The following is a 267,264-nucleotide window of genomic DNA, read 5'->3' on the forward strand; positions in this document are numbered from 1 at the left end:
ATAAACACCACACTAACACATTACCTGCTTTTAAGAGTGAGTTTGAATCCAAGACAAGTTAATGTGTAAAAATGTTCCCTTATGTGTGTGACGAGGGCTGAGGCTTGGCTGTGGGGCAACTCCAAATCCTGCCAAGTGTTTTATTTTGATAGATAAACAAAGATGTGACATTAACATCTTAAACATTTATCCCCTTGTGCCCAGGTCCGTGAGAGGTGGCATTAAGTGTGATTAATTATGCATGTGAAGTAAGTTAAGTGGAGAAGTGCAGTTGGCAGGTGAAGTCAACTGATAGCAGGCTCGTGCTGCATGCTGTCACATATTTAAGCAAATCTCAACTGAATTTGTGAGTACGATATGTGCTCACTGTCCCTTATGCTGGAGCATGCTGATGTACATTTGACTATATAGAGCTGCTGTGCTGCATTACACTGGGAACGTTTCTAATTTAGAGGAATAAGGTCTGTCTTAATACCGTAGTCACGTGCATATATGTACATATACAGTATCTCACATAAGTGAGTACACCCCTCCCATTTTTGCAAATATTTCATTATATCTTTTCATGGGACAACACTATAGAAATGGCACTTTGATATAACTTAAAGCAGTCAGTGTACAGCTTGTATAGTAGTATAGATTTACCTTCCTCTGAAAATGACTCAAAACACAGCCATCAACATCTAAACAGCTGGCAACATAAGTGAGTACACCCCACAGTGAACATGTCCAAATTGTGCCTAAAGTGTCAATATTTTGTGTGCCAACCATTATTATCTAGCACTGCCTTAACCCTTTTGGGCATGGAATTCACCAGAGCTCACAGGTTGCTTCAGGAATCCTCTCCCACTCCTCCATGATGACATCATGGAGCAGATGGATGTGAAGACACCTTGCGCTCCTCCACCTTCAGCTTGAGGATGGCCCACAGGTGCACAGGTGAGCTTAGGGCTGGATACATACTTGGCAGTCCATCACCTTCACCTTCAGCTTCGTCAGCAAGGCAGTTGTCATCTACTATGTGTGTTTTGGGTCATTATCATGTTGGAAAACTGCACTGCGGCTCAGTTTCTGAAGGGGGGCGATCATGCTCTGCTTGGAATTCATGTTTCCCTAAATGAACCAAGCTCCCCAGATCCGGCAGCACTCATGCAGCCCCAAACCATGATGCTGCCACCACTATACTTGACTGTAGGCAAGGGACAGTTGTCTTGGTGCTCTTCACCAAGGTGCCACACATGCTGAGGAAGGTAAATCTAAGCTGTACACTGACTACTTTAAGTTATATCAAAGTGTCATTTCTATAGTGTTGTCCCATGAAAAGATATAATGAAATATTTGCAAAAATGGGAGGGGTGTACTCACTTATGTGAGATACTGGAGGTATCAGTTGCTGGTGGCAGTAGCTCAGTCCGTAGGGACTTGTGTTGGGAACTGTCACCATCCCATCCGGACCAAATATGGAGCATGGACTGGTAGCTTGAGGGGTGCCAGTTCGCCTCCTGGGCACTCCTGAGGTGCCCTTGAGCAAGACACTGAATCCCCAACTGCTTGAGGCGCCTGTCCATGGGCAGCCCGCTCGGTTTGACATCTCTACCCTTAATACATGTATAGAAAAAATTGAATTTCACCTCAGGAATTTATAAAGTATATTTTCTTCTTTTTCTTCTGCTCTTTCCTCCTTACCATTCTTGCAATGCAGCGATAAAGCACTGGCACAAATACACTGTGAGCAATGGGTGACAAAATGCAAACCAAAATTCAGCCAAATCACATCTGTAAATTTAAAAGTTTGTCTTTTCAGTAAGACATCTCAACGTTTCCCTTCAGTTAAAAGTTGAATTTTTAACTTTATCAACATGTTTGTCTCACATTCATCTTCTCTATAGTGACAACATATTCATGATCTATATTTTCCCTTTGATTGCCAATTGATGGTCACTTATTTTAATGTAGTTTGATGTCAATGTAATTTGGAATAAAGGATTGTGAAAGGCTTGACAGACTTCCAAATAATTGAGGGCTTGGCATTGGGTTCTTTTGTCTTATAAGAATTATTATATTTTTAATTTCTGAGATGTACATTGAGCAGTGAGCTGCCGTTTCATCACAGTTCCTTCAGTTTGACTTTGGTTTTCTTTTCTTTTCCCCGACTTTTATATTTTATTTTGCTTCCAAGAACTCATTTTTCACATCTCCGAAATCCCAAATTTCCACTAGCCCCGTGTCCCTTCTTCCTACAATGTAAGATTTAGAAGTCTTTGCAGACATTTCAGTTTTTGAGGACCACTGGCTCCAGCGCTCACAGTCAGAAGAAAATGTCTTCAAGACTGGCATTTTCTTCCTTAAATCCCATGACATTTTTTCCAGTCCCTGAATGAGAGAATGAGCGCTTCTCAGAGAGGGGCCAACCAAATAAACCCCTCTTTGGGCCTGGAGCCACTAATCTGTAATTTAATTTCAGGCGGGTGTCTGGGCCATGAGGACACACAGCAAGGTCAAGGGCTACTGTACAGAGAGATCTGCGCATTTGGACTCAGCCTGGGGTTTGATCAACAGTCTCATCCAGCTTAGGAAGAGGACACAGTATGTGCGCGTGCTCCTGTGCATGTGTGTGCCGGTGAGGTATTTCTGCACTACTTACACAAGTCAGACTTGATGCAAGGTAGCCGTTTCGCGTATGACAGCAACAAACAATCACGGGGAAAATCCATTATTCAAAACAAGTAAAATGTTTGGGATGACTGAGCATCTGCAAACAGAGAGGGATTAGCCCTAAAATAGGACTGCGTCTAGCGGGGAACAATTCAACATGTCAGTGTTGATCTGCATGTAAATGAAATATTTGTATTACTTTGACCATAATTCATGTTTTACTCATTATGTAAAAGAGTCTAGTCGGCAGATAAATCAACTAATGGAAAAGTGGAAGGATGAATTTGAGCAGCATGGCTAATCCTGTGGGTGAAGAAATGTCTGTAATAAACTCGACCTTGTTCTGCCTGAACGAGCACAAAGTGGCCCCGGAAATGGGACCAATAATTACCAATGGCCAGGCAGTTTCACCATGTCTCTTTAATGTAAATAGGCACTGGGTTATCTGACACAAATGGCTTTGGCATTCATACATGGACATATGGCACAGGGACTTACTCAAGTACCTAAAAAAATGCAATAAAACAACTGGTACAGCCCCGAGTCTGGAGGAGATAAAACATTGCACCCCAGCAGGAGAAAGTAGCTGAGATAGTGTGTGTTCATTAAAAACAATTTCTTACATATAAGGCTGTCAGGTCAGTGAGAAAATCAGGGTGTATCCCATGCACCATTTGCAGTTTGTTGGAGCTTAGCTGGCATTCAATTTCAATTCCCTCAAGTTACTGAATATAGGAGAGCGGCACACACTGACAGGTACAAGTTACTCCAGCGACAGACGCTAATTAGCAAGTGCAGGAGTAATGGGAGAGCCAAGCTCTCTCTCTGGCAGAGAGACAGTGATGGCAACTGAGGCAGGGTCATCTCTTTAAGTGTCTCACTTCCTATTAGACAGGAGATCTCTGGCACATGCCCCATCACAACCCATACAGAGTGATGTCAGCGACAGAGAAAGGATCCTGTCACATCCTGTAGTTTTCAAACAGAGCTTCTCTTTTGCATACTGCACGGAACCACCGGCTCAACTGCGTTCACTCACCGCCGCCGCCCTCCACTGACAGAAAAAGGGAGGTGAGGGCAATAGAAAATAATGGCACATGATGTGTTTGTGTTTTGATGGAAACTCGAGGGAAAGTCTTAGAAAGAAGATGATGGACTCATCTTCTGCTCAGTGAGGCTTTGACATTCTGTAGGGGACGCTGGAAATAGTCTCCAAGTTGATGGATAGGTGGAGTGGGATTACCCGCCAGACTCATCTCCTACCCGCCGTCTGGCCCCGACTCCTGGAAAAAGACACAAAAACACAATGCGTATAATGTCAGGCTGTTCACCGTGGGAGAGGTTATTACGCTTTGAAAAATAATGTAACACTGCAGGCTGGTCACAGTAACCAACAGCTAACCCAATAACTAAAGCAAGCAAAGGCACTCCCACTGGTAGCATCTGCTCTGACAGGCAGATTACTAATAATTCCCCACCATTATTTTTATAAGTTATAGTGAAAAAAAGGAAGAAAACAACAGACAAAGTGAATTTGGCGTTATTAAATAAACAGTCACACCAAGAGGAAGCTGCGTTTCCAAGGATGCTGCAACCTTCAAGTCTGTCTCCATCTTCACATCCTCCTCTCTGTATCACAAGTGTCTCTGTGAACTTCTAATGCTTCTCCTCACTCGTAGCCCCAGCGGACCACCCCACCGCTGGCACAGCGAAAGAAATTGTTCTCCCTGCATCATTAAACAGTTTGAATTAACTTGGGTGGAATTTAATTATGTCACACATGAAGCCCTCCTACTTGAAGCTTTTAAAAGCAATATAGTTGGCTATATGCTTGGAGGTTTGGCTTTTAGATACATTATTCAAGTCAGTCAGCTATATCTGCACACAACTGGACTTCTAAATGAAGACAGTGGACCTGCTCAACAGGGCAGATCTCTTCATTTGTGTTTCCTGGTCAGATATACAACATAAATACCCAGAGAGGAGCTAATAATCTGTGCAGTGGAGATTCTGCTCATGCTGTGTGTCCCATTTAGACTTCAGCAGTACTCCTGAGTCTACGTTTGATTTAGAAAAACTGTAAACCTGAACATCTCTGACTTATCACATGTATCCTCGTGTTTGAAGCACTCACTGTGTCTATCCTAATATTTCAACACAGGAAATAAAGAAAAGAAAAGTTCTGTTCGTGAGCTTCTCCTACCTCCTAATTGACACTCATTATCATGCCTTTATTACATTTTACACATGACAGGCTGGTGTGATGTGGATAAATCCTAAATGAAACCCTAAGGGCATTGCTAACAGCTTCAAAATGTCAAAGCCAAAACTGAAACAGTAATAAAGTCTGTCATTCTAAATGATAGGAGTCTTTGCAAATTGCGAAGCTCGCAGAAGAATATCTGTTTCGCAGAGCAGCGCTGCATCTGAGAGTGCAGCCTGGCTTCCATTTGCTCCCTGTCAGAGGGTAATCCGACTTGCCAACTTATCCATCACCCAAATGAACACAACACAATTTTTCACACGTGCATTTTTCTCATCAGATTCAAATACCCCAACATGCCTCCAGAGAGATCTAAGGATGTGCGTTTCAAAGAGGAGTCATGCTAGCAGTTGAGTCTGGAGGTCAGAGGTGAAATGAAAGACCTTTACTGAGACACTGGATGGACATCTGTAGCGCAGTGATTTAGAAACTTAAAAAACAACAGGAACAACCACCCTGAAACGACTTCTTTTTTTTTTCGGGGATTGTTAACAGAGGCAATCAAAAAGTAAACTCCAGCTTAAGTGTTTAACGAACAGCTTCTCTCTGTCTGAGAATCCAAAGCAGCCGCGGCAGGGCAGAACCACTCCTGCACTCCACCAACACCTGAGACACAAGCTGATGGACAGATTCATTTACAGCAGGTACACGAGATTGCACACTAATTTACTCGGCCTATAGGAGATTGTTCACGTGAAAGATACAGCGGGCACAGTGGATTCAATCTAATGAACCGCTGTAGATCCACACTGTGCCCATTTCTTTCCTCATTTACATTGAAATGTAAGTGCCATATTTCATTCTCCCTGTCTGTAACACCATCCTCCCCTCTGTCTTTTTATATTCATATACTTGTGGAACATCACACCTAAAAACAGAGCTTTTTGAAACAGACAGAAACAACAACAATCAGAGTAACTATCAAAGACAAACAGCAGGCGTGGGACTGTGAAAGTAAATGTTTGGGACTAACCTTGGAGAAGAATTCAGGATAATGAGGAAGCAGCTAAACCTTGGTGATACTTAAAGATCATTACCAGATGATCAAACACACCATGACAATTTCTCTGTGCAAGGATGGATAATTATACCACTCATAGAGGGGTACAAAGATCTGCTTTTATGGATGCATTTACATTTCAACAAATGCCTTACACGCTTCAATATACAGTCGAGCGCTGAAATGGAAATACGATCCCGTGGGAACTGCACAACACAAATAGTGGGGTGTGGGATATATCTAAATAGCAGTTAGTATCTTCGGTGTGTGAAGAGATATAAGAGTCTATTATTATTAGGCTTAACCATGCATCAAAGAACATACTCTTCACGTATTCTGTGTGGTGTAGGCCCTCCAAATATGCCATCCAATAAAGGTAAGCACTGCATTGTCTCTCCCTTCCTCCGGCCCCCTCTTTTTCAAACAAGCTGTGAAGTCAGTGATGTTAGAAATTTGACATTAGAAAGTCTGACATTAGGCCATCTGATTTGTAAAATGTTGCTGATGACATACAGTATCACAGAAAAATATCTGAAGGCTTTTAATAATGCTTATTTTCAGTTTATGTCTTCTGAAGATGGGTTATTAAAGCAAGAGTTTGACATTTTGGGAAATATTCTTTCTTGCCAAGACTTAGATGTGAAGATACATTTTGAGGGTATCAATCTTCTCATCTATCTCTCATCAAGGAAACGTATGAATGTTTTCATCCAAACCGTACTCTTTTAAATATTAGCTTTAACATTTCTTTAGACTGATACATTTCATTAGGGTTACATGTGTCTCATTTTCCCTGCAGGATCTGGCAGACAGTTACTTAAAGCCACAGCTGGTGACTTCTTTCAAAAAATCTTTTTGTCATATTTGCGGAAACTGTCACTACATCCACACAGTAGTACATGAGACAGTTAACCTCCTCCTACTGCTTCTAATGGCATTTGCTAGAGTCTATAACCAATCAGAGCCGAGGATTCTCTAAAGCAGCGTTCAGTCACCTCAGTTGCTGCTTGTAAACTGCTGTCAAACTGTCAAACTAGGCAGTGCTAAACAAATATGAATCAAGATTGTGTTACTGCTAGGGCCGCCCCCTTACAGTTGACCAAACGTTAGTTGACCAGAAAGGTAATTAGTCAGCAAAATTACATTGGTTACTTAGTCACCCAAAAAATATAGAAATAAATAAATAAACAAACGTGAATCTCTATGATAAGCTGCGCCTAAAAAATCTAAAAAATCATAAATCAAAACCTATAAGACTGGACCATGTGGCAATTTAATTTGAAAGGACAGACACAGGAAGTGGCCACGCTCAGCAGTCAGACAGGAGTCACGTTACAAACCAATCACAGCCGACAGATATCTTTCCCTTCTTCTGCAAATATTCAGTCTGTTACAAACACAGAAATGTTAATCATTTTAGTGCAGGGCTACCCAGAGCTTTACATCTGTCTAACGGACGATAGGCCTTCACACTTATAAACAGCGCCTGAAAGAAGATCAGCTCGGTATTCAGGATTTCAGGTAAATTCGATGCTTGTTAAGGTTGCTTAATAACCTCAAATGCAAGCTGCTGCCGCGCTCTTGAAAGATGGCACAAAAAGGCACAAGAGTAGCACCAAGAGTCTGACCTTGGGTTTTCCAGGCGGTTAAACACAGCCCCTAATTTACAGGGCTGGTACATGCGGTTATTACACAGGCTAGTTAATAACATGTCGGGCAGGAAATCCAAAGTGTGGGATCATTTTGAGAAAGTGAAGGACGAACCCAAGGTGATATGTAAACTCGTCTTCATTGGTCGACTCCAAACATGACGTATCATCTGAAACATGTAAGTAGCTACATGCCCATTAGCCACTTAGCACAATCATTACTGCTTTGCTGACAGTGCAATTAACGTGTGACGCGCACTTGTAAATAAAATATTGGCCTATATTAATGAAAGTTCATTAGTACGGTTTTGTTTTTCTCCAATGTAGCACATGTTAACAATGTTACTGATACTATTCTTTCTGAGACCTTGAACTCAAACCATTGTGTTGCCCTGCCCAAAATATATCATGTAATAATTAAAATAATATCGTAAACATGCCGGCGACTAGTCCACTAATGGCCCTAAATGTCGACTATTGGTCTACTAGTAAAATTCTTAGTCGGGGCAGCCCCAGTTACTGCATTACCTATTTCTTGCCTTAGTTGTTTTCAGAAACATATTGTAGTGAACTGTTTAGCTGTAAAATAAAATAGCTTGCACCAGCTGGTGGGCGGTGCTCTGTTACAGCTTGACTGTTTTCAAAATGGCAGCCGGGTCACAGACTCTCATTTTACAGCTAAACAATAAACTAAAATTTGTTTCTGAAAACAACTGAGGCAAGAAATAGGCAATGCCATGACAGAATCTTGATTCACATTTAATCAGCGCTACTGAGTTTGACATCTTGAACGCAATTCATGAGCCCTTACTGACATGATTGAGAGCTGCATTTGAGACTCCTTGTGCCATTAGAGGCATCAGGAGGAGGAACATGGTGTTTTTCACAGGTAATCTGTCTAATGTACTACTGTCAGGATATAGTGACAGTTTCAGCAAATATAACAAAAAGTTATTTTTATATAAGTTTTTAACAGAAAACGGTGTTGCAGAAACGTGTAGAAACCTCTGCAGGAGTAGTCCCTTTATGGGACTAGAAAAAAAAGGTGCAATCGTCTGCCTCAGTGATAATTCACATAGGTCACAGCGTGTGATAATAATCACTATAATGATGCTGCAATGCAGCAGCTCTCGCTACAGGCCCCTCCACTTTGTCCCAATAACAATAAGCCAGAGTGAGGTGTCTGACAGGTCATTCTGTTACCACTCCACTATTATTCCAAAACAGCAGCATACATCACACTCTAAAAATCTCACACCTTTATCAACTCTGTCTCAATGGTCGAGGAACCCCACCCTCGACCTCTCTCCAGAAGCAGCCTGCAGCCCCCCCGGTGTTAATTATAAGACTTTTTCCCCCGGAGCCTGGGCGGAACGTGAAAGTGCATTAATCTTGATTCTCCACTTCAGTCTAAAGGATCATTTGAAGAGACTCCTGTGGTAAGCCCCAAAGGCGAGGTGACTCAGTACCAGGAGAAAGGTAGAAGGAGTAAGAAACAAAGGAGTCACAGTTTATTCTGCGCTCATGCTGGGATGCCGTCTACCTCAAGAGACAAGTCAATCATTTACTCTAAACCACTTATATTCTGAGTATGTTAATCTGGATGGATACTAAGAGTCACACAGGGTGACATCACGCCAAGCGACCATCTTCTACCTGTGCTGTTCCCTGATGCAGCACCCTATAAGCTGAACTGAGCAGAGTTGCAATGGCTGAAGGACTGCGAAATGTCGATGAGTTCACATTCAGTCCCATTTCATTGCAAAATTTATCCTATTATAGGTATGCATATAAGTCGATGCTGCGCTTGTTACTTACTGTTTCATGATGTGAAAAAATTGTGTGGTACCCATTTTATAGCAATAAAGCCATTGCTGCCTGATGCACAATTACTGATACCCTACTGCGTCTGTACACCTTGTTGTTGCCAATGTCACAGACGGTAAAATGGAGAGATGGAGATGACACAATCAGGTAATTGCTTGAACCCCCCCCCAGAAAACAACTCGCATACAGCAACAGAAAAAAGCCATAAGTGATAAACATTGGTCTGAATACACAGGTCATTTGAAATCGTGTCCAAGCAGAGCTAATGAGAGTGAAATGATAATTTCTAACTGACTGACAGTTTGAATATTCACTAATGCACCACTAATTAGCTGCATGAGACACAATAAAACAATCGCTTCTGACGCTTTAGTTGAAAGAAAACTCTTTCGACAACATTCTCAAGTCGGTGTCATCGAGTGCATTTCAACAGCATCATTTCTGTGCGCTTGATTTTGAATGACTTGCTCTGCATGTTTGATCATGGTCCTCCTTATCTCATTAGTTAATCTGCTTCTCCAGTGATAAAAAAAAGACACTGAAGCACTTAGTTGGCATGCAGAGACGTGCACGTCTAAGCTCCCACTATTAGAACAACTTCTCCTTCAGTTTCACGACAATGTGTGCACACTTCAGAAAGTTACGCCTAAAAGTCATTTTGCCGTTCAATAAGCTACATGTTTACCATCTTCCAATCACAGCAGGGGGTGGGGGGGTGGGGGGGCGGGGCTGTTCAGTATTTAGGTTTGTGCCATCTGTAAACTCTCTTGAGCTGAACAGATTCTCTTTGATAGCTATCCTTTGTAAACAATAGGCTGGGATCCATTTGAAAATGCTACTTGTGACAAGACTAATTCAGGTTTTAAATCTATATGTGGCTGCCGAAAATGGAACATTTTAGAGAAAGCCTCAGATATCACCAAAACAGCAGGGGCTCTCAAATTTGACAACTGTTCAGAAAGAGTGTTTTGGTAGGCCGGGAAATTGACAGTGATCGGCCTGGGTGAGGGATGTTAAGTGACGCTAATATGTTTTGACAAGGGCCATGGCCTGGTGACCACACACAAAGCAAACCATGTCATCACCATGGAGCACTCAATTGCCCACGACAACATTGCAAAGCATACATCGGCTGCATTGACTCTGCTACAGGGTCCCAAGTGTGGCTGGGTGTGCCTGCCTCCTCATGTATGTGACACTGAATGGAATCACAGATTAGCATAGAAACTACAGAACCAGTGCAGCATTTTCTTTTTATATATTAGTTATCAATGTTTAATCTGATGTCCATACTTTGGTGCATAGAGTCTTATAAATAGCCTCAGAGAACAGACGTTTGTACGTGCAGATATTGTCTTTTTTCATTATTAGGATAATGACTCTCATTAAAGTAGAGGCAGTGCATTATTTTGCTTGTTACAGCCTTTTTCATGAAGCTCTTTTTATCAACTATACATTGAAGGTACATCTCAGCATCAGTGTCCCAGTTGTCTGTCTCCATGCATGCACCATTTGTGTGTGTTTTTCAACATCACCACACTGCTGATCTTGTATATGGTCTCTCATCTGCATTATGAGTAATCTATGGTAGTTAATTGAGCCCAGAGGCAGTTGGTTTCAATGAAGGCTCCTGTGCTTTTCTGGCAAAAACAGGAGAAAAAGAGCTCTCTGGAGAAGGCAGCTCTCTGTCGAGAGGCAAACAGAGCAGAACTCCTGCCGTGTTCATTAGCTGTCATTGATCAGCGATTCAGTTGCTGTGCAACTCTTACCACAGCTCACATATTACCAGTTTCATGTCCTAAGAATTAATATAAAGGTAAGAAAGTGGAGCCAGCACAGCGTTTTCCTCGTTATATTTTATTTTTCAGTGCACTTTTTTGATGTGAATGGATGTTTGCCAAGGTTCTCAACAGTATGCAGAGACTGCTACGCAGCACACTTGTCCATTCCACAGTTTTCTGATATCAATATGAGCTACTATATTCGGTTATTGGCTTCCCTCAGAGGCTATAATCGCTGCAGCCTATTCCATCACAGGAGATGTACTGTAGAATGAGGCTGCGAGGTATAAAAATGCTGATAAATGGCTGAGACAAAAGCATAAATAATGCAGAGATCAGAGATACTGGAATGGTGAGTCAAACTCCACTTCAAGACACCTCCCTGGAGAGTGTCCAACGTAAGTGTCCTGTCTGACATCATCAGTGTCTGCAGGGCCTCACCTGCCACATACAGCAGGGAGGAATTGAAGGAGCCCCCCTGTCTCTCCGAGTCCTTCACTTTTCTTGCCACCAACAAAAAATCAGATCATCAGAAATCTCACATCCCATCTTGCATCTGGCTGCAGCAGGCTTTTAAACTACATTTAGACAAGTTTTCTCCTTTCAGATTTCACTCCATTTTACCCCTTTTATCTCGTTCCCATCCTTTAAGAAAGTGCTCCCTATATGCAGCCTGTACTTATAAAACCATGACAGAGTAAACCCGGAGCTATTACTGCAAAAACGACTCTAACAACTAGATATATTCTTCAGAGTTTAAGTGAATATATAGGGGCGAATTAAATCAATATTTCACAACTCCACTGAAGGAACTGGGAAAGGGCTATTATGTAGCACTAATTGCACCTATAGGGCCTATCTTTAAAAAATGGAATCTCTCTCATTGGAATTCATCGAAAGTCGTCAGGTAGATGACCGGGATCGTCCGCGCTGCTCCTCATTTCACTCCTTTTTTTTTTTTATTCCCTTCATGTCTGCCTTTGAATATTTATTCTCCTCTCATTTGCAGCCATCTCTGTCTAGGCCAAGGTTCTGCGCAACTCCATTCCTTCTTGGCCCTTTTACCGTTAAAAGAACAAAAAAGACTTTTTAAAAAAAATTCTCACAGATAATGAACAAAGGTCTCGCAGTCCGATGCAGAATTTCACCTGGAAAGTTGTAAGGTTCCTCTAGACCATGATTCTTCATAGATATTACTCAGATGAGTCGGCTGTGTGATGTGACACATTAACACCAGTGCCCCAAGAACAATAACACTGATATTCAGCATTTTTTTCAAGTGCTGCTGGAACCAGCATTATTCACACACTGTGGTTATGCAACTGTCAGTGAGTGTCCTTCCACTGGCAAATGCAAAGAGGGAATTTCAAACTAAAACCATAACTTTGGGAAATAACCAGCTGACTCACTGAGTCTTCTGAAGCATCACATTAGCTTTGGCTGGAGTATATACTATGGAGAACAAGGACTGTGGATTTTGACCCACATTTATGGCCGTGGTTTTACTCGCTGAACACAGCTTCTTCTACTAACGTCCAAGTTTCCAGAGCCACAAAGTTGCCATAATGATCAGTATGTAGTATTTATGCTTCTGTAGCACACAGCAAGTCTGAGCCACTAACAACGGCAACAATCTACAAAATATTGAGTGTGCTGCAGATAGCTATTTACTGTTATCTGCGCTGGGCTGCCAGTAATGAAACAATAAAACTTTGAGTGGATGAACATAAGTCACGAATGAACACATGTATCGATAAGGCAAAGGTTTATGAAAACAAAGTGCCGCCTCACTCTAAAACGACTTAATTAAATGCAGGGCCTCGCTTTATTAAATAAGATATGCTGCACTCTGCATAAATGCATTAATCGATAGCAAAACTGCCACACAAATATTAGAATAATTGATCCAGGATGATTCAGCAGCAGAGAGGTCGAGGGGCTTGCAGGATATTACCTAGCAATAACAGTCTCGGTGAAGGTCAGTGGATACTACTGTAATGACAAATGTCCTCTCTTTGACTCCTACTGGCCAGACTTTATTTTGGCTAGTTACAGGAAATTACTTTCTGCACCTTCCATCATCTTCTACTCACTCTGCATGCTGCGGCTTTATGGCAATGACCAGTCAGGGTATAATGAAAACAGGCTGCGACTGTCCAACCTTGTAATAAAAAGTATTCACACAATTGACACCAAACCGCCGGTTATTAAAGTAAGAGTAAGAGGCACGGTGAAGAACAGATACAGTGTAGGTCCGTACTGTATGCTAATGTGAGATAGCAGTGAAGTGACTGTGACTCATACACAGCGGTGCGACTGAGCAGTATCATCCAGTTTAATTTTCTCGACCTCCTCCGCAATAGATGTATGCCCATACTGTATGCACACATGCACAGACAGGGACACCAAAAATACACTGTGTATTATATCTGCACTGCCTCTCAGATGCTGTTAAATGTAAGCATGCGAGGACTTCCAGTGCAGGTATCCCTCATTAGCAGAACACATTTCAAAGTGTCCTAAACAGCAGGAAATATTCAACAACTAACAGCTAAATTCATCTTAATATCTGACAAAATACAGAGCAGCTACACCATCCTGTTTTCACTCCAGCACTACAGTGAAAAAAAAAAAACTTCAATATCTGTCAAATCAAAATTGATGGAGTGCCCCGAAAATGTCTCTAAAAATATCTGCGTTCAACATCAAAACATCTTTGTGTCAACAAAAGGGAAAAATATTTTCTCCTCAGACAAAAAAAGCTTTGAACACAAAAATATCCTCTGCCCTCGTAACTCCTGTCCTTTGTTGGTAACAGCACTGATTTCCCAAAATAGCTCAGAGGTTTTGGGTTTTCCTGGCCTATAGAGCTCCATGTGCTGGGTCCAGGGAGGGATATAGTGTCTGACACTGGCTGGCCATGGTTGAGTGAACATGGGGCCAGTGGGAGTGTCCCGTTCCTCTCCCCGAGGGCCACGGGGTCCAACACTGCCAGCACCCTGGTTCCCGTCACTATCAGAAATGCCTGCCTGCCTACAGCTGTATTACTGCTGCTGCTGCTGCTGCTCTCGGTCCAGGTCAGCCTGCTAGTCGAGCGGAGTCATTAAAAAATAGGGAATACAGGTATACAGTCAACCTTCAGTCTGACAATATAAGTGGGGAAAAATACACCATCATTCTTGCTCTGGAAAAAAATAGCTTGCTACCCAACATTCAAACATGGTCAGGAGAAAGCTGTTTTCATAACTGGTGACTGGAGATGTACAAACAAAAAATGATGCCCAACACCAGACAATGATACTCAAATAGCACAACATCACCTGAGACTTCTACACAGATAGATAGATAAATATAAATTAAGTCCAGGTATTAAGTATAAATATCTGGTCTCCAATGAACATCTGCATGTCTTTAGCTCTGGGAAAATGGGGCTGAATAGCAGCTAGCAGAGAGAGGGCTGACCAGTCTACACTGGCCAGGGGCCACTCATGGGCTGAGTCAATCCACACTGCAGCAAAATGGTCCACCTCCATCTTTTTATGTGCCCAGCAGGAGGTAACACACACGCAGAGAGGGAGATGCAGTGATATCAAGGAGAAAGCATGGATCCCTGGTCGAGTACTCCAGAGATGCCATCTGCGGTGTATATTCTCTCATGATTCCATGTAACGTGGCGGTACCGATGAGGTTCCTCTCAGTCTGGTCACACCGTTTCCTAGATTACATAACAGTCCCCCACATGTCCTACAGGGAGAATCCAGTTACTAATCTGTTTGTCTGCGTTCCCAGTTATCAACACTCTTCCCTCTGTCAGGTTGTTCGTCTGGGTTGTCTACTAATCCAGAACAGACCACAGTTCAGATCAAACGGGCCAGTTGCAGCACCAGGACACAAAATATATCCAAGTTAAAGCGCCCTCCTGTCTCCCTCTTTCATATGAAATGTCCGATAAATACAAACATGCTAAAAAAGGAAATAAAAAAGGAAATCTATCCATGTCAATAAGCAATACCAACGCTACATCTGAGATTAGTTTGTTCAACCTCCTTTCTTCTGCTATGTGAGAAGTAGAACTGTCTGTGGTACTGAATGTCTGCTCACAGTATATACCAGGTACATACTGAGAGTATGCTTTGCCTTATTACTACATGGCTACGACTGGGCAATATATGGATACTATGTCAATATTATAATATGAGACTAAATGTCTTAGATTTTTGAGTATCGTAATATCATAAGTGTTACCTATTCCTGGTTTTAAAGGCTGCATTACAGTAAAGAGATGTCATTTTCTGAACTTAGTAGACTGTCCTATCTATTCTATTTGCCTTTACCCACTTAGTCATTATCCACACTACTAATGAATATTTATCAAACATCTCATTGTGTAAATATTTTGTGAAAGTTCAATTGTTAACCTTATAATATCATATTAATATTGACGTCGAGGAAGTATGTGGTTAAGCAAAATATGCGTTGTGTTCCTACTATAGGGGTCATTTCTATACTTTGCTATATTTCTCTATATTGCTCATATTTTAGTCTGATGCAGAGTCACTCAACCAACAATACTGAGCCGATAAATGTATTAAGATTAATGACCAAGGGCGAATCCAGGAGGTGGAGGTTATGTGTGTAACACATCACATTATCTTACATGATTTCCAGTTATTGGTTCTTTGGTGTATTTTTAAAATGTTAAAAATGAATTATTGAATCATCTTATTGATGAATATTTTATGAGTAATAGTTGGTTACGCGTTGGTTGTCAATTGCTATTTGATATCAGTAAAAAAAAACAAAAATGTACGTTGTGGTATGAGTGATAACACTCATCATAGAGGCTAATGTGCACAGATATAAATACAGGTGTGCCTTGAGATTTGGCCTGCCCTTTGGTGAGCACTGGGCACAAAAAGTTTGAAAACTACTGCATTTAAAACTGCAAAATTGTAGGTACTCTTGTCAATAAGAAAGTAAATCTATCCCTGGGATCAATATTGATCAATATTTTAGCATGACAGTGTCAGTTCAACCAATGCAAACAGGAAAAAAGGAAAAAGTTACAACTGCATCTTTTTCTCCTTCAACACTGGCTTTCTGTGAAGGGGTTTTTGCTTACAAATACATGTCATGTATTTAGTAATGTAAGATTGGCCAAACACCCACAAAATAGTAGTGACCCGTTGCTTAACTGTAGCAAAAGGATACTATTAAACTAATTATGCAAGTCTCTTATTGTAAGTTTACTTAAGCTTAGTTTTCTGCTAAGTTGGCAGATTGAAAACTTCATGAGGATGACAGTGAATATGCAGAAAGACACGACTCGCGCCTTAAATGTTTACCATTAATCAGACTCTCACACTGGCTTCGAGCACACCAGGAAATTTATGTTTGCATGCCTGATAAAATGAAATAGATTTGTCACATCAGCCAGTGACCCTGTGATTCCCGAAATCAAAATGTCAAGACTTCTCATATTCGCAACTGTCTGCTGAATTAATGCAGCCTAGCCTCATTACAGCAGCACTTACCCATAACCTACAGAGAGGCACTGTGTCATCCAGAGCATTACTGCTGAGAACACCAGGCAATTGTGATAAGGAGGAGAAAAAAAGTGTAAAAACTGAGTGACACATAAAGACACAGTTGTGCTTAAAAGACACATAGATATACATATTGAAATCATGCTCACCTTTATTTTCCTGGCCTTAGCTTTCCAGTAGCGTCATGGCTGAAAAAAAAAAAGAGAACAAACAAGACGTGAGCTCAAAATATTGCATCATTTATACATCTGTGAGCAAAACAACTACTGTAAAGTGGTCGTGTCAGCATCGTCGTAACTTTGTCTATTGTCTTGTGGACCAGAGCATCATTACAGGCTCGCTAGTTGTTATTGTGTCCCCTCCTCCTTCAGCACCCCTCCTCCTCCTCTACTCCATCTCTGTGCACCAACCTTGCCATGGCTAACAGGAAGCAGAGGGCACAGCGCTTTATTTAATTAGTCACAGCAGCTGAGTGCTCATGTGGAACCAAACAGGGGAGGCAGATTGGGGTAGTGAGATGGATAGGCACTCTCCCACCGGGCCTTGGCTGTGCTGTCAGAGGAGCGTAGATTACATGACAGAAGGGGGAAAGGGGGGGTTGGGGGGGTTGTAGATGGCGTCTGTACAGGGGGATTCATCCCAGGAAAAGGAATGCCTTCACTCCTGAAGTATCCCTGTCCTCTCACAGAAGCATTCTTTACACTGTTAGTATAGTCTTATATGCAAAGCAGCCAGCAGTGGAATGACTGGCCTGCTGTTGTGATGTACAGCACTGAGTGGTTTGACTGCTTTTATTAACTGAGACAACACTCATTATTCCAAATGATTTAGGAGCTGCTATTTTTCCTCTATCTCTTCTGACAATGATCGGGTGGCCTTTTCCTCATGGACCAGCAGATAACCTCTGAGAGGTTGCAAATGTAGCTCGGTGTGCAGCACATCCTTGATGAGTTCCTTCCCCAACTTAAGGCAATGAAAAAGAAAGAATAAAGTTTCTCAGCAGCTGGCCTTTCAGAATCTTTCCCTTTCTCGTGATGCCGGTAATGTATAGAAATAAGAGAAAAAAAGCAACCACAGGAAATTATTTTTTGTACATAATTAGAGAATTCAATGTTATATGAGACCTACATGTATGTATATGATTAACGTGAGAGGAGGTATATGATTCCCATTATTATCCAACCAGTGTTACTTAGCCTTCAGCACCATAACAGCATTTCTCAGGGTTCACCCTTAGAGAACACACAGTAGTAAACACGTAGCTTACTGTACAGTGCTGAACCAGCAAGGAACACGAGTGCAGTGCTTGAGCAATGTGTGCGCAACTACTAGGCAACAGTGTGCTGGGAGCTCCTTTAATTAGCGCTCTTGAAGTTATCCAGTGACCCACATCTAATAATGAAGGCAACATGAATGTTCTATTTACATATCTTTAGTCAGTAATGTGTGACCCCTGGGAGAGCCCAGTGGCTGAGTGTGTGCAGTGAAAAGAGAGGGCATGTCACACCGAGCTGCCTGGGGGCTGCTTTCCAAGGCCGTCTCAATTCAAACTATAGTAATGTAGAGTGGTTTGTCAGTGACCTGCAGGTCTGTCAAACTGGGTTATGTTATAAGAATACAGTATGCAATGTTTTAATAAGCCTTGGTCAGGTAGGGCCTTGTGTCCAAGAATTTTTTTTTTCAGTGCACCATTATAACTCTACCATCTGCGACTTATATTTTGTGGGCTAAGTTGGGCTTTAAATTTATAATATCAATAAGAAAACCAAACTAACTAAAAGGTGCCCTGTGGAGTTTCTTGCAAACACACAAAAATTTACATTAAGCATATCTCAACAAAACACATGGTGTGTGTCCTACAGGTCCAGCAAACATGTTAAGATGTTAAGTGCATTTTCTTCCACAACTGCAAAGCCGAATTTAAAAAAAAAAAAATCTTAAATATTAAAATGTTTACACCCAGTGTCTGAAATATCTTTTTTCACTCACCAGCCAAGAGGACTGGTAGATGAAAAAATCCACTGGCCAAGCATATTTTTTTTACCGCACAAAATAATAAATCGCCGTTTTGTGTCATATTTGTTTCAGTACATTTCATTGAGATAATGAAATTGAATCAGAATTATTATTAGAAAAAAATCAGCAGCACAGCCTAAGTAATATAATAAGTTCCCTTTGGTTAACAGTGATACAGTGTATATACAGTACAGGCCAAAAGTTTGGACACACCTTCTCATTCAACGCGTTTTCTTTATTTTCATGACTATTTACATTGTAGATTCTCACTGAATGAACACATGTGGAGTTATGTACTTACCAAAAAAAGGTGAAATAACTGAAAACATGTTTTATATTCTGGTTTCTTCAAAATAGCCACCCTTTGCTCTGATTACTGCTTTGCACACTCTTGGCATTCTCTCCATGAGCTTCAAGAGGTAGTCACCTGAAATGGTTTTCCAACAGTCTTGAAGGAGTTCCCAGAGGTGTTTAGCACTTGTTGGCCCCTTTGCCTTCACTCTGCGGTCCAGCTCACCCCAAACCATCTTGATTGGGTTCAGGTCCGGTGACTCTGGAGGCCAGGTCGTCTGCCGCAGCACTCCATCACTCTCCTTCTTGGTCAAATAGCCCTTACACAGCCTGGAGGTGTGTTTGGGGTCATTGTCCTGTTGAAAAATAAATGATCGTCCAACTAAACGCAAACCGGATGGGATGGCATGTCACTGCAGGATGCTGTGGTAGCCATGCTGGTTCAGTGTGCCTTCAGTTTTGAATAAATCCCCAACAGTGTCACCAGCAAAACACCCCCACACCATCACACCTCCTCCTCCATGCTTCACAGTGGGAACCAGGCATGTGGAATCCATCCGTTCACCTTTTCTGAGTCTCACAAAGACACGGCGGTTGGAACCAAAGATCTCAAATTTGGACTCATCAGACCAAAGCACAGATTTCCACTGGTCTAATGTCCATTCCTTGTGTTTCTTGGCCCAAACAAATCTCTTCTGCTTGTTGCCTCTCCTTAGCCGTGGTTTCCTAGCAGCTATTTGACCATGAAGGCCTGATTGGCGCAGTCTCCTCTTAACAGTTGTTCTAGAGATGGGTCTGCTGCTAGAACTCTGTGTGGCATTCATCTGGTCTCTGATCTGAGCTGCTGTTAACTTGCGATTTCTGAGGCTGGTGACTTGGATGAACTTATCCTCAGAAGCAGAGGTGACTCTTGGTCTTCCTTTCCTGGGTCGGTCCTCATGTGTGCCAGTTTCGTTGTAGCGCTTGATGGTTTTTGCGACTCCACTTGGGGACACATTTAAAGTTTTTGCAATTTTCCGGACTGACTGACCTTCATTTCTTAAAGTAATGATGGCCACTCGTTTTTCTTTCTAGTTAGCTGATTGGTTCTTGCCATAATATGAATTTTAACAGTTGTCCAATAGGGCTGTCAGCTGTGTATTAACCTGACTTCTGCACAACACAACTGATGGTCCCAACCCCATTGATAAAGCAAGAAATTCCACTAATTAACCCTGATAAGGCACACCTGTGAAGTGGAAACCATTTCAGGTGACTACCTCTTGAAGCTCATTGAGAGAATGCCAAGAGTGTGCAAAGCAGTAATCAGAGCAAAGGGTGGCTATTTTGAAGAAACTAAAATATAAAACATGTTTTCAGTTATTTCACCTTTTTTTGTTAAGTACATAACTCCACATGTGTTCATTCATAGTTTTGATGCCTTCAGTGAGAATCTACAATGTAAATAGTCATGAAAATAAAGAAAACGCATTGAATGAGAAGGTGTGTCCAAACTTTTGGCCTGTACTGTATGTCTAGGGCTTTTATTATGAAAGGTAAGAAGAGAGTGAGCGAAGCTGTGATGAGCTGCTGTTCACAATGTGGGAGGCAATACAAGTTTGCCATCTCAGTTCAGACTTCTGAGCCTCTGTGCTGTATTACCGTCATAAGTATGGGCGCAGCTCATAAGCTACTCATAACAGTTGGCTAAACATTAGCATCATGATTGCTAGCTGCAGCTAGCAGCAAGGCATAGCTTAGCGGATCAGCTAAACTTCTGTACTGTAAACAGTGCCGCAAAACTGGTGGCACTGTGACACTGTTTAGATGTGTGTAAAAACACATCTGTAGTGTCTGTGTGTTATGTGTGTCAAACTTGGACATTGACAGGAGATGAGCAGTGGAGTAGCACACTTGTAAATCACACCAAAATGCAGGAGAGACTTGCATCATAATCAATTGAAAGACTTTTTTGGTACAAACGTTTACCTGGCAGTGCGAGGGATGGTCTCTGAGACTTACTTGCCAACAGAAAATCTTGGAGCTTGGCAGATATTAATTTCGGACCAAGTTTATACATCCATGTTTGCTTTCTGGCATCCTTCTTTACTATGTTTGACCAACTATCAAACTGAAATTCAATTCAATTCAATTCGATTCAATTTGATAGAACGAATCGTGAAGGAAATTCTTGTGCCAGAGACTGTTCAAATTTCAGTAACACTTACGTACAGTAACTACAATTTAACGTTCACAACCAGTAACAACCAGTGGGTTCCTCAGGTCAGGGTCACTCACTGGGCCCAGTTTTAGAAACAACAGAGGGTCAACTATCCGGCAAAATATACAAATATAAAAGATAAGAAGTGTTTTAAAAGAGCAATTGACTGCAGAGCTGCCTGCAAATGAATAAAACAGAACCGCTTGTAAAAACACAACTCCAATAGCTCTGCGAGTGTTCAAAAACTCAAACATGCCTTTGAAGTCAATCAATCAGGATTAGGAAACAATCAAATTTTGTAAAAACAAATGTATTACATTAATTTCTTTAGTTGTTATTGACTGTATACCAATCGCTACAATTAAAGTTTTATGGTTAAATAGACATGTAAAAACAATGTCCTAACTATGCTCAAATTAACTGTGTATAATGATAAGACTCCCTGAGGCAATGAAATATATGCTAATCCAAGGAACATAGAGCCATACTCTGTGCTGAATTATACACTTAATATATAAACTTAATCAGTTCACTCAAAATGCTACACTTTGAGTCCCATGAGAGACAAAGGTGAATATTATGTTCCTCACGCATTAAGGTGTATTTTCATTGCTATGTGAATAACTCAACAGAAAGGACAGAGGGGGGATATAATAAGCACAGAGGTGACTTTGACTCTGGTACAGCTGTCCTTGTTTCTGTCTGTCTGCTCAAGAGTCACCTTTGCACAGTCTTAGCTAGCTAGGTTCTTAAAATCATTTAGGGTGAGGGCTACTGGGCTTGAAGCTTTAATATGATTTTAGCAACTGTCATCCATCTTTCAGTGATGGCCTTGGCATGAAGGAACCAGAATATGGTGAAGGGTGGAGCTTCCTTGTGCTCTCAAGCTTTATAAAGTCTGATATTCCCCAAACTTCCACCTTCACAGGACCTTGCCTCAGTTAAGAAGGGTTAATAAAACCATTTTTCGCATGGAGCTTCTTTTTCAGAGGGCGTGTCAAATTGTTCTTTCCGACAATTCTTTGTCTATGAAAGAACTGGGTCACTGACTAACACTCTCTTCCAGGGCCTTGTTGCTAAGGCCTGACTCCTTGGAGTCCAGGATTTAGGGAGACAGGGGCTAGTGCACACAAACTAAAGCCAGCTTCTGACAGGAGGAGCTTCACTTGCGTGACTGCAGCCCCCTCTAAACAGCACATCATGCTCAGATTACTGAACACATTGCAGGGAGGATGTGGGGAGGTGAGGGATGAAGCCAGCAAGTACTGTACACACTGCGCATCTCTGCATGTGGATGTAGATTAGTGTATAACAGTGCTTCTTTCTGTGTGTGGTTTGTGTGTCCCGCTGCAAGTGTGTGCATGTGTGGAGCTGTGTGTGAAGGGGTTGCTCTTGGCTTCGGCGCCTGCAAATAAACCCAGAATTTGAGCTCCACTGTTTGTTAAACATTATTTGCTGCGGCTGTAAAGGCAACAAAGGGATCCTACCCCACTGCAAATGAACGAGCCCAGGTCCCTAGTTATCACTGGTTATTGTTAAAATCAGGCTGGCTTTGAAAGGGAAGGCACGCTCTCCTTTGGACAGCTCATTAAGATAACACACAAACGTGGCTCCCCATCATCCTGGGTTTATTAAAGTGGGGCTCATTTCAGCTCCTTTGTCTCATGCAGGAACCTCTGGCTTTGTCAGCGCAATTGGAGCCAGATGGCAAAACAAAGCTTCCTGTCTGGAGTGCTTACAGAGTGATCTCAGAAGGCAGAGCCATTAGCTTGACTTCACCAGCTCACCGCCCACAACGTCCACCTGGATCATCCAGGTGCATAGACGATGACAAGAGGCAGCGAGGGTGAGGGTGTCTGCAAGTTGCTGTCTTGTCACTGGAGTACAGGCATACTACAGTCTCCCAGCTCAATTCTCCTTTGCCCTGCCCCTTTCGCTAAAGCTGAACTATTAAGTCTCACTAGTTGTGGGATGGCTGACCCCGCTCCTGGCTGCACAGATCTCTCTGAAACATTCATGAGAGAGGCATTAGAGAGTGAAAGTCATTGTCCCCCTTCACTCAGAGACTCTCCTTCACCTCTCAGCTTATTAAAATCACATGGTATTAACTTTGCCGTTCACAGAAAGGCTAAATAATTCAATCAGACTAAAGAAGGAGTCAAATGAATAACTCTAATGACATTAACGCTTGAGGGAGAACTGCTCAGGACTGTGAGGGGTAGTCACTGAGGCTGGGCAGGCAGAAGAAGCTTGCTCTGCTTGCTAATGGCACAATTAATTCTGGACTCATAAGGTCATAGTAAGCAAAATATCACATCACTCTCATCTCAGAAAAAGAAGCACACATTGAAGTACTTTGTCCTGGTTCACTTGCATTATAAAGGGCTGGAAATGAATGCCAAGCAAAACCTGAACCTTCCCTCTAATGTGAAATAGGAATCTCCTGAAATAGGTAAACTACATTAAATAGATTTAAAAGGAATATATTGACATTTTGGAAAATATGCTTATTTGCTTTCTTGCCAAAAGTTAGATGAGAAAATTGATACCATGCTCATGTCTGTATGGTAAATATAAAGCATATATCTAATATAATTTAATTAGCAACTGGTTAGCACAGCTTAGTACAATGTCTGGAGACAGGGGGTAACAGTTATGGCTGATTCATGCTTGGGTGTGCGACACTTTTGAAGAGTGTTGCTAGACAGAAATTACGTATTTTCAACAGCAACAAACTGTCGCACCGCACTTTTCTTTCATGTCATGTGCCTAGAGAATTTTGTTATGTCACGGATGTCACATTTTGTCAAGCAATGTGATTAGTAGTGTTACTGTCCTCACCATGAAGAAAGTAGTTTTAAATCAACGCTGACTCTGACCTGAATTTAGCGTCACAGAAGCAGCCATGTGTCAGTAGCAGCTCCTGCAGAGCTAAGAGGACAGTGACTGGCCCATTATACATCTATGAACCAGCCAAACTGCCTTCACCAGGCCGACTGATGGCAGACATTTACTGAACCAAAATATTTTTCATGTCAGCGGCAGCACTGATTTTATTTACCCGTCCACTGTAACGAGTGAGGGGACTCTGCTGCTTGAAAACAGACACTGGGAGCTGATCAATCAATAAATATATGGTAAATAAATTAAATATACAGCAGGATACTTGTGTGATTTTAAACAGCAGCCTGTCTGTGCAGATAAGCTTCACTAAATGCAAAAGAAATAGACCTGGCCTGTAAAAAAATACAACGCATCTCTGAACTATTTCTTGGCCATCCTCTCAACTCCTTTGAGTCTTGTCATTGCCATGAGGTTGCTTGGCAACCAACAGTAACTCCGGTTTGTGTTTAATGTTAATTAGAAAATGTTAAGATGCTAACACGCTAAACTAAGTTGGTTAACTCACTAAACATGAGCATGTCAACATTGTTATTGAGTGCATGTCAGTGTTTGCATTTAGCCAAGACAAACTAAGACCTTTTGAAACATTCTACCAGCTAAATATGATAATATTAGCGTTGTTATTGTGAGTGTGTCAGCGTGCTGACATTAACATTTAGCTCGAAGCAACACTCTACCTTGATACAGCCTCACGCAGCCAGTGGTGTGGCTGTCGGCTCATAGTCTTGTTCATACAGTTGTGAAATGTGAAATGCATCAAGGGAAGAAATATCTTTATTGCCTTTGTTTAGTGATTTAGACGAGTTAGACATAAAAGGACGGTGCCTTGCCAAACTCTGTGTAGTCATTAAGTGGTGCATGAACCATCACAGGTGATGTCTGTCAATTCTGCTGAATGATTCATCAGAAAATTTCAAAGCAACTCATCCAAGTGACAATAATATGCAGAACACATTTCGGCCAGGACTCAAAATCAATTCAGCTTGGTAAACAGGATCATCTGAGTGCAGGACACGGCAGCACTATTGTTGGCATTTTGTGAAACTTGGAACTTGTGGAACCTGTGGAACTTGTTACCATTAAATTTATAGACAAGATAGATTTCACTGTTATAGCTGTAGTTTGGGGGAATGTATAATGTAAAACAGCTTGTTGGCATCACTAAATTAGCGCGCTCATCTCCCTCTGTCTGCCTCAAACACTTACACACACACACACACACACATCCATGGTGGAAGAGTTATGCCGCTGGGTTGCTGTGTTGAATGGATTCGGTGCCTGGAGCCGGTCTCATTTCTCACGTGCACTCATGCTTCATCAGCGTTCACTCACACTTCAGTAAACAAACTTAACATTCAGTTACCTGTACTGTTGGGTCCCTACCATCCTGCCACCTGGACTTCATTCTGAAGCAGACATGCCAAATTGTGGGTGAATTTTGTGGTGTTTAATATTTTTGTAACTTTAATGCTTTGCGCAGTACATGTAAAGACATAACCTACATTATGTGTAAGAAAAAATATATACAAATTTAAATCACCATGCAGAATTAATTGCCCTGTTTACAGGCTCAGTCTGGTCTGCCTGCCCACTTGATCCCCCCTTCGGGGGATAAAATGCACTGTTGCCTGTTCCTGACAGTGTTTACAGCCTTGCATGATTACACTGCTTGCAGTGCTGAATGCAAAAGATTAAACACATCCAAATATTTCAATATCGGTTTTATCCGAAGTGGATTTTCAACTGTTTTTTGACCAACATTTGCCACAATCGCCTGCCACAGCAGTGCTAGCTACAACATACTGCAGGCCCCTGATGCATGCAGAGGCTGAGGCTTGACCAGGTGTGGATTGGCTGACCTGTCTTTGACTCCTCTTCTTCCAGTTCCTTGGCCTCTTCAGCTGTGGGGAGACAGAGGAGCCATTATCAGTGGGAGCCACGGTACAAAGGCAGGCACGCAATGCAGTCACTTCATCCCAAGCCTATGGTGAGCTGATTCTTCACAGCTCAAAAGGACAAGCTGTGGTGCGAGAGCTATATGATGAGGAAGCTCCACACAGTGGTACCCCTGCCACATCATGCACACACACGCACATACACACACACACACACACACACACACACACACACACACAGACCCATACCCACCCCCTTAACCTCCTATCCAGCCCTTTCGCAAAGACAGTAATCACATTAGGCTTTAGCTGCTGGCTCTCTGAAAACCCACTGTCAACAGAGTTAGGGAGGCAAACAAGTGATGGCTGTCACACTTGCATACACACGTGACTTGCATGTGCATGTGCGTACACACATATGGGCTAAAAATAGGCCTGAGACACAGTGTCCAAGGGACTGATATTAATTCTATGACACATTTTTCACAGCAATTGAGCTTGAAATCCACTGTTTAGTGCCTGATACATGAGATTAAACTGCTAATTGTACAAAATTAAATGTCAAGACAACACAGCGCATTTGTTTATATTCCTATATGTCTGCCTGATTTTCTCTGACTTCGACAGCACACTATAATCCTTCAAACAGCATATATAGGCATCAGTCTACTCACACCACATTCTTCAGTTTCTCTTCCTTTATGTTATGTAGTATTTTGCAATCAGATTACCTATTACTGTAGTATTCATAGTACATATCCCGTATTATTATGAGACATAGTTTAGTCAGTTCAAGGTATGACTTTGGTCATGGAACTTAACATTTTCTTCCACTTTTCTCTGGAGAAAAGATGGTCTTTTGTTGGGAACCTTGAACTGTATGTCTAGAATGCCATTTTAATGTGACCTGTTAAAAATCTGTACATTTTCAGAGTGAAATCCACAAAAGCACCTTGAAAAAAGCATGAAACCACATATCTTCACAACTGTGGTGTAACATTCACATAGCTGTGTGAGCCTGTTTACCCTCACTGCTTCATTCAACACCTCCAAATCGACCAACAGCCCCACCACTGTGGCGGCAGGGGAAATACCTTGGGGGACAGGGCTTTGATAGGAGAGTGAGGCTCATTTAAAGGCACCTTAAAGCCAGGGTGAAGAAGAGGGCATCCACAGGGCAGGGAGTGAGAACTGTTTCCCTTGTACATTGAGAGCGCTACAATTTTATGCCCCTATTGGCTGCATCCCAAATGTGTGGGGGTAAGAGGAAGGGTGGTTATGGCTTAAGCACAAAAGCTGGACAAACCACATAAAAGACGAGAGAGTCAGGAGAAAGAAAGCGACTCAGTGAAGCCAGAAGGCTGTTACTGTTCCTCATCATCCTCCCTTCTGCCTCTATGTTTCCCCTACGCAGAAGTGGTGCAGCACTGCTGCTGAATCTCTTCAAACACTGCCGTGACATCATGAGTGTTTCAAATTTAAGCAAAAGCAAATGGCCTCTTAGTAAACCTATAGTACTATAAATACACTGATTAGTGGGCCTAATTAATTCTTCTTGCACCCTAGAAACAGCAGAGCCTTCTTCTTTTTAAAACCTTTATGCATACGAAACACGAGGCTTAATGACAGCAGTGTTTGTGCTGCGTAGGTTTTAATTCATTTTCTCTCCCTTTGAATAGCAACTCTTGATGACAAAAATGAAGCAATTTTGCTTATTTAAAAAAGAAAACACGAGGAACAGTTTTAATTTGCCAATATTTTGATTCGTTCCCACCCAGCAAAATGTTGTTGAAAAGATGTTGCTCAGACATCTTTGCAGATGTCTGAGCAACATTGAGATTTGGTTGAAAAGTTCAAGGTGAAACGACGTCTTTTTCAAGTCCTTGAAAAAAGCGATTTACCGATATTGATGTGATTTATTTTGTATATTGTCACACTCTCCTCAAGACTCTCTTTCTGATAGGTCCTTCTTCCTTTTTTGGGTTCCTTTGCAGTGTGGGCAGTTGTTGACAAGGCTGGAATAGAAACTTTCTCTGCAGGATTCTTCATCACTGCATCAAGCTTTCACTGTTCACATTTGTAGAACAGAAAGCAGGAAGGCCCTTTCTATGACAGACATGTAAGCTATCCAATCATTGTATTCTGAATGATTGGAATGATTGGAAGGGCTTAATACAGCCCTGCGACAGCCACAGACATCGTTTTTATTTCCAGAGCATTTCATTTATTGATTGCTATTAGGACGTAAAAAGAACTTCAACCATAGATGCATCATAATAACTACATACATAACCCAAGATGGCGCCTATCCATTCCATCCCACTCAGACTTTACGTTGGGATGACGTCAACGATTTTTAAATCATTTTCTTGGCTTGAAGATAGTTTTATAAATATAAAACCTCCATGGTTAAAAAAAAATCATGATTGAAAGAGTCATAGCTGACCTTGTTTGCAGTTCGAGGTGTACTCTCAACAGTTTTACAGACATTTCTTTTCCAATGGTGGTCTACCGGGAAAATGCTTTTTAGGCCATAGGAGATTTTTTTTTGCTGCAATACTGCGAGTGGCCACTGGGAAAAAATTGGAAGCAAGGCTGAGCTGCTTTCCAAGGGGCCTGATTTCAACAAATATAATAAAAAATGCTTGTAAATAAGTCGCCCACCCTCTGAGGCCATGATAGGTTGACCAGATTTAGCCCCAAAAACAATGCCCACGGATGTTTAGGGCTCTGTAGCATGGACTTGGCGTGAAGAAAATCTATATGTCTGTTATTTCATGTGAGTAATATGCACATAAGCCCTGGGAAACATGTGCACCACTGTGGTCAAAACCTCGAGGGACACCCTGCTTCCCTCATGACTTTCATTCGTCACACAGGGGAGATCTGTCCCTTGTCACCTACACATGATATCCAAGCGTGAGTCTGATTAAATCACACGCTTATCTAAATGTAAAATATGCTTTGGAGAAATGGAACAGCGGCCGCGGATAGGTCACTGAAAGCATGTATTAGATACATAGTCATTATGTAAGGGAGGACAGAAGAGAGGGATGAAAGAAAAAACTGAGAGAACAGACCCATGCTGGTGCTGAGATATAACACTGCCCCTGGAACTGAGCTTCCACAAGCTGCTCTGCTCTGTTACGATACACATTCGGGTGCTCCACATACATTATGACAGGTAAGAAAAATGACTTACTCACTTCTCCACTTTAACTGACCCTTCCACCTTTGCTACACAGACACGGTGAAGTGAGAGTCAACTTCAATCTGGCCATACCTGGGAACGCCATTAAAAGATAAGACAACCACAATTAGGTTGCACTTCTCTGCTTCCTGCCTCCCCACAGCTCTGGACATGTGCATGGCAATCCTATTTAAAGCCCCTCCACACATCTGTATTCATATAGTATCATTCTATCGTGAGTATAAGAGTCAGCATGATATGTGAATAAGTCAGCGTTCCCACTCCTCGGCTTTGTGCTCGGAAAACACCAAAGACTGCAGAAGCGTGGCTAGCAGGACAGAATAAGACTTTCAATAAGGCGGACAGAGGATGACCACATAATCAATCCTGCCTTCGGTGTTAGGACTGCAGGCAGGAAATGCAGCTCCGATTCCACTCCGCTGAAGAAAAGGGCCCCACCACCCTAGGAGCCTTTTTGCCCGTGGGAGGAACTGCATTATATTCCTCTCTTTCCATTTCATTTGATTTCATATGTTCCATGGAGCTATTTACTCTTTCCTCTGAGTCTGTGTCACTTCCATATTTATTTTTAAACCTCTGGGCCCTGGTGCAGACACTGGCTGACCTTTATTTAAATGTCTCCTCCACTCTGAGCGGATCTCATTACAGCAGAGCTGGTGGCTCTGCACTATCTATCTCATTTCAAAACTTTTTCTCTTTGCACTTGCGGCGATCCTCAGCCATTCCGCAACGCTAATTACTGGACCCGAGTAATGATGTTCCTCTTTGCCGAAGATATGTGTCCCACCATCCGAGATCCTGCCTATACGCATTAAGCAGAACTCCCCCTGGATTCTCAAAGTTCCTTGAGCAGTTAACATCTCATCGCTGCCTTTCTGCTCTATCTCCCTCCCGCTCTCGTTGTGCCTCCCACATGATCTAGGCAACATGTCGCAATTATGCATATCATCTACTGGCCCACTATGTGAAGAGTTTAAGGAGTCATTCTGCATTTAAATGAAGGCCCTCATAAGGGCTGAAAGGGCCTGAGAGCATGATAGGTTAGCATCCATTATTCAGTAAGCCCTTGAACTGTGTACGCAGCAGGCCAACACAGTCCAAGTGAAAAACAGGAAATCATTTCATGACTTTATTTTTTGTGCATATAGCTCCAAAGTTGCTCTGAGATTCACATTTCAAATTGCCCCTAATACAGGCAAGTCAGCCCAAAAAGCTTTTATCTAACCTTGAGGACTAAACATGGATTTTCAAGAGAGTCATCACCAATGAATTATACTCCTAGTAAGAATATACACTGGTACTGAATGTGCAGAGCCACATCTCCAACCCCCCCCCCCCCCCCCCCCCCCCTCTACCTTCTCTCCTGGCCTCCTCGCAGCTCTCCTTGATCTTCCTGCGGCAGACAGCAGCCAGGGCAATGAGCAGCACCAGCAGACACACGGCCAGGCCAACAGTTACCCACAGAGCCACCGGGGGGAACGCGATGTTCTGACCTGAAGCAAAGGGCAGAGGGAGGAGGGAGGGACAGGGGGGGAGAGCCTCATTATTCACTCTTGCAGAGCTAAAATAAGAGCACAACTGTCACGGCTGTATCCATCACCATTATTTCACCATTTGACAATTTTTGCTGTTAGAGTCCGTTATCATAAAAATCCTAAATTATCCGGACTGCAGAACATGAAGCGCAACACGATGACACTGATGATGATCATTGCCATCATTATCTCCATTATCGTCGTCAAGCTCGTCATATCATCTCCGCATAAGGTTTGACTTTGAGGGAGAGCGGGGCTGTCAGAGAAAACCGAAATGAGTGTGAACCTTTGCTTAATGTGAATGGAGTAAGAGCTTCTTTACTAGTGTCCAATTAAGACACTTGAGTCACTCAATTGAGTCCAGATGGCAGATAGCTAAGCAGTCGCACAAGACTGTGTTGTCGTTTCACTCAAACAGCATTGGCACAGCATTAAGAGGATGTTGGCGCTAACTATCCCACCCCCTGCCTTCTGCTACACATTGCTCAGATGTCTCGAGTTCTGATGCGCTTGCTTTAATATTCTATAACTTCTCTAATGTCTACAATATCATTTTCAGTCTGAACGGGAATGAAATGCCAATATTCAGTGATTCATTTTGAATAGCAGCAAGGTAAGGTTTTTAACGAGTATAATGATAGCACATCTTTCCGACTGCACTACACTAAAATTACTTTGAAGACAATTAGACATCAAAATGAGTGACAGTATGTTGGCAAACTGCAAACTGATGATGAGGAATAAAAACTGGTCAGCAGGACAAAAAAAAAAGAAAAAAAAAAAGATATCAGAGACACAGCCAAATTTCCCTGGGGTATTCAAACTGAACAGAGGGAGAAGAAAAGAAAACAGCAGAGCCACTAAATAGCTGTGAGCCTGGCTGTAGCACAAACAGGCCTCCCTCAGAGAGAGTGCCCGCTCTGGGCAGATAATAATAATAATAATAATAATAATAATAATAAAAAAAAAAAAGACTGAAAAATGACTGGCATTGGAACGAGGAAATGATGAAGCATCTGTAAGGACTTGGCATCAGCTATGCAGACAGGCTATAATACAGCCCAGCCAAGATGGAGGGCAAATAGAGGCGTCCTTTTTTGGAGGTGATCAATTCTCAGATGGAAATCCAGTCCATCTGATACTGTGAAGCAAACGTACCTGATTGTCCTACAAAACAGAGTTAATGAAAGGCCACAGAGGGCCACTGAGGGGAGGAGGAGGAGGGACATGTACTCGTCAATGATAAAAAAGGGTCGTTTTAAAAAAGGCCAGTTCAGCCTTTGTTCTGCTGTTGTTTTTAGCCATGCTCAAGGTTTAGGATGAATCATAATAACTTTGGCGATCCCTTCACTATCCATCTGGTGTAGCATCATCACATCAAATGTTTTATTTGTCCAATACTTTGTATTATAATATCTGCAAAACTACAGTCATTCCCATTAGCCTTAATTGTGCATTGGTTTTGGTGCTAATTAGCAAATGTTAGCATGCTAAAACACTTAACTAAGTCGATTCACATAGATAATATCATGCTTAGCATCAGGACGTTAGCATTGCTGCTAACCATAGTGTGTATATAAAGATGGATGGCATGACAGCTCCCCAAAAGTGAAGCCAAAACATGTCGATCACCCCCTGGTGGCTGGCTGCAGTATGGGTCATAAACCCCACCCCTCCATGTAAGCACATGGGACATGGGCTAAAATAAAAAGTCAAAGTACATCAAATAAACACCCAAAGATGGTTGCTATCATTTTAGATGTCACGATGATGTGTGTTCAAGTGTTCATTTTTCTGGAAAGTTTGGTCATGACTAGTTATTTGATGTTATAAACATGGGGCTGATGTCATGATTGACAGCTGTGTGTGTCAATCAGTGTGCAATTGGTTGGACAGGAGAATGGGTGGGAACTTGATAGTGGGTAGATTGCTACTGCACAGAGCAAGGGTCGCGTTAACCGGATATTCTCGGTCATTGACCGTTTTTTTACAACAATGACTGGAAAATCTGAAGGCTGTCGGTCATTTTTACCAGTTGCAATTACCACCCCTGCCCACTTGGCGGCGGAGTGCACAGTACTGCAGAGAAAAAGTCATTCATCTGCTTCATGTAGCATTGTTGACATAACGCCCCGGACACACCGGACACGGAACCGAAGCACGGCACCCAGCAGCGGAGGCAGTTGTCAGTCAGCGCCCATGTTAACCTATCTGACTGTCCACACAGGCTGCTGAGCAGAGCGGAAGAGAAGAGACGAGAGAATCCGGCCAATTTTTTCCGCACTGAGGAACGTGAGGAGAAAATACCGTGTTTATAATTTAAAATAACACAACAGTGCATAACCGAACACATTTTTCAATACCATAATCACTTCATTACAATTTTAATTTTGTGTCACCGAGCCTACAGGCATAACTACATAACGCCCTTAACACACCGGACGCTTTAGTGACGTGTTCAGGGTGAAGCCTAATGGCACGGGTGTGTGGATGTCTGTTCATCTTTTCGTTCATGTCCTTATTAATGCACACTTTATAACTTGCTTGTTGGATTTATTAAAAATGAACGAACGAAAACTAAATGTCTTTGAAAATCTTTATTATCATTTAAAAACGAAAATTAAAATGACCGGTAAAAATAGATTATGACCGGATTTTTATGACCCTGTCGGCCAAAATGACCGGCGATGAAAAAGTCTAGCGCAACGTCTGGCACAGAGACACATTGTCCATCTTTATTTACAGTCATTGCTGCTAATGCAGTGATGCTAGCAAGGCTGTCGACTCTTATTCTTGTTATTGCTGCTCCTTGTTTTCCTTATCAAATTTTGAGGAGGGCAGCACAGTAGTACAATTGTTAGCACCCTGAACCCCAGGTGAGGGGTTTCGAACCCTGGGACGGGGAAACCCTTCTGTGCAGAGTTTGTGTATTCTCCCAGTGTCAGTGTGGATTTTCTCTGGGTACTCCAGCTTCCTCCCACAGTCCAAAGACATCCAGGTTAATTGGTGACTCTAAATTGCCCATAGGTGTGAATGTGAGCGTGAATGGTTGTCTGTCTCTTTGTGTCAGCACTGCGATAGTCTAGCAACCTGTCCAGAGTGTATCCCGCCTCTTGCCCAATGTCAGCTGGGATAGACTCCAGCACCCCGTGACCCCTAAAAGGATAAACAGTTACAGAAAATGAAAGAATGAAATTTTAAGGACACCACCATATATATCCTTAACCATATATATCTATTTCAAGAGAGTCTCTCAATACACAAGGCACTAAAAAGACTCTCTGCTACTGCACAGCAGAATAAACAACCAAATGTCACAGTGAAAGGATAAAATCTGGAAAGTCAATCTTGTCATTTTGATGAAGCTGCGTATGCCTCCCCAGGCTAGTCATGACTGATGATGCTGTGGCTCGCTGTCCACCGAGCCCTTCACTCCGTTATATTTAAAGAATGACCATGTGAGAGCCACTTTGTACCGACAGCGAAACCACCAAACATGTATGAAAGAGGAATAATCATACACAAGCTGCTCACGTCTTCTAAGTCCAAAAAGTAACAAATGTGTCTAGGTCTTTGTGACGAGTAAAAGAGATGCCGTGCTCTTTGTTTCCATTGTCTTTCTCATTCTCTTTTTATTCTCACACCATCCCACCGCACTCCCTCTCCCTCAAGGCAGACTGATAAAGACAAATGCCATAGTCGGCTATCATTGCTACGCCAGGGCCCAAAGGGCTGCAGGATCATATTTTTCTTTTTCTCTTGTTTGATGATGTGATTTTGTTTTCTTCAGAAATAGATTTGTCTCTAATGGCTCTGTTTACCTATCCCCTCTTTCCCCCTTTCCCTATTCCCTCTGTGCAAGGGTAAGGATGGAGTGCTTTGGGCCGCACTGTCACATTACCTAGAGTCTGCAGACTTCAGAGCCGCAAACTTCACTTCACACACTTGGGTGTTTTCTTGATACTAGGAATGTGTGGCACACATCAGAATACACATCAACAAAGTGGAAAGCGTGTCTATAACGAGCTGACATGATATGATAGAGAATGAAAGAAGACGTTCATGATAACCGATCTAAATGCCACACACTCACCAGGGTTCCTGTCTGTATTTACTTCCTGCCACTTTTGCTGATGTCAACACTCAATTCCAGTTGACGAGTAAACATGAAATGGATAGTCGCTGAAGTATGCACACTGTCAGTGTACATAAAATGACACTATGGGTTTAGTAGTCCTTTTTATTTTTGTTGTAGAATTCACTACTTGATGTATTGATAAAATTTTGCACATTTCAGCACATCCAAACCGTGTGCAGCAACTCTGAATTTAGATTTGATCAGATTCTATGTTTGATGTGTGTGTCAGTAAAACTGCACTTGATAACATGTGCCTGCACTGTTTGCAGCTGCATGTGAGTTTGCTGCCAATAATTTCCATGAATCATACCTTACTACCTTATTGTGACATCAACAATCCACAATGATTATTTTCAAATGTATATATACATCATTTTTGGTCCTATAAAATGTCAAAATAACATGTAATGCTCACATCTGTCTCATAGATTACTGATACGTCCAGTAGGTGGACACAATTACAGGAACACCTGCAGAATATTATGCAAATCCAATATAATAGCCCACTAAAATGTTCACATTTTGTGTCTGCGAGGCCTTGAGTCAACACTCTGGCAGTTTTAGAGGCTATAAAATGGTGCTGTTGTATTATGTTCTATTATAGTGTACATATAATGTGATGCGTTATTGTGTCCATCCCTTGGAGGCTGTTGTCACTGTGCACTATCAAACTTCTATAAAAAAAATGATACATAATGAAAATGTACAACTGGTAGCAGCGAATGCACCTTCAATAATGTCTGCAACATTTTTTACAGGTTATATCGACCACACCTGGAGCGCATCCTCTGCTGTTACTTCTTATAGGTGGTGCTTCACCGTAGGTGTTTTGTGTATCATAGGAGGCCACAGCAGACTGCTAAGGTAAAAATAGATATTTAATGGGGGCAGGCAAGAGTATGATAAAACACCACCTCCATATGGAGCCTCTAACACAGGGCACATCACCAGTGAGAAATGAGACTCCCTTAGTCTCTGGAAGACACTATAGGGGACTCGCAAGGGGCCAGCTTAGGTATTGTTTGGGCTTCAGTGAATGTGAGAGCCAAGATTTGCAGGCATTTTTACAAGCCTGAGTGTTTTCTCTCCAGCACCTTTGGTGGAATAAAGTGCTCCTAAGACTCCCTTGCCTGTCATCTTGGTTCTGCAACGTGAAGACAGTGGAGATCAAAGCTGCTTTCTCTCCAACTGTCAGCCCAGTTTTACCTGCCTAGAAGAAACCTAGCCTCTTAAGCTGTGACCAAAGGAGAATAATGTCCCTTGACAGAAGGATGGCTTCAGGCTAAAAAGAGCCTCAAGGCTCATTGTAGACAAGCTGGAGGGATGAGGAAGAGGAGAGGAAGAGTCAATTAGGTTTTTTTTCATTTTCAGGATGAACAACCTGACCTTATTCTGCCTAGTTGTAAAAAAAAAGGAAGAAGATAGAAGGGGGGACCTATAGAGGAGAGTGGTGATCAGAGAAGAGCAAGGTGGACTAGGGCTAGCCCAGGGGTTGAGCAGCAGCAGCAGGGCCCAGCCCTGCTGGAGGGCCTATACAGCCCTGGAGACTAGAGTGGCACAGCCAGGCCCAGGACTCGAAATAGGCTTATATATCTCTCTAACAATGAGACGCATGGCGGAGATAAAGACATTCATTCAGACAATACAGTAAGGCAGGGAAGAAACAGTAAAGTGAATGAGATATAAAACTCAGTGAGACAAAACAGGAGCTCACACTTAAATCACATTCACCCAACACAGGCGAGGTGATTGATGCATACTACCTCAGCGAGTGCAAGCAGGCTCACCGACATTGGTGATTTAAACTTCTTTATTCAGTTTCTGTGTAGCGCCGCCGATCTCACAGGAAAGAGATTGGCAGAAACAATAACAACGGTACTAATGGAAAGAAGATGGCCTCTGTGTCAGAGGACACGGATTAGCCAGAATGAAAAACATGAGCATGAATATTAGGATTACATTGAACGAATGACTTTGAATTTGTTTCAGCTTCAGTTTCAATTACCAGCCTTTATTATCAACCTCGAAGGTGTCCATCAAAACCTCTGAACCCTCCCTGTTCAGCCCCAGCATGAAAGCGTGTGACCACACAGACACACCAGCTGTTCTTGCAATATTTCTAGGGAACACCTCTCCTCTGTGGGGAGAGGACAGGAAGCTCACTTGCAGAGGGAAAACTTGGCAAACTGAGATGGATGGCGGCAGGTTTTTGTCCTGTCAGCATCTTTGCTCTGAGCCTTCTCTCCTCTTTTTGCATTTCAATAAATTGCTTTTCAGCGAGATGCTACCTCGCTGTCTTATTGGCATGCAGGGAAGCAATGCGCTCGTCTCTAGGACGACCTAGCGCCCATTTACTTACACAATTTGTCTGACATTATTGCCCTTCCCTTGACGCCATTGGGCTCGTGGCAAACATGAGTGTATGATGTGCAGACGTGCACATTAAAACAGAGTAATGGCTCTGCATTTATAGGAATAAAGTTTCTAACAGCCCTCTTTTTTTCTCAGCAGGAGAACTATAAAAGCCATCTGGTGGTGGTGGGGGAGGTGATGGAGGGTGAGCGAGAGAGTAAGGTGGATGAGTTAGTAACACAGTGAAGGTTGAAGGGATGGGGTAAGCAGGTGAGTGACCAAGTGACCTGAGAAGGTGGAAAAACAAGCAGGTGGATGAGTCTGTGAGTTTGCAAGCGAGCAGGCATTGAGCTGGTAACTGCGTGAATGCTGGACTGGGCTGGAATCACAATGAGGTTCTGTGGTATTAGTCCACTCTCAACTCATAAGCTGTCTCTCAGACATGTCAGGCTGTTACTGACCTTTCTTCAGTGGAAAGTTGCCTCACAGTCCAGAGCTACTCTGCCTATAGCGCAGCGCTATGGATTTACAATGATGAGTTGGTGTTGGTAAGTCCAAATTTAGTCTGATTGATCCACAGGTGAATGTTCCCTGCCACCCAACGGTCACACATTACTGAGAAAGGTTACAATGAGACACAGAGACAGACTGAGCTTGAGTCACAATTGGCAGGTCAATGCAGGATAGGGATTTGGATCATTGTGGTTTGTTCATTCAAACAAGACAACGGGGCTGCTGGATAATGAGTGACTTCTTGCCAATAAAAAAGTAAGTTACCAGTGAAATTCAGTGGCCTCTAGATGTCTGTGAAAGGCAGCTACATATCATGAACATCACAGACGTTAGATATTGAATAACACTAAAGGATTCCAAACCTTCCCTAAAGTTAGCTGTGACAAAAAATAATTAATTAAATTAAATTACCCACTGACAGCCAGAGAGTCAGATATCCTGGCTGGGCCTGAAAACATGGAAACATAATAGCTTGCTGCGAGCATGTCAGTATCAGCGCACCACTTGTTAATAAAAGAATGACAAAACTTGCAGTACAGAAACGATAAAGAAGTGTGAGGTATGTTTAAGGTAAAATGGCTTAGCTAATTGTTAAAATCCACTGTAACTGAGATAAAGTTGTAATATTAGTAATACTGCAGCAACTGTAGCAGAGCCATCGCCAATCTTATTGACCTTGTGCTTTTTAGCCTCAAGGAGATTCTCCAAATCTGTTATTTCTTCTTGCATATTAGTTTTGCTAATTTTTGCAATTTATAATATCAATACAATATATGTTATATAACATAGTTGGGTGAAAACAATGTGTTTTAATTCATGTTAATAAATCAGATTCCAGACCAACAAAGCATGACATGACAAATCACAATCATTTTTTAAGAATGCAAAACTGTTTAATAAATAAGTTTTTAAAATAACTTTATGACCTCAATTATCATACAGATAAGTTAGCATCAGAGCACTTGATACTTGAAACATTGAGCTGCAACCATATGGCTGCAACACATGGTAAGTGAGTTGAGCAAGCTGTAAGCTAGCTATTGCTGAATGCAAACATTTATAATCTGCTACGTGAACCAATCAGGACTGAGACTTCTTACTTATGTTCATCATAGACGGCAATAATAACCAGAAGTTAGGACGCAAAGCAGAAATGGGACAAATTAAAGAATTGGTTGACTGCATAAGGTCAGTAGAGGATGAGTATCTAATATAAAAAATATAGGTTTTGGGTGAAGTATTTTATTTTAGTTGGACTACTGGTGACTTTTAATAATACATGTGCATATTAAGCTACACTCTTTATTCATATTAGTAAATTGTGTGCATTTTTATACACATACATATTATTTAAAACACACTTGCATATACAGAGATACATGACTGGCATTAATAATTCATGTGATCGCCCCCCCCTACCCCCCAAAAAAAATGTCATAGTGCCATAAAAACAAATGAGCAAACCTGAATAATTGAAGTAATCTCTATAACTGTCAGGAGGCTTTTGTGTATTACTACAGTACACAACCAGACCAACGTATGACAGTCACTGATTGTCTGGGAGGGAAGGAGGCGAAGTTAAATCACAGGTATATTCAAAGGGATGATTTTAAATCTTACTCAGATATGCCAGGGGCAAGGTTAGAGTGAGTTTTCTCATCTTTACAGTTGAAGGTAATCCCATACCCAGTAGACTGGCTAATTAACTCAATATACAGCTAAGAGCCAACTGCATGGTTGTCGTGTTAGCGAGGCAGAGGCTACGTTATAGGCAGAGAGGTATGAGAATGCGTAATAGCTCTGTGCTGGAATATATAAACAATGGCCTGGGGTAGAGGTGGGCAGTATAACCAGCATAAACTTCACACAGGTGGAGATGTGTGTCCTGATGTGGATTTGGCTCAACCATTTGTTCTGGTACAGAATGGATTTTAAATGTCACGTCAAATTGCACCGCGAGCAGCAGCTTACTGCATGTTAACCAGTGAGCATACGCTTCCCTTTAACACTAAAACAAACGCACATTTGCATGCTAAGAAAAGGGCGGGTGAGGAAATGGAGTCAGACAGCTCAAAAGAGACAGGAGCAAATCATGAGGAAACATGTCAGCAAGTATGAGGAATCTTTGAGAATGTGCTCCCGCTCTGACACAAGTAGCGCTGGCACTGGTGTAAAAAAAGAGAAAGCAGAATGCATTGTTGCCAGAGTCCCTGTCCTAATGATGAGACAAGTCAGCAGTGGAAGGACATGGTGAAAACACAGAACCCATGGTACATAAAACAGACTTGCAAACATTTCACCCAAAACAAAATCCTCAACTAGTACTGTAGCTGTTGTGAGAACACACACACACACACACACACACACACACACACACACACACACACACACACACAGCTGTGCAGTGTGATAAGCTCTTAATTTCCACCAGGTATGAAGCTCTCCTCCACAGCCACTGTAAACTCTATTAATAGTTAACTGATTATAACTTTTACTTGAGGTAATAAATTGTCACTATACCAGAGTCCGTCCTGCATTTGAATCACATCCGATTCAAATTATGAGAAAAAATATATAAAACATCAATATTCAAAATATACTGTGATACAAAGTTCATGTGATACTGCCCAGCCCTGGTCTGGGAGAAGGATGAAAGTGGGCGACAATACTGTCTCACAACCGGTCTGCCCACCTCATCTAACACCGGCCAGGCTAGCACTCTCTCTCAACATCTCCCATGTCCCTCCCAGGCCCACTGGGGCCTCAATTAAAAACTCCTCTGATGTCTAGTAACTGACAGAGACTCCATCACTTCCACACATCCCTCTCCACTGAGAGTGGCATTAAGATGTTGGAGGCAGAGTGGACTATTGATTTTCTTCTTTTTTTTTTCTTTGGTTGCTCCATTTCTTCACTCGGCCATCTTCGCAATGCAGGCGGAAGTTGGATGCAATACTCAGTTTACAACATTGTGTTGTGTCTAAATTTTTAATTAGCTCTAAAGCAAGAGCTGCCTGTGAGATGCTAAGGATGTGTAGGAGAGAATCACTAGTGACAGCTATCGGTACCAAAGCAGACTATCTGGCTAGTTGATAATGCCAAGCAGAGGAGCTGAGAGCAGAGTGACAAAGACAAACAGCTATGAAAGGATTAAAGAGCTATTTAAAACAGAGCGTATGCATTGATCCTGCTACACAAACCCAAACGTAATTCTTCACCTGAGCTACATCTGGTTCCTCTTAAAGTGGTATTAATTATTTTTTCAGCGCCATGGGGCACTGCAATAAGCTGTAAACAAAACACTGACATTATCATCTAAACAAGCTGTTATGGCAAACATGTTAGCAAATGGTTACCTCCATACACCTCTAGCAGACAGAGAGTAATATAAGCACTCATTTGCAGTTGTGTTTCTGGCCAAATGGATGAATGTAAGTCCAAAATTCAATGTCTTTTTTGCTCTGTTTTGGTCTCCACCACCTCTTTGGAGCAATATCTTGCTCTTTAGCAGCATGCTTCACTGCTCACCAGCTACTAGGCTAACATTGCTACCCTGCCATCTGGTGCTAGACAAGTAGTGTACAATGATTCATCAGGGTGCTTTCACAAAAGAAGTTGCCTGCTGCTGGGAATCACATGGATGAGACTGGTGAGACTCAACCAAACAATGAAAGAGTGGGCCACAAAACCAAAACAATGAGCTGGTAGTCGCTAAAATGCTCTGTTGAGCTATGGTAACTGCATAGTGAGGTGATAATTCTCTGCTGGTTTATGACTATTAGGGATGCCAGTTTAGGTTAATATTTTTTCCATAGCCTAACCCTCACTAACAGGTTAAAGGGAGGGAAAAAAAAAAAAAAAAAAGGTGGGACAGCGTTGCTACAGAAATATGGTGGCCACCCTCTAACAGAGCTAACAGTAGTTAACAATGCTAAAGGGGCTTTGGGGATCAAAATTGAGGAGCTTACTCATCAGGGGGAGAATGGGTACAATGTTTCCACAACAACACTGTTGGGTCGGGACAGGGTTATTAGTAGTAATCGCCAAAGGGATTAGTGGTGTCGCTAGGTAACGTTAGCTCCCACCAGACCGAAGTGGTGCTCAGTACATTAAGTGAACAGTAGCAAAATTAACCTATAGACCACCATGCATAACTAGTCAAAGATGTTCTCGGCCATTAACTGTTGACATCCCAGCTACTGTGATCCTCATCCTGCTTTCTAATTTTATCAGTGCATATTCACATACTGCTAGTGGGAAATTACTTTAAGTGATAAAGTGCATAGATAAAAAGCATAAACAAGGCTCATTACACACAGAATACTTCACTGACACACAAAGACAAACAGTAAATAATATTCAGTCCCTATAATACTGGAAAGCCACATACATGCCACTACAAGCCTCTAACATAGTGGATGAGCCAAAACATTGTGCTCATTCCATTGAATCACTGCACCAAGAACAAACTGCAGCCTGAAACTCTCTGCAGACAGTCTGTGAAGTGCACACCTATTGCTGAAACAACTCCTGTGTTACATCAGTATAGTGCAAAGTGGGTGAGCAACATCGCCCAGGATATGAACTTTAACATGACACTTATTGAACCATCCATTCAAGTGTTCATTTAAGTTAGGAAAACACCCTGCAGTTGCACTAGCTTTTGTAATCGTCTTTCGTATTTGTTTTTTGTCTCTTTAGATTGCTGTGAATCTGTAATGGGGCAGCAAAACAGCATCAACACTAGGTCCTTGTTTCTAGAGTGCTTTAGTTATAAAATTGCCTTATCTGTAGCAAAACTTTTTACAGCCATTGGTGATTCTGTCTGATTTAAAATATCACTGTTTGTTTATGAGGAAACAAAGCCATTGTTCAAATCCACAGGAACAGTTGCTGCTTACATGATAACGTCTGAATACAAAATGACAGGATATAAGATTAACCCTATATCACAAGGCAATGCAACTTCTTACCAAAACATTAAAGAAATGCCTGGACCTCTTCAAAGAGCGCAAGTTCTTAGTATGCCTCTCCCTCTGCAGTATTACTAGGAGAATATATAATGACAGATTTTTTTAAAAGACATGTCTCTGTATGTCTTTGCCTAGGGCTCTCATTATAAAACAGCATTTCTCATTTTCCTCTGCTGCAGTCTTTGGTGGTTACTGGAGAGACAGATGAATATTCTCAAAGCACTCGAGCTAGGCCGAGCTCAGAGTTTGGAAGAGGTCAGCTCGCTCCTGTTAGCTGTTCATCTCTAGATCAAACCTCTTCACATAATTGCACTATAATTTGCTTAGTCTGAATGCAAATAAATACAAACACTGTTGAAACCACACAGCTGTTGCCTTCAGGGTGATCAGATGTCAGATTTAGCTATTCAGTAACACCCCTACACTTCTGCATTGAATCCACACCGTGAACGAGTATCCTACGCCATGGCCTGACATACACCTCCTCAAAAATATACACATTGCGGTGATGCAGACTTCCTGTTTATATATATAAGAAACTTGTGAAGACAATAAAGCCCCCACAAAATAGCATTTTAAGTCATATGTGCCATTTATCCTAGCTTCATATGAGTAAAGTCTGCTAGCCACTATAATTTATGCATTGGGAAATGTCATAGGCTTTTGCTAATGTTAGCATGTTATATATGTAGAGTAAATGTATCTAGAAAGAGACAACTGTTTTTTTCCGTGAACCTTTGTTTGTTACAATGCAGCCGAATTTTGTAACGTTACCCTTGTCAAATGTTACTGTTGTTCACGGCTTCATATGAGTAGAGGAAAACTCTGTTAGCTGCTAAGCTAATTCAAGGAATGTAAAATGTCATAGGGTTACGCTAATAACATTAGCATGCTGTGATTGTAGAGAAATGACAAACACAATTGTTTTGTCTGTGAACATTGGGAGTTAAAATGGAGTCACATTTTTTACTTGTTGAATATTGCTGCTATACAGCCATGGTTTATGTCCGTTTTAGTTGTGTTAGTTGAATAGATAACATTTTTCTGCACTTCACAGAAACTCAACACAGTGACATAGAAATCCCACCAACTGGTGTTTTGGAATTGCAGAGTGACACAGACACATCAATGCACGCGAATTTGTGTTTCCTGGGATAGCGAAGGCATGACCCATGCTGCTCTGCCTTGCTATGTCTCTGATTGGCTTACCCTGACCCCATACCCCAACCCCAACCAATCTCACACCTCTTACCTAAACCTAACCAAGTAACAAAGGCAACAGGTACTAGACAAGCAGAGGATGAGTAGGGCAGGTCATGCCTTTGCTATCCTGGGAAACGCGAATTCGCCCATCTTACAAATGTGAATAGTCACAACGGCATAGGCCACTTGTGCAGGCTACAGGGCAGGTTCTATGTAGAGCCCACACACAAGTATAAATCAGCTAACACTCTTGGTGCTAGCAGGGATACAGTGTTGTATTTGAAGACATTTCTCAGTTACCAGCAAGAGGCTTCAGACTATTTCTCTAGCATCACTTTTCTGCTCAAAGAAACAGTGTTGAATTTATTAAGAGCATTTTGAAGAAAGTGGTATGCATGTTGGTGGGAGTAAACATCTAAGAGAATGCCTAGCTTACAAAAAGCAAGATCCGAAACCACAAACATGGTTCACACCATACCACTGCAATGTATAATCCCTTTTATGATATTTCAACTTTCACAGTCTAATTAGTACCGTTATCACATATCTAGCTGGAAGGACTTACCATAGCTTTGTTTTACACTGTCACTGTTACATTACCCTATTGCTAGCTTAAATAAATGACTACAATCTAGAAGCTGGCACTGCAATCCATTGTGATATAAAATTATCAAAAAGAAACATTTCAAAGATCTTAGGCTTTTAAACCTAAAACATCTTTCCAATGTCCATTACGACCTCAGCTGGATCAATACATGTGGCTCCTCTTGGAAAATCCAGTCATTTATTGAGCTTAAATCATAGACCATTTTTTTCCCTCACTTTTGAATCAGTGTGTTTGGAGTTCTTGTGAAATATCTTATAACCCCAATTCACCACTCTTACTGGTAAGAGTATCATTATTTATTACAGAAATTACATTAAAATGTAACATTTATGGCACATTTACATTCTCCTTTTATTGCAGTCATTTTACAAAAGCAAAAAGCTACTTGGAGCGCTGCTTTGACAGTTCTTTTAGAAGAGTCCCTAACAATGCCTCTAAGCTGTTCCAAAATCACTGTCAAGTACAGCTTCTCATGGCTTATTGCTTAAATATACTTTGTCTCCTTCCAGCACTTTTAAAATATGATATCTTGGACAGACTGAAAAAATGACTCTGTAAATCTCTCTCTCAGTGGAATATAGCTAATCACAGTCCCACAACTTGTGTGTAGCTAAGTCATTTAGCCTGAGAAAATGCTCAGCCGCTGGCTGCAAAAGGAGTCAGGGACAATATGTTCATACCAATGTCCCACAAGGGTAGCACTTTCCACAAAACTAATACATTATGACTAAAACAAGGCTAGCTAATGCACAAATAAGGACATTTATTCTCTCATTCACCATAAGATATTTACACTGTGGGCTTAGAGCAATGTTAGCTGGTTGTGATAAAGTGTAAGGGAGAGAACAAACAAAAGATTAAACCTGACAGTGATCAACTTTTAAGCATCTTATGATAATCATTATGTCAACAAATAAATCATAAACGCTGCTAGCCTTGAATAAAATACAGACAAAAAAGGCATAAAGGAGAGGAAGAGAGAGAAAGAGGCAAAAAACAGTAAAACCAATGAGAAAATAAGATACATTTCTGTGTTTTTGAAAGTTTACATGGCAGAAAACAATTTGCAAGGCTGCAGGCTACTGTTTAGTTGTCCTTGAGTGAGGCATTAACCCCTAAATCTCTCCTGTGGTGCTGCTCAATGACTGGCAGAACAAGTTTGTTGGTTGTTCCCAGGTGTGAGAGTGCGATCCAGGCCACAGATATAAACAGCATGCATGCTAAGCAAGCATTTTCTGGGTAAATACAAACAAAACTGACTCTTTCACTTGGGTCATGACTTTGAGACAATTTTCCTCCTACAGCACAGTGGATGAGTGGGAGATCACACTCACAACTTCTCAAACAGGGCTGCGGTTTTAAAAAGGCCTCTATTGTTGGTGCAGGGTTTGATTACAGTATAATAACAGGTAAAAAACAGACTGTTATGATGAGCTTACTACTTTACTGGATATTCCCTATTTCACTGTCCAAACTACTTCAAATCACTGAGAAGCTATTATGCAAGTCACATTTACTATGTGTTGGCTAATGTGTCCAACAACCCAGCTTAATAGCACACATACTACAGAATAGGTGATCATTATTTCTACCAGCCATTATTTCCTGACACTGTGTATTGTTCATTTTTTAGTTACACAATAGACCTCTAAAGCCCCCGCTGAGCCGAAATGACAAGGAGACCTTGAAGCAACTGTAAAAAGGAGTTTGCCCTCTTTTCCTCCCTTTTTTTATCATATTTTGACACCATTATGATGCACATTCCTGCAGTCTTTGAAGCTGTCTGCCCCTTGCTTTAAAACGTTTGATAAATAACAAGAAAATACAGGGAGAAACATTATTTAAGACATTCTTGTAAATCAATGGCAGATTTACAATGTACAGGATTACAACTTGAATCCTATTTTACTCTGTAACCTTGACAGCTTCTTTTCCTGCTTTGGAGTACCGGCACTAATTCTTTTCGTGGTACACAATACAAAACAGGACACGCTTACTTTCATCTCTGGATGTAAGTCATCACTCTGCTGAAGCAGCACATATTTCAAAACTATAACCAGTTACATCATAGCGCCCACAATGTCATCACTTTTTGTCACGTGGCTTTACTGAGATACAGTGACATATTGAAGGACATCAGTCTGTGTGCCTAGTGTGTCACTTAACAGGTACACAACCTGCAACAACACATTCAATATGTGGGGTGCCAAAGGAGAAAGCCTCTATCATTAAAAAATTAGACCTTCTTTTTTAAAAGTAAATAGTGCAAAGATGTGTAATACACGTGTCTTATTTACTGAATTTGTGACATTTTGGGACATGGAAATTCTTTGCTTTTTTGTTGAGTTAGATGAGAGTATCGACAGCACTGATGATCTGTCTGATCAAACTAAAGCTGGTTAGCTGGCTGAGCCATTTAGCTTAGCTTAGCACAAAGACTAGAAACACAGGGAAACAGCTAGGCTGGCTCTGACAACATCTGCCTCACAGCACTTCTAAAGCTCACTGATTAGGACGTTATATTCTATGCTGGTAGGCCAATTTAGTTATTTAAAGTTATTAAAGTTACCTTTGGGCAAAGCTAGGCTAGCTGTTTCCCCCCGTGGGTAGTCTTTGTACTAAGCTAAGCTAACCACCTGCTGGGTCTCGCTCAATAATAATAATAAATACACAGACATGAGAGTATAATCTATCTTCTCATTTAATTTCCACCACACAGTGAATAAGCACATTTCCCAAAATATTCCTTTAAATCATATTTAATGTATCAGCAAGCCTGTTCAATTGGTCCAATTTCTACTCCCTTTCCACCCATCAGCCCTCAGCTTGGTTGAACTAAATTTCTTGGTTCCGCAACACAGCCATAGTACTCTGAGACACTCTGAGCAGTGTAACCCTGTTTGGATTGCTTAACCCCTCTAACAACCACATCAGGAAAACGACCCAACATTACAAATGGCATCACTCTTCATCTGGTAGAGTAAGTGGCTGAAAGCATCGAGACAGATACATTATAGATATGACAGAGTCTTGTGGTGTGGGTCACTGAGCTGTCTCTGCCGCTGACATAGAGTTGCACTTACTGCGGCAACACACACGAAGTGGGGCAAGTGATGAAATTAAACACAGTTGACAATATTAATAAGGTAAGAGGAGCGAGTTTGTTTCCTCGTGGACAGTTTGTCTGTAATGAGCTGCAAGTTGTCAGGCTCTGGGGAGACAGGCGTGGTTACAGAGTCCGAGCCAGCGGGAAGATATTAATGCAACCTGAAGGGGATGTGAGTCATCGCGAGCTGCTGTCCATTCAAACTGGTATCATAAGGAGCACGACCGCAGCATGGCTTAATCACGGTCATTACTGTGATATTTGACACTGGGGTTGAAATAAAGGGCTCTGTAATAGGTGTGCTTCTTATCACACAGTGAGTCAGTGGGTGCTTACGTATTTTCGAGTCAAGCTGTCAGTACAGGGGGAGATGAGCGACTCCAGCACTACGCCTGCTCGAAACTCCTCTCCTCTGGGACACAGCCACACTCAGTCCGTCCTTAACTTCCATTTCACACTTGGTAATCAATTACTGGTCTCTAGAGCTATCGAAGAAAAGAGCTACCTATCCTGAGAATAAGCTAAATCTCTCAACGCCTCCTAATTGAAAACACATTATATCGCTAGACAATGCTCTTTGTGTGTAGCCAGCCACTAATTTGGACTGTTTGCATGCACAGAACAAAGCAATTTACTGAGGTTGCAAACATCCTTTTGCAGGACAATAATTCATGGTGTTATCAGGTGCAGAGTTTAAACATCAAATAAACGGGCTGAATAACTAAATAAGCAAACTTTGAAGGTGTGCCCAGCCGTTTGTTGGTGGCTATTCTCCCAGTGACTCTGAAAAGCTGAAACTAATATGATTTCATATCGTGAAGCCAAGACTGATGCCAGACCTCCCGAAACCAATCCCTCTTACAGGATTTAGCGGGAGCTGTGTGAAATGTACACTGCAGGGCCCCACCGGTCCCAATGATAGTCCTTGCTGTGAGTCCAAATCAAAATGAACCCGATCAATAACAAAAGAGGGCTTTTGTGCGTTTACTGCCGTCATAAATACAGTGTCCTGAAAAGGAAAGTGAGGGAGGACAGAGAGAGACACATTTCTGGGGACGGACATAAAGATGTCAGGCTGCTGTTTGTGAGAGGGTGGCAGTGGGGAGGGTCAGGCTCCCATGACATGATGGTCTTGGCTAAGATGGAGCCTGTTTTTGATCACATGCATGTTAACATGCAGAAGACAAGAATACATTAAAGGTATATGCATGTGAAAAAACAACACTTGCTGCACTATTCGTAAACACACATACAGAGACTGCTGACCTTTTCTTACAGAGCAAATGCCAAACAAAAAGATTAAAATATCATCATGCAGGAAGAAATTCTGCATCACTATGACTTTTAATTGTGTCAAAGAAAAGCATTTTGACACCCAACCAGTGCAAAAAAAGCTTTGATGCTCAAAAGTCAAGATGGCAGGGAGGGAACTAGAATAAAGGGAAAATAAATCCCAGCACAAAAGAGAGAAGCTCATTTTATCTTTCTGATTGTGCCGTTCTAAAAGAGCATTGTACACCAGAAAGTGCCCACAACTGAATCCAGCCCAACAATCCCTCAGAGTCGCTAACAGTAAGACTGGGAGCATGACAAATAACATTGCCCGGGCCATAATACAGGGATAAAAATTTCCTATACTGAAGGCCCAGAAGAGAACGTTCAAACGTCTTAGAGCACTGACAGCGGCAAGTGGCCCGAGTTAATAATCCTGATAGGAATTAATGTGCTTACAATGGTGCCATTGCTGCCTACCTGAATTTATTTTAGATTGCCTACATTACTTCATCTGTCTATTCGGTTGTTTTCCCTGGCTGGGTTCCTGATAAGACAGAGCACGCATTCAGCAAGAGAAAGAGGGCCTGTTTGTGCACTGGACACTAATTAATACAGTGCTCCGTCGGGAAAGTTGCCTGCTTGCTGCTCTACTGACAACAGATTCATTTATACTGCTGTTTTCTGCTTCTCCGAAGGCTCTGTTAATTGCATTTAAATTAGACCTTGTTCAATAGAGAACAAGTACTAGCACAGTGGTTTGTTAAAGAAGCTGGAAGGAAAAACGTGATATCGGGCAACGTATTACCACAGAAGTTGATTGACAGAGCGTTTGATAGGAGGTCCAACCAGACAAAAGCACAAACATGCTTGTAAAATAGTTCATGAATAACTGCAATTACTGCAATTTCACCCAACAGTTGCTCTAATGAGGGAACCTTTGAACTAGTGGATCACTGCATCTTGCTGTTTGGCCCTTTGGCAATGCCAGCACAGCAATGCTTATACTCCAATTTGAAACACAACAGTGCTTTCAAACTGCCAAGCTATATATTTCAGATATTCTGAGGAAAAGAGAAATGTATATGACAATATTCAGAGAAAACACTCATTGTAGAACTTCTGAGAAATAAACAGATGAATTGGTACTTAATGGCAGGAGTAAGCATGCCAGGTAGACATTTAGACGGCAATGTGGTGTCTATATGAAGCTTTGAAGACATAACAGTAAAGAAAAAAGGGGTAATAAAGCAAGCTGAAGGAGAGGAAGAGAGAAAAAAACTGCTAAGTGTAATGAATAGCTGAACGCTCTCATGCAGACCACCTACCATTAGTACTAGTGTTTGATTCCATCTTCACAGCAAAGGTCAATGTTTATATAGCAATTAAAGATGTTTTTTAACCTTGATTTACCCAGTGAAGGTTGCTTTATAATGCACATGCTTCACAATAATGCAGTAACAAACAGTCTCCTTGGGGAAATGTGCCCCACAAAAACAGTTCTGTACCTGGAGTAGAATAAGTCACCTTAGAAAAGACTCTCTGGAGGAAAGTAGAAGGATCTGACAGGAAACTGAGGAAATGCTAGAAAGTGGTCTTGAAGAAATGGGGGGAAAAGAGTAATTCTCAGTAACCACATGAATTCCATAGGGCTGTAACGGTTCCTGTATTTATACTGAACCATCAGCTGCACAAAAGCCCCGTTTCCACCAAACACTTTCAGTATGGTACCTTTGGAACCAAAAGTAACCCTTCAGACATGGTACCTAGACTCTAGCGTTTCCACTGCAAACAGTACCCTTAAATGTGGGCGGGGTTGTTGACAATCGCTGCTCCGTCAAGCACTCACTGTATTTCCTCATTACCGGTGACACAAATGGAAGTCTGCACCTCGTTTATCGTCCACAGAACGAGGCTGCATGCCAACATTTTCAGAACAAACTAAAACAGGCTACAGTGAAAGTCTCTCTCCATGGGATATTTGAAAATAGCAGGTTTGTGCATGCAGTCCTTCAAAGGCAAGCTCAGGTGTTTAGTGTTGCCAGTGCCCACAGGAACGATGCTCCTTGAGGATTAGAATATATGCCGTCCTGGCCAAAACTAATATAAATAAAAACTCGAAAATCCACTCATTGCTAAGAGTGTATGTCATATAAAAACTAAAATAATGGTCAAAGTTGTCACAGTAAAATCTAAGGTGTGCTGATGGCTTCATGCTGTCATTTCATACATTGAGTAACATTACAAGCTAACTTTCCGTCTTAAAAGTCGTCGTTAGTCGGCCCAGTGAATTAAATTATTGTTTTTCTCCGACTACAGCTGCTGCAAGAGGCAGCAAAACATCCTTTCTTTTTATAGTTATAGTTTACTAAAAAAACTCTTCACGGTATGAACAGTGGTTATATAAGCCTCAAAACCAGCCACAACTCGGCCCTGAGCAGAGTGACTGTCCGCTATTGACCAATCAACGGAATGCAGTGTTAACAGCTCCACCCTTTAGTACCAGATCTGTGTGCTAGGTACCCCAACAGAGGGGTGACCAAAAATTGGGATGGTACCGAACGGTTCCATTGGTACCATTCACATCTTTTTACAGCGGAAACGGAAAAAAGTGTACCGAACTGTACCATACCAAACTGCTTGGTGGAAACGGGGCTAAAGAGTACACCAAGCATGTCCAAAGTCCAGCCCGGGGGCCAATAGAGGTCAGAGGCTTGTCTATCAAAATATAACCTACTGGTTAATCAAGCAAGATCATTTTGCATTTTTTTCTGTTCACCTCACAATGGCAGGACTATCATACAGTTTTTATACATACACCGAACTATGCAGGCAGAACTAGTGTGTTTTCATAAAGAGAAGATAAGTTAGCAAACAAATGAAGACAGACGCATATAAAGTCGACAGCAAGGTCCACCACCTTTTGGAGCAATGGAAAGTTATACACTTTTTCAATGGAAGATCAAACAGTTGTTTGTCTAATTTCATGTGATTTCTTTAATAAGCCTTATAATGCAAAATGCAGCTGAACCCCAGGTTTTTTCATAATACCTATTCTGGCCCCCATTTAAACAAGTTTGGATAACCCTGGAGTACACAGTATGCAGACTGATGCATGTAATGTTGAACTTAAGTTCACAAGCACCATTTTGCCCAGAAACGTATGTGGTATGCTGTTAGCAGCTCATGCTGAGGCACAACTAGAGGACTGGCATGTGTGTCAGACACACTATGGCGACCGTGAATGAAATGTCAAACCTGTAAGACCTGCCTGCGGCTTCCTGGGAAGCTACAACAGCAATAAAAAGAGAATTGTGTAAAAGACATGGGCGGTCTGTCAGCGTTACTCTACTGAAGTAGGGGACGTGAATGGATAGACATTGAACATGCTCACGCTCATTTGACAGCATCACCCAGATGTGTGGATCACCATGTTTGAGTGCTTTTCATGTTTAAATGTAGCCAAGATGGAACTAATTGAAACACTCCTCTAGGGCTGTACCAAACTCAGAATTATGCCAATCAGATCAGACTTGGATATCCAATATGAATATCTGACCATTCGTTCCCTTTTGTCTATATAGAGGTTGAGAGTTTGAACAGGGTTTATCGGGATATTCGGGGTGACAGTGACATTCACATAATACAGTAAACAAGCTAGTTAATTGTGCAACATTTTTTGCTGACACTAAAAGCCAGAGAGAGTATTTTATTAAGTTGCTGTGAGCTGTAAATTCACCACTTATAAGCAGAAGGCAGATTATAACGTTATCTGGAAGCCTGACTGGACAGCGCCTCACTTCCTCTGGGCAGCTGCCTCCTCCTCACTCAGACTCACCCTGGGTCTGATGTTTCGAATCATCGACTTTCAGGGGACAGCCCTACGTTCCCCCTAATGTACAAGTTTTATAATATTCTATGTATTTTGGTATTTTTAATTTCATGGCATAAGGGGTGCTTTTTCAGTTGTATAGCCTGTTGTGATATGTTCCTTTTGAAAAGTGTTTGCTCAGCAGTATTTCCCCTCACAGGCCTGGTGAACCGCCAGGCCAACAGGAACACCCCTAGGCCAGATTTTTTATTTCAAATGCCAAAACTAACACCAAATATTAATTTATTTGGAAATCAATGATTTATGTTTGTGGGGGCCTCTCTGCATCTCTGTTCTGAAATGTAATTTCCATGCACTATGCTTTGCTGTCTCAAAAGTCTAACATTTTGTCTTCAGGGCAACAAAATACAGAATAACTTACTATAAGGATTATAAACTAAAGGAAATTTGAAAGTGTGAGGAAACCAAGGGATGGAGGAAAACCCACACTAACATGGGGAAAGCAAGCCAACACCGCACAGACAGGACTGGGAAGGAAATCTGGGATCCTCTTTCTGTGAAGCAACAGTGCTAACCGCTGAGCCACTGCGTTGCCAAGTGAAAGCCAGAGAATGCCAGCTAGATAGTAAAATTCAGCAAAAAGCCTTCCACACCATGTGGGGTGATCTCCCTCCCCTTCAGTGAGTCCATCTCCTGCCTGTCAGGCCATAGTGCCACAACTCTGAGCTCAGCAAACGTTTTCGTCTCCATCTTGCTTTCTGTCATCCACTTCTCACCCCTCCTAACCCTGTCTCCCTAGCTCCCTCTCTCTATCTCCCTGCCTCATCTCTCTGTCTCCTTCCTTTCCCCACTCTATATATCTCCATCCCCACACTGTTCACTGTAAATGCTGTGCCAGCAGAGTGATGCCGGGGAAATGGCGCCATCCTCATTGAGAGAGCAAGCAGACGGAGTGGGGGTGGTGCTGGAGGGGGTGTTCAGTGACAGGCCCTGAAACCCAGCCATCAGACAACACACTGCAGCAATCACACAGCTCCAGTAGTTGAGATACACAGCTAAAGCTCCACATTCAGAAAAGGATCAGTAAAAGAATGATAGGATATACACTGTTGATCCCCCAAAACTCCCAAAACATTATTCTTTTTTCTTTTTGGAGGAGAACAAAGTGGTCAGAATAGGCTGGGTGATGAGACAATGCAAGCCATCGAGACAGGTGGAGGAGGAAGAAGAGAAGCAGGAGGGGGGTTGGTATACAAGCATGCTGGCAGGGCAAGCAGACAGGCCACGGTTCATTTGAGGACTGAAGCTGCTCCTTTCCATCATTCGACTGTTCATTAATACCAGCTGTTCCTATGGGCCTCCCCGCAACTAAGCCTTGCTGCACTCTGCAAAAATCTATCAATATCCCAGCAACACAAAAACACACTGCCTATTCCAGAGCCCGGCTTAAAGACTGACCAGCACTCCACAGGGCGTGTTTACAAAAATAACCACCTCTGAGATGCCTGATGCTAGTGTGCATGTGGAGTGTGCATATGTTATCGACGGTCTGGATGCTTCTGGTGAGATAGTTAAATTGGGGGTGACTATAAAATAGGTTAGAATAACGTGGATGACTTAACACAGCCTCTCAAAGAGCAGCTCATGCCAGCCCACATAGTGCTGTGCTCAGTGTGGGTAAAGGGTTCATTTTCTCAAAATTAACCTTGTCAAACTCCTGTTCTGCCTGGGGGAGATTTGTATTACTATTGCAATTTTTCAATCAGAGATTGGGGAGAGTGTGAAATTTTAACATGCTTGTTCACTCTCCCAACCCCCCACCTCCCTTTCTTTCTCACTCTCTCATTTCTTGCTGTATTTTTTTCATTCTCATAGGCCATTTAGAGTTTTAAGAAGATTTCACCCATTCTTATAATAGGATTCTCCACTTCCTAAGTATGCTGTGCTGTGTTTGTAAATGTATACAGTAAGCGTGTTCCCTATATCAACTCAAGCTCAGCACACTCCACACTCTGCTGCTCCAGTGGAAGAGTTCTGGCGGGTCAAAATTAATTACAGAAGCTGTTAAGCACACACCAGCTGTTGTAAACAAATGAAAATACATTTTCATTTCAAACAAGCCCCCTTGTATCACTGCACACAAAATACTGTAAATCTTCTGTGTGTTTACTAACAACTTGTGCCACTATCAAGCTGTGCTGATGCTCCTACACAGAGAAATTGCTCTTATTCATGTACACCCAACTGCTGAAAACCATGCTCGCCACTGTTGTAAGGGTTTTCCCCAGTTTATTTGTGGATTTGCTTCTTTGCCATCCCTCTTTCAATCTTTACTTCATCACACTTCAATAACTCCATTGCTTTTTGGCCGGACCTTTCTTTTTCAGTCCATTTTGCTCTTGGGCACTTTCTTTTACTGAATCTGTTCAGACGGATTCCTTTATTTTTTTAAGTTAGGGGAACAGCAGGACCATGACACTCTGATTAAAGGAAATGAAAATCAAAGCCTGTATCAACTGCTCTAATATTGAATTTGATCCTTCCAGTATTAGGGCTGCAACTAGCACTTACTTTCATTATCGACTGATCTGCTTCTTTTGTGACTGTCTATAAATTGCCAACATACAGTGAAAAATGTCCGTCACCATTCAAGGTGACATCTTCAAATGTCTAGTTTTTTCTGGCCAGCTGTTCAAAATTCAAAGATATTCAGTTGACCATTATGTATGACCAAAAAAAAAAAAAAGCGCACATACACATTTGCATCCACATGTTGCCCCTTTTTGCCAATCTGCATTAACAGTTAATCAGCTGTTCATTGGCTAATGTCCAATCTCTACACTAAGTCTGGGGCAAGTCTGTGAATCCATTTGGAAGTTACTGGGCTCTGAGTGGATGGTGGCCAAACAAAGGGCAGGACTGTGGCACCAAAGCCCCGGGTTCACATCCAGACTCCTGTCTGTGGTTAGATGTAGGCAACAAAAGTATTTTGGTTAAGGTGAGGGAAAGATTGGGATTTCTATTATTTATCAATAAAGAAAATGATACAAAATATTCTGTAGTCGATACGAGGGGACAGTGTATTGTAAGATTGCCAAATCTGGTGGTTAAAAAATAAAATATGTTGTCAGTGAACATTTTGCAGATATTTTTAGTATCAGTGTTTCTGTTATATGCCAGGAACATTAATTAGCAACATTTACTCATTATGTTAACAGAAAACGTAATTCACTCTCTTCAAACTTGCGGTTTCAACTGAGTTGTATATGAATGTAATTTATAGGAAACAGAGCTTAAATGTTCCACCTATATGCTGAAAAAAGACTTTATTTACTGTCATTTGACAAACTGAGTAATCAAATAATTATTGTAGCTCTGTCCAGAATCCATCTCCTTTGAATTTGGTATGTTCAATCAATGGCTATATAAAAAGATGGATGAAAAGCAGCTCCCTAAAAAGGGAAACCAAAACATCTTGTTCATTCCCTGATGGCCTGCTGCAGTGTAAGTCATAAGCCCCGCCCCATCCATGTTAGCAAATGGGACATGTGCCAAACTAAAAACTCACAAAGTACACATAGAATACATTTTTCCCAAACATGATTTCTGTCATTTTAGGTAGTTCTTATCACAATGATGTTTGTTCAAGTGTTCATTTTTCTGATTAGTTTGGTTTTAGTTTGTTATTTGGTGCTATAAAAGGGGTGTGTGACATCATGGTTGACAGCTGTGTGTGTCAAATGGTATGCTCGCAACCAATGGTACTGCTTGCGATTGGTTTCGGACAGGTGTATGGGTGGGAACTTGATACTGCAGCTCCACTTTCCAATTGCTACTGCACAGACTATGGTTCAAATTATGTCACCAGCGCAAGATGGCAGTGCCCGCATTGTGAATTTTTTGGCTTCATTTTTGGAAGGAAGGAAGTGGAGTTGCATTGTTCATCTTCATATACAGTCTATGAGTTGAATGAGTGCGTAGGTCCCAATTTTGTGCAAGTGTCCCCTATTCCAATGAGTGAATGAATGAAATTTATCAAAAATGTAGTAATAATAACATAATAACAAGTCTTAATTCAAATGCCACCAGCACAGAGCACACCCTCAGCTTGCAGACATTAACGTGACTTTATTCTTAATCTGGGTCACCATTAGCTTTCACAAATTGATTGCTTAATTTCTTGAGGCATTAAAGATCTCAACTTATCATCAATCCATGTTGCACTACGGTACTTTACAAATCTTTTTTCTAAGTGGAGCGTGCTCATCCACTAACTTTGGTAATTTCTCCATGACATTTTTCAAAGAAATGCATAATAATTTTCCATCCCTCTGGTGTGGCAGGACATTATCGACCTGCAGACAGAGGTCTGAGGGGGAGGAGAGGGGCTAATGAAGCTAACTGATTTCATCTTGTTCACCTTTTAGGTTTGAAAATGGGATCCTGAATGAATAGAGTAGAGGAAACCAAGAAACATTCTAACTCTAGACTTGGGCATTTCTTGTTAAAACAATGATATTATAATCACTCTGTTCCATTGCCTGTGAACACAGGACACTGTGTAGAAATGAATTAATATTCTGGTCACCAATAAGAAAGATATCCTTAATTTCATCTGTCATTAAATCTAGAGTTCTAGAGTTATTAATTTCCAAAACTTCACGTTAGAACAGGGTGGCTTTTACAACTAACTAAAGGCTTACAGTACGGAAGGTGAATCTGAAGCCATATCAGCTCAATGTCAGTACTCATAATATCTTTCTGCAGAACTTGAAATGCAGTTTTGCCATCATACTTGTAAACATCTGTTGTAATCTATATAATCTACAGTATATCCTTTGACAGCCAGCTCAGAATCATGAGGAATAGTAGTTTCCAGGTGTGCTCTTGACATTGCTAAAACATTTTCTGAAGAACATATTCTGATAATCTCATGACCCTTGTTGCTGAGGATCCCAATTCACTCCTGTCCTTTTGTTCTTTCTTGTCTGCAGTCCTATCAATTAAAACATTTATACACCTCCACTGATTTTCTGCGCAGTCTAGCATGGTAAACATCCTCTCCATTCCCTACTTTGAAATCACTGTAGTTTCCAAATGACTTTGTCTTTGTTTCAGTCTCCTTGTACCTCATCTCTTCAAACTTATCTCAGGTGAAAAAAACTGACATCAATGGTAATAAAACGATCATATCTATTTCAACCAAACCTGGAGAGAGGTCAAAGGGTAATAGCAGCCACAGACTATTTTACCACACTCTTACTTTACAGTCATATTTCATTCTCGCCATGTGTTTAATACCTTTCCACTCCCCCAGTGGTCCCTCTGACTGGTTATCTGTGCTGTTTTGAAAGAGGCCAACCAAACTGTTAGAAAGGCCACCCTCCCTCAGCCGTCCAGCAAGCCTGCCCTGCCAATCGGCCATCCTGTTTCCAGACAGCACAGTCATTTCCCAGCCCAGTGGAGCAGCACTCCCTGACCTCTGCCTCGACCTCCGCCTCAACAGCCCGAGCTCCAGCACCAGCTCCAGCCCAGAAAGCAGGCTCAGGCCACCTCTACTTATTTATGAGCCATTTCACACAGTGCTGCTCCCATTAGAGACCCAGCCTTGGCCCACCTTACATGGCACTCTCCTTGCACTTAACACATAGAGTACAGCAGCGGGGCCACAGGGACATGGGCGGTGGGTGGTGATGGTGGGCGGGTTGAGGAGACCATTAGACCTATCACATAGGTGGTGTCACACAACAGGCTCAAGATTACATCAAACAATCAGAGGAAGGCAAACATATCAATCTACTTTGTGGTTAGCGAACATTTCCTGCAGACAGTTGTGAGAAGACCAATCACTCCATCCAGCACAAACTCTTATTACCGTATTGCCTTTTGAAATATGTGATGAATAGCTATTTGATTATTCTTAGGGAAATGATCACCCACTGATGTAATCTAATGATGCACAAGAACTGATGGGTTATGCTTATTGAACCATAATTGGACATTTCATTATTTCTTATTCATTTCATCGGAGCTGAACTGTTACTCTTAGCAGGAAACAGAGAGGCTCGGAAAGACAAAGAAAAAAAAGCTGAGTCTCCACAGCATAAAATTTGACTGATGGATTGATTCACAAAAGCATACCAGACTTTAATAAGAAACTCTGCTTATGCATGACTGAAAACAAGATTAGTCTGAGCTGGTAACATTCAAACACCGCAGGAAGCAAGAGAATATTAGCTTGTTTGCTTTGCACCAGAATGGAGCTGACAACACTGACTGAAAGACAGAGAAGCTGTTTATGGAGAAAGAGAGATGAAGACCCACCTGTGATCGTGACAAAGGCGTAGCCCTCCTCGCCCAGTAGTGGGTTGATCAGTCCGCAGCTGTAGGTGCTATTGGGCTCCAGGACAACTGTCAGCACGCTGGTGATAGTGAACAGCCCTTCCTCGTTGGCCACCAATGAAGTGGTGATATTGTCCGTCAGGTTGCGACCGCCGCCATCCTGCCATATCACACCAGCTTCGGGATAACCGCCATAGGCCACACAAGTCAGGGCCACCTCATCACCTGGTCGTAGGTTGGATTCAGACTCCAACGTCACTACAGGCTTGGAGTAGGGGGCTGAAAAGGAAAGAGTACACATAAACAGAAGGAGTTAAGGGTTAAGGGGAGGTGAATTGGTATTGTGTGGGTAAGGGTGGGTGAGGATGGAGAGGGGATAAGGGCGCAGCAGACACATACTGAATTTAGGTAGATTCTCTGCAGTGAGAGTCACCCTGGGAACTGTTTGACATGATTCCCATTACATTCTTAATTATATTTAGGGAGCTTAGCATAACACAGTGCTTAAGATCCCACAGACACAGGCAGCATCTGTGGCACATCCTGATGCTGCATCCCTGCACTCTAACGCAGCTCTCTCTAGAGACCCAAAGCACTGAGCCACTCCCAGAATGGGAATGCAAGCCGGAGGCAGGGGTGGGCAGGGCAAGGAGAAAACTGGCAGGTTCAGAAATTTGGGACGACTCAGCCTATAGCATGGAAAAGAGCAGAGTGGGGTAGAGGTGAGGGGTGAATCGTCCGCTTTGGCTGAAATCACGCTTCTTCAATCCCTTGTGCTAAAACATGAGTATAGAGGTGGCGGAGAAATAGGCTGCTGTATTCCCAGAACCAATCATCGCACAGCAAACAATGGGGTGGAGCTGAGGGCGAGATGAAATAAGTTTGCCTGAGCTGCTTTTTGAAAAGTGGACTCTCAACACAAAGACAGATTTAGCGTGGTACACACTAACTTCCCCAGCTGTCCATTTGAGTGACAGGCAGATTTCCATCGAGGGCTCCTTTCATTTTCTTCCGGCGCGGCATGAAGGAAGTCGGCAATGTTAACTGTAAATGTTGGCTAAAAATAGAGCATCTATAAATCTAATGCATAAAATGGAACCAATTTGTCACTGTTGGAGACATTGTTTTCCCTTCTCCCCAGCCAGGAGAGAAAAAAATGTTATTCATTAACACCACCTAATGCACATCCATCCTTAGAGAATACAGGAACAATCTCACAACAGATATAGAAATGGGAGAAGGAAGGAAAGGCACACAGTATCATTATAAATAAATAAAAGGCTCTGAGCTGTGAAGGCGGGTGATGTAGTCACACAGCAGAGAAGATGTTGGTGATGGCTGATTGACCGTAACAACAGCTAATAATCAAAGTCAGCAGATATTGACCATGACAGACTGCAATCAGCGCTTATTGACCAAAAACACTGCTGAGCAGCCCTGAGGAAACTGTTTATCACCTGCTTACGCCTGGTGAGAGGAAATTATCATAAATCACCTTCTTCATAGGTAACTGTATAACACGTTTCATTGCATACTATTAGTAGCTGTGCATAAATAAGTGCTGAGGTCAAAACACTGTTGATATAATCATTACAAAGTGTAAAGTGAAGCTACGACACAAACATTAGCCAATGGAAAAGCACTTATTAATTATGTAGTGGTTGTATTGAACATTTTCATTAAAACAACATTTATTTTTTGGTTTGTTTAGTTCTTGGGACAATTATAATTATCTTGCACTTAAAGACAATAAATCTGTGTGTGTGTGCATGCATGTGTGTGTGTGAGTGTGTGTGTGTGTAAAGACAATAGGCTCCGAAGGAGTTTTGAAAACACTGATGATGATGACAGTCTGCCTTACAAAGGGGGGGTGTGGCGTTTTAAAAATAGGCAGGAGAAGTCCAACAAAAGATGCTATTAGGTTGCATCATGGGAAATGTAGGGCATTTTTCTGGCGTTACCCCTACCACAGACTAAACCTCAACATATCTGGATTTAAATGTTTATATGTCTCTGGTGAATACATCAACTTATGGAAGTGCTTAAGTAAATTGCTGAAGTACACCTTTGAAATAAAAGGGAATTAATCAAAAAATAATATACATTTAGAAGTGAGTCTCAAATTTGTGATGTCATCAAGTATAAAGTCTGGAGCTGCTCCATGTGAACCCTCAGAATGTTTGTTTTCTTTTTATCACCAAAGTTAGTTTTATTGTATTGCAGTGATCTCAGTTCTGAAACAGAAAATGTACTCATATCTTCAAAACATTCTCCTGGGTGCTCTCAATGTCATCTGACTTTACACCCTATGACATTGGAAATGTGAGTTTTAGCATTCTAGTTTTTGGATTTGGGAGAGTTGTTCATATTTACAAAATTTTTGTACTGTCTCAAAGCATTAAAATAACATGTATGAATTTGTAAAATGGGTGTGGTTCCCCTTTAACGTTGCCTGTTTTGTTTCATTTTTGTTTTTTAAAATGATTTATTAATTATTCAACATAATTTAAGTGAATACTAATTATAAATGTTAAGCAATATAACTGATGTAATGTACTTTACAAAAGGGTGTCTATATTCTCTGTGAATGTGTGTATCTCCTTTCTGCATGCCATTGGTCATAAGTGTCCATGTGTATGTTCATCTGTTTTTACACGTGTCATGGACATCACAGCTTGACTCACCGGCCACCTGCAGCAGCAGAGCAGCGCTGCCGTAGTCCTGCACCCTGACAAAGCAGGTATAGCTGCCTTCATCAGCCACCACGACCCTGCTCAGCAGGAGCGAAGCGTTGCCCAGGCCCAGCTGGGTAGGGAACAGACTGGTGCGGTTGGCGAAGCGCTCAGCCTGGTCCACCAGCTTGTCGCGTCCCTCCCCATACCCGTGCACACTGCGTTGGGTGTCGGTCAGCTGCCAGAAGACGCTCAGATCAGACAAGTTGAAGGGGCTGGCGTGGGTGAAGGAGCAGTTGAGTGTGGCATCCATGCCATGCAGCGCCACCACTGGCTGCTCTGGGACGTGCACTTCCATCACAGCTATAAGAGAGGAGGTGGGACATATTAGGGATGTCAATTCTAAAAAAAAAATCCCTGAATTGTATAAAACAATTGTTGTGTTTTTATCTTCCTAGAGAGCGGTGCATTTTGCTGTATGTTAGAAAATGTCAGGTAAGCTGTCGCAGAAATATATAAATACACTTCCAAAATCTTTCTTGCAATCATGTTGAATTTGCAGTCTTCACTGTGTCAATCTCACTACACCACCTAGGTAGTCTAAAATACGCAATAAACAGTATTAAGTACTATTTGGCCCGGGTCTAGTGTAAACATACAGTATTCACTGAATCACAGCATTAATTCAGGGTGCTGTGTTCAAATGTGACAGACTGACACCTACTCAAATTTGAATGTCTTTGAAAAAAAATCAATGCAGTATTTTGAAATATATGCTGTGACTGTTTCAGAAAACATCCACTTTGTTTGTGCAGCATGGTAGCACGGAGCGGGTGAGACGGGATGAAGGAGAGAAGGAAAGAAGAGGAGGGATCTGGAGGTAAGCATTAGGACTTTGTTTGTGTTCCTATAGGCTTTGCCTCCTGGCGATGGCTCAGTGCGCTGAAACTCAGCGATGGAAGCAACAACATCTGTATAGCTTTAGTTAAATCGTTAGTTAAATCTAAAAAAAAAAAAAATCTGTTGGGGGGGTATAACTGCAGCAAAACTCTTGAGTGTGTGCTTTTGTGGGAATGAAAAGTGACTCCGCTTCTCACCAAACACTTCTACTCAAAGGCAACTGATTTTTCCGTGTAACTGTGCATACACATATGTGTGTGCGCTTGTGTGTTGTTTGTCTAGACTAGGCCAAGAGCAAAGAGTACACTGTATAATCATTCTGGATTAGTAGCCATCTCAGGCAGTCCAGAGTACATCCATAGTATTCTCAAGAGTCAGCATTCTCCATTGATCCCTGTCTGCTCTTATACAACTCTGAGACACTCATCAGCATCACAAGGGAGAAAAAAAAAAGCCAGTCGGCCCCTGGTGCAATACACTCTTCTTTATGCTCAGCCTCTCTAATTGTTATAATCACAGCAGCATTTTAGCCTCCTCACCCCTTTTTGAGCTCTGTCTATCACACAGCCAACGTCAATGTTGAATCATTTTGCTATGAAGATTTGACTGCTGCGGAGGTGCAATAATTACTTCCCCTATTAACAAGAAACAAGTCTTTCATCTGAGAGGGTTCATATATGGATGGGTATTGCTAAGTCAAGGCAGACCTATTTTCAATCACATTCAGCCATTCCCAGATAGGTAGCCTCTCCACATCACACCCCAAACAACCTGCTCGTCTGCAGGAACAGTGCCACCTACTGCCTAACCTCACGAGTGCAGAGAAGTGGGACAGAAAAATGCACAGATTTCTCTCCAAATACCCCAGGCTCCTTCTAAACCTGTGTCAGGGCTTGAATTGCTCATGAAAAGCCTTACAGAGTGAGATTTTAAATCTAAATAATAATTATGATATGTAAAATGAAGGCCATGGACACTTTTTATGACACCTTTTTTTCCTTTTCAAATATTACATCAGGTAAAAAATGGAAACAGGAAACACAGCAGAAACTGGAGAACAAAACTGGCTTTTGCTATCATAGTCCGCCATACCTGTGTCCTGGGTATTTTGAATGAAAATGTTGCACCGCAATTTTGACCTGGAGCAAATCAATGCCTCCATACACCGATGAATTGCCAGTCACACAACAATTCTCTGACCCCCATGGTGACAACAGCAGAGGGTTTTTTCCTTTACTGTGATTACAAAGGCTCTTCTGGTGCTGTGGGGGTTTCCCATCGCCCGTATTGTGCCCACATTCACTCGGCAGGGCTACAGCACGGCAAACAATACAGAATTGTTATCAGGGCAAAGCATGGCAGGAGCAGGCGGTATTGTGCCGCCATCAATAGGGATAACCGAGCAAATTTCTGGAGTGTGTATTTATGCTGTCTTTGGAGGTGGCCCAACCTTTGCGGTAATGAATAGGTCGCTGGTATTTTTTGTAGGAGTGGAGGGTCAGTGACAGCCCTCTCCGAGACGTGCATGTTGAAGGAGGAGGAGAGAGAGCAATTAAATCACTCCCCGAGCAGCCTGGGATGACTCACACCACTGAGTTCATACAGGAAGGGGGAAGGGGAAGTGGGAAACGTAGAGAAAGAGAGGCCGGCATCGAGTTCATACTTAAAGATAATATCTGGAAACAAGCCAAGGAAGAGGCTGTGGTGGAGCCTCACACACTAATCCCTCAACGCGGACCAAAGCCATGTCAGCGAGGAGAGAGAGATAGAAAGTCCCCTTTCTTCCACATCTCTGCCTCCTCCTCTTTCACTCACTGCTTCTTTAACTGGTGACCTACCACTTGCTCCAAGGCCCTGGGAGGACGCAGCTCTACACAGGGACCTTGTGTAGAGACACAGACCCGCGCTTGGAAAGAGAATTCAAGGGGAGCGTTTTGCATTGCATCAAGGGGAGGGGATTGGACAGGAGAGGAGGGCAAGCTAGGCCGGCTGACGTCATGGAAAGCGCACATCTGATGTCCTATTCGTCAGAGGTGAAATACCACGAGCCAAAGTGAATCACTGCGCACTTGGCTGTTTTTGATCTGCTGCTGTTTACACCAAACAGCATGCTCTGTATGGCAGCTGACTGTTTGATCGTCTCTCCTGAGGTCTGCTCTCGACATGAAAAAACATGCATTCTCTAAAAAGACAAGTGTATGTAGCAGAGGTTAAAGATTACAACACAAGTGGTCTTTGGTGAAGGGGCCAGGCTGCACTTTGTAGCCAGGCCCACGGTGTCGTCTCAGGGGTAAGTGGGGATCTCGCCTCTCCCTTCTCCCTCTCGATAAAGAGATGCTCAGAAGCCATAGAGGGCAGGCTGGGAGACGTCAGGCTGTGGGGATTTACACACTGCACTTTGTGTTTATGGGCCTCAGCTCTGTTTGAGTGCCTGCGAGACAGAGACGGGCACTTTCACAGCCGACATGAAATAAACTCATTACAGCCTTCGCGAGCGCTGGCAACGGGCCCCGCTTAACAGCGAGGCACAGGGCTGGCTAGAAAAGGCTGCAAGTGATCTTCACACTGCTCTCCACTCTACTTTCAAGACGACCCACCACCTTGTCACTATCAACACCTCCTTCCATCATGCTTTCCTCAGGTGTGCGAGGCATGGTGCTGCTGGATTTGCCTCAACCATGATATTTGTATAGTGAACTGATGCTAGCTAGGCACATGAGGTGAGCATGGTGGCTGAGTGTGAGACAGCGTGGGATGCAAGCAGACAGCAAATAGGAGGATCATAGCTTTTATAAGGAGGATGCTTGCAGGGTGACGTGCAGGGCTGTTGGTAAATAAAATCCACTGATGTCTTGCATCATCCTGGCAGATACAGACAGGCGAGTCCACACCCAATTAAAAACACATTTTGTGCACAAAATCAGATGACTGGACTGAGACTTTCTGTATGCATGTCTTATATGTCTTGTTTTACATGTTTTGCTGTTTGTGAACCCCAGGAAGAGTGGCTGCTGCCTTAGATGCAGCTAATGGGGATCCAAATAAAGAATTAAGGCTATTAGCCTTCACTAGTTGATCTAGTTAAGTAGATAGGCATAAATGTGACTGATTTGATATGTACACCTTAGATAAAACTAATCACATCTGTGACCAGGGATGCACCGCTATGTCGACACATCAGTATCGGCTGATATTGGCCTTGTTGACTGCCACCGAACTATCGGCAAATAGGATGGCATTCACCGATGGCAGAGGCCAATGTTGTACCGTTGTGTAACATCCATTTTGTGCAGGCTAAAAGCAGGGCTCGAAACTAGGCATCCTGTTGTCCAGGGGACAACATGTGTTTGGGAAGGACAGAGATCTTCTGCGGGATGCAGTTGGGACAAAGCATACACCAACGAATTGCCAGTCACACAACAATTCTGTGTTAAAATAGGCTGGAGGAGAGCGAGCTAACGTTAGCTGTTAGCAGTCGGTGGCTAGAACTAACTGCTGACGGAGGTTGCATTGGGTTACATTATGATGTTCAAGTGTTCAAGGTCTATTCAGTGAAAATGAATATTGGGTGAAGGTAAATTATAACATCCTTGTGATGTGTTCAGATGTGATCTTGTAAAATGTGCTTTTTGGTAAACAAATTAAGTTGTCTAAAGGAGAAATGTGTATGTTTTCACAGCAATATAAAATGTGTATTAGAAAGGGAATTATGATTTATTACATATATTAAAAAGACCTCTGTAGCAGTTGCTTCTGAAATGTTTTTCATGTGGGAGGTTATATATCAAAGGTTGTTTCATAAATATATAATTGAATTTGTGCTCATTCAAAAATAGTGTAATGAAGGACTGAATGACTTTTAAACAGTTAAATACATGTTTTTAATAATAAGGAATTCTCTGTTTTCCTATCACAATAGTATGGTGGCTGAGAAGGATCAAAGCAAATGCAGAAGCCACAACACAAGTAGGCTACAAAAGTCACAACATGTACACAAGAATCACAATACAAATACAAACTCAACACAACAGAAGAGGGCGACACCGGAAGTGAGCAAGCGACAGATTGAACGCTTTAATGGGGTTTTGCAGGTGGTAGAAGTGTTTGCCTTTTTAAGTAAATGAAACATTGTTCGCTAGCTAACAATAATTGATATGTTCTTGTTACAAATAGACTGAGTTGTTCGTATTTATGTACTCTGTTTCCTACTGTCAGGCTGTCACAAAGCTTGCATTCCAGTAGCATCATGTAATGTAACATGAGCTAACGTTAGTCAGTCAGGTGGCCACCAGCAGCCATGGCTGGAGCCATGTCAATCTCATTTGAACAAATGATATCAAAAGCCATGGTGCACTGTAAAGTTAGCAATGTTAGCGTAAACCGAACAGCTATGTTCACTGCATGGAGTAAGGTAGGCTACATTTCAAAGAAGTCATAGACTCTTCAACAAGCACAGTTAAACTGTGACTGTTAACAGGCCCTTTTCATGTCAGACCTTTTACCGTATCATAGCAAGACAACTGTAATAATGCCATCATAATCATGGCTACGTGCCATTTATGTAAGATAATTAAAGGCCACTGGTATCTTGGCAAGGCTAACTGGGACACTGGGACATTAATGGAATGAGCTGTCTCTGTGAGTCTATGGGTGAACACACTCAGCATGTTTTATTTATAATAACTTTATCAAGATATCATGTGTTTTTAAATATTTTTTCACAAATATGAATTATTAATATTTTCACTCAATTAAAATGGCTTAAAAATCAGGTTGGGATGAAATGATGTTACATGTATTTTGCTATATTTTTACTTTCACTAAAAACATTTGTACATTTTTAAAGATGCCTGTCTTATTGTTCTTCTATTAGGGTTCCTGTCAGCTTTATACTGTATACTGCAAAAATCCAACTTAATGAGTTGATACCATGCATGTTGGCTAAGGAAAGTTTAAAAGATACAAAACAAAGATAAAAACAAATGCATAAAAAAATTGGCAAAAATCAACCAAATTTAATCTAGACGTATATCTGCCATAAAATGCAATACAGAAGCAAGCAGCTAAAACCTGAATTGACAGACCACAAAATAACTAATCTAAATAACTGTCAATGCAGCCCTAATACTCAATAGTGTAAATAAGACTTTCTAAACAGCAAGTGTTAGCTGGTAACTGGAAAGCTGTCCTCCTCTCACTTTCGTGCTGCCACTCATAAATATGCACTGCATACAGGCAAATGTATAGCACAGCAGAATGTGCAGAAAGGTATTTACTCATTGAATTTTTTTAACGTCTTATGCTGCAGCCCCAAAAGTGAATCCACAAATGGCTGACTTAGGCATGTGCGAGCACACACTGTTTCAGACAAAGACACACATGTACACAGAGCCAGGGATGGTATTCAAGAAGTGGTGCCAAATTATCACATATTTTCTTTCCCGTTTCCTACAGTGTAGCATAAATGCACTAACAATTCCAATGGGCACTGAGATTGACAACAATTTAAGTAAGAAAAAAAGTGTGATGAGCTAGGGGGCAACTATTGACTGAGATGAAAATTGTGCATTTAGCAGGGTTTTGGCAGTAATGTGACTGTTTGGAACATACTGAGGACACAAATGGACAGCAGAGAAGTGGATTATGCTGCAAGAGTTTTTTTTATGGTCATTTGTGGCTGTTTTTCTGCTGTGAAAACTGGTCACATTTGGAAACCATTAACCGACATGAAATCAAACTTTCTACGGCCACGTTTCCAGTCTGCAATACTGAAATTAAAACAATTCAATAGAGAGGACTTAAGAAAAAGTGTGTCTTCCTCACAAGATGAAATCATTCTTTTGATCATCCTTAATTTATATCCATAGACATGAGCCCGGCTAGAGCCACGACATGCTCCAGTGGTTGTGAGTTATACCAAACTGTTGATCATTGCAAAAATTCCATCAGCTTATCCCTTCTGGGGAAAAAAAATACTCAGCATTTCAAAAAACTAATCATGCTCACGCCAGAAATGATCAGTTCTGTATGAGTGCGAGTCGGATTTTTAAATGATGATTATTTCATTTCTGCTGTTGTTTATTGACTCAACAACTACAGAGGAATGGTTTTGCACAAAACCCTATTGTGTAGAAGCAGTAACAAGCGATAAGACATGTATCACCACGGATTATTAGTCTTCCACTGGGCCATTGGAAAAGGAAACAGGTGAAAGTGCAAGTATTAGTTAGCACTGGCTTTAATTAATAAGCAGCATCAGTAGCATCAATCAGTATCAATAAACTCCAAATATTACCCTGAAGCACACGCACACCCTCCCACACGCAATTTCATGCAGAAACAGACACCCACAGACCAGAGAACGCATTGATATTCCACACCTGTATGACTCCTGACAGCTCCACAGCAACACACTGTCTGAGGAATTGGACACGAGGTACTCTGACACTACAATGGAGACGCTGTTACAAAGCCGCTCTGGAGCAGAGAGGGTCCCCATCAGCATGACCAGCAACAGCCAAATACACAAATACACACATGTACACAGCGCTAGTACACAGGTGTCAGGGCCCGCCCGCGCACGCACGCGCGCACACGCACACACACACACACACACATTTTCAAGTTAGTAATTCCCGCAGCTATCTGCAAAGATTATTTTAACAATTCACTGACTTCACATGCAATTCATTTATTGATGTCCAGCCCACATACAAACACGCATTTTAATATGCAATCCAGCTCAATAAACAACACTTTACTCCAACTTGACTCAATCCAACACCAGCTACAATCACACAAAGACAAAGACCTCACAGCCTCCACTCAGAACAGGTAAAAATGGTTCAAGAGCAGAGCGCTTTGTTAAACACAATAAGTACACATGTTTAAAGGGTATCCCTAAAACCCTGCTGCAGCCTGTGACATGTGAGAAAGTATTAATATGATTTCACACATAAGGAAAATCTAGCACTAGCACTGGAGGGGGCAATATTGACACAGCAAAGTAAAGAGGTGCAATACTAACAGACTGCAATGACATTAGGGTTTAGTCTGGCAAAAACACAAGCAGAAGAAATATGCTTTTACAACACTGCCCCCCTCTGTTGAAGGCTGTAACTGCAACTCAACACATTTTCACTGTGGACATTTTGCACCACCTGAACATCAAAGGGTTTTGCTCAAAGGATCTGTGAGCCCTTTCATACCGATTATTCTTATGATATAACCAATCCCTGTAAAAAGTCTGAGGGGAAAGCTAGCTTTTGATTTCACTCTGTCAGGAGCAGATGTAGATGTCCATAATACTCCTATTCAGAAAAAAAAATAGCATCTGGAAAACATTAAGGGAGCGATGGGAGTGTGTGCATAGTAAGCATGATTTGGTTAGAAATTAGCAATCTGAAAAAGTAGACTGTGTCTCCAGCAGTGGTTTTTTAAATGGCCACTCAGTGAAAGAGGCACAATATGGATGAGATTAAGTGAGACTTCAAGCCTTCTGCGGTGTAAAGGGGTCACTTTCAACATTAAGCTCTGAACATAATCTCTTCCTTTCCCCATTTTTGCTCCAGGAACTCATCATGGAGTGTGAGTGCCCACACTCAGGGAGAGATACAGGTGATGGCAGATAGGGAAGACAAGGACTCTGACTTGCTTATTTCCAGCAATGTCATAAATCAAGATGGGACTCGCTATTGTGCTATTTTCTCTTTTTTTGCTCTGTTTCTTGCTCCCTATCTCTGCTCCCTCCGTCTTGCTTTCCTTCATAGATGTATGCCATCTCATATCCCGTCAATAACCTGTTAATGGGCTCTGGCAGTCAGATAATAGTGCCGGCTGAAGAACGGTGGGCAGATAAGGACAAGCTTCTGGCTTACGAGCCTGAGAGACAGAGAGCCTTTGATGAGCAGGAGGCTGGAGATGGATGAGGGAGGGGTCAGGCGGTGCACGAGGAAGTGTCGCAAGGTAGCAGGAGGGTCATGGGGTCAGATCTGACTTGAGTGCAGCCATTTTCTCATAATGGCAGGCAACGTACATTATAGCCTTCATTACGGAGGAGCTGGGAAGAGTTGATGAGAAAGACAAAGAGGATTTTTTTCCTGATCCCTCTGATGAGCCAGGTGTTTTCCATCTGCTCGCTTATGAAAGGATTTTTTTTTAGCTCTTTCACAGGTTCATATCCTTTGCTGAATCATGGTTTCATGCACCAAGGAGTGATGCGAGGTTAAGCAAGGGTCAGTTTGTCGCCAGCTGTGCGTTGTCTCCATGACAGAGCCCCTGTGGCTGACATCACCACCGTCACGTCACCAAGGCAACACCCTGGAGGCGGGTGTCTCCCTGTGTCAGCTGCTGCGTTGCTTTCTCAGCAAGTCAGTAGCTGTGATGCTTTCCAAGCACAGATCAGCATCCATTCAACCCATTCATCACAGCCCACTAGGCACACAACAGACCCACATATGGCTCCAGGCCCCTCTTCCCCTCCAGAACTGCCATCTCGGCATATTAACCGTATCAATTTTTTAACGATCCCACAAGGCAGCATTTTTAGGACTTGTTGAAATAATCATGAGGTGCTTGTTGGGTAATGCACTCTGTTTCAATGAACACACTGTGAGAAAAGAAGAGCTGGGAAACGGTGAGACGAAGGCAAGCCAACAGAGACTGGTCATTATGTATGCATTGCAGCGAAACCAATCTTTGTTGAGCCTGTCCTCGATTGTTTTTAAAAGGATACTTCACTGGACGCAATCAAATTAGCAAGAACATCACTGATATGGGGTAATAACCCTAAATTGAATTTCTGCACAGGCTAAAGTGTCCCCTCTCTGCAGAATCAATTGCTGTGAAGAGAAAAGGAGGACAGGAAGAGGGCATTCATAGTTAGCAGACCTTTAAAAAGTACACCAGAGATGCAGGCATGAGCGGGCTATTTTCACGCTCCGGAGCCCTGCCATAATGTGTGCCTACCGACTACTATGCTAGATGCAAATCTATCCAATTATGCTAATTAATTTGAATTACCTTACAGCTCCCATCACTGAGAGGGAAATCGGGTCAGCTTTCCATTTCTGCAATACAATTCTCTTTCATTGTTTGGGTGCTAAGTGCAGCACACAGCGAGCTCTGGCAGCCTAGTGGCTGTGCTAACTGAACAGAGAGTATGACAACAACAAGCAATTAGCTAGACAGCCTCCTGTTAGCTCTGCCACTGGCTGACACTCCCATGTGCTGTGCTGGAGTGAGCCAAGGATGTTACTGTACTCGGCTACTGTTGCAGCTCAGTCATTACTGTACATATACATTGACATGTCATGCATTTTGCTGACATTTATAACCACAATTGGTCGTAATGAGGGCGGTAAAAATAAACCTGAGCGACCGGTGGGGTCAAGGGTCAAAGCCAGACTGGGCTGGAGTAGCTGATTTTTCTTGCTCCTGCTTCCTCAATGGTGCATTTAAGCACAAAAACAACAATGCCTTACAGACAAGCGATTCACTGCTGCAGTGACACAACAGCTGTGCAGTGCTGTATGAGTAACGTCAGGGAGAGGTTTCACACAGAATGATCCATCATCTGACTACTGAGTCAGGATACAGCTGGGAGCTACAGAGACAATGTTACTGCGTTGGGATGACAGTGTTGTCATGTGCTGCTGTCCTAGTGTTTTTCTTCCACAAATACTGCTCTCACGATAGGAAGTGTGTTGGCAGAGACCACAAAGTGTAATCATGTCTACTGATATAGGCACTTGCAGGAGTTATCGAGCAACGACACGGCTGAATACAAGGAAGATTACAGCCAGTAATCCCAGCGAGGGACCTGGAGACCTAGGAGACCCTGAATCATATCGACACAGACACGCACACACACACACACAGCTAGTCACATAATTACACAAGTCTGTGGGCTTTCTGTTTGGGTGACCAACAGAAGCAAAACATGGCTGTTTATAAATCAAAGGCAACCAAAGTGACCTTTAATTAGTTACCCAGATAATTACTGTTGTCCCATACTAGTAAAAAATAGAAAGACTGTGCTTTCATTAGTCAGCCCACAATGTTATCAAGCACACACCACTGCACTCAATATATTAATCAATACAGAATAAAAAATTGCATCAGTTTGAATCTGTATTGCTCTGGAGTGCACCTGCATTTCTTTGAAGCTGTTGGCACAGTCAAACTTTCTAATATTACATAAGCTCTACAAAGCATGCAGTGTTTTTGTATCATCATACATCATTACATGTGCAGACTATAGAATCAAACTAGACTCCAACTAATTCACTTAGTGCTTCAGTTAGCAGAGAGAAACTGAATCATTGTGTGTGCTACAATAGCCCATTACCCGTGAGTTAAAGAGCTCCATCAGTGCCCGACACCTCCTCCTCCTCTTCCCTCCCGGTGAGAGGAGCGAGTTAGGCAGTGGATGCCACACAGCCAGTAATGAGCAGGCCGCAGGCCCATTTGTGCTGGGAGAGAATAGGTCCCTAATGAACCACTGAAGACACTTAGGTCCACTGAGTCAAGATTGAAATGTGCCACTGATGGCCGATAGGAGGTTGTGTCAACTCAACCAGAGAGCAGAAAAGGCGAAAAATAGCTCTTTTTAAATGATGGTGTTTTGGACGATAAAAGTTCTTTGTGAACTTTGTGGGTTTGCCAAAGTATGCTGAGTCCATTTCTGACATTCGAAGAAACCTTTCAGAGCTGGATTGCTCGTTCTTCTCCAGGCTATACATTAATATAAAGGAATATCATCCACTATTAATTTACATTATGTGTCAGCCACTCACCCACTGGGGAAAAGGGTGGTGTTACAATATATGCACTGTCGATCCCTCTTTTGACATGCCCAATTCTCTTCTTTTATTCACCGCGTCTTGAGACGTTATCGAGCCTACACAGGCTATTTGTCTCTTTTTTATGATGACACAAGTTTTTCTTCGAGCACCATTTCTACTGAAGAAAAACTTTTGAGTGTGTGAGTTATGAATCCTCAGTTGCAACATCAACCACCACCCTGCTTCCCAGTGTTATAAATATAAGAGGATGACTTGCACACCACACTCCCTGAGTCACAGCAGAAAAAAAATGCACTTCTAGCACTTTTCATGGAGGGCCTCACCCTAGCCCCAAGCTCTATTCCTCACCTGTCTGGAAAAGGTCAAAACTATTCTGTTTTACAAGCTGAATTATTTTTTAAAAAAATATATAAAAAACACACTACCATATCATAGAGCTGTAACCCTGTAAAAATTCAACTTAAAAATGAAAAATGTCTTTCTACTCCCTGAGGCAGGACGTCTGTATAAATAAGAATATGTTCTTGGTCAACTTGTCTGGGTGGATGAGAGTTTAAACGGGGAGGGTTTATAACTTTCAAACTATTGGCACATTATTTTTGGGAGTAGCCTCATTTGAACTGTTGTTTTGCCCACTGAAGCCTTTGAAGGGGAAAGACTAATAGGCCCTGCAGGGCGTATTGTTTAACAGGCAGTGGCATTTCCCACTGCGGTGACTCTAATCTAATGGCCAGGGCATGGACAAGGGCGACACCCACCCATAGCTTGGATGGCCAGCATTGCGGACAGCAGGAGGGACAGCATCGTCTTCCAGGGTGGATTTGAACCGCGGGTCAGTTTCTTCAGACACAGCGCTGCGGGGGAAAAAAACACAGACATCTGAGAAGGAGGCAGACTGTAGTAACACAGAACACGACAGGGCGGCAGAATGAAATGATGTGTGGACACGAAGGGTGATTAAGAAGTGACAGAAACAGAGAGGGGTGTCTTCTATGTGGGTGGAGTTTGAGACAATGATAAAGCCAACATTTTTCATGAAGTGCAGACTATTCGTAAGTCTGGAATTATTTTTCGTGACTCACAAACTCACAGAAATTATGTCTGAAGGTGATTACTTCAGTCTTTTCTCTGGCCTGCTCAGGGCTTGTCTCTTTTATAAAGAAAGGAGCTGTGATGACAAATGGGGACTTCCAAAGTTGACGGGAAGCAGCCCAGTCATTCTCTCTGCTTTCCGGAGGGAAAACACTACTTTAAGAGTGAGCAGAGACAGACAAAACTATCCCCTCCCCAACCACTACCACTCTACCAGGTATTAAATATTTAGGAGATATTATTCTTGCAGAGATTGGTAGAGGTCACTGTATGTGTCTGTATTTTTACTTGTAGTACTTTGTATTTTAGATCCAACTGGAGTTACTTCTTTTTTCATTGATATGAAGTCATTGTTTTACAGTCGCCAACAGCACAACAGTTAACCTAAAAAAGATAATTCACTGTACTGGATGAATGAATGCAAAACTTTTAAGTAGATTTTAAAGCTCCTCATGACCACATGAACAAATGAGTCTCACACTTCATGTTTCACTGAAGTGAATGAAACCAGAAGCTTTGTGGTTGTAAGACAGAAACAATCAGCAATCTAAATAAACACTGTTGAATACTTTAGGTAACACCTGATTTTAAAACAAAAGAGTTTACATTCTGTAGACTATGGCTATGTTTTCCACATATGTGTCTGCGCATAAATAATACTAAACTCGAGAGGCACACTGTGCATGGATGGATGAACAGCACAAAAATAAATAGAGGAAGTAAAAACCAGAGAAAGGAAGAGAGAAGGAGGGGGTTCTATTATAACACAGGCATACTCAGCATTTTAAATATTCAGAAAACAGGTTATTTCTCATTCTAACCCCACTAAAAATACATCTGGAAAGATTCTATGACCATTTAAGTCATTGGACATCTTCTCCAGATATCGTCACTGTGTTAGAATGTGCGAGACATATCCTTAAGCAAAAAGCATGCGAGCAACAATCCACCAACAGACATAAACCATTTGGTTTCCTGTCAATAACTGCTTTAGTGTGTCATCATGTCTTAGCACAAGAGCACATGGGTCTGCTTTCTTTCTGTTTCTTTATACTCATTTCCCTGTGGCAAGTAATCCATGTCCTCCTGTCTGCGACTTCTCTCAATTCCTCTGTAAATACCCGGGAGGCCTGAGAGTGTGAAAGCTAGATGAGGAATATTATGGTTGCTTTTTTTGAGTTTTCATCTTTTAAACTATCCTGATGGCAGAAAAATTGGACAATTCTGGTGCAGACTGCGTGTTGTTTTCAGACCATTCATTTCAGAGTCCAGCGTCCCTGGGTGAGATTGGGTGTTTATTAGAGGGGTGCTTTGCTCTCATTCACAGTGTCTTTTTTGATACAACCACTGGGAGTCACCAAATGTTAAATCCCATACATACAAATGGGAAAAATGAAGTAGAGCTAAACATACAGCATCTTTAGGCTGGTGTAGTGGTTGCTCAGTGTTACACACAGGAGTGACTTGTGAACCACATGTCAGCAAGACAAGAGCCAGGTATCTTTGATGGTGGGTCAATCAGGTAGCAAAATATCCATTAAATACAAAAATCCACTCCACTTTTTGTTCAAGAATTGTTTTAACAGTCATCCAGAGACTTCAGCAGTTCTATTTTGACCATGTCTACAGTAACATACTGAAATCCTGCCTTTGTGTGAAAATGTTTTCTGTCCAAACCAGTGCTTTTAAAACTTTTAAGACATTTCTACATTCTTAAAAAGTGCTACATCCACAGTGAAGCATTAATAACAGTATCTTATCTTCTCCCTCCCTCCCTTTTTTAGTTCAAGACACAGCACAATGGTGCATTACCTCCGCTATTGTCATAAGTATGGCTGAACGAGTTTTAGTTTGGCAGCACAACGTTCCATTTTCATCCCTATAATCTTTGTGATCGTACAATGCTGTCACTAAGGTGCTTTCAAATTAATTAGTTAATACATTCATAAATTATTTTTTATATATAATATTTGCAGACCACTTACCATAACTGCTATTATTGTTTAAGATTGTATTTCAGTCAAAAAATGACACCAGGGATTGTTTTGGCACACAGTTTCCAAGCGACTGAAAATTGTGTCCCCTTTTCAATTCATTCTGTCAAGAATCGATTTTTAATTGAATCAAATCAGACACCAAAGAATCAGAATCAAATTAAATCACAAGGTTCCCAAAGATTCCAACCTTGATGTGACTTAAACATATTTTTCTGCCTCTGCTGTTACGGGAACTGCCCATTGGTCCGACATCCCATTGTTCCAACCGTATTAAACCCATTGTTCCGAAGTCCATTCCGAAATCATCATAATGCCCTGTGGTTAATGTCTGGTTAGGTTTAGGCACAAAAACCACTTGGTTAGGGTCAGGAAAAGATCATGGTGTGGGTTAAAATGAAAAAGAAAGTGACAAACACATAAGCCGTGAGCCTGCTTCGCCTCAAGCCTTTCCCAGCTGACCCAGAGCTGGTCGCAGCGCACCATCAAGGCAGAAATACGCCCGCCGGGAGCCGTTCAGCACCGCGGACCGTCGGACTAATGGGATGTCGGACCAATGACATGGACCCGCTGTTACAACTGCATTTAAGACCAATAATAGTGTTAAATGTTGTTGTTTGACAACAGCAACAGAAAATATTAATACAAAAATACCAATATCACCTATTAAACATCTAGCAAAGAGATAGCTTACAGTTTTCCATATCCACACTATCATTATTTCATGTATCCACTATTAATATAGTGAAATGTTATGGTGAGTCACTAAATGTCTACACAAATCTACAATTAAAACTCCACTTTCAACTCCACCAATTAAGTTGTATTTTCAGCTCACTTTGTCTGTTGGTTTGTTTGTTTGTCAGCAGGCTTGCGGAAAAACTACTGACCCCATTTTCGTGAAGGGTGTAGCATGGGCCAAGGAAGCCAACCCATTAAATTCTTGAGTGGTATTGCATTTGGCCATGCCCAAATAGCCAATTAAAGAAATACAATGACTCCTGGTACAAGAAATCCTCTGGGGCAGCCCGCAAATGTAGGTGCTCAAACTTCACACAGAAATCAGTCAGTATGGAGCACTCATTTGACATGATTGTAATAGTTTTGGGAATATATCCAGACATATCTCGAGGTTGCGCTTACAGATTTGCATATCACAGAAGGACTATCAGCCTTGGTGGAAGTCTCCCTCTACCAAGTTCCCTTTTAGTTTTAATATGTTTTGGACATATAGAAATACAATTGTCTTGGAGAAGGAAGCTGACAGATCTGTTGTGATGTTTTGATACTACGAATGTATGTATCAGTATTGCCGTCAGCTGTAGCCCCACCTTACGCCAGACTGAAACGTTTTCCATGAGGCTCCATTTATGGTTTCAGCAGAGAGGATGTGGGCAGGAGTGCAGCTTCATCACTAAGTTTCCATAACAGCACACTCACCATTTGCTCTCTGGACTTTCAGAAGGCATTAGCCTGCCAGAGACCAGCTCAAAAGAGACACTTGTAACACTATCTCAAATTCCTAAGATATGTACCCTCAGAGGCAGAGAATATGGGTTATTCACTGCATTTGAAAATGGAGAAAAGACCAGACACATATCACAGCCATCCTCTCCAAAAGGGCAAGAGTTCTGTAAAAATATCTCTAAGTTCTCTAAAGGATAGCCTGAACTTTAATGTGCCAACACACCAAGCCACAGTCTGACTCTGTCTGTGCCGTCCAGACACCAGGAAGCCATCAAAGGGTTTTATATTGTATGACTCAAGTACTTCACCGACCCCATGCCAGCATGCAAATGCTTTTTTCCTCTTTTCATTTTATGATTTAACTTTAACAATTCAGTTCAATGTCAGAGATCTAAAACATGCTGACCACACTCGCGAGTCACTAAAGAATATAATGACACAATAAACTTCAACTGTAAAAGGTTGTATTTTAAAAACACTATTTTATCCATCACTATATTTCACCAATGTATCAAAACTATTGCTGGCTCTTTATTCACATTCCAATACTGCTCATGGAATTAACTAATAATGGTGCTCTCTGAATTGAAGACCATTAAAATGGAAAAGAAATGGTCACTGAAAGACTGCCTGACAGTCTGAATGTCTTGAATTTCCTTTAGTGATTGGTCGGCAGCTTTTGAGCCATAATCACCAGTGTATTTCATTTTGACACTGCGCTAAGGATTATTAAGCTTCCTACTGAGGTCAAAGGAAAGAGAAATGATTCCTGAAGTATCACAGAACATTAAGATTTAGTATTTCACCATGGTCACTGTACCATTGCGGTATTCTTTCGAGAAATCTGTGACAGTGGTTCTCTAACAGTTTGTCTTTTTCTTTTCTTGAGTCCACTCTTCTCCTGGATGACAAGGCCACTCTTAAACACTATTAATATAATGAATCTGACTGACCTTCTGGGCTCAAATGTCTCATTGGCATATGGCTGGCATCATTGCCAAGCTCCTCAAACCATTGGGAACCACTCAACCCTTGATGATAGGAACATTTCCAACCTGGACGCCACCGTACCCATCGAGGACCGCATCATGGGATGAGCCTTTCAGAATCCATATGGCAGCAGTGGTGTGAATTTAGCAAACCCTTTTAAGGGATGACTGGATTCACTTTGTGCAGGGAAATGTTCTCCATAGTAGTTGAGTTAATTAGTGCATTACATGGTCATATCATACATTAGCTCTTCAAACTGAAGAAAGAGGCGCTCCATAAACTTCAATAAAGCATTGTGGCTCAGATGTCGTATGGAAGTTTATTTGCCAACTTTCTTTGTAAGTACTGAAACTCGAATTTACCGTTCACACTAGGCCATGCATCAGTGTCATACAGCAGTCCAATAATAGGCAAGCAGATGCAGTACTAGACTGTATATTTTTATCTCACTGATAATTAGCAACTGAGGCAGTGAGAACTGTTATCTCGTCTTGAGAGACACAACAGTGAGAACTGTTGTGTCTCTCAAGACGAGATAAGTGAATAGGATCAGTGTGCAGTGTGACAGATATTCTAACACCCTACTTTTGTAAAGTCACAGGAGCCGGTTTAATATAACCTTTATCTTATGGCAGCTTGGCATAGTGTAATAATATGGAGCTGAAATAAAACTACAAACTGCCAAACTGTCACATCCATCCCTGGCAACAACAACAAAAAAAGACAGCAGAGCATGTTGCACCATGTCACATAACATCATTATCTCTCCATTTTATCACACATCATTTCCTACACAAGTCAGAGTATTAAAAACTACATCCTCCTACATTCCAAAGGAAGCTGTACCTGCCAGCAGCGCACAGCTGCACTATCATGTGACAACAACACCATGAGGCCAGGCAACATCCTCACTGCAGCCCAAAATACAGCATCTAGTGGTTCTGAATTTTTTCTGCAGGGAACAAGTCTGGGGGAATATAGGCATAGTTCAGTGTAGCAGGAATATGTGTTTTTTTCTTTCACTTTTCTATCCTGCTAATTTACTGACCCCTCAGATTTGTCTTGTTACTCCCTTATTGGGTCTTGAGCCTCAGGTTGGGAATCACTGTGACCTAACCTATCCTGATACAGTTCATTTCATCTGTAGAGAGAGCAAGAGAGAGGAAAAAGAATAAGAAAACATACATAGAGTATACATTAAAAGTCCAGTGTGTAGGATTTAGAGGAATATATTGGCATAAATGGAATATAATAAAATAAGTATTGTTTTTTACTGTATTTTCGCCAGAACATAGATGGTGTTGTCTTTTTTACAACACAACATAGGAAGCAGGTCCTTGTCTAAGATGACCATGTTGCACTGCCATGTTTCTACAGTAGCCCAGAATAGACAAACTGAACACTGGCTCTAGATAGGGTCATTCAAGTTTTCACTTCGGCCACTGTAGTTAGCAAGGGCAATGAAAAAAACCCCACTAATTTTTTAATGTGGAAACTGCTTTATTCAGTGTTTTACTGGTTAAATTACTGGTTCCATTTGTCTTGGTGAGGAAGAGACCTATATGGATAATTTGGCTCCCAGTAAAAAAAAAAACCTCAAGAACATCCTAACCTTAAGTTATCAGAGAAGAAAGGGTGAGCACAGATTAGCAGCTGCAAAGCTAGCAAGCTGTCTCTGGCATGCCAAAAAGTGTTGGAAAAACACTGTTTTTGTAAGGTGAAACTGATTTATTCAGTGTTTTTGCCAGTTTAAACCACCAGGTCCATTTGTTTTGGAGAGGAGGAAACCTGCGCAGATAATTCAGCTCCTGGGAAAAACCTTCTTAGCAATTAATTTGACCTTTTATTTCTTTTTTCGCCTCAGTCATTTACTGTAAATCTGTATCCTTTATCATATTTTGTATTATACTGCTCTGTAAAGCACTTTGAATTGTATATATATAAATACAGCTGCTTGCCTTCTGAACATCTGGATTTTAAATGATCAGAAATGAGGTACACAGATTAGCAGGTGCTAAGCTAGCAGGTGAACAGATTTTTTTTTAACACGAAACTGCTTTATTCAGTGTTTTTGCCATTTTAAATTACCTGGTTATTTTGTTTTGGAGACACTTCTGTGAATAATTTGGCTCCTGGTAAAAACCTCCTGAACAAAGAACACTGTAGAAATTCTAACCAGGAGAAGTTTTAGCTGATTGACATCTGTTAGCCTCGCTGCTAGGTGCCACAAAATCCTCCAAAACCTTACACACTGGACCTTTAAGTGATTTTTCTTTCTCAGGTAATTAGGGCTGCCACGATTAGTCGGCTAATCGATGACTAATCGACTATAAAAATAATCGGTGACTATTTTAGTAGTTGACTAATCGGTTTGAGTCATTTTTCATAAAAAAGTAATTTAAAAGTACCCCAAAATACTCTAACTGCAGCTTCTTACGTTCAGATATTGGCAGCTTTACACACTCTCCCGAGACAGTGAACTAAAACCTTTTGGCGTGAATATGAAACAAGACATTAGATGACGTAATTTTGGGGTTTGGGCGAGACAGGCCGACATTTTTCAACATTTTAACACATTTTTCGATGAAATAATTAGTCGACTAATCGAAGAAATAATCGACAGATTAGTCGACAATGAAAATAATCGTTAGTGGCAGCCCTACAGGTAATACAAGTCCATACATAGGACTACATTTGAGTGAGGATTTATTAACAAATTTTAGAAAATGGCAGACATATGACCAGTGCAAACCTGTGAATAAACTGCGTCACTTGCCAGTAAATGAAAACCCATAAGTGTTCCTTTAATGTCCCCATTTTGAGTCATGGAAGTTTGCACTGATGCAGTGTTGTCTTTTGGTCAAATGGGGGCGCAGTCCATTTCATTCATAGATGTCGCCCGCTCCATCTGTGTAACTGTACACTGTATAACTTAGCAGGCCTCTGTCTTGCTTTAAAACTACAAAAAATAGCAGACATGACATGGAGCCAGCGAATAATGCCAACTATGTGAACCACTTACCCTACCCTGAGTTCATGGGGTTCTCCTGATCCCCGCCAGCTGTTGCTCGTTAGAGAATAACCCGAGTTTACAGTTATCTTTTTCATTAGCTCACATTAAGATAACCCTTCTGTTAGCTCGAGCTCTGCTTTCAAACACAATTTCTCAGGGCTTACCATGTTAGGAGGGCGAAACTTTGAAAGCACCAACCATCCAGCGGCGGTGACTCTTTCCTGTGAGCAGCAGCACAGCCGATGTTATTTTCCAGAGTAGTTCATTCCCCTCTCAACAAAGCACTGCTGGAACTGCCGCCGAAGCGATAACAGTTTGTTTTGACGGTGGATAAAGCTGTAAGATGTGTTTTCAGGGTGTGTGGGTATGGTCCATTGATTTGGGACGGTTCTCTTCACAGAAACCACTCCTTGCTGCTTTGTCCAGCAGTGATGTCATACCGAGGGGAGAAGGGAGTCTTGAGAGTCCCGACCTTCAGGTTAACCATTTGTGAACACACCGGTGTCTTCCACATGTAATTTACACATACAGTGGAAGTCCTTTTGTCTTAGGACATCCGAAATGACTTTTTATCTTGATACCACATAAGCCGTCTTGATTTATCTTACGGTCCTTAAACGTCTCACTGCGGTTTATGCGGGTTATATGAAGCACAGATTTACCATTCAGACCATTATACCTAAACATATGCATTTATATAATACTATCTGCGTTGTTTAGCACATATCATCGATTTTTTCAATATGAGATGAAACATTACTCTTTTTAAAATTTGGCATCGGCCTTTTGACTGTAGGTAACACGTATCCTATAGTTTGAAAGCAGAGTTTTTAGTTTGTCTGACCGAATAAGAGAAATGCTGACCATTATTATAAAGCTACTGTCTGGAATCATGTTCGCCCAAGACATTACACAGCTCTGGAAAATCCTGACTATGCAGCAGGAAAATCAATTGGAAACCCGTGGTGTGTGCAGTAAAGGAAAAAGTAGATAACTTCATTTTAAAGAGAAAATAAGCATATATGCGCAGTGTCTGTAATGCTAGGCTCACAGGCTGGTGCGGTGATATACAGTTTTCTCTTTGTCTTGAGGTGTGAGTCGCACGCGAGAGAGATAGAGGAGATTTTAGGAATGCCCGTGGCTAAAAATACAGTGAAGGAGGCAGAGAAGTAAAAGCTCCCTTGTTTGGAAAGGGGAAGTGAACGTGACGCAGACCACGTGACTAAAACCAGGAAGTGATTCGAGTGTCAACAATAAAGGGTGAGTGTGCGATTCTTTTACAAATGGTACAGTTGTCGTGGCGATTCAGTTTGACATTTTTTGGGTTCACATACAGATTGTTCTGGACAAGACACACCACACGAGTGTCTCACATTTAATTTAGCGAATTGGCATGTCTTTTTCTAGCAAAGGCTAAGCAGCTAACCGGGGTTGTGCAGGATTGCTAACTGTCACTGTTCGTATCAAAACCCCCAAAATAAAAATATGAAGGTGAAATATAGAGGGTTTGTCCCGAGTCTCTCCTCTAAAAATGATAATTTCATTCGTCTCACGTTTATTTTATGTAGTAACGTTATTTGGTAATGTACAGAGATAGAAGTAACATTACTTTCCCCGACCTATTTTCAAATTAAAGCGTAGTGAAATTATAATATGATGTTTAAAGCTAGCGTTTAGAAACATCAGGATCACGCCAGTGACTATCAGTTCTGTAGTTGCTGCCCATGCCATCGTGTTAAGACTGTGTTCTGTTTGCTTAAAAGGTAGAGATGACTTCTTCAGACTGGCACCTGTCTCTAAAGCTGGTGGATCAGCCCAAATCCATCTTCCACTTCCCAGAAATGATGCCAGGAGATGTCCCACCTGGAGGATACAGAATCGCTACTTTAAAACAACTTGTTGCAGCACAGATCCCAGACTCCATCCCAGACCCTGAGCTAATAGGTTTGTTACAGCTGTATTGACATGATGAATTAGCTTTGAATGAAATGTGTGTTTGTGTGCAGCAGGAAGATTTCACTCCTCTGGTGTGCAATCTGTTTGGTTAATTATGCTGTCTGTGCATGTTATTTGTCTTTAAAATGTTCTGTATCCCCGCTCTGTATCAGAGCTGGTCCACTGTGGGCGGAAACTTAAGGATGACCTAACTCTGGATGCCTGTGGGATTCAACCTGGATCCACCATACACATCCTCAAAAAGACTTGGCCTGAACCAGAGAGCAGTTCAGGTTCGTCTGTTTGGCATTTAAGTATTGAAATTAATCGTGTTTAAGCTGTACTGTAAGTGAAAGTGAAAGTCTGAATCTGAATCTGAACATGTGCACGTTTTGTCCTATGTAGAGCCTGTGAACAGAGCAACTGCAGCCAGGGAGTTCAGGGTGTTTCATGCTGCTCTTCACTCTCTCAACTCTGCCTACAGAGACTCAGTGAGTAGAAGCCATACACACTGTGGCACACACAGCCCCATATGACAACCCTTTCCCTCCAATTCTCCAAAGAGTTTAAATTATGTTCCAATTTAATGTACTTAGTTTTAGAAAATTATTGTTGGAAAAAAATGGGCATAATGTGTATTATTAACAAATTAACTCATAAAACTAAATTCAAAATGCTTGTTTTTCCATCTACTGCTCATGCTATTTCTCTCTATACAATTTGGACAGTCTTTGATGCAAAATGTCAGGCTTCTGTTACCGCTAAAAGGCAAGGGGTTTAGGTCTTGTGTAAATTAATCATCCTCTGTTGAGAAACATTCAGATCTGACTGCAAAATATATATGGAGTACATCCTGACTGACCTGATGTGATGAGATTTCACTTCTTCTTTTCTCATGTATTTATATCTGTAGGAAAACTGGGACTGTTGCTTAATACAACATGTCCCATTTGCACTTAAATTAGAGAAGAGAGTACATGCCGTTGTAGTGGTCCTCCTCTCTTCAATCCAAACCTTGTTTGAGTTGTCTGACATTGGCAAGTTTGGTAGCTCACTCACACAAAAGAAAAAGTTAAAGGTTAAGTTTGGTATTTTTAAACTGGACCCTATTTTCCAATTTTTTGTATCTAAAGGACTTATGGTAATAACAACCTTTGGAAGTGGTCCAGTATTGAGTGAGAGGGCCTTAGCTGGCTGCAGTGAAACAGGCTCCCATGTGACCACTGGGGCATGTTTGCGTCAATGTATGCCCACTAAAAGTACTCAATTTCTGTCACTGATGGGCTCAGATTGTTATTCTGAGTGTCTGCTAACTTTGGGGAAGCATCCTTAAAGAGGTAGGCCATTTTTTCTAAGAGGAAGTTCCTCTTTGTTTCACCAGAAACAGCCCTAAAATCACCATTGCCAGTTCCACCAGACTCCATTTGAATAAACAGTAATTTTAGCTTGTATAGAGCCAGCTAATTTTCACATCAAACAGGGTGAAATAAGGGTTTATTTGAACCCAACCAGAGTTGGTGATTGTTGCAACGTTGGAAAGACAAACCAAGATGGTGTTTGTGACTTGTGTTTTGTTTCTTTTGACTTTGAATGTGTGTATTTTAAAATGATAAAATTACTGTTTATTTAAATGGAGTCTGGTGGGTTTGACAATAGCAATCTTGGGGCTGTTCCTCTTTAAACAAAAAGGATCATACTCTAACAAAAAGGTATATCTCTGAAGGGATCTTTTCCATAAGTCACCAGACACTTGAAATAATAATCTGAACATGTCAGTGACAAAAACAAGCACTTTTAGTGGACATTAACAGTACAAACATGCCCCATATGGTTACATTTCAGCCTGTTGCACTGCTGCTGGCTACAGCTCTCTCGCTCAATACTGGACCAATTTTAAAAAAAAAGTTTCTATTCATCATTTATACACAAAAACATGAGAAGATAAGGTCCAGGTTGAAAAATCCTGAACTCACTCTTTAATTAGGTTGTCCTTCACTGCGGAATGCAGGAATGCGTCGGGGTGTTTGTACTGTACTAATTTCTGACACACACATCCTTGACCTGGAAACTATTTGGCTTGTGTGATTGGATTTTTCTCCACAGTCACTTGGGTGCATTCACACCTGTGTTCACAGCTGTTTACCTCTGATTAGATCACCCTCGATGCATTTTACCGTACGTGTGAACAGGACCCTCGGCAGCTACGAACTGGTCAAAGATTGTCCTCAACAGGAACAGGTTTAGCTATTATGGGCTGGCAGCTTTCCATAGCATAAACCTGCCAGACAGTTTGAGAATTCCAGCATGTTGACTCGAGTGATAAAGAGAGAGTTCAGATAGGAATGGGTCTATTTTTCTGACATAAACTGGTATGAGCCACTCACTTGTATTTACACTGATCCATGGATATTTGCACAGATGTGGATGGAGATACTTGTCAGCAGAGGTGTCAACTCGAGTCACAAGAGTTGGACTCGAGTTAGAAAGTTGATGGCTTCAGACTAAAAAAGACTTGCAACTCAACTTGGGTTTTAACAGCACTGACTCATGACGTCACTTGGACTTGAGCCTTTTAACTTGAAAATACTTGACACATTTTTCCAAGTCCAAAGATTAAAATGCATGTCAAAGGTGGTAATGTTGTATATGACATCAGAGTACTCTATTACCAAGATGTACATTAAATTATACACAACAAAATAGGACCAAAGCATACCAGATTTATTCTGTTGTGGTCCTGGTTAACAGTGCTATATGCTATTAAAGACTGTTTTGTGATTAAGTTTAGACGCACTTGTTTCAACCAACTTTTTTTTAACAAATACGTGTAAATTTGAAAAAGAGTATTCATGATTTTTGTTGATTTAATATGATAATGATAATGATAATAATACTAACTTTATTTGTAGAGCACTTTTCAAGCTCAAAGCAAAAAGCGATTTCCAAGGTGAAGAAAATACAAGACAAAAGTGATACTGATAAAACATAAGCATATACATACGCCTACACCAACATATACACATATACAACACATATATTTGTAAGCATGCATACATAAACACTTGGCTGCAAATACATACACTCCCGTACACACATTAAGTCTGTCAACTGTCAGGAAAGGCCAATCCATAAAAGTAATTTTTCAGACGTAAACAGACTCAGCTGATCTAACCTGGACCTCTGGGACAGTTAGAAGACCCAGCCCAGCAGACCTGAAGAGCCTGTTTGGGTGATATGGTTTGAGAAGCTCAGTTGTATGCTCCGGTGCCAGATCACTGAGAGCCTTGTATTAATTTTATATACTTTATTAATCCCCCTGAGGGGAAATTCAATTTTTTCACTCTGTTGTCATTAACACACAGGTCTGAAAGACACACACATGCACAAACAGGACCTATACGTGCACAAAGTGGAGAGATGTCAGAGTGAGGGGGCTGCCCTTGGTCAGGCGCCCCGAGCGGTTGGGGGGTTCAGTGCCCTCGGCATGGAGTGTGGACTGGTGGCTGGAGAGGTGCAGTGCCCAGGAGGTGAACTGGCACCTCTCCAGCCACCAGTCCACGAACAGGCGACCCTCCGGTTCCCAACCCAAGTCTCTATGGACTGAGCTACTGCCGCCTGTGATTATAAGAGCTTTAACATGGATTCTAAAAGAGACTGGAAGCCAGTGCAGGGAAGCCAAAATACGTATGATGTGTGAAGATTGTTTTGTTTTGGTCAAAAGTCTAGCTGCAGAATTTTGAACGATTTGGAGCTGATGTACAGCTCGATTGCTCAGGCAGGTGAACAAGGCATTACAGTAATCAAGGCAGGGGGATATAAGAGCGTGTATGATTTTTCTCTGTGTTACTGAGGGACAGAAGTGACCCACATGTAGTGATATTCCTCAGCTGGTAAAAACAAGACTGGAACTACATTCTGTACATCATGACTCTGTTGTTAAAATGACATTACGCTTGGTGGAGAGCACATTATCACTTGTTTAGGACTCAAAGTTTACAACTCAGGACTTGATTGGAACTGCCTGTCTTGACATAACTCAGGACTTGAGTGCAAAGACGTGGGACTTGAGACTTTCAAAACAACTACTTGGTTCCACTTCTGCTTGTCAGCAACACATGGGGGCAGTTGAGAAACACAGCACTCAAACTATGTTTTAACCATCCTCAATGGACTACAGCTTATGTTCTGATCTGTCATGAAAGTATATTATTTGCTGAGTGATACAGAAATGATTCTGAAACAAACAGTAGAATCAAACATGGGTGTAGACCAGATTTATGATGTTGTGGATGGTTGAAAACGTTGAGTGAGGGCATGTATTTCCCTGTCCAGAGGGTCTGTAGATAATGGCTGTACTGTATATCAACTTAACCACCAGTGAGAAAGAGATCCCAACTCATCCCAGCTTAGGTCAAATCTGCACTGCACACTAATCATGTAGGGTCAGTAAGTATTGATTTCTGTCTTACTTGCTGTATTACTGTCTTTTCCCCCACACCTAGGTATATAAAATGCTAACAAATAAAGAGTCTCTGGATCAGATCATCGTGGCCACACCAGGGCTCAGGTCAGACCCAGTCGCCCTCGGTAAGACCTGCTGAGTTTTATTAACAATGTAATGTCATCTCATTGTACCTTGCAAATATGCAAATGGTAACATTTTCCCCAATGCCCTTCGCTCTGCTCAGGGGTGCTCCAAGACAAAGATCTCTTCGTGCAGTTCACAGACCCTAACATGCTGGATGTGTAAGCGCGGCTTTTTCTTTGTTACTGGCATTGATGTGACGCATAGTAAGTGAGCACAGCACAGACACACAAGTGGAAGGTAATTTAAATTCACATCTGTACTTTTCTGTCTGTTTCGCAGATTGATCAGTTCACACCCGGCCCTCGTCAACGCCATCATCCTGGTCCTGCACTCTGTGGCAGGCAGCATGCCCGCTCAGTCCAGTGCCAGCTCGTCTCGTAATGTCTCTGCCAGTTCTTACAGCGATATGCCAGGTGAGCAAGGACGATGACGTAGTAAAACCAGGCAGAATATATGGCACGCAAGAGAGGATCACAAATAGTGATGAAGGATTGCTGTTGACAAGCTCAAGATATTGAAACAGCTGATTTGGCGCAGACAGTAGTTTAATATTTTGATCAAATCCAAAAATAATTACTGGCAGTATCCACCAGTGTTGTCACTATAAATGTACAAATAATTATTTTTATCTGGCAGGGGGCTTTATGTTTGAAGGCATGTCTGACGATGAGGAAGATTTCCAGTCCGTGAGTCACTCTGCTTCATACTCAACATCAGATAACATGTCCAGGAAAGCCCATGATACATGGGGCTATTTCTGTGTGTGTAAATGTGTGTAACAGGGGAGCCCAGCAGGACCCTCAAACAGAGCAGGAGGCTCAGCAGGAATACGACCGGTGTCTCTGAGCCACAGTGGAGCGACAGGCCCTCGACCAATAACACAGAGCGAGCTGGCAACAGCCTTGGCCCTCGCCAGCACCCCTGACAGCAGTGCGGTCACTCCAACGACTTCAAGCACGGTAAGATGTATTTACATTTGGAAAAACATATTTAGACACATGTATATTGTTTTACTACTTAACTAGTGAACCTATGTAGAATTTACTTGAGATTAAAATATGACAAGATATTTGTGTATTGAAAACATGACCTGACAGAAAACCTGGCTACTGTCTTTGATATAGGCGGACCCCTCCAGTGGCGTAGCCCCGATGCCAGCAGGGACCCCAGTCAGTAACGATCTCTTCAGTCAGGCCCTACAGCAAGCTCTGCAAGCCTCTAACATGTCTGCTTTACAGGTGAGGCTGTAAATTCACAGATTAAATCCCTCATGTTAATCCAATGGAGAAAACATACCTTGAAATACTGAATATTTAAATAGTAATTGGCCTGTTTGTCCTTAGTGGTAGAAAAATCCACGAGTCAGAAGTGAAAATGATTGGCGCATTAGACTGTGGTCTGGACTTGGGTTGGTCTTTGGATAAAATCCTCATTCAGTGAATGTGTTTTTGTTTTGCTAGGGCCGCTGGCAGTCCCAGATGCAGCAGCTCAGGGACATGGGGATCCAGGATGAGGAGCTGATGCTGAGGGCGCTGCAGGCCACAGATGGTGACATCCAGGCTGCCCTGGAGCTCATATTTGCTGGAGGCCCAGGACTCTGAGTCAGTACCCCATGGAGGAAGGTGTTTATAGAGGACAGAGAGCAGGAAAAATCTTGACATCCTGCTGCCCAGACATGATATATTCTGGCTTTAGACATACACTATACAGATTTTTTACCCCATTTCAATACAGTATCACATCTGAGCTCCTCAAAGGTCATGACAGCATTTTCTTATTGATGTGAGTGGACTTGTAATAAATTTAAACATGCTTACCTCATCAACTCCTGAGCCGCACTTCCTGTTATTTGATAGGTGGGACTGACTGTAAATGCATTGGTCTAAATTTGCTATTGAACTGAAATGCTGATTTGCAATTATAAGGTCACCTTGTGGCTGCTCAGATTCCATTTCCCTTGTTTGGTTCTTGATGGTACAAACACACAGTGGGATCCAAATTCTGAGACCACACACAAAAATCTCTAATATTTTAATGTAAACCTAGAAATAAACAGAGAATTTGAGGTTTCAGAAACATTTAAAATCACCCAAGTTATGACATGTAAAATGGAAAAGAAATATTTTAAATCCCGCAACATTTGATTTGTTCAATTTAAAGCAAAACTGTGGGATTGACCGATTTAACTCCTTTGTATAAAATGTCAGATTTCCTTGAGATGTATCCCTTTCATTGAAGCATAGGTTCAGATCACACTGGATTTGATGTGATCTACTCATGTGAGGCTCGTTCAAGTCACTCAGCTTGCAGCCAGTGTTCACCTGTTATAAATATGGCTGTGCCTCTAATCTCCAGCAGCTCATTACTCACTGCAGCATTGTGCTAGTGAGAAACATGGCATCAGAACAAAGTGAAAGTGTCAGAAGTCAAATTGTTTTTTTATTCAAAGAGGAGCTTCCTCAGCGTCAGATCATGGCTAGACTAAAGGTCTGTATGAGGGGAGGGCAGTGCATGGAACTCAGACACTTTGCAAGAACTACTTGACTGCCTGTGACTCAGGAGGTAGAGTGGATCATCCACAATCCCCAAGACACTGAACCCCAACCTGCTCCTGATGGCTATGTCATCGGTTTTATGAGTGAATGTGAAGTGGCCACCATAGTATGAATGTGTGTGTGTGAATATGTGACTGTGGCATGTTGTGTTAGAGCACTTTGAGTGGTGAGAAGACTAGAAAGGTCCATTCCATTTCCATGAAGACCAAAGATGATCAAGGAGTCCTGACTGTCATGGAGTTTCCTCAACAGTAACCTGACCTCAAGCCCACCGAACATTTATGGAGGGCACTTGAAAACTGAGTAAGTCAAGAATTCAGTAATATAACGAGAAGCTCTCAAATTATGCTGGGTTAACATGGTTAACATACCAGCTCGAGTTCATACAGTCATTAAAGCAAAAAGGGGGACGTACCAAATACTATGGTGTTCTAAAATTCTTTTTTTTAAAGATTCAACTCTTCACGCAAATGTTAAGCTGATATTGTCATTTGTCATGAAAAACATAGTGTTACAGTTGAAACAAATGCTAATTAGAGAGTATCTTGGTTAGTGGTCTCAGATTTTGGACCCCACTGTGTGTTATCATGTAAGTATTTAGTGGCAGTATTAAAATGTGTGCTCTAAAAAACCATTCTGTATTTACTCACTCTATGTAATTCATGTATTTGTACACTAGATGGCAATGCAGTAGTTTGTTTCTATCCATATGGCTGATTATCATAAGTCACCCTTGCAGACACACTGTTGTTTATTTGCTCTTTCTTTCTTTCCTAAATTTCAAGTCACGCTCTTGAGCTGCCTTCTGCTGAACAGCCTTTGATAAACGCTTGTTTTATTTGTAGTTGTGGGCTTTCATTTCTCACAGAAGGCAATACGCTCAGACAGCCAGAAACATAAAACAGGAAAGTTGCACAGATAAGGTGATGGCTTTATTAACATCCACTGAGATGTTGCTGTGCTTGTCAGAGCATTGTTACCATTAGTTGGGCACCCCCCACCCTGCACCCCCAGCCTTATTACAGAAGGCTACATTTGCTTTGTGTGGTTGTCTCCCATCAGGGTATTTTAGGGGAGGACATATTGCATACCCCCCTCCGCTACCTACCGATCTCCATCTACAGTAATTGCCCTGCTTAGTTTTATTACTGCATCTGTTAATGTGACAGCTCAATCAGTGGATTGCCCTTTCATGAGCACAGCACCCAAACAGCGCTTTGTGTCCGTCTGTCCCCATTACTGTTTTATATGCATGCACACCTGCGGGCAATTTCCACCTCCAACTGCCTCCAAGGGTATTTTAAAAATAAAGCATTTCCACCATGCTGAAGGAAACAGTGTCATAGTTTCAACAAAACAATGGCGAATAAAACTGTCAGTGCCTTTCTAGGAAATTAAAAAGGAGACTGCTTGCCGAGATAAAATAGTGGAGTTTCAAACCAAGCAGGAGTGATGTAGAACAGTTTTGCATTGATTTCCATTTAGACTTGTTGTTTCTCTGTGAAGTCATATGTGTTGCAGCACACATACATCTTTGTTTACTGTGTCTGGTTACTGTATTTATGCATATGCTGCCATCACAAGCCTCCTTACTGCAGCTTTCAGGACATTTGAAACAATTTACTGTGAAATCATGTGAAGTTGTCATGGAGACTACCCGATGGTGTGCGAGATGCCATCACACATATGGTATAGAAAAGCTGTTATTGCACACCACCCTTTTGTTGTCAGCTGTGAGAGCAGTATTGACTACATGTGATCTCTTAGGGCCTTGATATTAAATCCTCTATATCCACTCTCATGTCAAAAGAGAACTGAAATTGCAATATATGAGCTGTAAGTGTTTGCACCTGCTGAGCCTTTCGAAACCTCTTCACCGATGTAAGACCTGGCTATTCAAGGAACTTTTTAAGAGCATATTTATTCCACTGGAATTACAGGGAATATAAATGATGTTGACATGGCAGCAAATATCCTTGGAAAATCCAACATTTGGGAGAGAGGTGAATCTCTTTTCATTCTTATAATGGGGGCTGTATTGCGTCTGCTGGTGGCACTTGCCATCACAAGTGAACCGCCAGCTTTGAAGATCTCACGGGGAGCAGAAATAATGAAAAACATGCTGTTTTTCTCTCTCTCCATCTATTCCCACCTACCACTTGATTTATTTTTTAGATCAATACAGCCCCTCTTCATTGGGCTTTGCCACTGTTATCACTGGGTGCCTTTGTCACACTTGAACCTCTGTCCAATGAGGTTTTGAATAGCTGCTGAAGTTTGCGAGACTTTCTCTGTGGGCTTTTTTCACTTTTAAATGTAATCACAATGATGCTGTGGTGGATTCATACCTGTGAAAAAAAACCTTGAGGGTAGGAACAGGAAATGGCTTAAACAACCGGAAAGATGCCCTTCTAATGAATCAAGCCTGAAGCTTTGAAGCTGGCGCGAGTCTCACAAATTACTCCCACAGTGACCTGGGATTCAGGTAATGAGCAAGGTTCTGCACCATGCCATCATAGGCAATATGTTAAGCCAATAGAAATCATCAATGCCAGACCTTCTGAAACGGTGTAAAAGCTCCTCTAATCAAGCCTTCACAGACTAGCAGCCAGCACTGTTCTCTCCAGATGAAATCCTCCAATGTGCCAGAGGAGGAGGAAAGGATAGAGTTGGTATAATGCCCTCCATCCGCTTTTGTCTTTCTGAAAGGAGGCAACTCATGTGTTATTAACATAAGGTCTGTTACCTGAGATTGCTTTCTGCCTGGCGTGACTGAGCGGAATATGAAATGAGCTTCTGATGGACACGAGGCCATTTTATCCCCTTGTGGGCCATTCATTGCTTTCAAGCCATGCTTTTATTCTTCCCCCTTCTTTTTTTCAGCACTCTTTTTGTCCACAAAAGCGTCTTTGATGCATTTCATCCCAGGTGCTTTAACCCTTGATGGAGCGTCTCTGGAGGAGAACAGAGCTGCAGCAGAGGGAGAGGCAAAGATCATGCGCAAACCACTGGGACAAACTTAAAATAGCCACTTCTCTCCTTGTTTAGTCTGAGGATGCTGATTTGACTGAGTGGGGTGAGGTGAGGGCAATCTACTGAATCTAAAATGATATTTTAAAGTGATTCGATGCATATTCACGTGTAGCCAGGGCTGCAATTGAACGGCTTGTCCTGATTTCTCTTTTCAATATATAATTTTGCAAGTTAATTTTCAAATTTACCAAAGGAAAGTAGCCAAAAAAAATGTGCAGTGATCTGCATTGTTTGACTCGCGATCATAGTCATGATAAGTGTTCACTACTGCACACAGACAAATGTAGCCACAAACAATTTCACTGTCAGAGCCACATTAAAGTGCTCACCGTGTGGCTCTCAGTTACTGTAGAAGCTAAACTTGAGGTGTGTGCAGATTCTGCCGACTATCAAACGACTCGAGAGGCTGTGAATGTTCGGTGCTTCCTTTCATTAACCCCCTGCCTGTGCTCTTCCTGAATGCTTGCCAGATGTTTTGTGGCCAAAATGTGCTGTGTGGAAACTACTTTTGCTGCCACAATGTAACAGTTCTAAAAAGGGATTTTAGGGTAAGGGATTAGGAATTGCACTGTTAAAATCGCCTGCAACTGAAGTGAATGCTGGACTCTGAGCAGTTTCATTTACATGTAGCAGTAACACCCCCAGAGGGAGTGATAGCTTGTAAGTATTGTGGGGATGTGTCTGGCTGAAAAACATCCACAATCACAGAGAAGAATGCAGTGAAAAAGTACAGCTCATGCATGAAGAGTGGATTTATACTGTATAAAATACTATAAAAGCACAAAACACAAGAAAATCATCTCAATCTTTTTTGTTGGCGTTGTAGCAAAGCTTCCATACGTGAATTTGCTGCTATTTATTTATGTCTATAGAGCTAAATAATGCAACACTAATCACAAGTGGCAGAGTTCAGCTGGTTCACTTCCAGTTCTTCACTTCAGATCTTCTTATCACTGCAAAGCAGATCATCTGAACATGTAAAACTGTAAAAATTTCTCCACAGACAAGCTTACATTTCAGCAAATATGGAGAATTAATTTTTCTGCAATAAGTTAATATCAAATTAGGTTTTAATTGGGTTTAAATTTAACTTTATAAAAGGGATTTTGCTTTTTTTTCTCTATAATTAGTATCTAGACACAGGGCTCTTCCACTATGCTTAGAAATAAGTGTGAAATTATTCTACACACCCATATAATGAAGCACTGGAAATCAGTGCTAAATTTCTGTCTCCTCTTGGCTGGCTGAAAAAATGTCCTCTAAATGTGTTTCTCGAGGCGGAGACTTTCTTCAAAAGCCAAGAATCATATATGATTTACACTTCGTTAAATTTACAATGCGGACAAAAATAGCCTGCATTCATAAAATTCTGCTATAAACTTCTTTATTGAGAAAAAGGCCAGGGGTGTGATTGCTGAGAGCAGGAAACCTAATTGCACAGTAGAAAATATGGAGTAGCAGGGCTGGGACTGATACACATCAAGCAAATGCTTCTGGGATGAACAACGGAGTGAAAAAACATATTACAGGGACTGTGCTACAAAGTGGATCAATAGAGGACAACAAGTGCTGGAGTACTGGCTTGATAATAGCTCTAGCTTTCTGTCCTTGACTCAAACAATGGTCGCTCTGCACTATTTGTCAAAGGGCTTCACCATGGTAACGGGTGATGGTGAAGACACAGGCAAGGGGCTTTTCCTTTGCTCAAAAATTAGGTTTGGTACAAGAAAAAGATCACTGAAACATTATATCACACATTAACTCATGAACCCAATTTTATTTATTTTGAACCTTGATGCCTCTATGTCCCCATACAATACATTCAGTATATACATTTGGCCATGAGGGACTGTACAGAGATATGTTATAGTAGTGCATACACACGTGGCACGAAAATGTACACAAAGGAAACTCATACATGCCACTTTACCACAGTAAAGTCACACACATGGGGGCAAGTCAATGGCTGATGGTTGCTCACACCAGTACACACACACACACACACACACACACACACACACACAAACACTGTTTCATGCATGCACAATTGTGCGTACACACACACACGCTTTAAGACACTTCTGAGGGAGGAGGAGGGGTCTTTCAGGTTCTCATAATAGAAATTAACAAATGTGAAGAGCGCATCTGCCGATTGCAGCAAATCCCTCCCCCTGTCTGAACACCCTCCCCTCTGTCTCCCCCTTTTCTCTATTTCCCTTTCTCCAAAGCTAAGGCCTCTCTCTAGGCAATGCGGCCATCATACGCAGGCTCTTTACTATCGAAGAGTAACACTCATCAGCAGCAATAACTAAATAAAGAGCCTCTACTGTCAACATTTCATCTCTTAGACAGGGAACATCCGGAACATAGAGGATACACAGCACATAAAGTTTATTTCATTTGCATTTCTTCTTAGAATATCTTCCCTCAAGGAAATACATAGGTCCATTTCGACAACATACTATTCCTTAATAAAGCTGCAGAGGTTGCCTTATCACATGAACAGACACCCTCATATGACATACTTATGTAACGACAGCAACATCTGTCTGCTCACTTACTGCACCAGTAAAATAAACGTCTGTATACATCCCACTTTCTGCAAACTATTCCTTTTAACGATCAATCAGGTCATTCTGCTGATGTTATCTCCTCCTGGTGGACATTTTGTACCATCACATTTGTCATAAACATTTGGTGGAGGCACATACTCCAATCATTTTCCCTTCAATGACTGCAGTTTAGAGTTGCATAGCACACAGCGGAGATATATAGTCAAAGCCAAATACATATTTGACTTTGTATATACAGTGGTCATGCTCGCTTAAGTCAGTTTTAATTCCTTGTGTCAGTCATTTTCAGCCTGGACCAAAGCCCCCCAAAATTTCCATTTTTACTGGGATTTGCTCATTAAACCACAGAATTTTGCAACTCATAAGACTAACAAAGGTTTCCTCTGAAGAGGCAGTTTGTTAGAAGTATTAGGCACTCTCATTAGTCTCAGCCTCTCCTTGCTGTAATTGGTCAGCAATATTACATGCTGTGGGCTGAGCTATTATTGGTTCTTTTACAATAAACTGCAGAGAGCAGGCCACAAGACAGACACGTCATTCCTATGAGTTGCTAAAATGAAAAGTGGTAATGAGAAAATACAAGAAGAAATCAAAATTAATGAGTCACGGGGCTGAATTCTAGTCTCTTGAGTTTAGGGGAGAAAAAATAAAAGTGCTGACAACCAACGAGGTTCAAGCAAGGGCTGTCACCAGTTTGTACCAGCAGGGTTAAGAAACACACTGGAACTCAAAAAGTCTGTGCACACATTCTCATTTGCATACATATACAGTACACATGAACGTGTTGGACACATGCATACTCACTCACATTCACACATGTATGCACTTCTGGTAGTAAAGGGTAGATGACAGAAAAGGTTTTAATGCAAAGAGGAAGCATGGCAGAATGAAGGTAGGTGTCTTTTCCAGTGCGAACAGGCCGCGTTGTGATTGGTCCATGGGGGGGAGAATATGCGATCGTCTCTTACGCGAGGCTTGACAATCTCGTTGGTCAGGAGACGCCGTGACTCGTGTCCCAGAGTCAGGCCACCGAGGCAAACGTGCATTAAGCAGAACTGGAAACAACAAAAAAACGCAAAGCACCACAGTAAAAGAGGCTGGAGTAGTCCCAAAAAACACGATCACATCAGCACAGAACAATGAGGGTGAGGGGGCCGCCGGGCCATCACAGAGGAGTAACACATCAGTAATAATTACCCCAGAATAAATTACAGTCACAGAACAATCGTTAAAAGCAGAACTGGAAATCAGCTGATCTAGCGGACTGATTTGACCCATGCATTATAAGGCATTAACCAAACATTTGTTACTGACATCACACAGTATCATATTAGTGACTATACATACAATTGCTGATCTGGAAAATCTGCTGTTTTCATAAAAAAAATCTTGGATTAACTGTATTCAAAAAATATGTTCCTAAAACCGATGATGCAATTTTAAGGGAATTGGGAATGTCGAAGGGAGAGCAGATCGATGTCTGCAATCCCATTGTACCTATTGATCTGCAGATGGGTGAATGAAATTGATTTTCTGAGGTAGACAATGCAGGCATATTTCATTCTCCCAATGCAAAGCCATTCTAAAGAGGGGTAGCAGGGCTAATTTGGTCCATTTGGACAGGCTCTGGTCTCCAGCCTCAGCCAATTGTACTGTGTCAGATGGCTTGACCCATCCATCATGATCTCCTGCCTGTCTCACCACTGTGGTACTTACACTGTCATTGGTGTGATACACCCACTCAGTGATGGATAGCAGACAGTATTCGCTATGACAAGATAGAGAGATCAGTCTGCACTGCTCACAGGCCTGTTATTTCCATGCAGCTGGGGACACACCATTCATACAAGGCCGGGTTATTCAATATCCTGACCACTGTATGGGGCCCACGTGGACAATATCCCTCAACATGCCTCATAAATGTCGCTTCCCTTACACGGCCTTTACAATCTTCAAGTCCCCTTACAAACAATTACAGCATCAACAGAGCCTAACCAAATGAGCACAGTCAAACAAACGTGCTCATACACAATGTGCATCCCGAGTAAAATGGTACATTTTATGAGAAAAAGTACAACCCAGTGACAAATGTTACAATGTTGTACCTTTCTTTTCTTTGTGTGTTAAGTGCTAAGGGAAGTCAGCTCAAGAATCAATGAAATGATGTTCATCAGATAGTCAGTCTGCGATGTAATGAAGTGGGTGTCTGTCATAAATAAAATAAAATACAATAACAAAAGCCTTCTGCAACATTGAGTCTGTATGTGTAGGAGAGTATGCAGTAGGCCTTCAAAACAGGTCTGGAATCCGTAGGCCAGTGAGGTGAGTCAGGATCAGCAGTTTTGTGTTCATTTTCCCATGAGCCTACTGGGCACTGTCCAGAGGGACAGGGCGCATGGAGCCACGGGGTGGCCCAGTGAGTACTGCAGGGGCCGACGCCTGCAGGCGACCCAGAGCACTATAGTGTCCTGATGGCTACAGGGTAGAGCAGAGACATGTGTTCGGCACCCTTGATGGGCAACTTGCGGCTGGAGTAGAAATGGATGATCTCAGGCACGCTGTCAAACGGGCAGCTGTTCTGGCCCAGGATGTACTTGTTCTCCTTCGTCCGTGACAGCTTCATGTGCATGAAGCCCTGGCTGCTCCTGGGGACAGAGGAAGACAAGAGAAGGACAGCATGTTAGTTATATAAAAAAAGACCAAGGGTCTGCATTATACATCAGATTTTCTGAAGTGACAATTTCATCCTCCACAGCATGAAAACATTTTTCCTGTTTAAAACAAGGTGGAACAAGACACACACACAGCTCTGGGCTAAATGCTAATGTCAGCATCATGGATATATTAGTTGGCTCCCACCAAAAAAGGGCCATATACTGTAGGTTGTGCAAACCGCTTATTACAACCCATAGTTACATTCATTTTAAGATGGGGCCCTCTCATGGTAGTAATTATTATGGGAGCAGAGGAGGAATTGAGTTGACACAGTATAGAAAGTGACAAAGCCTGAATTATGTTGCTGGAGGGGTGGTGGATGGGTCAAACAAGCACAGGACCTTCACTCAGGAGACTGGTGTTTATGCCCCAGCATCAGTGTTGACTTACATAGCACAGTAAACTAGTATGCGAAGCCTACTATGCTAGTGATAGGATGTCTTTCATGTGATGTTAGTAACAAAAGAACTTATTTAATGCCAAACCATGATGATTTTTCTTTACCTAACTACCCAGTTTTGTTGCCTAAACCTAAGCACAAAGTTTTATAGTGTACCTGCAATCATTAGAATGGTAATATATGTTGTTTGAAGGCAAAGGAAATGTACGTATTCTGCCATTTAGGTATGAGAGAGTACTGAATATATTAAAAGGGCTGGATATGGCACCACCATACAGCCTTGCTGCTAATGTGCACCAGTGGCCACTCACGGTACTGCAATGGAAAAACTCAAAAAGCATTTACTCATAAACCATTATAAAAAGGACTTCTGTGAAGCTTCTGGCAGAACGCCTTAAATTGCAAAGAAGATTAAGTATAACTGTTTTAGTAACTTTTAAAATATGGAGGTTTAACATTTGTATTTTGACAATGCAAATACTTTTGAAGGGTTTTCATAAACCTAAGTATTGGAAAAATTCAAATGATCATTTGACCTGATGGTGGCACTACAGCAAAAGTCAAGGGATCAGTGAAAGTGAAGTGAAAACTTTGACTTTGTTGGTGCAACATGACAGGTGAGAGGATCACAAAAGTCATTAGGACTAATCCCGTGGGAACCATGGATATCTGAACCAAATTTCACAGCAGTCCATCTAATGGTTGTTGAGATATTTCAGTCTAGACCAAAGTGGTGGACTAACCGACCGTCACTGATATGCCTGGAGCCATGTCGCTAGCAAGGCTAAAAACCAATTTAAAGAGAAAAGTATGTCAGAAGCCTGAATATATAGGGAACTCAACAGAACGCCCCTCCTTGACAGCTCCTTTCTCATTTACTCCCGCAGTAGTTGCTCCCTACAGTACGTGACAATGTTCTGAAAGCTGGATTACCTCTGATAACTTTGGAGCTGTCTGGGGAGGAGACTAAAAGGCAGGTTGCTTAAGGTGCTGGGTTTCACATGCAGAGCATAAGGATGAGGCTAACGAACCCCTAGGATGAGTCACTTAAGCTGCTACAATAAATGCACAGCAAATTAAAAGCCCCTTGTGTGTTTCTAGGGGCCTTCGATCGATACATTTTACAGCTTGCCAGTAATCTTCTGCTTTAAAATAGAGAACTACTTTTTTGGGAGTTAAGTGATGCAACAGTAAGCTTAAGCAAGGGACTGTTACAAAACTAACAGCTCCTATATCCTGCTGGAAATATACTATTTTAATCATTTTTCTTTACAATAATATATACGCATAATAGCTTTTTCAATCAGCAGCTAATGCTTCTTGCAAGTCATGATTGCTGTAGGCTCAAATACTTTGCACTCACTTGCTGCAAGTGGGCATTAAGTCCTGTCATTCCCTAATCTGAACTGTAACCCCCGCTGCTGACATGAAAAAAGGCAAGAAGGAGAATAATAACAGAAGTTTCCCATTGAACTGGAAAAAAGAGGAAAAAACTCCAAGGATTACCAATTCCCCCTAACCCCCGCTGTGACAGGCAGGCAAACACATCAGGTAAGCGTGAGAGCTGCCCACTCACCGACTCTCGGGGCCTGTTAGTGTTATCTGCACTGTGCATTCTGTTCGTGTCAAAGATGGTGTGGAACAGGACTCTCATGAGGACTGTGCACACACAGGATAAGTGTGTACAAGGTGTTAGGTAGAAGAGATATTATTTTTATCAACAAAAGCAGGATGTGGGATTATTATACTGATTCAATCTCTGTTTCAATAAGTTAGAATAAAAACAGGGTGGGCAAGTGTTGATGAGGTTTAAACCTCTATGACTTGCTATACTTCTCTTTTCCATGTACATTTTTTTTATGTTCCAGATTATTACATGGGTTTATGAATAGTCAGCCAGACAAACGAAGCAAAAAAAAGAAAAGAAAGACAGAATAAAAGCCATATTTTTGAGGTCATTAAATGTATTCTCACTGTAAATACACACCCATATTTGTGGATGTGCCCATTATCTGTGATTAACAGGAGAAAGAACTGGGCTTTAGGCACCTTAAACGTGAGGCGAGTCCATTCTTTACTTATCTGGTAATTGCATGTGTAAAGCCTGCGGATGTGTTCTCTCCCTGATGCGCAGAGAGAAAGCGGCACAGAGATAACACTGATGTGGAGAAAAAGCTAAGAATATACAGGGTTCAATACGAGGACATCCATAAAGAATAAGAATACATTAAAAACCAATAAAGGGTGATTCCTTCCTCAGAGGTTGTGCTTTAAGTCAAAAGATGAGCCCTATTCTTTTTTTTTTTGTATTGGTGTGATTATTATCGTTATAATAGAAAATCAGATGAAGCAATCTCAGATGCTTTGGAATCCCACGCACCGTACATGGCAGACGATGGAGAATGTTTCAAACGGAAACACTAACATAATTTTTTCTAGGCGAGCTGAGGCAGAAAGCTGCAGGCTCGCTGCGCTATAAAACTGAAGTAAACACAACTATCAGAGTTCTCCATTACCTCCGCTGCCTCTGGCCTCGAAATTTGAGTGTGTCATTAACAAGTTCATCATGATTTGAGGAGAGCAGGACAAATTTCCCCTCGCCACGGGTCTCTACAGTTCTACGATTCTGCAAGTGCCAGGAGAGCTCATTTTAAAAAAAAAACAAAAGAAAACTCTCCCTGCAAAGTGCATTTGATGAGTCTTCACGTGAAGCGCTGAGAAACAGGCGTTAGGTTACACAGAGCCACACTTAAAAAGCCAAACACATCAATAGCATCATTTTTAGATTCCCAACTGATTTTCCGGCTGTTGCTCAGGGCTGCTTATCACGTTACAGTCCTGCAGAGACAGAAACCAGGACAACGGAGCAATACGGCAGGGCTGTTGATAAAATGAATATGGGGCTATTTTTGAGAAGACAGGCCTTTTTGGTGTTATCATATCCCTGTGTGTTTGTGGGCTTCTATTGTCTAATCAGGATTAATCTCACTGGGGAGGTCTGCTGTCCTGTTTATTGAGGTTTATGACTTTGATTTGAACCCTGTTGTCTTCAGAGCAGGAACAGCCTGACAGCAATCACAGCTTATCTCCACTTCAACATATTAGATTGCTCCATGAATGATGCTCTCAGAGTTATGAATCCGTGGTACCAGAAACGGCAAAGTCATCCGCCAAAAGATAATGATCCTTGGCAGAAGCGATGACCTTTTTTAAGCATTACTGGGCATGAGATATCCCTTCACCCATTATTTCATAGAGCACAAATTGAATGAGTCTGCCTAGGATGAGTCCTACTGTTCTGTAATACACAACTGATGACAAAAAGATAAAGTTTAAGAAAGTAGTGCAAGTTTAAGAAACAAAATCTGCCCTCTATATCAAATCTGGTTGAGGGAACACAGAACACTGAAGAACTAGGCTCTGATTGGCTAAATCAACAGCATACAATCAAATTCAGTGTTACTTTTGTGTTCTAGACAGTCACTGATCTCGTCTGTGCCACATCAAGGAAATACGATCTTTTCTGTCTTAACTAAATCAAAAAGGCACCATAAAAGCATGATTTGTCTTTGGAAGAGGAGTTCAGTTGCAGATGCAAAGACCTTTTGGTTGTTTTTCAATTGGCTACTTAGTTCCCATGTCTGTGTTGTGCCATCAAACAGATTTTGTTGGATAGATTTTCTTCGTTCACTAACAATTCCTCTTCTGAGCCAGTGGAAACACGCTGTGCAGAGCTCTCTCACGAGGTGAGAAACTGGCTGACACTGTGCTCTGAGAGACCTGTGAAGGGTTTAATATGTTTCAAACACCTAAAAGGGTTTCTCTCCACAGAGAGGGAAGAAAGACAGAAAAGGAGGGGTGTAGCGGAGAGGGGCAGGTGAACAGAAAAAGGGGGTTAAGAGGGCAAAACAGACAGAAAACGCTTTCCGTCGGGCCAGAGGACTCTTGAGGCTGGAGGTCTCAGCGACGTCTGTCTTTATCAATAATGCAATACACATACGTGCCACCTCATGGCCTTATACATTTTTCAGCAGCCTCAGACATGGAGGATCCTCACCTCTGGTTTCCACTCATTTTCAGTGGCAGCAGGAGAGACAGGTTCGTGTGAGTAGGCTGAACTTGGGGTAACCTCTGCCTGCAGTGCGGTGGCACCTGTCATTCCTGTGCATCGCCCTGCTGACTGTTTTCTAAGCTTGATCTGATTGACGCCAAAGGCACACGATATTCTGACATTCTGTGACAGCCAGGAGCTGACTTACACAAATACACACATGGATGTCTACACACACAGAAGCACAATGCTTCAAGAAACATTTTCTATGTTAATAATTTTGCCAACTTTCTCCTTCTGCAGGTGCTTTCCCTGCCTGCTATTCAGCCAGCAGATGCACTGAATTGTGCACAGTTTGCTATGTTATTACCATATAAAACATCTTATCATTGCAGGACAAAGAAGAAAAAGAAACTTTTTTCTTTATGACACAGACCAAGAACAGACTGAGGTCCAATGTGACACTCAGCTCTGTGATTTACTTTGAATCTCTACTACAAGACTTGACCTGTCAGCAATTCTTGAGTGCAAGGCCCAGCGTCACTGTTAACAGTGATTAAATTATCTTGCTTCAGATTCGAGTGTAGGGCAAAGAGTGCTTCAAACTCACTAATTACGATCTCTGAAATCAGAAGGTTCACGGCCCAGGATTATATGATTCTTTCTCCATTTGGCCCCGGGCATGAAAGATCTGGACACCACTGCTTTAGTGGCTCCTTTCTCTACTACTTAAACTTCCTGCCCTCATTGATGCTAACCCAGTCTACTGCAAGGGTTGCACAAGGCATAAGCAAAGTCTGTGTCTGCTTAGAGTCACCAGGGCACTGCTGATCATTCTTCTCATTCTGACTGGGAGCCCCAAAAGCTTAAGTGTGTCCCAGAGGTCACCCACTTGACAAAGTGGGGAAGAGTAACTCTGCTAGTCCAGGCCAAACTATGCTCACAGAGATTAAACAACTTTGCTGCAACAACAGTATGATAATCTTATCAAAATAATTATCTTCTTCTGCAACCATTATGGGTGTCACCCAACCACCTGCTTGTGTCTTTATAAAACAGTGGCCTTTAGATCAAAGAACCAGACAAGCAGATGATCTGAATTGATGGACATGAAAAATATGATCAATAAAACAACAAGTAAAACTTCCTTCTACCTTACCAGCTGAGTAGCCCACTTGACACTTGACCAACTGACCCCTATCATCTGCTCTAATAGCACAGTTCACTACTGAGGGTCAGCAGGACAGCTGTGGGATGTGAATTAATGTACATGTGTGAGAGAGGGTTAACACGTTTTGTTCACCTCACACTAAATCAAACATAACTTTTATTTAAGACAAAATACTTCTCTCTTATTATTGCCTGGTTGTCTTTAATATGTGAAAAAAATATTCAGCCATGTAAGCTTTAGCAGTTTTCCAGTGCCTTCTGGTCTTTCCGCCCAAAAACTTTCATTTGATAAATCTAGCAATCAGCAATTTCAATTGGGGAGGTAAAGCCCCCAGCATTAAGTGATCCCCATCCCACCATCGTAGAGAAATGAGTGGATTAATTCTCTCTAGCTTTGAAAAAACATCATTATATGTTCATGCTCCAAAATTGAACAAGTGTGCATTAGAAGTGCATTCATCAGATTCAGATCCTGCATCATCACTCTGTATGTCAACAACATCCTCTAGCAAACATTTGTTGTTCTGTCTGCATTGACGGTCTGGGCTCAGTCCATTTAGGTCTTATAAGTCTGTTTTATAGTCATTATTTAACTCTGAATATTCTCTCTGGTGAATATGGGGCTATTCGTGTGTGTGTGTGTGTGTGTGTGTGTGTGTGTGTGTGTGTGTATGCTTCTGAACCATATATTCTGGTCTTCATTTGCACTTTACAGCTATTGATCACATATCCTCTGTTGGCCGTCCCGGAGGTCCCTTTTGGCCATAGCTTTTTTGAGCACTAAATAATGTATTCCCACTCAGTGCAATATTACATTTACATTCCTTTTATCTCCAAGGAAGATACATTTGGCCTGAAAATCTTTCCCAGCAACTTTAAATTTCAGGATATTAAAAGACAGTGTCTTGGGCTACTTTCAAAAACAGATTACAGTGTTTAGTATTTAGCCAGTCAAACAGGCATTAATCAGTCTTTGGTTTGAAGTCAGTCAGAATGTCAGTGTAAGAGGTCCGACACTCAGCACTTAGTAAGTTTCAATGAGTAATGCAAAAAAAGAAGCAACATAAACAAATAGTCAGTCAGTCACTGAGACATGAAGTTCAACAGAAAGTCAGCCACAGTAGCATGTAGAGAATTAGAGCAGTGGAAAGCATTATGTTTCCCTGCCAACACATATTAGCCTTCAGCACCATGAGCTCTGCTGTATTAACGGAGGCTAATCTACGTCTGTTAGAATATTATAGTTTCATCTCATCTGAAGGTCGTCCTGGAGCTGTGGAGATTTCTCTAAATGTCATCTGGATGAGCCTGCCTTGAAATATAAAATGGAATGTATATAAAGGAAATGTGAAAAGACCATTTGTCAGCACAGATACTAAGATTTTAAAGCTGATGGCTCAAGCAAATTTATCAACGATGACTCAAAGATGACTTTGGCAAGTTTTCAGAGGGCTACAAATTCCCGGTTATGACTCTGACACCTGGTACTTGCACCTGGCAGTGAAAAATCATTAAAGCAAACCCACCAAAGGCGCACGCTCCCGTCAAAAGAATAGGATGTGACTTCACTGCGGGCCTTCAAGCTAAAGTAACCTCTACCAAATGTCACACTAGACTAAACCAATCAGAGTGGCTCCTTTGAACCCTCTGCTGGATGCGGCAGGGATCAGGGGTCGCTGATGAAGGGCACCATTAACTGTGCTGTGGGCACATCAGCAAATCAAGAAGCCGACAGTGTCAGAGGGGTTACTGCGGGGAGGTGGAGGACAAGGGACGGCAGGATGTAGGTGGGAGATAGAGGTCTGAAAGGTGAAAATCATTACCATATTGAAAAGGTCGAGTCAGCAGACTATTGTGGCACAGGTATACAAGGACCTCTGTGTGCAAGGTTTTAGATTCGGCCACGATGTGTACTCCACCAGTAAGCATGTGTAGCTGCAACACTTCTTTGGCTCTCTGTGACTCTTCAGTGTGTGTGTGTATGTGTGTGTGTGTGTGTGTGTGTGTGTGTGTACACAGAGAGTGGGAATGGCTGTTGCAAATAATCCTTGACACTTGCTCTGTGCCCAAATCACAAAAAAATATACTCGGCTGACTTTCACAGACACTTGATTTTCTTAACTCTCTGACACTCCAGCAGACTAAATCGCATGGAGCATTTGCGATTACTTTTTCACCCAGCTGTCATATGCGCTTGTGTAACTGATAATCCTGTTTGTGTCTCCTTATTTAGGAAAAAGAGAGTGCCGTCCTTACTTGAGGGAGAGGGAGTAGTCGTTCTTGCTGGTCTCGCTGTTTCTCACCAGGTAGCTGGCCTCCTTACACAGCCTGAGCAGAGACTCTGCGTCTGTTCGGCTGATCGCTCCATGGTACCAGCTACAGTGAACAATAGGAAATAGGGATGAGGAAGAAAGGGAACAAAGGAGTGGTAAGAATGAGCAAAAAAACAGAACAAAGGAAATGAAAAAACAAGGGTCAGACGTGCTCATGAAGAGCCAAAGTGGTGCCTTCGAAATAAAATGCAGTCATAAAAAAGCATCCCCAAGACCCAACTCACAACTGGCTTTCCAGGGGCATGCTGGGGTCAATACGCTCCCCCAGAGAGGAGCTGCAGTGGTCCAGTGAAGTCATTTTGGTGTTGACCAGACAGCCACTGGAGTGTCGCTGCAGCGGGCGGGTTTTCCCCTCCTTGGTAGGCGACATTCGAGACTTCTCCACGCCATCAAACTGAACTGTAATAAAGAAAAATGCAACAGCTGAAACATTTTATTCTGGAAGAATACGCTGGGTATTTGAAAGCAGTGAGACCCTCATAATAATACAACATACTAGTCCTGTACATATACTTCAGTTAGACTTAAGGTCACTTGGAAAAGCTAGTGTGCTTCACAAGCAGTGGATGTTTAAAGAAAATTATGGCATAAACTGCTGCTCTAGTAAACTAGACCAAAGCAGTGAGGTGCATGTGGGAACATACACACACACACACACAGTGTCACTTTGTGTAACTCATTCAACTGAAGGACGTGTAAACACAGTCGAGGAGGCATAAATCAATCCTTCCACACTGTGTACACATCCCGGTGAGACAAAATACACACACATGCAAACTTCCTCCAAACCACTCAAACAACCACATGCATCTGTAAATACACCCACATATATATTACTGTATGTGTGAGAATGCACACTCTTTAACTACACACACATAAATGTGCACAGTCATGCAAACGAGCCCGTTTGGCAATGTCAGAGGAACAAATTCACACACAAGTCCTACACACAGGTACTGGAAGTTAAACATTAACCTGACTTTTCAAAACTCTCACGGTCAACTGTGGATACGATCGGCTGCTTTGGCAGCTGCACAGGGAAGTGTTTGATGACATGTGCGGGGGCTGGAGGTGACCTGTGCCCATGACATGATTGGTGGAGGTCACTGAGCCGTTTCACAGCCAGTCAGGACTTGAAAAAACATTTACCCTTATTTAAAGAAGCTAACATGAGGACAAAAGAGAAGCTAATGTCCACAAGGACAAATTAAAGTGAATTCTCACTTCTGTCAGAGGGTTATAAAGGGCAAAATAATGAAATATTGGATGGCTGAGACCATTTTCCCGCCATCGTCCATGGCTATAATTGATGTCACAGCACCCTTGGCTTTGGAAAGAGCCCACTGAGCCACTGACACGCTTCTCAAGCAATAACGGCAACAGCTACATGACAAGCTTTAGCTGGAGATTGTTGGCTGCTTAAAGGTTTAAGATCAACACACGGAGGCTGAGCTTTTGACGGAAGGAGTTAATGTAGCATGTTGACAGCCACTGCCTCTGTCTTTGCAGCTCTCGCTAACGGCGTCTAATGTTTAATTACCTGAGCTGTGCGTGGCAGGTAGTGTGCAGACAGACAGGCACTGTGATCTACACAACACGTCGTTTCAGATGGGTTTACATCTGTCTAGACTCTGTATTCCAGTCAGAGGATCCATTACACTTTACAGTTTGTGAGCTCGCCAAGTGTGTTCCTGCACCAGACTGAGCGGGAGGGCTGACAGTATCAATCTGTCAATTTAGGCTGCACGAGACAACACTATGTCAACAAACCAAGCTGAGCCTGTGGCCCCCATTAAGGCTGTATCAGGAAAACACAGGACCTTCTGTACAAACTGTGAATGTAAGAATACATATATTTTCTATAATCACTGACATATTATCTCCACTGCAAAAAAGTAACTGAGTAAAAAGTAACACCCACTGAAAAAGATTAATAGAATTGAATGTAAATAGAATCAAAATATGTTGTTTTGACTGGACCAATAAAACCACCAACTTTTACTGAGACTTTTTTGGCTTCTGACCCCTTACAAAAAAGTGTTGTTTAGCTGAGGGCTGTTGCCACATGTCCAAAAAATTCAAGTACTTTTACTTTTGATGCTTTAAGTCCATTTTGCTGATCCTACATTTACTAAAGCAAATCTGTGCTTCTTCCACCACTGCCAGTGATGGAACATGATCCAGCAGCATGTAGGGATGTTGAGACAGAGTCCTGCTGTTTCAGCTCCGACCACCAGGGGCTCCCCTTCATCTCCACTCAACTCCAGGTTAAACTTGCTGGCCTTGAGCTCACTGATGCATTTCCCTAAACATAAACTCATGGAAATGATTATTCCAAATGACTCCGCCTCCCCTTGTTATCTTGGCCTCTGCCCCTCTGTTCGTTATAGGGCTACGGCCGAGTCTTAAAATGACAGCCAAATTGTACTGTAGCATGACAGCTGGGTAAACTGTGGCTCTAACCTCAGACCCATGGAAGACTATGAGCCGTAGCTGCACTTCCTCAGGCTCTGATGCCTGGACGACAGGCAGTCAAATGATCCTCCCGTGTTGCATGTAAGTCCACATGGAAGACATCATTAGTTCTCTACTTTTTCATACAGTCCATTTGAACCACATGCCGACTGCTGGGAATACAGTGCGAGCACATTCAGTGTATGTGTAAGGGTGAGAAATAGTGTTTCCATGGAAACTGACCAAGGGGACAAGGGAGATGCATGTTTGCTCCGCTCATCCCTGTCAACGCTGACAGATCACAACATGAAGACGCGGCCAATTGCTCTCTCTCCCTCCTTCGCTTTCAATTTCTCTCTTCCTCTTTGCATATGTCTGACCCTTCCTCTTTTTCTCCCTCCTCACCTTTTCTTTTGATCTCTCCATGTCACGCACTCCAGTCCTGTCCCCCCATGTCTCCCTCTGTTTTTCCTCTGTGTTTTTGTTTATCAGGGACAGAAATAGATAGCAGGAAATGGACTGTGGAGGAATGCCTGCTCGTCTAATAGCAAAAGGAGAGACAGAGCAATAAGAGCTTTGATCTGTTATCTCTACTGTTTCTGATGGTCCTAATGCAGGACTATCAGTCGCTCATTATGTCTCATCCTGCAACAACATTGTGAAACTTTACCTATGTACATTAAGAGTCCATATACAAATTGGATAAAAAAAAGTACTTTGAAATAATGCTTTTTTGTAAGTCCACCAGTGATTTTAACTTACAAGGCTGGAAAAGGTATTTGCTGGTGTGGCATAAGGATGAATGTTGCTATCTCGGTTTTCCCACACAGTCCATCTCTCGGTGTATCTACAGCCCACTCAGCCATCCGCCTGACCTCAGCTCTTCACATTTTCTCCATTCGTGCAGTACCCCCACTAATTCCTCCTCTTCCCCAGATTCAACACAATCAGTGCTTCATTTGACCTTGATTAAACCCTTTCTCCCTCCACCTCCTAGAAAGGGTTGAGTGGCTATTCTTGGAGGAGCTCACCCCATCAACCTTCCCTGTCAGAGCCGAGTTCTTTTCCACAGGCAGAGCGCATCGCTCCACAAGGAGAGTATTACCCTGAAGGGAGAGCCTCTGAACGTAAACAAAAGCTATCGTTTTTATTTGCTCAGCAGTGAATGAACCCGTGTCTGCTTTGATTGCCAGCCATCTCACTAACACTATAGTTTCGGAATTATGTTTTAAGGCCGAATATCAATGGGAGTGAGCCAAACTCATTCCCCTTTTCATTCTCTGAGAGCATACGGTCTGAGACATGGCGGACAGGAGATTGACGAGAGGATTGGCCCAGAGCAGAACAAAACCCCTGAGAGGCAGCTTAAGAGAGACGCGAGAGGGAACACACACAGGCGCGTGTGTCTTCACGTGCACGCACACAGACACGTACGTAAAAGTGCTGGGGCATCTGTGTGTGTTATCAGTATTGTTGCTTGTAAAGCACAGCAAATGGAATCTGTATATCAGATTGAACTGTCAGTCAGAGGGTGACTAATGGCTGAAAGACCTGCCCCCTTCAAACACATAGCTTCCTTCAGAGAGCTCTGTAAAACACAGGGGAGGATGAGGAGGGAGAGTGTGTCAGAGAGGGAGCTGACTGGCGAGGACACAGATAAACACAGAGGTCAAAATGACATTTCCATGATTACACTACGACCAATCCACAACATAAAGTGCTGCAGTGTAATTCAGCACAGCACAATACAAGACAAACTAATGCCATAAGAACATGGAGAGAGAGACTTATGGTGGCTATCAGGCACAAGAAAAAAAAACTCTTATATAAATAAACACTAAAAAGTGGAATGGCAAACTTTTCAAGGGTGTAAGGGCCATGATATTAAACACATAAAATAAGAAAAACACCAAAAATGTAGTTACAATAAAGTGCACGAGGCTTCTGAACAGCCTGACTACTCCGCTTCCCTCTGCACACATTCCCGAGCAAATTCCTCTAATTAAGCTGGCTAATTAATTCTCATTTACTAATGGTATTCCTATCAAAAAGCATGACTAGTCTGAGGGGTGAAGTGTGCCATCAACTGCCGTATTGTGAGGTGAAAATTAAGTTTTCCAGCCAGGACGTGTGAAATGATTAACAGTTCTGCATCTCATTAGAAAGCAACGCGCACTAAAAATAGTGCTCAGCACGATATGATACCCAAGGAACTGGCAGCTTAAAAAAATCACTCACTTTTATGTTGATATTAATTATGTGCATCAGGAACTCAAATAATGATTTGTTGGACAGCTTTTAATAATATATATTTCTAGAGTCTCGCTGCTGCCGCTCAGTCCAGAAAATTAATCTCTGATGATTCCACCATCTAGGAATATGCTTTCTTCTTTTACAGAAATCCCAAAATGAAACTCTAATTAGGTTTTCCAAGACAAAGGAATGACCCTCCAAAGTGTCAGCTGGTGGATCTATTTAAAATTAAATCTGGATATCTTTTAATTACACTGTTTTTTTTAGTCTTCTTAGATTAGAGGAAGGAGAAGGTAAAAGAAATGCTTCAAAGTGTGGATAATTAATTCATGTCAAAAAACAAAAGCGAAAAGCTCTTCATTATACTCGGAGAAAAGCGCCCTCCATTTATATGTAGATGTAATATCTGCCCTGTCAAGCCGCATTTAAATTTTGATAATGAGGTTGGCAGATTTCCCTGAACTGTAATGGATATTGTTTATTCTTGGTCTATATTAGAGCGAGCCACAATAGCCTTCAAATACACACACAGACTTTTAGCTCTTTACCCCGGCTGAGCCAATCTGGAGTATGTAAGCAGTGCTGTGTATAAGGGATGACTAATGTCTTGTTGTGTGACTCAGGGTCTGCCTGTACGCCGAGGTCAAGAGAGTGCATTGTAACTGTATTCACAGGGGTCAGGAAGGTCACCCCCCCCCCTCCGTCTACCACAGTGGCCTCTGACCCCAAAGATGCAGAGTGGGGCCATACTGGCTCAGACAGAGAGAGGATCACTTTACAGCTGGACGCCAATCTTAAACCCACTGACATCACAGAGGGAACCAGAACCTTTCCCATGGATTTATGGATATAAATCAACTCCTTGCCCTGTCCTCGCCTATAGCACACAGCGGTGTCCTCTTACATGGTCTCACTCTAAGTCTTCCACTCTGCCAGGGGAAATCCCATTCCTGGCATTAGTTCTGCTACATGTCCCTCTTTTCCCTGGGTAATTACAGCAGTCAAGAGTGTGAGTCTGTGGAAGGGCTTTGAAAATCAACTAATGGCTCCACGGGTTGAAAATACATGATTACTTGTCCATTGTGTTTGATAAGATGGTAAATATGGCGAAACCTGAGGTGAAAGACTCAAGTCAAGAAGTGAAATTGCCTCAAATTAGTTTGATTTTTCAATTCATGTAGGACTGTGGAGAACAGCCAGGCAGAGGGACATCTGGGATGGTTATGAGTATGTTGACAAGAGGAAATGGGGGTCACAGCGAATGGCAATTACGCATGCAGAAGGCAGTTTAGCACAATTAAAACTAATGAGCCTTCAGCCCTAAAAACCTGCACAAGAATTAGTGATTTTCTGCCACATGTAATCCAGATGGAAAAGTGCAGTCATTACCGAGCTACACTACCTAAAGTCATATTGTACAGGGCTTCTAAAAGATGTGAGCTCTCTTAGTAAGTCACCACTGACTGATGAAGTGTAAGCGGACACTTTCACTAAATCATAATTTGCCCTTCTTAACCACTACTAAGATGTAAAGACGATCCAAAATAGATTACTGGTAATATTCTTTGCAAGATAAATATGTCTTTTGCCATCAGTTATGTACAAAATGCCTGGTTAGTTATTTTTTTAAATTCCTTTCTAAAATTTCAGGGCAAAAAATGCTACTGATTTAGTGAGCGCATACACACTTCACCACTCAACTTTTCTTTTATAAAGTGAGATAGACAGACAGACCACATTAAGGGGAGTGGATGGATGGATGGATGGATGGATGGATGAAGCGGCTGATGGAAAGGGGGTTGGGGTTGATGGGGAAAGACGCCGGACAATGTGAACACCAACACCCACCATGGTGGTGCTGGTCACAGCTCGTCTGTCCCGGCGAGGGCTGAGCTGTCTGGGAGGGAGACTCCAGCTCCTCCACCAGGGGAGGGCTGGTGTTGAGCTGCCCGACAGGAGGGGGCCACGGTAGGTCCTTGATCACTTTAATCTCTACTGCAAGTGTCGCCCGAGTCACCAGAGGAGAGATGAAGGGGAGTAGAGGACAGCAACAAGAGGCATAAAAACAACAACGACCAAGGGAGTGAGGAAAGGGGAAACAACGACAGGAAACAGAGAGGAAAAGGAGAAAAGGAAGAAGGGGTAAGTGGAAATAGATTAGGAAAGAAGATGCCAGCATTGTGGTGAGGAGCTGGTTTATATTGTGATCCAAGAATCAGCAGTAACTGTGGACTAGAAAAGGAAAGGAATGCAACAGGACTGAAAGGAAGTGAAGTTAGTTTTACAGTAAGTAGGGTTGGGTTCTGATAGCAGGTGCCATATTGGATTTCATTCCGGGTTGATTACAATACCTGGATTTCTGAAGAACTATGGTTCATGGTCAAAGGTTAACTAAAAAGTTGAACTTCTAAAAAGTTGAACTTCAATAGGGATTTGGAGGAACTCAGTAACCTAATTACATAGCAAATTCAGGTTCTTTAAAAATGCTATTAAACCCCAACCCTACCTAAAAAGTTGAGCCCTTTGGCCTCTCTTCCTTGCTCCGTTAGCTTTCACTCAAAAATTCAGATTGGAAATTTGACTCACTATCTTAAGCCTCACTACTCTAGATACATGGCAATACAATGGCGATAATACTTTACTAAAGAAGAACGCCCATATAATACAATGCTGCGCCTTGAAAATGGAGACCATGAAACTGCCTGGAGCTCGGCTACAGATACTTAGATCAGACCATCAGCATACACTCTGCTGTTACTTTTAGTGCAGAGTTTGGAAAAAAAACTCTCCTTAGGCATCTATATTAAGATAAACAACGATGCAGACAATATCCCTCAGTGGAATGTGCCTCGGAGCGATCCATCCTCACAGCGGACACTCCCCGGGCTTTGCCCCTTAAATAATGTATGCCTCATGTCCAGCCAGGGTATTACCAAGGTAAATTGAGCACCCCTGCAAAAACATATCTGTCACTGAGCGAGTGCCACTTGTTAAATAGCTGAGGATATGATATAAATGGAATGGAGAGGGGGAGGATTTTGTTCATCTAAAAGAAAGCTAGAGTTAGAGAAATGCAGTCCAGCAACTTTGGAGAGCCAGTGTGTGTTGTTAAGAGTGTTATGTATAATTCTATGACTCTTTTTTTTTTTTTCATAAATCTTCAAACACAGATCTTCCACTGAGGCAACTCACAGTGCTATTAAGAACATTTTGATGTCACTGTCCATGGTGCTGGAGATGTTACTGCAGTAGATGAAAGTAAGTACAAGGAACTAAAATTAGTGTAATTTCATCAGTCCAGTTGCTACTTATGGTAGACAATGCCCTTCACATCGGTCACAGCTCTTAGAAGTTCCCTAAAGGTGCAGAAAAAACAAATAATGCAGGTGTTGCTCCTTGAAGGAGCCCAAAAAGTAACTCCCATTGACAAGCAAAAGCCAACAGACACACAACTACATATAAATACAAGAACAAAATAGGAAAAGATACAGGGCGATAAAGCGTGCCCCCCATGTTGGCTGAGTCCTTGGCAGCGGCCCAGATTCGATTCTGACTGGTGGCCCTTTGCTGCGTGTCATCCCCTCTTTCCCCTCCCCCCCTTTCCTGTCATTCTTCAGCTGCTATATTGAATAACAAAAGTAATACATGCCCTAAAAGATTCAAATTCAATAAAATACCAAGAAAACTTGACCCAAACTAAACTCCAAACTTTAGACGAAGTAAAGGCCCAAAACACATCTTTTTCCATTACATTACATTGCCGATTGATGAATAAGATTGGAATGGGACAACCAAAAAAAGCTTTCAGTACAGTTCTATTTATTATTGGGCTGAGCCATACTGCACTTCATCAGTCATGGAGAGGCGGTGATGGCCTTGTGTGACTCAGGAGGATGTGGCCGAAGAGGAGGAGAATAGCAACAGATTGGCAGTAAAGTAAATCAGACAGCAGATAATTAATACAGGACCACGTTCAGGACATACCAATAAGATATTGGTAATGCTTTTGTCTTGAATGAACTTGGGACTTGTTTCTGTAGTTTTGGCCATCATTGCATTGGTTATAGTAACACTTACGCCACAATAATTACCCTCAGCACAATAATTACCCTCAGCAGAAAATTTTAACTTTTAATTGAAGGCTCAAGATTGCTAATAATCAGTATTTACACAGAGTATTACTTGAATGGCAGCAATTAGTTAGAGGCACTTTCTGAATCAGAGTAACACCCCTCATTTAAAGAGAGTTCACTGAGTGCTACTTCAGCTAAGAGGAAAAGAATGCAGCTTATTCTTAACCATTAATGTGTCACTGTGTTGCAGTGGCTGGTGCACAGGCTGCTTTTCAGTGGGAGGATGAGCATAATGGTATGGACTTGTCTGTCTTTCACAGTGCAAGGAATTGCGGCGGCTGTGGTACAGGACATGCTAATGAGAAGCAATATCTGCGGGCTAGATAAAGGGGGAAACTGGAGAATATTCAATCCGACAAGCAATTAAATAGCTGGGCCCACGGTGTCAGGGGGCTAATCTAGAGAAAGGTGGCTGGAAGGAGGAGCCGCTCACCGTCTCCCCCGATGGGAGAGATGCTGGGGTGGTGGACCGGTGGGGCTGGAGGGTGGGGAATAGAGACAGAAGGTCAGAAACTCTGGGAGATAATATAACTTCCACTACTTTGGGGTGAAGTAGGGGACTCTCTTCCTGTGAGATTAAAAGCCTAATACTCATTTCACATTGCAGATTAGCGTGTAATTGTTTGGGGAGCAGAAGGCTGCCTCCACTCTGCAGCCTCAGTGCGAGGACGAGGAGACGATTTGGGCAAGTGTGGCTCGGATTCGCTTGGTTGCACGGCTGAATAATAGCATTTAGCACTGAGAAAATTAAGGCAGGCTGATTCAATAGCCAGGTGTTTTGTTTTGTTTTTTTGTACACTCTGGATGACTGGAATCTCCCTCAGCTTGTAACGCATTTAAAAATACTGCAAGCCCCAAGGCCTTGAGTAATCACTGACTCTAGATGCCAGGTTGCTGCATGGATAAGAGCATCTTTTCACCTTGTAGCATTCTTCACTGACAAATTCAAATTCAGGACTGAAGTGACAACAGCAGCACCAGCACACTGGTGATTTACACTCAAGCCTGAAGGCTCACCACATAAACCTGTTTAGAGCTGTATTGGCTGATGCAGATTTGCACTGATTATCTGTAAGTGGTACATGTGTGAACAAGTGTTTTAGAGACTGGAGGGGAATATTTGGTAGAAATGTGACTGTCTTTTTGTTTGTTGGTTATTATTTAAAGAATACTTCACCAAAAAATGACCATTTGTATCAATTACTCACAGCATGTTACATTAAATTCTTAAGAAAACAGTTTTTCTTACACGCCTCCACAATTAATGGAGAATCCAAAAAAAGCTGACATTCTTGATGAACTGAAGTCAATGGGGGCCATGATTAACAACAGCAAAACTATATCAAAACATCTGTTTGCAAACTCTCACACAACTCCTAGCCAAGCCTAATTTATCCAGTATTGCTCAGTACGTCCCAAACACATGCATTTTTGCTGAAACATTACAATATAAAATACTTCACCTGTGAGTAGTGCACCCTGAGCATGCTTGAGCACAGGCTTGCTATGAGCTCCACATGAGTGTTCTTACTGACATGTTTTAAATTGTAAATGCACAAGTTTGGGAAGAGTAATTAATACACAAACGGTCAAAGTTGGTAGTTCTGCTAATTGTAAAGCACTTAAAACAAAGCCTGTGTGGCTGAACACAGAAAGTCGCTGTGTCTGAGGGAAAATACACATCCAAAGATTGCTACATCTCATCTGACTACATTTGGATCAATATGCCACGTCTCATTTGCATAATCCTTGATCAATATTAGTACACAAGGCCTACTGTTGACATAGGAATAGAGCCTCTGAAATATTCTAGATCGACAAAGGACATGTCATTCAAGTTAATTACACAACAGTGGCCATGGCAGGACTTGTCTGGACTGGACACCAGGCTGAGCACCATTTCGGGGTTGGACATCAGTAGGCTGTGCTGTAGAGTGCTGTAAACACTGCCGCTGATTTATTATTTGTTTCACAGCCTGACGCTGACTACACTTCATCAAAGGAACCAGAGACCACTTGAACAATGGACAAGGGTCCCTTTTTTCTGCGTTTACCCTCCCTTTGTTCTTCTAGGAGCAGATCTATTTTTAAAGCCAGGTATTTGTTTACCCAGGCTTTTCATTAGCCCATGGCACTTCATCACTGTAAACAGTGCAGCACCATAAATCACCAGCTATGCTTGTTTCCACCAACGCCATTTAATTTAGTTCTGCTTAATTTGGTTGGCTAATTGCATGCATATTCAAAACAAGCTGGAAGATTGCGATGTTTATGCTGCACATTATGAGCAGAAGAGCCTGGAAAACAAAAACCAGACACTTCTGAAGAAGTGTTTGTTCCATCGGCACCCAAATCATTACAGATAACAACTGTGTAATGCTCCGGAGGAAGTGAAATGCCACCTCATAATTCTCGGCATACTGTATCTGTCACATTATACGGTCTGGCTCTCTCTCAAAGCAGTTCTGAAAGACGGTGTGTTTTCATTAAAAATGAAAGTGGCAGGGCATTTTCCTGTGCTCTCCAGGAGACAGAAGGAAGAGATGCGTTAGTGATGGCCGGCCAGCAGCTTCCAGGGAAGCTTGCTGGAAGGAGCGCTGCTTCTATACTTTGTGAGGGAGGTTTACAGTGCTGTTGTGTGTGGCCAATGTGTGTGAGTGGAGATAAGACCTGTGGCAGCGCTCAGTGAAAAGAGGGCAAGACACATTTGAGGCTCATGAAAAAGGGCTGTCAGGAAGGTTATCAGCAGGGTGTTGCAGCAGAGGCCAGGGAAGACGAGACAGAGCTGAGAATTGACAGACAGCGTGAGGGAAACCGGATCAGCCAAGCAGAGAGAAACACAACCATGGCACCCACAAAACAGCTGGCTTTTACCCAGGTGCAAATAACCAGCACGGGACTGTAACTGAATCAATTATTTATTTTAGGACATTAGACTTGAGCCTCAGGTTTCTGGGTCGTTAAGCCCATGAAGATTCATTAAAAAACCATAAAGCTCCCCAAGACCTGAGGGAGCAAGCGACAGCACCTTCTCTTATCTCCTGTGTTTAATGCATGGTACCCCGCTGGCTGGGAGCCAAGTGAAAGGAGTTAGTAGCAGGTAACAGAGGGCAAGGAGATTAAGTGACAACGGCTCTGGATTGCATTCCTGCTGTGATGAGGCTCAGATTTCCGATGGCGGCGTGTCCATGTCTGGGCGTGTGAGTGAGCATGCCATATGCAGAGTCAAAGCACACGAGCTGAACACTGACAGACATGCGAGCACGCTTTCTTTTGCCCTCACATGCAGGCTTTGTCATATGGTCAAATTCTAATGTGTCTTCCTCACTCTTCACCTCCACGCTCATCCATCACCTACTCAGCAGCCAGGAGGAAGGTAGGAAAGAGGCAGTGGCGAGTGTGGGTTCAGTCTGGAGAGCGTGTGGGGGGGGAACAGCGAGGATGAGTGATTAACCAAACCGCAAGTACACAGCCCCCCAACACCCTAACAAGGCAGGGAATTTACATTCCATTGCATACCTGTCAGGAGATAGCCCAACAGTGAATAATAACGGCAGACCAAGTGTTGTGAAGACGCAAGCGAGCATGCAGGCAGCGATAGGGACAGCTGAGGAAAAAGGGCTGCAGCAGGGAGCATTAGTCTGCTCTCCTTCCCCTGTTATTAATGAAGACAAATAGTCTTTTATGCAGATAGCATTATGGTGGGAGGGTGTAGGCAGCACTTGGTACTTATTTAATCCCCCCTCCTGTTTCATTTTTACACCCACTCCATGTTTTACTAAGGCTGTGCATCTTTTTTCACTATCGGCTAATACTTTGTTTGTAGACACTTTCATTTCCCACATAATTGTTGGAATATAAACTGTGAAGGTTTTGATGAGCGCAGAAGAGCGCCTCTATAATGCAGACGGGGAGCAGTATCATTAGTCATTGATATTATACAGCCATAAAGTGCTTCAGCAACTATAGAAACATAAGCGAGGAAAACTGCTCTCCAGAGCAGCACATGGAGCTATAGTTAAGTTGGCTTTGAAACAGACATCGGCCCACAGAAGTGCTTGAATCACGCCTGGAATAGTGACCTGAAAATTGCGGACATCTGGGGACATGAGAATATCACCATGATGGAGCTTGGGCAAACAATAGCACTTAGACAATCACACAGGCTGTAATCAAATCTCAATGAAGTGAAATAAACGGTCCATAAAATTTTGTAAAACATTATGACAGTATGTCGTCATCCATCAGAACGATTTGTGTCATATGTCTACCTTCTTTGATCATTTGAAAATTAGACCCAGGTTAGAGAAATGTGGAATTTTCTCCTAAATACAATTAGCTGTTAATATATTTCTACAATCAGGACTTGTATTGATTTGTTTTTAATATGTGGCATACCCTATACTTCCCTCACATCAAGCTTTTTTCCATAATCTATAGTGACAACTTTTCCGAGAGGAAGGCTGAAAAAGTTCAGGTTATGTACCTCTGATTTAAGAGAACAAAAAAAAAAAAAAAAAAATCTAATTACAGGTTCAACTAAAGGAAGTAAAACTCTTAATCAACCTAGAAATCCAATCCCAACCTGGATTCCACTCCTTGAGCAAACATGTTCAGATGTCTCAGGCTCTAACTTACAGTAAGCCCATGACCTCATGACTCCGGTCTACGATTTCATGAACCCCAAGTAACCCTGCTTTGAGTAGGTATGCAAGACTATTCCATACTGCCACTATGAGCTATGTGATACCATAGATTTTTAACTTTTTATGGCAGTAGAAAATTGATTGGATCAAAATTCATCAACATCACAGCTGTGAAACAGCTGCTCAGCTTGCCAGTTTGTACCCAACGGTTCACACAAATCAGGGGTGTCAAACTCATTTTAGTTCATTGGCCACATACAACCCAATATGATCATGATTAAATGGGATGGAGCAGTTAAACCATTGCATAACAACCTATAGATAACATCACCGACAGATTTTACCCTTTCTTTTAGAGTGAAGAAGTACATTCTGAAAACATCTATCTAAAACAGATGATGAACAGCCTGAGATGAAAACTAAGTGCAATGCCAACAATATGTCAGAGTTTTTCCACATTCAGTCAGTCTACTGCTCACTGTCAATACATGTACATTTTGTCATACTTTTCCACTCTTGCGTAGTAATGCTGGCATCACAACATCAAACAAAAGTGGAGGTTATTGAGGAATCAAATGATCTGGCAGTGCCTTAATAAGAGGGTGCCACCAATACGGTTTTAAGCTACAAGTTGGATACAAATCATTTTGCACTGAAGCTGCTGATTGACAATACTTTGCACAATGGTCATATCTTTAAATCTGACCACAATAAGTATCTATTGCTATTTCAAAGAACTGTATTCTGGTCAGGGTAGACAATCCTCTAAAGCAGATTTTACATTTACTAGTGTTAAACTTATTCCTGACAAAAACTGGCACCTCTAAGCCTTTACAAGAGCATCATTATTTGGTATGCAAAGTCACCCAGTGGGCTGAATTGGACCCCATGGCTGGTGTCAAATATATTGTCTGCAGCCATATGTTTGACACACCTGATATAGATTTGTAAGGTGGGAAACTCCAGGACAAGACCAGGGTAATGTGGCAAAATCTAACAGCGGGCTCAAAGCTGACTCTTAAAATAGTGTTAGGTGGGATGAGACAGGGATGACTTGTAAAGTGGGATTGTCGACAGTCCTGAAGAACTGGCTCAGAAGTGGACTTAAATACTGAAGCAGTGTATAATTTCTTGACACTGGAGGTAAGCTGGTTGCAAAGATCAGAGCCTTGGGTGCAAGCACATATGCTTAAGGCTTGAAAGGTGGGAAACTTTCTCTAAGCCTCTTGAAGTCTGTATCCAATGCCGGTCTACACTGACACCTGCAAGGAAAAACAAGCCTGTGTTGACAAGGCTTGTCCCAGAGACGTCTTTCTCATCATTCTTCCTTCTTCTGTCTTCCAAATAGTGGGGAATTATTTCTGCCTGAATAAAACATAACACAGAATAAAGACACGCAATAAATCAAAGAACTTTTTTGGACTGCAGCTTTCGTCTTTGAAAGACAACTTAAAGACTTATCTTGCCAATTCCCAGCCAACACTTTGACATCCAATGGAAATTAAATTAATCATCATCAAAAGAAGGACGCTGTCTGTAAAAGGGGGTGTTGAAAGAGGGATGTGTTAGTAAATAGCGCCATACACAAACTCTTCTGAGTGCTGCTTGACAGAAAAATAATGAGCGAGAGGAGGAAAGTGATTAAGGATGCAGCATCCCTTATTTAACTAATCACTGGCAGAAGCAGAACAGCGTGACTCCTATGAAGACCTCAGTGCCTAGAATACACAGAAGTAAACAGGAAATGGAAATTAAGTGACAAAAATTTTGGGAAAACATAGAAAGATGCCAAAAGAATAGACAGATGTTCTTATTTATTTGTAGATATGATGTGTATGTGTATAGGTAGAGTCTAAGCCTCTTCTAAACATGTAATTTATCATATTACTGAGTTTTAAAGCCAAAAATCACATCACCTTTATTCATCTGTTTCGAGTAGTGATATTACCTTTAAGTTAGTGCACTCATCACCTGCAGGTTTGAACTAAATACTCCCTCAAGCCTCTTTTTCTTCTTCCACAAATAAGACTGCCGAGCTTGCTACCATGTAATACCACATTAGAGACTTTACACATACTTAAACATGTTACATACTTAAGAGAAGCTTTGTTCAGCATCTGTCTCTCTCTGCTACATGACTGCTGCTGTCACTGTGGCTAACCTGTCAGTTAGCTACTACGTAATGTTAAACACAAAAATGTCCCTCAAAGAGAGGTATCATTATAACGTTAACATTTACAAACATAGGCCAGCTCGAAATGAGTAAAAATATACCAAAATTTGCACAATGTTATCAGAGAAGAGATTCTGTCATTACATTTAAATCTAATCTGTGTTTGCAGTAGGAAGACACAAATACTATTGAAATTGGTGCTACATGACCAGAGAAAACAAAGGAAAAAGGCTGTGGTATTTGCTTTTGCTCAAGAGGTAGTAAACCTACAACTACCAGAATGCACTGCGTCACACCTGACCAATAAATGCTCTGCCTGGTGGGTGATGTAATCTGAGCTTGACCATTTTGATACAGGAAACAATATAGCTGCTGGCTGGTAACACATGATCTAAAATTACAGTTATACAGTAAACTTAAAAATGTTTCTTAAAACATTTTAGCTGAGGAATAGGCAACACAGAAGCAGACTTGGTTTGTATTTGATCAGCACAGCCTAGTTTTACAGTTTTATCTGAGTTTGGGGGGTGGGGGTGGGGGTGGGGGTTCTCGCTTGATCCGCCTCTATACTTTTTGTGTCTATGTTGAGGGGACAATAAAATGTAAAGTACAATCTGTGGCTCAAGCTACAGCCTTTAGGCCAGCAAAGATTGAGCTGGGAGATGGTGCTGGTAAGATAGAGGGAGTTTTACCACAGTTCATATACACATACCACCCACATAGTTATGGTACAAAGCTGGTTGGAAATCAGCAATGTATCCCTTTAAACCTCAGACGTACAATAGAATATACATAACAAGAACTCATTAACCTCCCAAAACTGTCTTGACATACCTGTCCCACAAATGCATGTAAGCGTTTGACCACAACTGTATATGAATTGTGATTTAGAATGTTTGTTCCTTTTACCAGATCTCTCACTGAGTCCCATGCATCTTCAAGCACCCACCAACATCTAAACACCACTGGGGATTCATCTCGCTCTCATCCTCTCTACTTCTAATCAATTTTGCTTCATTGAAATACCATAAATTCAGTGCAGTGTTCCAAAAGCAAACAGATGGAGAAAAAAACAGATTAATACAGTGAGGAAAACATGAAAGAAAAAAAATTAAAATATGTCAAAGAAAACACAATATGATCAAATTATTATGAAGAGAATTTTCATTATTTTCATATTGGGTCTTGCTCGGTGAGATTACATTTACACTTCGGTAAAGCTCAATTACTCTTCCAAGTGTTAAAAAAAAAAAAAAAAACTAATCACAAACTTGGCAACTTATTTTCCCAACTGTATTCCACAAAGAGCCTTCGGGCCCCGCATATTTTTAATGGATTCTTTCATTCAGTTGTAATTAAAAAAGAAAGGGTTCCTTCATTGATGATTTTGTCATCACGTAGAATACCTAGAGCTGACTGAGTAAGGTTTGTGTGCAGAACATTCCCACTTAGGTAAATACAGTATTTCCACGGTTTTTCTAACTGCAGTGTTAATTATTATCTTTCCCCCGCACCCTCAGGCTACACTCACACTGCAAGCCTTGGTGCAGTGTGAGTGTAGTCAAATAAGATTTACTGCTCAGATTGGATTTTTTAGTTTGGCTGATCACATTATTTTTTTTAAACGTGGCCAATATCAGATTCCAGGGTGAACTGGTCACAGTCCTGAACTGACCCGCATGCAATGTCACACACAGCACGCTGTTGTACGTAAGTAAACATGGAGTTAGTGTTTACAGTTTTATTTATAGGCTGATGCACAGCAGAAATTTTTAATTTGGGCTTTCTGTGTAGTAATGGCTGCTACATCTGTATGGAGGTGTGTATGGATACAGAGTCAGAGCTAGCGGTGGTGAGATTGTGACGTGAATGACCCATCACCCTGAGAAAGCGCAAAGGAGATGGGCTGTAATGGTTGGTAACATGGCCAAAATCAGAATTGCAAAGATCAGATTCCGTGTTATTTGAGATAGTCACACTGTTAAGAAAAAAACAGAATCGAGTCACATATAATAAAAAAAGATCTGGGTCACTTTTCGCCTGCAGTGTGAATGTAGCTTTAGAGGTGGAGGAGTCCACATATGCCCCCTTTCCATCAATATTAGCGCATGTACTTTAAAAATAGGTGATAGATTCTTTTCCCATTGCCACTAGACCAGAGCAGACGAGTATGCAAATTTTTTCCTCTGGTGTGTCACGTTCAGTGGGCCGGAGAACAGGTTAGTAAACAGTAGAAAGCATTACAAACGCCAGGGAAAATGTTACAGTGGTTACGACTTTTATATATTTCTTAAGCAACTTATTGAGTCCCTCTCTCAAACTCAGTGCCAACTAAATTCTGAACGAAGTTCAACTGCTGCTTCGGAGACAGACGGTATTTTGTGATGGCCAGTCACTGCATCACTCTAGCAAAGGGACTAAAATACATTCCATCTCTGCTGATCAGAGCAGATTGGAGCTGAAGCCAACTACTTCTGACCTGGAAGTAATACAGATTGTAAGCTTTCCTACAAAGTACAAAAGCCAGTTGTTAGCGGGTGTTAGTGATTTTTTTATCCAGTGGGAAGGAGCTATAGATTCACTCACTTGCTGCACCCATCATCTTCTGAGCACCAGGAAGTGTTCCTGCACTTGTTGCACTCGTGTAAAGGCTGATTTGAAAAGTATCTCTACAGTGGCTGTGCCTTTTTTAGTCCACATCCAGCACCAGGCAATCACACTAGTAACATCCTGATAATGTCATTCTAATCAAGAACATTTTCAAAGCAAGCCAATTTACATTTGAAGTGGGTGACCTTTTGTCAGGATACAGCACTGATAGATTTGATTTTGAGAATCTAGGTCTCACACAATCATTTTTGCAGCGTTAACCAAATCTTACACTCGCTAATAACCTGCAAAACACGCTTACAGTATGACATCAACTCTTAAGGATATTTTTAACCTGTGTGCTGAGGATTTAAGTAAGAAATAAATCCCAAACCTGCAAGATTCAGTGCAACGCAAGAGGTTCAAGCATCAAAGTATAAAGGCTAGGATGAATATACAGACAGATAAGAGACACTCCCCAGCCCCGTCTCAATGGTACCTGTGAGGGATTTAGGGGTGCAGTCCTTTCCTCCGTGGGGACCTGATCCAGTGCCACTTACAGAACCCTCGTAGCTAATGCAGTCATAACAAAGCAGAGCTGTTCAAGGATGAAAAAGAAAAAATATAAAGAGAAAAGGGGCGATGAAAAATAGTCATGGGTTGCTGATTTTCTTTCAAAATATCACTTAAAAGGCTTGGCATTTTTTTTGTCTTAAATTTGGGGTGCATTATCTAGATTCCAAAGCCGTATTCTTTCCAGGAACAGCCCTGTTTGATGTTATGGCTGTGTTAGCCGTGCTGAAGCTCTCAAACCACAGCGACTACCTGCACCTACATGCACCTGCAAAACCATTCATGCCCCTCTGAGTAGCATAAGTATCATCTTAGCTTAAACAGGCAGCAGTTGGATCAAAACAGCAAACAGTAGACTGGACACCTGCAAGTGAACTTAGCGGGTGCTTTAACAGAGGAGGAAAAAAAGAAGTGTTAACAGGGTTCAAAGCAGCAGCAGGAACACAAGCCTCACAACCTGACAGAAGCCAAAATCAGATATGTTAGAGCTGGAAGAACAGACACCTGAGTTAGTTAGGGAGAAGATAAACAGTTTCAGATTGCATTGTGTTAAAAGCTTGAAATTTAAATAAGGCAACCGTTAAAGAAATGCAGTCATTTGTTAACTGGATTCGTTTACATGGTCTAATTCAGTGTTTAAGCTTTTGACATCAAGACTAACAGTATGTAAAAGAAGAGCTAAAAGCCTTTGCATTTGGATGAGGAAAGCTTGTTTTCTGTCTGTTACAAGAACACTTGTACTTTGTCTACAAAGGTCCTTTTATTCTATGAAGTATGATACTGACATGTTTTAGCTACTTGTGTCATATATTATGTTGGTGGTTACTGTCGTACCTGCAAAGGCTTTGGAAATCCTCTCTTTCTTCCACTCCCAGGGCTGGTCATACTCCTCAGGGGGTCGCTCATCATCTTGCGGCAGCCGGCTTTCTCTGGGGCAGCGCAAGCGCTCAGGGTCCGAGTCGCCGCCATTCTCGGCTGGCTCATACGGCGTGTCGTACAGGGGCAGCTGCCTCGCCGGTCCTTCCTTAGGTCCTCGCCCACCGGATCGTATTTCTACAAACGAGGAGAAAGACTGGTCGTTAATGCTGGGGTTCTGTAATAAAACTTTATAGGAGAAAACGGCTCCGTGGGGTGGAACACCGTCAGCATATGAGAAATGAGGATTTATGACAGCACATGCACTTACAAAACACTAAGGCAACACATTTTGTGAGGCCTTGCACATTTCTTGTATAGCATGTGATGAATGTGTGGTGATATTTCAACAGATTTGAGTGGGAGACAAGATTCGCCTCATATTCACAGTTTCAGCTACTTGCGTCCTTGTTGTTATATTGCTGAATTCACAGCCAATGACAGTTTTCAGGCTAAAGGGCACTAATAGCATTGCCTATCAGGCTAAAGAGTTTATTTACTTTGCTGTACTTTAAAATGAGAAAGCAACTGCAAGCCAAACAACCCTGTCAGCTGTTATGGCTGGTGATGAGAAAATTCTGGACACTGTAGAATAATCAGACAATAGGCAACCTACTAAATTGCTAAAGTTCTTGTGCTGAGCAAACATTGTCCAAAGAAGTTGTGCAGAAGTTGCACTGCCTCACTGAAAAAGTTAGCGTGACCTCGGACCTCAAATTTCTATCGTTTGAAGTAGCTTGATGCATTGCAGTCAAATTGTAGCCATCCTGAGCACACTAACAACAGTAAGCGAGGCACTGCAAGACTTATTTATGGCATAAGATGGCAACAGAATGGGTGCTGAGTTCACAGGCCTCTCAGTAACGTTTGAGTATGCCGGGAATCTCTCACTCTTTTTTATCTCAAGTGTAAATCCACCTCCAACGATGGTCAGGGTGAAATAATCTGCATGTTGATAGGATGTGTGATTGGCATAGTAGGGGCCTCTTAGATGTAGCGACAGTTTGCTGTTGCTGAACTGATGACAGAAGTGGGAAGCAGAAGAGTGTTGAAATAGAGAAGAGTGGTAAAGAGGGGGGCCTGGGGGGCTGAGCACCTGCGAAAGCACACCATGTAAACTCTGGCAAAATCACACAACAGTTCTAAGCAGCCTTGCCTCGGGCTGCACATGCCTGCTCTGTCAGAACAGAGGTGAAGAGAAGGCATCAATTTCCTTCCTCAACTTGTTCCTTCTATGACCCCCACTTCGCCCCCCACCAAAAAACTACGAACACTGTGCTCATATTTAATGTCTCTTTCAAACCAGTAGCATGTGAATGCACATTTATCCCTGCAATGTTTATAGTATTATTATTAAAATATTATTAATATTCTCACATACAGCCCCACACACCCACAGATTTCCTCTTAACTTTGTTAATATTCTGGCTTGTGATCTATGATACACCACAAAGTGAATTCACAAAAGCTTTTGCAGCTGCTAAACCTGCACAAATAAGACAAAAAAGAAACTGTGTAATTCCCAAAGCACCTGCAAAGAGTGAAATGCACCCCTAACTGTGCTGCCAAGCAAATAGCGTCTTGGTGCGTCTGTGCTATTTGCACGTATTTAAATCAGGTAATGTGCATATATTTGGTACCAATTTGCCCCCTTTCTGTGCAAATGAGCCTCAATGCAAAACTGTCCAATTCACAAAGATTAGCGTTAATAGCCACATGCAGTTACAGTGAAATTATTAGGGTCTTCAGAGAGCTGGTGCTAACTGTAGTGCATTTATATGGGTTGTTACACCTAGACTTTCCAGTAATCTTGATAGCACTGACAGACTGGGATATATAATCCTAAACACAGTTTCTCTGTCATGTTTAAATTGCTTGCCTGAAGTTCTGAGGAATGCCTCTACACCATGTTGGTCAGGACCTGTAGCTGCAATCTGAAAATATTATTTTTCTTTCTTTCTGCCAAGGCAACATTTATAATTTGTCACATGGATAACTGCTATCAGATGCCAAAAAAGGGCAAACTTTGTGGGCGTGTTTGTGCTATAATATCATTAGGGCAGTATCATTTGTGAGCTGAACCTTCAGATGGGGGAAGACAGCAGTTGTAAGAGATGCACAGTTCATAGTTCTATCAGTGGCCGCAATCCATTCTTTGTGATTTCACCCCTGAGTATCGTTATGCTTTGTATTTATTAAAATCTGTTTTTTTCCTTCTAAACGATGTGTGCAAAGTAACTAAACTCTACATCTAAAAACCCAGTAGTATTCCTACAGGCTACAATTTTTATTACAACCAAACATAACACTAAAGTGTTTGGAAAAACAAACAATATACTGGTGACTTTGGCATTCTCAGCGCCTCAGCAGTGGTGGGGCTAAAATGTTTTACCCTGAGGGTGCTGTTAGAAAAAGGGCCTTCCTCCTGGCAATCTGTGCAATTGTTGTCGAAATGTCATACTCTGGACTAAAGTGTTGTTTGGGCTGACAGATCAACAGACCAGCTGACTGACCACCAACCAGCATATTAAACCCTGTCAAATCCCAAAAGATGGACATTTTTTACATGTCTTTACAAACCTGAGGTGGAGGTAGGAGAGTGCCTCTACAGCACAAAAAAAAAGATAGCTTCTCAACAGCTTGAAGTACGACCTCTCAGCAGCGTGTGCCACTCAACCAAAGATGGAGTGCGGGAGAGGACTCGCAGTGCCAGAAAAGAAATTGTTGGACCAAAAGAGCTGCTAGTCTCTAAATGGGGTGTAGATTCATGGTGATTAGGTAAAAACAAATCAGGGCAAAATGGCCTTTACTATGTGCAATTTTCACACAATGCAGAAATGGACCGACATGTTTTGAACCTTGGTATAGCTGCTCCTCAGTGCGTGCACCAGTAAACACTTCCTGCAACATTTCCACATCTTGTCTGTTGTTGGATTTTTAAGTGTCCACACATTCTTCTGTATATATATAAAGTCATGAATAAGACAGACACTGCCTTGAAGGATGCCTGGACGCAGTATGAGATATTTAATCTCATACAGCGGCCAAGCTTATCTCAAACATTTCAAAGAGGCTGTGAAAATTTTGCATTTCTGAGAAATATAAAGTAAAGCAGCACAGCTTTTAAAAACCATTTTAACATTTCAAACTGTTGCCTGATATGACTTTCTGCATATAAATTTTATGTGTAAGGTTTAAAATCATGAATCTAGTGTGCACATATTCATGTTTTTGTTTTTGCATTCATGCTGTAAATCTTCCTAAAATCACCTGACCTAAACTAGGATGCATGCATGCAAACCCTTTTATTCTTCATGTAAGAAGGTGAAACAGACCTGACTCTTAATGAAGCATCGTGCCCTTGAGAACTCTCCTCTTCTCCCTTTTGCTCTCCCCTCCTCCTCCTCTGCCTCCCCTCTCCAATCTCCCTCTACTCATATGAAGTTGTTAGCAGCCTGCACCCTTCCTCCTGGGCCACATGAAGCTGTTAGTGGCCAGCACCACCATAGAGTAATGCGATGTGAAGAGAATGAAATATTATGCCATACTACTGCATAATTGCCTCTTAGCCCAAGGGAGCTCTTGCGGAAAAATGAGCAATGCGTTGAGCCTAATGGAGCTACCCGCCGGTGGTGGTGGGAGCGGAGGGGTGGAGTGAGGTGAGGCTGCCAGGTCCCGTATCGCAGCATAATCCCGCATTAGGCAAACTCGCACTCTTTGATCTAGCAGTTAAAAGACTTGGTATTACGAGATCCTGGCATGATTAGGTCCTACCTCCCCTGCAGAAGTACAAATAGCTCTGAAAGAGGGTGAAAAAGGCAAAAGGAGGCTGCCAGAGGAGGTAAAAATGAGAGTGGGATGGGAGGACGGTGTTACTGGTGGGGTGGAGAGTAAATCTTGTGGGAAGAACCCTTTAATTGGAGGCACGCTGCCTTCGATAAACTGCTGCGGTGGATTGAGACTCCCTGCTTGCTCCCAGAAATGAGGCCTTGTGTGTGCAGACGGGAGCCCTGTTGACCGTCTTCCCCACTATCTTTCATAACTTCTTTCTTCCTTTCAGCCTCCCTTCTTTCCTTGTTTCCTTTAATCCTTCACTCTTTTCTTTCTCTCTGTCAGCTCCTGTTGAGGCATGCTTAGTAAGCTGGGTGGGGACACATCTGTCTAGGCAAATTACAGTGATTGGCATGACAGTGGGGTTGCATGTTGCAACACAGCTGCAGTCTATCTTCTGTCCTTGACCTCTCTGCTCTGTTTAGGGTCAGAGGTCAGCCACCACACCCTCCCTTGATGTACCCTGTACCTTCCCCTCCCCGGATGTCAGAGTTCCTGTCCAAATGCTGCACTTCCTGTCCTCGGCTTTTTGCTCCTCACTAACCCCTACATTCATACCCCCGAAAAGTTTGCAATATTTGATTTATTTTACCAGTACTTTATAAGATAAGGAAGAGGAGAAATTTCAAGATCATTTGTGCAATTGGAGAGGAATGAGCTGTTGCTCCAAAGTTTTGAGTGCTACAAGTATTTTAAGAAACAATTAAACATCTAGAAAGTGTGCCACACTCAACAGGGTTTCAGCAGTCATGTAGCGGCAGCAGCAGCACTGACCACAACCATCTGTTTAGTGCCACTAAAAACGTAGAGCAGAGCATACTGCTGAGAACCAAACAGCTGCATTCAAGCTATGAACCATTTTTCCCTAATGAGAAAAGACACGGCTACTGACTCAGCTGTAAAGTACCAGTCAGTTGAATGTAGGTTCCCACATGCGAGATAAAAATCAGAAACAGTGAGAAGTGCTCAGCTTTCAAACAAGTAACAGATCCAGTCCTTGTTATCATTTTCTTCTTTGGTTCATGAACTAGAGAGATTAATCCTATGGGAGAGAGAATGTGTTCCTTGCGATGAATTCAGGGAGGCTGCTGTTCCACATACTACAATAGCAGCCCTCTGGGCATATTATCATGGCAGTGCATGGGCAGGCAGAGAGCTCTGGATTAAATCAAAAAACATTAACTGCAACCAACCTGGCAGCCGCATCCTGCTGCAAAAAAAGGACTGACCGAGACGTCTAGCCCTCATCGTCCAGACCACTCTCATCTTACTTGCCCTCCTCCATTATTGCCAACCAGTAAAAGTAATTGCATTTGAAAGAAAGTAGCAAACAACTGCATAACTGTGCTTGTATTGCAGGGTTAAAGCTTCAGATATGTAAAGCAAAAACACATTTATCTGCCTCTCTGGTTGACTGCCACCCACCCACTCCTACTGAGCCAGAGAGAATTCACTGCTGTGAAGCGCTCGCAGAAGCACAGTGAATATCTGGATTTGACTGAGGGGATCTCTTGTGCACTAGTGAAGGATTAAATGCGATTGACTTTACACCCCAGGAAAACAATGGCCAGAAAATATCCAGGCTTCCAGGATTTGCTCTGCCTGCTCCCCGAGCTAAGTCACTCTGAATGAAATCTTGAACCTGTGTAGCTATTGTCATTTTCAGAGAGTTCAGTTATCAACATGGTGGATCTCTGTGGAGTGCATCCATCTGAAGAGTAGGGCAAAATATCCATGAGGGAAATGGGTAACTGAGTATACATTATAGTAAAATACTCTGCACAGTCGTGTGTTATAGTCAAGACAATCTAGAGCGAAACCAAGTCATAATCAAGACCAGAGTGTATTGAGACAGAGACAAGAACAAGTCTTTAAGGGGCTGAGACCAAGTCAAGATCAACACCAGACCAGGAGCCTATCCCAGCTGACGACAGGCGGTACACCCTGGACAGGTTGCCAGACTATCACAGGGCTGACACATAGAGACAGACAACCATTCACACTCATATTCACACCTACGGCCAATTCAGAGTCACCAATTAACCTCCATATCTTTGGATTGTAGGAGGGAGCTGGAGTACCCGGAGAAAACCCACACTGACACGGGGAGAACCCTCTTACTGTGAGGCAACAATGCTATCCACTGCACCACCATGCCTCCTAACAAATAAATCAGACGTTTGAAATGATACAGCTTCACAACATGTAAATGAAAAATTTACAAATTATGGAACATATCTATTTAGACTATAAATATTATGTATGTACATAGCATCAACAGAGAGGCCGAGGGAGGGATGGAGCAAGACACTTTGTCTGCACTATTTAGTACTGTATATGAAATATCAGTGTTGTCATTTCTGTCATCCGCATCCGGGGCTGTCTCAGTGTCACACTAGACACTAGACTACAACTACCATGAACAACAGTGGTGCACTTTAAATCACCTCACACACAAACTAGCAAACAAATGCTCATCTGGCACAATCAAGCAGCTCTGTCTCCACACATGCAGCGCAGCGCTGGATTACACTGACTTAGCGTAGCACGTGCAACATGTAGACCGATGCTGCACTGTAGACTAAGCAACAGACAGAATAAACAGAGTAGCAGCTCTGTGTCTCTCTTAGTGTTGCTGGAGAACTTGTGAGTGAGTGGGGCAGAGCTGTGCAGAGTGTGAGAGAGGGGGGACGTACACTGGCATGGCTTTTTGGAAGAACGGTGTTATGTAATGCTACTTGACCCTATATAAATATAAGCAGTATTGTCTAAATCTGTATCTTGCTTGAAAATATATCCACATATTGCACATAGTCACATCGCTCAGCCCTGCGATTCCAACACAAGACCTTCAAAAAGGGGTCTCGAGACCGGTCTACAGACCAAGACTGATCTAGAACACTACAACACTGCTGCAGAGTTCAATGTTTTAAAACAGATAAATGACGAAGCAGATGTTTTCTGATTAACACACATTAATTACTTCACTCGTGCCTTGATGCTGAGCTGCTCATGAATGCTAATGCTAAAATGTATTTTAACCAACGTAGCCATCTGTGACGCTGGCCCAGCCGAGCTTGTTCCCTGACAAAGGCACACGTTTGAAAAGGCCACAAGGTTGAGTAACAAAACTGCTGCAGCAGGCTCATATGTAGCAGTGAGACTTTTCTGCACCTCTGATTTCATTCTGTCTGATTGCCCAGGTCTGTGAAGAGCGAACAGGGTCGATCTTGTTGCAGCAGTCAGAGGTTTAAGCTATATCAGGGACCACCCACAGGTATTGTGTGTCAGTCAGAGAACTAGCTGACAAGTGAAGGTGTTTGCTCCTTGACCCGTGGCGGCCTGCTGTTGAGTGTCATTTCGCTCAGTGAGTGGAGCTGAGAGGAGGCTCTCGCCGCCGACTGTTCCCCAAAGACCTCTGAGAGAATAGAAACGATAAGCACAGACAAAACAATGCTGTCAGCTTTGTGCTCAGACCTCGCCCCAATTTTAATTTAATTTTTGTCTCTCATGATGTTTAGAAGGAACAAAAGCAGCAAAGACAAAAGGAATAAATTAGCATGTGGGCTTCTGCTGTACATCTTTTTTTTTGCACAATTTCAGCATTCCTTACTTGATTTGATATTTAGAAACAATTTGTAAAGTGTCTGCAATCAATAAGCTTTGATTTGTTACAGTCATGCTCCTGTCTGTCTGTGAATATGACAGGTTTGTCCATCTACAAGGGCGTCTGTGTGTGTGTGTGTGTGTGTGTGTGTGTGTGTGTGTGTGCGTCTTTGCTTGTGTGTCTGTTTGCTGCTGCGTCTCCATCAGCCTCCTGCAGACAGAACAAAAGCAGCAGTGCCGTTTGTTCTCTCCGTCTCCTTCTTCCTTCTGGCTCACACTGTGCCAAGCTTGTGGTGGGTACACTCCGAGGCCTCTGCCTGCCTGTCACACATATACTTTTGGGAAGCCTGGAAGCCAAAGCTCAGACAGTCTATTCATGCTTGGCCCAAAGAGGAGAGTATTTTGGGTCTTGCCACACTATTTTTGGTTTGTCTTCTTAAAAATGCCTTTCCGTTTCAGCTGGAAGCCATACTTCTTGACAGACAAATGACACATAGTGAAAGACGCTTGTCGGCAGACCCACAGAGATGGATCGCCTTTGTGAATTAATGTTAGGAAATCTATCTAGATGGTATATCAAACAATGTGTCCATTTGTTCATTAACATTAAAAAAAAGAGTTAAGGATTGTGCAGCCAGTCACATGTAATATCCAAGCGAAGACATGCCTGTGTGGGTGTGTGCGCTTGTGTGTGAGTAAATTTGCTGTTCCCCCAGATGGCCTGAGGGAATAGAAGCTGAAGAGTGTCTTCCACAACACGCTGACATGTATATGGATTCATTCCCTTACTGGAGCAAGAGAGTAAGCCTAAAGAGACAACATAAACAAAGCAGAAAACAAGAGGGAGGCGGGTGATGACGGAAGTAAGCCAGACAAAGTAACAGAGACACAGAGAGAGAGAGGGAAGGGAAGTGAGGGGCACGTTAGAGGGAGACTGTGGGGATGTATGAAAAAGAGAGAGAGACAAAGAGCGACAGCAGGTGAATAGAAAAAGGGAGGGGAAAAATTGAAAATTAGAGACAGGCAGGTGATGCAAGTTTGTCACAGAGGGAGAAATAAACAAAGAGACTGTGACAGGAAGTCGAGGAGAGTGATGGGAACAGAGAGTGGGAGATACAGGCACAAGGAGAGAGTAGCAAGAATAATAAATATGCACAGCAGTGGAGGGCTCTCCATATCCAGCAGATAATGAACACACATCACTTGAAAGCTCAGTACTGATGAAAATAACTGTTAGGTGACTTATGAGGTGCAGTACTATCAGACCACTGCTTCTATGTGTGGTTAACTTTATTACATTAGAAGGAGTTTTCCAAATCATTTTCATATGGCAACACGTCAACATATTGTCTTCTTGGTTCTCGATGCAATCACTGTTGCTCATGCCTCTGGCTGTCTGTCAGAGGAAAACCATACTAAACTCATATACACATCAATCCCACTTAAGACTGCATGTAAATACAGTGGTGCATTGAGGGAAATGCTCAGATCAGCACATTAAAAAAAACATCAATGATGAATCTAGTATGTCAATGCTTAGCTGGTATGATGTTTAGGGTCTTAGTTTAGCATGTTAGCATGCTGACATTCACCAAATAACAAATGGGGGAGTCATTCTTTGTGCAGGTTTTTGGATATAAACCAGTGAGTGTTAATAAATATAGATAAATATAGACAGCATGAAAGCTCTTTAAAAGTGAAGCTTAAACATCATAGCCCCCTGGTGGCTGGCTGCAGTATAGGTCATAAACCCCGCCCCCTCCATGTTAGCAGATGGGACACAGGCTGAACTAAAAATGTAAAGAAGAATTTGAAAGAATGTCAAACAAATAGTTCAGCGGTGTTCATTATGTCTTCAGTTTCTGATAATCACATTAGTTGTTCTTTTATCTCATACATGTATTAAGGTGTTACATACCTTTTTAGGCTTCTTGACATGTTTCAGCGGAAACTTCCTCCTTCCTCAGGTGACACTTCTGAGGAAGGAGGAAGTTTCCGCCGGAACATGTCAAAAAGCCTAAAAAGGTATGTAACACCTTAATACATGTCTGAGATAGAGGAACAACTGTGATTATGTCAAACAAATGTTTCACAAAGAGAGATTCTATCATTTTAAGTAGTTCTCATCACACGTTTTTTCAGGTGTTCATTTTTGTGATACGTTTAATGCTGTAAAAAGGGGTGTGTTCCGTCATGACTGACAGCTGTGTGTGCCAATCAGTGTGCCCTGAATCAGTGGTGTTGCTCGCTATTGGGTCAGATGGTTGTACCACTACTGCGCAGACTCCAAAAGACATCACTAGTGCAAAATGGCAGCATCAGGGATATTTTAGCTTCATTTTTGCACAGTAGGAAGAAGTGGAGGTGCATTGTCCATCTACACAGGCTCTGATATAAACCAACATATTGGACATATAGGGTGTTTGACCTGAAGCTGCCACTAGAAGAAAGGCCAGGGGATAAAAGTTTTTCAACTCAGGCTCTTGAGACCCTGAGTGTCTCTGAGTTGTCAAGATATTTCATACATGTCAACCAAGAGATCATCCCACCGACAAACTGACATTGCCATCCCTAGAGCCATGCCACTAGCGTGGCTAAAAACAGAAACTGAATTCAATCTTTCAGAAACAGCATGAGGTCAAGTCCTAAAGACAGATGAGCTTGAGATGGAATTGAGTTTCCTGTTATCATTGAGAGGATTGCTAATTAACAAAGTCAGGCACCCAGTAATGAGTAATTAACTGGATTTGCTGTTTAACATGGGATGTGACTCTGTTGAAGGACTCCCTGTGATTTGATGCTGCCTCGCTGCGTATCACTGGCAATGCCTCACCTATGTAAATGCCTTTCCACTGCAGGGCCACTGCATGGACGGCGGCATTGATCCTATGCGGGGCACAATTGCAATTACAGCTCGTTAGGACTGAGGTGAAAGCTCATTAATAGGAGATGAATGGGGACAGCAGCTTGGAAGGGTGCCCGTCTACCTACATGAATCACAGAATAGCCCTCACAGCTAACTCACGCAGCTCCGCAGTGAACAAACAAAAAGACGAGCAGTAGATCAGCATAATGACAAGGCGACACAAGTACAGATGCGATTAGTCATTCGCCGGTGCTGTCGATTGCACTGCAGTAATAGAAATTCCATTTGGACGACGGTCAAACACACAGAAGCTGGAATCTTTTCTCGACATGCCGCGAGGACGACTTAATGTGAGGCAGTGACAGACTGCTTGGCTGACGCTGTTGGATGCAGAGGGTCCCAGAGCCTTGTGGGAGTGGAGCTATTTTTCTGCAGGCTGCTGTTCTAGCTGTGCTTGCTCTGTGGCTATTGTTCCTGAGCTCAGATAAGACTAGCGGTGGATTAGAGGAGAGTGCACCCAGAGTTCAGGCTGTGTATGGCTGCAAGGAGAAGAAGACAGCATAGGAATGGGATTGGTTCTGGGAAGGGAACTGGGAAGAGGAGAGGAGATAAACAGAGGAGAAGAGAAAGGAAAGGAAAGAGCCGTGCCAGTGAGTGCCTCTTGTCATGATGCCTAATCTCCCTGTGTGGTCTCAGAGGAGAGGGACAAGGGAGTCTGATGACACGTGGACGTGGCTATGATGAATAGTCACTTCATGCCCCCACCCCATCTGGGGCAATAGCCCATTAAAGGTGATAGGCTTCTGGCAAAGTCCCACTTGCACCCCCACCATTTTGCTGCTTCAACCTTCAACTGGCTCACATTCCCTCCGGGGATGTCAAGACAAGTCGAAGACAAGAAGAGAATTGAGAAAGAGATGACACTGTGCCTATTTGTGGCACAAGTGGAGCACTGTAGCGAAAGCTTTGGTATTGTACAGACATGGGTCAGACAGAGGTCATGTATCTATAAGCTCAAAGCAACCACAGACATTTGCTTGTTAGGTTTGAGAATGCCTGAGGAAGCAGTGTGTTGGTGTCTTGGTTAATAATTATAGTGCGACACTGTCAGTCGCTCCTGCTGGGAATTGAATTTGGGATCTTTCAGTACAAGCACAACATCTTCTGGTGCTTGGATCTCCAACGACTTTCCTCAACAGCCATCTGCAATGCTCAGACTCTAACAAAGCCACCACACAGCTGTACACTAAAATAGGAGCCTTGGTGCGAGTAGGAAGAATCTCGTACTTTTAAGTCTATCCCCCTTTTTTTCCCGGCGTTCTTCCTTATTGTGTGATAATCCGATAATCTCTCCCTGCAGCACAACAATGCAGACAGAAGCCGCAGCCGAGAAATCTGTGGGAAATTAAGTTCTATCACCTCCACGCTGAGCAGAGCTGACAGTCACTGCACTCTCCTTGGGCTGTCTCTCATTAGCGGAGATGGATGCATGCTGAAACGCTGACATATTTTACTCACAAACTGGGTTACAAACGGAGGACTGCAGCAAATCGCTTCTTGTGGCAACATTACACAATGTGAACTGTGTATGACCTCACTTTTACTATTTGTAGTACGCCAGCAAGTCTAAACTCTGGAGGCCCTTACAAATACACCCCATGAGCACTTAAAAAATGAAGCATAATGCCACTCGTACTATTCCTGAACTTCAAAGTCAAGGCTCATTATCAAGCATAAAATGAGGATGAAACTGCAGCAAATTAGAAAAAAGTGTAGTATAACTAGTTCAACAGAGAAGCATAAATATTCATTATGTCAAAAAAAAGAAAAAGCTGTTGCATCTTCGGGCTAAAAGGGAAGCAGATAGGGAGACGCTGGAACGCTTGGTATTGATTTGTTTCCTTTATCTGAGAGGGCTACTTCTGCTGGAGCAGCACTGTGACCTGTTTACCAATCCTTCCAGTCCACGGGACGTGCATGTCCTCAGGGAAACGTGCATTAGCAGGGCTCTGGCAATGCAAATAGTTACACAGCAGCGACCTCGCTCTCGTTTTACGTGTGTGCTGTTTTGACCTTCAGATGAGTGCAGCCTCTTGGTAGGCGCTCCCCACATGACGATACGCAGAGAGGGTAAATACAGTAAGGGTGGATTACCACTGTAAGCTGCTAACAGTGTTTACATGACTGTGAGTGACCTGATCCTCGTCACCCTGTGTCTGAGCGAATAAAACACAACATGACCGCAAACAGATTAAACAATGGGAAACACTGACTGCACTTTGTACCTCAGGTGAGCCTAAAATGAATGTTTTACAAAGGTGTTGTTGAGTCAGTGAACAGACAGGTTTCTATGATAAAAGTTATACTTTCACTCAGTGTGGTATATAACTTTTAAAATGGTAGAAGACAATGGCTGGCCTTGGCTCACAAAATGGTTTAACTTCTATTGAGCAGACTATCTTTATGGAATTATAAATTTAATGGATGAATGGTATCAGCTTTTTGAAAATCAAGCATTTCTCTTGCCCCAAAATGATTATGTTTTTGTTAGCCATGACACCGCATGTGTCTAAAGCAGTATTTTCAAATGAGCTTGTGCCTCTCTGAGAAGTACAGAATATGCAGCCAGACTTTCCGACTCTATATTGTGAGGCTGACTAATGTTCATTTGTTTGTCATGTTTTATGTTCCTTACATGCTGCACACATGCATGCAAGATAGTCCTACAGTCCAGCAATCAGATATGAACACTGCAATTAGCCACAGTCTAATTAAAACCCACTGTACAAGTGTCTGGCTACAGCTTGAGGCTGTATTGTTTACTCCGGCTTAGCTTCTTGTGCACTTGGCAAAAACAAAACACAAAGCCTTACTTATGCATGATGATGAATATGATACACTTCACCTCTCTTCTGCTCCGTCTAAACAATGTCTTCCCACTCTGTCCCTGTCTCGGTGTGTATACACTGTACCTAGTGAGCTGCACAGGACTAAGTCTGAAGTGCTGGAGTGTGTGTGTGTGTATGTTAGTGTGTCTGCTGTCTGTCCTCTTCAGCCTCCATTAGATCAGACATCCGACAGCCCAGAGAGAAGCTTCTGGAGTCCAGTCAGACCTCTCAGCTCTGTCCAACCTGATTCATTCTGACAAGGCAGACGGAGGAGTGCAGGTGAGGCACATGATATTTGATCCAACTGTAATGCCACGACTTTATAAAACTAAGATAAGCCTACATAATAAGACGGCCATTACATTTTCCGATTGGCGCAAGTCTGCATCTGTTTAATCTTTGCAACCACATTAATCTGAACAAAAACAGGTCGTCAAACAGAGATGTTACTTGACTCTCAGTGAAGCAGAGAAAATAAAAAGTCCTCATATGTCCTCATACAGCCTCCCCTCATTTTCATCAGTTTCACACACATGCCTTCCAGTTGGCATCAATATGCTAACCAAGCTCCATGCAGGTGCAGTTGAGTGCAGACCTGTCCTTACACAGTACAGACTGGAAGAACGAACACAGAGTAGCAGATGGTTATTTGCATTATTTTCGTCTGCACCACTGTGGCTCTGAGGACGTGGGAGATATGACGTGAGTTCTGGCTCAACTTTACCCACATCCAAGGTGCACGGAGAGGGGAATTAGTCTCATACCGATGACCCTGATGAAAGGGTGCAAGCCAAAATGTGTTAGTCTCACAATAAAGCCTTTACACCACAAGTGTTTCCAGACAAGCTTTATGTTCTGGGTGAGCAGGATTTTAGAATCTTTTGGCAGCTTGTTTTGTTTACTTTTTCTCAAAAAATAAATCAACATGTCATGAAAAATCGCTGAAAATAGGTGTCAAGAATAAGTTTCTGCATATTGTTTTTACTAGGAAATCCTGCTCATGCTGATTATTATCTCCCATTTGTTCACTAGCTATAAACCTGTCATGAATATTGCAGCAGGCGTGTGACAGGCATGTATTGAATTTAGTTTTTATTAAGCCCTTCCTGTTGCCATTCATATTATTTTATTACATTGTCTTGCCCCTGACATTTCATGGCTCTCATAAGATATTTGATTGATTTGTCATACAGTATCAAAATCTAAATTCCAGCTCCCTTGTTGGCATTTATGTCAATATTTGACAATACTGCATGGGATGCTGCATAATTTTTACAAGTGATGCGTCTCTGGAATTTCATTAGCGTTTCACACGTTGCATTGTTAATCAAAGGGCTTTAAAATTCATGGGGAGAGCTACGTATCAATACTGCTGAGCACCTGTCCCTGAGGAGTAAACAAGACACAAGAGCAAGCAAAAAGAAAGGATATCATCTTGATTGAAAAGACAGGAATATGTTTATACACTGTGAATTTATGTTTTTTGGCTAACAAAGGCTGATTTACTTGTAAACTACACAATGTGCACCCCTTTGCTGACATTATAAAAGACAAAAGACAACAAAAACTAAACACAAATCTTGCATGCAATGTATGTGTGACAGCATGTAACAAAACTCAAACATCAGCACAGTCTCGCTCCGAAATGAACTTCCTAATTCAAAACTTCTTCAAATTTGCTTTATTCACACTCTACAAAGAGCTGTCCCATAAAGGCGAGCTCATTTTCCTTAATGAGTCAACCACACAACAAAAACTCCAGAAGACTGAACAATGAATGCAAATCGACCCCAAGGGTGCACTGTGGAAAATGAGCTCTTGTAAACAAAACTGATTACCCAGGAAAAAACAAGCTGCAATGTAAACCTTGACTAAGCTAGTTCTATTACTGGCTAATGAGCAAATCCTTTAACACCTTCTGCTGTAGTGCCATTCTTACAGGAGATATTACATATGGTAGTTTATACACTGCAGGAGTGGGACTGGTTTAGAGGCTGCTGATTGATGGTGTGTGGGAATTAGTGTTAAAGATTTTTGGCTTATTCCACAGCGACCTCAGGTTAAAGTACTGCTTTGCCAATATGAGCTCGTCATGGAAAAGTCATTGGCATTAGCATATTTAATTTTGAAGGCCAGATCTTTGTGATTGCTTCAGGAAATATGATATATCTGCAGCAGAAGTCTGATTTCTGTCTCTTTTATTACTGCTAATTTACACTATGGCTCCCTTTGGATAACATTACATTGTGATGCACTATGGATTATTTTGTCACTCGTGAAAATGTTAACACCTGCAATACTCATCAGTGTCTTATATCATAAAAATTCATACGACAGTGTTGGGCAAAGGGGTCTTAACAACAATAATAATAATAATAATAATAATAATAATAATAATAATAATAATAATAATAATTACAATAGTAGTAATAATAATAATAATTTAAAAAAGAAGAAGAAAACACTGCACACACACACAAAAATGACTGCCAGATAAGATCAAGGAAAGGCAAACACAGCTGCCTTCATTAGTGCTCATCACTGAACAAGGATTACACAGTAATAATACCATGTCAGTGTCTGCTGTGCAAGGCCGCATACCTGAGTTTTATGATGCCTCTCTGTTGGCTGGGCCCCAGACATGTGGCTGCAGCGTGCCACGTGGGCTTCTCCACTAACCTCGCCAGCAGCAACAGCAACAGCAGCAGCAGCACCACTAGTCGCTCTGGAACCTCTGCCAGGCATCCGTCAGCATGCCACTAAGTTTTATAGCCCAAGTCCCAAAAAAACACCACTAATGAAACTACGGTCTTTGAGAGGGATCTCTGCCAGCACAGTGTTTTAGGAAAGGCAGTGTCACTGTTGCAGAATAGTCATTAACATCTGACTGGAATCGGGCTTGGGAGTTGCATGGCAGTGTCCCATAGAGTATCTTTGTACCCTGCATTTAAGAGTCAATGGCAATCCCGTAAAAACACTCAGGCCAATAAAAATGAATGATGCTGAGTGAGTAATCTTTGCCTCATCCCCTTCCCGGATCCAATAACGTGCTACTGCCATTGTGGAAAAAAATCCCAGCAGAAGGTTGATAAGAGTACCAAGCTTTGGATCACACCACCACTGACATAGCAGCGGAAGTTGATGTGACAATACAGGTCAAGAGAACTGCTTCCTTAACTGTGTCATTGACTCACAGCCACGCAGTTGCAAAGTGAAGAAAATTTATGAATGTGTTAGGAAGTCTGTTATTTGACGACTTAAAAAACACACCCAGTAACAAAAGATTAGTAATGTGACCGAAACACAGGCAATTCTAGCACTTAATTAACATTTTTTATTATGGTTTAAAGTAGGTGAGGGAGCTAACACAGGCAGTGAACATGCAGTTCTGATGTGCCCAACTAGGTTTCATTCTCCCACTGCATCCGCTGTTTCCCTCAGGAGTGTAATCATCCTCCATGCGGTCTGGCTGCCTCCTTCAACCCCAGCAGGAATGCCTTCTTCATTGCCAAAATCCCTTTCACAAAATGTGGATGCAAGCAAAACACAAAGAGCCTGACCGATGAGCAGGATGAAGCTCATTCTGTCACTAGGGCAGGGAGTGTGTTATCACAGGGTTATGAGCAGCTGCCGAGCATGTTTCGTAAAGGAATGCCAATGTTGATTTAAGCCATCTCCCTCTATACGTCATGCCATTTGGAAGGAATACCGCACCGCCTGTTTTCGACCATAATTATTCACACACTCGAGCACACACAAAGAGACACACACGTACTAAAAAACTCCACCTCAGAGTAAAACCATCCATTACTTAGGTCTAAAATACCACGCCAGGGCCTCACAAGGCTGCATATCTGCTGTTAGCCTGGTATTCAGCTGGTGAGAGAACCAGCAAATGGAAGGTTTCTGGATTCCTCCTCCAGCTGTGTGGGCGACTACACTCATACAAATCTATGTTAAAGAAAGGTCAGCTGGCTCACACACGAATAAGAGGCCTGTAGTTACATGTACACATTTTAGGGCACACATGACTGGCACAAATTCCCACACAGTACACGAGGTGCATACTAGGGAGAGACAACCGTGCACACACCCATAGACGTACATCACACCGCCGTAACAATACACCCTCTCCTCCCTACAGTGAGCCAAGAGTGGGCTGACAAGACCCATCCCGCTCAGAGCTGCTAACGCATTCTTGCACCTGCTGCCTCCCTCCCGACTGCTGCTCATCCGCTCTCTTCAGGGAGCACACACACTGGATTCCACTCTGGTGAGGTGGCTGAATGTCGAACAGTCATAATCTCTCCGCTACACGCAGTTGTGCTGTTAACCTCTGACAAGTGTAATTCTAACTCAGGATCTCAGTTTTCTCCAATGAATAAAACATATTTTTGCTGAGACGTCTCTAAGGGACTGACAGGAAATTAGGCAGATGAAGAAATGTTAGCAGGGAGGGGGGCAACTCTGGTAGAGTTGCGGGGACTTTTTGATTTATGCTGAGTGGGAGTTTGGAGTCTATACTGTGTGTCTGTTTGGCTATATGGGCCTCTGTGTGTGTGTGAACTGTGAAACAGACAAAGCCAGAGAGACAAACAGACAAACATGAATTCAGAATATTCCAGCAGTGTATGAGTCGGCCTACTAAACATATGGAGGAGACAGAGTCTCCAGTCCTGTGGGCGTGGAGATGAAAGACTGAGAAGTCTGACTTCTTGCACTTCCTGCTGAGACATAGGAAGCTACCAGAATCCTGTCAGGAACAGGAGGGGCTAATTTCTTCTGGCTCAGATTTTCTCCTGAACTCGTGAGTCTTTCCTTCACACACTTGAGTAAAAGAAAAAAAATCTTTGTGAAGTGACATTTTTGCCTGTTTCTGTATATACACAGTGTGATCATTCCAGAAGAAAACAGCACAATTCATCACTTCCTACACTTGTTTGCTCCTAATTCCTCTAAATCACAGCAAGAATAATGTCCTAAGCATCTTATCACCATGCTCTCTATGTACTGACATTTTCCACTGCTGTTGTGTAAATTCTTGTGGACACGCTGCGGAGGATGTGGCACCGGCAAACTCATTCTCCGATGGCTAAATGATGGCTGACCTTTCGGCTGGCAGTGTGCGAAACAGGGTGCCTGGCTCACTAGCGAGACCTGATAGGACACAAGGAGTGGAGTGGCAGATGCGCCTGAAGAATACTGACGACTCCAAGAACTCATGAATACAAACACGGATGGATGAAATAGATGATGCGGTTGTTGTGGATGAGGGGGATTATTCCATCATAGCGGTTTTGTTCCCTTGAAACGGTTACATTTGAATGGCTGTCTGCTTGCATTAGCAGGCCTCATTAATAACAGTCATTAGCCATTCAGGGTCTATTTGAACAGAGCACTGAGAATCTTCAGCCTCCCCTGGCTCCAGTCCTGATACACTTACAGGGACCGTGTAATGCCTGCAGGACAATTCAATTAGGAAAGAGGCATTTGATCACTATTAAGACTTAAGACTCACGTCCTAAAAGCATAATTTATCACTATCAAGGTCTATTGTATGACAATGGTAGATTAGGTGTCCTGAGCATTTTCTGGCAGGTGACACATGGCTTCCCAGAACTGTTAGGGGTAAACGAGATTAGCCGTGTATGTGTCTCTCCTAAAAATGGAGCCCAGCAGAATTAATGGCACGGACTCGCTTGTTTTTATTGTTTTTCCTACAATAGATTCTGGTTGAACATGGGCCATTTGTTGGCCTCTCATCATAATTGCGCTGCTTCCTGTAGGGAGCTACGGAGGAAGAGGGGAGATGAAATCAATCAAAATAAACCCATCTGCAGACTTTAAATCATCCTAAAATCAAGTCCGTGAACAATCTCCATCTAAACAAAAAAGGAGAATTGTGTTGAAACAAAAACCCTCCAAGATCCGTTTGTGCTGACTGAGACTTTGCCAAGTGGGAGAGGAATGAGTAAGAGTCGACAGTCAAAAATGGGAATGAAAGGAAACGGAGGGAGGATGAAGATGCCAGGAAGGGAGACAGGGCAGTGTGTGAGCGGTCCCCGGCGCCAGCTGACCCACTGTTGGCAGGTCTGGCTGCTGGGCCCACTGCTGCTCTCAACTGTGCCCAGGCACAGAGGGGAATCCTAGGTAATTTGTCCGCTTGTTTGGATAATCCACCATCTGCCACACTGCGAAAGGCCTCAGGCCTATCCACAAGCCTTCATGTTGGACCCAAATGCTAAACATATGGGGGCATGCAAAAATGGAGTCCAAGTTCCTCTGAGGGCACAAAAATTGCAAAACAAGACTCAATCGGGAAGCTCTGGACAGGAGGAACATGAATCTCCAAAAATATCTTCACTGTACAAACAGGGCATGCCTCAGGGAGTGCAATCTTGGTTATTCCTGTCACATTTCAGGTGCTATAGATGGTGAGTTTATGATTAGAATTATTCATGCACAATGTAGTGGCCATCTTAGCACTATATGTATATTTTATAATGACTGAAACGAACACATTTACTTCTTGTTATGTTTATAAAAGACTGTTTTCACTTGAGGCACCAGTGTGATAGTCAGCATTTCACAGGGAAGCTTCCAAGGATCTGCCTGCTGTCCAAAAGTGGTGTTTGGAAATATTATGCCTAGACAAATGTTTATTGGCATGGGATAAGCCAAGCACTGAGGAGAGTTTATTAGCGTCTCCATCTGCACCAGACGTCACAGTTAAATGTGGTAGGTAAACTACACTGGCGGAAAACAGACAGATAACTGTGAAAAATTCAGCTGTCTGCAAAGTATATCAGTGCTGTGCATCCTGACAAACAAACAAAAAACTTTTTCAACAAAAATGGCACTTTCTCCAACAGTGGACAGAGTCCTCACTGCACTCCCTGGGATCAAACATTACCCTGATCCTCTGATGTTGTAAAACAGCCCCATGCTTTACTTTCTCTGATGAGAAATAGAGTGCACTTGAGAATGAATGAATCATATTCAAATACAGATTGTAAAACAAGTCTGCACCAACCGCATGAGCATAACAGAGATGATATTTGCAGAAGTGAAAGAAATGGAGAAGGATGGCAAAGGATACTCAAATGTCATGGAAAACCCATCTCAGGCAGGTTTGCCAGCATGTCGAACATTATTACTTTCAATTTCCTGGTTGTTTATAGGGACAGGAAACGGAGACACGTGAAGCTTTATCCTCTACATGACTGGGGTCTAAATTTACCTTTAAGAAAAAGGAAAATTACTTTCCAGAGCCTTTCAGGATGAGAGCAGGTTCAGGGCAAATACTGCATGGTCGGGATGGAGATAATCCATGCAATTATTGAATGCCAGGACTGGCAACAAATATATACAGGGGTTAATAAAACAGAAATAAATATGCCAAACTATTGTGATGGGGTCTGTATGTGCTATCTGAGGGAGCTCCTTCAGAATCTCAGAATGAGGAAGGAAAATTAGTTTGGATTTCATGCTTGTACCATCTTCATCCTAATACGGCTCAGGTATAGTTGCCCAGAACAACAAAGAAAAATGAACAGGTGAAATGACATAAGAGAAATGGAGCAATGAGTGAGACTTGGCAGAGAGAAATTCAGAGAATGACTCACTTTGTTGTGCGCCTAAGATTGCACCTAAAAACTATTCCTCTATTGTATTCCCTTTGACAACAGTGTATTGCAGCACCAGCACACTGTGCTTTGAAGTGAAATGACACACGCAGGACTTTCATAAGAGGATGTATTGAGTCACTGGCCGGTGGTGTGACAGGGCCTGGAGGTGATTACTGAGACTGTGCGGTGCGGGGTTCTGCTGTTTGGTCCTTAGCCTGGCAGCAAGACTGAGCGCTACCCACTGTTTTTAATCTAACCGACTGTGATTTATGGTCACTTGAAACAAATGACTATCACGGTAATCAAAGATAGGGTTTTCCCTTGAGCCATTAACACCTGCTGGTTTTACGCTGACATTATTCCCTAGAGAACAGATCACTGTGTATCTGTTTAATCATTTGGTATTTTACGATGGCTCTCTACCTGTAGTTAGACATTAAAACGAATTCTCCATAGTGTGCTCAGAAAATAGCCACCAAGTAGAAAGTCCTTCTCAGAGGAACAACAGATGTGTGCTCTTAAGATTTCCTGCTTCACAATATTTGTGAAAAGAAGGTCAAATGTACTTCTGTCTGATTTACATGGGAAAGAAAAGGAGATTGAGTGATTAAGTGGCAAACAAACAATGCACAATATATACACAAGGTACACACTGCACTGCAACCACAAAGAGACCTCTCTCTGTCTCTTATTGTCTCTAAATGCTCTAAATGTAGCACTTAAAGTCCTTCAGCATATTTGATAAGGTTGTACCCACGCGGTTGGCTGCACTTATTGTAAGTCGCTTTGGTAAAAAGCGTCATCTAAATAAATATGTCATGTCATTTAAAAGTTAAATGTCTTAACAAAACAATGAAAAGTTTAGTTGCAGCCTGCAGTGATTCGACAGTTCATTGATGGTTACGCTCAAATTACAGTTTGGTGACCGCACACCACAATTCCCCGTCCACTGTTTGTTTCCACAACATTATATTGCATTAATTAATAATGCCCTAACTGCTTCATTTTTGTTTCTAGCAACCAGGTTTTAGCTACATGTATGCCTGGGCATTTATTTCCAACAGTACAGCCTTCCTTTTGGTCCATGAAGATCCCATCTGCGCCTCTTTTTCAGAGGAATAGTTTCATTGCAAAACTGACAGTCACAATTATGCCAGAGATACACTTCCTTTTAAGTACTGTATGTGTTTGTGTGTGTATGATGGCTACCTTGTATATCCTGCACCCCTTTAGAGTGTTGGTTGTGTACATCCTCAGAAATTAACACTATACATCCACAAATGCAATATGCACGTAAATTGTTGGGGGAACGTGAGAAACATGATCACCATTGTCACGATGTGCTTAATTTAGGGGCATTTCATATCACCTATGATGACGCAGCAGTCACTTTGTCTGCCATGATCTCAAATTCACAGTATAATAACCTCCTCGCCATGTTTATTGTTTACATCATGCAAAGCTGGAAAATCTATATGGTCCTCAGTTCTCTGGTGTGCCCTCTAGTGGCATCCACACGCATAGTATAAGCAAACAACTTTGTTCACAACGCAGCTAGTTGTTGGCGTGAACGTGTGGTTAAAAAGGAAAGTACATCTCTGGCCTTAGCATGAACTCAGTAAGAGAATATAATCATCCTTTGTTTCCATGAAACTTCCTATCATTCCCGCAATAAGGTGCGCAAAGTCCTTGCACATAATCTTTATAATTTCTGTCTAAAGTGTTGCTTTAATGTTAGGACACATTTTATGGGTTGGCATGTTGTTCAGATAGGTAAGGGGATAGGGAATCTTGTCTGAAGGTAGACCACCCGTTGAGTGTGCTCAGAGATGAGAACCACTTTATAAACCTATATATTTCAAAGGAAGGATGGCAGTCTGAGCACTGAGACACTGTGATGTGGCTGCAGGAATATGAAATTGAAAATGCTGACAACTTTTGAGGAGACGTAGTGCAAATGACTTGTCACACTGCAACAAACAACTGAAATTTGCCGAGGGACGGGAAAACCAATCTGCAGCTATTCTCCCCCGCGTCCTTTTGCAGATCTTCTCTCTGTGCCTCTCTTGTGACATACCGAGCACCTTCAGTGATTGTTTCAGGTCTTTTGTCTCAGCTGGGCCATAAGCATATGACAGAAATATCTGAGAGCGTGTCCGAGAGGATGATCCACACTGGCTGCCAAAATATGTGTTCTGATGACCACATTACGTAAAGTTTTCAGTGTCATCTCAATGACGGTTGTTTTTTGAAGAGTTGGACTAGTTCATTTTCTCATCGCTTACTGGTGCAACTTGAGCATCTGCACGCTCTCCCAGAATGCTGAATGAGTGCAAATTGCTGTAATGAAGCTATTTCATTACGGGGATGAGCAGTGCTGAATAAACAGGAACAACAAGGCAGAGTGCTTCATTGAGCCATCTGTGGAAGTACTTTGGCAAGGAGTGCTGCTGTGTTTACAACACTGATGGCTGGCAGGAGGACAGAGATGACTTCTAGCTAAGTGAAACAACAGTCATCTCCAACTTCCAGTGATCTACAAACAAAACTAATGAACAGCGGGGGAGTCTGATGACAGCTGGAAAGAGGGACTCCATACCATAGGTCGTTAAGATCCAGCTCGGTGCCATCTCTACTGCAAGTTCGTCACTTTTTTGGAAAACGTCAACATTAATATGCACTTACTCTTTCTAATAATTTGAGGACGTTAACTTAGAGTTACAAACTTAGCCCTCTCCACTATGTTATCCGCCAAATTTCCATAAGACTGAAATTATTCAATTAGATATTATCACAAACACACAGAGAGAGAAAGCACAGACATTTTAGAAATATGGATAAGACAAGACGAGGAATATAGGAAGAAGTTACTTTCTTTGATAATACGGGAAATAAAAATGTTTTCTTCACTTTTCTCATGCTAAAAAGTTTAGGATGACAATATACAAGGTAAAGCTAAAGAACACGGTGAAAAAAGCCCACTTCTGCTGACTTCAGGGAGTATAGAGGAAGCAGAAAATAGGCCAGGGGCAATTTCAGCATGTTTTACAGACAGCCAGGAGAAAGAGACCGAATAAGGGAGAAGGAAAGCATTAGCATTAACAGCTCTAATCCACCGGCTGTAAACGCAGCTATGCTCACACTGATGTCACAAGTATGCATGGCAGGGCATTTGTATTAACAATGTGAAAGACCATTCTTTGAATTCAAAAGGCTTACTGTGCTCCTGGACATCAAAAATGGTTAGACATTTTCATTCTCAGACTGAGCGCTTGAAAAACTCCAAAGAAACTACGGATAAATACGAAAACCTGTCTAATGAAGGCCAGCTCTTCCCTGTTTATATAAGACGTCAGATAAGAAATTCATGGTGTAGGTAGTGGGAACAACTCTCTTTTGAAATAGAGAAAAAAACACTCCAAAAGAAGAATCAATATAGTCTTTTTTTTATGAAATATACAGCAACTGCAGTCTGACTGTGCACCTCATATTAAGGACACTACATGCTACACATAAACTCTTTAAACTTGAAGGTCATTTGAATGCTCTCATGTGTTTAGACAACAATTTTTACATGCATATACAATATATATGCATAATAAAAAGACACTTTATCTGTTCTACTGTCATGTTCAAGCATACAGCAAAAAATCTGTCTGCAGTGGTCACCTGTGACATTCTATTTAAAAGGTGACCTCTCTAATAACCATCTTATTCGGCTGTAATAAAGACTGTACAAATCAGCTAATTTCCATTCACAAGTCACGCTCCACAGATGGGTTCATGCTTAAGACGAATACGTCCCTATCACATAAAGCGCTATTCTCACTAATGCGTCAGTCTGTGGATCGGCTCATTTTCATGCCAGAGTCACATTCTCCAGACATGTCATAATTACTTGTCTCCTGACATTCATTAAGCAACATGCTGATTTCCCTCCCTCCTTCAATTGGGCTTAATTGACCGCTTTTAAAAGCCAAGCCAGGTCTTCCATTAGAACAAAGGCCAGACAGCTAAATGTGTCAGAGAATGTAAAGTGTGTGTGTGTATGTGTGTGTGTGAGCGCACCCATACACATTCTCAGCACTGCTGATTGCTGTAATGGGCTGGGGGCAGCTGGTCTCAGTTTTGCTGTCATCCTTGTCACAGTGACGGGGGCTTGACAGTCAGCCAAACAGCAGCGTGTTGCTTGCCACTCAGCCCTGCGTCTTATCCAACCGTTGCACTGCTAATGAACATCATCGCTAAATGAGCTGCACGTTGTGTTGCAGGGGGGTCCCACTAATCCAGAATTAACCAGTAGGAAGTTAGATTAAAATATTTAAAACCCTTGAGGAAGCTGCACCCAAAACTCCAGCAATTAGCAAACGTGCATCTAATTTCATACCTGTCGATACATAAATGACTCTTGTGACATAAACGGAGTCACTTCATTAGCATTAGGCTTTATAAAAAATGTACAGATTGCATCAGAGCTAATGGTTGCAAATATCCTAGGGGCTCAGAGGAAAGCCAAACACCTGCAGGGTATGCTGTTTCTGTGAGAGCTACTCTACTTTGCACCTGTGACTCACTGTTTCTCATGCCATGACAAGCGACATAAAGCAAACACTAAATATTCCTCCAAATAGCCCTCTTAATGGAGGGAACCAGATGGGTTTAATCCACAACACATCTATCTCAGGTCCAAACAGTTATCAGATTAACGCAATAAGCATACCCGAGCTTGCCCAATCTCTCATTTCCTGCCACTTAAAGACAGCTTACCATCAGACTGCTGACCGTGTGCCATGTCTCAATTACACCTGCTCTCACCCAGATGATGTTAATGCCCTTAATTCCTCATAATGCCATTAGATGTCACAGGCAATCATCTTATCACACATGAATTCAAGTTCAAGAAAGCAGAACAATCCCATTACAGCTTCCCCCATTTGTTTAGCATTCTATTAGCAGCTGTGGTGCCATCACGTTAAAATATCTCTGCACAGTTGTAAAATTGAGTATATTTGAATTAAATGTCTCTTGACTGAATAGGTGTGTGCTGTTAAAATCTAGAGTGACAGTCAGGGCTTCAGGGTCTGTCAGTTGGCATAATTGCAGTATAACTGTACCGGAGATGGTGCCGGCAGGAGGTGGACAAATAAGGAGGTGGAGAGAACGGCTGGTAATTGAAAGGTGGCTGGTTGGATTCTTAGCAGCAACAGGAGGGTGTGTTCCTGCTGTGAGCTGGTAAGTGGAGGGTGCCACTAAACCTTACAGTGCACCTGGGATGCTGCACTGTAGGTGGCTCTGAGGAAATGTATGTGGGAAAAGTAATGAGTGCAATAAGGAGAGATGCTCTGTGTGGCCTCTTCAAGCTCTTGAGTTTCTCCATATGTTGAAGTGGTGTGCATGGGCTGGTTAACTACCTACTGTAGTGATGCCAATGTAGTGTTATTTTCAAGGCCAAGGAGCACATAATTGGTCCCATTATTTTGTGGAGTACCAGGTTATGTTAGAAAATGCTGCACTCAAGACTTCAGTCTCACACAACAGTATAATACAAGTCTCATTTATCCAGTCCAATGCTCAGTACTTCCCAAACAGAAAGACCTTTTCAATGGGGAACTGAATTTTAAGTGAAACTCATCTATGCTCTCTTTAAAGCCAGAGCTCACTGGACAAAAACAGTAATTTTACCTCACTTAACACAGGAGCTATTGGTCTACAACTGCCTCCATCAGTTTGATTGCTCATATTATTGTGCAACTTTGGTATTTTACAGGGTTAGTTCAGTTTTACCACACAATAACACAAACACAAGCGACCAATCAAGCTGCAGCAGACCAGCAGCTCCCATGTTCAGAGAGGTAAAATAACAGTTTTGTCTATGGAATCTGGTGGTGGTGAAGAGTGCATAGATAAGTTTCACTTTTAGATCAAAAAGGTCTGTCTGTTTGGGAAGTTCTGAGCATACAAATGCGTAAATAAGACCTGGATTATACTGCATTAGTTTCTGATTATTTCTTTCATCAGAAGCATCCGAGACAAACACAGTTTTCTTCATGAATTCCACGTAACCCTGGGTGAAGAATTGATCTACAAATGGTCATTTGAGGGCTGAAAAAATATTCTTTAGGCTAAGACTGTGTGTTACTCAACAACTGCATGAGTCTATGTATTCACTGTTAGCTGTACTGCTCATTGGGTTTCGGGAAGTTGACACAAGAGGGCACCAGAATTTCCGAACAGTAAATTGAAATTCTTTTTTGTAGATTGCCCATAAAGTAATCCACATGTTCACAAATATCTCTACTGATTTAAATGTGTCAGCTCGTGTTTAATCCAGGGTAAGCGATAAAAACGTCAGAGGGTCTGCAGCCCGATCTTCACCACACTTGACTTCAGGACTGTTTCCTTATCATATTACCCAGCCAGGCACAACCGATAATGTCCTGTGGTCTATCTGTTTATTTTACAAGTACTTCAGCAATGCAGACAAACTTTGCAAGATAGGGTGGAACTGTTTCCAGTTGCTGTTAAAATGAAATTCCATGTTAGAGACGTGGGCGTTCTTATTTCTACATTTCCACAGAAGACTGATGAAGATTTCTCTTGTAGTGTCAGTGCAGACAGAGTCTTTACCTCTAAACCTCTGGCAGACGGCTGTCTGATGTCAAACCCAAAATGTTTTCACATGGCTCTGAACTGTGAAGTCTGATTTATGGGATACAAAGATCTTTTACTCAGGAAATGTCAGGTTTGACTTCATCATTAGTGATATGAAAGCGGCTATGCACCAGCAGGGTTGTAACCCTAACCTGGGAGGTCAGTTTTCATCTTTACAAATGGCGGGTCTCTACTAAAACATCTTGTCTGTGTCCTTCAGCAAAATAATGAACTGCACCTGATAACAGTGAAGTAAAAACGCTGCAAATACTTCACTGAGGTGTTTCCATGACACTGTTTTGTTGAAATGAGTGTGAATATTACATTCGGATCAGTTCACCTTCAACTGGGCTGCAGCTCAGAGAAAGTTAGGGCTCATTGTTTATCAGCTGCTTTGTTTCTATGAATTTTACTGGAGTCATAGGAATAAATTATTTCTGTCATTGTTCAGCTGCATATAAACATAGAGCAGTGCAGAGATGGGGGAATAATTAGCATGAGAAAGCACACACCACCTCTGTGCTTTATTTAGAACATCTGCAGTACTTATTCTTTATTAATATGATTTCTCAATGTCCATGTGGGAGCACAGTCCTAACTGCGTTTATCAAGCACAGAGATCAGCAGGCTGTTTCTCTACAACAGGGACGCAGCCGATGCTTCAAACATGAAAATGTAAGGTCAGGTCAGGGCCGTGCAGGACAAACTCTATGAATATAAATCAGCTATGAAGGAGAGCTGCCAATCCAGAAGCAGAGATTTGGCTGCTACACACTAAGCCAGATGGGAGAGGGATACACCAACTCAATGTGTCAGAAGCGTCTAATAATAGCATGACAGCACTACTCCCTGCACTACTGACCTCTGGTTTAAGGTCCTCACATGAGGACAGAAACTGACACAGAAGGACCATTTTCACAGTAATTCAAACCTTTCCCAATTTCCTGAATAAAATGTGGCCACATTTTAGAAAATAACTAACCTCTCTGGGACTGGATTCTCTACTGCGCATAGCATTCTCGCCAGTGTTATCAAAAATATGTTTTCACCATTTGCCTGTCTATGTCCCTGTTGCTGAAATTACTGCTCATTAAAATTGCCTCTTTCATCCACTCCAGTTACCAGAACGGATAACAAGAGCAAAACACAAGGGTGACAATAACATTTTAGCAATGCATGGCAATAAATTACAGGACTTCGGTATTTTTGTTGGGTGAGTGTTACATCCTCCATCTGCCTAGTACCAGTGCATCCTTTACCTGCAAATTAAGCCTCAACTGCAAGCCATTGTCCTGGCTTTGTTCATAGAAATATCTTCACATGTCCATGATGTTTGCCATGACATGTCATAATGAGTATGATATTTCAAGAGGACACCGAGTCATCCCACATAAAAAGCAGATCCCTGTGGGGTTGTTGTAAACAGACCCAATGTTACATTAGCATTTCTGCACAGTAAAACATGCAGATTTGTTTGTGAATTAACTTGGAACAATGCATATTTTATAGACTTTTGGGGAATTTACATATTTGTGCATTTGGAAAATGTGTATTTCTCCATGTTGCCTGATATTTTGCAGCGAATTCATTAATATATATATACGGAAAATTCACTTTCTCTGCAGGACAACAGAACACTAATAGGATCAGTAAGTAATAAGAAATGCATGTGTAAGCACACGTTTCTTTTTCATTTATTTTATTCATTTTGCTTCATTATAATAAAATGTTTTTGAAGAACCTTCATCCGAGAATACACAGGGAATGACAAACAACGCTGAAACGACAAAGTACCTGAAGATGTTCTACACGGTGACTGCTTTCTTGCTATAATACATTCTTTTTGTGTTTTGCCTAAATGAAAAACAGATTGCGCAGCCCGAGACTAACAAAACTGCTGCTTAAACAACATTATGGCTGTGTCTGCAGATAAACAAACACCCAACTGTTGACTGTCTACAGTATTATAATATAAAGCCTGTGTACCTGCATCACACAGCAAATATTGGCTTTACTTAAAAAACCTCAAGCTGTTTTCATGCTGTCTCATGTCAGGTGTGTTGTTTTGGCAATAAAGATTTTTTAATTGCCATTTAATTACAGTTAAAGTTAGCAAATCTGGCAATAGACTTTCTTAGAAAACGAGCAGTAACAACAACTCTCTGCTTCATCAACAGGATAACAAAGCTTTTTTTATGAACACTTCTGACAGGTCTGTGTGTGATGCTGACTCAGGTGCAGGTGAATCCACTCAACCTAACGAGCTTCTATACAGCAACAATTAACACTAAGAAAATGTTTATACAGCAAGAAAATCCACTCTTCATGCAAGAAAACCATGTAAAAATGCTTCATGTGCAGCTTGCACAAAGACTTTATTTATATCATATTAAAAATTGTCCTTGATTAACCTTAACAAACATGATTAACATGATTAACTTGAGTCTTTCATTTTGTAGAGAACTTGTAGAGAACATCTGGTGAAAAACCATTTACACAATCAAGTAGTGCAATGCTGGCATAAGATCACAGACGTCGGAATTAGGGGTGCGGGGGGTGCGGCACCCCCTCCCATCCGCACCCCAGCCTCCCTACCCACTGCATCACCCTTTAAAAAAATAAAGAATCTGAATTTAAACTCAATTTGTCTGACTTTCATTTATCTCTTTCATATCATTAATGCATAGATCTATGCTTCTGATGTGATATGCAACCTGCCTGACTATATACAGTAGCCTTGGCATCCAGGATGTTGCGTCCATCCTGCAAATCTTGCAGCCCCAAACCCGCTCCATGCTGTCGGAGGTGGAGAAGCTCATTAAGCTCTGTCTGGCCCTGCCCATACAGAGCTCATTAAGCTCTGTCTGGCCCTGCCCATATCTGTCGCGGCATCCAAGTGCTCTTTCTCAGCCTTGCACAGGCTGAAAACCTGGCTGCGCAACACCATGACGCAGGAGAGACTAACACATTTGGCCATTATGAACGCTCACAGTGACCTTATGGATGAAAGCGATGTCTCGACCCTGCTTAAAATCTTCATCAGTAGGTCAACTGAGAGAAGGTCCACTTTTGGAAATGCATGAAAGCCCTGAGTCAGGAGTGCAGACTATTCTTTTTTTCATTCAAGGTTACAAATAATGCTGTTATATGTTCCTTAAATGGCTTGATTTAGTTATAAAAGTTTCATTTTCTTAACAATAAAGATGTCGTGTTCATCCATTCTAGTTCTCTTATAACTGCATGTTATTATAAAATAACTTCATTAAAATGAACGAATTTTAGTCAATGGTGTGAAATCTAGAAACCTTCTATTTTCTCACACAGCTTTTGTCATCGCCACCCCTGTGAATGCTCTACTGTAATCCATTCTGAGTCCAAAAAAAGTGTCAAGGGAACGATTTATTAACACATCTCTATAAACACATCTTCCCTGGCCTATCGCAGCAGAGGTGGGAGGCATATTTGTACAGTTGTTCACAGAGTGACTTTGCCAAATGGACTCTCTGCCCCACATCCGAAGGGCCAGTCTGAACTCCAGAAAATGCCTGAAGCCTGTTCTGAAGTGAAGATAAATCAATCTGAAGGCCCATTACATATTCAGGGAAGTGAATGCACACAGTAACACCAGCACCACTAGAGTTGGAGTTATCTTAAAGTGTATGTGAGATTGTGGCTTTAAGACAGCAGGGATCTGTTGTCTGTCAAATAAGGAGCACAATTCTAAAAGACAGGGATCACGTAAGGAAGGATTTAGAGCTTCCACGTACCTGCTAGTTCCCCATCTCAGCTCTCCGAGTGCACTGGCAGCATTTCAGCAAGGCAAGCATTCAGATACTGCTCTTTGCAACCCCATCTCTCTGATTCAACACTTTCCAAGGCCCGCCTTAGCTCACTTAGGCTATTTTAATTATGCATCAACTTCTGATCAAAGGCAATTAATAGGCAGAGAAGCCTTTTGACTCTGTGGCTCTTAACCTTGTAAGGCCTTCAGTTCTGTTGAATAAATTATCAGCCGAAGGGATCTTGTGTTTGCATAGTGTCGTTTGCAGATTGAAAGGTCCCCTGTGTGGATGGCAGCGCACACTTATTGTTTTGGGCTTACTCAGGTCTCTTGGGTAAATCTGTAAGATTTAGTACATCTGCAGCCTTGGCAATGCCTCAGTGCTGATAACCATCAGCTGATCCAGTCCCATCTCCGTCAGTGGACAACCAATCCCGTTAGTAAACATCATCAGTATGCTGACGGAGGTATTGGGGCTCAACAAAAGCGAGTGTGATTTAGGCACAAGAAGCCCTGACAAACAGGTTCCTATTCTCAGAGGAGAGACAGCTGGGAAAACAGATGCTTTGTTTATTTGTGCAAGAAAGCACACATGCCCTTTGTCAGTGTGACCTTGTTTCACATTCACATACACACCTGACCTGCCCGGTACAGCCAGTATTTAACTGCTGGATAAAGAGCAGCTCCACTGAGGCAAGTGGAAGTTCAACATGTCAGACTGTGGAGCGTTCAACAGCGGTTGCTAACAAGAGAACAACCTTTAGTGTAGTTTAAAACATTATACAACAGCCACATCTGTCGCCTCCTAATCTACTTTGTCCTGTGTGATAAACAGAGACACATAAACCAGCAGATACCCATCTATCACTGCTAGACTTGCTAAAAGTGTACATAAACTCAATACAAAAACACATAATTCACAGTCTACATCCCATAAGGTTTCCTGCAATATTATTTTATTACAAAAAATAATGGTTCAGTACCTCTGTTATATTATTCTGTACACAAGAGACCAACTGTTGTGTTGCACTTTATTGCAGAAACTGCCTACCTTCTCTCTGGACAGAAAGTATGCTGCACGTGACCGGTTTGTTAGACTCGACTTGGAGGGGAAAAAAAAGAAACCAGGATCATTATAGGTAGTGCAGAGACAGGCGAGATGTCAAACTCCCTGTCTTTCATTTTGTTTTAAGAACATGACCTATTTCTTTCACCGACTCCCCTGTACATTTCTTCTTCTTTCCCCTGGTACATTTCCGTGCTTTCACAGAACAGAGGCCTGAAAAGGAATGGGAGTTTTCATTCCGGATCTCCTTTTCAATTAAAATGCCTCGCTTGCCAGGAGGAAAAGCAGTCCAGCTCTTATGCAATCCTCCTCCAAACACTGAGGCTAAGTGGCAGAGGGAAGCAAGAGACAGAAAGTGAAAAGAGGGGAGAGAGACAGGGAGGAATGAAAGGAGCGCAGGAGGGGCGATCCTCACAAGTGTCTGGCAGTGTCTGACCCAGTGAGTGGCTTTCCTTTGTCAGGATATGGAGAGTGTGGGTGGGAGGGAAGCAGGGTGCTTCCGTCTCCATTCACATGCTTACTTCACAGACATGGCCACTCTGTCGCCACACGCCTCCACACGGCTCTCGTAATCGTGCCAAGCAGCAGGTAAACACACAGTCAGCCCACCTGACGTCACGGGCCTCTGCCTCTCACCAAGTCCCAAACAGATCCATTACAGAAGTTGCAGTCTCTACCGAGGGGGCTGCGGAGCTCACGGAGATGGGAAAAAAGGGGGCCTGGCTGGAACTGCAGAGAAACTTTGATAAATATAGGGGATGATAACAAAACTCCCCAGGGAACCAGAGAGAGGCTAGAATGAGAAATGGAGAACAAAGGCAAGCCACAAGGTTTCCGAAAAGTAAAACTGCTGTGGTGGCTGTGCATGAACCCCCTCCTCTTCTTCCAAACCCCCCAGCAGCCCCTGTCTGCAACCTCACAGTGCACAGCCGCTGCTGGAAATACTAGGTCATACTCATCTGAGAAAGGCTGTGGACTGCTCATGCTGGGATTTTCTGCATGGCACTTCACTGCTCCAAGAAAGCCCGTCCAATTAATCAAGATGAAACTGCAATTATGCAGCAGTGTGCTGATCAGCACTATAGGAAAGTTGTCAGCACTGAAGTGACATCACAGATTAGACTTGTGTATAAAGTTCAAGCATTGCCGCGTTGGTTCATCTCAGAACAAGCTAACATCACAGAACTTGTCTAACATAAGGAGACATGACGAAGCTTATTTGAATTTATCTTTTACAGACATAAACATGCCAATTTCATCAGGCACTCTGGCAGTCTTCACTTTGCGCACACACCCACAGAAGTGCATGCACAGATTTGCTATACTGTTTGCCTGCAGTAGCCTGCATAATCACTACCTGCATGCATAAATGTAATATTCACAGCAAACAATCCCCATGGACTTCCAGTTAAAGATGAGGAGAGGCTCCAAGGAGGAGAGGCCTCTTAAATTTCAATGCATCTTTCAAGTAATGAGGAAAAAGCCTGCTATATTTTGCCTGGGGATGTATGCGAATGGGGCGGAGGAGCTCTGCTGCAAGGAAATGAGGAACCAAAGGCATAACATATGCCTTCTACTTTCTAGTACACACAACTTTAGTGTGAGAAACTTTAAAGAATTGATGTAACTTAAATAAAAGGCATCACATTGAAGATGTTTGGAATACATCTTTCTAAGCAAGGGAACCAAAGATGCTCCACACCCTTGCTACTTTCTCCAGCTCCACTTGGGAGAACCTATGGTAAGAAATGGGATATATGATCCCTGCACTCCTTCCAGTTACACATGCATGGGATACCTTGAAAGGGAGGCACCATTCCTAATCAGATGCTCAAACCACCTCAACTGGACTTGCTTGAGTTTCTTGAAAACGTCTCACTGCTCATCCAAGATTGCCATGACCTGGATGACTGAGAATCTTCACCAACACCTCACCGTCTCTTTTTCTTCTCACTGCAATCTTACCCTTTCTGTCACTACACAAAGCTCATGACCACAAGTAAGGGTTGAATCCACTGGTAAATCAAGAGCTTCCCCTTCAGGTTCAGCTGCTTTATCACCACAACAGTCTGGTTCAATGCTTGCTGAATCTGCATTGATTTGCTTGTCAATCACTCCTTCCAAGCTACTCTCAACCATGAGCAAGATCAAGAGATGGTGGCTGCAAAAGCTTGGCTGTAAACAGCCCCACAGCGTGCCACAGGCAACAGGTCAATGGAGCCATTTTTGAAATACTGAAATTAGAAATTCTTATCTTTGTGTTGAGAATAACTTGAGGTGAGTTTTAGGCCTCTCTACTTAGCCTCCACATTATCTTCACCAGCAGTCAGAAACTCATAAATCCAATCTCTCTTGGTGTTTACTCCTCTCAACACTGCTGACCAGCACTATCATGTTTATTTGATGCCCTTCAAGATGGCTTTGGTATTGTAATCACTTGCCGTTTGCTCTGGGTGATAGACTAATACAGGATGAGAAGAGCCCATTGTTATTCTGTAGACTCCACACTCTGCCTTTCTCTGGTCAGGAAATAACCCACCTGGTGCAATCCAAGTATAGAGGCTTTACTGCTCAAGTGTTGTGTTGTGCTGAATACTGCCTCTTAACACAGAGGGAGCACTGGCTACTAAGCAGAGGCTGAAGAGGGTAAGGATCTCTTTAGATAACTCCTGAGGAGTCTTGGTATGCTCTCTTTCTCAGAAATTCATCACAGCATTACACATCAGTACACCGGCGCAGCTGTGAGAGCATATGAGGGTATGGTGAAAACCCATCCAACGGTGAAAAAAAAAAAGAAAATGAAAGCAGAAAATAGTAGTGAATACACCACACGAATTATATGCATGCATGTCCTGAGCACTTGCATGAGCACACCCACAACCTGAGGGAAAGCAGTATTGGCTAGAAGTCAGACTGCCTTGGCCAAATGCTTTAATTGTGTTTCCAAGAACCACATGAGAAGGAGTTTGCTGTCAGTCTCTCTTCTTGTTTGATCAGTGTAATCACATTAGCTTGCTTCATTCCTTCACACTTTGTGAAGAGAATCTGAGCTAACACACTGCCTGACTAATTAACAGCAACACATAGAAGAAGTATTGTCCACAACTTCAGCCTCTCATTCAGTGATTTTCAGAAGCTCTGATTAGAGCCCAGATCATGCCCATAAGCAAAAATCACACACATAAAATGTAAGCTGGCACATGCACTTCAATGACAATTACTACGCACCATATAGTTTTTAGATGTTAAGCGTGGAGAACTGCTTTGACTAATGTTATTCACTTCAGTCTGCATGATCCGTTCCCATTTATTCTGTTTACTAAATCCAAACTGAGAAGGCAGCCAGGGGACACGAAGGCAGCAAAAGAGAGGGGAGAGAGGAGAGGAACACACCGAGCCAAGTCTCCTCTGTGTGTTTGTGGGTGCTGATGAGCTAGGCTGAGAGGATATAGAGAGTGTTTCCTGCGGGGCAGCAGTCTGCTCTGAATGGGCCAGCTGTTCTCTGCTCATTCTGGTGTCCCAGTGCCCGCTGAGCAGCCGGGCTCTGCCAAAAAGAAGGACAGACTCACCACATTGCACACAGTGACAATGCCTGCTTTTACGAGGGGGTTCCTTTCAGAGGTGACCAACAGGCTCCAGGATAACTGGGGAGAGCATATGCTCTAATCAGGGCAGAGCTTCTGCTCCTTCGTCAGTCTCTTTCCTCGGGACATAATCCACCTCCATTCAACCCCACAACTGGCCCAGCCTGACCCGGCACGGCTATGCCTGCGGGTGACCTCAGGGCCCCAGGGAGGTGTTGATGGGCTTGGTGTCCCAGCCTGGCTGCCCTGCGAGCTGCCTGCTGACAGTGACATGTGGGCTTGCTGACGGAGCACTGAGGGGGAGCTGAGAGGAGCACAGTGTGTGAAGCAATGTAGCCAGACATCTGTGGACTTGTGTGGGGCAGCAGAGGGTCAACCCCTTGGCAGAGGGGTGGAGAGTAATGGATGCCTGTACTTTGTTTGTCAGCGAGTGCAAAGACAGGTGCATACAGACAGAGCATAAGGACATAATGGAGCAATTGAGTGCAGTCAGTTAATCATTTATTTCTACAATCGACTGTCTCAATTTCTGAGAGTGGCAGACCTTGAATGTCTGCTGGGAATAAATCCACCCTGGTAGAATACAAAAAGTCAGAAGGTTCAAACTGAAGCGTCACCTTTCGAGGCTCAGAGAGAAAGCATAATGATTTTCAAATTAACCTTGGTTGCTTATCTCATTGAAATGATGAGAGTGATAAAAATCATATATGCTCTGATCACTGAGATACTCTGGGATCATCATGAATAATAACATAGTCCCAGTCACCCCATACAATCAGTGCAAGAAGCAAAGCAGGCACGGGAATTGTCCTGAGTAAACAAAGTGATTGATTATATTCACAGGGCAATAATCACTGGACGTCATGATGTAATTACTCTTTAATCTAACTTCCAATGAACTCCATGGCAGAATCCATATCTCATTAGAGAGAAATTACACACTGCTTATACCATTTTATAAGATGTACTTGAGTGGCTTCACAAAACGCTTTTATATGCACAGAAATATTTCAACAGTGTCCACACTTCATAAGAGACAGTGTACTGAATATATTAACAATGTCTTGTCATTATGGCACTGATGGCCCACTCATACCAGATACGCTCAAGCACCCTTATGCTGATGATTTTTGAATTTGGATAATGTTCCCATTTGTCCATAAAAGCGCGGTGTAGAGAAAAATACATACAGTGTCTGCACAAAACTGATAAATACTGGGTTGTATGTCATGATAGGTTGTCCATTACCGTAGCTCCTGCTCAGATGCAGGCTACCTTGTTGAATCACTGCAAGAAATCCAAGCATGCAAATCTAAAATGGAAGCTTTGAATGTCTGAGTTCAGTATTTAAAACAGGTGCACTGAACCTCTGAAAGACCTGAAGTGTTTAATTTTCACAAGGTGTGTTCAGAAAAAAAATGACACTGAATTATACTAAGCAGTTAAAATAGACATTCAGACCTTAGTTTTTAAAACTAACAATTTTCATATCATAGTTATAACCTTAGGGGGGAAACACGAACTACACTGTGCACAGTCATGCACATAGAAAAATATGCTACATATATGCCAGCGCTATCATCACCACCACTACAACACAGAGCATTCGCCTCTGTAATTCACCTGCTGCCTTGTGTAAGCAACACATCTCTTTGTCTGCCACATCTGCTTGGGCTTAATGAGCTCTGAGGCCTGATAATGATATTACTGCCTGCAGAGAAGAGCTTTCCTTCCTCTGTGTGCATAGGGGACAAACCAAAAACAGACGTTCATATGCTGTCAGTAGTCATTACCGAGACCACAACGCTGATGTGCCTGCATATGTAGGGAAAAAAAGACAATATGTATGTGGACATGTAGACATGTTGTCAGCCATCTTGTCTGCAGTCATTACCCAAAATACATTGATGTGTGTAAAATGTAAATCAGTGCTGGTGCGCTGGATGTCATTTTCACCACACACATTGCTGCACTTGATGTGTCTGTTTGGTTCTGGCTGACCGGTGGGTGACTGGCCTCCCGTAAAGCTGATCTTAACAGGATGGAAGATTTCCTGTGGCTGTCAGTGAGGCCCGAGAAGCGGAAATGTCACCAGTTGAGATTCTACGATATTTATTGCCAATCTCCTCACTTGTACTCCTCCGGCTTTAGTTGCTTGTCAGGGTGACCAGTGTCTGAGTCACACAGGCTGACAGTGCTCAATACAAATATGCTTAGACATTAATGCAGGACATGATGTATTCCATTTTTGATATTTGGTGTATCACTGTGGTTGCTGTTGCAGAGAGGCCCAATTTGTCCCTATCAAAAGATTGCTTTATTGCTCAACTTTTATTTTTATTTTGGCAAACTAGACTTCTTCATTTTGAATTTAAACATTTCAGACAAATAGTATTCAGTGGTGCACAACTAGGTCTACATTAGCATGTGTGTCTGTATGCTTGCTACATCCATCTAACATTGGATTTGCCTTACTTGTCCATATAAGCCCATTTTAGGTAACAGCAGATTGGAAGCTATTCAGATGCTAATTTTAGTTTAGAAGCCTTCCAGCTATTTTCTAGACTTTCTAGTGTTCTAGTGCTCTCATTACAAAGCAGGAGGCCAACAATAATATCTACATTGGTAGACAGCAAACAGCTGTCATCACCTCATACTATCATTAAGCTGTTTTCAGACAATAAGATGCTATAGGGCTTAAACACTGAGGCCAAACACAAACACAGATCTCACCCCCTCACACTGATATACGTGAGTCAAATTTCCCTGACTTACAGCCAACCTTGACATCTCCTCTGAGTCGTCCAGCATGACAGATTACGGAAGGTATTAGTGTTTCTGAGAACGTAAACAAATGGAATTATTTATGTGACTCAGATCTTCTGTGCACTGCGGGTGTGTGTGATTACTCAGCAGCGAGTGTCAGTAACTCACAGCAAGTGACGCCAAGGAGGTTAAAAGAAATGTTGGGAATTATTTGAGCATGTGTATGCGTGTGTGTGCATGTGTGTGCGTGTTCGGCCTTGCTTGCTCAGCAGCTAGCCTACAGTAAAGTGACAGGGGGCCAATGTTTCTTCAGAGGATGAGTCAGACTACAGATGACATGTCTGGCTGGTTAAACAAGGACACATGCTTGTCGGATGTCAGAATGATGTCATTTACATCTAAACCGCAAATTATGCAAACTTACAGCGGAAGGCAGTTTGGCTGTTGGATGTAATGTTGTTTTTTACACAGTCATGATCGGGAATTTTGGATGAAATACCCAGGGTTTCTAATTCGTGACTGCCCAGTGGAGCTTGATACTGAGGACTGAGCAAGTGTAGTGAATCCCAGAGCTTTGTGATTTAGACTGGAGTAACTGTATTACTGTCAAGTAAAGCATCTTGTCTGTTTGAGATCCAGCAGCACTAAGCACCACAAACTGCCTGGACTGACTGATGCCTTAGGTCACAGCTTCTAGATGTTTATATAATGTGACAATTAAACAGGTTCTCTGTCGTTTGGAGTCTCAGTTCTTGTTCTGAGTCCTTTTCTCAGAGCTTTTCATTATAACAGTCAGTCAAAAGCCCGAACAGAGTGTGGGCCTTGAGTTGAAATTGTTCTGTGAAACTACTTTTACCCAAGGCCTGGTTAAGCATCAACGTTTATTGATGCTTAACTTTTAAGCCAACACAGGTGACAAGTCCAAACAGCGCTATGGATGAAATCCTAACAGCTACTGAGCTCACAGGTCAACAAATCCATCTCCAACTGAGAAACTCCATTTGCTGCTGAAGACAGTATGTTATGGGTTAAAACTCTGAGAAAAAAAAAAAAAGTTAGTGGACTGTGACATGGAATTGTTTTGTCATTTGTCATTTGTTTTGACTCTCTTAAAGGTCAAAAATGAACTTTGAGGCTTTGCTACTGTTAACACTTTGTGCTGAAAATTGTAGTATTATTATTCTAGCCAGTGATACCATACTTACAAAAGGTAAAGTAGAAAAAGAGTGCTACTTTACAATGCTGTGATGTTATCAAATGATGTTCACTTGAAAATATGTGAATTTTGTGAATATATGCGAATATAAACAGTCACATGTAGGCAACGTTACTTAACAGTGGAGAACAGGGGCTGCAGAACAAAAGGATGATCAACGTGACTATCCAACTCCTATTGTGACATATCAGGTGACATGAAAAAACCCACCTACACACTAACAAAAACTCCAACTGTCCTTCTTGTTGTCTGCTGTAAAAATCAATACTGGTTCTGTATTCAGGCGGCATGAACCAGTGCAATCAAAAAGCCTAACTGTCCTCCACAGAGACTCTGGGCCCAGGTCAGGCAGCCTGTGCTTCATCCCTTGTGGTGATCCCCTCAAGTCCCACACTAACAGAGGTCACCTTACTGCCAGATTTCTCTTAGGTACCTTCATACTCTACTAAAAACCGCCAGTTTCTCTCTCCCTCACCGTCACTCACCAACTTTCTTTTCCCCCGCATTTTGTTTATCTATTAAGTTCGGACCATCCACCATGTCATTCCAGGTTTGACTCATCGCTGGAGAGATGGATTGAGAAAGAAAAAGGCAGAGACAAATGTAGATACAAAAACAGAGGTTATGTCTCCCCCCAATTGTGCAACAGGTTTTACCCAACTGTCTGAAAGGTCGACAAAACAAAACATGAATCAGTGAATTTCTATCAACAAGTGCTCTGTGAATAAAACATCGAGAAGGCGTGACCAGATTGAGTCATTACTGTTTCACACCTACGCTGGTGTTTATGTTTCTACATCATCATTGTTGTTCCAGAAAAAAGCTGTTTCCATCAGCCTTTGTCACATCTTCTCTTTGTTATGACACTAACACTTAGAAGTGTGAAACTTTTGATTCAACTTGTACATGGAACATGAAGGCAGAACATGCACTTAGACAGAAAGTAGGGATGCACAGATTTGGATTTTTTGACGACATCCAATATGTCAAATCTGAGGCCATGGGTCTCTGCCAGAAACCGGTGGATTGCCCCCTCCGGGCTGGGAGAGAGTTACTGCCCCTATCTCGGGGTCTTGTTCATGAGTGAGGGTAGAATGGAGAATGAGATGGATCAGCCGTTTGGTGCAGCTTCTGCAGTGATGCGGGCTCTGTGCCAGACCGTCATGGTAGAGAAAGGTGAGCCGGAAGGCAAAGCTTTTGATTCACAGGTCCATCTATGTCCCAACCCTCACCTATGGTCATGAGCTCTGGGTAGAGACCTAAGGAATGAGACTGCGGATACAAGTGGGCGAAATGAGTTTCCTCCGTGGGGTGGCTGGGCTCAGCCTTAGAGATAGGGTAAGGAGCTCAGACTTTTGGAGGGAGCTTCTCCTTCGCGTTGAAAGGGGTCAGTGTAGGTGGTTCAAGCATCTGATCGGGATGCAGACCCAGAACATACTGAAGCGATTACACATCTCATCTGGCCTGGAAACGCCTTGGGGTCCCCCAGGAGGAGCTGGAAAGCGTTGCTGGGGAGAGGGACATCTGGGGTGCTTTGCTTGGCCTGCTGCCCCCACGACCTAGCCTCAGATAAGGGATGAAAATGGATGGATGGATGGATGGATGGATTCAATATGCCTATAAATAACAACTCATTTGGCCAATAACTGATACTGATATCGATAAATCCATTTTTTCCCCCACTGTTTGGTGATCACGAAGTCTCTTTTGTCGTGGAATTGACATCTTATTATGTGTGCCGTTTCCGATAATTCATTTTAAAGCAAAAATCGGCCAATACCAATGACATGCATATCTACCAGAAAGTGTATTTAAAGAGAAGGTAACAGTGTGCCATTTATTGCTTGCTGTAGATCCACTGGGAAACAAATGTGTTCTAAGAATAAAATCATGCTTCTACAGCTGATTGAACACACATAATACATGGGAATAAAAGTATGAAATGGCCAATGAAGAGGGGGTCTTATGACTTCCTGGAAGGAAATCACTCAAGCGGCAAAAAAAGTTTGTGGGCAGCAATATATCAAGCTACTCAAACTTAAGAGATGTGTCTTTTTTTTCCCCACAACGATCAATTATTTTTGAAGCCTGGATTCCCTGTAAGAGAAAGAAAGTGTGAGAGAAAAACAGACAGCAAAACAGGCAAAAGGAAGCAACAGAGAGGCAGAAAAAACACACCAGCCCTTCAGCAGCTCTCAGCATCCACTGTTCCACATCAATACAGCGATCAGTATTTCCAGATCACTGAGCTGGGGGTTAACCACAGCTCTCTGCTCTGGACAAAGGTCACCCAGGATAGGCTTGCTGTGAGGTCCAGTGACCCACTCTGAGGAGCCAGACTCTGGGCTCCAGTCTGGCCCGGGGTCCTTTAATCACCATGACCGGAAAGTCAATAGTGTGCACGAGTCAATTACCCAGGGAGGAGAACTTATGGTGCTACGTGATCCAAGAGTTTCCCTTATCCAAGCCACCAATCTTTCTGACAGCCAAATCATAGGCAACTTATTGGATTCGGTGGAGAAGGAGATCTTTACATTAATAATTCACTCTGTCCATTGCTGCATCTCATCCCCCTCAGTGCTGCCGAGAGTGAGACCACACCGATGCACACAGTGGGCGAGAAAATGCAAAACTCAGATGGAAATGAACCTCATTCTCTTCTTTGCACCCTCTGTCCTCTTATTTGTTTCTCCGTTCTTTTTTTCCTTCTCCACCTCTGTCTGCTTACCCATTCTGTTCAACTGGTGATAGCATTCCTGTGCCATTTCTTTCGCTGTCACAAATTCTTAACCTCCCACACACACTCTCTTCCCACAGCAAGGCAGTCAAAAATAAAAACGGTGGATAAATAATGGCCTTGACTATTCTTTCTGACTTTAATATGAAAAAGATTTATGCCGATCTAAAATGGTAGCTAAACTATTTTAAATAAAAACCTAAAAGTCTACCGTATGAAAAAAAGTTACCTGCCTATTCCTGGTCTACTGTGGATAGTTTTCTGGTGCTCTCTTCCTCTTTGTCCTCATTCCCTTCTCCACTGACCCATGGTGCTCTGATTCTGACAGAGCCGTAGCCTCTTCTCCTTTACTTTCATCCTCTCTCCAAATTATCTGTCTTTCTCCTCCATCTCCCTCCATCTCCCCTTGCCTCCATCCCATTTCGCTCTTGCCAGTGGTGTCCTGGTGGTGATGGAAAGCCTATATCCCTCTGTGAGCTGCTGTCCCTAATGAGGCTCCTCAGCCACATACCGTATCAAATTAACAGGCTGCACCAACCCATTACAACCCAAGCCCACCAGCCGGGCCCCAGGCAGGCCCAGCGCCTCACCTCATCGCACCAGCGATCGCACTTTGTGATTGATAAGATGTGGTGCAAACAAAGACAGAGGGGCTGGAGACAGAGGGAGAGATAGCAAGATAGAGACAGAGGTAGCCAAATTAAAGATATACACATCTGTATTTTCCCTGCAAGGAAAAATATCAGCCTTTTGCAATGAGCAATTATCCTCTTGATGGAATAAGTAATGAGGGGAAAAGGTCACAGATTGCCTGAGTGAAGAATATCTGTTTTATATTCGACAAAGCAACGGCGATTATTGCCAAAGACTCTCAAGGCCTCTCTAAAGTGCTGAAGTGTTTGACTAATAATACACACAGGTCATTTGCAAACTTGTTTCCATTCTGTTTAAATGCCTGCTGCAAACTTATTCATTTTAATGATTTTGCATTCTGCCAGCGGAAACATCCAAAAATGTCTTGATTGGTTCACCATCAGGCTTAAAATACGCCACTTGGAAGGGAATGTATGCACAGGAGAGTGTGTTATGCCGTAACCATCCATCTGGCTAATTGGATCTCTCGAATCTTGGAACACACACTTGACATGCTCTGATAAGGTTATAATCTCCCTTGTGCCTTTATGGTGCTGGTTCACTATTTTAATTAATTAGTCGCCTCAAGTTTAAGCGTGGCATTCCTTTATAACTGTGGAGAGGGAGCGAACTCAGACAGCGTGTGCAAACGGACGCGCTGAAGTGAATATTACAGTTAGGTGATACAGCATTAATTGATATCGTACATGTGTGTTTGTTGTAGCACTGAGATGTATACAGATGTAAAAAAAAAGGAAAGAGTAAATGTTTAAATCATGCTACAATAATGGTTGGATTACCCTGCGAGGAGAGATAACGCTGTGTGTTTCTGGAAGACAAACCCAGAGAAGGTCATTCCTGAATAAATGTCACCAATAAATTGGCTCCCAGAGAGAAAAAAAGACCCCAGGGTTATTTTACAAGACAACAAGGCTCCTATAAAAGAGCTTAGTCCATAGTCTATCACAGTGAAAACAGGAATGTCCCAGACTATTGCCTCCTGGCTAGACTGATAGAGAGGACCAGAAACCCAGTGAGAGAAAGACAGATGCAGGCAGAGAGAGAAAAGAAGATACAATATATGAAATAGATAAAGCCAAGAGAAAGTGGGCAGATAGAAGGAGACAAAAAAGCAAAATAAAGATATGATAAAGACAAAGAAAAGGAATGGGGGAGACAGAACAAAACACACAGCGATAGACAAGAGCAAATGTTAACAGGCTCCATACAACAGAAGGAGAGAGAAAAATACAGACAAGCTCTGTGGAGAGATGCAATGCTGGTGTAAGATGACGGCTTCATCACTGTGTGCTGGCTCTTCAAGCCCTCCTCATCCAACCCTGTTGTCAACAGGCTTCCCCACCTACATTACTCACACTGCAACGGTAGTTAGAGGCTGCTCTCCTCGGACTGCTCACAGACATAGACATTACCTGTTTCCATTCGCCCGCCAGCAGAAGTTGCAGCTACATATCAACTGTGAATCACGGCCAGCAGATACTTTCACTTACTTTCAATGCAGTATTCCTCAACATCTTTAACAAAATAAGTCTGTAATATTGAGCATGTCACAATTGCCGTGAGTCTCGAGTCTCTCTTACAAACATACACGCCAACAGGTGTTATATACACCACAAAATAGACCGTATTTAGGGTGCTTACGTGCACATACTCACATAAATCCACCTGTCACTGTTCTTCCTCTGCCTGTCCCTTTTTTTGTGTCACAGTGGGCGTGTTTTCATGCAATTAATTAATCAGATTACAGCTGGCTTTCTCCAGTAAACCAATATCTTAAATGCCACGTAAAAAAGAAAGGCTTTAGTTAATGACTTTAGTTGTTCTTTTATCTCAGACATGTATTAGGATGTTACATACCTTGACATGTTTTGGCAGAAACTTCCGCCTTCCTCAGAAGTGTCACTTGGTGGCAAGGTATGAACTAGGCTTTTGTTATCAGGGTAGGAGATTAAGGAGACCAGATTTCTTTAAATCAAATTTTCCTGGAAAATGCAGGTTTCCTGGTCATGAACATGGGTAATTAGGGTGACAGAGCAGTGGGATGAAAGGAGAGATCATAAACATGGCAAGTAGAAAGTAGCAAGTAAATGGTAAATGGACTGCACTTGTATAGTGCTTTTCTAGTCTTCTGACCACTCAAAGCACTTTTACTATGCATGTCACATTCGCCCAGTCACACACACATTCACACACTGGTGGCCAAGGCTACATCACATGGTACCACCTGCTTCTCAGTAACCATTCAACATGCACTCACACACAAATGGAACAGCCATCGGAAGCAATTGAAGGTTCAGTATCTTGCCCAAGGATGTTTCAACACGCGGACTGCAGAAGCTCGGGATCAAACCGCCGATCTTTCAATTAGCAGACTACCTTCTGAGCCACAGCTGCCCCCTAATGCTTTACATTCTCACAATCTAAATGACTCCATCCAAAGTCTGACTGAAACTGAAACAAACTCTAAAAGTCTATAGAGGTTAAAGTATGGTCATGTTCACCGCTGGCCAAGACAAGCAGCGTCCTCTGTCACCTACTAGTTGAAATATGTCAACCACACCTCCAAAATAAGGTCTGAGGTAGGGAAGAAACTGGATTACTGACCAGCTCTTGCCTGCATACACAGATTTACAGTTGCCATGGATACTAAAGCGCATGTAAACGCACTCTCCGATTACCTGTGTAACCTGGTTTCAATGAGAAACCTTTTTTTTGTGTGCATGTAAATGTACTGCGCGTCTTCCCCTCTCGTTCTTTCCTTGAATTTCTCTCTTTTTCTCTCACACACACACACACACACACACACACACACACACACACACACACACACACACACACAAGGAGTCCAATTATGATTGAAAAGGCTCGTCAAACAGCACAAGGACAAGGTGAATCCATGGGTATTGATCCTGATGCACTTAGACTACAGATGATGAGCATGTCCCAAAATGTAAGGTTACAGAGGAGGTCTACTCCAACAAAGGCTCTGAGCCTGAACCTCAACCCTATTGGTTGGTTTGTACAGCATTTACTCAGAGGGTTAAAATTGATTTTTTTCCCTTTTATTTGATTTATATTTTTGAGAAAAATAGTTTTCTGGTGTATAAAATCCCGCCAATAGATCTGCATAAAACATTACCATGACAATCTAAACTAATTCAGTGAAGCCTGTTTTCTCACACACTATCACACACTGATTTACTTGCACTGGTTTCACTGAATTCTGTGGTGTCCCTGTGAATGTTTATCCAGTGTTCCTGTGTCTGTCTTTCTTTTTTTTGTGCCCATCTGTTCCTGTCGTGTCCTTCAACAGCTGCAGAGTGCTAGCCGCCCACTCGCACACACTCACACCTAAAAGCTCTCTGTCGCACCAGAGTATCAACAGGCCAGATTTCCTCTCCAGCTTGACTGTAGCCACCACAAAACAACACAGGCCTGCAATCAGATTGGTGCCAGCCATGTCCCTGTCTATTACTAATTCACCAAGTCTGTCATGCTATCTCTCCCTCTCGGCCTCTCTCTCTCTGTCTCACCAGCCTGTAAAATCGGACCAATAACCTCCATCAAGTAACTGCCTGCAACAAAGATACAAGCTGCAGCCTTAAGTTCTATCACCACTTTAGCCCAAATGGATAGTTGACATACCAAATGACCCCAAAGTGTGTCTGTGTGTACAACAGCTGTGTGTGCCTCCGTCTGTGTATGTGTGTGCATATTAACAGACGTCATATGCGTGTGTGCTGCAGGCTCTGGGTAGCCAGCAGCGGGTATGAATTCTGCCCTGTCCTCCTCTGCAGTGGCAAGACATGGATTAATGGTGTCATTAATCTTACCTTTAAAATGAATGACTTCAGCACCTTCAACCTGCGCCAGAGTGGCTGCCCAGTCCCCACCCCGCCTCGCTCCAACCCCTGCCTAGTCATTCAGCTGTAACGGATGGATAGTGGGTCTGCCATCCTATCCATCCCTGGCTTGGCACAGCCTGGCACAGTGGGACATCAGAGGCCAGCAGGAATGCTCTTGCCAGTAGACACCACTACCTCAGCTTACTTCTTGTCCTGTGTCTGTGTGTATGTGTATTCAGCTAGTTTGATGGGAAAAAAAGTATCCAAAACATATAGGCTTTCCTGCAAAGTTTCTTGCAAAGGTTGCCCAATTGCTGACGAATGTGTTATGACGGTGCAAGTGTGCTCACTGTGACTGCAGGTCTCTCTGTTTAATGATGTTCACCACGAATGGGGGAGTTAAGATAGGAGGAAATCACAAGAAATAATTCATTCATAGCAGATCAAACACAGGTAAAACAGGAAAGAAAACAAGAAGTACAAGTTGTTACCTGCACAAATCGAACTCTGTTTGGGTTGCAAACCAGTTACTTTGCTTGTGGAAGCACCAAACTTGGGTCTACTGCCAGCCTTAGAGAAAGCAGACAGTGATTTGATATGAACCACTGGTACTGCACTGTGGAAATCATACTGTTATACACTTTAGACTAGGAAAAGTAAAGCCTGATCATGCTTTGATCAAAAGAGAACAACCTGACTAAATGTGTCTGACTAACTTTTAGGTGATATGTATCAAATGAACCCTGCGGTGATGCAGTTATTGCTATGATGTCAATCATCTTTCACAAAGCTTCAGCAGAGATAGCCTTCAATGAAAATCAAAGAGCAGATCATAAGAAATGTGGTGGGTATAACAAACACAGCTTGGCATATTTGTGTACCTTTTATAGTCCTTGGTTCCTGTAAAATTTTATAAAACACGAACAGCACATATAAATCTGTGCTCCAACCAAACCTGCATGCGTCAACATCTAGTGGAAATGTCAGATATATCGACAGCTGTGCTGCACCGAAGCCATGCACAAGGCCCTCTGTGAGTAGTCTGAGCTACATTGCTGGCTGGCATTCATCACTAAGTGAGGGGGAGGGAGGTTATCAGGCTGGAGCTGGAGATTTCTCATTTCATCAATAAGTCGTCAGTCTTCCTGCACTTCCCCTCTCCTCCCACCTCCTATACCTTCCGCTCTCCAGCTTTGCCAAATGACCCTCCATGCCACAGAGGCTGCTGGCCATTATCCAGTAGGCCAGTCACCCAAACACAAACGGCCATAACCTCTTGGACTGTATGTCAATGTCAAAGTCATGGAAACTATTTAAAACCGTAAGTTTAGCAATAGAAATGTGTTTCAGCATGATACGGTTACACAGCTCAGTACAACTTCATTCTTCTTGTTCTGGCCACTGAGCATCACATAAAAAATTACAGCTCTTTGCTTTGAAGTGGATATTGGTGCTACATAGTGCAGCAACTACACAAAGTCTCCACATGGTTCTTTGAAACGTCTTGACTGGTTTTCAGTTCCTCCCACAAAAACAGTTAATGAGGTGAGATGTGCTGCTGAGTCACTCGTTTTAACCAAGGAAACATGAAAACCTGGCTCATTTACAAAGCAAGTGTTGTTTCGCAGAGATATTGCTTCACAGCTTTCATGTTAAATGTGCTTCTGTGTAAGATTGGCTTGAGCTTTTGTGTCATGTTTCCTCATGTTTGTTCCAGGCTCAACAGAAGAATCAGACTGAGTTGGTGGAGACAGCAGAGGAACTGTGAAAGTTTGACTAATCTACGGTATAAATCCAGAAGGGAATCTTTAACTGTGAGTAACTTAGAGGAGAATATTTTTATTGTATCATGAAACAGAGTATGCTGCTAACATTACTGAGTTTTCTGGCAAACAAACTAAATTAAACTGCAGTTCCACTCTAAAAGCACTGGTTTACTCCAGGCGGATCTCATCACGTGTTGTTGACAAGACCGTTTTTTAAATAATATTATACTCCAACAATGGGATCAAGCCAAAAAAAAAAGGACCACCTGACACCAGCTCTGGCACTGTGGAGCTCTGGTTTTGCACCACTCAGTACCACCCTGTCAGATCACTGTGTAATAACTGTCAGTCATTTCTCATGGGATCGTGTAGCTGTGACAAGTGGGTAGCTCGCTTCTGACAAAATCTGGCAACCACTGAATGGGGCGTAGACGTAATGACTAGTCAGGGAGCTGGGTGGAACAGTGGACTGTTTTCTGTTTAATAAGTGAACACTGTAGTTAATAAGAAATCATGGGAACATGTTCTTGTGCTTAAAATGAAGGTGAACTACATATCAGACAACAAACCTCCTTACTATTCAGAGCGAAACCATCATTAATAACCTGCTGTGTTGCACAGTGTCTTAGGTCATTATTTAGAGAATGTATTGCTGTACCTTTGTGGCCATAACTTACCTAGCTCTGCAGCAGGACCAAAATGTATTCACAGTATTTCTTTTGGGCTCATCACTCAACTGAGTAAACACAAGTTATCATTTCTCTCACAGCATATACTGACGACTCTTTAATACAGCCCAGACACAGAGGGTCAATATATGTCCTACTGTGAGCCTTTTTACTTATCAGCATAGCTGCCTTGATAATTTTGCAGCTCTCCACTATTTGTCTTTAAGCTAATAAATGATATTTTCTATTTTATGGTTTTATTTATTTTAGATGCAGCTTCAAGTTTTGGATGCCTGGTCAAGATTGTTAGTTTGGAGGATGCTGTGAACTTAGCCAGTCAGATGCTCTGTGTGTCAGTGCCCTTCATGACCTTGAAACACACTTTCTGCTGAACACAAGTGGCTCCTATCTGGAAATGTCCTCTACATCTTGTGCAGTAGCATAATGAATACTTTGTGCTCTATTGATTCATTACATTCTATTGATATTGTTATGCTTATTATTATTCTGCAATGTCAAAATGAAGATCTTAAGGGTGTACTTTAACTACAATATTAACCTTGAAGTGGATATTCTTGAATGATCAGCATTTGTCCCTGCATGTCCTTAACATTTGCATTATGAAAGACACCACAAAAATGTCAAAAAGTCCCTAACCTTGTCTGTAGATATTTTATGACAAGTAAAAAAAAAACAACAATGTAATCATTTGAGCTGGATAAAAGAGCAGCAGCAAGTTGATTACAGTCCCAGTTAACCTTAAACAGTAGTTGTTGTAAGGCAGGAGAGGAAGGAGGAGCGTGTTAATTATTCACTTCCCCGTCCAGTTTTCAGCCACTGGCCTTGCAGTCCATGCTTATTTATAGCTGCCTATAATCAGCTGGGGTAATGCATAAATATGTTGCTGAGGTAATTCTTAAGCAATCCCTCAAATGCCCCGAGGCAGATGTGATGGAAAAGAAAACAAATCCAGAGATGAGAGGATAACTGCAGACATACTATACGCTTTAACACACTAAACTAAAAGTCCCATATTTATGACACAAGCTTCCAGAATGGCTAAAAAAAAAATCACCTTTAAGACGTGCCAGTGTTGGTGCATGCTCCGGATATGCCTCAAGTCACAGCTCTGGGCAATAAAAGCAGGGTTGCAGGCCAAGAAATGTGCTGCCACATGTACCTGCCATCGCCTAGGGTGAGTTTTCACTCTTGTGAGTGAGAAGGAGATGGAAACCATTCAGCACACCATGCCTACATTCTTTTCTATTAAATTGTCCCCATAAACTAACCCACGGGTGCTGTAACATGAATTTGTTCCCACTGTCTCTGCCTTGAGGTCTCTGCCTCAGCTAGTCTTCTCTCCTGATTCTATTTTCCACTCTCTTTTGGTTTTATGTTACTACCGTACTTTCCCTTTCTCATCTGTCTTTCAGTGTCCCCGCCTCTGAACATGTTCTCTCACCCACTCAGGCCAAACTGGTAATGTTTCTGGCATTTATACTTTAGAGCCAACAGGGGGCTTAGCACCACACTATCATGAGTAATTGAAATAATCAACTCCACTGCTAATGACTCATCTCCTTGGCACTGCATGCTAGTCTCCACATCATTGGGAGTGAGGTGCAGGAGGTGCCAGTGCCCGGAGACATTTCCCAGCAAATTTCTCAGAAAGCATGCGCACAAGAGAGAGAGAAATAGCGAACACCCATTTAACGTGAGTCAACCATTATGGAAAACATCAAGGTTTTTCCCCCCCAGGCATTCTGGCCCTGTTGCACAACTCCCCTGCCGCTTAATGACTAAGCATGACCTGGAAGATAGGCTGAGGACAAATTGAGGTTACAACTTCGACACTGTGTGTAATAAATTCACCACTGGCGCAAAATATTTCACACTGGAGGGGTTATTTCTGTCTGATAGCCCTACGCACATTCACACACCTCAACACAAACTTTAGGTGCGGCGGCATGACTATGGCTTGAAGACTACCAAGTGGACTGGACTGGAGTGTGCTTGTTCGGGAGAGCTCAATCATGCAAGCTGTTTGCACAACAGGCCTCCTCTGCACTGTGGGAAAACTCTCACATGGTCGTCTGCCTGCCTGCCTGGCTTACTGGAGAGTATGACGACGAGCATGTGTTCATTGAGAAATGCCTTGACGCAGACTGCACTGCAGTACTAGCCCAGCCCCTTGTACTTGTCAGTGTAACAAGTCTCAACAGCTACAACAATGTATGAGGGAACGGAGTCAAGTGGAGCAGATAAAGTAACATCGCAAAAGTTGATTCTAGCTTTCCTTCCGACAGCTCCTCTTGTGATTAGGTGCTGCTGCTTGTGTTGAGGTATGCAGGGAATGGCCATGCTGACAGCTGAAGAGATGTGTTTGTGTATGTGTGTGTGTGTGTGTGTGTGTGTATGTATGCAAGGGACACTGAACATACGAGTGTGTATTTATATGTGTGAAAGAGACAACAAGGTACAGAAAGAAGATTATGTGCAAGTGTAAAATCTGCTGTGACCTTGCACACCTTTGAAATACCTACACCCACACACAAGATATACACCTTCAATACAATAACTCAACATGCCAGGAGACCAGCTGACAATGGGGGGTGGGTGGGGGGGGGTGTCCTCTCTCAGGCTCCCACACACACGTTCAACAGACTTACACGGGTACAAAGATAGCACATGCAATAGCTGACGCGTGTAGACATGACAAACATTCAAGGCACTCTGGAAACACATGCGCAGGGAACGTTATAAAGACAGAGTGGCTGTGCGCACGTCTTCACATAACTGCAGGTGGAGCTCCAGCCGGCAGCCAGTGTGGAGCAGTTTACACGGGGGTGGGGCTGGCTTTTCAGGTTAAGGAAGTCGTGACATGCCCCTCCAGCGGGCCCATAAATCAGTCGGCTCAGCCTCACTAAGGATGGCTCTTGGGAGAGGGAAAGACATGGAGCGCGCACACACACACACACACACATATATATATATACACACACACACACACACACACACACACAGGCACAAGCACAGGCCACTTCAGCTCACACACAGACATTGTCATGTACACATGCACTACAGTGTGGGTGCCAACAAACACTCACAGAGACAGCGGGAGCGCAAACTCTGTTATGTAAACGGCTGTGGCACTTTTCGCCTCAGGTCTTACATGCCACACCTCCCACTATGTGGTCAAGTGTATGTGTTTGTGTGTTCAAGGTGTGAATGTTGTGTAATCAAGGAATGATAATTGTATATTCAAAATAGTTACATCCATTTTTTACAGAATTTAACTTCACACCTCTTTAAACACACGTGACCTTTTGTAGTTTGATAATCAAGCAATGTGGTGATAATTTTGTTCTAACTCAGTGTGGGTGGCACCGCAGACTTGTTGCATCTGTGCAGCCATCTCCTCTTTGTCTGTGGACTTGCATACTGTAGTTGTGGGAATGAAAAACAACAGAGGAAGTGCTACTTGGAGCACAAAGCAGGTGTACTTCAACAACGCAGTGTGCCTTGAAACTCATTTCCTCTCCTGTGGACAATACAGTCATAGAGGATAAGTAGCCTTGAAAGACTGAAAGGAGTTTCTTACATTTTTCACACTTCACTGAATGGAATCACATCAGGAGGAAAAATAGGACACGCAGGCATCTGATTGGCTGTTTATGGCCAGTGGCTTTTCTTTTGTTTGTTTATCTCTACAGAAAAAGGAACGGCCTTCCTGTAGCTTGTAGACCGCATTGCTTGCTGTGAATACAAGGTAAAGCAGTTAATAAATCATGTTGTTGAAGTCATGAGGCTGCAATTGCTCATAAAATGCAAAATGCGAGGGGGAGTGTGAAAAGCCTTTTCTAATCAGCATATGAGTGCAGACTGACCTCATACTTGCCATTTACAGAAAGCACCTGCACCAACTGCTGCATCATTGTACAAATTGAGCTAATTGACCTTTAGGCTGGAAGAACAATGTCTGCATTCAAAATATTTCTAGCAACTTACAGCAGCAATACCATGTAAATGCAGAGGTTTTAAACCATAATACATTACAACAATTTTCCAAAATCAATTTTATCTTTTTAGAAGCAAAATTCCCACAAATTTCTTTCAAGAATTGCCATATGTACTTCATGATAATTGAGAGTGTTATGGAGACTTATCAATCGCAGAATCATATATGAAAAAGCTTAGTCACACTATTGCTTTACAGAGAACCTACTGCCTGATCACTGCTAGGTGCTGTGCAAAACCCCAAGTGATGACTCAACATGAAAGATACTAATCTAAGGTGTCCACTTCCAAGATTTGATGTGCAGATGTGTCAGAAAACATGGAATATGAACTACAAACAGGGATTTCCCAAGTTGACATGCAAGATTGATATCAAGGCCTCTTATGGAGGAAATTATAAATACCCGTAGTAGTAGGAGTATTAAATTACTTAGCTTGATCTGGAAATCTAAAAGCAGTGGATGTGTGCGTGTGTGTGTGTGTGTGTTAAGTGATATTCAAGATGACAGGCACTCAAAGTAAATCTTGTGTAGAAACTTGAAATGCAGGGGTCGTCTATAAAGACAAAAATGTCATGCCAGCTGATTTATTTTCAGTCTACGTCTTAGAATTAATTGGAAACACTTTTTATGAGAAACTATCAGTTTCACACTTTTGAAATTTACAAGTTGAAAGCCCATTTTATGAGGAGGTAGACTAACCATTTTATAGATGATATGAATTTGGCTGGTGCTAAATTAAAAACTCTGCTCTGACAACCATAAATAGAAAAGTTTCTGTTGTTTTGGCATGTTTGGGGCTTTCTGTCCATCTGCACCCATCTGTGAAAGCAAGTGCCGAGAGGAGAAGACGAGGGAAGCTGTTAGAGCTTCGGCTATCTACAGCCAACAGTCTGAGAGCTGAAGGAAACTCACGTGTTGCTAACAGTGCAGGTTGTCACTGAGTACAAAAAAAAAAAACTGTCTTGCCTTGGGAGTGGGAGAAAAAAGAGATGAGAGAGAGCAGTGGTGACAGAATGAGACAGAGAGATGCAAGCCTCTTGCTTCACATGAGCGGTTTGGTCCTTTCTTTGCTTTAGTGCGGCAGCCCATGCAATGGTTCCTCGCTCTCCTTTTTAGCCAGCTAAATTCTGAGTGTGCAGTTCTGCCTGACCAATATGCTGTCAGAATGAGAGATGCAGCAATTACTCTATATCCACGGTCAGTATACTGATGTACTGGTGCATGCACCCGGCCTTGCACAGCGAGGGAATGTGAAAGAGCAGCAAGATCATTACATCATTGAGGTACCCATGGGCAAGGCACTTAACCCCCAAACTGCACCAGTGGGGCTGAACTGGTCAGCGCTGAAGTGTGAATGCGTGTGAATGTGTAAATCTGGAGGAAGGTGTTGCTGAAAAAGAGCAATTATGCTCCATGTTTCTGGCCTGGATACATAAATGTTGAAAGAAACTCAGCAGCACTGTGTAGGCTACCAATAATGAACCAGTGAGACATGGCATTTGGGTTTTTGGTGCAGGTACACATGATTATACTTTCAGATTTTCCACAGTCCTTATTATGGGTGCTTTAAGCATTATTAATATTACAATCTAACCCACAGTTATCAATATGGTCTGTCTGAGTTACATCTCTCAGCCATTAGATGGAATTATTTGGTGGACATCTCACATAATAAGCTCTCTCTGCAGATGAATATCAAATACTGTTGAATTCCCTCTTCTCAAACAATGTCATTCCTACCTATGAGCCTGCATGTTTGAATTAAATACATTATTTAGTACTTGTGAAACTGCCCATCCATGGAATAAATCCATGTATCACTATGAATATTAACAGGATGACAGCAGAGCCAAAGAAATCCACTAACAGCTCTATTTAAACCAACGCCCTGCTAGATCAGTCAAAACAGCAGACAAAAAAAACAAAACATAGCAATCAATAGATATGATGGATGAAAGCAGGGAGCCTGAAAACAACACCACTTCAGGTTTCAAAGACAGGAGCAACTAGAAACAACAACTGAAGACTTCATCAGATCAAACAGGCAATTGCTGCCAGGATAGTTTAGTTTGTCGATGCAGCCAAATGCAGAACTGTGTCGAGTCAAATTTTTAAAAAGCACAGAGAAATCTGGACTCAGTTCAAGATTCAAGCGATACCCGTAAAAAAACTCGCTCAGATTCTTTCTTCTTTACAGCTTCCTCCACCTGAGAGAGGCGATAAATCTTGAGTTTTTGTACTCAGCTGAGGCAATGACTGGGCCAGAGGTCAAACCAGTAAGACAGATGAAAACAAGTGATTGTCTGGAGGCCCATTAAAAGAAAATTGCTGAGGAGGGACAGAGACATTCATGTCCTGCCTTTGTGGGAGCAATGGAGGTGAGTGTGTGTGTGTGTATGTGTGTTTATAAGAGTACAGTATGTGCAGGAGGGTGAGAGGTTCCTGTATATTGTACATGATACGGCTGTGTCAGTAAATCAAGGTGTAAGTACTGATATCTTGTAGTCATCCCAGTTCCAGAAACATCCATTTGAGGTCTGACAGTCATGCAAACATTTTTTGTGACATTCCTTTCTTCGGTACTCAGGTCTGTCTCAGAGAGGAAAACAGCTGCCACACGTTTTGTTTTCTCCACATTTTTCATCATTTCTCCTCTCTCTCTGCACATTCTTTGTTCTTTGTCATTGCTGCGCTCACTTAGCCACAGAATGAATGTGCGCTGTGACAAAGCAGTGTGGAGAATGTGGTTCGGCTGAATTCTTGTGTTAGCACACAGCTATTGTTGTCCCTTCCTGGAAGTCCTAGCAAGTGGCTGTCTCCATATGAACACAGTTCAGCGGGGAAAACAAAACATTTGAAAAACACCTCTGTCTTCACTGGTCCTCTGAGGTCTCTTTTTAAATCACTTATGGGCTTATATGATTTCTGGGGGCAAAGTCATTGCTTCTGAAAATGTTTTGACATCTCAGGCCATTTTCACTCTGCTGCACCTGTCATGTAAAGCGTCATTAGGCCATCTCAGCCTCTTTATTAATTCCCAGCTTGGAAACATATGGCCAGATCACACTGCATACTAATTAATGCTCCACTAGGACATACAATATGGAATCATAGCAAAGACACAAATCAATTACGTGTCACTTGACCTGCCATTACTGAACGTGTGAAGGTGGACGGAGGTAGCTGTATGACAAAACAGAGATATCAAAAAAACTGAAATCCAATCTACCTGCCATCATCTTCTGGGCCTCATATGGCTCCATGTAGCCATCATTCTCAGTCGTCATTTTTTCCGTGCTGGTCTGAGTGCCACCAGCCTGCTCAGCATCGAACGGGTCCGCGTAGTCTTCAAGGATAATGAGCTGCAGAAGAAAAGAAAAACAAGGGAAGGTGAGATGGAGGGAGGGAGGGCGGAAAAGTGAAAATAGCAAGAGGGGAATTTATTTTGCTGCTCTGTTGAACAATACAACGCTGGTAGGTGTTGGGAGACTTGCATGACAGATACTGCAGCGGCCCGGGACAGGACCAAGTGATATCCACCAGGGCAGGCCAGGAGATACAGGGAGAAACACATAAATAACACCCCTCCTCTGAATGCCTTAGCACACCACCACAATGCCCCAGCTTTTAGCCTTACAGCACGCTCTTTGCTACTGCTGGTCTGCCTAATTATATGATAGCCCAGTGACAGGCCCACATTTCAAAAGTAGAGGAAAGAAGACCACAACTGCTCAACTTTCTTAAGAGAAACAATTTGGCAGATTTATGCCGAGCTGGCAGTGAGCCACGACTAATTGCAGTCTTGCTCTTTTGCTGAGCATTTTGTGCAGTAGATGGCAATTAGGTGGACGTACCGAGACCCAGAAATACAGTGCAAACCTTTAGGGAGCAGAGCAACAGTCCGCATCTATAGTGCCTTGGGGGGATATTTGTTTCCTTGCAATGTTTGCTTCATCTACCAGGATACTGCTTCAAAAGTAAAGTTCTACCCTTTGAAAGTAAATAGACTCCCATCTGAGTCATCCGTCCTCTTGGACATTGGATCTAATGAGGGGGTATGACTGCAGGAGTTTGGGCCCGCTGCTAGAAAATTGACTTTTTCTCTTCCAAGGCTCCTGACAGTCTAGTCCTGCCAATCAGTGGGCAGAGGAGAAGGGCACCGCATGTTCTGTAACTTGGAAACGTTTTAGCCAAGGGTTTCAAACAAATAAGGAAACGCTTATGCATACACCTAAGCAAGCATGTAAACACGTACATGACTGGCACTACACCCTATGAGTCATGTGTAAGAGGAAGGGATATGGTCTCATTATAAACAAGCTCATCACTCATCCGGCGGACGGGGCCGGGCGGGGCAGACACGAGGTGGACCGAGTCTCGTGCTGTGCCTCCACCTAGCCAGCTTCCCTGAGAACAACCACTGTCCATCTTTGCCACAGAGGGAGCACACTTCCCAGAAGCAAACTCTAAATGCAGGCCACCCGTGAGAGTGCCACAGACACACACATTCACGCACGCACACACACACACACACCTGCCAAGCCTCAGGGAAGCAAGTGAAATGTACAGATATACCCTTCCAACTCTGGGATTTCTCTTCGGTTGGGAAAGTACCGACATTTTTACAGTTCTGATCAAGGTCAAATGTCATTTAACTTTTTTTTTAATTTAAAGACTTTTTGAAAAGTTTCCAAGTGTTAAATGCCAGAAAATTCACTCGGAATAATTTGTAAGCTGCTTAGTGACACAGAAACGCTGGCAGGTATATTCCTGCACAGATCATCTCAACTATACATGGATTAGGCAATAAAGGCAAAGGAAGTAAGTACCACGGATGTGTTTCATAGCAGCTACTGTGTGTTAAATCCACCTTCTTCAGTATTCCCTCTCCATGTGTTTTTGGTAAAATAACTAGGACTTTTTCTGCCACAGCATAATTATGGGTTCCTTGAATGTTTTGCTTCTGTGAATTTAAGCAGGGGGGAAAAATCCAATACAAACATTGTCCTGGTTTGTTTTTGTGCCAGAAATATACAAAATTCCCTCACAACCTTAATTAAAATTCAGCCATTCAGATAAGAAACATCTTTGCGGCCCCAGAGACCCCAAAAACTCTCTGCATATTATGCCTTACAGCCACAGTGTCATTACCATCTCGCACCTTGTTGCATGGAAACTCAGCCATCAGTAATCATAGCATGTGCCCAACCCACCTCAGATACAGTCACTGCAAACACAGCCCAAACCTAAGAATAAGTAACCCTCACTAAAAAAACATATGAATCACCTAAATGGGAGGGACGAAGGCCAGTGCCCATTTGACTGCGGTCCACATACTGTAGCAGAGTGGCTCGAGGTTTGAGACCATAGCCCACAAATGTGATAAAACACTACAAACGATGCATCTTACATTCTGTCAGCAGCTTTAGATGACAGAGGTAGTTTAGATATTTGCCCGCAGTGAGATTTTAGCAGAGCTCCTACCTTAAACTTCAACCGAGCACATTACCACTTTATGCGCCTTCATGAGCCAAAGGATGTTTGGGCATGTTTCAGGAAATAAAGGCAATCAGTTATTGAGTTATGTGTGGAGCCACTCCAAACACATGACATCATCTTTTGCCTTTCCTGTTGACATAATGTAGGACAAATAAAGGGTGGGGTATGTGATGAAAATTTCTGATAGCATCGGACAGAGTGATGTGTTGGGATTAAATGCAGCCATGGATAAAAACCAAAGCTTAGACTCGAGACTCAAACACGACACACTTTGTTTGGCCTTTAGTTTGAGCCTGATATACAAGTGCTTAATATTTATGGCTTGGAAACTGCGGTTTGGTATTGTCTACAGTCCCTGACACACCAAGCCGAACGTTGGCTGTTGGTCAGTGTTGGGCCATCAGAGAGCATCTGTCGCCCTAGTTTTTGCAGTGTGTCCTGCACCGTTGGTTCTAGTCGGCCCTTGTTACCATTGGTGAGTGAAATCCCTCAGTTCTTCCAGTGGACTGGCAGATGAGCTCAATGCATGAGTGGAAAGATGGAAGTGAGGAAAGCAAACAAACAACTAAAATCAAGAGGGTTACATATAGAGTTATATGAGGTAAGATTATTTTTCTAGCCATTAAGCTTTTTAGCGGAAATGGCTCGTAATTGTTTGTGTTATTGTTCATTAGGGAATGTTCTTTCAACATCCTGTTTTGTTGTTAATGTGCTAACTGGCTAACTAGTGTCCTGAATCTGTCCTGTCAGTCTTCCAGTTTCCCTTTTTGAATTACAAATACACAACACACTGCTGCATGCTGGTATAGAAAGTTATTTCCTCTCATGCAGGAGTAGAACGTACGTGCAAGTGGGCTGATGGCTGTAGTCTTTGTGGTGTGTTCAGGTGCAACTTTTTTGCCGAGACACAGGCAGTGTGAGGCGACACAACAATCGGCCTTTGTCACCTCTAGTTCTTTGATGTTGGTATGCTGTGTCTGAGCCTTAAAGTAGCGTGGTGCTAGAGGGCAGATAAGGTAAAACACTTTATTTGAACTCTAATGTACGTGCTTTTTTTCCCATCCCAAACAATCAAAATCCGGCTAAATCAAAATCTAATAGGTCTGCCGGTATTCTGGAAGCAAAACAGGAATCAGCAATCAGTCACAAGTGGCTCTTGGTCCTTCTGCTCTTTTACAATTACTTGCAGAGGCTGAGCCAGTATTTGGAATGAGCTTCTTTTTTTGTCATTTTAACTTCAAAATATTCTGTTTTGAAACACGTCAAGACAATATGCAATTAGATGCCATTATAAAGTAACGACAATCATGATTTCCTACTTCAAATTCTGTTGGTGTGATTAAAAGAAAACATCTACAGCTGCTAACAATGTGAACATCTTAATTATGGCCCCCGTGTCCACATACACCTAAAAAAGGTTGCAAAGGCTTGTCATCCAACAGCTAACACTACATAAAAAAAGGATTTACATTTTACAGGCATGTGTATATTTAGCTCCAAGCTGGCCAGTAAAAGCTCATTTCAGCACCTGGCTCATGTTCTTATTCCAGTCAGCAGAGATGGTCAAGTTGTTTTTTCCCATAAAATGCAAGTTCAAGCAGATGACAAGCCAGTTGCCAGCCTGACTACCGTTGAATGAAAATGAAACAAAAAGAAGTTGGTCATGTTGGTCTTGCTATTTCACTTTCATTTAAGGTTACTGAGCATATTTATAGAGCATTACTGCAATCATGTCGATGACTAACAAGGGTTGTTTGTTTGAGAGGTATCTTTTTATGAAGGGGAAATTTCTCAGCCGCATGGTCACAATCAGCTCCACCCTGTGTGTCACATTTATACCTTTACAAACCAGCTGCAGTATTCTGTTGTCATCCATTAGCATGCAGCAATGTTGTCAATTTTAGCCGACACAGACCCTTACTGGGCATCTGGGGATTTGAGCCATCATCTATTTAGATTAACAGACTGCCTCTGTAAGGCTCCATCACCCAGCCCCTGCAGCCTAGTTCATGTTTGGGTAGAGGAGGTGGTTAATATTTCCAAATTGTTCCAATGTGTCCTTCCTGTCCCACTGCACTAATGACTACTCGACAGCAGAAGGAGCATGGGGTTGTGAGGAGAGGGGTGCTAGAGAGCGGCAGCGTCGCCTGGGGACACACCATCTGCCTTGTGGCATGCCAGGGTGTGTCAGGACTGCAGCCAAGCCGCACTTGTCATGAAAGCAAAATTCCCCCTCAGCACAAGACTGCAGTGCCTCAATATATCAGGTCTTTGCTAAGCCGCACTGTAAGCCTATATGAATCTCACAAAGCCACCTCACAGGCTTAGGCCATGTCCCCGTGGTGGCTGGGTCCTTTACTGGTCTGCAGCATAGAGAGGGAACTCACTCAATTACTTTCACTCCACAGCTCAGATCCCAGGTTGGCCGTGTCTTACACCTGCCAGAGCTCTGGCAGCTCGCAAAGGAGAGCCACAGACTTCTTGAAATGCACTGCGGCTCTTGTGCGCTGAAACTGACTTCAAATCAGTGGGAACGGAGGGGGAACATTAGCAAAGGAGGGAGACTATAACAGGCACCTGCCACTTTGGCTCGATGCTAGATCTTGACGATGGTGGGGCTTGTAGGATTACAATTCGATTGGGCCCCAGACTTCCATTAGAAGTGAGAAAATATGGGCTACAATTCTCCTCCTGCACTCTTAATGGAGAGAGAATGCGCTCAGGCTGGCTGACTGGATGATCAGGAGCCAAAGAATAAAAAATTAAGAAGCATTAAATTTGAGCACAGCTGGAAATTCAGCAATAATAATAATTTGGAAATAGGCTGCTACATTTTTCTTTGTCTGCATTTTGAGCGAGGTGCATGTGCAGTGTTGGCATTTTGTAATCATTACCAACCAGAAGCAACTGCAATATAACAGCGGACTGATGATTTCGCCGGGCAATAACCAGATAAACACCTCTGGACGAATACACAGATGAAAATAAAGACTCACTCTCACTGAACGAGTGCAGACAGGAATATGATATTAATGTCATGGCTGGTCCAGGAAGGATTGAATGCGTCACAGGCTAGTCAAGGTTGAAGCCCCCCTGAGACTGCCAGAAAAGTCAGCAGGCTGTAGAATGAGGGAGGAGGGAAAAAAAAGAAAGAAAGAGACTGACATGTGTGATTTATGTCTCACGCCACCAGGGATTTCAGCCACTGATAACCTAATACAACTCAGTGCTTAGCAGCCCAATTGCATTAAGGCATTTCAAAAGGCTTTTTTTGCTGCTATTGCTCTTTTGTTCTTTGGTGTAACAAAAAGAAAGCATGCCACTGTTGCGAGGACAGAAAGCCACTTTAAAGAAGAGAGGAAGGGAGGAGAGAAAAGACAAAAGATGAGGGGGCACTTTTTTTTCATCTTTCTACAGAAGAAAGCTGCCATGCATAAAGTATGTTTACTCCTGTTGGACGGAAAGCTGTTCAAACGTTCGTGTAAAACCCAAACTCAGCAAGCTGAGCCTCATTGCAGTGCCTTGTGCTGACAGCTCCACCACCTTATCTTTGTCTGTAAACACGGGACGAATGCTGTGTGTGTGTGCTGTGCGCAGTCATCCTATGATAACTTGGCTACAATTTTGTAGAAAGAACGCACTGGAAAGAAATATTCCCTCAAGGCAATTTATTTAAGCAAGCATGATCACAGCTTCTCTGTTGACATTATGCAGTTACTATCAATAAGATACTTTCATGTTTCTAAGAAGCGAGCACAAATGCGGTTACAATTCATTGAAGGCCCCTCGTGAAGACTAAGCCCTGCTGGGTTCTATATCTACCAAACAGATTAGGCAGACGGAAAACTGGCTTCACCTCTAAAGGAGAGACAGTGCAGGAGTGCATTTCCCACCATACAGACCTGACGTTAATGAAACTTTATTGAAATGTTTCCAAAGTAACACGGTTGCTGCTGGAGCTCCAGCCTCTCTGCGAGGCTGAAAGAGCGATGTGCCTCCTCTAAATGCCTACTTAAGAGTCTGCAGAGGCAGCTAATCAAATTACTATATTTGCTACAAAGATGCCTCTTCACAATCAGTCGCAAGCTACTGCAGTCCACACACCACTGAAGACCACTTCACTCAGGATAAACAAACAATATGTTTATTTCCAGGTATATTCATTTGCTTGGCTTTTAATCTAATTGGAGAATCATTCAAAAGCCGCAATTCAGTGTTAGTAAACATGCTCATATTTATGAATCAACACTTCACAGAAAACAAAATAAAAGCAAGCCCACACCTACAGGCTTGTGAAAAACACCCCTTCTGTATTCCTTTCCTATCACTCAGCATCACAAGTGCATCTTCTTGACCATAACAGCTATCATTACCAAGCTTGGGATTTAGAGTTCATGTGTGACATATACTTTGCTGTATGTTTTGAGGATTACATTTAGCATTCGCCTTTGCACATCAATGTGCTCAGCCATCAGTTTCACATGTGTCTCCCTCAGCGACATCTGCGCTGTTCAAAAAACAGCTCACTTCAGGCTGCAGACTTATTTATTATACACCATCCCCTTTAAGGTTCAGACCACATTAAATGCTGGTTCCTCAGATCTCTGCACTCTTACCCATGTGGGGTGGCTTTCGCATGGCAGTTGCCCCGACCAAAGCCGGTTCTTTTGGCCCAACTGTTGTAGCCTGTTGTTGATCATGGTTTGCATGGGAATGCTTCCAGATGCAGCGGCAGCAACGACACTGATAACATGCACCACACTTGTGGGAAAAACATCAGCAATGCATAAAACAGTGAAGTCAGAACAGCTCTGAATAGAAATGGGTGTAAAACACATTCTGTACACCTGGATAGTCCCCACTTCACCACTGCAAGTATGGGTTATTGTGCATTATGAGGCTTTTATGGCACCTATAGTCCAGTATACTGCGGGTCGTAACACTATGCATATGCACTCGCAACTCAGATATGTGTGTGTATGACTTGCGCAAATGCACACATGCGTCGGGAAAGGAGTGGACTACGTCTTAATCAGTGCTGAAGTAGGATGTCTAGTGTTCATTATCAGCGCTCATTTGAATCAGACTTTCTGAAGACATTCAGTCTGTACAAATTATTACTCAAGAGGTCCCAGGCAATCACGATGAACTCCAAGAAATTTCACGGAAGAGTTTAAAAAAATCTGGAGACCTGCAAGAACAAATAGGAACAATTTCCGTCATTTTAGCTTGCCCTTAAGACAGTTGTCTTTCTTACTTGAAAACTTCTAGTTTGCCTCTTCTAGTACCCAGGGAGGGGCCTCATATATTACAAATAAAGACCTATGATTGATCACCTGTCATATAGTCATGACAGCATCACATTAACAGGAGTCCATATGCAACAACTGTATGTATATTTTCATCTCTTCTGCTACCAAAGCTAAAAAATTTGCTCAAAGTTTGCTCAGGGAAAACTGCCCATGTCCACCACTGTATCATCAAAATTCCAAGGCTGCCTCCTGTCCAGAGACAACTGGATTCACTAACATTAAAGCTTCTGCCTCTCTGATCCCTTCGGTATCCTTTGGTAAACATCAATATGCAGTTTAACAAAATCCCATCGTCATCGTCTAAAGTTATCTTCATTCTTACAGCACAGGCCTTATGTGGGTGTTATTATCTGCCCCAAAGCATCTTTAAAAGCCATTAAGAGTACATTGTAGCATCCCAGAATGCCCCTATACCTAATTTCAGCCCTCAAGACACAGAATGCAAACATCCTAATACACTCTAATAATCATATAAATCTGTCTTTTAAGTGTTGATAGGTGTTTAGGCGTCTTTACTGTTCAGTGTTCACAATATTAACTTGTTGCATTGATGTTGCAAAAGCTTGTTTGGAATAATAGCTCAGCTCCAATTAACAGCAATCAATTTAGCTAATGAAAACAAATAATTGCGCTGAGCACTTTTCTGTCAGGATCTGTTATGCTGATGTTTTATTCGAGAGACCTTGAAAGACTGATTATTTGTGTTTTTTAAAGGTGAGAGGTCACAATTATGATTTTGAATCACTATGTTTAAAACACCGACATGAGCTGCTAAATGATCTACATGCCCCTCTGTACCATCAACATGCTGTCAGGCTAAAAGTTGAGATCCCTCAAACAAACAGGCTAAGCTGTGCTTGGAGAGAACTTTATGTCCCACACCCATTCCTTTCTATTCTTGAACAAATCTCCTTTTGGCTTTCAAAAATTTAAACAGCTACAAAACATTACTTCCTACTCTAGCTGCCCTCCTTTCTCGATGAATGACTGTACTTTCCTTTAGCGCCCAAGGCAGTGAAGCACAAAAAGCACCCTAACTTGTCCTCGAGGACCTCCTTCATTGGAACACACTCCACATAGCCACTTAAGACCTCCAGTGGAGAAAGGGGAGGAGGCCGTGGGTTGCACCCTGTGAAGGTGCTCTTAATATGCGACAGATATTCAAGATTAAGTACTTGACGACACGCTTGGCAAAATCCAATTTCCTTCCTCTGCCCCCGTCCCACTGTGATAGATTTATTGGCAGTGTTTCTGGTACATACAGTTAGTGGTGCGGCACAAGAGTCTATAATAATAATTCAGGTGCTACAATGGAATGTTGGTATTTTATAAAATATGTTAATCCCATGCCCCTGTGAATGAGCGATTTGTCCTCAACACGCGCTACACTAATTTCCCTCATCACTAAATTACAATTATAATGAAAACACCAATTTGTTTTTTAATTTGAGAGTGAGGTAGTAGGCTGAGGAGAGGAATAATAAAGTTGTTTGCCCATCAAAGGCACAAATATGCTGACACATGCTGTGGACATTCACTCCCATGTGACGCAGCTGCCGCAATGCACAAGCAAAAACACTATTGTTTATCACGGCTCCTATAAGATAGAAACTGACACAATTAGGAAAGTAGGGCTTCATGAAACAACATGAAGGGATCCACTGGGACGGAGGCTTTGATTTTGGGAGAGTGATTTATAGCGCAGGGAGAAAAACAAGCCACAGTCAGGCCGTAAACAAAGCTACAGATTGCGATGTGAGGACGTCTTGATTGAAGCTGGAAGCTCTGTGGCCTCAGATAGCCTCTGTGTGGTGAGGATGCACTGAGGTCCCTGCACGTCGCCTACACTGACAATAGAGTGAGTGCGCAGGGTGGAGTCCCATACCAATGCCATTGCTACGTGGCTTCCCACCTCTCAGAGCAGGATAGAAAGTGGCTATATTAGGAGGGGTGAGGAACAATCAGCAGTCTGTTGCCACAATGAGCCCTCAGTGGAGCATGCAACAGCCGTGTGCAGTCATCATTTGTCACTATTTCCGACATCCAGATTGCTCATGTCGAAACAGCCGAGGACATTAACCCTAGTTATATTTTAGCAAGGAAGCAGCAGCCAGAATACCCAGCCTACACACAGGGGCAAGCACAGACTTGTCAAGTTAAAAAGGGAATGTCACCAAGTTGTAAACACTTCCTGACAGGAAGGGAGCACTTCCTTAATCCTGGAGCAACCAAGCCATTCCTTATGTTCAACTAAACAACTGCAGATAGTGTGCGTCTTTCTCTACACACGTCCCTATCACAACAACTGCTAATTTTAGCTGTATAAATTAAAAAAAGTAAAATGTGACCTCTCGTGAGTAAATCAAAGATCTGAGCAGTGTTACAGCAGAGTCAAAACTGTTTAGTGGACTCAGTTCTCATTCACAGAATGGCATGAAATGAAATGGAAGTCTGGAATCCCACTAAGAAGAAATGGAAGTGTTCAGCTTCCTGGTGGGCACTCAGATGACAGGGCAGCTCTGTTTGCAAGACGGAAGTCTGGCTGCCTCCTGCAGTGTGACACAAAAACAACAGCCTGCACTCACACGCAGGAGATAAAAAGGCAAATCAGCTCCCTGTGACCTCTACAGTATACTGTATTTTGATGCAAAAATAACTATTTGAGTACAGCTGAAATTTGCATAGTTTAGAGGGCAGAGCTATTGATTTAGCAAAACAGTGCAAATAATGTCAATGCCTCATGCAGATTCTGCCTTTGTGCCTCAGATGGCATCCAGGCTTTGGGCTCAATTTGTTTCCTTTTAATCGGTGTGAGACGATCTGCCTGCCCACCAGGACTCCCTCCTTCTAGACTCAGCGACACACACACATACACACAAACACACACACTGTCATTAAACAAAACAGAGCCATGTGTCTACAACTCCCCAGCGGCCAAAGCTGCAGAGCTAGTCTGCAGGCTAATTGTGACCTGGTGGAATCATGTGACTGATGTTCCGGCGCAAAGCTAGAAAAAGCAAATCGAGCAACAAACACAACAGACTCCATCGGGACTCTTTAAAGTGGAAAGAAGGCTCCCAGATGGAGGGAAAGAAGAAAATAAGCAAACAATGGCTAAAGGCCATCATTTCCAAGACCTATAACTTCCAAGCACATGTGGTGGGATGCTTGTATATAAATCCTAACCATGACTAGTTATTACACTCAGTGACGCTGGATTACAGCGCCATCATGTAAATGTAACAGGATTTGTGGATTCACCAAAATGATATCTTGATGAAAAGCCCAACCTTTCGGTGCTAAATTGAATAACCATTACATGATGGCTCCCAGCGTAACCTCCGCTACAGGATGACTTCATCCTGCCCCACAGAGGCGGGGCTTAAACATGTATGCTGTCAGGCTCTGTGCTCCTTCCTTCCTTTTCAAAGTGCCCTTCCAGGATTCTTGCTCAGGTCAAAGGAATCCATTGTGGCACTCTTTTGTCATGGACAGTGAAGCATAAAAAACAGTGAGTATAAAATATGTTTGGCATGAAAAGAACAATTTGTTGAATTCTGAGCAGTGCATAATTAAAACTGAATATCTTGTAATCTTGAACTAGCTAGGGTGACTTTGAGAAAATGCCTTGGATGTTTAAAATAGCTCAGGAAATACATGGCATTCTTTGACAGCTCAGTGAACGGTGGCTCACACTGGAAATAAAAATCTACCTGCCACTTGATGCCAACAATATCACAGTCTAGACCTTTCTGTTACATTATGAGTCAGAGTAGCCATAGCAACACAGTCTTAGTTATTTAACACAATTTATCATAATGATCAAAATAATTATCTACTTACTTAAAGATGTGAGTCACAGTCTACCCACCAGTGACAGTAACACATGTGTCACTACTGAGCACAATTAAGAAAAACAACAGCTGCAAAACCCAAGACGTGCATAACATAGCTTTCACACCAATCTGTTGATTATTTCAACCTGGGTATCACACTGTCACAGCAGTGGAAAATTACCTAAAATCATTACCGTCAAGGCTATGTATTATTTACACTCTGTTCATTCTGCTTGGAGGTCCAGGGGTGTAAAATGGTTTTCGTTTTAAATAATCAGTGTAGGAATATATCCCCAACACTACGACTTTTACTCAGCCAGAGAGCACAAATACAGGTTTGTGTAATTTTAGAGCAACAAGGGCACATCCTGCACCGCTCTGACTTCCAGTCAGGCCTGCTATCACCCTAACCAGCCTCTGTCTGACACAGAAAGGTAGAGAGGTGCACTTAAAAGGGGTGCTATAACAAAACATGATGGGCTCTGATGTTTTCATCCATTTTCTGGCTCCCTGAAGAAGACCACTCTCACAGACGCAGGTGATATTGACGTTTGTGCTTGACATTTCTCCTATCACTGGCAGAGATGAGAGCATAAAAGGCCGGTGGGATGCATTTATAAAACTCCACTGATGTCTGGAGTGCCAGGGTGAAAGGCCAAGCGAAGATATTCAGGTTGTGGGGAAATGAAGTTGAGTCGAGCTCCAGCCATGCTCTACAAGAACTGTAATCTGCAGGCCAGTCAAACAAGCCCACGCTAGAAGACCGTAGCTTGGAAGGTGGGTCTGGCTGGCTCTTTCACATGCTGCAGTGCACCATCTCAAATTCAATCTGATCATTAAACACCCAAATGGACTTGAACAAATGCAAATGAGCAATGGAGGGAAGCCAACAACTTTTCCAGAAACAGATTAAGCCAGACACCTGTAGTGGAGGATCACTGTGTTTGTATGGACTGCTATTCATTGCATTTGACATATTATTTACTGTGATAAATAATGATACATCTGACCACAAACTACACATGACTTTGAGCTACTATTTTGATGTTGCTAAAACTAAAAATAATAATATGGTTATATTTCTAATCCATATGTAGAAGGTTGCACATATTGAAGTTGATGGGTGAATGGTTAAGTTGTAGTTGACATCTACCAGCTTCAATACTGGACGAAGATGAGTTCCTCCAGGAAAAGTCCAGCACATACACCCCCATATAACCACAAACGGTGCCATTTATTCTCTGTTTTTTGTGTGGATTAAACAAAAAAGATTTAGTGTGTTAATTTCTGAGCTTAGATAAAGTTTAGCCATGCTCAACAGCTGCTGACGATCACAGACAGATATTAGAGTGGTATAGGTCTTATCATCAAACTCTGAGCAAGAACGCGAATAATCATATTTTCCAGCTGCTAAAATGTCAAACTATTCCATTAAATTGAAAAAGTAATCTGGGCAAAGAGGGTCAAGCAGCTGAGGCCTACTTGAAGCATTCAGGAGTGCTAAAAACATTTTAAAACAAGGTCATTTAAAATTATTTTTGATGTATGTTGCTTCTAATTCATCAGTCCTGAGCTAAAATAAAATGTGCCTTACAAATGGCAGCATGGTAGTGCTATCCACACCAAAATTCTCTATATAAAGAATGTTTGATGAACATGAAATTAGTTCCCCTGTCAGGCCTAACCAAATTTCACTGAATCTGTGACACGTTTTTAAAATACCTTGCTAGCAAACAAACACACATCCCATATAGGATCAAAAACATAAAGCTCTTGGCATTGATACCAATGGTTTTCCACCTCCAGCATTAATCCTTTGAAATGCTGAGCCAGGTCTTGTAAAACGATGCAGGGAATGGATGTAGCGAAAAAAGCACAAAGGAAATCTGTCGACCCAGATGCCTCTATTGGCTGCACAACAACTGTCTGGGCTTCTGATCCAAAATTCTATAGATAGATACGCAAGCTGGCTCGTAGGATCACTGAGTTAAAGGGACCCCGAGCCATGAGGGGAGCCAAAGTTAGCCTGTAACAGCAGTTTCCCAGGTGCAGAGACAGATAGTGATGATGACGGGCTGCACTTCACAAAGACGCCGCAGCCTGTCAGCTCCGCACTACTGCTTTTGTTTACACGTGGAGCCCGTCATCACTTTCACTTTTGCGTGTCCTTGAGAGAAGTTAGGTTAGTGCTGAGTAGAGCGATGAGCTGGAAGATGAGGCCTTTAATTAGCTCCAAGGCAGGATGATAATTGATCATCTCCCTCAACTCACTCTACCATGAAGGGCTTGCCACCATTAAAAACAAAACACATCGCAATGCCTTGAAAATTCAAAACCACAAGCAACAATCTGCATTAAAATAAAGCTCTGTATGAAGTTCAACTCCAAACGTACAATCCACTGAATAAATTGGCACCTCTGAGACAATGATTGGCACAAATACCAGCAGAGAATTTTAAACAATGTGAGATGAAATTGGACACCTGTGAAAATGTAGCAGATATATTTTCCAGTATATCATTGTGTATTAAACTTATTTATCTGTCTTGTTTCCCCCATGGAAGCCTGGTGAATAGAAATGGAGCGGGGAAAATTCACTTGATGTTGCTATTGGCATTTCAGGCATTAGGTAAGCAGTGATATAATTAGCATTCATGAGTCAAGTAATTAAAACATCAATGTAACCAAGCAGTGCTGTTAAGACACTTGTGTGCTCTTTGCACAGTATCCAACAGTCAGCGTTTAGTCTGTGCGGTTAGAAAGGAGACAGTTTATGTGAAGCCAGCGACTCCATTTACTACCATCAAACTGATGAGCATGTATGTGTGTGCTCCAAGCCAGAAACACAGTTTTTCTTTTTTTCACCATCGCTGTCTCTCTTAGTTTGTGAAAAAATTAACCTAAACATAGTGTGAATTCAATACACTTTCTAAATTTCAGCTCTAGTCTGAAGGGAGGGTATGTAAAAGCAACTGCAAACAGCGTGTCTTCCCACAGAAACAAGTGTCTATATAATGGGACTTTTAAATTTGTCACCTGGAGAGTCCTTCAAACAAGGATTTACAAATAATTATCATGGCCAGCCACACATAGCTTCCAGACACACTGTAATCCTCACAAAAATGTAACCACAAAGCCTCACAACACTCTTTGAAGCAACTGTGTAGTGAGTGAAGGTCTTTTCTGCAAATTATTCATCCGCTATTAAAACAATTATACACATAATGAAGCATGCTTGGGTAAATGTTTTCTGCCATTTTTAATATTTGAGAGATACTTAACATTGAAACAAAATAAATGTAACAAAGACTGCAAGGCGACATCTGTTTTTTGGAGGTATTTCTGCTGCAACCTTCACTTCCCTCCCGAGGCTATCAGGTGACTGACAGTGGTAAGCCATGCAGTGAAAGTGCTCAACTCAGCACAATGTAATAAGTCTAAAACTTTTACAAAACCAAATTAAGGCTTAATGATTATTATGATGGATTATACAGCAGACAATTTCCTAGGCTGTGGAGGCTTTTTTTAATACTCTGCAAGATAGATGGAAACAAACTCTGAGGGTGGCACAACAGTCCCAGATATCTCCAGTTTGCTGAGGGTGTACAGACAGCACAAAGAGAAGGGACAACCCGCATGACAGGTACAAAAAACCCCTGATATTATCTGTTTTACATCACACTTCCCTCTACGCTACTATTTCACTTCATTTAACCTTCAGCACCCGACAAGAAACCCGAAAACCCTTCGCGCAACATGTTGCTTAAGCCCACCAGCTGTCAGTACTCATTTAGCTCATCCATAACATCATTCATACTGGTAGGTGTGAGGTATTTAAACCATACTATATAATCATCTGCCTGTCTGTTAAGCCATATGTGCAGATGAGGAGGGGCAGAGGCAACTGTATTCCTGACTGGGGGAAATCCAAATAAGCCTCAATTAACATGAGACAACTCTAATCTGTTTAATCAGCTTGAACAGCTGCAGTGGCTGGGTGAAAATTGTAAATTCTGGTTTCCTGCTTGTTTTGCTGATAACACATAGCCGTATGATTATTAAACCTGCATACTAAGTCTGTGAGGGCTGCTGAAACCAGTGGCTGACGATTTGGGAAAACAAACATTGGCCCAGAAGATATTTTGATGAGCTTCACATGGTTCCTGATGTCTGCGCTGAGGGCATGTGGGAAATATAGGCGACAGGTAACAGTTGGGTTTTGTGTGATCAAAACTGGGGCGATAGAAGCGCAGTCTTCCTTCACGCAACACTCTTGTGACAGGTCGCAGACACTGTGGAATATAAATAAAAGTGAGAGACCAAAACCAACTGTGAACTCGCCACATGTCACAAGACAGGTGCGAAGGCAAACACAGGAGAGGGAGGAGGAAGTAGCTGGACGACCACAAAAATGTTAGTGACTGAGACGTGATCTGAGGAGGAAACAGTGGTGCACAGTGTGTATTTTCACAAGGCGGTGCTTTCTCCTCTGTACATGAGCTACGCAGACACTGAAACATTCCTCAGCGGGATCACACTCATCACACGGTATGTCCTTAACCTCAGTGACACTGAACATCTCAGGTTTCTCCAAATGAGCCCGGTGTGTATGAATTCCTGAGAGGCCTGACATGTCAGTGTGCTCCAAGGCACAGCCAGCCTGCTTTCTCCCTGCCTGTCTCCACATTCATTTTGTGCTGATGAGTGTGCAACCAGCTCTCTGCATTACCCACAACCTCAGAAAGTAAAAAAAAGGAGCAAGGCTTCCTGCTCAGACAACAGTGCCAAGAGAGGCTCAAATTAGAGCCATCTATCCATAAACCCATCACTAGTAACCCCCCCCCCCCCCCAAGGCAACAGGCATCGCTGCAAAAACAACATTCACGAAATTGATCTGTCTAGTTAAATAAGATTAGATTCAAGTTAAATTAGAGGTGCTGTGAGTAAGTCTGGATCGCATTGTTGCTTGGGAATAAGCTGCAGATACAGATTGGCACAGCACACACATCTCAGCCAGCAGGCAGAGCAGAGTTTGCCCGCACTTCACAGCAAGTTCGCTTTCACAAAGTGAGCAAAAGTTCACAATTTTTCACGATTAAAGCATGTCTGCTGTGAGACTGAGCTGTGTGTCAACACAGTACAGAGACTGCTGCCTCTACAACACTCCCTGTAGTGCAGGTTAGTTATTAGGAGGAGGTGGATGTCGCAACTCGTGTGGACAGACTTGCAGTTGTGATAACAAGTTCTGCCGGTTGTAACGATTCATTCCTTACAGGAGTAGATCAAGTGCTCCATTAACAGAGCTTAGTTAATTTTAGGGAAAAATATGAAAAGGAAGTGTATTTATATGATTTCATTTTGAGAAAACTAGGTTCAAGTATAGATTCACTGACAGAAATAGCCTCTTTTCGCTTCTTCAGGGTTGTATAAAGTAAAGTTCAGCCTGTAGGAGAGCAAAGAGTTGTTAATGTCTGGGCTAAACTTCACCCACCTTCTCCTTGTTGTCGTGGTCCGAGGGGGGTGAAGTGGGAGATTTAACACTCCCTACAGCAACAGCCTGGGTGACGGTGACACCGCCGCCCGGAGCCGGGCTGCTCTTTTCGATTGTTTCCACCTTGATAAGTCGGTGTTTTGGTGACACATACTTGATATCCGGCGACCCCACAGTGTTCAAGCTGCCCGAGCCAAATGCAATATTTCCACTTGGAGTGTACGGGTCCTCGAAGTCCAGCTCCTTTTGTAGTTTGTAAGCAGCGAGGATGTCCGGTTGAGCCGGGCTCGGGAAGGTAGCCCCGGAGCTTGTTTGCTGGAAGCCAGGCGCACCGGGCACACCGGTGTGACAGTGTCTGTAGTCCGGCTTCGGAGGCGCCGGAGGGGGTGCTTTGGTAGTTTTGAATCCTAGGTGCTCCTTGAACCACTTGGCCATGCTGCCAGTGCATCGCTCTCAAGTCAATGTAATGTAGTTTAGTTCCACCTTTCCTGCCAGCGGAGCCCCGAGTCTTGTTCGTCAAAGTGGGATCCTCGGGTCACCCGCGGCCAGCTGACCGGCTTCGGAGCGTGTCGCCAGTCTCGTGCGACTCTGTCGGTCCGGAGAGGAGCGCGCGAGCAGGGGGGGGGGAGCGCGGCCACAGGCACTTTCTGATCTGCCCTGCCGCAACTCTGTCACTCACCGCTCGGCTGCTCTCCACGTCAGGTTTCCAGACTACGCAACATGGGAGCGCTTGTGCAAGAGGAACACACGCCCCCCACAACCTGCCCTCCCTACCTGAGAACATTCACTGCCACCTACCGGACTCCTGAAACCCCGCTGACTGTGGACTACCCAGACTATCAGTCACCACTGCGTGATGTGGCTCCAGTTGAAAACACACACACACACACACACACACACACACATACACACAGAAGCACCGAGCCCCATCTGAGGAGCGTCTTGTCTCAGGGATCCCCGGATGAGGACTCTGTGGTAGTGCAGAATGATGTAATATATGGGCTGCTGGAGATGATGTGATGCCTGTAGTAGAAGAATAAAAATAATTACAAGTTTTGCTCTAACATCCTGTCATTTTGCAAGTTTCCTAGCTCCATGTTGGTCCCTAACCCAGCACTACAGGGTCATTTAAATCCTCTGGTATAGATCATTGTGTGGTTTATGTTACATTTACACAAAAAATGATTCCTTACAAAGGATTAATGCTAAGAAACGGTTGTGTAAATGTATTTCCCATTCCTCTCCTACAATATGTTTCTAGAAATGTGCACTTTGAAAAAGTAATACAATACAACTGTTTGCTTAAAAGCCCTCAGGTCAACATGTGTCCCACCAATGGCACTCAAGGGTAAAGTGTCCTATGTATTCTCAGTGCTCTCATGTCCAGATGGCCACTGCAGACTGTTCTAATTGCAAATTGCATTGCAAATGACCAGTGGAGAGAGACGCTGGGGCCTATATTAACTCTGGGCACTGTTCTAGCTAAGTTCATTACACCGATCCATGAGCAGAGGAGGTGAATTGTTCAAAGCAACAATACGAGTAAACAGCTCTCTCCAAGGTGTCTTTCAGTCTCTTTGACGCAAAGGGTCAGAGGTTCACGTGCTTCACTCTAATTGCCTTTGCAATCAAAGGACAGATGAAAAAAAAAAAAATTCCCATTTCCCCTCCCAGAGACATACTCCAGCAACAGTCTGCATTAACAGGAGTCATGGCTGCAGCGCAGTGGGTTTTTATGAAGCAATATTTCTTTTTAATAACACCACACACACACACAGCCTTGAGCGAGTCACAGTGTACAGATCAGAGTTTAACCCTGGCAGGCCCCTGGGAGAGACAACTCCATGCTCCAGAGATCAAAACGAAATCTATTATTTCTGTCCTGAAATTCTGCCATCGCTGCACTTTGGGCGTGCAGAGAGAAATTTGACCAGTGCAATTTCCCTGCACTTTATAGGAATAATTTCACCCCACAGCCAGGACATTAATCTGTTTAACTAGTGCATTATACATAAAAGCTTTAAAAGAAAAAACAACCAAAATTGGTTCAGATGGCCTCTAGTTTATTGCAGCACTGGTCGGTTTTTGTTTCCAGCTCTGGGAAAACAATCTCTGAGAGCAAAAAGAGAAAGGCTTGTTCCAGCTCATACATTACATGGTATATTTTAGGGCTGTAGCTGCATTATGTTTAGTGTAGGTGTAACCTCAGTGCTGCATTTACACATACACAGCGTGTGATATGAACGTTGTCTTTGCTGCTGACTAATTGCCTGTCTCACATTGTAGGTATCTGTGGTGGGCAGGCACAGGTGTGTCATCTAGGTTGCCGAGCTTACACATCACAGATCATTTATTGCATTGCTACAGTTGCATTCACCAATTTCCTCCAGCTGCCATCGCTGACACCCTTTAAAATGCAAATCCTGTAATCCAGCACCTCACAGGATACAAATAGTCCCTTAAGTAGCCTACGCAGGCAGATTGCTTGCCAAGAGGAATTTATGTAGAAATGTATAGGATTCTGCTTAAGTTATCATACTTACAATGACGTGAGAGGTGCTGATAGTGTGTTTGGACAAATTGTCAATACCTCTCACAAGATAAAAAGCTGCTGGAAAACAGTTAGCAATGACAGGTGGTGATGGCTGGCTTGACAGAAGATTGTCAGTTTAAGATGTCCACCTTTTGACTTTGGTATTTAATGTAAAGAGTCATCAGTTACTGCACAGTCCTTTGACACCTTGAACTTGACTGGCTAGTCTGTAGTATTTCCATACAACTTGTTACCTGCTCCAAGCTGCATGGCTTCATAAACTACAAACATCTAACAGGTTGCAGAATCTGGACAAACTTTCCTTCCATATGTTTGTCAGTGATAGGGATGTTGGCATGTATATAGAAAAAGCAAGACATTTTCAGACAAGTTGACAGCTCAGGTTTGCTATAGGCGAACGTTAATGTCTTTACCGCACAGCTCAAACGTTTGACACGCTTTATAAGTCTGGTGGCTGCGGGGTTTCGCAGGCGTTGCTGGAAATGATTCCACAGCACAAGCAGGTAGTGCTGTAAGGGCTAAGAGATGAGAAACAATTTATCAGAGTAGATCAACCCTATGTTTTAGGGCAACTTTACTGATATAAACTACTCCCAGCTAGAATATGACCTACATTCTTCTTCTCAGTCCTCTTCTAAAGGATCCATTTCTATTTTAATCCTCTGTTTTGTGCTACATGTAATATTACTCGTGCGCTGGTCAGTTTTGCCATACCACAATGTGAACAGTTATTACATGCTCTGAGCTCACAGAGTCTTCATTATTGTAAAGCCTTGTTCTCTTGCCTCAGCAGTTCAGCAATAACTGTGCGCTACTTTGTGCAGAACGCTTCTGAATGTCAAAATGCTTAAGCAAAACAGTATTCATGTGCTGTAGTACTGCATTTGCTACCATGCCAGGCTGGTGAAAGTGCCAAGTGGAAATATACACGGCTTTCTTTGGAACATGACGGATGGACCATCACACTTCTGACTGTGTAGACTTTAACTGCGTCAAAGGAAGCATCTGGAAATAAATTACAGTGTGTGTGGAAAAGAAATGATGTGCAAACAACTAAAGCACTTTTTTATAAATGTGTATGTTTATGTTCATTTCCTAGAGGTACCTCGATTGTAACGCAATGATTCACTGTCAAGAAAATGGTTTAAAATGGGACTTTGAAATAAATTTGGTTGCAAAGAGTCTCAATTTACACAAGTGTTTATGTAAACACAATGGCTCCAGATCATCCTTTTTAAATGGATCTCTCAAACTACATGCCAGTTTTGTCATGCTGCATTTTGCTCTAGCATCTGAGGCCGATGTAGGTTGGCCCTAACCTAAAATAAATAGAGCAAATAAAACATAGGAAAAAAATGCAACCAGGTAAACATTGTGGTCGAGGCAAGTGATCTCTATATCTGAATTACTCTCTCTGTCTTCTTCTCTTCCTTTTTTTCCTTAATGCTCTGACTCTGAAGTCTTGTAAGTCATCCAAATGTGGTCTGAAACTGTGCTCTTTCTTATACATAAATTATTTACCCAAACATTTATACCTTGTCTAGTAAACACACAGTGTATCTACACTCCAGTAGTCTCCATGGAAACATGCTTAAGTGATTTAACCAGCTGCTGGACATTCAAAGTCAAAGCCACTAAAGATGTGTGCTTTGCATCAGCTGCTTTTTTCCCCACTTTTTCATTCAAGCAGGTGTTTTTTCTTTTTTAAATTTTTTATTTGGGTCTCCAGACTGGAACATCTGCGAAACTGTAACCATCTCCTGTCTGTCAACAACTGTATCACCAAGGTCTTTAAGCAAGGAAATCAATATCTAATTGCTCAAGTAGACAGCTGAAGACTCTGGTTGCACTGTGAAGCTCCCACTGTGAGCTGACGGTGGGGAATAGTATGAACACAAGGTGAGAGCAGTGCTGATAAACAGGAAGCGCGCTTAACAAAACTTCCTGAGTTAATGAAGGCTGAATGAAGAATAATTTCCCATCCGTTTGTCCCACATCGCTTCAAATTAGTAGTGACTCAGTCAGGACATATAGAAAAGATGGGACATATCTAAATCTCTTAACCTTTTGGCAGCCATGTATCTTACCTGTCATGGCACATATTGATCATCACAAAGATGTCTCTTAGTGCCATGTTAGTTCCAGTTGAAGAAACACCAAGGCCACTAACCTTATGTTAGCTTTTATCGTCAAGCACACCCACATCCAATCTAATGTCTGATGACTTAAAACCCCTCATTAACCCTTTCCTCTATGTGTTATCTCACACTCCACCTTCACCTTCTGACTTGGGTATTTAAAAGATTAATGGATCTTTAAGCATTTACTTTGAGCAGCCGGTCACTTTATTTCACTAAAGAAGTGTGCATGACAAATCACACGTGCATCACCCAAGCAAACACAGGAAGTCCATTAAGAATTTATACACACAGTATCAACACATACAGGTTTGAGCACTGTGAGATATTTTGCCTGCTGTTCCCCAGCAAAGTCATGTTACCCTATGGGGTTCTATCCCTTGTGTATGAGCCTGTGTGTGGAACACTCCTCCCCATTTCTTAAGTCTGACTGCGCAGCTTTGTTTGCTTTCCCATACCTGTCAATCAAAGTGCAGTGCTGGGATCTTAAAAGCTAGCTCCTTTAGCTTCTCATCCAGGATATGTGCTGCTGTCACCTTTGGTTGTTCCAGAAAGCCTCGCCACTGCAGAGATGAAATGAAGTATTAATGGGCGCCTCTGCCGTGAAGGAGGACAAGGACAGATTACTAATCTGATTTATGTGTGTGGTCTCCCCATCTGCCTGGATGCAGGTGTGCATAGATATGAGCTAAACGTACATTCACTGTTTTATTACAGACTTTGATGGCGACAGCAGAAACAGGTGCAGTATATTGCAGTGTGGTGAAGCCTGACCTCTGTCTAGTGGAGCTCTATATGTGTCTTCTCCCTGAAGTGGTAGTCCTATTTGGCCAAGGAATTCATTAAACGGCACTACTCGTGTGCTTGTCCCTCGCTGAGAGTCAGTGACGGCAGCATTTAGATACATGACTCAATATTATAATGTAAAATTGTCAACTGAAAGGCTTGCATTAGAAACATTTGTCTAAGTGGTAGCGTAAAATGTAGTTAAAGAAACAGTGGGTAGCACTCAAGGCATCTAGTGTTGAGGACTGTAGATTGCAACCAGCAGAAGCTTCTCCCATGTGCTAAGTGGGAACTCCTGGGTAGGATTCCTTTAGTATTAATTGTTCAGGAGGTTTTAACCAGGAGATGAATGATTTGCAGAAGTCTCTTTGTCTCCAAAACAAATGGAACTGAGGCCTGTACTATGAGGCAGGATTTAGAGTTAGCTAAGTAACTTCAGGGTTAACTCTGGGTTTTCAGTACTACAAAGCTGGTTCTCTTTTTACTGTGAAAAATCTAACTTATGCTAACCTGCTCTGGAGCAAGTTAACCTTAGAGTATGGGATCATTGTCTGTCAACATCCTGACCACTGACCAATCAGATCACTGAAGAAAAAAGGATCTATGAATGAAAGTCTGGAATCTCAGGTAAAAAAGAGGAGCCTATATGCTGTTAGAGGTCAGTAGAATAATTCCATTGTTCCGGGACTCTATTTCCACTGGTTTTAAAACAGAGCTTCTAACAAACGGAGAGATCATTTACAACACTAAACACATGATTTTAGCACTATTTGAAATTACGCAAAGTTTATTTTAGTTCGCAGTCATAGCACTGCTACTTTTACACACAGATTCCATCACTGCAGCTCAAAATAACGAGACACCTGTGTGATGATAACAAAGATAAAACATATTATTTTATTAGTAAATATACACTTTCGAGATTGTTTCATCTCATATAATATGTAGTATCTTACTTTATTCATGGTTGTGATGATGTTGCTCATAATAAACACCCCCACCTCTTTTATATGAAAGCACTTGTGGCTGGATAGGAAAACCCAGAGTTGACTCAACTAGCTGATAACCAGCTTTGTAGTACCGGTTATTCAGACGGCCATTGTTAGGGTTAGTCAAGCCAGATAACGAAATATATCTTGTTGAACTGGTTTCATAGTACAGGCCTCTGGTGATTTCAACCGATAAAAATACTGAATAGAGCAGTTTCACGATACAAATCAGTGTTTCTCCTTTGCTGTTTTGCACATCACAGTTGGTCTGCTAGTCCAGCACCTGCAAATGTGTGCTCACATTTCTTCTCTGATAACTTAAGATCCAGATGTTCAGGAGGTTTTTACCAAGTGCTGAATTATCTGCAGAAGTCTCTTTCTCTCCAAAACAAACAGACCCTGTGATTCAAACTGGTAAAAATACCGAATAAAGTTTCACATAAAAAAATCTGTGTTTTTCTGATGCGCTTGCAAAGGAGAGCTTGCTAACTCTGATGGCTGAAGTGAGAATGCAAATGACCCTAAAAAAAAGCCAGTGTTTGGTTTGTCCATTCTGGGCTACTGTAGAAACATGGTGGTGCAACCTGGCGATCTCCATGGACCTGCTTCGAATGTAAACGGAATATAAACAGCTCATTCTAAGGTAACGAGAACACAAGATTCTTATTTTCAGGTGATTATACAATGAAGAAAACAGACTTATTATATTTTATTCCATTTCTGCCAATATATTCCCCTAAATCCTACACACTGGTTTGGAGGTTTGGTAGTATAGATGTATTAGCTGTAAATGTTACTTTAAATTTGTGTTATGTTATCAAATATAACAGTACTGGAAGAGTTTTCATGAGCCTAGCACGTGATCTGCCATGAGACGGATCCTTTTTTTATTGACACTAGTATTCATACAACAAGACTTCAGTAGTAGTGATACTTTGGTATCCCTAAGATACCATTCTTGCTCAGAGAGTCCAGACATACTCTGCCCTTCTCATCAGGCATTAGTGTTTGTAGCTTGGCTGATGAAGTTTATATTCAAACTCTGCAGAGGTTGTGGTGCTTAATAATATTCCAGTGCTTGTCTGAGCTTTCATGTGTAGAGCCTGATAATGTCCTCTCTATATGAAATCAACTACTGTGTGAGATTTTTCTCCCGCTGGTTTGCATACTTGGTATGACTGGAGCTGCTGCAACCTGAAATCACTAGGATAGTTGCTTTTTGATTTATATTCAGACCTATAGCATTTATCCAGGCTGAGATGGCCTACTTTTTTATGGAATTATTCAAGGCATTTCTCTGGTACTCCTAAAAAAAACATTCCTCACACTCTTGCACAAATCATGAAATGCTGTTATTGCAGGGTAAACAGAGTATCTGCAGACCAGCTCAGTGAGGGAATAGATGTAATCTCCGATGTTTGATGTTGGCCAAGTGTGACCCTTCCTCAGTGGCAGCTTCTCTCTGTCTTTTGGGAGTCCCAGCTCTGTCTCTGTCTTCTGATCCAATCACGTCTCCCCGGACACCTCCTCTTGTATGCTTTTTGCAGATCTAACAGCATGTAACAGTGAAACCTGCAGCCTTGTCAATTATTTAGGGGATGCATCTGTGAATCCCCCTAAATATTTTCTGCTGGCCTTAGTTTAACGATTCTTCTGCCGTTCTCCAGAGGGAGTCTTAAATTTTGTTGGCAAGAGAAGCACTCCAGTTGACATGTTACCTTTTGAACCCGGCTAAGTATGTCACCCAGTTTGATAGAATCTGCACTGTCAAACCGTGCAAAATAAGGATTTACTGCCTATTAACTGGGATCTGAGTGTGTAGTTGAAATGCTTAAGATGCTGCAAACCCTTGCTAAAATTGAAGCAGAATATTTGACACATATCCTGAGTGATTTATGGCCTTAAAGAAGAACATGAAAGGATAGGGCACAAATAGAATGCTAATGTGCTATTTCCAACGATGACCAACATAAATCAGTAACAATTTGTACAAGATAAATTTGCAAAATATCAGAAAAGATCCTGCATATTAAAAGAAGGACTCTTTAACATTTGCTTTCTGTGAAGTTGTATTATTGGAGACGACTCTTTGTGGGTGCCAGAATGGCAGTTGTTTGGTACCATCATTAGGGATGTGAGTGTATTCTGTGTGACTACGATGGATCAGAGCAGCATTGTTCACAAGACTGCCTCTTTACTCAGTGTGACACAGTCAATGGCCTCTGACGAATGAAAGTTTACTGATAGCACTCGTCTCTATTCTCTGTCCATTTGTAATGCACTGCTGGTATGCAATGCCATATTTAGACATCTTGGTGGGAGGTTATTGTGAAAGGAAATTTTTGAACAGAAATTGTCATTGTCATTATAAGGCCATTAAGTCCTTTCAAAATGCAACACCTAGTTTTAAAACTCCATGCCTTACACCGAGGTTATTTTATCTTTTAATTTTCAAAAAGGTATAATATTTCTAAAATGCCAAATTTTCTCCCAGTGGCGATAATTATCTACATATCTTTTTTTCTCCTCGATCTCCCTCTGGTTCTCGCATCAACAAAATGATTATTATGTCGGTCATGCTTCACCTTGAATACGATTTCATTATTCGAAAGCACAATCACCAAAGTGAGAATTACCAACAGTTAAACTCATATTGATTGCCTTGCTGGAGGGTACAGTGATTGGATACCCCCCGATCCCCCCACCAGCCCATCGCACCCATCCTCATTTTCTTTTTCATTTTAATTTTAATTTCTAATGTATCTCTCAGACGAGGAAAGTCTCCAGCTGTGCAGGTAAACTGTGGCTGGTGTACGATAAGGTGAATTTGGCAATCTTAAAAGCTGGTCTCATAGCAACCTATTAGTGCAGTCTTGCGGGCTGATGGTGAAACAGGCTCCCAGTCTCCGAGCGTATACACTGTAGAGGGGGAAATTAGCTTAATAATGTCGGTGCTGCAGAGAACTCTAAAGAGCCGTAGAAAGTCTCTGGGATGTTTCTCACTGAAATACTCTGTGCTGCAATTTTGGGGGCTGTAAAAGATGAGAAATGGTACCCAGCGGCTTCTTGCATTACTGCTATTGTCATGCTAATGTAACAGCAATGACTGGCTGTGAATGTGTCATAACCAACCAACAGGCTGATTGGGGTTTCCATGCCATGTCGGAGCAAAAAACAGATGATGAGTGTGCCCTCAATTCTGTTTTGACTGACATCTTTTCACCCTAATGGCTGCCTGTTTCATTTTTCCCTATGTGGTAAGTGCACAGCTCTAAACAGTATTCAACAGTGAAGGAAAAATGTGCCCCTCCCCTGCTCCCCCCACACATGGATGTAGGCTGCCAGGAAGCAAGTGAAGACAAAGAACATTGATGGGCCGCTTGGTAATTAATTGTCAAACTGATACTCAGCTTGCTGTGTTGTTTTAGGGTTGAGGAACTACACAAAGAAATATTTTCATAATGAAAATATCAAGGTTGTAGCTGACTAGTCCTCTAGAGCCACTGCACTAGTATTTAGTGTAATAATAATCTTTCTCCATTACATAAACGGCATGCAAAAAGTGACACTTAACACTTAGTATCACTCACTAACATATTACTTGCTGCTTTAATATAAGTTTTCTTGAATTGTGGTTATCTGAGTTATAAAAAAAAAAAAGTGTGGCTTCTGTGATTGTATTAATTATATATCGATCTCTGGCTTGTGTTTTAATGTTGTGGTTGGCTTGCTCCCCTGAATCTTTAGTATATCAATAACTTGTTTGTCTTGTAATTGCGTATTGATTCAGCAAATTCAATGTGGCTGTTAGTGTAACTTTTTTGGGGGGTAAATTCCCTTTAAGACAGAACAAATCCCTGCAGCTTGATGCAATCTTCATTTTCTCTTCAGAGGTGTACAAAAACATTTATTCGCCATCCAGGTGCATAATAACTATCATTAGCATACCTCTGGAATTTGTCGAGCGCTGGGAGACATGGACAGTTTACCGTTTACACGCGAAAACAATGCCCGAGTTGTGGAGAAATGCAGCTGCCGAAAGAGTCTGCTGTGAGATTTCACATGCCACTAAACATGAACATCCAGCATTCTTGAGTACCTCTCTAACACCTTCCCAGACAAATTAGACACAGCTCAGTAGCACTCAATGGGTTTCACCCCTGGGAAATTATCACAAGACAATGGGCTTCTCATCTTCGTTTTATGTTCTGGGGGGGAAATGGATAGAGTGCGGGAAAAAAGAGTTTTGAGACTTCCCCTTAAAAACCAGGAGAGGCTGGCAGTATTCGACAATCACAGAGCTGTGAATGATAAGTAATTTCCTCGCGGGTTTGTCAATGTACAGCAGCGGATCTCTAAGACTTCATACAAGTGGTATTTTCAGAGGGATGATTACATCCTGAAGATGATGGATGTGTGCTGGGTAATGTGGGAGACAGGAGGATGTCCAGGCTGCTCAATGGCTGATGACTTGCCATCGGCAGCCATAACCACAGCCTCATTACACACATAGCACGAGCTAAACTCTTTATCCTGTGGCATGAACAGTAGACAGGTGATCTCAATAGTCTTGCTCAATTAAGCAGCAGGATTCACACCCCTGTCCTTTTAGGTGGGAGTCTGTTAAAGACTTCCAAACTATAAATGAGAATATCATAAAAAGAAGTGCTTAGAATCCATTGTGAAGGCTGCAGCTAACCCCACGCTCTGAGGTGCATAGGCAAAGAAGATGAATTTCCCCCTTGGGAAATGTCAAAATGATGTAATGATATTTAACACATCTAGCAGTAAGACTCATCTTACTTTGGGGGATATTTTCCTCAGCTCATCCTTGGTGTGAGCTTACAAAGGTCTTATTTGCATATGATTTTGGAAGGGAGCAGGCAGGCGGCGTCAAACCCTGTTATCCAGATGCAATGACCTGTTTCAAGCTGTTGACCCAAACAATCCAGTGCACATTTCCTCAGCTACAACGGTTCAGTGAGAGGATGAAGAAGACAGCTCGAGTAGTGAGTCAGAGATAGCCTGTAAGAACACAACTGTAAATTGTTACTGTTGAGCAGAAAGGAAAGGAATATAAATATATTGGAGAAAGTGTGGCTGATGCATAATATTTAATTGACGAATTAGCCAATCAGAACATTTTTCTAACAACCACAACAACAACAAATGATACTGTGTAAAATTGGCAGCTTTTCCCTGCTCTATATAATTGCAGATAAGTATGTGTATGGGTATGGATGGAACAACTTAAGGAAATAACAGAGGGCTTTTGGAAACTGTGATGGGCATTAACATATATTCTGACATTAAAGACACATTTTACACTAGAATCAAAATACATTTTTTTGCAGTGTGTTGGAGTTATCAGCCATAGAGATGTCTGCCTTCTCTTGAATATAATGGAACCAGATGGCACTCTGCTTGTGGTGCTTAAAGTGAAAAAAAAAAAAAAAAAAAACCATTTGAAAAACTCAACAGCAATTTCTGTTTCTAGAGATTATGATCCAGTTTCTGAAGATAATCCACAGACCTTGTTGTGATCAGCTGGACTACACCCAACAATCATATCACTGTGCTGACAGAAGTGTGCATCTACTCATGGACAAGGCTTGTACTCGTAACAGTGCAAGATGTAAACATAGCATCGTCCTTGGCTGAGCTTCAACATTAGCTAGCTTCGGTGAGCTAGATGTATCAAACTGTTAGTTAGAATCGATAGTACTAGATGCACACTGCTTCAAAGAGACATTGCTAATGAGGTTTTCAAATGTACTATCTTGGTGCTTTGAGCACTACAAGCCGAGTACCATCTAGTTCTATTATATTCAAGAGAAGGCAGACATCTCTACAGCTGATATCCCAAACACACTGCAACTCACACCAAAACAATCTAGATTTATAAATAGCACTACAGGTAAGAGGGAAAATATGTATATTTGATTTTTGGGTGAACTGGCCCTTCAAAGACAATAGCCATGCCAATCTCAATGAGGCTGCACTCAGGTGTGCTTTTAGCTGAATGCTGACATAAGCAGACTAACATGCTCACAGTGACACTGTTAACTTGATGTTGAGCCAATATAGCCTACTCTTCACCATGTTCACCATCTTAGTATAGTGTGCTAGCATCTGTACAAAACACAAAGTACAGCTGAGGCTGATGGGAATGTCAGTGGTTCTGCAGATATTTGGTCATAAATCAAAGTACTGGACACATTTGAGGGATCATCACTATTAAAATTCATCCTAAGCAGGGCATAAATGTCTGTACAAAATTTCATGGCAATCCATCCTGTAGTTTTTGAGATGCAAAATGCTGTGATCCATGCAACCATGCAGCTTGCATGGATAAAAAACTGTTTTTAGTTATACAGGGCCTATAACAGGGTTTAATTCACCCTTACTGGCAGTGTTCTGGGTTTGTTTCTCTCTTGTGGGTCTTATTCTGAAGTGTAGACTCTGAGACACTGTTATCTGTTTGGAAAAATGTATATGTATGACATCCAGTTTGTTCACTCGCCTCCCCAGTGACCACCTCTCCACTGATTAAATCAGTGAGTCTGTTAACCTGAAGGCAAAGCACACAGCAGACAAACATAGATTTCCCATTGAAAGACCCAGATGTGTTTTCTCTGAGAAACAGCCACCTTGGCAATAACCAGCAGTAGTTTATTAGATGTATCTTTATGTGCTGTGAAAACTGGGAGAGCTCCAGGTAGTTGTCTTACCCTTGCCTTTCTCTCCGACTATTGTCTCGGAGCAGCTGTAATTCTCGGCCTGTTAGGCTGCCTGTTAGCAGCCATCTGAAAACCTCACATTTTCAAAATAGCACTGAGCAATGTGGAAGGAAACCAGTGTTCTTCTGAAAGGCCAAGTGCTCATCAGCAGAACATTATTAGTGATAATACTTTCATACATTACATCCTTGCAGTAAGACATTATGTCTTTTTTAACCCCTTGGCTGCTGATGTTGCCCATAAACTCCCCTCATTGTTAGTCTCCCATATTTCACAAGATTCACGCAGGTGTATTTTCTTTGTTTCGTGGCTTTATTGAAGATACAGTGTGTATTCTGTGAGGAAGTCAAACCCAAGATACCATTTCATACCATGACGTATGTGTGTTTTGAAACCCTGGAACCTTGACTAGATTTAAAATGAGTTTCTGCAGACTTGAACAAAGCTTGGCCATGCATCATGGCTTTGAGTGATGGACTGGAAAGGTTTAGCAATACACAGTTAAAATGATCTCAGTGATAATAATGCAACCAACCCTCTTGTACTCGAGCAAGAGTTTGGTAAAACTGACACATTTTATAGTTTAACAGAAATGCAAAATCATATTTTGAATACCTAAAGTAGATGTGCATAATAGACCCGGAGTTTATGATTTGCACCACTCCACTCCTGATTGCAAAAAAAAAACAAGCCTACAGTGTTCAGATAAACACATTAGAGTTGTTTTCTGTGCAGGAATAATTGAAATCCCCATTGCACAACTGGGTCCAACACATCCAAGCATGAGCACATAGCTACACACCACTCTCAGATTATGGCTGTAACCAGATTCTGCTGGGTGGCAATATGCTGATGGTAAGGCAATTGAGTTTGTGACCAGAAATTCACCAAACCAAGGCTGACTGGTAAAGTGAATGAGTAATGCTTACTGAAAGAAAAAAATGTCAAGGTCAAAACGACGGTCTCACAGTTGTTTTAGTGTGATGACTTTTTTGATGAAAAACTATTTAGGTGTCTTGAATATATTAAAGCTTCTGGGTACAAATGAAAAATATGCCTGACCTTTGACAGTTGCTGAAATATAACTCTCAGGGATAGGCAAGAGACGACATTATCCCACACTGACGAACCCCCTAGGATGAATTAGGAAATCATTTAACCCTGCAGTGCTAAGTGCAGAAAAAAACCTTGGGATGTTTTCTGCATGTGTGCTGGACTAGCTTTAGCATGACAGATATTGAGTTCTAAATGGAGCGGTGCACACCTTTTCTGTTTCCCTCAGGATACAATCCCTGTGACAGCTCCTCCCCTGAGAGAACAGTCTGTATCTTAGCTGTGAGAAAATTCTGGGAACAACAGAGAGACAGACAACAAGACAGAGAAAGAGAGAAGGAGGGGAATTAGGTTTTCTGTACTAAGAATATCCTTATGCACTAACGTAATTCATATAGTATGAGGTTATGACCTTTGTGCTTTCTTTCATGGCTTAAAACTGTGGCAGAAATGTTCATGTTAAGAAAACCAAAACTGAACATACAGTATATTAAAGCCTCTTAAGATGGACATATTTTACAGCATGTAATACAGAGGAAAATGTCTCATGGGAACACCTCATTTCTTCAATTGTTCTTCATAGTTAAGTTGTAAATCAGTGACGTATTTTCCTAAAAACAATGACGTCAGCAGCTACTGCAATTAGTGCTGCAGACAGACATGTGACCAGACAATAACCTACAGCACACGACTGGAGCAAACCAATGACAAATGCATACATTAGGCGTTACATCAAACGGCCTATTCTTCCCATGCAGAGCTCCATTTTTATCATACCCTTGGATGGATGCAAGCCATGTCCCATCTGAGTGAGCATAATTAACACCCAGTGATAAAACCGGGCCCCGGGGGAGCTGTCCACTCACAATATATTTAATTGAAGTAAATGATATAAAAGGATAAATCGTGAGTTATATTGAGCTGCCTTGACCAAAGGGTTCAACTATAAAGTATTATACAAGGCACAGTCATTTTCTTTTGGAGCGTTCATTAAATAAAATGGTTCCGGGCACTGAAAACCAGGCGAGGATTAGGACGCTGGTGCTCACTCATCCCATCCTGCTCCAGCTCCTTTGCCTATAATAATGTGTGTGTAAGTGTGTGGATTTGCACTCATATGTCTCTGTGTGTTTTTGTGTGTATGTGTGGACAGTGTCTCCCTACGGGTTGATGTGTGTGTGTGTGTGTGTGTGTGTGTGTGTGTGTGTGTGTGTGCATTTCGTCATGCTAATAAGTCACTTCTGACGGTCTTTACTCACCTTTCTGCCCTGGCCTATTCAGACCTCTGACAAAGCATCACAGAGGTCAGGGCTACTCCAGACAGGCTACTTGGTTTCTGATATACTTACTTCATCAGCATGCACATACAGTATGCACCCAAATGAATGCAAATTTAAGTGAACAATTTCCACACACACATATGCACAGCCACACATAAAAGAAGAAACTGACGTTGACTGACGTATACCATATTCACCAAACAATGGCACACACACACATAGATGCCTCCACACTCTTAATAAACACCTCATGTGTCTGAAGTGCTTTCTCAACACTTTAACCATATTTAAACCAAAGAGATCCAATCACAATGTGAGGAAAAGGTTTGCAGGTCATCTTGGTACCTCTGACGAACATTTTCCTTCTCTAGGTAATATATTCAGACACAGATTGCATATTATGAGTTCTTTGTCAGCAATCACAGCAACAAAACAACGCAATGTGAGAACACGTCCCACTCGCTTTCCCTGGCTTCGGATCACTGAGAATGTTTGCTTCTGTTGAGCAACTTGTTTCAACTCCTCAACACAAACTGTTTAGCACCTGTTAATTAGGAGGGAACAACGTGAAATACATGGCATAATTTAGTATGAATCGATACAAAGAAACATATGGATAGTTGGGCTACACAGCAGGAAATGGTTTCATCTTTGTACACGGCTCAAAAATTTAAGGGAACACTTAATGGTCACAGTATAACATCAAGTCAGTTAAACAACAAGGAAACCAATCTGTCCATTTAGGAAGCACAAGTGATTGTGAATCAGTTTCACCTGCTTTGGTGCAAATGAAAGTGACAGCAGGTGCAAATGAGAGGCAAAAGCAAGACAACCCCCAAAAAAGGAATGGTATTACATATGGTGGCCACAGACAGTTGCTCTCTCCGTATCCTTCCTTCCTTGTGTGAGGAGGAATGGGAGGAGTACTGCCAGAGCCTTACAAAATGAGCTCCAGCAGGCTACTGGTGTGCATATTTCTGACCAAACTGTCAAAAACAGACTCCATGAGGGTGGCATGAGGGCCCCACATCCTCTAGTGGGACCTGTGCTCACAGCCCAGCACCATGTAGCTCGATTGGTATTTGCCAGAGAACACAGAAATTGGCAGGTCCACCATTGGCGTCCCAATTTCTTCACGGATGACAGCAGGTTCACACTGAGCAAATGCAACAAGTGTGAAAGAGTCTGGAGACGCCCGTGGTGAACGTTATGGTGCCTGTAACATCATCCAGCATGACCGGTTTGGCAGTGGGTCAGGGATGGTCTGGGGAGGCATATCCATGGAAGGTCGCACAGACCTCCATGTCATAGCCAATGGTAGCCTGACTTCTACTAGGTACCAGCATGAAATCCGTAGCAATTGTGGGCCCTGGGTTCCTCCTGGTGCAGGACACCGCATGGCCTGATGTGGCCAGAGTGTGTAGGCAGTTCCTGGATGATGAAAGCATTGATGCTATTAACTGGCCCTCTTGTCAACTTCACCTAAATCAAACTGAGCATCTATGGGATGTTATGTATTGGTGCATCCATTGCTGCCAAGTACCCCCCCAAGACTGACGTCCTGATCCAGGTCTAGGAGGAGATCTCCCAGGGCACCATCTGCAACTTATTAGGAGCATGCACAAACGCTGTCTGGGGTGCATGCATGCACACAGGGGCCATACACATTACTGAGTCACATTATGAGTTGCAGCAACAACATTCACGCAAGTTGGATCAGTCTGTGATTTCAATTTTTTACTTTGATTTTCGGTGTGATTTTGAATCCAGCCTTCAGTGGGTTGATGATTCTGGTTTCCACTGACCATTGTTACTTCATTTTGTTCTCAATAAATTATACAATGTACATCAGTAAAACTGTCCAACTACAATAATTTGTTCATCAAGATCTGATGTGTGATTTAAGTGTTCCCTTAGTTTTTTTAACAGTAGAATGTAAGTCCATGAAGATGGTGTAGGAATTAGTATAGGACACAAGTCGACAGTAGACATGCTTATGGTGGATTGTGGGACTTCCTCAGGAGACGGGCAAGGTGCTGTGCAGCACTTCACTCAGTCTGAGAGTAAATTACGTTTTAAGATATTTTAAGAAATGCATTCCTATATATAGTATATAGTAACAAATGAAATGTGTGAATGAGAGGAGTGGGGTGACACTGGGACATTTATGAATGAAGACTTACAGCAGGTAGATATTCATTAATAGAAGAGCAAATGTGAAAGAAAAAAATAAATTACGCAAAGGCTTTATTAAAAGAATATTATCTGACTCATTTAAATTCACAGTGGGATTTCATTATAATGTGGAATTCAGCTGGCACTTGAAGATGAAGAATGACATACAAAGAGTGAGCAGGTAAAGGGCCAATAGTGTGTTAAAGGCCACTTTGACACGTGACTCCAATCTTTCACCAGTGACCTTTTGCTGACAGTAAAGCCTGTCAGCGTTGGAGCTTCTCTCTTGCCTTGAAAAGAGCCACTGTACAGTAGTCTTCAATATTACCTACACCTGCATTTCAAAGATACCCTCACTTTAAGGCATATAGCACCAGGTTTCTTTAAATACAACCATGTTATTAGGTCTGCAACTAATAATAAGAAAACTAATGTATTATTGTTATAATTTCTGGATGGATTACCATAAAATTATGTACAGACATTCATGTTCCCTATAGCAGTGGTTCCCAACTTTTGGGTTGTGGTCGAAAAGTGGGTCGCGTATCCATTCTCAATGGACTGCAAGTCAAGTTTGTAAAAAACACATTTTATTTTGAAGTACAGTGAATTTCTGGTACAGAGGTTTTGAACCTTGAACTAATGACTAAGGAGAGATTTGGACCCTGAGGCTGGACCAGTTGGGAACCACTGCCCTACAGGATGAATTGTACTGACTGTGGTGATCCCCTGACATTTCATCTCCTGCTCTCAGTTTGTCCAATACTTTGATTTACCTGCAGAACCAAAGACATTCCCATCAACCCCAACTGTGACAATGAGCAAATGTTAGCATGCTAATATTGCAAACCAAAACTGTGAACAGGGTTGACTTTATCCCCACTTTAGCACATTAGCATTGTCATTATGAAGATGTTAGCATGCTGACATGACATTTTGCCAACCCATTCTCATCCCAGCTCGTCACAGTTGCTTTGCCAGAGGATCACAATTGCGGCTAGTCACATGCATTGTGTCTTTTCAAAATACATTTCCATTTTCACAGGAAATGTATAGCTTCTGCTTGTTTCATGCATACAATCTTTTTTTAAAATAAACTTACAATGTAGGCAAATCACTTTGTTTTTACGTTTACTTTCTTAGGTTTAGGAAGCAAAAGCATGTGCTTAAGTTTGGCAAAAAAAACATTATGGTTTAGTATGGTTTGGCTTAAAATAACTAACGTAATGTCACGTGACATGCGTTACCAGTGTAGCATGCTACACATAGCACACTACGTTGTCACTGAAATAACCCCATTGACTTTTGGTTTCACACGGGAAACAAAAAGTAATCTCCTAGGTGAAAGTCCGGTGTTTGTTTGACCTATACACCACCCCTCCCACCCTCCTTAGATGGGCCATCTTGCACTTTATACCATGATAGTTGCTGGTGGCATCAGAAATAGCAACCTCCCAGTGCATATCATACCGCCACAAAGTGTCTGGGTGTGTCATTATCTAACGCTGACATCCACTCACAAAGCGATGATAATTGACAAATTTGGTTGTGTCCAACAGCGTCAAAAGTATGCGCCGCCCAGTGGAAATCATACCACCACAAAAGTGTCTCTGTACATGGGATAAAGTCATTGGCAAAGCGATGGTGTTTTATGTGTTAGGAGTGAAAACAGTCTGATTTTGCCCAAAGCACCACAGTAGGCTGCAGTCTTGTGCAATGGCTTGCAGAACTTCTGACAAAGTAAATAAATTCAATGTCTGCTATAAAAATAGGCATCAGTTTATTGTCTGTTTATTGACTAATTGATTTGTTTTCTAATTGTTACATCCATAAATCCACTGGGCTAGAGTTTCAGACGGTATCTTTCATCTTGTCACTCCTCGGCTAATAACTCCTTAACTGGCACATGATCAGCAGAGTCTACTCTGTCTATACATATGTGTGTATACTCATCAGTGTGGGTTCATACATGTGTCTTTGAGATCATGTGTTTGTATGATTAAAAAGCACACACTCAGGAAAAGCCATTATGTTTACTGATGGTAAAATGATGTCAGAGAGGCTTTTTGAGGCACTTAGCTCTGCAACCAGATCAATAGTGTAGCTTTGGGATTATTTACACTGTCCACATCTCAATTTAGGGTTACGTCCTGTTCATCACTCACTGATAAATGTATGTTTCTGTAGCAGCCAGCTGCATAGAGCAGTTGTTTGGGTCAAACAGCCATTTTGATGAACCCGATTAGGTAAAGTGGGTGTCTATTAGAGTATTGATTTTTGAGTCATTCTGGTTGAGATCATCAGCAAAGTGGGGTGACACATAGAACTGGACATAGACCTGAATCTGCAGGGAATTTATGGACCATTGAAGTGAATGAGAAGTGCATGCTCACATTTAGAGCACAGCTCAATTTAGCTGAGGTCAATGCAGATTATTTGCACAGATCACATTTCCTTGACAGAACCCAAAGGAAACAGCAAACTCACACATGCATGCTCACAGTGTTAAAGACACCACTATTTAGGTTGGCAGGGAGAAAACTTGGAAAAGCGATTTCGCTGAGCGCGGGTCATATGAGTGCATGATGGTGAAGTAATGTGCTGCTTTGTTGTGAGTTATTGATTCCTTTCCGTTTAGAGCTTCAGCAGGCAGGGTTACAAATAAGACAGCAGAGAGATGTGATTAACATGGTGCCAAAACAACAGAGATATAAGAGTCCAATGTTCGGTAGATATTTGGTTCACCAGCAATCTAAAAATACCTGCTTTGCAAAGCAATCAGAGAAGGATCAAGCCCTCAAGTGTGTGTTTACTGCTCCTTCCTTTTCGATACTCCTTCTGTTTGAATCTGACATCTCATTGTTTATTTCAGTATCTTTATCCCTGCCTGCAGAGGCCAAGCAGCGAGGAGTGATGGTAAGATCTTGTAATGTTGCATCTTTGATTTCTGAACCCCTGCCACAGTCCTGCCAAAAGCCCCTGCTGTTCTTTGCTCCTGTGTCTCCCCACCTTTCCCACCCCGTCACAGATGAGAGCGGAATACAAATGCCTGCAGTCCCTGAAGCCCACTCCCCCTCCTTCCACTGCTGTATCCCTTCTCCCACATCTCCACCACCCTCTGCCAGCCTCCCTCCATCCCTGACTGCTCTCCTCCAAGGACAGCCAAAGACATTCTCCTGAGTAAGATAAGAGTGATTTCAGCCGACAGAACATGGCAGCGCTCGCATGGCTGTCTGAGGCGGCCGCCCGCGGGGTGTTGCTGGTGGAGCCACACTAAGATTGAGACTTTGAATGCATATGTTTGACTTGCTGTTGCACTACCAGTGATGTGCTGCACTGGAAAGTCATCTATATGTGTCTTTCTTCATTTGTGACAGCAATGTCCGGGGAGCACAGTGTTTCAAAGCATGAGGCGCTTGTCATGTTACAGATACACTTACATGTGACCCGGGTTAAAAAGCCAAGGCCTGCAGAATGAATGATGAATGAATGGGACCTATTCTCAACTGTCTGCAAAGATACCATATGATGCATGTTGTGTGTGAATGTCTTCTGTTTTTTTCTTCAACCCCAAAACATATCAATGTACATCTTCACATGGTTGATCACTTGATGCTTGCTGTGCACAGAAGGTCTCTATGCTGTGTTTTTATCAAAATCCAACAAATTGTGTTTTTGATGCACATGCTGCTAAAGGTATGAGTAGATATTTTGTGCTTGCCTGTCAAAATAAAGATACCACAATAGAAAAAAAAAATCACACTATCTCACTCTTCAACTTGCTAAATCGAATTTCTTCTTCTAACTAATCACTTAATCTGTATTTTGTGTGAGAAAGAAAAGACATTTGAAAGCTGTGTCTCTGACAGGTAGACCGTGGTTAAAGGTGCAACAGCTGATATGTGAACTCCAAGGCCATGAATTTGTATTTGGGCCTGCCCGCAGTTCTTGACAGGCAATGTATGGGTTTTATGACCATCATCTGTGAAGTTATTTGGGTCCAGAAGGACAAAGCAGAAAGAGGTGATTAAAAAGCAGAATGGAATGTCACACCTAATAGATACAGAGCCGCTCAGAGGAAATAGAAAAGGAGAGTGTGAATGGACAGCAAAGGGGAGGGGAGGCAAAATGCAAAGAAAAAGGGTCTATTTAAGTTTGTGTGTGTGTGTGTGTGTGTGTGTGTGTGTGTGTGTGTGTACACTTTCCGGCAGAGTGTATCTATGTGCGTGCGTGTGTGTGTGTGTCCACACAAAGGGCCTGTGGAGAAATTGGAGAGTGTGTGACTGGAGGTGTTCATGGCTCCCCCAATTTCAGGTGTAATTACCCGGACAAAAAATAAGACTTAAGTGGACAAGACAGAGCCTCCTTTCATCCCCTTTCCACAGAAACAGCCTCCTCCTTCCTATGTACAATACTAGGAGGACAACATTCACAGCCATAAAATGTGTAGTATGCTACCCTGGCTTGTAGGATTGTAGTGTATAGCATCACCAGTTGGGCTGAGTATTATTTCAAAAATGATTATACCAGTGCCTCCTAAGTGATACTAATGCCAATAGAGTACTTCATTAAATACCCATAATATGAATGGAGTGGCGTGTAGTATGGTCATACTTTCAAACATCTTGGTGAACTGCCAACTCTGTCAATATACTATGCTTGCCTTCACCATGCCACAGACTGTATGGGTTGTAGCCTAGCTGCTAAGCTACATGCCAGGGACAGATGTGAGAGTCTGCCTGGCTACACACACACAGTGACAGGGCTAACTGTTAGCATCACAAGGCTAACATTACCTAACTGTTACTAATGGGTTTAGCAACGTAGTCCAGCTGTTTCTGAGTGGGTGTGAGTTTTCTGGGGCAGTTTAACAGCTCAGTTTTGGATGTTAGCCCATGTTTGCTCCTGCTAACTGTTGGATGGGTCCAATACAGTCTGATTTTCCCTAGAAGAGCGGTGTTCTCATCCCATAAGATTAGAGAGCCAAACGTCAATATGCGATGAGATTGGTGGGAGAATGTGTTGCGAGAGTTGAGTGGCTCCGGGGGCAGCAGCAACAGAAAGTTTGTTGATCCGAGGTACTTTTGGATTATTTCAGTCAATGTTTTCAAGGTATGGAGTAGACAGATAACCAGCCCTAATTACCAGCATGTCTTTTAAAACATGTAAAGCTTACAATGTTGTAATCAGGTCCTTTTGCGTGGATGGGTACAAAATTAAGTACTTAACTGTTTAGAGTAATGCTAACTCTGTCCTGTATCTCCAGTATCCTTTTTTTCTTTCAGTTTTTAATTGTGCAGTACCATTGGTTTCATTATTTTTGTCCTCGTTAAAGTTGACTGCTTTCCCGTTGCCTCCTGACCCAGTAAAGATTGCTTTTTTTCAATGCCTGTTCTGCCCCCTGAGTCTGCTTTTGGGCACCAGATCTGTGATCCATTGTTACAAATATTGTCTGGGTGACAGGTTGCCAAGGAAGCACAGCAACTGGAAGCTGCCCAGTCCTCCCACTCTCCTCCACATTTAGCTGCTGAGCTTTTCCCTGAAGCAGTTCCAAGTTAAAGACACACATGATCCAGGAACCTTGAAAACTGTATATACAGCGTAAGCACTACACATTCTTTCTAGGGTACATTTTTTGGCACTTGTAGTGGTTTCTTGGTGCCACAGGAAGTCCAGTGATAGTGGAAAACTGGCCAACTTCCTATTCCCTGTACTAAACCTCTCCAAAATTTATAGGATCCACAATCATCACTTGTCCTGGGTAAGAAACAATAGCACAATTGGCATTCTGTCTCCTCAGTGGCAAATGTACAGGCGCAGCCCTGGCGCTGTCTGCGATACTGTTGAAGTATGAGTTATAGCAACATCTGCGGTACACAGTTTTATCAAGCAAATTGCCAGGCAGTTGGAAAGGCAGATGAACAGCTCTTTCAAAAACTCTTTCATAATGTTTGCCTGTGTATTGTAGAAGTTTTTCTATCCTCCATGTGTCATGCCAAGGGTAAAAGTGACTGCTTTGTGGAGTGATGTGGAGTAATGGTGTCCTGAGCAGAGAATGATGTCACACTTCTGTGTGTGTTGTAATACAAGCTTCTCTGACTGTTGTTGTGGGAGACGGCCAAGCCGTGCATGCATGTTAGTGCATGTGAGTCCCTGTGAGTGTATCCCACTGGCTAGCTATAACCATCACTGCTCTGTACTGCGCTCACACATCGGTTACCGCTGATATCGGGATGGCATCATCGCAGAAGAGTTGTGCCCACCATCCAATTTCCCCTCGAAAAACAATTTTAGCCTTGGCACATTTGCCATTGTTAGCATTGTTTATTGAGTTAGAACCGTTAGCTATCAGCTAATTAAAGGTACAGTATCTTGCGTTACAAGATACTGTGGAATATGGTTTCTAACTTTTCATCCACTATGACTGCTGTAGTTACCAGTTGGTGTGCTGATTATGGTTTTAAATAGATTACATTTTAAGATATTTCACTGTCTGGCTGAACCCATCATAAGTGCTCTAAGAGAAAAAAAATGCTCTGGGTTGTTTGTATTTCTTTAAATCAATCACAATTGTCTTGGACAGCACCACCTAAAACATTACAAGACATTTTAGTGTGTTGGTTGCTAGCTCTGAGGTTGTTGTTGTTTTGTGTTGACTGAACTAACATGAATACAGTGTCAGGCTGAATTAATGAAGTGAAATAGAATGAGAATCAAATTTGATTGTCAAGCTGGCTAATAGCTACAGTTTATCCAGACAAATGTCTGACAGCCAGACTTGAGTGTCTTTGTATTGATCTGTGGAGCACACTCATAACTATCACATTGGGATGCTCATGTAGCTCTGGCCTTTTTTTCTACGTCTGTAAATTGTCTTATTGAAGTCCCTGTTTAAAAGAATATCATAAAGAACTGGGAAGCAAATATTGCTATCAGTTTTGCCTCCATATTTTAGTGCAGGCAGTATCATTGTGCATCTAATCCTGCATTAATAATAATCAGAGGACACATGAAAAACCTCATGCCAAGCTGCCCCTGTTGCTTTTCACCCCTTTGAACCTCTGTTGTCAGCACCTGCGTATGCATTAACTCTTCAATTAAAAATGACTGATGTCCCGCCCCGTCCTTTGTCTCTCTGCATGGGGGAACACATGGTGCTTCCAATGAATGGATTTAGTGGGCTGAGTGCTCAAACACTGGACTCTCCGAAAATGTTGAACCCTGCTAAGGTTCTAGTTTTAGGCCTATTTGCTTAAGACATCATCACAGAGAGGTGAAGACCGGCTCTTTGTCTCTTTGTAAAGCTCAGTCGAGGCTGTGTGGAAGGATGGCTCCCTGTCAAGTTGTTAAATTGTTAAGCTATGATATCCAGGTCTGCGGCATTAGTGCGAAACGCGGCCTAAATGCAAGGAGACATTTATTACTGTGACCTTCTCAACAAACACCCCTCCCCTCTCCTCCTCCTGTCTCTCTGCCTCCTTCTACATTCCCACTCTGTCCTTGTTTGTAACATTTCCCCACCTGCTACAGTGAGGGGCTTTGTGTATATGAGATTTATTTGAGCGTCCCTGCTTTCACCAACTGAAAAAGACAGTGTCCACTGAGTAACACAGACACACAAACCAAACAAGGCAGACATAAAATGGATCTAAATAAAGAATAAAGTCCAGAAAAAGAAAATACAGATTTCTCTTTCATCACTGAGCATTAACCACAGGATGCATATTGTGAATGTTATATTCTGTCTTTATTTGTCATTTGCAAACTTGACTTATGGAACAGTAAAAGCAAGAATAAAGTCAAACAAAATCATTATCAGGACAGTCACAGACCTAGATTCACCCTTGAGCAAGGTGATGGAGCTGGCAGGTGGTGGATACAGGGAAGGCTGGTAAAATGGGAAAGCAAATAATTGACTCTGAAATGTGCACTGGGGACAGAGCTATTGACATGCTTTGGAGGGACAATACTCACCACTCTACTCAGTGGGTGTAAAGATTACAAATACCCAGTTAAACACCCAGTGTGCTTACCTGTCGTGTATGCATGTGTGTGAGGCTTGGATAGGAGTCAGCATAATTCTGGCCTATTGATGATTGTGTACTGTGCTGTAGGAGTGTGACTTTTGTGTAGTGTTTTGTGTGCAAACTTGCAACCTTTCACTCCTACACCCCCTCCTTCCTTCTGTTCCTTGCTCTCTCTGTCTGATATGGAGACACTTGGAATATAACCAAATGCAAATACATTATTCAGATAAAGTCAGCAGCATGCATTTGAAACAGAAATGAATATCAGAAATGGAGCAGTAATGTTGTTGTTTTTATGAATTCACTTTCTGTTAAGATGTTTTCACATATTTGATAACTACAAGCAGAAAACCCAGATATTGACATTGCAATATAGCCCTCTTATTACATAAGCTCGCCACAGTGCCTCCAGTCTGAAAACAGTTTCACAGCTTCCATCTGAATACAGATAGAAACACCACAAAGAAGCTTTTTTGTTTACATCCTTAAAATCAGCAGTCATCCTGCTCTATACTATCAGCTAGCATCAGCAACAATAAAAACAATCAAATTTCCATATTTTCCATTTGTGATGCAATAAGGTCTGAATGAATAACAAGTCCTCCTCCCCCAGAAAGTGTCTGCTGGATTAGTAAAGCCAAACCTCAAATTGAGGAAAAGAATCAATGGTGCATGTTAGTCTTGCTGCTACGATTGCAATAGACGTACTGATGCATGTTAACAAGGAACTTCCCCTGAGCTTCCAGCTGATGTAATGCTTTGCAAAGGTCACACCAACACTGTAAATGTTTGGAGAAAAACAAAACTGGATACCCATATAAGTTCACAGAATGAGGCATTTTGTTTTCCCTTTAGGTGCCTTTTGTGCTTCTTTTTCCCTGGATTAAATCCAAGGTTATAAGTTTTGGTGTGATCCTGAATCAGATCTTAGCTTTAAGTCCCACATTATTTTTCCACCTCAGAAACAAAGCTAAGGTACGACCATCACTAAATGAAAAAGACGCTGAGAAATTGATCCATGCCTTTATTTCAAGCCGACTTGACTACTGTAACGCACTTTTTGCTGGCCTCCCAAAAAACACCACAGAGAGACTCCAGCTCATTCAAAACACTGCAGCTCGGCTATCAACCAGAACCAAGAGGAGAGAGCACATCAGGCCAGTCTAAGCTGCTCTGCACTGGCTTCCTGTTACATTTAATTGATTTTAAGGTCCTCCTCCTTGTAAACAAAGCCCCACATGAGCTTTATGTACCGAGCTACATCGCTAACTCCCTTTGTTAACTATTTGCCTCCAAGAACACTGCGATCATTTGCTGCTGGTTTATTGGAGGTTTCCAGCTGGAAGAAGATTGGGGCATTCCATGAGCCCCCTCTTGGTCCTCCCTGTTCCCTAGCTTCCTCTGTGATGTGGATAAGATATATGATGCAATTCTGTTGGTAATACCCTTCATTGACCATTTGATTATTTGCAAAGGAAGGTCGATCTACACTAAGTCCAGGTTTATTCAGCTCAGCTAAAACCACATGCTGAATGCTCCTCACTACACAGATTGAAGTGGGCATTTACTGCTAGCTCACCTAGCACCACTGAGCTAGCTAACGTTACAGCTCAGCCGAGGAGGATGCCATTAATGCTTACATCTCGCGGTGTGGCGTACACGAGCCTCTCCTCCATAAGTAGATCAACCTGTTCTCACAGAAATACGTGAAATGACCACGACCTATTAACACCGCATTCCGTGGTGGCAGCACGTAATGGGTTGAAATTATGTGCTGCCACCACGAAAACAATGCCAATGTAAAGTCAATTAGGGTCCTCTCCCGTGGTGGACACACGGATTCCCTGATTCAATCACATCACGTCAACCTCGTTTTCCTCAATGATATCTTTAACATTCCTGTATACACACAAAAATGCGGAAGTGTCCTTGATAACTCAACAATATGACAGGTTAATGTCAAGGCCATAAAATAAAATAAATGTATTTTGCCAGCTTTTGATAGTGTGGGGCTTTAAGAGCATTGTGCTGTGGGCGGATGGGGCGCGTTCCACTACTGTTTTGTAGCTGCTGTCCGCCGTCTGTGGGCTTCATTCCATTTCAGATTGCCATCCGTCTGCCTTAACTGAATCCAAACGCCAGTAATAAATAAATAAATAAGAAGATAAAAATAAGGCTGAGCACGGAAGAACCAGAGAGGAAACACCATCACAAGGAGCCGTCTGCCCCTGGCAACCCGGCCACCCTCCACTCCACCAGGGGAGAGTGGACCCCAAGCCAGCGCCACAGAATGGCTGCCCCGCTGGTTATACGGCTGACCGTGGCAGCTGTCACACAAACCGCTGCTGAAAATTATACATTTTGATACAGGTAGGCTATATACATATTGCAAAACTCTGTAAAAGTACACCAAAGCATATTTTCGTTTCCAAATATTTATTTGAAAACGAAACCATTCATATGGTCAATATAAAACATTTTGTTAGTAATAAAAAACAAATGTAATCTCAATGTGAGCCAGCCGGCGGGACTGCGGCTGAACCACTTCCAATGTTCATTCATTCATTCATTCAATCGCGTGTTCAATGTGTGTGTGTGTGTGTGTGTGTGTGTGTGTGTGTGTGTGTGTGTGTGTCAGAGAGGAGTATCAATAAAAAAAAGTAATTATTTCGGTGTTTATTTCTTTTATTCTTCCGTTTTTTTTAATTAAAATGCGTAATATAGCCAACAATATTATAGACCAAATGTTAATCTAATTATTATTGTAGAATGTATTTAGCAAATCACCACTCTCAACTGGAGACAGCAGCAAAAAAAAAAAAAAAAGGCATTATAAAAAGCCGACAAATTGTGTTAATTAATTGACGTGAGACATTGAAGAGGTTGTCTCCTATAGTCTGTAATTTTTTATTTTTTTTATCATAACTTCTCGGAAATTACTCAAAAGTAGAACATGCTAAAAGTAAATACAATAATAGGCTAAATAGTATCTAAGCAATAATAAAGTGTCTAAACAATAATAAATATTATCTAAGTTATCTATGAGGCTACCATTCCACTCTGTAAATAGATTTTAACATTTCAATATGATTTTAATATTATTTTTGCTTATTTCATTATTGTTATTATTGGTTTTACTTTTTAGTAGTATTGTATTATCTGAGGATGACTCATTTTAGTAACTATCTACAGTAAAAAAGATAAAAACAAGCAAAGAAACAAACAAAACTCATTTTATACACGGGGCCTTCAAAGTGCTCTCTGAAACTACACCTGGCATGGCTTGTGTCCAAAAAATGAAAAAATCTAAACTTCGTCGTAGAGCTAAACCAAATACATCATTGGAAAGGTCTCAACCTGGAGAGTAACATATGTCAGTATGAAGATTCTACATGGCTCCTGCTTTCAGCCATTGACCTTTGAACCTTGACCTCAGTGCATGTTTGAGGGCTTATAACTCAGCAACGAAAGGGGGTACAGACATGGGACCAACTGTTATAGAGAGCTCTTGACCTCAGCTATCATGTGAGTGTAGTCAACAACTGTGGGTGCTGTCAGATATGGATAAAATATGGATAAAATTAATTTTCACCCATTTAGAAATTAGATATTTAAAATCTGATTTCACAAATGTGTTTACCATCCCCTTAAAGTCCACAGTGTACTTTCAATTCAATATTTACAACTTCCAAATCTGGGAAAAACACTTAGATTTTTAAAAAAACTACAATTCCCTGGGACCGCGCCATGCAGTTTGATACATATCAGCAACATAGTTGTAGTTCTTCTGATTTGCAAAGTAGGGCTCTAAATAGGGTTGTAAAAAGATATATCTACTGAATATATCTAATATCAAGTAAAGCCGAACTAGTTATTACACTCCACCTAGATGAACTATGGTAAGAAAAAGTAAAGATGTCCGCTAATTTTTGATATTTTAGCTAATACACTAGAAACGGCGTTTTTGGGACAGTAGGTTCGTTTGCGGCATGTAAAATAGGGTTGTAAAAAGCTAGATCTACTGAATAAATCTAATATCTAGTAAAGCCGAAGTAGTTATTACACTGCACCTAGATGGACTATGTTAAGAAAAAAAGCAAGGATATTGGCTAATCGTAGTTATTTTAGATAGTACTCTAAAAACGGCGTTTTTGTGATTGAATATTTGAATAGGCTATAACAAATATCTAGAACAGCCGAACTATCACGTTATTATCATTATTATTATTATTGGTGGGAAATTATAACAGGGGAATGTATTTGCCGTTTTAATATCAAGAACACTTCCGCGTTTTTGTGTGTATACAGGAATGTTAAAGATATCACTGAGGAAAACGAGGTTGACGTGACGTGATTGAATCAGGGAATCCGTGTGTCCACCACGGGAGAGGACCCTAATTGACTTTACATTGGCATTGTTTTCGTGCTGCCACCACGGAATGCGGTGTTAAGAGGTCATGGTCATTTCACGTATTTCTGTGAGATCAGGTTGAAGTAGATACATGTGTTTACGGATTTAATACAGTTGGCAGGTGTCATTCGTTATAAAGAAAATAGTTCCTACATGAAACTACGAACAACAAGGTCTGTGGATTATCTTGAATAACCAGGTCATGATATCTGGAAAGAGACATTGCTGTTGAGGTTTTAAAATGTATTTATTGTTTCAGCACTTTGAGCACCACAGGCCGAGTGCCATCTAGTTCCATTACATTCCAGAGGAGGCAGACATTTCTGTGGCCGACATCTCCAACACTCTGCAACTCACACCAAAACAATCTGGACTGGTAAACAGCCCTACAGGTAAGAGGGAAAATAGGTATTTTTGATTTTTTAATGCTAGTCTGGTGTTAATGCAATTTCAGTTAAAGCCTCCCTCAGCTTCCAACGCTCACACTCCGTCTTGTTCCCTCTCCTTCTTGCACACACACACACACACACACACACACACACATATTCAAACTCGCAGATGTGTCAGTGTCAGCAGAATGCAGTTTTATAATCAATTTGGACTTGGGGGCGGAGTGGGCTGATGTTCCTTACTGCAGAGTAAATCCCAAAGTGACTGTTGCTCATATAGTGCAAGCAGGGCAATCAATTTTACCCGTCTGACCACTGGAGAGCTGGGTGCTGTGCAAGATATGAGCTGAGCTGGAGTTCAGGCAGAGAGTGACAGTTTCCCTCAGATTGGGCTACACTAAGTTCTCACTGCTCCTATACAGATCTCCATTTTGCCTTTTTTTCCGCCTCAGTGAGGACACATTGTTGAGATAGCTATCAAATGACATGATAGTCTGCAATTGCGTTTACTCCAGTACAATGCTCTCCTGTTGAGAAAATGAATATCCATTGGTAGTATGAAACATGAATAGCAATGCGTTGGGTTTGAAAGTAGAATTGGAAATGAAGAATCACAGCTTTCTTTTTTAAAACTTTACCCCAGAATGAATGAGTATTTAATGCCTATTTAAAACTTACTTTTTAAACAAAGAGACAGGCAAATTAGTCACGTTGTTAAAGAGATGATGCTGACAGAGTTAGTAAATTACAAATACACCCAGAAAAGAAAAGCGCTAGATGACATAAACAAGAAAATATAATTTATCTCCTATGCAGTGCTGCATTTCAAAGCAATATCCACCCTTTCCAATAAAGTAATGTGCTTTAACAGGATGTGCCAATTTGATGTAGATTCATCAAAGTCATTTGTATTCCTTTGAGGTTCTCTGCTTTTATTGGCAATCTCATAAATGTGATTCTCTGAAATTGTAGGCTGCCTTAACAGTGGGGGCATCCAGTTTTTAATCTGGCTTAAAAGCCCATTAAAAGCCATGAATCAGTTGGCACGATAAGGAACTGTGGAGGACATTGTCGCCTTTCCCCCCTTAAGAACTGTGTAATTACTTCTCTCATGTTTTATATGGATTAATGAGAACACAATTTTCTGGGAATCACTGGTGAGCCACGTATATCTCATCTGTAGAGATGAGGACAGCTATTGCTTTTGTTGGATGGAGTCTTTGTCTCTCTTAGATCTTGTGACTTAAGAAAGTTATTTTTAGCATGTCTACTGTGTAACTTATTGCAGTAGAGGTTTTATAGGTTTCAAGGACCTCACAGAACCTGCTGTGGGCCCCATGTGGGCTATAAGTTACAACTAGGGAACTGAATGGGGTCCAGAAAACTGTCGATCAGCCCTGTGGTATAATGGCTCCATGTCTGTCTGTCTATGTTGATCACCAAAGGGGCCAAGGTGGAATCAATCATGGACTCAAGGCGGTGGACGCAAAAAAACACCTATCTGGGGCCGGTGGGTTATTGCTCATGGGCCCAAACTGTAGACCTGCTTGGTCCAATCATTACCTTTATTCTCACAGCAAGGGACCCACATGGGACCCTAGGGTGATTCCTCATATAGACCTGCCACTGCAATCCACATGGTTAGACACACATGGGAGCTATATGGCGGATGGGCACATGTTTTTGAACTTAAATGACAGCACATCTCTGACCCATGTGAGATCCACATGGATGTGTTTGTTGGGTAGTACATGACCGTGGAAACATGTGCAGCACATGATTCCTCCCTGAAAGGAAGTACCTGACAGTGGGTGTTAAATCAAACTTAAATGTGCCCTGTGGAGTTTTCCTGTAAACAAACAAGTCAGTGTTTCTCACCACTTCAATGTTCTGTTTGTTGCTGCGTTGCTGCCACCAACTGTTGATCAGAGTAGCGTGGAATCTGAGTGTGTCCTCATGCATGTGTGGAATAAAGAAAACAGGGACCCACTTAAACTATAGTGGTTAAAACCTCACATGCTTACTTTAATTAGTTGAATCACTAGTGTGTTACATCGTCAGCCATAGACACTGAAAGAAAAAGAACATTTTAACTATATGTAAATATTGCAGATTACTGCTTTAACCTGTTACCTTTCCTCCATTTTCTTCTTAACATTTACTTAAATGTAATCAGTTTTATTTACCCAGTGCACTGGAATATTTATGTATTTCAAACGCAGCAGTCTGTATCTCATTTCCTAGATCGCTGCTACTCACCCTTTCCGGGGCTGTTGTAAAACATGTAAATCCATGCCAGTAAGCCAAAGCACACCTGCTGAAATCCACTGGTCTGGCTCAAATCCGCCTCTTCAAAGTGCCCAGAGAAAAAGTCGGACACTTCTCTCATGCAGCAGCCTCCACACTCTTTGCACCACTCAGGCCCACGCACACCTGTTCAAAGCGCTGGTCACCTCTTCCTGTCATCTAATCTGTGATTCATATGAAATAGATGCATGGCTAATGTGCAAACTGTTGGCTTGCTGTTTAACTCTGGATATTATCTGGATATGTTCCACAACCTGGGATTGATGACAGCGTGTGTGTGTATGTGTGTGTATGTGTGTGTGTGTGTGTACTGATGTACTGTGAGACTTGATTGTCCATTGCTCCATACACAGTCATTAATGAGGCACCACAGTCATCGCCTATACCATCTGTTTCCTCAGTGCTGATGGAACAGTGTTCAGTCATTCTTCTATGCCAATTCATGCAGCTCCACACAGTCTTTTGCCTCCTATGAACCACGGCGTTGTCACAGAAAACCAAAGCCTCCAGTCGGCAGCTCCTGCCCACAGTGCTTGTCATTCCAGTCACCCTTATTTAATCATATTTATGTCTGTCTGTTTCTCTCATCATATTCTTGTTTCCCAACAGCCTCCTTGATTTTAAATCTGCTGCCAAACTACATTTTTAAGATGACCAAAGATTATGCTTATGTAAGTAATACTAACATACTAATATAAGTTTTTTTATGTCAATATCAAGCTGACACAGTTAATGTAAGCTAAAATATGTGTATATACGCCCAGCACTGAACAAAAAGTAGCTCAGCAAGGACAGCAGGTCTATCATTTTTATTCACATTTACACTGTATTTTCACAGATGAATAAATGAATAATTAAAATAAAATAAAATAAAATAAAATAAAATAAAATAAAATAAAATAAAATAAAATAAAGTATTATCATCTTTTGATTTACTGGTCCATTTATGTCCCAAGGCTCACCTATGATCATAAGCTCTGGGTAGTGACCAAAAGAATGAGATCATGCATACAAGTGGACGAAATGAGTTTCCTCCTGTGGGTGGCTCTCAGCCTTAGAGATAGGGTAAGGAGCCTGGACATCCAGAGGGAGCTCAGAGTAGAGCCGCTGCTGCTTTGCATTGAAAGAGGTCAGTTGAGGTGGTTTGGACATCTGATCAAAGGCCGGCTGGGTGCCTCCCATTAGAGGTGCTCCAGGCCACTCCCACTGGTAGAAGGCCTAGGGGCAGACCCAGAACACGCTGGAGGCATTACATATCTCATCTGGTCTAGGAATGCCTTGGGGTCCCCCAGGAGGAGCTGGAAAGCATTGCTGGGGAAATGGACGTCTGGGGTGCTTTGCTTGGCCTGATGCCCCTACGACCCAGCCCCGAATAGGTGGTTGAAAATGGATGGATGGATGAATCATGTCAAGAAGACAGAACCCGACCAAAACTTCATGTGTGATTATTTTTCAGGCCCCAGCCCACTGGTCCCGTTGGGCTTGGGTTGGGTATCCACACTCTACACCAAACTGACAAGCAGCAATGAGTCTTTACTGGGAATCTGCAGTTCCCAGTTTGCAGCTACAGCTTCTTAATAACAAACCGAAGACAGCAAAATGTTAAAAAAAGATTTGTCATCAATCAGTTCTTCATTTATACCTATCACTATCTCACTCTCCTCTCTGTCAATTCCTGTTCCTATTCTTAAGTCGCTATCCATCACTTGTCCTTTCTCTTCCTGCCTTGCCCTCTCTATAGTTATCTCGTGTCTCTTTTAGCTCACTCATCTGTCTCTCCACCATCTCCTTTCTCATCCTCCGTTTTTTCTTTCTCTTCCTCCCTTCTGCTCTGCCGCTCTTTCTGTCTCTTTTTTTTCTCCATCAGTGTTATCACACAGTGCTTCAGCCTCACTGATGTAAACTGACATGTGAAATATAGCTAATTGGAGGGTCTGGCTCTACTTAATCCCATCTGACAAAAAATCCATTTCACCCTTCCCCCTCTCTGTGCAACATTCATCAACTCACAAACAAACTTGTTGCTTGAGGTATGTAAGGATCAATCGTAAATGAGTCATGAGCTTCCTATTTCAAAAGAAGAATGACAGTATATTTCCTACAGTGTTTTTTGAGACTCAGACCACATTGGTCTTGACATGTGTGACTGATGGCCAAGAAAAGTAGGTTTTTATTGATGTGGGATGAAAAATAAACCATTTATATACAGAAAGTATTGACTCGATATACTTTTTCCACATTTTGTTGTGTTGCAAACTCGATGGACTCTACAAATCTGAGACAAGCCTCAGAGAAATCGAAGGATAGAGCAGCAGCCCTAAAGGTGCCCTGTAGAGTTTTCTTGTAAACAAACAAATGTCATTTTCATTTAATGTTTCTCACCAAAACACATTGTGTGTATCCTTAAGGTCTAATTTACATGTTAATGCATTTCTTTCCTCAGAAAATAGAGAATGAACTAAACATGGATCCATTTATACAAACACTGCTCCATAGTGGACCACTAGTGTATTTCATTGCTGGAAAGATGTCTTTTCATATAAGTGGTGCGGTCTATGCAGTAGAGAGATGCAAATACTTTTAAAAATCCCATGAGATGAAAAGAGAAAACAGAGGAAAATGGCTGTGGCATTCAGTTTTGCTCATGAGTTTGCATGCACTGCGCTGCACCAAACCAGTTAACTGTCTTGCTGGTGGGTGACGTTTCTCATCTGAAAACAATATACTGGAAAGAGTGTGATGCCCACTTCCTGTTCAAAAATATTATTGTTCTACAGCTAAACAGTACACTAAAATATGTTTCTGGAATCATTTTAAGCAAGCAATTGGCAATGCAGTCACAGAATATTGGTTTATATTTGATCAGCACTGCCTGGTTTTTCCATTTCATCAGAGTTTGGTCTTAGTTTGAGAATAAAAGAAAAAGTGGGGCATCTTTCTGTCTCTTGATCTGTGTCTATTGAGCGCACCAGGAATGAGTCCTAAAACCGGAAATATGTTAGCATTTAGCATTTTTTAGCACTGCCAGTTCCCTCATCTCAGAATCAATGGGCTTTTGGTTAGATGCTTGAAATAAGGTCTGTGGTTAACACAAGCTTGAGAGACTTTCAGGTTTTGTTCTACACCATAAAATAAGTCCCTAGAAACACCAGTCACAAATTTTTAAGGTTTTGTGTGCCTTAAAAAAGGCGGTTGCTAACAAGTGGTTAAATGAGACTACAGAACATCATCACGCCGAACAGGACTTTACAGCCTCATTGTGGACGGGATGTTAAATCATGCAACCATGGCGTAGTTTAGCTTTTTACTTCTGGCAGTTGCATTTAGGTTTTGGCAATCATAAAAGTAGTGTTCATTGTGAAGACTATCTCGCTAAACAAAACCACAGAGATTATTTTCTGCACTAATCCAAAATCCAATGGAAAAGCCCCACTGTGGCGACATTAACTTCCATGTTGGCCTACAGAGAAATGTCATCCTTGGAGCACTCCATACTCTTCGTGTCCTAATGTGGAAGGCCAATCTGTAGATCGAGCAATAGCCCTAAAGCCAGCGGGAACCTGAGCTGAGAGATGAGCAGGAAGATCTGGGTGCTGATAAAATTGAGGGAAGTTTATCAAAGTGTCTCTTTAAACGGAGTGCAGATATTTTGATTTGACCTGAATTACAGTAAAGATTTTAAGATACTTATGCTTAGGTGCAGCACAGTCTGAGGCTGTCATTGCAACTTGTTCATGCTTATAAAGTCAGGAGAAGCAGGTTATATCTCGAAGAGCTCTCAGCAATCTATTAGCTAGTTAAACATTTACAACGATATATACATACTACTATTGCATTTTATAGGAATGCGCTGTAATATATCCAGAAAAAGATTTTATCCCATTACAAAAAAAACAATAAAAAGTCCCATCAAGGTTTCAAGCTGCTACATTAAATAATTAACCCCTCTAAATTAAACAAAATGATGTTGTTTGTATGACATATAAAGGTGTTTTCTGATCCGACCCACCTCTCGGCAGGATGATATTTGCATCTCTTCTTACTCACAAAAAGAGTTCAGTACCTAGTTAAGGTTGCAGACACATTTTGGTTTGAGTTAAAATTACTACTCAAGGTTAGGGGACCTTCATCATTATGCATACAATAATAACCTCATCTCAACTTTTAAAATGATTCCCATGTGACTGATGGGAAAATTCATTCTTGTAATCAGAGCGAAGACACTTCCAAGCTCCTCTCAGCGTGTCATTCACCGCGTTATAATCCTTCTATATCTCCACAGAGTGGGCCAGGGCAGTGAATTAATAATACTCTCTGAGGACTGCGACTCAAACCTCTTTCAAAAATGAGGTCTGACAAAGTCTCAGCTCTAATTGTATAAGCATTGCCACTTTTCGTCCGCTTCCAGGCACATCAGTGGAAGTGATGCTTGCAAGAGCTGCCCTCTTGGCCCTGGCGCTGCTGTCGTATCTCTGCCCCGCCAGCTACCCCCTCAGCAGGAAATCAAATACACTTAATGGAGAGAGGAAACATTACGACTGTAATCGAACCTGGAACGAGATAAGTGTGTCACCAATCACCACCTTCCTGCATATTGTAGCTGTAGAGGAAAAACCTTTTACCGTAACTCCAGTGTCAGCGGTCTTCATGATTTCACTTGAATGGTAGGATGACATGGTGCTTCATGTGCTGAATGAATTCAACGACATTCAGGCGCATGAAACTGATTCAAAACCCATAATAGATTCGCCGATGCACAGCAGGCAATTCTCAAATTCAGGGAAAAATTACCTTTAAAACACACTTTCTTAATACACCGGGAACAATGTAGAATAAAACCGAAAAGTTTCACCACTTCATACAGGCTTTGTTCTTGTGTTTCATGTGTTTGTGCTGCTTACACAGCTACTCCGAAATACACACAGTGAGCCACACGTCCATCCACTGATGGCCTGAACAGCTCCTGGTGGGCTACAGAGTGCACGGCCAGTGGATCAAGTTCTCCCTTTGATTGAGGTCAGTGTTCTTGAGAGCAGAGGCTTAGTGGTGCTTGTCTCACCACAATCCAGCTCCCATTTCAGGGGAAATGGGCAGACCTCAGAGGGCAACCTCAAGGTGAAAGACATGATAAGTGTTGGGGACTGATGCTGTGTCCACATTACAGATGTGGATTGTTTCTGTTGAGTCAGAGGACTGAGGTTTCTGAGAGATGCTGACAGACTTTGAATACAAAGTTAGTAATTGTTTTGTGTTAAAGTAGCTTTGAGGGTTTGTATCTGAGAACTGTTCTCCAAATGAGACAAGCAGCTGGGTTCAGGAAAGAGGGAATGACAGGCAAACAGTTGACTTTTCATCATGGTTAAAAAACAAGACAGTGAAAGCCCTTGATAATATAGGGTTTCTGTACATATTGCATCATGTTTTTGCAGAAGGATGTTCTTTATTAAAAGTTGTTTGAACTAATTAGCTGTAAATAGTCACTGACAACTTTGTAGTCATGTCTGTAGAGTTAATTTAAGTCAACACTGTCGTTAAAGAAATCACAATAAGTTTTTTTTTTTTGTGATCTCTTTGGTTTTCTCATAAAATGACTGAATAATTTCTTTGTGAGAACAGCCAATATTTGATCTTTCAGCTCAGATGGAAACTGGCAAATGGATCAAAATCAATCTGCAAAACACGGTGAGCCATGAGAAGTTCAATTATCCTGATAAAATACAATTGCACAGAAATATCCATGGTCCCTTGTTTTCACAGCAGGTGCCAAACTCTTTGATAGTGTCTTCTTCCTACCATATCATTCCCATGTGTATTGGTTTATTTTACTCTAAATATTGTGAATATATATATCTTTCCGATAGAATGCATTCAACCAAATACACTTTCACATGTTTATCTGTGTTACAATATTTTTCATTACTGATAAGAGTTTTTGCTTGCACAAATTTAATATAATGTATTTACTGGGTGTGCTAATTATTTTATACAAAATTACAATTTCTGTAATTTGATCACATGATAGCAGGAAGTTGACATCTTCAGCGATTACATCATAATAATGTGTTCAACTCCTGTAATTGAAAAAATTAAGTTTAATTTCTCATCATAGTAACATACCCAAAAATATTGCCTCACATCTGCATCACAGTCCACAGCTGCCTTGCAGGTTCACTCTTCTCCTGTTTAAACTATCAGGCCAACTCTCAGTGCTGAGCACTATCGCAGGGCAATATGGTGTCGAACCAACAGCCTTCTCTCTTCATCAAGGCGATACGGTAATACATTACCAATAAATAATGAAGAAATTCATCAGAGGAGACTTTGCATATAGATAGCCTACTTAAGCCGGAAGCGACCATTAACATAACTTGCAGGGAGTGGTGGATAATTAGAGTGGCTCTCCCTCTTTCCTCCCCTTTCTGTGACTAATAGAGAGACCATGGTGACAGAAGGAGGACACATAAGAGGCTCTTAGCCTATAATAAAGAGCCACCTGTGACATCGTCTGTGAGGTCACAAACCAAGCGTAGCCTACAGTAATACCTGAACTGCAATCATTGTACCCTTAACAAGCAAATGAACACATAACGTTTTGTATGATATCTAGTGAATTAGCGCTCCATGAATGACGCTATGTACTCCACTGGGTAAAGCTAACGTGGGTTAAGTTTAAGAAAAGGAACATATTGCAGACATGCCGTACAATAACTCAAAAGTTCACTTAAGTCCCTTTTACACTGCCAGATTTTCCTCAAATGTTGGGCCATTTTGCTGGCAAGCTGTGAGCATTTAGAGAGACAGAGCCAGATTGGCGAGTTGATCCAACATGCCCAATTTTCCGCCTTGTAGGGTTGTCATATTGGCGGAACCCTTTTAGTTTAAACAGACCGAGGTGGCCTTCCGCAATGAGATGGGCTGTTGAAGACTTGTGGGAGGAGCTGTTGATGACGCCACACGTGCAAGCCACTGGCGGTGGATAAACAGGAAACAGCTGATAGCAGCAATGAGCAGCTAGTACTAGTAGCAAGAGGGAAACGGAAACCTGACAGACACTGCAAAGATGAGCAACTGAGGAGACAAGGAATTGCGCGCCCTCATTGCCCTCGCAAATGAAGAGGCCATTAACCATCAGATGACGGGGACGGTGAAGAACGGGACGATTTATTTTTATACTGCCAATGTTGAAAGAAGACTGATAGGGCTTTCCTGTAAATTTGCACAATTCCTATCTAAAAAGGACTATAGTTTCACACAGGACAAGATCACTAGTCTCCTGGGTAAAAGTCCTGCATTGTTTGACCACCACACCAACCTGTCTCCTTGTACTGACTTTTGGTCTTTATACTACTTCCTTATTTAGTCCCATCAGCACATTCACATGATCGCAGTTTTCCCAATTATTAAGAAGAAGAAGAAGAAGAAGAAAAACCTCCACACTTTCTCTCTCAAAATCAGCCCAAAATCTGATCAAAGGCTGACTGAATATAAATCAAGATTATATTACCACACTGCCTATTTCTCACCTAAAATGTCTTCAGAAACATATTTTAGTGCCTTTTTTAGCTGTAATAGCGAGAGTTAGTGAACTGGGCCCCATACTATTTCCTGCACAGTCAAACTGAAGGCTGGAAAAGCTGGTAAAAGGCTGGTTAAACTAGGCAGAATATACACCAAGATTCTGTTACTGCGTTGCCTTTTTTGTCTCAAATGTTTCAGGATCACGTTGTAGCTTACTGTTTAACTGTTATACCACATTGTTTATTGCTAGCTGGCTGCCATTTTGTCAAACGGGCGTTTGTGGCATTATGTCACCAGCGGAAGTGTTTATTGGTGCAATGTAGTGCAGTGCATTTTGGTAGTTGTAGGTTGTTGTTTTCTCTGGTCATGTAGCACCAATTTCAAAAGTATTTGTGTCTTACTTTTGCATAGACTGGCCAGTTTTATCTCAAGACCATCTTTCCAGCAGTGAAATACTCCATCATAAGGGAAATTTAAGCCCCACTGCCCCTCTGGCCACGCTCAAGTGCCCCTCAGGTTTAAATTTAGGCCAAACATTCACCCTATTTATTAACCTACATGTAAAAAGGCATGACAGAGTGATTCGATGGTGGCTGTGACAGTTTCATGTCCACCTATGGACTCCTGTAGTTGGGTCTGACACCTGTGGACCTACAAATCTTCACCTGATAGACGAAGTGCTTATCCCAGCTAGATCCCTGCCAGTACTCACCTAATTATACAAATCTCTGGGAACAGGTCATTAAATACAGGATATATTAAATATCCTCAGGATTTAGACCTCATCCATCAAACATCCTGTCTTTACTCCCCTCGGCAGGATGGATCTCACGCACATCAATCACAGCAGGGTGTTATTTATATGAAGCAGTTGGAGGAGTTAGTTAGATTGAGCTCCAGAGTTGTAGCGTAGACTGAAAACATTGCCTCTTGTGTGCTCAATGTTGGCAGCATGATAGCAATTTTCAAATATGCATGCAACTATTTCCCGCACTACTGTTCCAATCTGCTCTTTCCTGCTGTCAAAAGCCTCTCACTGGCACTGGTGACCTCAGTTGTTATCATTTTTTTCCTCTTGACATTAACTGTAACACACATAGAAAAACAAAGAAATGACTAATAGCTATTTTGGCTTGGCTGAAGTTTGGATGACTTTGCAAATTAAAGAGTGCAATACATGCCAAAAATGTGCTGAGGCACCATTATTATGATGCATGAAAGTTTCTTAAGGGTACCACCTGCAGTGCCAAGTGATCTTTAAACAGCTGGAGATACCAGTGTTATTATATTGCAGGATTTTTCATAAGTTTGGAAGGCAGTTTCAAAATAACATAGTGCCCATGATTCCCATAAAAACCAAAAAAAAAAACCTTCACTACAACAGAGAAAAATCTTTCTGCGGTTTATTCATTTGACATAGCCATAGCACGAGCGGTATGTTACAGGTGCAGCCCAGTGATTTGAAAAGTGTCATGTTGGGGACCTGAAAATTGATTCAAGGACGTGACAGAGCCCATATGCATTACTCATGTGCATGACTTCTGTTCCACTGCTCTCTAAAGGTCTGCTCAAGGCTGCCTGTCATGCATGCCAGGGTGAGAGTGAGACGTCAGGCTGTGAAAATAACACATTAAGACAAACATAATCTATATCTATACCTTACATACAGTCTAACCCTGAGACATGCATGACACTGCCAGGTAATTGTTCATTCATCACATTCACGTATGGGAGAGTGTAAATGAACAGATCCTTTTTTATTTTTAATGTGTGACATGCACATTTGATCTCAGGTTGCTGTTAATGAATATCAAATTTGACAGGACACTACATTATTATTGTCCATCATCAGTGGTGTAGTGGAGGGTATACTCAGGTATACGGGGTATACCCACTTCTTTTTCTATCCAGTTACAGTATACCCACCTATCAGCTAAAAAGCCATTGTAATATATGGGAGAGTATGCCCACTTCCTCATCAGTAACCTACCTATCTACCTAGTAGTACACCCACCTCATCAATTACCACTACACCACTGTCCATCATCATCTATAAATTCTGAGAAATCTTTTTTTTTTTCAACTCACATATTGTATTGTTGATTGTAAAGAGAAGAAAATATCCCTACCACTCTTATGTTTTTATGCTAAATATGGAGCTCCAACTAGGAGATGCTAAGCTTAGCTCAGTTTAGCATCCAGTAAGACAGGAAACAGGGGAGCAGTTGGCCTGATTGTGTCATCCACCAAAACCTCTAAAGTTTAATGATAACATATTTGGTAAATCAATGTGCACCCTCATACAGGCTTCATATGATATCCTACAAATTAGCACCACACAAATGATGTTATGTACACAACATAAAGTTGCCTAATAAACATAACATTATGAGGGTTAGGTTTAGATTAAAAAAAAACATGGTGACTATGTACCTTAAAATGACTCAAAGTTTACTAAAGCACTGGTCTCCAGGGGAAAGTCCTGTGTTTTGTGACCCATTCACCACCCTGGCCTTTGCCAGAGTTGGGTAAGGGTTACTTTAAAAGTAATCAAAGTACGTTACTGCGTTACTTTTTTAAAAAGTAACCAGTTACTTTACTGCGTTACTCCCTGAGTAAATTAACTCAAGTACTTTTAAAGTACTTCCAACGTTACTGCCTGAGAAAAGTAACTCAAGCACTTTTAAAGTACTTTTGAGTATTCTACATTTCCTATTGGGCAATGGACCACAGGGCGCTAAGCCTACATTTTTTGTCTCCAAAATTAAAGTTATGGACCACTTGCCCTTCACTGAGATCCAATTCTCCCATCACAGCCATCACTTTGACCAGTAGAAACACAGAACGATCTGCTGCTGTAGACAACTGTATGACAACAACACCTCTAGGGATGTTACCACACAGAGTAAAAGGGGGAAATGATGGTGTGAAACAGCAGAGGCACTTTGTCAACCCGCTGAGTTAACGTTACTGTCATTAGCATCAAGCTAGTGTTACACACGTACAATGATGACGACATGTGTCCAGGTTTTGTTGACTTTATTTACACAGGACAACTGCAAATATAACAAGAAAGAAAGTCTTGGATGAGTATAGGCTCTCTGTGCTGATATCTTGACTGTTTACGCTGTACAACTGAGATTACTTCCCTACACGCCAGGATTACAGCGGCAGTCACTCAAATTACAGCACCTATACTGCGACCTACTGGTGAAAATGGGTCTTGCCCTGCAATTACATAAAGTGAAGCAGGTGAGGTTTTATAAGTGACACAAGTCGTTTTAAATTGTATTAATAAGAAAAATAATGATAGGGGGAGTCAGTTAATTACAAGAACTAATAAAATAATAATACTGGATATAAACTGAAATCTCCAGGGTGCCACACTAGCAAACAATGGTACATCCTCACGGTCGGACATAAAGTAATAACATTTACAAATAGCGGCGGGGCTTTTACTCACCACAACTGCAGAGGCTCCCAGCTTCATTTGAAACAGACTACATTATAGACAGTCCGTTATTTATTAATCCCTCTGTGTGTTTATATATTTACTTTTTATCTGCTTCTGTTGTCTTTATAAAGTTAACACATTGCACCGTCATTTCAAACTCAACATTTCCTGATTTTCTTTCAAATTAAAAGCCCCTTATAACCTCGGCTGAGAGAATCCTTCCATTTTCTAAATAGGCTTTTATTGTGAAACGTTTGTAGGAACTTGGTTGTGGAGGATACAGTAGCTTGAATGTTTGCCTACTGTACTTCAAATGTAGCTCCTGCCATCTGCTGACACTTTTAGGTGACTACAACAACATGTTGGCTGGCACATGAACAGACACAGTGACTCAAATAATAGTGAAAGTAATAAAAATAGGACAAGAATAACCCGATGACATCACACACGTCGTGAAAGACGACCGGGGATAATTGGTGAGTACCATCGTGTAGTGTGTCATGTCTGTCGGCCAACTCACGGCACGATTTTATGACTCCACAATCGTGTAATGTGACATAGTGATTGTCAGAATGATTTTCTGTGTTGTTAGCATCCGTCAGAAGCCTTTAGAGAGATGTTTGACCAAGAATCAGTGAAGAAAATGTGGCAGCAGGTCACAACCGCGACATGACAGTGGAACGGGCTGCACAAATTCATTTCATAACTCAGACAGCTCACATTCAACAGGTAAAATAATAATATTCAGGTGGATGATGATGACGAGGAGGAGAATGTGGACCGCACACAGAATGTGGAGGACAGAGAGGGAGGACAGGTCCACCAGTTCATGCAGCTGCAGTGCCAAATAAAAGACAGGGAGGGAGTGGTGACCGCCAGAAAGGTGACTATATTGGAGACAGGCAAAGGAGGAAATGTGTTTTTTATTTTGGCACCTATTGCAAATTTTCACAACGAATAGAACAATAAAATGCATCAGAATCAGTGTGCAAAGGCCTTTACTCCCGCCAGCGCATAGATCAAGTGATCGCAGCCTTCCAAAATACCTGGGCAATGCACAAATTACTGGCTCATGATTTTGTGGGTCATGTACACATTGTGGTGCATTACTTTTGGTTGGAAAATGTACAAACAGTGCATGAGAACAGCCTGGTTTAATTCGTACAGAGAAAGCAGAGCCGTGCTTGCAGTTTCCATCTGTCTCCCATCTTTAGCTAAACTAACCAGCTGCTGGCTTTAGCTTCATATTTAGCATACAGATATGAGAGTTGTATCTATCTTTTCATCTAACTCTTGGAAAGAAAGCAAACAAGCATATTTCATAAATGTAGAGCCACTTTATTACAGGCCCATTGTTAAACCAGTGTTATTGCTGTGCACCTAAACAGGGGGAATAGTAATGGAGAGGGATGAAGAGACCAACACGCAGCCCATCCTCACTCGTCTGTACTTCAGAGTATGACTGACAAAACTGGTACACAAAGATGATGAACTCAAGTGCACAACTCAGGAGACAGCTCAGTTGGGTAATCAAAAGTCTTAACTTGACAAAAAAGGGTTCGGTACACAGGCAGGAAGAGAGACAGCCAAACAATCCAAAAAGGGCTAGGCAAAAGACGAGGTCAAGAAACATAAGCAAGGATCTAAAAAACCTGGAACACTAACAGACTAACAGCACACAGACTAAGAGGCCGTTTACACGTACACGGTGATTTTGATAAACGGAGACATCTTCCTTCGTTTGTGCCCTTCGTTTACACGCAAACGGAGATTTCTCCTCTGAAAACGAGTCTTTCTAAAAACTCCGGCCAGAGTGGAGATTTTGGAAAACTCCGGTTGCGCGTTTGCATGTAAACTGAGATAAACGGAGATAAACGGAGTTATAGGCAGCCGACGTCACAGTATGCGCCAGAACTTGCGCCTGTGTCAAAAGTGCGACCTATGTTGCTATGGTGACAATGGATACATGGAAGGCTTGAGCCTCTCGTTACACTGCCACCTACAGGTTTGGCATGCTCTTGTGTATATATACACGGGTAAGTGTAAACGAAGATCTTTTTGAAAACGGAGATGGTGAAATGTCCATTTATGAAAATAGCCGGCGACATGTAAACGGCCTCTATATACACAAGGGAGGTGGGGACACAGGTGAAACACATCAGGGCGGAGTAGACAATCACAGAAGCGGGAAACACATGAGAGCAGGAAGCGGGGATCTGAAACAAAAGGACGGTGAGTTACCAAATGAAACAGGAAATTCATCTAAAGAATGAGTGGTAAGCATTGTCGCCTCACAGCAAGAGGGTTCCCTGTTCAAATCCAGGGTGGGGGAGCCCTTCTGTGCAGAGTTTGCATGTTCTCCCCCTGTCAGCGTGGGTTTTCTGCGGGTACTCCAGCTTCCTCCCACAATCCAAAGACATGCAGGTTAGGTTGATTGGTGACCTAATTGTCCGTAGGTGTGAATGTGAGTGTGAATGGTTTTCTGTCTCTATGTGTCAGCCCTGTGATAGTCTGGTGACCTGTCCAGGTGTACCCCGCTTCTCACCCAGTGTCAGCTGGGATAGGATCCAGCCTCCTGCAATCCCTCGCGGGATAAGCAGTTGCGGAAAATGAATGAAAATGAAAGGAATAATGCAAACAAAAAGCATACCTTTCAACATACAAACACTGTCATTATCAGGATCACAGCTACCATGACAAGACTATCTTTTTAACTTTCTCTAAGAATCTGTATAACCTATCTGCATTACTCGTTTTGTATCATAGCCTTAGCAGTGACCATTACTGATACACATCTAGCCTACAATAGATTACTGCTGTAACTTAAATGAGACCAGAATGACATGAGCTTTTCTCTAAATTAAGTGTCTATCTACTTTGCTGTCAATCAAGATGCTCATTCATCCAAGTCTTATGCTACTAGGAAGTCATACCAACTAGATTGCCTTTGCCAAAGTATATCTGGATATCTGTCTTTCCATTAATCCACACATCTACTTGTCCTTTTGTCTGCTCATGCAGTCAGATATTAGTACGAATCTATATTCTAAAACAATAATTTTCTTAGGTCTCACATCCATATCTCATTCAAACATCCATGCTGCAGCAGCAGGAGGAGGATGGCAGTGATGGTTCTCATGTTGAGGACAAGAGAGGAGAAAGGAGAGAAGGTGGGGAGATTGTCAGCAGTGTTGATTCCCTCCTCTCACAATTGACGATGGATGGCTGCAACACTCCCGTCACTGTTGGCCTCTGATAAGCCCTCTTTTTGAGGCCCAAGGTGGAGGGCCCTCTTAATGGAATTGCTCTCATCCGGGTAGCAGTGGTCTATCGACTGCTCTCACCAGTGAAAGAGGACCCCCTTTGTGAACCGAATGAACTGGGAGATTGATGAGGCTTGGCTGTGTGAAATCAACCCAGCCCCATCTCCTATCTAGCCCGAAGCCTCCGAAGGGTGTCTATTTGGGGGTATAATTCATATGTATGCGAAAATGAAATGCCTCCACTGGGTTGTTGAGAAAGCAATGTAATGCCAACATATGTCACACTCAAGTGAAACAGCCTGGAGATCCTCCATGTAATTGGCAACAGGAAACACAACATAATGTATGTCTCTGTCACAGTGCTGTGGATCATCAGCCTCAGAAAATATGTTAACATAGACTGTAGAACAATAGAAAAAGATGAGAAATGTTTATGTAATAGTACAAGAATAAATGGCACTGCATAAACTTTTAGCATGTCCTATTTTCTGCCTGAGAGAAATGATTCATGAGTTAATTGATACACTGTCAGAGGGATGTTTTCTTTCCTAAATGTATGCTGTACAAAGGCACAAAAACAGAAGGGTCCTTTTGTCTGCTGGTAGCAGCGGCTGTCTAACATTGTGTATTACAACAGGTATCCTGTGAGAGTTCAGGAGGCAGACGACAGGCAGATAAGATAGTTATCGCCGCTGAGGCTCTACAGCCTTATCTTTCTCATAGAGGCTCTTACCTTTTGGCTCTCACACAGCCAGACAATGATCCATTCTCAACAGGAATTTCAGCTCTGTGTAGAGAAAACAGTTTGTTTTCTTTGTCAGTTTTCTGTGACTGGGAAACTATTTGAGGTGCTGCTCTAATTTCATATATGTCTGAGAAGAAATAGAAACATATGCATTGATAACTGATGTAAATTGTTGACATTTTGGTCAGAAATTGCAGACTTTTTATTGTAAAAACTCTATTTAACATTCTGTTTTTACTCATATCTGCAGGACACAAAGCCTTATCCTTGGTCATGATGAATACTAGCATTAATCCAGAAGATGCACTACACTTTTGTGCAAATAGCAATTCAAATATCACTGCATGGCAAAAAGCCAATTCTGTTAATGCAATTGTCCCCCAGTAATGGAAAGTCCTTTGTCTTTTCTGTTGCCCCCTGTCTCCTCCACAGTAGTGCAGCCATTTAGCCAATTTAGAGATCCCATCCATCAGGTTTGTGAGTGCCCTCATGTCTGATCATCTGTCACCAGCTTCCTTGCGTCCTTCATCCCTCCTGCTGCTTCTCAAAATAGAGCGGGAGATTAGGAAGAGAAGGAGCATTTTAGCTAAGTCCCAGGAGGTCCGTCACACCCCTCATCCCTCCTTCAAACCTCCCCATTCTCCACCCCCCTCCTTCCCCAGTCCCTTCTTTAAACCTCCACCTTGTCCACCCTTCCTTCCCCTCCTCCTCTTGCTCCTTTTCCCTGCCATTTCCTCTAGCATCTCCACCTGATGGAGCCATCAGGGGAAATCACTGTCCTGAAGATGTGCTGTATGCTTTGGGGGCCCACCATCAGTCACAGGCAGACACACTTGTCCAGACATGGACACACACTGGTAGGGCAGAAAGGATAAATATTGACTAGCAGAGACAAAATACACTGCCGATCAAGCAGTGAAAATGTGAAGTCATTGCAAATGGTCTAAAGGGAAAAAAACACACAAAAGGAATAGAAATTGGTGAACAAAGAATTGCTTGTAACTTTTGATTCACACAAGTGAGCAAGACACGCAAGTGGGCTCGACCTTCAGTGCTCAGGGGAATTTCTGTGGAGCACAGTTAATCATTCATTCATTAAAGTAATTTAGCATTCCATCCAATGTGTTCATGTTTATAACCATTGACTATTCAAGTTCCTCATAGGACTCTTTATTTATTAATTCCTTGAAACGTTCAAGAAAGAAGATAATAAACTCTGCTTCACAGACATTATTCTACCAAGGCTGCTAATTGACTTTTTTCACAGGAGACGTTTTGATGTGCCATTGCAAGAAAAAGAACAAGTGAAACTAGAAAATACTTTTCCCGCAGAAAAGTGCATGTGAATGCTGCCAGCTGAAATGAGTTCAAAAGCATTGCTGAAAATGCAGAAATATGAAACAAACTGCATGTAAGATTAAGAAATCTGGCAGAACATTACTACCTAAAGAAGGTTAGAGCTGAAATACAGTACATCGCTAGAAAAGCTGGAAGCTAAACTGTAACACTGTCAATAGTGGTTAAAAGTTAAAATAAACTGAAAAGGCTGAAAGAAGAAATGCTCCTTACTTTAAAAAGCATAAAAAAGTTGAATACAAGCATGCATTTCCTTACAGAGCATACTGTTTTGACATTTAAATGGTTTCTGAAGCTGAAAGTATGTAATACTGGTAGTTGATCAAAAAGTGTACAAGAGAAATATAATTATTTTTGACCTCTTTAGAAATTAAAGTCTGTACATTTAAGTCTGTAGTATATTTTTTTAATTACTGCAACTACTGAAAGCTTTACATTTTTTCATATCACTATCTAGCGGCATTCATTTTTGAAAATTTAGCTTTTTGTCTGGGTCCCTATTAATCTGATCTGGGGACATTGGGGGCTTTTATTTTTTAAATCCAGCCTTGTCCAGGTACCTCTGGTGAGCTACTGTTACCATCTGGGTTTTTTAGTTTTGAAAATCCAACCAGATTGCAACCAGTTTGGCCAAAGCCACCATTGTGAGCTGCTGTTACCTGGCTGGTGCATCAGTGAAAGATGCCTAGAGGGTACAGACATTGCTAGAAAAGCTGGAAGTTAAACTGTAATACTCTAAATTACAGTTTAGCTTAGCTAGAATTGTCTAAAAGGGCTTAAAGAAGAAATGCAGTGTATGAATATCACTGCCATTATAAAAAAAAGAGGTGAAAACAGCACAATATTTAAAAGAAAATAGAGGGGGGAAAAGCAGAATCATGACAAAGTTTCATACAAGGAGTAGACCCAAACGCTCGACTCCAGGACACAAGGGCTTTTTCAAAAGCACAGAGTCTTTAATGAAGACGGCAGGTAAAGGTGAAAAAGTTACCAAAAAGGGCAAGGCAGAGTCAAAGTCCAAAAACAGCAAAAGTCAAAACAATGGGAAACTGACACTAGAAAACAGAAGGCTGGAATGCTAGCAGAACTACTGATAGGCCGTTTACACGTTGCCGGCTATTTTCATAAACGGACATTTCACCATCTCCGTTTTCAAAAAGATCTTTGTTTACCCGTGTATATATACACAAGAGCATGCCAAACCTGTAGGTGGCAGTGTAACGAGAAGCTCAAGCCTTCCATGTATCCATTGTCACCATAGCAACGTAGGTCGCACTTTTGACACAGGCGCAAGTTCCGGCGCATACTGTGACGTCGGCTGCCTATAACTCCGTTTATCTCCGTTTATCTCAGTTTACATGCAAACGCGCAACTGGAGTTTTCCAAAATCTCCACTCTGGCCGGAGTTTTTGGGAAGACTCGTTTTCAGAAGAGAAATCTCCATTTGTGTGTAAACGAAGGAAGATGTCTCCGTTTATCAAAATCACTGTGTACGTGTAAACGGCCTTTCAGATGAACTGGAACTGAGAGGAGGGACCACACAGACTAAGAGGCCATTTACACGTACACGGTGATTTTGATAAACGGAGACATCTTCCTTCGTTTGTGCTCTTCGTTTACACGCAAACGAAGATTTCTCCTCTGAAAACGAGTCTTTCTAAAAACTCCGGCCAGAGTGGAGATTTTGGAAAACTCCGGTTGCGCGTTTGCATGTAAACTGAGATAAACGGAGATAAACGGAGTTATAGGCAGCCGACGTCACAACATGCACCGGAACTTGCGCCTGTGTCAAAAGTGCGACCTATGTTGCTATGGTGACAACGGATACATGGAAGGCTTGAGCTTCTCGTTACACTGCCACCTACAGGTTTGGCATGCTCTTGTGTATATATACACGGGTAAACAAAGATCTTTTTGAAAACGGAGATGGTGAAATGTCCGTTTATGAAAATAGCCGGCGACGTGTAAACCGCCGCTAAATACATGAGGAGAGGGAAGACAATGAGACACAGGTGCAACACATTAGGACGGGGCAGGTAATCACACTGGAGGGAAACTTGACAGGAAGTAATCTGAAATGAGAGGAGAGTAGACAAAATAAAACAGGAAATGCAGAACTTAAATGAGAAAACAAAACTTGACAAGACATGACAAAACATAGCAGAAATGTCAACAGTTTGTCATCTGAATGATTTCTGTAGGGTTAGATAATAAATAGTGGGTAAATCAAAGATAGGAGGGCTTAATGTTTTAAAAGGCATAAACAGTTCAAAGAAACAGCATAAACCAGACCAACCAAGACTTTGTTTATTTTGGGGCACAGCAGTTTTGAAAAACAGGTGCATGGGAACGTCTGCATGCTCCAGTGGCGTCACTCTCGCTTTTGAGCACATCTGTCATGCATCTGCATTGAAAACAATGCACATGCAGTGTGTACAGGCCCTCAGAGTCTATTTACTATTTCAAGCAGTATAGGGCAGAGAGAGCAACGTGCCGCAACAAAAGACACAATTCATCTAATGTTGCTCAGTCTGAATGTGTCAGACATCAAAACCACACACAAACAAACAATCAAACAAACAAACAAACAAACAAACAGAAAACAAAAAGAACAGCAAGACTGACAATAAAAAGGCAGTCAATGATAAACAAAATATAAAAGTGAAGGTAAAAAGTATAAAGACTAATAAGAAAAGTAAAAATAAGAGAATTAATATAAAATAATAATGTGAAGAATTACATTAATTAAAAGCCAGACTAAATAAATAGGTTTTCAGCTGTTGTTTAAAAATGTTCACTGAGCCTGCATCTCTTTTGGAACGGTATTCTATAACTTTGGAGCACAGTTAACAAAAGCTGCACTGCCTATTTTTTGTGCTATAATTGTGTGTATTTAAAAACCCAGCAGTAGAAGATCTGACACCTCGTAAAGGATTAGAGTGTTGTTAATGTAAAATGGTCCCAAACCACTAAGAGCTTTAAAAACAAAGTAATAAAAAGCTCTTTGGTCACCTTTCCTGTGTGTGGAATAAAATTTTAATCTGAATCTAGAATAATAACCAATCATGTTACTTAAGATTTAATCTCAGCACCTAAATGCACAAGTAGAGTAAATCACGTTCAGTTTGGGGGCAATTAAGAGAATCTCAGTTTTATTTTTGTTTGTTTCAAAAAGTTATTGCTCATCCAGTTTTTAACTGTTGCTATCCCAGTACTCAGGGGACACAGGGCATTGCCATCGTCAGTATGAATGAGTGATATCTAGCTGCATATTATCAGTGTGACTATGAAAATCAAGTTTATGTTCCCTGTTAATGTTATGCACCAAGACAGTTTCCCTGGCTTTAATTCTGTTTTCTTGATAATGAATGTGGGCTCTACACAGCAGCACTGTGGCTGAATACATTATTAGCAGATACAGATGGAGGACTGAGGCTACTGAAACATATTTTTTGTACATCCCTTCAGTGGCATTTGCCATAAGGATAGTTTTTGAGATTTCCACCTTTGATTTGATTTGACTGGAATTTCATATGTGATGGTCTCCATAGGCTCTACTTGATTAAATTTGCTGTTATTTTCTTATTGGTTTGAGTGGAAGATATTAATGTCACTGAATAATGTGGGTGGTATTTTTAGTGTGGTATTCTTTGCCTTAAGTGATTAACCAATCAGACATCTTGAGGTACTGGTGTTATGTACGTGGAGCCTGGTCTAACTCCGAAGTTGTCGAAATCCGGCGCTTGGGTAGTGATTTGCAGCATCAGAAACCAACGAAAAAAGGTGTCCTTAACGTCAGCATGATTTGCGGCTGGTTGCCATTATAGTTTAGGGGCACCCGGTGGCGTCAGGGGGAAACTTGCCGGGAGACTCAGACTGGTTCTGTGCATGGTTATTGGCATTTAATAATGCCTACTTAGAGGTCAAAAACAGTTAATTTGCATCTTCCATAGTGTTTTACAGAACAGCCTACTTAATAGGAATACTTGTTTATGGGCAGTATAAGGCTGGATACAAAGACACAGTTGTCTTTGCATTGGTTGTCAGCCATTTTAAATGCTGATGCGGGCTGAATGAATCTGCCATGAATTTCCTATCTTAGAAATAAATATTTTTTTAAAATGTCAGAACAAGTATGACATATTATAGTGATTAGCATTACCAAATCTTGGATGTATTTTGTTATAGGCCAGTATATCAAAGTAATTTAACCGTTTAATAGAAGTGTAATGTATTGAGGTAATTTTTTTTTTTTTTTTTAACAGATTTTACCGTAATTAAACATGAAAATAATAATATGAGGTAAATTTAACCCAACATTCAGGTCAATATAACCCAACATTTTGAAATATATTTAACTAATGTAAGTGGTAGAATTAACCCAGCATTGTGGTAAATTTTATCCAACATTTGGATTGAATTTTCAACTCATGTTGCTGGGTTAAACACACCACCCATTTTGCTGGGTTAGATTAAGCCAGCGTGTAGTTGTACCAATAGTTACCCAGCAGTGTAGATCAAAACTATCCATATTAGATTGTTTTTTAACTTCCTGTCCTGTCCTGTCAAATCATCCATCCACTGCGTGAGAGCATTGAGTGGGCCAGTCTGGTCCCGCAGAGTGAGTGATCTGACATGGTGCATTCATAAATTCAATCTGATGCTCTACACTAAAATGAGAGCCCTGTTGGTCCAAGAAACCGAACACTCTATTTCTGTATGAATTAACGGACGAATGAATTAAGTTAATCACACATTGACTCTGCTTGGCGCTCTGCTGCTCCGTCTCACCAGACAGAGTGGCCAGAGTGTGCTCTGCAACTCCAAGAGTCGGTGCTCTTGATAACCAAATAGTACCTGGGAAAAAATAAGGATACAGTTGGTGGGCTAGCGCGCTAATGCTAGCATGCAAATTTTTGCATGCTAATGCTAGCACGCTACAGCTAGCCCACTAACTTCAGCAGCCAGAAACAAACATCTATGACTCACTGTCCCTTTGACAATCCAAACAAATAGCAAATTTATTTGTAGTGGCCCTTCTAAAATGAGCAGGAATGAAAGTTAACATTGGAGTATTCTGTTATGATCAAGGAGTTAATACTAAGCAGCTAGCGCCCTAGCGGGAGCCCACCCTAGCTGGCTAACTGTTAGCTCACCTTTGCAAACTAATGTGAGCTTATTTCCATGCTGGCAAAATACAAACAATTTATCTATAAAGCAAATATATATTTTAATGTCTGTAGTAGCAGACTAGTGTAAACTAAAGTAAAACTTTCGGGTTGGGTCTCATCTTGTTATTTTTGCCTCTCTGCATGGCTGTTTTGTAAATATCTTGCAGGGCCCATGAAGATGTCTCTCTGATGACATCATAAATGTTGATTGGCTGAGGCAGTTGTTGTCTTAGGGCTATCATACAAAATGTTGCTCTCAGGACAGATTCAACTTTGTCCAATACAATGACACGGTTATTTTGTCAGGTGGACTATAGTCTCTATATACAGACTCTACATTCAATGAATGTAGAGAATGTAGAGTAAACCCCGGAGATCTTGCCTCCGGAAGAAGAGCGGAAGAGCCCTGGTTTCCGGGTTGTAGGCTGTTTGTAGTCCTCGTGATATTGACCAATCACGTTTGAGCCGGCTGCGTTGTTGCCAGGTTAAACGGTGCGTGCGGTGTATAACAATTGGTGGTTTTATTGGTGTAACTATTTCTTGGCGTGAAAGCTAAGCTGGTTGTTTCATCATGCTTTCTGTCTTCATGCTAAGATAAGCTAATCAGCTCCTGGCTCCAGCTCCATACTTAATGCACAGTCATCAAAGTGATATCAATATTTTTGTCTAACTCTTGGCAAAAAGCAAATAAGTGTATTTTCTGAAATGTTAAAGATTTTCTTTAATTTAGTCTAGAAAATCAAGATTCTTGTCTGTAAACTAGGAACAAAAACAAATATCAATATCATTAGGGTTAGGGTGACCATATTTTGATTTCCACACTCAGACACTCGGCCCGACCACGACATAGCCTACTTAAATGATACTCACAGCTTACTCAAAGATGCCTTATCATTTTAATATATTTAAAATTTATATGTATGGATAGAAAATTCAGTTATATTACAAAATAATATCTCTCAAAGACAGAAATTCAGATAGGCCCCAATAGGGGACACATACACACACTAGAGTGTGGCGATCCAAGCCCGATGGTACCCGACGGGTCGGGCGGGTTTGGTCAAAAATGTAGCTATAAATTGTATTTGGGCTCGGGTCGGATTCGGTCAGCTTTCAGTGAAAATGTAGTGTAAAAATAAATAAAATCCTATTGTCTGTCCCGTTTATTGCTTGGGCACTGTTATTTACGTGACAACACCTGAACATAACACACACAGACACACATTGGCTGTTTATTTCTCCCTCTCCCCTCTCTGGAAGCGTCGGACCTCCTGCCTCCCGCCTCCCGCTCCCGTCTCAAACACGGAGGTCTCCCTCTTTGCTGAGCACCCACAGCGCACACCCAGCCTGTTAAATAGCCTGTAACCATAACAACTGTGTGACACAAACTCAGTGCTTTGGTCATTAAATAATGTCGGGCTCAGTTCAGGTTCGGACAGAAATATGCTGCCCGTGCCGCACTCTAACACACACAAACAGATGGAAAACCGGACATTATCATCATTATAAAAAAACCCCGGACGCCCCGGACGCCCCGGACGGGACGTGAAAAGTGGACATGTCCAGTCAAAGGAGGACGTTTGGTCAGCCTAGCCTATGTGTACAAAGTGTAAGTGACTTTGTGACTTTGTGTTGCACCAACAGCTACAACATATTGTGCATACCCAGGATCAGCTGCTGTGCTGACTTCTATGTGGTGGCAGCAAAACCAGCACCTTTTTCCTCAGAGAGCGAGGATGTGGACACCCTTGGAGATTAAAGGTACCCACACTCAGTGGCTTTCAGTGAGAATGCCTTCATTTCTATCTCTGTGTTTCCATCAGTGTCTTTGTCTTTCTGTCCTATGCTGCTCATTGTGACTTGGATTGATTAGCTAATCGAACACTATCTCTCTTTAGATGCCTTTGGAATATGGACAGACCTATGGGAGAAAGAGCCATTTCACCTCCCTTAATGACTTATAGAAGGTAGGAAGTCTTGTTTGTCAAATCAGATTTGTAGTTCTTAAACATGGGAACATTTGCCACAAATAATTAGCATGACCCATTTAGATTTACTCTGAATCAGATTAGAGTCTGCCATCAGTCAGATGAGGACACCAGGGCAGAAATCAAAGATGTGGAGAACTTTGTGAATCTGCTCAAGAACATGCTTCGTCTGGACGTCAGTAAATGGACAACGCCCAGCCTTCTTCTTGAGGATCCATTCATCACCATGAGTGACCTCACTGACAGCTACCCCAACAGCTTCTAGTAGTTCTACATTAAAATGCTCACCAATACAGAATATCTGTGCTGGTGCAAATGGACGAATGTTGATTTAATGATTGATTTCCTTTCAGTGTGAAATCACTCTGTGAAAAGGTGGAAGTCTGTCCAGATTAGAGTTCGAGCTCGAATGGCATGGTTTCAAACACATTTCATCTATGCAGAAGTCCATGCAGCGGCTCACCGGAGAGAAAGAAGATGAAGATGAGCCTGAGGGATGAATCTGAAAAGGCTCCAACTGAAGCTCCGTCCACTGAGGTCAACATTAAAGCTTGATGTGACGACAGAGGCTCCAAAAGATGAGGTGGACACACAAACAAAAAGTAAGCTCATCTTTGACTCCTGTTCAGTGGGTCTCAGCTTAGTCATGTCTTATATATAAAAATAAAGAAGAAGGGCTGTGCGCACATCCAAAGACTGTATTAGGTACCAGGTGCAGGACAAACAGGTGAAATCAAAAAAGAAGGAAAGTGTCTGCACACTGAGTTTAAGCTCCCGCTTTTATTTGGTATTGAGCCAAATAAAGTTCAGGCTAAAAGTTCAGATATTGATGACAAGTAGGTGTTATGTCACCTCCCTGTTTTGATGAAATTGTGCTGTTACAGTATGAAGATAATTAAACATTTAATATTTGCAGAAACTCAGATGACCCATCTCCAGAGAGCAGGACCAGATAAAGAATAAAGAAAAACATACTCTGGTGACGATGGCCCAGACCAGGGGCCTCTGTTATAAAATTGTGCGCAGGAAAGGTGACATAAGGTGACGTACAAACAAAGCACAGAAAGTGCTTACGCACAAAATTGTAACAACGTTAACACAGTGCGCAAGCATGTCCCACGCCTGTTTCCCTTTATAAATCATAATCAACTCAAAATGTGGCGCAGATGAGAGAGCGTCTTGCCCCACCCATAGATGCCTATATATGGCCAGTGAAACACCCTGAATTAATATTCATTAACAAAAAAACAGCAAGAAGGAAAGCACGGCAAATGTACAAGAAAAGTAAAAGAAAATGAAACTTCACACAATGTGAGGTTGAAGTTCTTGTTGGGGAGGTTGATAACAATGAAAGACGATGTTGTTTGGTGACTCAATATGGACATTACTAAGGCTAAAAATGCAGTGGAGTGGCAGCTGGTGGCAGATGCTGTAAATGTTGCTGCCTCAGACTGTTTCAGAGGTCAAGAAGAAGTGGTCCGATATAGGTGTTAAGGCTATTTGCGCTGATTTATTTAGACAGAAAACCGAGGGATGTTTGGAGCTGACAGTTTCAGTGACTGTCTGAAATAAACACTCTGAATGAGGGACACAGTTGCCATAGCTGTTTGACAAACAATCTGACTGTCTTGACTCAAATTAGTTCTTAAAATACATTTTCATAAACAATGCATCACATCTGGACGCTGGCGCAGCAGCAGCAGCAGCATTTGGCTCAAATGCCTGGGGATAGAGGTGTCAAGCAATAGTGATGCGTTTTTCAGCTGTGTCACATTGTGCAGCACAGCACCGGCACAGCTTGGTTCCTGTGGGTGCTTCTTGGTAATGCCGGGCCCAACGCAGCGCAGAGATCCAGCAGCACTGCACGCAGCAGTCAGAACCGGCTCATATGCCACTCATCATTGTTGGCCAGTAGGTCTTGCTGGTCCCTGCCTCCAGAGTTTTTGTTCGTTTATTTATGTTTATCCGTTTTTGCAAGTGCGCTCTTCATATCTAAAAAGTGAGAGGTCATATCTGTCTTTATTTTACACAATGATGTTAAATTCACACTTCTTCCTTTTCATCTTTCTACCACAAGGGTCGCAGTTTCTCATGTCTACAGTTTTTGAGTGTACGCATGGGTCAGAGCTTCCGTGGAAGACCGCACATTTTCCAGGCAAGTTAGATTTTTATAAATCCCAAAGTTTGCTTAGAAAGTGGCGTACGCCACCTTCTGTGCATACGCCTCATTTATAAATGAGGCCCCAGATATCCGAGGAAAAGGAAACTGTGTTGCATCACTTCCTTTTTCGATGGTATGTCCCATTAGACTTTACGATTCAAGAGATTGAAACCAGGTTTGATCTATGCAGAAATCCAAACTGCAGCTCTCCCACAGAGCAAGAAGATGAAGATGAGCCTGGATGAAGGTGCACCTGCACGTTCAGGTAGGCTCATTTATGCCAACTCACACTCCAGATGAGCTGATTTTAAATCAAGTGAGGTCTGATACTTATGAAGCTTAAAATCTGTAACAGAAAGCTTGTATTGCAAACTTGAGACGTGGAGTTTGAAAGAAATTTGCTTTTAGGCCACATGTAGGATCTAACTGAGGATGCTATTGGGTTGCATTGTGCAAATGAGTACATCTGGCACGGCATGGAGGAACACTCAACCGACTTCACGGCCGCTATGGATAATGTGCCGCTAGGGGTGCTGTCTGAGGATGAAATACCCAGGAGGTTTCTCTGAGGGGGATGCTGAAGTTTTGATAGAGGATGTAGAGAACTCATTGTTCTTTCTCATTGTTAAAATAGTTATTTCACAGGTCATACTTTTTAAATAATCTTTGATGATACTTTTTAGATAATCTTTGCTGTAAGAAACACGACCTTGCTCTATACCCTGCAGAGGTACTCACACTACAAGATAAACCATTAGCTGCAAGGCTGTGCATGATAATAACTGTTGTGGTATCTACAGCAGCAAAGAACAAACAAAGGATTATCCTGCTTAACGTAATATAATGAAACAATAATGAACCAGCTAGACTTCACATTAATCAGACTGGGACCTGCACAACTCTGCATGTGTATAAGTCATGGAAATGTGATGTTAGGAGGGCTAAGTTAGTTTCTTGAAATGCAGATCAAAAACCACCTTAACCCTAAAAGTCTGGTTTAGATGGCCTCATCTGGCCCACCTTTACATTCCTTTATCCCTGTAACAGTATAGGATTTTTATTTGGCCTTACAGCTGTGTGTCTCTCAACAAAATATCACAGTATGCACCCACCACATGGGGATGGTGGACAATTATAAGGAGTTGTGGCGCTCCAACTATAAAGGAGGAGATTTTCCCATTAAGAAATGAACATAGCTGACAACAAGAAACGCTTACATTTTCTTACAAATTAGGAAGTCCATCCTTCCACCACTATATCTGTAGACCTGCAGAGCAATTTTCAGGTTTGTAAAAGGTATCTGTATCTACTTATCTTCAGCAAATTAGGTATTGTCATTAAGATCCCACAGAACTTCTAAGGAGAGAGGAGAGCGCTGCATCTTTAGACAGTTTTAAATCGATGCTCAGACAATAATTCAGTTCCATCTCTTCTCTTCAGTCGAGGGGCTGCATAAGGGAATCACAACAAGATGGATGGTCCATTTCACTGAGATTATTGCTTTTCCTATTGATCGTCCGATGCAGGTCTAGCCTGAGTCCAGACACCACTGGAGAAATATATACGTAGCGGTAGAGGAACATAACATGCACTCACTGCCTCGAGCTCCCCCACACACACGAACAGATGTTGATACAATGTGGTAGTTCCACTTAAGCAAGCTGATGGGTCAGAGATGCATTTTAACTGTACTAATTCCCATTAGCTGTTCTGTATTGCTTACTTTGCAGAGCCAGTTAGCAATCTGTCTTGTTTTTCTCTGCATCTGTTTTCTGTGTATGCACTCTTCTTTGTTAGACAGCACCCATGCTTTAGTCTCAGCACCACCATGCTGACGAAGACCCTCCATGCTACTGTAATTGCCCCACAACTTATGCAAAAGGTATGAGGTGCAGCTCTCTCTGGACACTATCTCATACAGGAATGTTTGGTTTTGTTGTCCTCTTTGTTCTGTGTAGAGGAAACTTTCTGCTACAGTGCCCACACAGTATTGAGTAAGCATCTGGAATGAGTCATAGCCCCTCTAATGGAAATCCATTTAGCCTGGTCTGAAATATAAGTCTGCGCAGGGAAGCATATCGTCACGCTGAACTGAACCTCTAGCTACCTTTCAGTAAAGGGAGGACAGGCAAGCAGCACTCAAGGTGAAAAGAACTCCTAAACAACCGACAACAAAAGGCTCATTTTGAGGGCAAACAATGAAAAGGAGTAGATTGCAGGGCAGAGTGTTTGCAGCTGATTGCATCTTTATCACATTTTTTTTTAGTATTAACCATTTTCTGACTGGATACACACTAATGATCACATTCTTATTCAGTCAACAGTAAGTGATTGAAAACTGAGTGTCCTCAGTGGAAGAATGATCTGATCTGAGTGAGAAGAGCCATGAAAGCTCCAGAAGATGAGGCAAAATGCAGATCCATGGATCATTAATATTTACCTATACTTCAAGCCGGGGAGAATTGTATTTTGAGGCCGGCCTTTTAGTGTAATGTATGCGCTCTGGCTCTTGATTGTGACGCTGCCGCAGCCTTAGAGGCAAACTGTGAATACATTTGAAGTGAATCTTTTAATGGAGACATGAAAGAAGGCCCGTGAAGGTCAGTCTCTCAGTGGTGCTGCTGTGCTCTCCTAAAATGTTTGGGTTAGAAATAAGACTGGCTTCCCTTCCAAAGGGGAGGTTTGGTAATGTATTGACTAAATTGTGCAGTCTTCTCTTTTACCAATGGAAATATGAAGCTTAGTGTTTTCTTTGGACCAGGGGATCATCATTGTAAGGTATTGTTGCTGGTGGATAACAGCACTGAAACTCTGAGAGCTCTTTTCAAAAACAAAGTAATGCACTATTATTCTGTAACTTACAACATTAACAAAAAAGGCAGATGCTTTTAGCACTCAAGTGTCCATGTCAATGCAATTTACACCTGGGTGTATATCCCTGGGTGTCCTTGCAACATCAAAATATTATGTTAACACAAACGGGTTTATTGCTAGCCCCATCATTATTTCCTCCACAAACTGTCGCTCTTTACGTAGTGTGCCACTTGATTTCTGGTGGTGTATTTGTAAGTCTTTCTCAAAATGTACCCCTATAATCTTTGAGAATATCTGAGTTTGACTAATCCTAGATCTAATCATGACCTCTTTGCCCTGATACTAAGCACTTCTGACATTAACGCATCAGCGTGAGGAGCACTAGCCCATCACAGTACACAGTGGGAGCCATAATACTGCGTCGTAGGGATGGGTGTTAATGGCCAAATAGCTGCAGTGACTATTCTTACTCAGGTGCAAATAGACACTAAGAAAAAAAATCATGTGTTTCATTAAATGTTTGAACATTCATGATTTCACCAGTCTAGATTTATGAAACTTATTCTGCAACATATAAAAACAATCAAGGGAAACATAAAAAGTTAAGCTATCATCTTGATATTCCATTTTCTCAAGCAGAGGTGGTGTTAGAGTCCCTATTAAAGTGGCACACAACTGCTGAATGAGTAATGAGCTCCATCACTTTTTTCATCTCTTTGTTCATCCCTCTCTTCAACTTTTATCATTTTGTTCTCTCTCACTTTCGCTGTGGGAGGGTGTGTGTGTGTGTGTGTGTGTGTGTGTGTGTGTGTGTTTGTTCAAAAGATTTTATGATTCATTTACAATTCTGTGCCCTATCTCAGCCACCAATTTATTTTCAAGTCCTTGGAGGTAAATCTGTCATTGACTGGTGATGTGCATTGAAACAACCCCTTACAAGGACAGAGTGGCAATTAGATAAAGATGAAACAGATAGACAGACGGACAACTGGACAGGCAGACAGGCAGACAGGCAGACAGATAGATAGATAGATAGATAGATAGATAGATAGATAGATAGATAGATTATCCACTAATTTGGATTTCGATCCCGGGCTTCTCCAGTCTGCATATCAAAGCACATTTAGGCAAGATACTAAACTCCAAATTGCTCCTGTGTGAGTGTGTGTGCAGGTGGCACCTTGTATGGTAGCCTCAGGCAGACCAGAAAGGTGCTATACAAGTGCCAGTCCATTGATAGATAATTATTGACTGTAATTATTTTTCTATGGCTTTTGAATTTTTTTGATCCAGCTTGTATTTACAGTATGTGGCCACTGATATATACATATCGAAAATAAATGGTAAATAGAGTGCATAAATCTGATCAACAGTGAATATTAGGCTTCTTTTTCTATCATAAAACCCCAAACTCTCCACTGTGCAAATTCAGTTTGCTGTCCATTTCAGCATCATCCCCCTTGAAAGCTCCTCTGAGTCCATCCAGCAAAAACTCACCCTGAAATACTTAAAAGATAAACACAGGGTTCCAAACACATACAGCATATTTTATTCAGTAGCCATTCACACCGCTCTCCCCATGAAAATTACTCCCCACATTGCCATTCACCACCAACAGAGAATCAGAATACATTATATCATTCACTATATATCCTGATTACCCATTTCCCAGCACTGTGAGCTGTTTTTAAAGGTAAGTTTTATACCTTTGCTTCTAACGCCAATTGAAAAGATTTTTTTCATTAGATAAAAATTTTACAGTATGTGGAAAATAAAATGACCTTAAGCCTAATTTTTAAAAAGAAGGCTCTGTTCAGAGTGTCTGTGGGGATGACACCTGTCTTATTGCTCTCCAGATGCTCTGCTGTAACATGAGGTCATTTCAAGTCACAATGGGACTGGTACTTCTTCAGCCACTGATTCTGCCGTGTCTTTCAAAGCCAGACGTTGTTACTGCAGCTCTGTGCCTGTGTTCTCAATTTGCTCTAACAAGGCTCACACAGACCACTATAAAAGTGTTGCTTGTCTATTAATATCAGGAATCACCTGCTGTCTGTAAAAGCCTCTGGTTTTGTCTCTATGCTGCTGCACAGTTTAAAGCATCTTTGGGACACTGACCAGAGGAGTTGACAGGAACAGATTACATTAATTAAATGAATCTGGGGTGAAAAAAAGATAACTGCAGGCTCTTGCAGTTAGTTACATACTAATGAGACTGTATAGTGTGTAGATCAGTTGAGACTCAGAGGGTTACTGCTCCCAACCAAGACACAGTCAGGCACAAAACCCCTTTAAAACTGCAAATTGTTTTTACACTTTGCTCTTTGTGAGGATTAAACAAACAGGATGTGTTGCATTGAATAGGCTCAGAGATGCCGCTAGGCGGATTTAGTTACCTTTGGACAGAACAAGGCAAGCCAATTCCCCTGTGTCCAGTCAGTATGCTAAGCTAAGCTAACCAGCTGCTGATTTTTTTAAGAAATAGATATGAGAGTGGTATCAGTCTTCTGATTTAATTTTCAAAAAATAAAGTGAATATCAATATTTCCCAAAATGTCAAACAATTCCTTCAACATAACTACAAAATTTGTTGATGGAGTAGAAGCTGTGGGAAACAAATACATATTGTATGCAAATCAAAAACAACTATGTCAGTAATAATATGTTCAATTTTCAATTCAATTTTATTTATAAAGCCCAATATCACAAATCACAGTTTGCCTCACGGGGCTTAACAGCATACGACATCCCTCTGTCCTTATGACCCTCGCAGCGGATAAGGAAAAACTCCCCAAAAAAACCTTTAACTGGGAAAAAAATGGTAGAAACCTCAGGAAGAGCAACTGAGGAGGGATCCCTCTTCCAGGACGGGCAGACGTTCAATAGATGACGTACAGAACAGATCAGCATAATAAATTAACAGTAATCTGTATGACACGAGACAGAGAAAGACCGAGAGAGATGCAGGACAGACAGTAATGATAGCTTGCAACAACATTAATTTAAGTAAAATATTACAATGTATATGTGTATTATAGGTGATGTATTATAGGAGGTCCCCTGGCAGACTAGGCCTTTGTCTATGTCAACTAGGGGCTGGTCCACGGCAAGTCTGAGCCAGCCCTAACTATAACCTTTGTCAAAAAGGAAAGTCTTAAGTCTCGTCTTAAATGTGGAGACAGTGTCTGCCTCCTGGACTGAAACAGGAAGATGATTCCACAGGAGTTACCGTAAAAGTTACATTTGTATGTTTCATACGCATCATATCAACATTTATAAAGTGATGTACTTTGGATTGCATGTGTATGAGCTGAGTTTCTTATCAGGGGGAGGGGGTGGGGGTGGTGTCCATCACCATGACACCTCGACAAGATGGCTGCCAAGCAGCAAACAGCAGCAGACCACTGTTCGACATCAACAAACAAAAGCTGTAGGGGAAAAAATGAATTTCAGGCACTCATGCGTGGAGCAGGAACAAATGCACTCAAATTAAGTTACAAAGCCTTTATTCAAAAAACATGGCTGCCTACATTAAAACATAGACCGGTTTCGACCCTTAGGTCTTCTTCAGGGTCCTCCTGCACCCTGATGTGCTGACCCTTTTCTCCAGGAGCACCTGTGTTTTTTCTTGAGTCTCATGATAAAGACAGTCCTCGAGCACACTACCACCTCGTTCTCCAGACAAAAGCTTTATTTTGTAATGACATGTTGGGACATTTACAGCCGTGTTTGTGGCGACCAAACCAACCAAAACATGATCTTGTTCAAAACCTAATCAAGTGTTTTTTGTGCCTAATGTGTAGTTAACACACTAACCACAGCATTGTCGCCACAACAATAAAAAAAGAAACATAAAGTTTCATAATATCCCCTACATATGAAACGTTCAATTGTAACATATCCCTGGTTTGCAGAAATGTACATTTATTCTGGCAATTTGATTTGTAAAACAGCATCTGACCCTGCTGACCGAACAGAGGAGGGTGGTCAGCAAGGCAAAAGGCTAAACTCCTCGCAGCTTCTCTGATAGACTCAGTCTGAATCCGGGTTTACACTTGAGTATGTTACTGATAGAAGGCAAAGCAGTGAAAGCCAGGCTCTGATGGATGCAGCTTTTACGCCACAGGCTATCAATCAACTCCAGCTGATTCTGAATGCGGCCCACCGTGTGCTGTGCTGTGGCCTGGGGTGAAGGAGGAAAAGTCAGCTATTTCTTGCTGTCTCAGAGTGGGAACCAGCAAGTTAATCACAGAGATGCGCAGCCTTTTTCCTTCGGGCCCAGAGCCTTGACGGCCTCCTCACAGTGTTGTGTCTGAGGCGAGCGACAGGCTGGACAAACAGATTGGCTGGAGCTGTATAATGAGGCGTGCTCCTCTCCAGCCAAGAGGCCAGCCAGCCAAACCCACACATAAACAAAAATAAAAAAAGTGCTGCAATAATAGGCAATTAGCCTTTCACTGGCAAACTGCAGGCTTCCACTTCTGTCTCTCCTCCTACTACAAGCTGCCCTGTGATTTGCATTAGATCCACCATATCATGAAAAAGTACTGGTTCTTGGTTTGACTGATTTCTAATATCCATAACTATCCAGGCTGCAACAACACAATCGACCACAGACTCAATAGGTCACCCTGTTATCTACTACAGCCCTCCTGCTCCTCATAAGAACTGATGGGGATTGATTCAGCTATTTATCACAAACCTGACATCTATGAGAGCAGCGCTCACCATCCCACCATGACAGTATCGGACTCAAACACACTGATGGGAGAATATGAGCTGTCCATATCAGACTGTGTCCTATCAGCAGCAGTCTGCTCAGTGAAACCAATGACCTTCATTCAGTCAACCTTCAAAGAAACGAGCTACAGAGATGGTAGGAGCAGGAATGAGTGTGATAATGGAGCACCGACTGCTGACTGATGTTACAGACAGACAGGAGTTCTTGACTGTAGCCAATGACTGAGAAAACAATAGCCTGGAGTTACAAGAGTGCTCCAATACCATCTAGTGGTGACTTTTAGCGCGGATGCACACATACACACACGCAAACACACACAAAAGGTGGAAAGCCAACAAACCTGGAATAAGTTGTAGGAAAT

At 42.0% G+C, this 267,264-nt stretch overlaps 3 protein-coding genes across 10 annotated transcripts; 1 reads left to right on the forward strand and 2 right to left on the reverse strand.

The window, feature by feature from the left end:
• Positions 1-3,056: 3,056 nt before the first annotated feature.
• cd276 (CD276 molecule) lies at positions 3,057-83,097 on the reverse strand. 3 transcript variants are annotated; one of them, XR_013487964.1, is made up of 9 exons: positions 82,209-83,097; positions 74,247-74,342; positions 61,796-62,146; positions 59,094-59,390; positions 30,594-30,731; positions 25,992-26,033; positions 16,871-16,909; positions 16,710-16,749; positions 3,057-3,938 (listed from the first exon to the last, which is right to left on the reverse strand). XR_013487964.1 is itself a non-coding variant. In XM_078161155.1 (8 exons), exons 2-7 carry the CDS (start codon positions 74,290-74,292, stop codon positions 16,887-16,889), a joined length of 897 nt encoding a protein of 298 aa, XP_078017281.1. In that variant the 5' UTR covers positions 74,293-74,342; positions 82,209-83,097; the 3' UTR covers positions 3,057-3,938; positions 16,871-16,886. The 3 variants fall into 3 exon arrangements, 1 of the variants encoding a protein (XP_078017281.1); XR_013487965.1 differs by having other exon boundaries at positions 16,710-16,752; XM_078161155.1 differs by lacking the exon at positions 16,710-16,749.
• Positions 83,098-83,193: 96 nt separating this feature from the next.
• Positions 83,194-91,966, forward strand: LOC117255348 (ubiquitin-like protein 7). 2 transcript variants are annotated; one of them, XM_078161153.1, is made up of 11 exons: positions 83,194-83,304; positions 83,808-83,988; positions 84,153-84,272; positions 84,385-84,470; positions 88,482-88,566; positions 88,668-88,725; positions 88,847-88,980; positions 89,204-89,253; positions 89,350-89,526; positions 89,692-89,805; positions 90,028-91,966. In XM_078161153.1, the coding sequence occupies exons 2-11, from the start codon at positions 83,814-83,816 to the stop codon at positions 90,166-90,168; spliced, it is 1,140 nt and encodes a 379-aa protein (XP_078017279.1). In that variant the 5' UTR covers positions 83,194-83,304; positions 83,808-83,813; the 3' UTR covers positions 90,169-91,966. The 2 variants fall into 2 exon arrangements, with proteins under 2 accessions (XP_078017279.1, XP_033480042.1); XM_033624151.2 differs by lacking the exon at positions 83,194-83,304 and adding an exon at positions 83,315-83,535.
• Positions 91,967-96,527: 4,561 nt separating this feature from the next.
• Positions 96,528-203,633, reverse strand: shf (Src homology 2 domain containing F). 5 transcript variants are annotated; one of them, XM_078161170.1, is made up of 8 exons: positions 200,844-203,633; positions 183,935-184,067; positions 127,053-127,271; positions 126,145-126,243; positions 113,953-114,099; positions 107,622-107,796; positions 107,321-107,440; positions 96,528-99,373 (listed from the first exon to the last, which is right to left on the reverse strand). In XM_078161170.1, exons 1-8 carry the CDS (start codon positions 201,276-201,278, stop codon positions 99,187-99,189), a joined length of 1,515 nt encoding a protein of 504 aa, XP_078017296.1. In that variant the 5' UTR covers positions 201,279-203,633; the 3' UTR covers positions 96,528-99,186. The 5 variants fall into 5 exon arrangements, with proteins under 5 accessions (XP_078017296.1, XP_033480281.1, XP_033480273.1 ...); XM_033624390.2 differs by lacking the exon at positions 126,145-126,243 and having other exon boundaries at positions 113,953-114,096; XM_033624382.2 differs by lacking the exon at positions 126,145-126,243.
• Between the last annotated feature and the right edge of the window lie 63,631 nt (positions 203,634-267,264).

Source organism: Epinephelus lanceolatus, chromosome 2, assembly GCF_041903045.1.
Source record: "Epinephelus lanceolatus isolate andai-2023 chromosome 2, ASM4190304v1, whole genome shotgun sequence".
NCBI classification, from domain to species: domain Eukaryota; kingdom Metazoa; phylum Chordata; class Actinopteri; order Perciformes; family Serranidae; genus Epinephelus; species Epinephelus lanceolatus.

Coding starts and splice junctions, on each gene's coding strand:
- cd276 (XM_078161155.1), bottom strand. CDS start 74,292: ATGCTGTCCCTCCTGCTGTCCGCAATGCTGGCCATCCAAGCTATGG. Junction 59,391..61,795: donor TCTGCTGCTGCAGGTGGCCG/GTGAGTCAAGCT, acceptor TTTCCTTTTCAG/CCCCCTACTCCAAGCCTGTA. Junction 16,910..25,991: donor AGAAGAGGAGTCAAAGACAG/GTCAGCCAATCC, acceptor TTTTTTTTTCAG/CCATGACGCTACTGGAAAGC.
- LOC117255348 (XM_033624151.2), top strand. Junction 84,273..84,384: donor TGAACCAGAGAGCAGTTCAG/GTTCGTCTGTTT, acceptor TGTCCTATGTAG/AGCCTGTGAACAGAGCAACT. Junction 84,471..88,481: donor ACTCTGCCTACAGAGACTCA/GTGAGTAGAAGC, acceptor CCCCACACCTAG/GTATATAAAATGCTAACAAA.
- shf (XM_078161170.1), bottom strand. CDS start 201,278: ATGGCCAAGTGGTTCAAGGAGCACCTAGGATTCAAAACTACCAAAGCA. Junction 184,068..200,843: donor ACCACGACAACAAGGAGAAG/GTGGGTGAAGTT, acceptor TTTCTTCTGCAG/CTCATTATCCTTGAAGACTA. Junction 107,797..113,952: donor CTGTGACCAGCACCACCATG/GTGGGTGTTGGT, acceptor TCTTTATTACAG/TTCAGTTTGATGGCGTGGAG.